Raw genomic sequence first — 288,358 nt, 5'->3', positions numbered from 1 at the left:
TTCTGTGGTGCCCCCAGGAACAAACCTCTCTGTAAACGTAATTAAAAGTGTAGCATCGCCCTGGCCGGTTTGGCTCAGCGGTTAGTGTCGGCCTGCGGTCGGGAGAGACCCAGGTTCGGTTCCCGCTAAGGGCACGTGCTTCGGTTGCAGTTTGTCCCCGGCCCTGGTTGGTCATGCGGGTGGCAGCCACTCGATGTGTCCCTTTCACGTCGATGTTTCTCTCTCTCTCTCTCTCTCTTCCTCTCTCTCCCTCCCACTCTATCTGTAAAAAAAAATGGAAAAATGTCCTCCGGTGAGGATTAAAAAAAAAAAAAAAAAGTGTAGCATCTGCAAAACTAAAATTGTGTGCGCGCGCCCTCTCTCTCCCTCGCTCTCTCCTTCACTGCTCTCCCAGCCACTGCGGAGAGAAATGGAATTTAAAGTCACACTTTGCAAAACTCAAGCCCTCAAAGCACTGCGTTTATTCACTCAGGAATTCATAAGCCTCACCTCAAATGTGACCAGTGAAGAGGTGGGGACTGTTTTAAAGGTCCCCTTGGGTTACACGGTAGTCCTCCCCAATTTGGAACCAGAGGGAGCTTCATGAATGTGCAGTAACACATGGTCTCCAGGCAGAGGTTCTTTCCTGCGATTATCATACCAACATTCTTCAGAGTCCAGCAGAAAGTCACTGAGCACAGTTGTTGCTGGGGCTAAAGAAAACAGCGTGTAGCATTTCAAAAATGTGAGTCCTTTTGACAGTTCTGCTTACTAAGTATTGACATCTGATTTTACAGGCGAGAAACCAAGACCCACAGAGAGTCTCAGAGTCCTTGTTCAGGCTGGACTTCCCGGACACCAGATTATTCTCTTCCTGTTAAATCAGACCATCCTTCAGACAGGCTGCACTGCTTCTAAGATACCACGTAAGTGTGGTTATTTTTATCAAAGCCCAGTAAATTCTCAATTCCACTCAGATTGCCTCAAACAGAACATGGTTTCAAGTAAAAAATCACACTGTTGCTTTTATAAGGCTTGGGTCAGGTTATTTTGACCATATAAACTCATCTGACACGTGGATATGAAAATTGTTGGTAACTGTCAGAAAATGTTGTCCCACAAGAGGAAGCAAAGCATTGTGGGCCTCACACAGCCACGAGCCACTGCCCCTCCCAGACCGCAGCCTCATGGAGATTCTGAGGCAGACAGGGACTGGATTCCTTTGGAGACTTAGTGGTGGTTTGGGAAATATGATTTTTCTTCCTGAAAACCTGATCTTTGGCAGTAAATACAAACCCTTTGGGGCTGAGTCATTTTTCTTCATCTGACTTTGTGTTTTTCTTCTTAAACAAGTGGGAAATTTTGGAAAATCCTATTTTTATAAGTGTGCAAGTGTGTACATGTATGTTTGTGTTTGTGTGTGTGTGTGGCTTTGAGAAGGAGTAGGGGGAAAATATATATGTATTTTTTTTTTTTTTTATCCTCACCCGAGGACATTTTTCCATTTTTTGTACAGATAGAGTGGGAGGGAGAGAGAGGAAGGGAGAGAGAGGGAAACATCGATGTGAAAGGGACACATCGAGTGGCTGCCACCCACACGACCAACCAGGGCCGGGGACAAACTGCAACCGAGGTACGTGCCCTTAGCGGGAACTGAACCCGGGTCTCTCCGGACCGCAGGCGGATGCTCTAACCGCTGAGCCAAACTGGCCAGGGGGAAAATATATATGTATATCCTGGAACCAATTTCTAGCAGATAATTTGTATTCATCGTCTGTGGCCTTAAAGAAGACTGTCATTCTATTGGCACAAATGACTTGCTATGAAGTTTGCTTAGCACGTGTTTGTTTGTTTTTTTTAAAAAAAAAAAGGCAGGAAAAAAACTCACCCAGGCCTATGTGGAAAATGCCTTGGCAGATAAAACACATCTCCTCCAGACTCTAGGTCCTTCACTACCAAGTGTCTTTCTTGGGGTTGGACCCAATCACTGGTGGGAAAACAAATGCCAAGACTTTTCCCATAGCACCACTGAGGATTTCTGAAATGAAGAGGAATCTGGAAACTGCCTAGATAAGCAGTAGCTGAGGCTGAGCCCCATACACAATGACGCCGTGTCTCCTTTGATCTGTGCCTTGAGATGCAGGAATTCAGAGACGTTTGTAACTAAATTTCTCACTGGATTAACTTCGCTTTTTTCATCTGAAGAGAGACCACAAAAGTAGGACTACACTTAGAAGTAATGAGCCTGATAGCAGCAAAGGAGTGAGCCATGGCAAAATAGGAGAGGGGAAAGGCTTTTCCAGCAGAGGGACCAGCAAGTACAAATGTCCTGTGACAGGAGTGTCCCTGACTTGTATGGTTGGTGCAAAGCAAACCACTGGGTAAGGGTAAGAGAAGACAGACAGAGGTGTGGCTGGGCAGCATATGAGCCAGATTACTAAGGGTCATTCAAAAGCATGCTAAGGGTTTCTGGCCTTTATTTTCAAATGGAGAGTTAGTGAAGAGTTGGTGTGGTTTGGTTTGCTACTCACTAGCTTAGACCACCTTGGGCGAATCACCACTCTGAGCCTCAAGTTCCTCTCCTGTCAAATGGGGTCAGTAATAAAATAGTAGTACCTATTCCAAGCATGACTGTAAAGATTTTTCTATTGTGGTAAAATATACATAAAAATATCACTTTTAATTGTATGGTTCAGTCATGAAGTACCTTCACTTTGTTGTTCAACTATCACTACTATCCATCCCTGGAACATTTTTATCATCACAAACTGAAACTCTATATCCATTGAACAGTAGTTCCCCAATTCCTCCTTCTCCCCTTGCCCCGGTAACCATTGTTCTACTTTCTGCCTTTATAATTTTGGCTACTCTAGGTACCTCATATAAATGGAACCATACAATATTTGTCCTTTTGTGACTGGCTTATTTCTCTTACCATAATGTTTTCAAGTTTCATCCATATTGTAACATGTGTCAAAATTTCCTTCCTTTTAAAAGATGAGCCCTGGCCAGTTTTGCTCAGCGGTTAGAGCGTCGGCCTGCGGTCCGGAGAGACCCGGGTTCGGTTCCCGCTAAGGGCATGTACCTCGGTTGCAGTTTGTCCCCGGCCCTGGTTGGTCGTGCGGGTGGCAGCCACTCGATGTGTCCCTTCACGTCGATGTTTCTCTCTCTCTCTCTCCCTTCCACTCTATCTGTACAAAAAAAAAAAAAAAAAAGGAAAAATATCCTCGGGTGAGGATAAAAAATAAATAAATAAATAAATAATAAAAGATGAATAACATTCCATTATTTGCATATATCACAGTTCATTTATCCATTCACCTATCAATGGACACTTGGATTGCTTCCACCTTTTGGTTATTGCACATAATGCTGCTATAAATATGGCTGTACAAATATTTCTTTGAGTCCCTGTTTTCAATTCTTCTGAATAAATACCCAGCAATGGAATTGCTGGATCATATGGAAATTTTATGTTTAATTTTTGAGGAATCACCATTCTGTTTTTCAGGCTGCACCATTTTATATTCCCACCAGCAATGCACACGTATTTCAATTTCTCCATATCCTAGCTAACACTTGTTATTTTCTGGGGACTTTGTGGGGGATGGGATCAAACCATTTTATTAAGGGCCTTCAGGGGAGGGTCAAAGGGCTGGGAGGTCAATGAGATCTGATGTCCTCATCCCAGATGGGATCTCCCCAGCGTCACAGTCTTCGAAAATGTGTTGTTGTTTTTTATAAGAGCCATTCTAGTGTGTGTGAAGTGGTATCTCATTGTGGTGTTGATTTGCATTCCTCTAACGATTAGTGATGTTGAACATCTTTTCATGAATTTATTGGCATGAAGTCTAACTTCGTTGGAGAAATGTCTGTTGAAGTTCTATTGCCTTTTTCTTTTTTTTTTAATCCTCTTCCGAGGACATTTTTGCCTTTATCTTCAGATAGAGCGTGACGGAGAGAGAGAGAGAGAAACATTGATGTGAGAGAGACACATCGAGTGGCTGCCACCCACACGACCCCAACCAGGGCCGAGGACAAACTGCAACTGAGGTACATGCACTTAGCAAGAACCAAACCCAGGACCCTCTGGTCCGCGGGCCGATGCTCTAACTGCTAAGCCAAACCGACCAGAGCCTCATTGCCTATTTTTTAATTGAGTTGTCTGGTTTTTTGTTGTTAAGGTGAGAGTTCTTTATATATTTTGAATGTCATTACCCTATCAGATATATGATTTGCAAATATTTTCTCCCATTCTGTAAGTTGCCTTTTCACTCTCTTGATAGTGTCTTTTGATACAAAAAAGCTTTAATTATGATGAAGTCCAATTTACCTATTTTTCCTTTTGTTCCCTGTGATTTTGGTGTCATACTCACAATACCATTGCCAAAACAATGGCATAAAGTTTCCCCCCACATTTTCTTCTAAGTGTTTTGTAATTTTAGCTCTTACATTCAGGTCTTTGATCTATTTTGAGTTCATTTTTGTAAAAGGTGTGAGATAAAATCATTGGAGGGTTTTGAATACAGTAGAAATATGATCTGACTTCCACTTTTAAAAGATCCCTCTGGCTGCTATGTGGGACCAAACTGCTACCAGCTGTACTTCATTCCACACACCAAAAGGTGCATTCCCAAACCACACCTCAGCACGATTTTAAACTTTTTAGTTACTTCTTTGTTCAACCATTGTCCAATTTGATACTACTTTGCATAACTGTCTGCACACCTTCCCCACCCCTCAAGCATTCTATCCTATCGTATGAGAAATAAAAGGATAAATACTTTCCTCTACATCGATATTATGTTTTTATTCCTATTCACTTCTTGACTATGCATTCAACAAGTATTTATTAGGTTTCTCCTATGAGCGAGGCACTTTCCTAGGTCAAGGAGATATAGTGGCAAGAAAGACAGATTCTACCCTCATGTTGCATACATTCTATCATGCATTTAAAATTTCACTTAACAAAAAATGGCGCTCATATGCGATGACTACAAAAAGGATGATTAAGATCAACGATCGAAAAATCAAAATTATCACCCTTTCTATTCTCAATCATAGTCAAAGAATCTATTGAGACATCAAAAATCAATGACAGTACAATTGGTAAATAGTTCGTAGAAAATAATGTTGCTTAAATATGGATGTTTATTTTTTTTCCGTGGCCACAGTCAGCAAACCATATCCGTGGATTCATTCGGTCCTACTTGGCCTTAAATTCTGAACCTGCTATGTGTCAGGCGCTGTTCCAGGAGCTGAATGGATAGGACTGTGGAATGAGCCAGTGTTGAGGAAAGCAAGGGCCAGACCATGGAGGACCATATAGCCACTGAAAGGAGTATGCCTGCTTGAAACATTCCAGTGTTAAATTATTCCAGGTGTGTTCTGTGGTGTGGCGTAGTGACTCTCAACCCAGCTGCACATTATAACTGCCTAGCAGATTTTTAAAATGCCATTACTTGGGTCCTACCCTCAGATCGTAATTGAATTGATCTGGGGTGGGGTCAGGGCATCAGTATCTTTTCAAAGGTCCCTAAGTGACTCTAAAATGCAGCTAGGGCTGAGAACCAGAGCTATGGAACTTTGTAGCTGCATTTACCTGCTCAACCCTATATCAGTGTAGCTCAGGGTAGCTCTTTTTTTCTGAAAATAACTTTCATTGCTTTATTTTTTTTCCATAACAAAGAAATATTTGTTCATTGTAGAATAATACACAGAAAAGAGAAACATCTTTCGAAATCCCACTCCCCAGAGATTTCTTCTATCACATTTTGTGTGCATTTTCTTTTTGTGCATATGTTCTTTGTCCCCAAATTGGATCCAGCTTTTCTTGTCATTTAATAATGTACCATAGCCCTGGCTGGTTTGGCTCAGCAGTTAGAGCATCAGCCCAAGGACAGAAGGGTTGCAGGTTTGATTCCCAGTCAAAGGCACAAAACCTGGATTGCAGGTTTGATCCCCAGCCCCAATTGGGGTGGTGCAAGAGGCAACCAATCAATGTGTCTCTTTCACATCAATGTTTCTCTCTCTCCCTCCCTCCTTTCCACTCTATCTAAAAGTCAATGGATAAATATCCTTGAATGAGGATTAACAAAAATATATAAATAAATAAATAATGCACCATAAAAAACTATCCAATGTCAGAATTGAGAACTATTTTGACCCTACCTGTAGATAATCCATGAATGGGATACTTCTGTTTAGGCAGGCATGTTTGTTTGGCTCTTAATTTTCATAAAAATGGGCTTTGGTCTAATTCTCTACTTGACTGATTATCCAATTACATCTCTCTGTTTTTCATCAACAACCGAGGGTATCCATACTCAGGGACTTGCCTTGAACTCTACTTTCATATACTTTTCAAATGCCTGGTTGTCAGAAATAATGTCTATAGAGGATCGCCTGAAGGACATGAGTCTATTTATTCTAAAACCTATCCTCGCAGCATGCCTGGCCTTGGAGGATTGCATACATAGAGCACAGTATTTTAGCTCCTTGAAAAAGTGATTGGAGCCCTGGCCAGTTTGGCTCAGTGGTTGGAGCCTCGGCCTGTGGATCAGAGAGTCCCGGGTTCGGTTCCCGCTAGGGGCACGTACCAAAAAAAAAAGAAAAGAAAAAGTGATTGACTGGATTGAACTTCAGCTGTGTATCATCAGCCTTTATTGAAGGGCATCGTAAGAAATAGTTCTCTGTTTATTATCTTATCCATTATAAAAGCAGACATATTAGAATGCTAAACATCATTTACTCATATCACTGAACATTCCTTTTATGAGAATCCACAAAAGTGCTCAGAAAAGAAGACCACAAGTTTTACATTTTTCCTTAGTCTCACGACCTCACTATTCTTACATATTTATCTCCATCTTTCCTTTGGCTGCTGGAAGCTCAGTAAAGCGACAGACCCGACTGGCAGCCATGCCCAGCCACAGTATGCATTCATACATTTCCTCTTAACCCGGGCTTTAGGATATCTCCATCTCCTTATTTCCCTTCACTTTTTTCTCTTCGACTATTAATTTTAACATTTTATGTTGGCTATATTTTTCAAGTTTTTGTGGGAGGGTAGAAGGGGGCAAAAGAAAAAAAGAAAGATAAACAAAATATGAAAGGAGGAAGAGAGAGAATGGTGGGAGGGAAAGAAGACAGCAGGCAGAAGGACAATAAAGGGGAGCCTAATAAACGGTGTAACAGCTGTGCCACAGAGGTCCTGAGGCAGAAGAGATCACCCTTTGTCTCATCGGGCTGGTCAGCAAAGGCCTGCAGAGGTTAACAGTGACAGTGAGCTCTTATAGAGAGCCAGCCCTCTGCGGGGCCCTCTGCCAGATACTTCATTTTTATTTATTTATTCATTTATTGTATTAAGGTAATATCGGTTAATAACATTGCATACATTTTAGGTGTACAACATTATAATTCAATTATCTGTATACTCTACTGCGTGCTCACCATTCGTTAGCATCTATGTAACCCCCTTTACCCATTTTGCTCTCTCTTCACTCCTCCCCTCTGGTAAGCATCATCCTGTTTTCTGCATTTATGAGTTTGTTCTGCCAGGTACTGTAAATGTATTATCTCATTTAATATTCATCACAACGCTTTGAGGAAGGTACTATCATCACACTCATTTCTCAGATTAAAAAAACAACAACAAAGATATACAGAGAGGTGAAATAACTAGCCCAGATGTACACTGTGAGTGATGAAACTGGTTTTCGACCCAGATCTGTTTGCTATACAGTACAGCAAGTAGTTTAAGGTTAAGATGATGCTTTAAAAATGGACCATTAAAAATCTTTTAGAAAAGTTTAAACTCCAGCAGAGAGACATTTTCTTCTATTAACTGTCTCTTGTTTTACCATCATCATGTTCGTGTGTGCGCGTGTGTGTGTGATAAAGGATGGCTTTCCCCCTCATCCATCTATTTCCATCTCTCAAAGAAATGCAATTACATTGAAAATGAGATCAGGAATGGAGGGAAGCAGTACGGACTAGCTGGCAGGAAGAGCAGGCAGGAAAGCCAAAGGACAAAGGGAAAGCTGACAAGACAGAAGGAAGAGAGTGGACGCTGGAGAGCAGATGGGAAGAGGCGCTTGTAAAGAACTGAAAACCTGACTGAAGGCCAGGAAAAAAACAAAGACAATCTTGGCAGGAATCTCGGCATGAAAAGTGGCAAACTAGAGCTCAGATTACACCAAGGTGCTCAGGAAAAGACGCAGCTCCAAGGAGAGAAAGAGGAAAGGCCCTCGAACCCCTCCATCCATTCTGGGTCCTGGACTCTGGGCAGGGGGTGGCCGAAGGGCAGTGAGGAACAGTGTCTGCCCAAAGCTTCAACGCTCCAATCATAACTCGACTCTTACATTTTAAAAATTGGAGATCCCACTATTTGTTTCTATTTTTAGTAATGACATTGTTTCCCTTATCTCCAATGATTCAGTTTCCCTACAGAATCTTAACTCTCCAAACAGCTCTAAGATCCAAGTAAAACTTAAAAGTTTTTTTAAATGTCCACATCCCTGAGGGAGCTTTCCCCTAATGTGCAGATGAAGATGGATTTATGGGCTCTCGGGCCAATGGACAGCGGTGCTTGTGCAAAGTGAGGCTAGTCACAAGGTCACCAAAGCTGAGCACCTCTCCCAGCGGTTCTGTCAGCAGCAAAGGGGAAATTCACCGTTTTCCTGTGGGTAGGGGACAAGCTCTACTTCACGTGGGTCTTTTTAAATTATCCTAATCACTACACAGTGGTTATAGAGTCAAAAGATTCCACTCAGGAAAGCACCCAGAAGCCCAGCTTTCACACCCAGAAAGAAAATGATGACAATTCTTTTTTCTCCACTCCAATGTTTTACTTTGAAAATTTTCAAACTTACAGGTAGGTCTCAGGAAAAGTACAATGAATATCCATTTACCATTCACTTAGATTGGACAGTTGTTACTATTTTGCCACATTTGTGCTTTCTGTGTGTGTGTGAGGAACATATATATACACATATATACATATTCACTGTTGATAAAAACTTTGAACCGTTAGGAAGTTATTTGCAGACATTATAACTTTTCACTTCAAAACCTTCGTCATATATCACCCTTTTTCATAACCACAGTATGATTATCACACTCATAAAACGTCACAGTTGGTATAATACTATTATGTAAAATACAGTCCACATTCAACGTTCTCCATTTATCCCAATAATATTTTATATGATTGAGTTTTTATATAATGTTATTTATATCATGTTATTAACCAATGTTACCTTGATAAAAAATTAATTAATTTAGTTAATAAATATAATATATCAGGCAGAGGGCTCTGCAGAAGGCAAACTTCCTATAAAAAGCTTGCTATTATCAGTAACCCTGCAGGCCTTCGCAACCAGCCCCATCCAGGATCTTAACAAAGAGCAATCATTGTATTTGGTTGTCAGATCTCTTTAGTCTTGTCTAATATAGACAAGTCCCTCAGCTTTTTTATTATTATTATTCTTTCATTATATTTACATTGTTTTAAGAATCCTGGTTAGTTTTGCAGAATGCTGTCAGTTTGGATTTATTGCTTATTCATGATTAAATTTGTGTTAAACAACAGAAATAATTTTAGGTTAAATCATATGAAATTGTCATTTTTATAAACCGATAAGGAATATTGTGTCTTCCTGTTACATCACAACAGGACACATGATGCTTGTTTGTCCTGTTATTGGTGATGTTAAGTTTGATCATGTGGCGAAGGAGGGATTCACTAGATACCTGCATTGTAGAGGTATCTTTCTCAATCAGACTGTGTAAATATTCTCTTTCCCAACAGTCTTTCACCCAAGTATTTCATCATCCATTTATGATTCTTGCCTGAATCCATTAACGCTATGGTGGATCTAAAGCGGTGTTTTTCTGTTTTCATCACTACTTCCACACTTACTAGCTGGCATTCTTCTATACTGTGCTTTACCGCCCCTCTGTTTACACACTTTTCAGTCAGTAAGGAGTCATGGACTTTTTAAAATTTAATTTGTTATAATTAATTCCTGTTATTATTCATTATAATTCTTTCCACATTAAAGGGTTGTTGTTGTTTTTTAAACCTACCAAGTCGTTCTTGCCTTTCTAATGCCAGTACATTCTCCTCTAATAATGTATGTTATCTGCTTAAGTTTGAATCTACATCTCCTGCGAGGCAGTTCCAGGACTGGTGGTAGAAGTGAGATTTTTACTTTTTGTATTTGGTTGGACTTCCTCTCTGATTTAAACATCTTAAGTCAGTTTTGCAAATTGGATTAACATTTAATGGGAAATTGTTTTTAATTGCCCTCATTTGGAACTATCTGTAGTTATATGTGGTGGAATTCTGTGGTGAAGCGTCAGTGCGGGCTTAGGAGCCACACAGATCTGGGCTGAAGCTATGCAAACTTGAGTAAGTAGTCTTAAATCTCCGAGCTTTCATTTCCTCAATTTTTTTTTTTTTTTTTATCCTCACCCGAGGACATTTTTCCATTTTTTGTACAGATAGAGTGGGAGGGAGAGAGAGGAAGGGAGAGAGAGAGAGAAACATCGACGTGAAGGGACACATCGAGTGGCTGCCACCCGCACAACCAACCAGGGCCGGGGACAAACTGCAACCGAAGTACGTGCCCTTAGCGGGAACCGAACCCGGGTCTTTCCGGACCGCAGGCCGACGCTCCAACCGCTGAGCCAAACCGGCCAGGGCATTTCCTCAAGTTTTTAAAAAAGAGAGTTTAATCCCTGACAAATAGAGTGGTTGTGAGTATTTAGGGAATGATGTATGCAAAGTGACTAGCTCAGTACTTGGTATATAGTAAGTGCTCAGCTAAGTGATAGTTCTTATTTGCATTTTTTTTTTTTTTTTTGCTCATTAGTAGACTAAATATATTTTAATAAATATGAAAAGGGCCATCTTTTAGAGATATTATTGCTGGTATGCTGAGTAATAGTTGCTGATGAAGTGTGAGCATTCACATTTTTTCTCCCACTCAAAATCAGACTCCACTAAAACTAACCTGCTTCCTTAGTGAGCAAAAATAAATTATCTGACTACACTGAGTTTGCACCTAAAAGTCAAATCTAAGCTGGCTCAACTGCTATTCTGTTCAAGAAAATGGTATCTTTATGTTTATGGAGCAAATATGTTCTTAAAATTTTTCATCATTAATGTCATTTTTTCAGGCTTTCATTTCTTTGCAGGTTTTTCCCTTAGATAAGTTTTCATCCTCTAAATTATTTTTTTCTACAGCTTCATAATCTTGTATTTCTCCAAAGTAAAAAAATAATTTTCTCTTTTTCAACTCATCTTTTAGATTTAGATCCTTTTGAATCTAATTGACTTTTCCTGATATTTGCATCCTATTCCAAACTACAGCATCTGCAACTTCATTTAAACTATGTTTTTTTTCATTTCTCTGTAAAATGTATAATCCTGAATATATTTTATATTCTCCTTGTCCTCTTCTAGTAACAGTAACATCCTCTTCAAAGAAATAGCCACTCTATAGTTAGTTAGAAAATGTCCTCCTCCTCCTCTTCCTCCTCCTCCTCCTCATCCTCATCCTCCTTCTTTTTCTTCCTCTCTCTTTCTCTCTCTCTTTGAAGTGACAAATACTTTTTTGAGCACCTGCTAGGCCAAAGAGTGTACCAGTAGAGTCCCTGATTTCAGTCTACTAAGAAACACGTACCTAGTATATGTAGCTATAATTCAACATAGACCAAATGGAAGAAAGTTAAAAAGTAACTATAATGCTTTAAGGAGGAAGACTGGTAGACTAAGTAAAATCCAGACATGCAGTGTCTTGGAAGGTAATTGATAAAAGTTCAAAACCAAACTCTTAGCTAATCTTAAATAAAGTTAATAATTCTATCTAACACTGAAAACTCACTAGGATTACACATATTCATGGAGACACTATACACATAAATGCCATATTTCATTTCTAATTAAATTTATCCTTTCCATACAAGACCTAGAACACTATCTGATGCTATAAATACCAAACAAAACAAAACAAAAAACATCCTGGGTAATTTTTTCTGACCTATCTTCCAATTTACTCATTCTTTCTCTATCTTTATCTATTATTTATAACCTATATGATGAGATTTAATTTGAAATATATTTATGTTTTTTCTAGAAGTTCTCCTTGGTCCCTTTTCCAAATTATTTGTCTATTCTTTAAATTTTCTTATTCTATGTAGATATTTTCAAGCTTGTCTTTTATTTCTTTCAAAATAGTAAGCATGATGGTTTTACATTCCTTGAATAATAATCCATTATATGAAGTTTTTATAGATCTTTTCCTCCCATCTATTTTCCTATTGGGTTTACTTCATGGTGCCAATTTACTGTGTGCTTAATTATATTCTACTGTGAACTACTAATTTTGCATGGAAACTTTCTGTGGGACATTTTTATGGTCTATTATGAAGATGCTTTCATCCAGATAGAATTTGCTATTGCTTCTACCCAGTTGCCTGAGGCCTCTGCTAGTCCTAGACCACTTTAACTAAATTTAGGCTTCGCCTTTTCTAACTATCCAAATGATATAAAATGTGTTCTTAAGAAAAGATTCACAAGGGCAGATTTTTATGGCTAAGATGTTTCATGGCCAGCTTCCCCAACACTGACGCTACTCAGAATCAAGACTACTTTCCTTACAGTCCACTGAAGATGGGAGTGGGTAGGAATAATATGTTTATTTCTGGTTGACCTGTACCCTGAGGTCTAGCTCTTACCCTGAGTCTGACCTCAGTTTTGTGAGTGGGGCCTCCCATTAGATCCCTACCTTATTCAGTCCCTAGACTTTTTTTTCTGTCCCCTCAGCCCTTTGGACCATTAAAACAAATCCAATTTGTCAAATATTTTGCCTTCCCTAGAATTAGCCAGATAATGTTTTACAATATTTTTAACCCTTTAAAATATTTTATATGCATATTATCAATATTTTCTAATTGATTTTAATAAGAGCATGCCAATATCTAACCCATTGTACTCTAAGAAATAGAACTCTAAATATACAGGAGCCGCAGTAACTTCTCAGATACCATATGACCATTCTATTTTTTTAATTACTTTGCTTAAAATTTTTCAATCCATAAATATCCCAAGTTGTTTACTATCAATTATAAAACTTCTTATTTAAAATATACCCAATGATTTCTATAATAGGTGTGTCTTCTGGCAAACTTTGGAAGATAAGACTTTAGACATTGATGATTTATATGCATTTATTTTTTTATAATAAAATCTAAACTTCCTGGAATAAGAAGAGAGTAAAATGCTCTGAGTTGTTACATTTTTGGGGTAATAATTGTTGAAGGAAAAAGTATCATTTGTTTTATTTTTATTATTAAAATCTTAACTATGCAAGTATACATTAGTTAAATGTACAAAATACTGCTTAAGATTCAGGTTCTTATGATATTTATGTTATTAAAAACTATCAGAGGCATTTGAAAATCTTTATTTACTCCAGAGTACCCTCTAGAAGTTGTTTAAAAAATTAAATAGTATATATTTATTTCCAAACAATTCTTACTTTTTACACAGCATTGTGAAAATGTCCAGTATTATTCCTGTTCCATGGAGTGGCAAACAGCGTTACCGAATGATTCTAGTAGTAAATGATCAGTTCAATGTTTAGGTGATTGAAATGTACTTTTATTTCCCTTGACACAGCTTTGGAGCAAAATTCAATCATTTTTAAAACCCTGAAAGAAGGGTTGAGTGGTGTTTCAACTGGCAAGAAAATCCAACATATAAGCAATGGAGAAGGATTTGCAAAATCCTCCGACTCAGTGGATCATTCAATAATTATTTACCATACACCTACCTGGAGACTGCACTAGACATTGTCGACATACTGTGAGTAAGACAGAGTCTGCCCTCAAGGAACTTTATCTCCTAAGTCAGGCTAAGACCTTTGTAGGTAGCCAATGGGGATAATAGCTTTCCATCTCCACCACTTTTCCTCCCCTTCATCTTCTGGTTACTCTGTACAATTGCCACTGCTCCATGCAAATGCAGGGCACAGTTTGGGGGACACAATGGGAACCAGGGGGTCCCATCAACCCAGCATTTTCCCTGTGGACCAAGGACCCAGCTGGTCCCATTTCTGTGTCTCCCTCTCTACAAGCTCTTTCTGTGACTCATCCCAGAGCTCACACATTGGAGTCTGTGTTGAAATGTCCAGTAGAGCCTAACTCAGGTGTTCTGAAATATAGATGTTTATATGGATGATCCTGTGTGACATGGTAGCTCTCAAGACAGCAGAGTTCCCCCTGACAGAAGCAGTTTATCCTCGGATGGGTTTACAAGGGTTGACATCAATAAAAAGACTAAAGTAGAAGAATGTCTTTGTTTATAGTCACATAGGAGACACATCCTGGTGATTTATAAAAATATAAATCTTCCTGGAGGAAGCTTCATCTGGAGGCTGAGGTCCTTACCAACCAGTGGAAGCAATAAACCAACAAAAGGTGGGCTTCAAAGTTAATGAAATCTCATTATTATCCAAAGTAAGAACTGGGGCATTCAGAACCAGTGTTGTCCGACTGTCTCCAAAATGTAAATTAAAAAGAGAAAAGAGATTTGGGAGGACAATGGAAAATCCTCAGAGAGAGCCTTTTACTCACTAAATTTCTTTTTTAAATGCCACAGGATTGCTTTATGGTAGGGTGTGTAACAAGATTGGGTAGGCTCCATCCCACTGTAGGTCTTAGAGCAAAGAAAGAACTTGGTTAAAAGAAACAGTGTGTTAATGAAATCAGAAGAAGCAGGCAGCCTGGTTCTGGATGAAGTCAGAAAAAAAGCAGGCATTGACTAGCACCAGGAAATATGCCCACACTTATTTATGCCAGTGGAAGCCTGGGGTCCCACCCCCACCTTCCACCTTCAACAGCATCTTGTTCCACACCACCCCTTCAGGCCCATTCTCACCCCTGAATCCACCCACCTCCTCCTACTACTTCATTTTAACCCAACAACCAATTTACAAATTTTAGTATCATGGCTCTCAACCTTGGTAGCATATTAGAATTACCTGGGGAGCTTTTAAAAACCCCAATGCCCAGACCAATTAAATCAGAAGTGAAGCCCAGGCATCAGTAGACTTTAAAGCTCTCCTGGTGATTCCAATGTGCAGCCAAAGTTGAGAATCTCTGCTTTAGGAACACAACTTATTAATAATAAATTGAATACTGCCTAGCTTTTTATCAAAAGCAGAATGTCCAAAGGAAAATGGACTGGCAAAGATAGGGCAAGGGTAGAGTGCAGAAGGTAGAAATTTTTATCAGTAACAACAGATAACGTGTGTGTGTGTGTGTGTGTGTGTGTGTGTGTGTGTGTTCTATGAAGAGCTCATTTAAATTTAGAACAAAAACATTGAGAACTTACAAGGGAAATGCGCAAAGGTCATGGACAATTCACACCGAAATACAAGGAGCAGACAGACATGGAAAAATCCTTTTTTTTGATCATCAAAAAACCTAAATTAAAAGCAATGTTGAGATTGCATTTCTATCCACTAGTGTTAGAGGGAAATGCTTAAATGATGCTTAATTTTGATGAGATTGCAGTGAAACCAATACGCTCACAAATTCTGATGATATTGTAAATTGATTTCTAAAATCTCCTCTGGAAAGCAAATGGCCATAATGAAAAAAATTACAAAGGTGTTTAGACCCATGGGCTAAGAGACTTAGCTTCAGGAGGTATTGAAAGTGAAGCAAAAAGATGTACACTTGAAACAATCTCTGCAACAAATTCTAAATAGCAAAAAATGAGAAACAACCTAAATTTCCAACATCAGGGAAATGGTTTAATAATTCATGGTATACTAGCACCACAGAACATTATGCAGTCATTAAGTTGACAACTATGAAGGCTGTGAGGAAACATGGAGGGGAAACACTCCCTTGAGGGGCCATGCCCAGGCTCGGCACAGCCCTGCCTCTCCACAGCAAATTGCCTTCAGGGCCATCCAAGAAGGAAGCTGTAATTTGACCTGATTTCCCAACTTCCCTTGAGAGACCACTGGGAGTAGCTTCTGTCAGGTCTCACATCGCTGTTCCTGTCCATCACCATGAGGAGCCCAGCTTCTTGTCACCTGGGCTCTTATCCCCAGAGCTCTGAATGTCCCCTCATCTCACTGAGACTTCCACCCTCCCATCCCCCAAAGCCTTGCAGTCTGGAATCCATGAGGTGTCATCAGCAATACCCCTGTATCTCCAACTTTATCTCTGGGCCTTAGCTTGTCTCTCTAACTCAGTGGTTACGAAGCAGTTTGGACATCTGAACTGTTGGGTGCTGCTTCTGCCAGGGCGACAAGGTTTGCTGCAATGAGCCCAACAGCTCCTCATAATGAAAAATTGCTCTGTATCCTGACAGTCACAGGATTTAGGAAACTATTTATAAAGATCTGAAGCTAGAATTTAACTCTATTCTACATATAAACCCAAAGTGTATTTCTCATGGTTTTAAAACACACTGAATCTTTCAAAAATAGAACTTCCATGTAAACAAGGGGAACATGGCACTTTGTTTTATGCATTTCCTAAGAGTTGTACAGCATTTGGGGAAATCACATCTGGGAAGTCTGCCCGTGTCACTGTCGCATTCAGTGTTCACTCAGTGGATCCAAATAGCAAACAACTTCATTAGACCTTTTCAAATAGTCATGACCAAATATTTTTACGTGTCAAAATGAAATTACCTAAGTACAAGCTACTTTCCTTGTCTTTGTATTATATTATAGCTAGAGAGATTTGCTAAAAAGGGGGAGCATTGGGTCTAACAGGAATGAGCATCCAGTCCCCATGTAGCTCTGGCAAGTGGAGACTGGCGTTCCTCTCACCCCTCACACAGAGCCTTAAGCTGGTTCTCCGTTGCTGCTTCCAGCCCCGTCTTCTGTCTCCTCTCTTTAAAGCCTCAGCTCTTTCTGAAGAGGAGGCCATCAGATGATGGCACCAAGACTTTCTTCAGTGCTCTCACCACTGACTCTCAGGTCACTCCCCTTTATTTATGACTTTGAGCATTTGGCCCCAACCATCTGCCCTTAGACCGATATTTCTGTCATCATTAATGGAAATTTCAACCTCTATGAAATCAATCTACCATCACTTTGGCTTTGCAGTTTCTTGATATCCTCATTTCCAAAGATCTCTTTTTCTAACCCACCTTAACTGCTCACTAACATGGTTATACCCACAGTCCTCATCATCACCCATAATGGTAACACCTCTGATATCTCAGCTTAAAGACTCCACTCTCTGACTACCACATCATGTCCTTCCAAGTCACTTACTCCAGTATCCTCCCTCCAACAATTATGAGATTCCAATTCATTGGTCCCATCATTTTTCTACTCTCTCTCCTCCTGTCTGTACTTCTGCCCAATTCCATATATTTACCTTTGCTCTTACTCTTGACCATGTTCTGACCCCATGTCACACGATCACACACGCGCGCACACACACGCACACATGCAAATCTATATCTATATTAATAGCTATATCTATATCGGTAACTGCTTAGTTGCTTGCTTCCTTCATTTTATTGTCTGACAAAGCTCCAATACCAGTTAAATACTTCACTTCCTGCTGAATGTAGCTGAGAAAAACACACCATCTTGTAAACTGGTCTAACCTTAAATTTACGGCAAAAACTTTCACGTGGACATTCAGCTCATTCAGATTGATCAAACAATCCTAAAATATGTCTCAAGAAAATTGACTTTCTTTCTTTTTAAGTCAATTCTTTCATTTTCTCCTTTCTTTAAATCACCACCAATACAGTGCTCCTCTCCTCACTCTCTGGTTCATTTGTTCACTGTTTGACAGTTTGGGTAGCTTGTGGTGGGAATAGTTTATCTCTGATCCACAGGCATCTGCTGGGGAGCTTGCCTGGGGCTGGAGGATCTACCTTCAACATGGCCTGGCAAGCTGATGATAATCAGTTTAGATTATCAACTGGCAACCTCTATTCTCCTTCCCGTGGCTTCTCCCTACAACTTCTTGGATTTCTTCACAGCAGGGGGAGATACAAGAAGAAGGGAACAGAAGTTTCCAGTCCTCTTAAAGGGTAGGACTGAAAACAGCAGAGGGTCACCTCTATTGTATTCTATTGGTCAAACAGTCGCAGGACCAGCCAGCATTCTGGGCGGGGGGTGGGGGGTGGGGGGGGGTAATGGGTTCCCTCATTTAGTGAGTGCCAGTGACAAAGCATTTCTGGCCACCTTTAATCCCACACTGTGTAACTGACCTGTGTTTGATTTGGTTTCTGGTAAATGGTTAACAGCTGACTGGAGGGAAGGGGATGTGGCTGTTGATTTATAGTATTTGCCAATTTCCATGGTGTAAACACTCCCACCATGGCTGATTTCAGACAACCAATGTGATATCACCAAAAACATCTTGGGAAAAATACACAAAATTGGCTCTCATAAGCTTGCTCCAGAAATAACACTGATCAATTAAAAAACAAACTTCTGCATGGTTGTCCAGGCAATAAATGTTTATTAAGGGCCATGTATGAGGCATTAGAAATATAGAAATGACCAAATTAGATCCAAAATCTGCACCCAAGGAGCTTGCATTTTAATGAAAGAGTCAGATAATAAGCAATAATATATATACAATAATGATAGGTGCTATTAAGAAAAATAAAACAGGGCAAAGAACAGAGAGTAATGGACCATACTCTTAAGATAAGGCAATCAGAGAAGGACTTTCTGAGGAGAAAACATTTAAGTAGGTCAGCAATCAATAAAAGTTAGTAAATGCTAGCTTCCATTTAGTACATGCTAAGTACCAGGCACTCTCTTGATCAGACTACAAATATTAACTTATGAATTAAATTCCATAAGGAAATGTCCAAATAATGACAAATTTAATTCAATAATAAATGTTGTGGCCCTCCAAACATATGTCTGGAGCAAGAAAAAGAAATAGGACAAGGGCCAAACATTAGAAAAGGCAGGGAGACAAAAGCAGGGAACATGGGAAGGATGTGATTTGCACTTGACTCTCACCCCACCCCATTAGCTATGGTACCACCTGTGCCAGGGAAACCAGTTGTGAGAGGACAATCTCAAGAGTGTGTGGGGAAGTGAAAACAAGATTTACACCCAAGTGCTCAAGCAGTTTAGAGAGAGATTTACAAATAGTCCTTAACTATGATGTCCTCTGTCTTCCCAACAAGAGCCATAGGTGAGAGAACCACCTTATATGTGTGGTACATTTTACGGTCCAAGAACTTTCACATTTGCCCTCACAACCATTTCATGAGGTAGCTAGGGAATAACCCCCTTATACAGATTAGGAACTTTGGGCTCAGTAAATGGGGAGTTGGGACAGGTTTGCTGGCTCTAAATCAAATTAATGCCATGAATATGTATTGAGTGCCTGTGATGGCTCAGGCATGGCACAGTGTTGAAGTGGCATCCTTCCCTGCCATTCCTGCGCTGCCCTGGGGACTGTGATGCCACACTCTCTCCGGCTCCCCACATACCAACAGGGGTAGCACAGCTGATTGCTGTATATTTCAGGCAGAGGAGGGCAGCAGGGAGAGGTGGGACCCCTTCCATGAGTAGCTGTGGATATAGGATCTCACACTTCCCTGCCTTAGCCCCCTCCTTCAGCAAGAAAGAGCAGAGACAATCCATCCCTGACTCTTCTAATTCTCCATCCGTAAAACAAACTCAAAACGAATTGCCCTCATAACTGAAAATCTTTCCGTAATACTATACACCAACATATAGACTTAGTAATCACTATTTTTTAGATCCTAAGAGATCTCCTCTTCTTAAATATACAGTGTCATTGTTCTTAATTAAGTGAGTAAGAGCTGGAGCAGGGAAGAAGAACCGGCTCCCTGGCAGAGCCCAGAGTCTGATGAGAGGGTTGACTCAGGGGGTCAGGGGAACACGTCTCCAGAGACACCATCTGAGAGCGCACTGAGAAATCTGAGTTGAACTAGGTGTCAGAAGATCCAGTGAGCCTCTTACATGGTTAAGGGAAGGCTGTGATCAGCAGAGTGAGGGGCTGCTGAAAAATCAGAGGGACTGTGGAGCAAGAAACTACCCAAATCAGCCGTGAAGAAGACATTTTTCTTCCTTAAGGAACAAAGCATGCTAGGGCTAAAACCAGAATGAGTATATTCAGACTCCATCAAATATTACAGGAATTGCATATGTGGATATGGGAGTGGGGGAAGGGATGTAGTAAAAAATTAGTTTCCATGGTCCATAAACATTCATTAAGTCTCCTCTGGAACTGTGAAGAAAATGATTAGAATTAGACTCTTCATTTTACAGCCAAAAGAACTGATGTTACGAGAGCAAATTGTTGAGACGCTGTTAAGTAGATGAACAGAAGCACACACACAAAAAATCCCAAATAGTTTATTCCCTTGGCCTATGCATCAGACAGATCCTCTATCTTACATGATAGTTATCTAGTTACTTTCGGCTTGGGGAAAGATTTGAAAAATGGCAAAATGCCTAATCTATAGGGTCTCTTGGGAGAAGAGTAGGGGAGATAAGAGGTTTTCCTATCAATGGAATACCAAGATTGACTTTCAGCTAGGAACCCAGCCAATTTATTACTTCTTTCCCATTGTGAAGAAATACTATAAATGAACACACTAAGCCCTAAAGAAGCTGGTTAGAGGGGAAAGAAAAGTCAAAACCCAAGTGTAGAAAGGCAGGCAGGTAGGATCAGTTTGCGGGATTTCTATCCCAAAACACCTACTTATGCATGAGGCTCGGCTGGCAGCTTGACATCAGCTGGGCTGTCCCCGGGTGCCCAGGCTGAGCCTGCACTGGACAGGTAGCAAAGCCCAAAATCAACCTTCCATGAGCAACCCGGGTTTTCTGTCCTTGTGCCCAAAGGAGAACCCCTCCAAAAATCTAAGTGTATTCTTTCCAATTGCTTTTTCTGAAGAATGTCCAAGACCCAGTTACTCTCTGTTCCTGCTTACACACAGCTTAACACAGGCCCCTCCCTGCCCTTGGCCTTATCCTCTTCCTTTTCCCACTGACTCCACCCAGAAAGGGCTATATTTCATTGTCCGTAACCAACACAGTCATGTTTTCTGCACCAAGGACATTTTAGAAAGGAAAAAGAAAAAAAACAAAAACAGATTATGATACTTGGTGGCATTTACAAGAACAGCTGAAAAGAATTCGTGTGGACCTCAATCTTGCTCTCCTCTCCGAGCAAGCAAAGTCCAGAGGCACTTTCTCCACTGTGGGTAAATTTTAAGTGGATGCATCTTCCTTCTGCTTGTTCTCTCTCCCCTACTTCTATTTCACACCCGGCCCACCTTCCAGCGGCAGAGTGAAAGGGGAGCTCACTGCCCATGCCCCCCTCCCTTCTGACTAGGCCTCAAAGACGGAGGGTGACAGGGTGACGCCACAGACTGGGAGTCCAGGCATGGGCAGATTCCCAGGCTCTGGAGAGTGCCCATGGCCTGCCCCTCCTCTTCCTCTGTGTCAATCAGCCCCTTTTCTTCTGCCAAACCAGCTGTCTGCACCTGGATGTCTCTGTCATTCTGCTCCCTCACTCTGCCTGGCCGGAGGCCAGGTTGGCATGGTCCCTACAGGGTTCTGGGCTCCATTGTGGGGAGCCAGCTGCAGCTAGGTGGGGGTGGGGAGAACTCTCGAGGAACCTCTGGCCCCACCAATGCCTCCACCAATGCCTAAAGCAGCAGACCATGCTCTGACTTCACCTAGTTTTTCATCCTGTGTCAACTAACCTTCAGGCTACCAGGGAGCTTCAGAGTGAATAGGCCTATTGAAAAGTATTTCTATTAATGAACAATGTAGTCTGGCTTTATATGGGTGGGCACATTACAAACCAAAATCCATACCGTCATCACATCAAAATAATGTCTTTAAAATGCAATTATAAATACTCAACAAATAGATTTTTTTCAATAACCTTAATCCACTTAAGGTTCTGAAACTTCCCAAAGTTCATTTAATCTTTTTTTTATTTTAATTTTTTTTTTCTTTATTGATTTTAGAGAGAGAGGAAGGGAGAGGGAAAGAGAGATAGAAACATCTATGAGAGAGAACATCGATTGGCCACCTCTTACATGGCCCCCACTGGGGATCAAGCCCACAACCTGGGCATGTGCCCTGACCGGGAATCAAACCGGTGACCTCTTGGTGCATGGGTCGACGCTCAACCACTGAGCCACACTGTCTGGGCTCATTTACTCTTTCATGAGTCTTCATAGGGCCACATTTCCAGGTACCAGATTTACACTGTGGTACACATTAGAATGGGACACCCAAGTCTACACCTCCTTATGTTAAACCTTTTTGGTAGTAAGCAACAAATATGCTGACCTCAGCAGAAAGGGAACTTTATTGGAAAATATTTCCATAGCTCACAAACAAAGTAAAGGAAGTGAAGGAAGGAATGAACAAGGTTGTGCTGAGACCCTGGGCTGCGGGAGGTCACCACTCTCTCCAGATGCACTGTTTCCCTGTGAATTACTTTTCTTTGCTGACATTAACAAATTACCACAAATGTATTGGCTTAAAGCAACATAGATTTCATAGCTCACAGTTTTGTTGGTCAGAAGTCTGGCAGGACTCAACAGGGCTCTCTGCTCAGGATCTCCCAAGGCCAAAACAAAGGCATGAGCCATGCTGGACTCTCTGGAAACTCTGGTGGGGAGAGTCCACTTTTAAGCTCATTCAGGTTGTTGGCTGAATCCACTTTTTGTGATTATAGGAGTGAGTTCTCTGCTTCTTATCTGGCTGTCGGCTCTTCGAGGCCACTGTGGATTCAAGCCAGCAATAAAGTGTCAAATTCTCTCTCCTGTTTCAAATCTCTCCAGCTTCTGCTGATTTTAAGGGACCAGACGATTAGCCAAGACTCACCAGATAATCTCCCTATTTTAAAATCAACTCTGCCATATAAGATAACAATCATAAGACGTAGATATCTTATCATCTCCTCTATTACAGTTTGGGAGAAGGGGATTGGAAATTCTGGCTGCCACAATGGAACTCAGCTCCAATACCTTTTCGTCCCTATCTATCTGTGTCCCGTTGCCAAGTTCTCAGGAGAGAAACTCAGATTGGCCAGTTTGGGTCGGGTGTCCAAACCCAGCCTTCAGCTGTGACCAGGAGACGGGCTCATAGAGAATGGGGGGCCAGCACCTGGATGTCAGCGGCTGCTGTGAGAGAGGGGGAGACTGGTGGGAGATGAGCAAAGAGGAATCCTTCACGAAGAGGAAAGTAAGGGAAGCGGCGAGAAAGGAGCCTCTGTGCAGCACACCTGGCAGACGAGCCGCTAAATTTAGGCAGAGCCAAAGGGGAGCACGAACATGGTCTGTGTTTATATTTTGTCTTTGTGGTTCCCATCTGGGTTAAAAATCTGTGGTGTTGATACTCTCAATAGAACTGTAACTTGTTTTTGTTAACAATTACATTTCTGACTTATCCGTATTTCCTCTGAAGAGCTGGGGATGTGTATGCTCCCCTACACGTCCCTCCAAGGGACAGGGTTTATAAAAGTACCCCCACCAACAGGGTCAGTGGGGAGCAATGCTGAACCAAGTAGCAACCCTTTGGATAGGGTATTTTCATAGCCTGTTCGCCACTCCCAAGAAAAGCAGGGTTTGGGGGGAATCATCCTTCTGATTTTGAAAACTTCAAAAGTGAAGTTGCCCACCCAAAGTCGTAGTTCTCTTTGAGGTGATTCAGCAAGGCTCTTGGAGAAAAGCCTCAGGAGTATGTGATAGATACCTTCTCTTGTGGTCACGGTGATAAATGAGTGGCCCCTTTGGTGGAGTAGCATTCATACTTTTCAAAGTAGGAAGACATCATGGAATTATATGCCTTGTTGGACTTATTTGGGGGGAAAATGTTCAGTTGTCAGCATGTGCTGAGTGCCACTTTGTGCAGAGTTCACAAGAACTGGAGAGAGAGTTAAAAATCAGAGACCGTGGGAAATAGTGGAGGAAACAGAACCAAAGCTAATCACGCCTGAAACTATTTTACTTAAAATGAAACAGAGCCTCTTCAGAAGTGATTCAAACCCTCTAAAGTTACAAAGTCAAATGAAATTATTTTTTGTTCACTTTAAAATTTTGTATGTCATACACATATAGTGATTAGGGTAAGTGCAAATAAAATCACAGCTCCAAGACCTGTGGGAATGACTCTCTGTTCCGTCCTGTCTTCCAAATTCTTCTGAAATGATTTATTCCTTCCACCCCTTCCTCTGCCTACTCATTCTTGATTATCCTCACCTCCACAATTACTGTTTGAGTACCAACCATTGATCACCCAGTGAGAAAAATCACATACTATCTCATCTTAGGGAAGACAGACTTAGAGCAGCTCCTCCAGCCAAGGGCTTGACCCCATCCTGTGAGATGACCAGAGGGGTATTAAAAATGCCTTTACTGCCTGGCCGGTGTGGCTCAATAGTTGAGCATTGACCCATGCACTAAGAGGTCACTGGTTCAATTCCCAGTCAGGACACATGCCCAGGTTGTGAACCAAATCCCCAGTGGGGAGCATGCAGGAAGCAGCTGATCGATGTTCTCTCTCATCAATGTTTCTATCTCTCTCTCCCTCTCCCTTCCTCTCTCTCTAAAATCAATAAAGAAAAAAAAATTTTTTTAATAAATAAAATCCTGTGAGATGACCAGAGGGGTATTAAAAATGCCTTTACCAATTCTGGGTGGGCATTCAGTTTTGTTTGGGGGTTTATTTTGCCAATTTGAGAGACCAAGAAAAACTCACTTTATGTGTTATTAGTTTGTAATGATTTCACACTGCAGTCAAGGAATTCAGCCTGAATAACATATTTAGGGGGATTTACTGAAGTTTGTGTTCTACCAAATTATCAGATTTGTTACATATTCAGTGGAAAGTATGGGCATTCCACTTTCTATACAAAGGTTGCCATGTGGCTACTTAACAAGCTTATTTTATTCAAATCCTCTAAATTCTTTGTTTAAATCTAACCTGATTTATCAAAGACCTTTAAAATTGTTTTTATTGTGGTAAAATACACATAAAATTTACCATCTTAATCATTTCTGAGTGTACAGTTCAGTGACATTAAGTGCATTTCACATTGCTGTGCTCCCATCTCCACTCTCATCCACAGAACTCTTCAACCCGAGAGGCTAAACGTTGTACCCATTAAACAAATATTCCCCATGCGCACCCCTGAGCTCCTGGCAATCACCATTCTGATTCCTGTCCCTCTGAGTTTGACTGCTCTAGGTACCTCATATAAGTGAAATCATACAGATTTATTCTTTTTTTTTTTTTAATCCTCACCCAAGGATATTTTCCCCTTTATCATCAGGTAGAGTGGGAGGGAGGGAGAGAGAAAAAGAGAGAGACGGAAAGAGAGAGACATCGATGTGAGAGAGACACGTCAACTGGTTGCCTCCCGCACAACCCGACCAGGGCTGGGAATGAACTACAAATGAAGTATGCGTCCTTGACTGGAATCAAACCCGGGACTCTTTGGTCCTCTGGCTGACGCTCTAACTGCTCAGCCAAACCAGCCAAGGCCAGGTTTATTCTTTTGTGAATGGTTTATTTCATTTAGCATAATGTCTGCAAGGTTCGTTCATGTGTAACATGTGTCAGAATTTCCTTCCTTTGAAAAGATGAATAATATTTCATTTTATGTATATACCACATTTTATCTATTCATCCATCGATGAACACTTGGATATGAAATTAATGCTGCTATTTTATTTGAGTCCTTGTTTTTAACTCTTTGGGGCATATACCCAGAAATGGAATTGTTGGACAATATGAAAACAACTCTATATTTAATTTTTTGAGGAACAACCATACTGTTTTTTGCAGTAGCTGCAACATTTTACATTCCCAGAAACAGCACACAAGGTTTGCAGTTTCTCCATATCTGTGCCAATACTCTATGTTTTTTTTAATAGTCGCCTCCTAATGGATGTGAAGTGGTATCTTATTGTAGTGATCTGTCAAACACTTTTTTAGAGGTATATTCAATCTTTTCATTACAACTGTGATTTCATTCTTGTAGTCTAGTAAACAGTTGTGCTTTATACATTTGACACTATGTTTTCTGTGTATAAAAGTTAACAACTATTACATATTCATTGGTTTTTGTATCTTTATGCCTGGCTAGTGACTCTTATTTGCTTGGCAAATTGCTTGTTAAATCCCAGCAGAGACTGAACAGGGAGGTTCACCTTGCTGATCGATCCCTGGGGCTTGTGGCTCCTCCCGTTGTCTTTCATTCATTTTCTATCTCGGAAAGAAATGAAAACTAGCACACTACTGTCAAAAGGGAATTTATCCTAAAGAAATAACCACGAGTGTGTGCAAGGTTTTAGCTATTTCTTATACTGAAAAGCTGAGAGCGCGAAAGTGTCCCACAGAACATTAGTTAAATTATGACACAGTGGATATGATGGGATGTCATGCAGCCATCAAGATGTAGAGAAAATCTTGCTGCCAGGAGATGAGATTTAGCATCGTGCATGTGAATACCTTTTGCTAATCAGACACACTAATCCATAGGAAGCAAGAGTGGAAGTATGTTAAACCAGGATGTTAATAGTCGTGGTCTCTAGGTGAACATCCCAGCTAGGAATCAATAGGAACCAACTCTGGTAAACTTGGTAGGAGGGAAGAATTTACTAAGAGGAGCTGGAGTAACTCAGAGAAAGGAGGGAAAAGATGAACAACCAGGCTTTGGGTAGGACAGGAACCAGCTGTGTCTGGCCTCCAGGTAATAGAAATGAGAGGAGAGTCTCTGCTAAGCTACGCATTAGTAAAAGTCAACTCAATCTGTGTGTGTGTGTGTGTGTGTGTGTGTCCTGTTTCCACCGCACTCAGACCCAGATCTCTAGAAGAGAGAGTCTGATTGGCCCAGACTACGTCACAGCGGAGGGCGGAGCATCATGCCTGCTATTGCAGCAATGCTACATGCGTGGGAGAGCCACAGTGCCCCAGAGCAAAAAGCGGGGCAGGGGTAATCAGTAGATGTCCACATGTCCACTATAATGGGATTTCAGATATGGTACTTCCTTTTTTATTTATCTACATTTTCCAGTTCTTCTATAATAGATATTGCTGTTATAACAAAGAAATTTTTTTTTATCCTCGTCCAAGGACATTTTTTGCATTTATCTTCAGATAGAGTGGGAGGAAGAGAAAGAGAGAGAAACATCAATGTGAGAGAGACACATTGACTGGCCACCACCCACTTGACCCCCACTGAGGCCAGGGACAAACGCAACCGAGGGACATGCCCTTAGCAGGAATCGAACCCGGGTCTCTCCAGTCCGCAGGCTGACTGACGCTCTAACTGCTAAGCCAAACCGGTCAGGGTGCAAAGAATTTTTTAAATAATTTCAAGAACCTCAAAATGCAAACAACTTTCCAACTTCCCTAAATAGGCAATTTCACAACCTGTTTTCTTTTCTATCTCCTTGCTGCATCTTCTGTAACAAATCCCATCCCCATAACCCCACATCCATTCATACACCTACTTACCCACATAAATTATTTTTAAGTGATTATTTATTAATATAACAATGTTACAATAAACAAAGAACACTACAAATAGGCACCTAATGCTCCATTTCAACAATATAATGACAAAGAGTTTCTGGAACTCATTACCTGATGTTGGAGTAGAATTTTGCAAAATAATCACTAAAGACAATAGCAACCATTTGCTGAGTGCTTTCTCTATGCCAGACACTAGATTAGACTAAGTCCTTAACTTACATTATGTCACTTTAGTGTAAAATACACTATTTAACAAAGCAATATTTCCTTTGCCAACACAGCATTCTTGCTAGATTCTATCTTTTCTGAAAAACAGATTCTTTCTCTTCCAAGAGCCTCAAGACATTCCATTCACATCAAGTATTACATTTAAATTCTCTCACCACTCCTAAGAGGAAAACACGGGATTGTATATTGTTTATCTTTCTGTAGAGCTGAGGAAGCTACAGAAATGTAATTTCCTCAAAACTTGCACAGCTCTCGGAGGTATCCGAACATCATTCCATTTATTGAGCTGAAGACATTGAGAGAACGATTTTTATTTCATACACATGTGATGTGCCCCTACTTTGTGTCAAGCTTTGGTGCAGGGAATCAAAGACTGGTCCACTCATATACATTTATACCTTGTTCCAAGGCTGTGCCAGTTACTAGGAAGATGGACACAGTTCCAGCTCCCAAGATGCAGGAGTCTTGCCTGTTCTCAAGAAGTTACAGTCAGAGTATAAACGGGGGGGGCATTTGCAAGTGAGGGATGTGGCAGAAGAAATAGAAGTGAAAGTTATGTTTGAGAAATTGGAAGCATGCATGAAAATACTGAAATGGAACAAAAATATGGTAAATACACGTGGTCCGAAGAAACTCTTGGGAGAAGGTGAAAGTTACATGCTGAGTAGGAGGAAATGAAGAAGCAGAGATGATGACCTGAGAATATTACAGGCCACCTTGAGAGGAGCTGTGCCTTCAGGGACAGGCACAGGCACTTCAAGGCAAATTTGCAGGAGAGAAAGAAGAAAATCAAAACCTAACTCATCTTTCCACCTCCTCTGATCTCCTGCCACATCTCCCACTGCCCAAGCCAAGGACTGAGGGTGTCACTGATACAGTCCAGATGGGTCAGCTTCCTGGGCTAAGAGCAGGGTGGCTGAGGGTGGAGAGTGAATCTGAAAGGTAAACAGAAGATATCCAACACTTCTGGTTATGCTGCCAATGTGTGATCCTTAACCAAATCCTTCAGCCTCTGTTGACATCAGTTTCTTTACCATTCACAGAAGATTTCATTCAGGTCATCTCCAAGGCACCTCCCAGGGTCGGCACTGTATGAAGAAAGAAGAGTCATCCATCTGAACTAGGCTAATATTACAAATTAGGGGAGATTTCCTTCTACTCTCTCCCAAGAGGCATTCTTTCCCCCCACCTGAGGCATATTTGGTGTTAAAACTGCTTGATAGGAACCCCTTCACTGACAAATGGAAGAGTCTATGTTAAATGACAAAAAATGTCTGTAGACTGAAGCTCTGGGAAGGTTAACTTCGCTGTGCACCTTAGGGGAGCCAGTGTCCTTCCTGCTGTAGCAGTCAATAAGCAGAGATAGACACAGAAGGTCAGATCTTCCCTTTAAATATTAATGCTATTATAAAACAAAATAATTGAAGAGCAAGGAGATGATAGGGGAAGGGGAGATTATTGTTATCACTATTGAAAGTGACCTCCACCAGCTCCTCTACAGATGCCATACTACTGAGAAGTGTACAAGACTGTCTGGCCCACCAGCAGACAGGGCTGACTAAAGGAACTGATGTTTACGTCAGGGAGTCTGCATCCAGGTGAAGCCCAGTGGCTCTGATGTACCTGCTACTGTCCAGTACAAAGCACAGTTCATTAAGCAACACAGTGTTTACTGGAACTGGCATGCGCAGTAATTGAAGAGGATGAGACTTACCAAGGTAAAGAGAGAGAAGGGTTGTTTCCCCCATCAAAACCAATAAGACATCTTGGTTTATTTTATCCATGAATTCCAAGATACTTGCAGGATTGCACACTTTGACTTCTCGACCTGAACAGACGGAAACAGTGACATGGTGAGGATGTGAAGCAGTCGCTCTGGAGCCAGGCTACCTGGTTCTGTCCCTCACTTCAGCTGACCTTAAAATGTTACCCAACTTTTCTGCAGCTTAGCCCCTCATCAATAAAATGAAGAATAGCCCTGGCCAGTTTGGCTCAGCGGTTAGAGCGTCGACCTGCGGTCCTGAGACCCGGGTTCGGTTCCCGCTAAGGGCACGTACTTCGGTTGCAGTTTGTCCCCGGCCCTGGTGGGTCGTGCGGGTGGCGACCACTCGATGTGTCCCTTCACGTCGATGTTTCTCTCTCTCTCTCTGTTCCTCTCTCTCCCTCCCACTCTACCTGAATAAAAAATGGAAAAATGTCCTCTGGTGAGGATAAAAAAAATAATAATAAAATAAAATGAAGAATAACACTTTCTCATAGGACTATTACGAGGATTAAAGTATTTAATAAAGAGCTAAAAAAGTTAATGTAGGTAGAATAGTACCTAATATACGAGAAGTACTATATGCGTCTAATAAAATAAATATTTCAATGGGAGGGCAAAGAATAGAACCCAGAAACCCTCTAACATAAACCTCTGATGGATGGCACAGGTGCCTAAATAAAATGGAAAAGACAAAGGTGATTCCTAGTAGGTTTAAGCAAGTTCCCAAGTAAATCTAAAAGGGGATTTTCATTTTCTTTCTTTCTTTTTTTTTTAACAAATGTTAAGAAGTACCTTGCCAATGATTTCCATCTATCACAATGGTCATTCATTTATATTTATGTATGTATAAATAGACATGTACACATATGGGCCAAAAGTATCCAAGTGTATAACCTACTGTCTGAAGAGTGCTATTAACTTGTAGGGAAAAGAATAATAAACCTGCAAGCACATTAGGGTTTTGGTTCTAGGTCTTTTTTGGGAGACCTTAGATAAACCTAGCTTTGGAACATCTTTTACCAGTCAGATATGAAGTGATATCTCAGAGTTTTATGAGGATCAAATGAGTTCATACAAGTAAAGCACTTACAACAGTACTTAGAACATGGTGAACACTCAGAAGTGTTTGCTAATTTTTAAAATTATCTTCAGTGTCCCTTCCAGGGTCAAATGGTGTCAGGTCACCTGTTCCTTGCTCACAAAGGAAAGACTGGCTGGAGAAATCACCCCAAGGGCGGTTCTTACAGGGCTGGAAAAACAAAGACTGCTAGAACCATGGGAGATACCCATAAACAAGGCAGAACAGACTCATAGATACAGGGAACTAACTGATGACTGCCGGATGGGAGGGGGTCAGGGGCTATGTGAAAAAGGTGAGGGGATTAAGAAGTATAAATTGGCAGATACAAAACAGTCATGGCAATGTTAAGTACCGCCTAGGGAATACAGTCAATAATATTATAATAACTCTGTATGGGGCCAGATGGGTGGGTACTAGAGTTATGGAGGAGAAGACTTCATAAGTTATAGACTTCAGAGTCTAATCACTATGCTGCACACCCGAAACTAAGATAATATTGACTGTCAACTGTAATTGAAAAAAAAATAATATAAATATAAAAATTTTTAAAAATGTAAATAAAAAGAATTGCTAGTGAAGAGCTTGCTGCCATGCCCATGCCCCCACCACATGCCTGGGCCCCTCACGCAGGTGCTAGGGGCTAGGTTGGGCACCCCTGCCTCCGCGGAGTGGAAGCTTCCTGAAATTCTCCAAAAGAGTCAGCATGATGACCCTGTGCTCTGTGAGTGTTTGGCCCCTCTCACATCACGTGAGATGCTCAGGTTTGAGATTCCAAACAGAATTAACCAAACAGAAGTAGTCTCTGCCCTTATGATTTCTCATTTGTTGAGCCCTTTATCTAAAACTAGCCTTGTCATGTTCTTTCTAAGAGAAGCTTGGGTGCTGCAAGCCGCTGGCAGCTTTCCTTGAAGCAGAAGTCTTCCTGGTTTCACTCTTGGCCATCTACAGTCGCTGCATTAGTGTTTGTTCTGCTCTGTTTCGCCCTACATCGCTGCAACTAAATTTAATGCATGCCTTGTTACTCATTTACACTAGCCGGTGTATTGTTCTTGGTTTTAAATGTTTCAAAAGTTAATATTTTCTCTCTCTCTCTCTCTCTCTCTCTCTCTCTCTCTCTCTCTCTCCTGTTAAACCAGTCAACCTGTTCTTCGATTTCTGTGAACTGGAAGGCTTTGGGAAGTGGATAATAATTGCAGTGTCAGTCAGTCCAAACCAGAAATGTACTCATCTCCTACCCAGGACAGTGAGAGGAAAATGACCTGTTTCAAACTGAACACCTGAACACTGAGTAAAATGGGGGAATACCACTTGAGAATTCATACTATGATCTGATTCTCACCTACATTTTTTAACCCTAACACTTCCAAGGTGTCTAAAAATCCTTAAGCTGAAACTGAAGCGAGAGTCTGTTAAAATAACCAAGCAGATTTTTTAAAGAATAAATATAATTTTTAGGGAAAAAAACATAATAACGGAAATTACAAATTTAATGGATAAGGTTAATAGCAGAAAAGACAAAGTTGAAGTACTGGAAGTGAAATACATTGTCCAGAGTGAAGCTGAGAGATATAAAGAGATGGAAAGTACAGAAAAAAATGGCTGAGTCTGGAAAACACAGTAAGGATGCCAAACAGAATGAGAGGAGAGAGAGACTGAGAATGGTGGGACAGAGGCAATATTTGAAGAGATAATAGCTGAGGATTTTCAGAATTAATAAAATAAACTACTTATTCAAAAACCCAAACAAAAGCCAAGCAGAATAAATACAAGGAAATATGCACGTAGAAATGAACAGTGAAACTGCGAAACACCAAATTTGATTAAATAAACATGTTAAAGTGTCCAAGGTAAGTGCTAAAATAATAGAAATACAGTGTTTATTTTCCAAAATCATAAAGAAAAAAATGGGATGAGAAATAAAGTCAATCCATAAGAAGGTAAGATAGAGGAGAAAAAGAAACATAGAAAGATATGAGACACTATAAAGTATAAAATAAGCTTACTAATAAGTACAAATATATTAATAATTGTATTAGATTAAATGTTCCCATAAAAAGAAAAAGGCAGTCAAACTAAATTTGTAATACTATTTTAAAAAATATTTTTAATTGATTTTTTTAGAGAGAGAGGTAGAAACATAAATGTGAGAGAGAAACATTGATCAGCTGCCTCCTGCACACCCCCTACTGGGGATTAAGCCCAAACTCCAGGCATGTGCCCTGACTGGGAATTGAACCAGGACCTCTCCGTCCATGCTCAATCCACTGATCCACACGGGCCAGGCAAACCAAAAATATTTTTAAATCCACTTATATACTTGTAACAAGAGACCCCTTTAAAACACAGGGATACAAAAAAGTTGAAAGGAATGAAAAATGTATACCAAGCAAATACTAATCTAAAGAAAACTACGCTATTAACATCATCAACATATAATTTAAGGCAAAACCATGACTAGTGTAAAGAAAAGCACCGTATAAGAAAAAGGTTAAATTTACCTGAAAATATTAATTCTAAATATATACCTATGATATTATCTTAAAGTATACAAAGAAAAATTGACAGAATTACATGGCAAAAATAGACACATTTACAGTCATGTCAGTTTTTAACACAATTGTCTCGGTAATCAATAGACCAAACAAACAAATTAGTAAACATATAAAACATTTGAATAATCATTTGGGAAACTCACATATAGAACACTCAATCCAACAGCTGTCTTTTTAAGCATACAGGAGAATCAGTTACAAAACTGAACACATAATGGGCCATTAAAGAAATCTCAAGAATTTTCAAAGAACTGAAACCACTCAGACTATATTCTCTGACCACAATTCCCTTCCTCTTGAGTGTTGGCTGGACTCAATGACCCATTTCTAACAAAGAGGAAAAAAAAAAAAGCAAAAGTAACGGTATGAGACTTTGAAGACTAGGTCACATATGCATAGTGGCTTCCTGTGTTCTCATTTTTTTTCTCTGCATCACTCTCTCTGGAAGAAGCCAGCTGCAGTGTTGTGAGGAAATCTGAAAAGCTCCATGGAGCAGTGCACATGGCAAGGAACTGAGGCCTCCAGCCAACAGCCAAGTGAGTGAGCCTTCTTGGGAACAGATCCTTCAGATGACTGCGGTCCTGCTGACATCTTGAGAGATTTGGAACTAGAACCACCCAACAAAGCTGCTCCTGGATTCCTGACACATGAAAACTGTATGAGATAATCCTTGTTGTTTGAAACTGCTAAATTTTGGGAAACCTTGTTGCATAGCAACAGATAACTATACAATATTGGTGAAATTCCTGGTCTACCTATACTGGGACTCAGAATAACAAGATACAAACACACTTTAGAGAATAAAACTATAGAAAACGCTGTAATAAACTGTATCTTATAGGAAACAAGACTGTGCACAACGAGATGATAATTCTAATATACAAAAAACCAGTTTGAGAAGGAAGATATCAATTTTTCAAAAAGAGAGTTGGAATTTAGTGCTGTATTCGTCCACACAACAACAAAATTTGAGTATTAAATATGTGCTATACATTGAGCTAGGAAATTGAACTACAATGACAAATGTCTTAGCAATGAATCCTGCGCTCAAAAAATTACAATTTAATGAGAGAGAGACAAGTAAACAAAGAATTACAATGTGGATGATAAGTGCTCTCTGACAGTACCCTACAATTTTTGCAGATTAGGGAAACCTTCCTAGACAAAGCAGTGTCTATACAGAAACACGAACCCTGAGGTTACATTAGCCAAGCAAAAAGGAGGAGGTGAGGGACAATGACCCTAGCCAAGGAAACAGCACATGAAAGACAGGAACACAAGCAAGCACAGCACATTCTAGTGTTTGAAATAAAGTTCAGGAAGTCTGGAGCTTTGGACTGAAAGAGTCCAAAGTGGGGAGAGATAAAGTTAGAGAGGAAAGAGAGACTAGATCCTGAAGACCTTGGAAACCCTTTAAAGAATCTATGCTACATTAAGAGCAAGGGGGAGCGACCCAAAGGTTTTAAACTCCAAAGTTTGATCAGAATAAGAGACAAGAGCAGCACCATGTGAATGCATAGCACCACCCAGTTTACCAGACCTTCAAAGACAGCATTCCATCTCCTTAGTCCTAACAATGCATCCCCACCTCTATAAGAAGGGGCAACTGAGGTTCCAGGAGTTTTGTGCCTCACACCAAGCCCCACACTAGCTGTAGGGAGAAGAGCTAGGGCTCAAAACCAAAGAAGAAAAAAAGGAACAGGGAAGTAAAGAAAGGGCTGACAGGTAGGAAACCAGTCTGGCAGGGCAGCATAAAAGACAGTATTATATTTTAAAAGCCAACTTCAACTATCTATTATTGTAATAGACCCTTTAAAAAGCATGTTGCCTTTCTATAGGGCTGTGAGCATATGGGAATGCATGTTAGACCCACTGTAATTACAGAGAACTAGAATAGCTCTGACAGGTTCCTGCTGCTCTCTTTATGATAGCATGTGCCCTGTGATGTTTATCAGTGTCCCTGATCTAAATTAATATAATGACAATGCACAAGTGACAAATGTGCCATTTATGTGTGTGATTCCACTGCAGGCGAGACCAGCAATGCTTCCACCCCTCTTGAGAAGGAACCCCTGCCCAGCCGGCCCTGCCTGCCTCCAGAATGCTGCCCCCTCACCCACCACCCACCCGAGTGTTCCTTCCATCTTGGTGTGGAGCGGAAACAAAAGCAGAAGCAGGCCTGCTGAGCAAAAAAAAAAAAACATTGAAAAAAAACCTTGACTGGAAAAAAATATATCCCTAGCTGCATTCCTGAGAGCACTATTTATCATTTTTTTCCAGGGCCCTCATTTACATAATTTACCTAAATATAAATTCTCAATTACTTTTAAGAATTTCCACTGAGAGGCTTATAAAACAGCAAAGTGAAATTTATTTGTATCAATAATTATTGAAATAAGCAGCAGATTGTCCTTGCACCAAAGCAAACATCTGGGTATACCTGTGAGGTTTTCTGTTTGTTTGTTAAAGAATACTACTTTACATTTTTCTTTACTATTTTAGTGGTAGAAGAAAAAGAAAATGAGTATCTACCATGGGAAATAGGAAAAAACTGAACAAGATGAAAGAGACTAGGATAAAGGCAGAAACATTTTGGTCTGTTAATATGTAGTCTAAAGAAGGGTGCAAAAAAAAAATGATTTTGTTTATAATGTGGGATCTCTTTTGATGATATCTGAACCCTCTAATGAATCCTGGTCTTAGAGTAACAAAAAATGGCCAATCTGACCTCATGTGACTCAATATGTGCAAGAGAAAGTACCTAACACCGGGTACATGTCAAAAAATTGAACATGAATCTGATGAAGCCTCTAGCTCTACCTACTGATTTACAGGACATACAGAGGACAGAGGTGCAAGTGAAATGACACAGCAGGGAAGCAATGTGCTAAATCCAGAATATGAGACATTCTTCAAGACAAATGATTTGTTTTCTCCCACCAATCAATAGCATGAGAAGAAAAAAATAGCTAAGGATGAGGTGATACAGCATAATAATTAGCAACCAAATACAATGTGTGGACCTTGTTTGCATCCTAATTCAAATGAATCAATTCTAAAGAGATGTCTTTGAGGCAATCATCAAAATTGAAGATGGTAGGGGAATACATACTATTAAGGTGTGTATTAAGGTGAATTTTGTTAGGTGGGATAATGGTGGTTTTCTTTTTGTTTCTTTCAAAAACCCTATAATTTAGATGTATGCATAACCAATGGACATGGACAACAAAGGCGGGGACAGGGCAGAGAGGGGATGGGGAGGAGGGTGTCAATGGGGTAAAAAAGGAGAAACATCTGTAACAAAAATAAAAATAAATTAATTAATTAATTAATTAAATTAAATAAAAACCCTATAATTTAGAGATGCATACTAAAAATTGTACTGGTGAAATAGTAATGTGTCAGGGCTTTACTTTTAAAATACTGCAGGGTTTTTTTTAATTAAATTTTTTATTTTTAATTACAGTTTACATTCAATATTATTTTGTATTAGTTTCAGGTGTACCCATAGTGGTTAGACAGTTATATACTTCAGAGAGTTTTTCCCCTGATATGTCCAGTACCCAAGCAGCACCACAGTTACTACAATATTATTGACTATATTTCCTCTGCTGTACAAAATACTGCAGATTTTTTTGAAAAGAAGGGTAGAGGAAACAAGATGGGCAAAATGTTGGTCAGTGTTGAAGCTGGTTTCTGGGCTATGCGAGTTCGTAATATTCTCCCTACTTCTGTGTGCATTTGAAAATTTTCCGTCATTAAAATTAAGGGGGGAAAATGAACTCACTTAAAGATCAGTTTCTGTGGCAGGGCATGCCATATGAGGTTTAATCTCATGTAGGTCACTTATAAACTAAGTGACCATGGAAAGAAAGACTCCTGGAGCCCAACAAAACCTCAGGGATGTTTTTTTCCCCCTTGAACTGCAGATGAGAGAGTTGATGCCAAAGGGTGAGTGAGTGATCAGGACGTACAGCCAGTGTGTGGACAGCCAGGAATAACATCCAGATTTTCAACCCAGCTTTCTTTCTTCTCCATCGGGTGGCAGACCAATGACTGAATTCCCCTGGAACTTGGTGTCTTTATCTCTAAAATGAGAACAACATTACCTACTCTTCCTAATTCATCCCGAATTACCCTGAGGAGGTGAGAGGGCTTTGCGAAACTCTTCACAACTGTAAGAAGTCATATTTTAAAATATAAATATTGTTAAATTTATCCAGTATAGAATAGCAGAATTTAGAGTTCACTGAAGAAGTGTGTGTGTGTGTGTGTGTGTGTGTGTGTGTACACGGGGTGAAGTGGGGGAGGGGAGGGAGATAAAGAACAAGAAAACAACAGACTGGTTTTCATTCTGCCAAGACACATTCAGTGTAAACTCCTCCCCACCACCCCCACCACCACTAGTGAAGCAAGATGATTAGAAGTGGAGCAACAATAACTTCACATTATACCCGAGAAAGAAAGCAGATCCTCTTGCATCTTTACCTGGGAGGTATTTTCAGAGGGGGCCTCCCAGCGGCAGGAGTTGCCCTCGGGGGTACTCCCTTGTTCCTCTCTGGCGAATCTTTAGCGGGAAAGCCATATGGCTCCCAATAGTGTGCCTGCCAACCAAGAGGTGTGACTTCTCTAATTGGCAAAGTCTGTTCAAGTGTCTGGCCACCAGCTGACAGCTGCCAATGTTGACAGTGGGGAGGAGGAACCTGAGAGAGTGCAAGGGGGAGGGGAGTGTGTGATGTCTGAGAGGCAGAGTTCTCCCATTACACTGATTCATCTTTTTCCCTCCCCCAGCTTGCAGTCCAGCAACATAACTGGCTGTTGAGGTAAAAGAAGGTGGACGCCTAATCAGGGACATCTGCTCTGCATAGCACCTAGAAAATATCTCTGGTACCATGAGGGAAAGGCTGGGGCTGATGAGTCCCAAAGAAAGAGAGGAGGAGGAAAGAAGTGGAGAATTAGATACCTGCTAATCACATCTACCACTCCATGTTGGCAAGTGATGGACTGGTGGCAAGCAGGCTGAGCCATGATTCCAGGGGCAGCAGAGGAAGGCTTTCTATCTTTAAGATCTGTGCCAAAAAGAGAAGTCTTCCATGGAGTGCAGAGCCTGAGTGTGGGAGTCCAACAGCTTTGTTTCTTTCATTCATCTTGTCATTCCACCAACATTTGTTAGCATCTACTCCATGCCAGAGGCCACAGTAGGTGCGGGGAGCCCAAAGATAATGTGAAGATTGGGAGATGCAAGGAGTTTATAGGTGATTTAGAGAAACAGAAAATAACAGATTTTTTACAATATAACTAAACCCCGGTTTCTGCAGAGGCATCTAACTCAGATGTGAGTATTTGAATCTGGGCTCCCGAATAACTTGCCGGGTGACCTTGTTTCAGTTCTAATCATCCTGAGCTTTTGTTCCCTTACCTGTAAAACAGAAATAAAGTTGCTTTTCTCTTTGATAGGAGGCTCAAGGGAGACCTTATCTATGAGAAGTTTGGAGATGTTCCATGTGTAAGGTGGCTTTACTAATGGGGCTGTATCTTTTTCTATGTAAGGAAGGCATTAGATTTCCTGAAAATTATATTTTAGTTTTGTCTCTATTTTCTGAAATGTGTAAGACCTCGCAAAAGAAAAAATAAATTATATAACAAATATTCCCAACATAAGGAGAGATACTTGGAAAGAAATAATTTTTCAATTGATGTGTCCCAATTAAGTACAAAATACACAGTATGGCAATGGCTGCCATTTACTTAGCAATTACTTCATGCCAGTCACATTGCTCTGTGTTTTGCACACAGAAATACATCTTATTTAAGTGCCAAAACAGTGCAGTAGGTTAACGTTATTATCCTCACTTTACAGGTGAGGAAATTAGGACCCAGAGAAGTTAAGCAACTTGCCCAAGATCATTAAGCTAGCAAATGGGGGTGACTTAGTTCAAATCCAAACCTACCTGACTCCGAGGCCCTTATTTTTTAAGCCCTAGACTGCACCATCTCAGGTCACAGGACAAAACTGTTACCCTAGGCAGCCAGTAGAGCAATGCATGGAGCCATGAGATGGCAGAGCTGGAGGAGGCATCAACGTCATTTGCTCTCCCTCTCCACCCCCAACTTATTTTATAAAGTAGGATAAAAATGGGTCACAAAAAGGTGAAGTGTGCTGCTGGGAATGATCAATTTTCCACTTTCCAGTAATCCCATGATCTTCCCACCAGAAGTCATGGCCTTAGCTGGGGGTCACTGAGCGGAGCCTCAGGAAGAGGGATTTATAAGGGGTGACTTCATGAGGACCGAAGCAGAAAGGGATCAGAAGCTGACCATTTCTGCACCTCTCTTTATCCCCTTCTAATGCCCAGCCTCCCATCTGGCTTTTGGGAAAAGCATATCCCAGACCACTGGTTCTCAAACTTTAGCAGGTACCTGTAAAGGGCTTGTTAAAACACAGAGCACTGGGCTCCACCCCAAATTTCTGATTCAGGAGCTTTGGGAAGGTGGAGTGCAGGAATTTGAATTTTTATCAAATTCCCCAGTGATGTTAGGTCAAGGGACCGTACTTCAAGAACCATTGGCCCTGGCCGGTTTGGCTCAGCGGTTAGAGCATCGACCTGCGGTCCAGAGAGACCCAGGTTCGGTTCCCGCTAAGGGCACGTACCTTGGTTGCAGTTTGTCCCCGGCCCTGGTTGGGTCGTGCAGGAGGCAGCCACTCAATGTGTCCCTTTCACGTCGATGCTTCTCTCTCTCTCTCCCTCCCATTCTATCTGAACAGAAAAATGGAAAAATGTCCTCAGGTGAGGATAAAAAAAAAAAAAAAAAGAACCATTGGTGCATAGCACTGATCTTCAGGATGGGCAGAAGACTAAATAAATGTTTAATACACTAGTCAAAAACACTAGCTAGTTGCTCCCTAATATCTAGTCTCCTCTTCTGCAGTAATAGAACCTTCATTATTTAGCTGAACACATAGCTGACCAAAAAAGAGACAATAATCTTTAGGTCCTTTGCAGCTGGGTGGTCACTTGTAGACTGTGTGATCTAGTTATAGCTCATGGGATAAGAGCAGTAGTGATGCATGAAGCTTCCAGGCTGGGCCCTTAAACTTTAAGGGACATGGCAGACCCTTCACCTTCCTCCTTCATGCTGGCTGGAATACAGACATGGAGGGGAGGCATCATGCACTACTCAGAAGGAGCAGGGGCCACCGATGACTTAGCAGAACAGGGTCTTTAACCATCTTAGACTTTATATGAAAGAAAAATAAACTCCTCTCTTTATTTAAGCCACTGTTATTTTGGATCTCTGTCACTTGCAGCCAAACCTATGTCCTAACAGATACAGACATACCAACTAATCTTAGAATGCCAGAAAATAAGGTAGATAGATCACTAGAGTAGCTAAACAGATAGATAGATAGATAGATAGATAGATAGATAGATAGATAGATAGATAGATAGATAGATAGATAATTGAAGGAGATTCTTATTCAATAGTCAGAGCCCAATATGTAACAGACATTTGATCTGGAGAGCTAGATAGTTATACACATATTTCACCTATTAACTCCAATTGGTTTGGCCAAGGTTTAACTTTGCCAAGTCATTTAGTTGTTTCTAAAAATTTCATTTACAATTATAGAAAATGTTTCCCATTCATTTTATTGCCCTGTCCTACATTACACCTATAATCTTCCTGACTTGGATTATTATCTGATACATAATTATGTTTCTAGAAGACTAGAATCTCAGTAGATGATTTAAAATAAAAGCTAAATGGATATAATTTGTGTTTATTTTTGTCTTATTGAAACAAAATAGTATAGAATTACCAGTGTCTATTTCACAGAGATGGTTTGAGCCAAGTAGACATAGTTTCCCTTTAAATAGCATCCCTGAGGAAAGCATATGGGAATGAGATTTTAATTGTCCAAAGAAGAAAGGAAAGGGAAAATGTTGATTCTCACCATGACCACGTTCTGTACCTGCAGATTTATTTTCATCCATATGTTATTTTCCAACATCCAGCCCCTATATTAGTCTTTGAAAAAAAAATCAAATCAGGAGTCAGAAAAAAAAAAAAAAAATTAAAGCATCTCAATGTTGATGAATAAAAACAAAAACTTTATATATTTCTGTAGCATTTCATAATTTGTACATTTCATAACACATTATCATATCCTCAGATAAAAGAAGCCAGAGGTGGTTTTTTTTTTTCCTTTTAAAATAAATTTCCAATAGTGATCACACATAAAGTTATATGAAGTTGGTGTCTGATGGTGCTACATAGAAGTTTTTGGAGCAATAAACTTATTCACAAGATTGATTGCCAGCTTTCCCTCTATAGTATATGGCCCATCTTGAGTTGTTTCAAATTAAGGACATTGGTTAATTGGATTTGAACTGAAACCTTTGGATAAGCTGTTTTCTGACATTTCTGCAAATTCTTAGAACTTAGAACAATGCATGACACATAGATATCAGGGAGGGAGGGTGGAAGGGAAGAAGAGAGAGAGAAAGAAAGGAAGAAGAAAAAGGAGGAGGAAGGGCAGGAGGGAGGATGAATAAACATACAAAGAAGCAAACAAGAATTGAGATACACTTCAAATTTTAAACATCCCACAATGCAATGTACCTTATGAAGGATTACAGGGCTGATTGAAAGAATCCCACCTTTTCCTTTGTAATTAAGTCTTTGGCAGAGCTGTACAGTGATTAAAGGTGACCACGTACGTGACTGGCATTCAGTTACATGGAGTAATTATGAAGCAAATGTGTATTTACAAAAACCATTGACAATACTTCTGGTATGACAGAACATCCATGCTAATTATAAGTCATAAGCAGTACTTAGGAATATTTAAAAGAATACACTAACTAAGCAGTTTCAAAATAATGTTCAAATTTCAGTAAGGGTGTCTTTTGCAACATCCGCTATGATTTCATCAGATTCTAACTGTTACTTTCAAATTTGACTGTGACCATGGACCTCCCATGTCTGATGTCATCGATGGCAGATAATTTCACTGCTCTGTAAATGTTTACCTAATAAACTAGAAATAAAGTGTTTTTTACAACCTCAGAAATTACTGTGACTGGATGCCCTCCAAAAATATTAATCATTCTTGCTGAATATATAAATCTGTTTTTATTAAGGTTTAGAAAAAATAAATTAATGAAGGAAGAGACATACTTGGAGTTAAGGAAAAGGAGGGTGTTAGAGCCAGTCCCACAGGGAAGATGATCGAGCATCTCACAATGCATTTTCTTGTTGTGACTGTCAGAGATGAACAGGGTGGGCTGTGGAGGCACCTTTAAGAAGTTTATGTGATTATATTATTGTTAAGAAAGTAAGTTTCCCTATTAACCAATGTCAATAAGTTGAATAACAAAAAAGTAAGTTCTATAAGAAAACGCTGCTAAAAATCATTTCAAAAAAGTACTAGTCCTTCATGAGGAGTTTTAAATAAATATATTAAAAATTGTTTGGGCCCTGGCTGGTTTGGCTCAGAGGTGAGAGTGTCGGCCTGCGGTCCAGAGAGACCCGGGTTTGGTTCCCGCTAAGGGCATGTACCTCGGTTGCAGTTTGTCCCCGGCCCTGGTTGGGTTGTGTGGGTGGCAGCCACTCAATGTGTCCCTTTCATGTCGATGTTTCTCTCTCTCTCTCTCTCTCTCTCTCTCTCTCTCTCTCTCTCTCTCTCTCTCTGTCCCTCCCTCGTACTCTATCTGAACAAAAAATGAAAAATGTCCTCGAGTGAAGATAAAAAAAAAATTGTTTGGCTAGAAGATACCACTATCCTCACATATTTCTTGATTATTAAGCAACCGGCACAGCATAGCTCATCCTGTTCCGAGAAGATGGAAGACAAAAGGGATAGTTACAATATGTTTTAAAAAATAATACTCAAGCAATTTTTTATTTGTCCACTTTATTACAAGCCATAAAAAGTGATTAAAATACTTATTGTGCTGTAATTTCTGTATAATTTGGTATTTTTAGAGTCATGTTTTTAAATGGTAGCAACTAAGGGACTCTCAGAAATGAAATGCAAAATTAAAAAGCACTTGTACAGCAAAACAAGTATTTACCAGTTGCTGGTTCTTACAAAATAAAGTAGGTTTTGATTCTCATCAGGTGATGGGCAATTAATTATCTCAAAGCAGGAAAGCTTTGAATGTGGAGCTTTTAACCAGGCTTCTAAATAAGTTGGTGACCAGCAGCTGCAGGAACCCAACATCTGGCTGAGCTCACAGATATTTACACACTGAGCCAAAAAGCACAATCCTGGTTGGGACACATACCTAGGTTGAGGATTCAATCCCCAGTCAGGACACCTACAGAAGGCAACGGATTGATGTTTCTCTCTCATGTTGATGTCTCTCTCTCTCTCTCTCTCTCTCTCTCTCTCTCTCTCTCTCAAAATCAATAAAAAATATCCTCGAGTGAGGATTTAAAAATAATAATAATAGCTTTTTTAATGTGTTCATTGATATAGAACCTCATTTAGTCTTGCATTTAGCAGCATCACATTACCAGTTAACCATAAATGGCCTCATTGTTTTCACTGAGGAAACCATTTAAATATATTTTTTATAAATAGATTTGTTATTACTTTTAATTCATTGTTAACTTTTGTTTTAATAACATTCTTTTGTTTTCATTAACTTGTTTTTACAGCAATGTGCTGTCATGGGCACTAGTTTTCATTCATAAAAATTATATAAACTTTCATTCAAATGAAGTTATTTCAGTTAAAAAAAAAATAAGTCTACGTAAAGAAGATTATTAAGTAAATAACTATTTCCAAAATTTTGGAGCTGCTACAAAGATTGAATTTTGGAAACAAACTGAGTGCTTTCTAAACCTACTTTCCCTCCTAGCACCCTAATATTTCACAGTCTACTATTGCCCTTTTTCTCCAGCTTTATTGAGGTATGATTGATAAATAACAATTATATATATTTAGGTTGTACAATGTAATTTTTGTGTACAACGTGATGATTTAATATATGTATACATTGTGAAATGATTACCACAATCAAGTTAACACATCCATTACCTCACATAGTTAGCATTTTTTATGCATGTGGTGAAAACTTCTATGACGGCCTTTCTTAGAAGTTTCAAGTATACAATACAGTGTTATTTTTTATATTATTTTTATTAATTTGTTTTTGTTACAGATGTTTCTGCATTTTCCCCCATTGACACCCTCCTCCCATGCCCCCCACCACCCCTTCCCCAGCTTTGTTGTATATGTCCATTGGTTATGCATACATGCATATAAGTTCCGTGGTTTATTTCTTCCCCCACCACCACCCCCCTCTTCTGAGGTTTGTCAGTGTGTATTCTACCTCTATGTCTCTGGATCAATTTTGTTCATCAGTTTGTTTAGTTCATTATATTCCACAAATAAGTGAGATTATGTGATATTTGTCTTTCTCTGCTTGGCTTGTTTCGCTTAGCATAATACTCCCCAGGTCCTTCCATGTCATCTCAAATGATAAGAGATCTTTCTTTCTTACAGCTGCATAGTATTCCATTGTGTACATGTACCACAGCTTTCTTATCCACTCATCTACTCCAAACAGGACATGCAAATGGCCAAGAGACATATGAAGAAATGCTCAACGTCACTAATCATCAGAGAGATGCAAATTAAAACAACAATGAGGTATCACTTCACACCTGTCAGAATGGCTGCCATCAACAAATCATCAAACAACAAGTGTTGGCGAGGGTGTGGAGAAAAGGGGACTCTAGCACATTGCTGGTGGGAATGCAGACTGTTGTAGCCACTATGGAAAACACTATGGTGCTACCTCAAAAAGTTAAAAATTGAACTGCCATATGACCCAATGATCCCACTTCTAGGAATATACCCTAAGAAGCCTGAAACACCAATCAGAAAGAATATATGTACCCCTATATTCATAGCAGCACTATTTACAATAGCTAAGATCTGGAAACAACCCAAGTGTCCATCAATACAGTGTTATTAATGATAATCACCATGCTATACATTAGCTCCCCAGTATTTATTCATCTTATAACTGAAAGTTTGTAGCCTTTGATCAACACCTCCCCATATCCCCCACCCTCACAGACCCTGGCAACCACTATTCTATTCTCTGGTTCTATGAGACTGATTTTTTTTTTAGATTCCTCGTGAAAGTGAGATCATACTTGTTGCATCTGGCTTATTTCACTTAACATAAAACCCTCAAGGTCCATCCATGGTGTCACAAATAGCAGGATTTCCTTCCTTTTTTTATATATATATAGCTTAATAACAGTCCTAGATAGCTAGGTAGTTGGATAGATAAATATAAAGATAGAGATATATATCACATATTCTTCATCCATTCATCCAATGATGAAACTTAGGTTGTTTCCATGTCTTGACTGTTGTGAATAATGCTGCAATGAACATGGAAGTACATATATCTTTTCAAGATTCTTATTTACTTTCTTTTGGATATATTCCCAGAAGTGGAATTGCTGGATTTTAAGGTAGTTCTATTCCTAATTGTTTTAGGAACAACCATACTGTTTTTCATATGACTGTACCAATTTACCTTTCCACCAATAGTGCATAAGTGTTTCCCCTTCTCCACATCCTCACAGACACTCATCTCTTGTCTTTTTTATACTAGCCATCCTACCACGTGTGACATGATGTCTCACTGTGGTTTTGATTTGCATTTTCCTGATAGTAATGTTGAACACCTTTTCAAGTACCCATTAGCCATTTGTATGTCTTCTTTGGAGAAATGCCTTTTTGCCCGTTCTTAGTTAAGGCATTTGTTCTTTTCTCATTAAGTTGTACAAGTTCTTTATATATTCTGGATATATCCATTATCAGATATATGTTTGAAAATATTTTTCTCCCATTCCATAGGTTGCCTTTCACTTTGTTGATGATTTTCTTTGCTGTACAGTAGCGTTTTATTTTGAGGTAGTCTCACTTGTTTGTTTTTGTGTGTATTTCTTTTTGTTTGTTTGTTGTTGTTGTTTTGCTTTTGTTTCCTGTGCTTTTGATGCCACGTCCAAAAATCATTGCCGAGACCAATGCCAAGAAGAATTATCCCTATGCTTTTGGAGTTTTATGGTTTCAGGTCTTAGATTTGAGTCTTTAATCCATTTTGAGTTAATTTTTGTATATGATATAAGATAGGGGTTCAGCTTCATTTTTTTGCATGTAGCTATAGAATTTTCCCAGCACCATTTATTAAAGAGAATATACTTTCCCTGTTGTGTATTCTTGGCACTGTCAAAGATTAGTTGACATAATGCCCTTTTTGAAAGATCTTTTTTTATAGTTTTATAGTCTCTAATGACTTGTGGTTGGGAAATGAAGGAAAATTTTTAAAGGAAAGGAAGAGATGCTATATTATTAACCTCTCAAGCAGTACTTCTCAAACTTTAGCATGCATACAAATTACCTGAGGATCTTAAGATGCATATTCTGATTCAGTAGATCTGGGGTAGAGCCCAAGGGTTTACATTCGTAACAAGCGCCCAGATGATGCTGATGCTGGAGGACCACACTTAGAGTACAGCAGGTGCTAGAAGTATATATATAGAGAGAAGCTGTGTGATATGCCAAGATAACTGCTATACAATTAAAATAGATATGTCCTCAACTTTAAGATTAATCACAGTCTCTTTTTTTTAAAGTAGGAAACTCCATTTTCTCAGTAAGAGAAGGCAAAGAAATATGTTTTCCAAATCTGAGAGGTATTTGCAAATCACATTTCTGTATGCCTGTAAATTCTAGGACATTCAACTGAAAAATTCTGAACTAATAAAAGAACTCAGTTATAGTAGCCATTAACAGGAAAAGAAAAGGATTTTCTGTATGGCAGTAAGAAGCAGTTAGAAAATATAACTGTATATGTGTATAGGATGGGAAAGAGGACTTATTTAAAATTTAAAACTCTTGTGTGGCAAAAGAATCTATCAAAAGTGAAAAGGCTACCCATTGAATAAGGAAATTGTTACAAATCATAGGCTTGATAAAGGTTTCTCATCCAGACTAAATAACTTCTATAACTCAACAACAGCACAAATATAAACAACCTAATTAAAAATGTACAAAGGGCCCTGGCCAGTTTGGCTCAGCAGTTAGAGCATCGACCTGCAGTCCAAAGAGACCCTTAGCTAGGGTTTGGTTCCCACTAAGGGCCTGTACCTTGGTTGCAGTTTGTCCCCGGCCCTGGTTGGGTCGTGCAGGTGGCAGCCACTCGCTGTGTCCCTTTCACATCGATGTTTCTCTCTCTCTCTCTCTCTCTCTCTCTCTCCCTCCCACTCTATCTGAACAAAATATCAAAAAATGTCCTCGGGTGAGGATTAAAAATAAATAAATAAAAACGTACAAAGGACTTGACTAGACATTTCTCTAAAGAAGATGTACAAATTGCCAATGAGCACATGAAAAGATACTCAGCATCACTAATCACTAGGGAAATGCAAGTCATAACTACTGTGAAATACCACCTCATGCCCATTAGAATTGGTACTATAAAAGTAAAATAAAGTAAATAGGAAATAACAAGTTATGGCAAGAATGTGGAGAAATTGCAGCCTTTGTGTACTGTTGGCAGGAATGTAAATGGTGTGGCTGCTAATAAAAACAACAAAGCAATTCCTTAAAAAAAATCAAAATAGAATTACCCTATGATCCGGAAGTCCTACATCTGGGTATATACTCGGTTGAAATCTCATTAAGAGTGTGTGTGAGTGTGTGTGTGTGTGTGAGTGTGTGTAAGTTTGTCAGGAAGAAGAAACCTGACAAAATGATTCAAAATACATAAAAACATTCAATAGCCCTGACCAGTTTGGCTCAGTGGTTGAGTGTCCGCCTGCGGACCAGTTCCCGCTAGGGGCATGTACCACAAAAAAAAAAAAAAAAAAGATTCAATACTATTTTGAAAAAGGAGACTAATAAAGGATGTGTCCAACTAAAAATAAAAATATTCTATAAAATAAAAGACTTCAAAGATTGAAGAACTGGACTACAACAATTTTATAACTTTCATTGTTTAAAAAAATAAACACACATAAAAGTAAACTATAAACTGGGGGAAGTGTTTGCTGTAAGTATGATAAAGGGCCAATAAGCTTAATATATAAAAACTCTTACAAATCAATATGAGAGACACAATTACACTCATAGAAAATGAACAAAGGGGAAAAGGGGCAATTCATGAAGTGAAAAAATACACTAGCCAATAAGTTATGAAAAATATTCTACTTCATTAATAATCAAAGTAACCTAATTTAACACATTTATCAAATTGAACTAATTTTTTTAAGTTATAGTATCCAGTGTTAGGAAAGTTACAAGGAATGTTACACTTCTATACATTGGTGAGGGAGAACTGGAAGAGGGATACATTGGTACAAATTTCTTGAAGCAATACATTTTTTTCCTATCCTTTAACCTTTGAAAGTTTATTATTAGGTATATATAATTGCAAATATTAAGTGAAAAATTTACCTATAACTATGCTACCTATAATAGCAAAACATGAAAACTTCTTAAATGTCCAAAACTATGGGATGGGTTAAATATGGTACATCACCCATAAAATGGAATAAAATGCATTCTTTAAAAATGATATTTAGAAGAATATTAAATAAACCAGAAATGTGTGCCAATGTAGTGAATGGAAAAAGCAGATTATAAAGAGTAGAAGCAACATACATACATTGAAAAATGATTGGCAGAATATGGGGAGGAAAGTAAGATAAGTATTACTTTGGTATTAAATAATAAGTAACTTTAAAAAAATAATAAAACAACCTCTAGATCAATGATTTTCAACCAAAGCGCCATGGCACACTGGTATGCTGCAAGAATTTTTAAAACATACAATATATGACTATTTAGTCAGGGGCAATGACTATTTTTCCCTTAGATTTTCAAATGTAAAAACAACAACAACAAAAATCAATACAACAGTAGCCATCCGGTGTTAATGTATCAAAATTATACCTATTTATTTTGTCAGATCGGCAAAAAATATAGTAAGTTTTTGGTGTGCTGCAGAATTTTAGTAATTAGTTTATGTGCCATGAGGTGAAAAATCTTGCAAATTGCTGCTCTAGATAAATCTTGAAGAAAAAGACTCAATATACCATCTCCATTGTTTTGTGTTGTTTCTTTGTTACTGCAAATAGACTAGCTATAAATATCTTAGTGCAGATAAGCATTTTTTTTTCTTTCAAGTATTTTTTTAGACTATATTTTTAAACACAAGATTATCAGGGCAAAGACTATGACCAATTTGATAGCTCCTATGTGAACCATATTCTCTCCAGAAAGTTTTCTAATTTTCAAGATATCTACACAATTTAGCGCAACTATTTCACCTGCAGCTCTGGCATATCTAAATTTCTATCACATTAAATGGTTTCCAGTTTGCTGGAGATACAGTGATATCACTTGAATTTGAATATCTTTATTGTTTAAGCTCAACACCGTCCATGTTTACTTATTTATGTTTTTAATCCCCGTGAGTCACATGTCCATTCATGTTTGCAATCTAACTGTAATCATAAACTGGCGTTGTAAGTTTGCATCAGTTCCTCTTACCGTGTGAATCCTAAATTTGTTTCTATCGTGTTTATGGCAGATGATTTTGTTTCCCTCCTGTGGCTTTCCCTTTTCTTAGGGCAGCTCAAATGACAGTGAAGGGGTTAAAAGCATATTTATTAGAAGGCCAAATGGTGCACGTGTTTCTGCTCAATTGGAAATCTGTTGTCTGCTGGGACCTATGTTCTATTAGAAGCTCTCTGTTGCCCAGAGAAATGGCAGGACTTGGGATACTGGGGCAGCAGGGTGGGAACCCAGGATGAACGACATAAAAAAGCAAGCAACATTCCCAGCCAGGCTAAGTGCCTAGCAGCAGGCAATTTGCAGCCCATACTAGTTTCGCACATAATGCATCCCTGAAAAGTCATTGAATTAGAATGTCTGAAAATCACCTAGTAGGACATATGTTATAGATTGGGGGTGAGGGTGGGAGTGGGGAATAGTGCATCTCTACCTATGGGTCCCTGAGGCACTGCTTGTCTCAGGCCTGGGCTATTCAGTGGACTGAAGAGAAAATACTCAGGCAAGTATCTTTCTTTGCACCCTTCCCATGATCCCCAGTAGAGCATCATGAAGCCATCAGTTTTTAAACTTGAACTCTGGGACACACCAGTCATCTGGAACCGAGGTGGTGGTGCTTTTCTAGCATGAAGAGAAGCAAAACACAAACAAACCAATAAAAGCAAATAAATAAGCATGATAACTACCAATTGCAATGCATGTGATAAAGGAGATAGAATGATGTAAGAAGGAGCAACTTGGGGTGGTGCTATTTGAGATAAGATGGTCAGAAAACGTATTCCTGGGGACATAGCCTCCATGCTGGCAGCTTTATGCAAACAGATAGTAGAAAGATCACTTTTCACACTTGATTCCCATTTCCAGAAAAGGAACTTCTATTTTAGACATTTAGTTATATTCAGTTGGTGTTTTATGTTAAATGCTGAGGTCAGCATTATGCAAGTGTAGGGAGAATTACCATGTTATTATTATCCAAATGAATTATTATGAAAGTACAGTGTGTTAGTATCAAATTAAATATTAGGGGGAAGTACATTGTGCTAATGTGGCAGTAAAGAGAAAACAAGCCAAGCGTTTACATTACAATTCAGGAAAATAAGTCAAGAGGGCAAATTTGGGGACCCGGAGACGGGCCCAGAAAAACTGTTTGGCACCTTAATAACTAACTTCTAGTGAAAATGAGCAAAATGACTCAAAGAATGCTTTACAAAATCAACTGGCTTGAATTTCTCCATAACCATGGCAAAGGGTATCAAACTAAATCTTCCTGAGAGGCAAAAGGGATTCCTGAGTTTTCGTTTGGTTTTCGATGTGACAGCGTCTTCCTATAAAATGTGATACTAAGCACGTTTTTAGAGTAGTCTTATGAATATCACTGAATAATTTAAGCAGACGTTTTACTCTTTGGGTGTCCCATTTGTTTTGAGTTTAGGTGCCTAGAATACATCGATGATACTTTTCTCCGTGGCTGCCCACCAGATCCATGTACTCTAGCAAAGGTTGAGTGACCCAGTCTAGTCAAGAAGGAAAAGCAAGCTGCTCGTCTTCACAAGGCTTGTTTAGCACAGACTGTATTCAGACGCTGTTTTTAATGATAATTTTGCCACTCCAAAAACTGGCTGAAGATGCATGGCAACCCGACAGAACTCCACATGATGTTTGCAGTTTAGCTCTCATCTCTCAGCCTTAGCATTTCTCTGAACTGATCATTGGTTATGCCCTGGAAGTTTTGGCCTCCAAATGGGACCAGTGCTTACTTTTTTTCCACGATTCCACCATTCCCAGGAAGGAAGAATTCAGACCTTGATTTCTTGGCACAATTTTTAGCCTTGCTCAAGTCCAGCTCACTTAAAAAAAAAAAAAAAAAGTAAAAACATTTGTAAAGTTTCATTTGAAATTTAAATTTAAAAAAAAATTAGTTTCTGATTCAAAGTTGGACATATTAGAAAAAGTACAGAAATGCGAGTCAGAGGAACTGGATCCTGTCTTGGGGCTGCAACTAGTAGCTGTGTTACCTTTGGCAAATCACCTAATGCTTTGGGACTCATTTTTCATCTATAAATTGGTGGGTCCTGCCTGGCTGATGTGGCTCAGTGGTTGAGCGTCGACCCATTCACCAAGAGGTTGCCGGTTCTATTCCCAGTCAGGGCACATGCCCAGGTTGTGGGCCAAATCCCCAATGGGGGGCATGCTGAGGTGGCCAATTGATGTTCTCTCTCATCAATGTTTCTATCTCTCTCTCCCTCTTCTTTCCTCTCTCTCTAAAAATCGATAAAGGAAAAAAAATTAAATATTAAAAATAAATAAATAAATAAATAAATAAATAAATAAATAAAATGATGGGTCCCAACACATTCTATCATCAACACCCATTCATTCACCAGAAGTCTGGGTGCCCACTGTGGGCCAAAGCCTCTGCTAGATACTAGGAAAATTACAGACATGACAGAGGCATGACTCATGAGGTCAAGGAATCTTCATTCCTAGCTTCACTGGTCACTGGCTGACACTGAGCTCTACTGAAGCAGGTGACAATGCGGCCAGAGCAGCCTACTGACTATTTGTACCAAAATATATATTTTTTTTTTTTGAAATAAAATTTTAACCTATTTTCCCCAATTTAAAGTAGAAATGGGGCCAAAATGTTAGAACCTAATTATACAATGCATGTCATATGCAAGGATGCTGGATCAGATTTAGGGACAGTAGCATCCCAGGATGAATCCCGAGCTTTCTGCCTCACTCCCTGAAAGGCCCTTTTGATACCATCTGAGGCAGCATTTCTCCAAACGTGTCCCACGGTGTATTAGTTTTTTGGCATGTTAATAGTGTTCTGTTAAAGAAGGTCCCAGCATTCTAGAAGTCAGGGGGATACTAGGCATACAAATTAAATGGGTTTCCTTAGAGTAGGTTTGCTTGGTGCTTTTGCTGTGTCATGTGACTCTAAAAGAGCACAGATATATATTTTGAAGCACTAACAAAACTTATTTGACCACAAAACTTGGTGGTTTTTCAGAGCATTTCATGGAGCTAGTCTTCTATATATAGGATTAGCCATTAGGACATTTGTGAAAATAGTTACTTATTTTGAAATGCATGACTTTCATATAAAAACTTGTACATGAACATTCATTAGCATCTTATTCATAATAGCCCCAAAGTGGAAACAATCCAAATGTCCATCAACTAATGAATGGATAAATAAAATGTGGTACAGTCACACAATGAAATATTATTCAGCCATAAAAAGGAATGAAGTACTGCTACAAAATAAATAAACCTCAAAAATGTGGTAAGTGGAAAGATGCCAGACCCAAAAGGCCACATAGTCAATGATTCCATTTATGTGAAATACAAATCCATAGGGACTGAACATAGATTCATATTTGTTAGGTATTGGGAGTAGAAAAGAATATGAAAAAACAGCTAATGAATATGGGGTTTCTCTGGGAAGGAGTGCTGGAAATGTTCCAAATCTATATTGTGATGATGTTTATGCAATTCTGAGTATACTAAAAACCACTGAAGTGTATACTTTATTTATTTTTTCTTTATTGATTTTAGAGAGAGAGGAAGGAAGAGGAAGAGAGATAGAAACATCGATGAGAGAGAACATCAATTGGCTGCCTCCTGCATGCCCCCCACTGGGGATTTGGCCCACAATCTGGGCATGTGCCCTGACTGGCAGAAATCAAATCATGACCTCTTGATGCATGGGTCAACGCTCAACCACTGAGCCGCACCAGCCAGACTGAAGTGTATACTTTAAATGGGAAAATTTTATGGTATATGAATTACATCTAAATAGAGCTACTAAATACATGTCTTTGTGAAAAAGAAGATAAACTGAAAAGGGTCTTGTTGTCTTTGGTGCTATCCATTCCTAGTTTTGATTTATCTTCTAAGAGTTTGCTGCTGTAGTGGAAGGAACCAACCTCATTTAAAACTCACTTGTACCTTTACTGATTGAGCAATCATGGGAAAGTCCCAAGCCCTCTAAGTCTCCCTTTTCTTATCTAAAAATGGGAATAATAACAGAACTGTCGTGAGACTAATGCATTCATGTGTGGACATTCTTTTAAAGTATAAACATTTTACAAATGCTAATTGTTATTTTACTGTAAGTTATAAATGGAACTGCTTGGGTGCCAAACCTATGAGATGTTCAGCAGGTTCCTGAACCTTTCTAGGACTCAACAAAATTCTCAGATAATAAAATACCATCCTCACTGGGTTATGAGAATTTAATGGGTTAATACAGCAACACACTTAGAATGGTGCCTGACATTTAGTAAGCATTCAATATTTATAGCTTAATTTCTTCTTTTTCTTGCTAAGCTTATTTACCAACATAGTTTTGATACATTGGATTTTTTTTCTTATTTCATTTTTCTCTTGTCTTTATCTCCTTGACCATATCTAATATATCATTCCTCTCTTTTTTTTTTTTAGTGGCCTTTAGTTATTTATAAATCACCATATCCTTGTTTTCCTGCCATATTCTAAATTATTCATGCCAAATTATTTTTGTTGCTTCTTAAACATAGACCTTTTAACCAATACTGTAATTTTTTGGCTGGTCTCCAATGTGTCAGCAACTGTTTTACTCATTGGTTCATTTCTTTGGATGATAATGTTGATAACAATGATGATTGAGGAGGAAGAGGAGGAGAATGATGAGGCTGATTAAAAGAAAAAGACTGAAAGGAAATGGGGAAAAGAAAAATGAAAATTCTACCTGGGAAATACTTGTTATCTACTCTCTTTTAAGGAAGAATAGTTTTTAAATGGTAAAGTCACCAAAGAAAAATGGCATTCTAACTATTGGCAGAACATCTTGTGCATTTATAAATCCATATGAATAAGCTAAGTCTAGAAGAATAGCAAGGATACTACGTACCTCAGGTTCTAACAGTCACTATATTAATACCTTTGGATAACTTTGGTCACTTTCTAGTCAAAACTTCATAACGAAGATATCTAATTTTAATCAAATAAGAAATATGAAAATACAAATTTCAGAAGTAAAAAAAGGAGAAAAGATAATAAGATCTACGTGCTAATTTTAGTTTCTTTTTTCTGTAAAATAGATATTCAATAAGATCTCTTTGGGCATTACAACTCTATAAGTCCAACATAAATTAGGATGCTATGTTCACCATTAATTAATTACTTAATTAATTCAATAAACACTACTGAGTACTACAGTGCACAGGAATATAACGTACGTGCTGAGTCCTGTGTGAGAGGAAACCTTACAGCAAGGCGTCTCACCCAGACTGATGGTTTAGCAAAGCTTCCTGGGCAACATGACATTGAACTAGGTCTTCAAGAAAAAAATGGGAATCAGACAGTTGAGAGGAAGAGCATTCCAAGAAGAGGAGGATTTTATGCAAGGGCACACAGGCCTGAGTGCAGCCAACATGTTCTGGGGACACATTAATACATATTTATAAATGTGCACTACAATATAACAGATATGGAAGTTTGTGAAGGACAGAGCATCACCTGTTATGTGGGCCTAGTATGTTGCTTAGCATTTCATGCTACCAAGTCAACAGGGAACGGGGGTTTTAAAATGGATAGTGACAGGATTATATTTGCATTTTAGGAATATTTGGGAAACATATAGAAAAGAAATAAGAGGAGAGGTATAGAGGCAGGAAGACCGGTTAGGAGGCAAGAAAAGTGTTCTTTCTTTATTTTAAGATAAAAATATCATAAATAAGTTTATTTGATGAGAAGAAAAAAACAAGTAGAATAAAAAATTCTGAAGCATATAAGAGAGCATAGATAACTAATAAAATGAGTTTTACAAATACTTTCCTAATTAGAGCATTCTAAATGGGAAGCTCCCTCGTGGGCCCATAAATTGTTATATGATTTGCAAAAAAAATATATTTACATTTCTTTTAAGAAGTACTTCAGTTGTAGAAATCAGTAAATACTTGTAGTATTGTTGTATTATCTATGAGAAATATCCATATATTTATTAAAGTTTTCTATTTTTAATTACGAAATGAGGCTATGCCCATTAATTCTATTACTCCTCCCTCCCTCTGCCCTCTCTCCCTCCTCATTGCTAAACCAAGATTTATATTCCCAGCGCCAAATGGAAGAAGACGCATCTATTTCTAGCCGTCTGCATCCCAACCCACAGGCTTTTTAGTTTTAATTTACATGTAGAAACTGAAACAGAAAAGAGAAATCCCATTGCAATCATGCATGCGATCCTGTGGGAGGAAAGCTTCAGGAAATTGGTGAAACAATGGGATTCTGGAGAGCAAGGTTCAAAGCTCCTCTTTGTTGTAGGAAGGCTATACCACTAGTCAAAAGCAAATGAAGAAACCTCGGAACAGGAAAAAAAGAAGAAGGAGAAGAAGAAGAAATCCAATAGAGTACATCCATGTTTGTAGCACTGTATTAAAATTCAAATTCCCCTGATTCTAAGAAAGCACCATCCTATTGTCCATCTTTCTACCGGAATTGACGGGTCTGGTATTTCATTCTTGGGTTGGGGGAGGACTCTAGAAAAAGGAATTTCTTTGAATCCTTCTCTTTACCTCTCTTTATTTTTATGTTATGTCATAAAGTAGTTCATTTTTAAAATCTTAGTAACCTAATAGTTGAATCACTATTTTTTTAAAAATAAAAATAACATATGAATTTGTAACAAGCTCCAACAGAACAGAGGGTATTAAGCCAAAGGTAAAAGTTCTTCCAGTCCTTTGTTGCCCTATGCTACTCCCCAGAGGTAACCATCCACAGTAGTTATTGGGCTTCTGTTTCTAAATCTGCAGGTAAGTAGACCTGTTTTTGCTTTTCCAACTGAATTACCAACTGTACATTGTAGTCTTGGCTTGTTAGTGATAAAGTCCTAGTAGGTTTTAGAAGTTCTGGAGGAAACTTCAACCCTTTGATCCTCCCCCCGCTTCTCCAAAAGAGAAGAGTGGCTATGAAAAGTTAAACCCACACCGAGGTCCTTCTCTGATTACCTCTGGTGTTTCTCTCTAGGTTTACGTCAGTTAACCAAACTGCCAGAGTTCCCTGCCCTCCTGGAGCTTACACTCTAGACTCTAGAAGCTCTGTCCTTTTCCCAGCTCGAGCCCCTCCTCCCCAGATGGGGAGAGCATCCTGCTGCTGGCTTAGCTTGGATGATAATCAAGTTAAATAGAAAACCCAAATCCTCTTTTCTAAAGAGAAGACAGGATAGATCTGAGATGGCAAGAACCACCAACTAGGAAGTAAATGAAGAAGAATCAGACTTTCAGTTAAAATAATAATTTTTTAAATTAATTGTTTTTGTTACAGATGTTTCTCCTTTTTCCCCCACTGATTCCCCCTCCCCTTCCCTCCCCTAAAATAATAATTCTTTAAAAGTTATCTGAATCAGACCAGAAATAAATGACATAGAGACTAAAAAACAAACAATACAAAAGATCAATGGAACAATACAAAAGATCAATGAAACCAAGAGCTGGTTCTTTGAAAAGATAAACAAGATTGGTGAGCCTTTAGCCAGACTCACCAAGAAGCAAAGAGACAGAATCCAAATAAATAAAATCAGAAACAAAAGAGGTGAAGTAACAACTGACAGCACAAAAATACAAAGAATTGTAAGAAAATAATATGAACAATTATATGTCAACAAATTGGATAAATTAGGCAAAGTGGACAAATTCTTAAAACCATACAATCTTCAAAACCTCAACCAGGGAGAGTCAGAAAACCTGAACAGACAAATAACAAGGAAATTGAAGCAGTAATCAATAAACTCCTAGCAAACAAGAGCCTTGGTCCGATGGCTTCACAGGGGAGTTTTACTAAACATTCAAAGAACAACTAACATCCATTCTCCTCAAACTACTCCAAAAAAAATTCAAGAGGAAGGAAGATTTCCAGCCTCTTTTTATGAAGCCAGCATAGTTCTAATTTCAAAACTAGATAAAGAAACTACAAAGAAAGAAAATTACAGGCCAATATCCCTGATAAACATAGATGACAAAATTCCCAACAAAATATTAGTAAATCAGATCCAGCAATATATCAAAAAAGTTATTCTCCACAACCAAGTGGAATTTACCCCAGGGATGCAAGGCTGGTACAAATTCACAAATCAATAAATGTGATATACCACATAAACAAAATGAAAGGTAAAAATTATATGATCATATCAATAGATGCTGAAAAAGCATTTTTAAAAAATCCAGCACCCATTTCTGATAAAAAAACAAAAAACAACTCTCAGCAAAGTGGGAATAGAGGGATCATGCCTCAATATAATAAAGACCATATATGACAAACCTGCAGCCAACATTATACTCAATGGGGGAAAACTAAAAGCATTTCCCTTAAGAACAGGAACAAAACAGAGATGTTCACTCTTGCCACTCTTATTCAACAGAAAGTCTTAGCCATAGTGATCAGTCAAGAAGAAACAATAAAGGCATCCAAATTCACCCTGGCTCGTTTGGCTCAGCAGTTAGATTGTTGGCCTGTGGACCAAAGAGTCATGGGTTCAATTCCAGTCAAGGGCATGTACTTCTGTTGCGTTTCGATCCCTGGCCTTGGTTGGTGCCATAAGGGAAGCAACCTATCAATGTGTCTCTCTCACATCAATGTTTCTTCCTCTCTTTCTCTCTCTCCCTTCCTCTCTCCCACTCTATCTGAAAATCAGTGGAAAAATATCCTTGGGTGAGGATTACAAAATAAATAAATAATATAATATAAAATAAAATAAAGGCATCCAAATTGGAAAGGAGGAAGTGAAACTGTCATTATTTTTAATGACATGATACTGCACATAGAAAACCCTAAAGGCTACCAAAAAAACTACTAGATTTAATAAATGAATCTGGCAAAGTAGCAAGATACAAAATTAACATTCAGAAAGCAATGGAATTTTTATACACCAATAATGAACACTTAAAAAGATAAACTTTAAAAAATCCCATTTACCATTGCAACAAAAAAAAAAAAAATAAGATACCTAGGAATAAACTTAACAAGGGAGGTAAAAGACCTGTTCTCAGAAAACTACAAGACATTGAAAAAATGAATAGAGGAAGATATTAAAAAGTGGAAGCGTATGCCATGTTCATGGATTGGAAGAATCAGCATCATTAAAATGTTCATACTACTCAAAACAATCTACCGATTCAATGCAATCCCTATTAAAATACCAATGGCATATTTCACAGATCTAGAACAAATACTCCAAAAGTTTATATGGAACCAAAAAAGACCCCAAATAGCCTCAGCAATCTTGAAAAAGAAGAACAAAGTTGGAGGTATCACAATACCAAATATCAGGTTATACTACAAAGCCAATGTAATCAATCCAGACTGGTACTGGCACAAGAACAGGCATATAGATCAATGGAACAGAACAGAACAGAACAGAGAACCCAGAAATTGAACCATGACATTATACACAATTAATATTTGACAAAGGTGGCAAGAGCTTACAATGGAGTCAAGATAGTTTCTTCAATAAATGGTATTAGGAAAATTGTATAACTACATGCAGAAAAATGAAACTAGACCACCAACTTACACTATACACAAGAATAAACTCAAAATGGGTAAGAGATTTAAATGTAAGTCATGAAACCATAAAAATCATAGAAGAAAATGCAGGCAGCAAAATCTCAGATACCACACAAAGCAGAATTTTCACCGATACATTGCCTAGGGCAAGAGATACAGAGGGAAAAAATAATAAATGGGACTACATCAAACTAAAATCTTTCGGCACAGCAAAAGAAACCAGCATCAAAATGAAAAGGGAATCCACTGTATGGGAGAACATCTCTGCCAATGATACATTGAATAAAGGTTAATATATCCAAAATATATAAAATAGTCATAAAACTCAACAAAAGAAAGACAAACAATACAATTAAGAATGGGCAGAGGACCTAAATAAACACTTTTCTAAACAGGACATACAAATAACCAACAGACATATGAGAAAATGCTCAATGTCACTAATCATCAGAGAGATGCAAATTAAAATGACTATGAGGTATCACCTCACACTTGCCAGAATGACCGCCATCAACAAATTTTCAAACAAGTGCTGGGGAGGATGTGGAGAAAAGGGTCCTCTCTTTTCTAGTATACTGCTGGTGGGAATGCAGATTGGTGCAGCCACCATAGAAAACAATATGGTGTTTCCTAAAAATATTAAAAATGGAACTGCCATTTGACCCAGTGATCCCACTTCTAAGAATTATCCTAAGAAGCCTGAAACACCAATCAGGAAGAATACATGCACCCCTATGTTTAAAGAAGCACTATTTACAATAGCTAACATCTGGAAACAGCCCATGTGCCCATCAGTAGATGAGTGGACAAAAACACTGTGGTACATTTACACAATGGAATACTATGCAGCTGTAAAAAAGAGAGATCTCATACCCTTTGAGACAACATGGAGGGACCTGAAGAGTGTTATGCTAAGTGAAATAAACCAGTCAGAGAAAGACAAGTATCACATGATCTCACTGATTTGTGGAATATAATGAACAAAATAAGCTGACAAACGAAATAGATCCAGAGACATGGAAGTAGGAAACAGACTGACAAACCTCGGGGGGGGGGGGGAGGGCAGGAAGAGATAAACTAAAGAATTTATATGCATATATGCATAACCTATGGACACAGACAACATTGAGGTGAAGGCCGGCTTGGGGTAGGGGGTAGCAGGAGTGGGGAGGAGGGTGTCAATGGGGAAATAAAGGAGGAACATCTGCAATACTTTCAACAATAAAGATAACTGTTTTAAAATTCTCCGAATGATTTCCACACATATTTTTCATGAACTTGCTATCTGAGAGTGCTCCCTTTCACCATAATGAATAGTTATAATACTACTTAAAATGTGCGAACTTGTGTGTTTGTTTGCTTATATTGACAAAAGATAACCCTCATATTTTTTTTGGCTTCAGACTTTTGAGTCTTCAGTGACCTGAGCAAGTAAATGAGCAAAGGTGGGGAAACAGGCTGGCTCATACTTTTTGGCATCGACCCAATTTTCCAATCTTCAAAATTCTCAGCCAGTTTCCTTCTCCTCATCATTGCATTGTACTACTTGAAAGACACAGTGGAAATAGCTGTGGGAACACAAAGAAAGAAAGAACACACACCATGGGGTTAGCGGAGAGGAAACCCTCTTAATAGATTTCAAAAGAATAAAAGAGCAATCCTGAGTCTTAAAAGATTTACTGGAAAATATAGGCAGAATTCCAAAATCGTGATGCTGGAAAAAATTACTACATTGGACATTGTAAGATAGAAGATAAGGAGAAGAAAAATTCCAAATGAATTAATAATTAAATTCATGTATGGTTTCTTGTTGACAAGGCCCTATGAGGAACTGCAAGATCCAACCTTGTTACTTTGTCAGTTGGTATGACAGTATTTGCTAAAGTAATTTGTGTCATCTTATTTCTAAAATAACTTCATGTACTCTGAATTTTCAGATAGCCAAATCCTATGCAGAGTAAAAAATTTTCAGTCATTTTTTTTTTAATCAAATATTTCCTATAGATATAGTACCTGGCCTTATCTTAAGTTCTGACTACACTTTCCCAGGAATATTAAAATCTATAGCTTGACTGAACCATATTTGTATTCTCAGTTATTACTCTCTGTCTTATGAACTCATGAGGAATATACTCATAGCAAAGAAAGCACTAAAAATTGAACTATAAGAAGAGTCAGCACAATGATATCTCAAAAAAAAAAAGTTTCATTCATAAGTATATTTTTTCCATCTTTCAGTGTGGGTTCTGGCAGCATATGGGAGATTTGATATATAATCTGGATTTAGTGGCTGTTTCTTTAAAGGTTGCAAAGATAGATTCATTTTATGGATGTATGTGACCAATATACAAGTTTCAATAAACTTCCAGTTGAATTGAAATTTCAGTAGCTTGCTGCAAACCAAAAACGCTCATCAAACATTCAGGGTTTACTTGCTTTTTTGGTGTTTGGAACCCTGGGGGGGAATAAAAAAAGATATCAAGTATTTTTAAAAAATTAATTAGTGAATAGATTTGTCTAAAATAGGAGCTCAGCAATCTTGTCTGCAGGGTCCCTGTCAGAAATGCTATGGAAAAGAGTCAGGATAAGAGAGTATGGATAGCTGTACTGGGGGACAGACAGGTACAAGAGCAGAGAGGCATCATGGGAGAGGGGGAAAAGGTGCAATGGTTCGGGTGTCATAGACTATAGTTGCTTACTCAACAAATTCCCCATTTTGTTCAGCTATTGGGCAAGGGGCCTTTGATATCAAGAAATATAGTTCTGGCCTCTGGCCTGGAGAGAGATAAACATGTGATCCCATTCTTTCCAGTGATATGCAAGGGAAAGTTTGCTGGGAGATTCTGCTCCTGGTGAAAACCTAGAGGTGTATAAACAGAAGGTCTCTTTCTGCCTGGCTGTCTCTAGGCTAATCTCCCCACCCACCCTCCACCATTTCTGGCCTTTGAATGTTTTGAAGCTTATGGCTACAGCATGAGTCTTCGGATGAAAAGCCAAGATGTTGTGGGTAGTAGAACAGAAGAATAGAAAGGACCTGAGTTTCTTACCTCAATGACCTCAGGGAGAAGATAAACCAATGCCAGCAATTGCCTATCTCTTGACTTCTTGAAATGAAAACAATAAATCCATTTGTTTTATCCACTGTTCATCAGGTTTTCTATTATTTGCAGCTGAAAGCATTCCTCATTACAAAAGAAATTGTAACCTTGGCTCTAAAACCAAGCCACCACATGATCTTGAGCAAAAAATAAGTGAACTTGTTTAAAAAATAAAATGAATGACCTCACAAGTTTCCTTTGTTTCCTTACTTATAAAATAAATGAGGAATAAGGACCCCACCCCACCCCAAAAAACCGCTGTTCTTTCCAAGATAAACAGTGTACATTTTTGAAATAATTAAAAACATGTATGTTGAGCTCCTACCTAACATATTATGAAGTCTTTCCTAGATCTACATTAAGAGTTTAGTCTATATTACCTCATTTAGTTTTTCCAATAATTCTTTAAACTGAGTTCTTTTAACCCCATTTTGTAAATGAGAAAGATGTGATTGAGAGAGGCTGAGTAACTGTCCCAAGTTCACACAGCTACTGAGTGGTGGAGTCAGGATTCATACTCGGGCCTATATTTTGCATCAGAAGCCATTTACTACCCAGAGAAATACAGCGTAAATTCATCCTAACACTATTGCCCATGGTGAGTGAGGCTTAATATACAAACACTTTGGTGATGTTTGTTTTACAATTCAAGAAACAGGACTTGACCTATGACAGAAACAAAACCATGTAATAGTTACCCCACCCCACCACCATCTTTAAACAGAGATGGGCTGAAACTGCCCACAGGGAGGGTCAAGATCATCCTAAGGAAATAATTTTTAATTTATTCTGATACAAATACAAACAAGTCATTGAGGCACTGAAGTCTCATGCCATAAAGTGTGTCTTTAACAACTTTGGTTTCGAAAAACTTTGAAAGCAGAAGTAATCAAAGCCCACTTGTGTCTTATAAAGAACTCTCAGGAAAGCACCCCGACACACACAAAATGTTTGCCTTTGATGGTCTTTCTTGGTACACAGTTAAGATGAACTTCACAATCCACACTAGATAACTGAATGAATGGACCACTGACAGGGGTTATTAACTACATTGGTGGGAAGGAAGGAGACGCTGACCAAAAAGATGACTTGGAATGGTGATCGATTATGATTAAGGCCACTTTTTTTCTTTTCAGAAATTAGGCCACAAGTTCATTTGTCTATTAAGGCACATCACATTGAAACCTTGCCCTTTGCTTATTCTCTGAAATTATTTTTTTTTTAAATTACTGAAGCAATATAAACTTTTGTAGCAAATCTATAAAATATAGACAAGCAAAAAAAGAAGACACAAACAGTAAAAAGGATCACTCATAGTCCCACCACGAGAAGTACCTGATGGCAACATTTTTGTATGGATTTCTCATCTGCATTAATATATCAACAGGGTCCTGGTTTCATCACTTACCAGCTGCACAACCCTGGGCAAGTTTCTTTAACCAATCTCAGCTTGGGTTTCCTTATCTTATAAAATGAAAAGAAGAATACTTATTTCATAGTTTTCTTAACGAGGATTAAATGAGTTAATTTATGTAAAGCACTAAGAATGGTGCTGGTACATACTAACCACTGAATAAATGTGATCCATTACTATATATTTTGTAACACATATATACTATTATCTCTTCATGTCATTTCACAATCTTCAACAAGATAATTTTTAGTAGCTGCAAAGATATTTAGTGGCTGCAATTGTACAGACCTATTACACTTTAACTAGTTTTTTACTGTTAAACATTGCCATTGTTTCCAAAATTTCACAGTTTTACATGCCTTACACCGTGACAAAAATACTTATAGCCAAATTTTTGCACACACTCTTGGTTATTTCCTTTCGATATATTCTTAGGAATAGAATTGCTGAGTCAAAATGCTTAATGCAAAGCTGTTTCCAGAAGTGTTATGTGAATTTACAATCCTTTAGTAGTGTGTGGAAGAGCATATTGTCCGCCCCACCACCCCCACACCACCAAACTTGAAAAATATCTACTATTTCGCCAATTTGATAGTTTAAAAAAGACTTGCCTTTTCTGTTTCAATTTCTTTTCATGGGTTGCTACTGAGCTAAAATGCTTTTCAAATGTTTTTGGACATTCGTGTTTTGTCCTTGAGAGTTGCCTGGAATATTTCTTAGGCACTGGGTCTCCACCTCCTCACTGTTCACTGACCTCTCAGCCCACTCCCCACCCATCACCAACTACCCTCACTTCACCAAATTGGGAGATCATTTTCCTGATCTCATTTCTCGAAAACTTTTGGTAATATTTGACACCACTTACCACTTCCTTCTTAAAACACTCTGCTCTCTGAGATACCACATCTTCCTGTCGTCTATCACTCATTCACCTGCCATATCCTTACCACATATACTTACTACCGCATTTATATTGCCAACCCAAACTCCCCGACTCCCCACCCCTGCAACTAGCTCCAGATTCAGACATTCGACTTTATAGTAACATCTCTCTTTGGATCTATCACGGGAATGTCAAATTTCACATGTTCTTAAAGAAACATTGATTCTCCCCACTTTTCCTCCAGTCTTTCCCATAGCAGCAAATGTCACCACCATTTTCAAAGCTACTTAAGTCAGAAAACTGAGGCTCATCTTTGACCCTCTTTCCTTTCCCACTCATAAGAAAGTCCTATTGTTTTTCCTTCCAAAATATATTTTAATTTCTCTCTATCTCCTTTATAAACCTCAATCCATGTCAACATCACCTAGCTTACTCTACACAACTACAGTAACTTCCCAACCGGTCTGTTGTCCATAAGCAGTCACAGGACATGTTTTTAAGTGGAAAACTTGATGTTATTTTCCTGTTTAAAGTTCTTCATTGGAGTCCCATAATTTTTCTGGTAAATTCCAAATGAATTATCAGGATGTAGAAGGCTCTGCGTGCCTTGACCCTTGTCTACCTCTTCCTCTTCGTTCCTCACCACTTTCTCTGCCCTCTCGCTCACCACACCAGCCTCCTTTCTGTTCACTGAAATCACTAAAGGTTTTGCCATTTTAGGGCCTATGTACATGCTGTTTTCTCCTACTGGAATGCTCTTCCCATTTTCTCCCACCCCTCTTCATGTAGACAGCTCCTTTTCATTCTAAAGGTTCATATTCCACTCCTCAGAGAGGTCTTTCCTGATCACCCTATCAAAGCACTTCCACTCATATCCTCGGTTCTCTTCACGGCACAGGGCCTCCTGTATAACAGGCTCTCAAGAAATACCTGCTGAAGATAAATGAATGGATACTTTGTCCAGTTTAATTTTTGTTAGTGTTTTAATATTTTTGTGTTGCTTTTTCAATAACATCAAGCACCTTTTATACAGTAAGCATATTAATGTTTTCTCTATTGTCTTGTGCTCTGTTTGGGGAGGGGCAGTGGTCAAGAGGTGTTTTTCATTTTTATGTATGCAATTCTATCATTTTGTTCCTCTCAATTCTATCTCAGGTGTCAAGCATGGACTGGACTTACCCCATCAACATTCACCTTCATTTTCTTCTAGCTGGTACTTTATATTTTAACTTATTTACATTTTTATCTTAAATCCATGTGGAATTTGTTGTTATATGAGACGATGTAAGATTTAACTTGTCTCAATAATATTTATAGTTATTACTTTCATTTTTGGCTGACTTGAAATGCCACATGTAGTGTATATTAAATATACATATTTATACATATAAATATTTGGGTATGTTCTTTCAGTCTTTAGAATGTTCCCTTTGTTTGTCTGTCTATCCCTGCACCAGTACCTCTCTATTTTATTCTCAGGTAAAGCCAGTATCCTTTCATTATTTTAAAGGATTTTTAAGGGTAATATTGACTACATGAAAGTTTAAATTTTTTTCTTTCATTTTTTTCTTTCCAGATAAACTTAAAAGAAAAAAGCTTCAGTAGAATTTTAATTGAAATTGTATTCGATTTATAGTTTAATTTGGGGAAAATTAAAATCTTAATATTATTAAGCCTTTCCTCCCAGGAACATAGTCCATCTTTCCATTTAAACTTTTTACTTATTATTCTCAGTAAAAAAGAGCAGTTTTTACATATGGATCCCACTCATTTTTTGGTTAACATGTGGTAGACACTGCCAGAGTCCTGATCACCAAACACTTTTGGCATTCCCATCTAGTTGCCTGGGGCTACTTATTAGAAGTCCCTGTGCCTCTCTGAGGGGTCTTTTCTGACCACTGGAGTGTACAAGGCCTGTTGGCAGAGCCAGCTGGAAATTTGGAGTATATGTCCCTAGAAATATCCTTTCACTAACAACAACGGAGAGCTGGTGGGTAAACATCCAGGTTCCTCTGCATTCTGTCATGATAACTCTGTCATAGGCTCACATTGTCTCCCACAGTGGCCCAGTGGGGTGATGATCTGTTTGTCCCTAGAAGTCACTGGCTTGATAATGCACCCTCTGTTGGCTTCCTTCCCTTCCCTGTCTCCCATTCTCATTCTCAAACTGGGTTTCTGGGATCCCTCTTCAATCAGTAGACATCTCTAACACTCATCCTTGTCTCAGGGTCTGCTTCATGGGGAACCCAAACCAAACCAAAGCATAACCCCGAATTATTTTTGGTGGCTATTGTAAATGGGACTTTTTAAAATTATAATTTCTAACCAGGTAAGAAAGTTATTGAGATTTTGTCTGTGGTAAAGATATGTGTGCATATAATGACATTCAAACACAAGTTTTTCAGGAAAAAAATAGTACCATTAAATTGTTTTCCACATATACTATAATGTGCTGCAAATTACTGTATATTATATATACAGTATATAATGCATACACAACTCCCATTTTTATAGTATTTCATGAGCAATTTGGAGAATTTTCAAGAGTGATTTGACTCTGTACAACTTTCACCTCACTCATTGTTTTTAAAACCTAGCTTATGATCTTTGGCAACTGGCTTCCTAATTGAATTCATTTATGAGTTTTAACAGTGTTTCAATGTATTCTCTTGGTGTTTCTAGGTAGACAATCACGCTAATAGGAAATAATAAGAATTTTGTCTTCTTTTCATTACTTATACATATGATTTCTTCATCTTGTTTTCTTGTGGTTACCAGAATTTTCAGAACAATGTTAAAGATTAGTGGTGAAAAGAATATTCTTGTCTAATTTCAGATTTGAATAAAAACAGAATATTTTTCTTTCTATTAAGAGAGAAAGTGTGTGGGAAATAATGTTTAGGGAATACATATAGCTTATCTAAATGCAATAAAATAAAATAAATGATAAATTGAATTAAAATAAATTATAAATTGAATGCAGGATGAAATAAATTTCGAATTTATCCCAGTATAAAATATTTTCGAATTTTCCAATAAACCATTCCTAATAAACTTGATTCTCTTGATTTAAAATGAGTAAAATTTCTATAAACTCATTAACAATTCAAGTCTACTTGACATATTCTATGGCTGAATTAATTTCATTGGACTTTTCATTCCATGGATCATATGAAGAAGCATTGCTTCTTCAGGTTGGTCTGAGACCTTCGAAGTTTAGGGCAGTTGACCTTGATTTATAAGCTAGAAAAATTAAACCACTAGTTATAACAGGGATCTGAGTTTCTATACCCACACTTGCCAATTCCCATGCCCCACAAAACTATTGTTCCTATTATTGGTTCTGAAAATACCTAGGTATTTTCACATAAATAAAAAACACAAAAATGTAAGGTAATTTTAAAATTTGGAAGTAAATGAGCTCTCCTTCTCTAGATATCATTTTGAACATTGCTTTACTAACTTGGTCAGTATTTTGTTTCGTTTGTTTTATTTATTTTATTTTATTTTTTATTTTTTTCCTTTATTGATTTTAGAGAGAGAGGAAGGGAGAGGGAGAGAGAGATAGAAGCATTGATGAGAGAGAACATCGATTGGCTTCCCCCTGCATGTCCCCACTGGGGATCTGGCCCACAACCTGGGCATGTGTCCTGACCGGGAATTGAACCAGCGACCTCTTGGTGTATGGGTTGATGCTCAACCACTGAGCCACACCGGCCGGACACATATGTTTTATAAGTAGGCAGTCTTCATCAAACCAGACACTAGGAGGGCAGGAGATTGTTATGCTGGAGCATATGTCAGATGGCACCAGTGGTAGTTTAGCATCCATGTTTGTTGTTAGATTTGAAGAGCAAAACTTCTTCCTTGAGAAATCTTAATTGCAAATTTTTATTCCTCAAAAATTTTCAACTTTTATTTCTCATAGATATATTTTGAAAATCTGAAAATCTGCCCTAGCCAGCGTGGCTCAGTTGGTTGGGCATCATCCCATGCACGGAGGGATTGCAGGTTTGATTCCCAAGTCAGGGCACGTGCCAGGGTTGCGAGCTCCATCCCGGGTGGGGAGAGTGCGGGAGGTAGCCAGTCAATGATTCTGCTGTCATATTGATCTCTCCGCCCCTTCTCTCTCGCTCTAAAAATCAATAAAAATATATGTTTTTAAGAAAAGAAAGAAAATCTCTCAGTTCCCCTTATTCTTCTCCTGCCTCCTATTTTCCCTAGATTAATGAAGGCAGGTCTTGGCTCAGCTATGCTAAAGTAGAATACAGGGGAGAAATAAACGCTTTCTACCAGGTCCTCAAAACATACTCTATTTGAAGACATAATCAATTGCAAGTCACCTATTCATGAATATTTAAGATGCTTCAATCATTTGTGATTTAAAAATACTGGAATTGTTGTCCTTATACATACACCATTTTATACATGTGCAAACATATCTGGCTACCTTAAATGTAAGAAGATACAGATTGGACAAATACTGAGATATCACAATGAGTCCAAGAAGGAGTTGACTAAATTAAGTTAGAAGAAAAGAAACCAAAATGCTGAAGGAAGCTCAGCAGCAAAGCTTTGTAGGTAGTCTCCCCAGAGTACTGTTCAGTTTTAGCATCTCCCAATGCAGTGTACTGGCTAGATACTCACCACTAGACTACATTTCCCAGCTCCTTTGCATATAGGTGTGGCCATATAACTACTTCTGACCAATAGAATGTGAGCAGAAATGATATATTTCTGTTTTAGGTCTAACCCTTAAAACCTGCCATGCAATTTCCTGCCTCTCTGTTTTGTTTTGTTTTGTTTTGTTTTGTTTTGTTTTGTTTTGTTTTGTTTTGTTTTGTTTCCCAGTGGTATGAAAAGAATCCAGCAAAATTCTGGTTGAAGGGAGCCTGTGTCCCTCAATCATTCTATAAAAAGTTGCCCAACAAAACCCTAACTGGACTATGACTTGAGAGAGAAGTAAAACTCTGTGTAAAGTCACAGAGATTTGGGGGTTCTTTGTTATACCCGTTGGTTTTTCCTAACTAATACACCCAGGTCTCTATATCTCTGATCAATTTTTCCAATTCTTAGTAATTCTTGGCTCATTCTGGAATATGTGTCTATCCCTGGTCATTCGGCTATGGTTAGGCTGGTGTGTTAGAGGGTCACTTTATATAAACATTGCCTCCAGATACCCACCCCTGGGTATAGGGAGCTGTTCCCAAACCAGGAATCACTGTGAGGTAGGAAGCTACTATGGAGATCTTCTACCTGAAGGATGATGACAAACAGGAAGAGACCCAACCTGATAGGGCCTTTTATATTAGTTCTCAAGACAGGAAGAGACAAGGGTAAAAATTCCATTAATCTTCCCATTCCTTAGGAGCTTCCGATCTCTATAAGACCATCATAAATCCTTCACTGTCAGAGAAAATCAACTCTCCCATGGAAAATGCAGAATAAATGAAAGTTAAAAGATCATTCATGTGAGACATTATGTTCAAGTAGATACTGTGTACCTTGATGGAGGGATATAAGTGTGGGTAGTAGCTTGTCATGCTTTTGCCAGGGAAAAGAATCATTACTGGAAAGGAAGAAATTCCTGTTAAATGAGTAGTGATACTCAATCATGAAACATCAAGGTTCACCAAGATATGGTTGAACAATTGCAGGGGGCAACTGTCATTTTTAAAATTCTGGCCCTGTATCCCACCTCCCCTCCTATTTTGGGTAGAGTCCTATTACCTGAACTGGTTGGGAACAAGGCCTTACCATTTTCCACAGAAGCTAAAGAAAACTAAATGCCCTTCCCCATCCTCTGCCTCCTGTACCCCAACCCCCACTGACTGCTACAGCAAATGAAAGGAGGATGAAAAGACAGAACTCACCTCCAGCCATGGCAGAAGTTCCTGGTAGTGTGAGGTCTCCATTAGAGCGTCCCAAAATGACTCAGATATGTCCCTGGCTAGTGATTCTTGATTCCTGCTTAGTTTCTAAGCATGGGTCTCAAGTTTGCCCATTAATTCTATGATCCACCCAATAGTCTCCTAAGAAATTCCTTTCCTGCTTAAATTAGACATAGATACTTTCTAATGCTTACAACCAAGAACACTGACTGATATAACAATTTTCTCTTCCTTCTGTTTATTTATTTTCCTTGACAACCTGACAGATAGGATATCTGAATTCTTGAAAGTGGCAAGATAATATTATAAAATCTACGTCTCATACAGATGTAGTTCCCTACAATAATTAGAAAGTTGAGACATTACCTTTTTTTCTTTAGACAGACTATGACCAGAAAAATATCTGAATCACCAGGAGCTCTAGGAGCTACACCAGATCACACACACACACACCACACCTGTTGGCCTCACTGTGTGGCTCTTTGAGTGTCTCCCCAGGGGTAGCAAGTCAAGCTCAGCTCACTCATATAAGATCAGGTCCAGACAACCTATGCCTGCAAACAGGGGAATCTAATCAAACTATCTGCACAAGGGTGGGGCCTTCTTGTGTCTCAGCCACACAGGCGGAGTCTCAAGCACCACTGCTGCATAGGGCGGAGCCAGGAAATAGGTAAGTGTGGGTAGTCAAGAAAGGGCCAGAGTGGGAGGTACAACTGGTTAGAATGTAAAGGAAAGGAACAGGCCATCTTATGACAAGAAAGCCTCCTTTATTAGAATGCCACAAGGGTTCCTGCAGGAGATCTGTTGGAAGATAACTACTACATGAAATTATATATTTCTATCTGTACCCTCAAGGTTGACTGAGTCTCATTTCCTGACATTTGAACCATACCAGGTAATAAACCAGGCCTTCCCTGGGGAGGCAGGCAGATAACCAAAGAAGACCATCTTCAATCACCACCACCCTTCCTACTTTCCCTGTGGTCTGGTTGGGCTTCAGACCTCTTCTTCTGTAGGTCCGATCCTTCCTGACGCAGGCATGTTGAAAGAACTGGCAGTGGTCCAGTGAATCTGGGTTCTAAAACCATGTTCGTAAGAATTCTATTATGTCTATTTAGCTCAGTCTCCACCTTTTTAAAAGGGAAGAAAGTTAGACAGTCACACACCAAGAGGTCTCTGCTGTGGCTCTGCAACTACCCAGTTTGGAAAAACCTTAAGAGAGAGCTGGTAAGAAAGCAGTACCAGAATCCCAGCTTCAGAAGCTCTGCTGGGCATCTTCCAAAGGCAGTTTTAATACTGTCTACCCCTAACCCCCTCCCAAGCTTAGTTTGGGATGGTGTATATAAAGGACCTTTCCCTTCCCACATGAGATTTTGCCAGGATCATCTCCTCCTGGCTGAAAGCAAGCTGTAGACCCAGTATACTCTAAATCTATTGCCTATGTTCTGGAACACCATGAATTTTAAAAAATGCAACATTTTCTAAAAGAACTGGATGATATGTCAGAAGTAAGAGAATCTCAGTAAACCAGGTGTGACAAGTACAGACATGTTAGCCCAGGGACCAGTTTCCCAGTGGTCTCCTGCTTTGAGAGTACATGTTTTGAATCATTCTGACAAATTCCGGGACATCCACAAGAAGCTAGAAGGGTGGCTGCTGGCGGATGGGAACAGAGGCCTCCTACCTTCTGAGCAGGCAGGAAGCATCTCCTGGATACCACCCCTATGGCAAGCCTCCTTCAGATGGGAGAACAAATAGCAGAGAATTAGAGGAAGGGAAAATAAGGTAGCAAAGAAAGGAAAAAGTTTAAAAACATTTTTACTATTTCTTCTGTTAAGTTTTCAGTGTAAGAAGTTCAGAAAATTAAGAAAACTATTTTTTTAAAGATGACCTATAATTTGATAACTTGGAGAAAATTACTTTTAAAATTTTTGTGTATGTACCTCCTGCATACTGCTTTATGAAAATTTATAGATAGATAAGCTTTAAAATAATGAAATGTATAGGGGTGGGTAAAATTAGGTTTACAGCTTTGAGTGTGCAAAACAGTTTATTCTTGTATTATTATTTATTAATTATTGTATTATTTTCCATATGAATTGCAAACCTACTTTTGCCCACCCCATATAATGTATAAACATACATACATACATACGCATATATACACATACGCGCGCACACATACCAATCTGTTGTTCACTTTTTTCTCTTAGCAATTTATTGTGAAAATCTTTCCATATAAATAAATGACATCATTATCATTTTTATAGCTATATAGTGTTCCATAGATATAGCATAATTTATACTCCAAATTCCTTATTAATAAACTTTTTCCAATTTTTCACAATTATAAACAGTGTTCTCATTACTAACATCATAGATTTATTTTGCAAAGTTATTTTTTTTTCTTTCCCAGAAGTAAAATTGCTGGATCAAAGGTATATACTTTTTAAAAGGCTTTTCATAAATGTTAAGTTGTCATCCAGATATGTCATACCAATGAACACTCCCACGAGTGAGGTGTGAGTATCCATTTCTCTACATCCTTTTATGTCTTTGGCCAACTAGGGAGTTAAAAACTATGTCTTTGCATTGCTTTGTTTACAAGAGAAGTTGACTCTCTTGTCACATTTACTGGCCATGTTAGGATGTAATTCTTTTGCACATGTTTTTCCCCTGGAGCATTCATCTTTATTTTCTGATTGATTTTTAAGAACTCTACAGTAAGAATTCTTACCCTTGCCATGTGTATTGCTATTGAGTTGACATTTAACAGAAGATTAAAACTAAAATGTAATAATAAGGAAAGAAATTATTTAATAAAATTTAAAAATTTAATTGAAAATAAAAATGTTACTATAAAAGCAAGAGAATAAAAAATTAATAAGCTGTCGACCAAAAGAGATCCAGAGTCATGGAAGTAGGAAACAGACTAACAAACCTAAGAGGGATGGGGGATGAGAGGGGTGGGAAGAGATAAACCAAAGAATTTATATGCATATATGCATAACCAATGGACATACATATTAGGTTGGGAAAAGCAGGAGGGGGTGGGAGTGGGAAGGAGGGGGGTCAATTGGGGGGAAAAGGGGGACATCTGTAATACTTTCAACAAAACAGAAAGAAAGAAAGAAAGAAAGAAAGAAAGAAAGAAAGAAAGAAAGAAAGAAAGAAAGGCCAAATCTGGGGGTGGGGGGGGGATCAGTTAAGACAAAATGAAGAAAACCCAGACAGAAATAGGAAATTTTAAGATGCAAGATATGGAAAAATAACAATAACCGATACCAGTCAAATCAAAGAGAAATTCTAGAACAATATCTACATTCTGATTTGCATACTATAAGCTGTCCATAAGAAAACAAAACAAAATTGGGAGGTATAGAGGACAATGTGACTTATTTCAGGTAGGCCAAAGATGGTGTCATGGATCTTTAATCAAGGTCTCTAGAGCAACATGCACAGTAGATCAAAATGGGAAAGAGTGTCCAAATTGTTCTCAGTACTCTACATACTTGTTCAGACCATTAGCAAATCCTCCTGAGGAGGCCCAATCCATTTAGAGCTACATTAAAGAAGGGCAACAGATAAGGGTAGACAAGGAAAGAATTACAAAAACAGGATGAAGGCTTGATGGGAGTAGGTTAATCTGTTATTTTAATTGCATTGTCTTTTCTTTTTGTCCACTAATTATATTAGTGAACTATTAGAGTTACAGATGCTAAAAGGTGATTCCTCTTGAAGAAACTATAGCAATGAGATGTCTCACCCCACCTACTCCAGATTTGATGTAGGAAAAAATTGATTTTCATATGGAATTCCAAAAAGGTATATATCTTAAGAGTGGTTTTCTGAGAATACATGACAGTTTATATGCACAGACCACTTCCATCTTCATTTAGTTTTTACAAAAGTAGTGTTAGATTCGTTTTACTATTTCTCCATTTTATGTATAAGAACATATGAATCGCCTCATCAAGGTGCTATCAACAGTTGCACTGTGAAGCTGGAATCAAAAACAACTCTAGACCTGGACCTGTGTCGTCCATAGAAACATAATGTGAGCCATATATGCCAGTTTAAATTCTCTAGTAGCTTCTTTAAAAAATTAAAAGAGCCCTGGCTGGTTTGGCTCAGTGGTTAGAGTGTTGGCCCGCGGACCACAGAGTCCCGGGTTCGGTTACCGCTAAGGGCATGTACCTCGGTTGCAGTTTGTTCCCGCCCCAGTTGGGGTCATGTGGGTGGCAACCAGTTGATGTGTCTCTCTCGCATTGATGTTTCTCTCAATCTCTTCCTTCCTCTCTCCCTCCTGCTCTATCTGAAAGATAAATGCAAAAAAAATAAAATAAAATAAATACGTGAATTAACTTTAATAATATATTTTATTTAGCACAATACTTTCAGACTATTATTTTCTTAGCATGTAATAAATATAAAAATCAGATGGTTTTTTTTTTCATGCTAAACCTGTATGTCTATTATATTTACAGCACATCTCAATATAGTCTATTTCAAATACTCAAATACATGTCAAGTACTTAATAGCCATGTGTGGCCAGTGGGTGCCACATTAGATAGCCTAGTTCTAGACCAGTGGTTCTCAAGGTGTGCCACCCAGCAGCATCACAATCTACTGGAAACAGTTAGAACTGCAAATTCTTGAGCCCCATTCCAAACCTACTGAATCATACCCTCTGGGGTTGGGGCCCACCAATCTGTGTTTTAACAAGTCCTTGCTGGTAATTCTGATATACATTAAGGTTTGAGAACCATTGCTCTAGACAAGTGCATTCAAATAAACTTAGGCTGCCATGGCAGGCTAGTACTGAAGAAGAGGAGTGCCTTCTTTTGAGGTAAACAATTCTTCTGTGGAAATCTTCTAATCCTAGTTTTGATTCCATTTCTTGGGACTATGGAATGAATTACCAGACACATAATTTCTTTCTTTTTTAAAAAATATGTCTTTACTGATTTTTTTGTTTTTGTTTTTAGAGAGAGAGAGATAGAAACATTGATGTGAGCGAGAAATATCTATTGGCTGCCTCCTGCACACCCCCTACCAGGGATTGAGCCTGCCATGGAGGCATGTGCCCTGACTGGGAATCAAACTAGGACCTCTCAGTCCATGGGACTATGCTCAGTCCACAGCCACACCAGCCGGACAAGAGACTTAATTTCAACATAGTTTCATTTATCATCTTGTTTAAGGAGAAAACAAAATACAGTAACTACCCTATACTGTCACCTTGAACTTATTTACTTCTCTTGTCCTCAGTTTCCTCATCCACAAAATGGGGATAGTTTAACATATGTTAGCAACTCTTTAGAAAAAAAGTACTGTGTACAAGAAAGGAAAAACTCAGCAAAGGTGACTGATGTTTTTAAACTAGTTAAAAAATTAGTGGGCAGGAAAAATAATTTTATAGATTTTGAGCACAGAAGCTGAAGCCAATTCACTTATATTTCTCAGAACACTAGATTTGCTGATGGGGGGGGGGGGGGAGTCCTTGCCAAATCATTAAGGAGAATGAATCTGTGCATGCCCTAAAGCAGAACTTTCAGTAAACAGGAATTACCTATGAAGAGAATCAGGAAGCCAAAGTGTTTCTTTTTATGAAATCACATCCTGCCATAGAAAAACTGGATAGGAAATAAAGAGTGATGCACTCCCAACTGTATGCTAAACTGGCTATTACCCCATCAAGGAAAATCTGAGCCAAAGCTCAGATTCAGTGAAGGGAGAAAAAAACAAGAAGGCTGAAGAAGCCAAAGACAACCAGTGGCTACAATTAAACATGACTTGGAAAAAACATACAAACAAATCTCTATTTGGTGGTGATTGCAGATTCTTTCATCACTGCCTGCCCTCTCTGCCCTCTCCCCCCATTTTAGTAATAATTCCTCCAGATTTTTGCTTGAAAATAAATATGTGTGTGTGTGTGTGTCCACGAGAACAGGAGACTAATAAATTAATCTTAATTTCCCCCTCCTCGTTATTATTATTAATATTAGTTGTGCGTTTCCAAGGTTCTCTTCATTTCAAGGTTCTGTGATGAGCTTCTAGCTTGTTCTGCATGCTTCAGTTTGATCAGAGAAAACACTTCTACCACCCTAATACTTTCCCAGTGTATCCTTCCACCTTCAAATAAAAACACACCAGAAAGGCAAGATAGCCCTTTTCCCTGACAGGTTCCCGTGGTTTGAGAATGGCAGATGTCTTTCTGCAGTGACAACTGCAACCTTCTGCAAAGCAGAAACTGCAGTTCACTCTCTCCCCTCCTTCCCCCGCCCTAATCTACTACCTCACAAGTCCACACGATCCTTAAGAACACACACACACAACTCCAACCTCGCAGCCCCTCTCAGCACACTCAACACGCCAGGATGCCGCTGCCACAGTAACGCTCAACCCACTCGGTGGCCCCACCCAATTCAGTACCGCCCCCACCCCAACACCAATGGTCGCCGCGTGAAGCTCCCGAGGGGCCCGTTGATAGGGTAGCGCGGTCTGCCACTCTCAGGGTGTGTCCCGCCTCCTCCTCGCAGGGCTGGGGCTTGAGCGGCGGGAGCATCAGCCCGAGTAGCTGCGAGCAGCCGCGGTAGCGGCGGCGCGTCGTTGCAGTTGCGCCATCTGTCAAGAGCGGAGCCGGCGGGGAGGGGGCTGCCGCGGGTGAGGAGGAGGGGTCGTCGTGAGCCGAAAGCCGTCGAGATCCGCCCGCCGGCCGGCCGCGGGAACAGAAGCGAGGCTGCCCTGGGAGTCGCGCGTCCTTCGCCGTCCGAGCGCGCGGCGCTTCGCCCCTCACACGAAGGGCTCCCCAGGCGCACACAAAGCCTCCGCCTGCACCGCACCGCCGGGCGGCCGCCGGCCGCGCCAGAGAAGGATCCGGCCGCCGGGCCGGGGATACCCGGCGCCGCCCCTTGGGCGCTCTCGAAAGGCCCACCGGCTCCCGAGCCCGCCGGAGCCGCCGGAGCCGCCGGAGCCGCCTCGGCTGCGCTGGAGGAAGGCGGGGAGAGGACCATGTGAATGGGTTCCGGAGCCTGAGCGCCGCACAGGTAAGCGGCCGGGGATGCGCGGCGGGAGGCCGCGGGGATGCTACGGAGGTGCGGGCCGCCGGCGCCCCCGCGCAGCGCTGCCCCCGCCGTGGGGCCCGGCGCTGCAATCTCTTGGCCGCAGCCGCGTCCTGGGCGCCCCGCGGGGCTGCCGGGGAGTTGGCCGGTTCGGAGTGTTCCTGCTGCCGAGCCGGAGGCACCCCTGCGGGGTGCGGTCCCGAGGTAGCGCAGGGATGGGGGCCCATTTTCCCTCCCGAGAGCCGGCGCGGGGTGAGAATAGGAATTGGCTTAGAGGCAAGGCTGGCCCAGACTCCGCCCCCGCCCTCCTTTCGGGGCCCCCCGCGGGGACCCGGGCTGTGTGTTGTTTTAATGTCAGGGATGATGTAATCACTTAATAATTGATGCCCCGTGCTGCTTCCCTCTCCACCCCACTCCACCCCACCCCTGCCCTACTCCTTCACCTCTCAGCCTCCTCCTTATGCGGCCGTCGCCTTCCCCATCGCATCCTCCTGCCTATTTCTGGCACCTCCCTTGCACTTCCCCCATCCTCCCCTTCACTCTTCCTGTGCCACCACCCACCCTCCCACCCTTTCCCTGTCCCCAGTGCTGGAGCCTTTGCTCCCCTTCCTCTGCCCACCACCCTTTCTCCCCCAAGCTCCTTTCTCCTCTCTTCCCTGCTCTCTGGATTTCCTCTCTACTTCCCTAGATCGATGACTGTTTTTATTTGGTCGCCTCCCCTCTCTTATCTCTGCGGCCACAGGCGGAGGGGACTGAGCCAGAAAGAGGCCACCGAGCTTGGGCCCAGAAGGAGATTTGCTGGGACTCAGTAAGAAGAGGGATAATAAAGTCACCCTTCTTGCCCCTCCTCCCCCAATAAATCACACAGACTCGTGTGTGTGTGTGTGTGTGTGTGACACACAAAGAGCTCTTTCAGTGCACAGAGAGGAGAGACACAAAGTACCCAAGGATGGGCGCAATGTTACTTGTTTCTTTTGCCTGGGGCTTCCCTTTCTCTCAGATAAAGCAGTTGATCTTTTCTCTGAGAGTCTTTCCTGCCACATTTACCAAAAAATAAATGGCCCCAGATGCAGGATAGCAGGTGCTAGCATTTTGCTGTATTCATAGACTGGTGGTGTTGACTGGCAGCTGAAGCACTTCTTAGATTTAAGGGGGAAATGATTCCAGCCATCTTAAGAGTTGCTTTACTTTCAAGGTAGTCTTCCATCCCCATTTTAACCCCCTCTCTTTTGGGGCATAGGTACTAGGAGCTGAGGTGGGATACATTAATGGGGGTGAATTTTGTTTCTGAATCAGATAATTGAATTGGTGTTTGATGTGAGGGGAGTAGCCTGACTTGCTTCTTCTCTCAAGTCTACAGAGTGCTGAAGCTTTTGAAATGAAATCTGGTCCGCTCAATGTTTTTACTTTGCCCTTACATTAAAACAAGTTTCTGGGACATTGATAACAGCATTAAATTAGTTTTCAGAAGGCCACTGGAGACTCTCTTCCTTACCTCAGGGTAGCCTTCAGAGGCCCACATCCTTCCTTTCACCACCCAAGTGACTGCAATACTCTCCACCCTTTGTGTGCTCTTTCTCCTGATCTCTGCCCCATGGGTACTGTGAGGAAGGGACTCAGACTTTTGGAGGAAGTGGTTTGTTAACTATCTCAGGTTTTGTGGGCACTTCGCTATGAGCAAAGGATGTAGAGAATATTTTGACTGCACTTTGAATCATCTGCTTGGTGTTCCTCTTAGAGAAGAAATGTTAATGTAAATCTGGAGGCTTAGTGTTATGTTTTGTAAGCCAGTGACTATTACATGCTTACTCAATAATGTCAAAATGTAGGTTAAAAACCAATGATTCCTAAGAGCATAGCTCTTTGATTGTTATAAGTAATAGAACTATCTTAAGTTTATTCTGCAAGAATTTTGTTAGAAAAGAGTTATGATTCATTTTAAACATTTACTTTTTCACTTTCTAAAGACATTCATCATGGAACTTTTTATATTAAAAAAAAAAAGCAATAAGGTTAATGAGTGTACTGGAAAAACAAAGGATTGTTTGTTTGATGCCAGACCCAGGAAGGAAAAGTCAGTGCACAGTAAATTTGCACTCTGTTGACTAAGTTAGAGAGACTTAATAATAAGGTTGAATGTGAACAAATGCACACTTGGCTTTCTATGCCTTTATTCTGTGCTTTATTCTGGGCCTGGAATCTCCAACCCCATCTGATTTGTTTGGGTACCATTTAACCTTTAGGGCCAAATTCAAAAGTCATCTCTTCTGTGAAGCTTTCTCCTTCCTCTCTCCTGCAAACACATCATGCTTCCAATTTTGTTTTCAAACTTCAGCAGCAGGCATCATGTTTGGCATGTGTCTGTTCCCATCATTAGTTGATCCACATTGAGAGAAGGAACCTAGTCTTATTTATCTTGTCTCAACAAATGTGAGTTAGGTCTTTGATATGTGCTAGGCTCCTGGATTAATTAGGCTAATTTTAGTAGCTAATAACAAATAGGCCTGCAAAATTATAATGGCTTAAAAGCAATAGACATATATTTTTCCTCATGTAATACTTCAAAAGGAGTATTTATTGTCAGTGGGTGGGTTTCCTCCTTGTAGTGATTCTGGGACCACGTTCCACCATCTTAGAGTGCTCCATTGTAACCTGCTTTCAGCTGGCAGGGGGACCAAAGTGGGAGATGCACCCACTTTTTAAATACCTTGGTCTGGAAATGACACCCATAACTTCTACTTAACAGCCTTTTCATGAGGACTAGTTCTATGGCCACTTTTAACTGCAAGGGAGCCCGGGAAAATATAAGTTAGCCATGTGAACAGATGAAAGATCAAGAAGGAATATATTTTTGGTCAACAGCTTTGCCATATGCTGCCACTCAACAAGGCACAGTCATTGTCCTCAAGGAGTTTGAAAGCTGATGAGAATTCAATCAAATGGAAGCCTAGAGCCTATACCCATCATTGCTTTTGTTTTTGTTTTTTTGGTTTTACAAGTTCAGATTTTTTCATTTTGAACATGTTTCAAAGCACCTTGCTTTTTGTCAGTTCAAGTGGCCGGTTCCCTCTCAGCAATTCCTTGTAATATAGTTATGTGATAGCTCCTGTGTTGCCTTTGAGATATATATATATTATATATATATCTTTTTTTTTTTTTTTTTTACCCAGTAGCACCTTTCTTGGCCTAGTTTTTTATCTGCTGATTTTAGAGACTCCCAAAGTGGCTAGGGGGGATCCTTATAAATCACAGTCCTACCTTCTGTTAATTGGAAGAGGAAATTAAGCAGACTCCAGAGGAGAAACTTCTTGCCCCAGGTCATGCTAATGGAGGGGAGCTTCAGCCAGCCCAGCTCTTCAGTCCCACCTGAGTCCCCTCCATCACATAGCTGCCCTGACTTTGTGACTATGAGCCTTGCGTATTTCAAGGAGGTTAAGTGAGCTTCCAGACATCTAGGAGCAGGGTAAACTGCTAATGTTCTACATAGTACAGTCCCTGTTCTCTGTACGCCTGTAAATTGTTGGAGCAATTCTGTCTGTACTAGTTGTCATACTTAATAATGTACATATTTTTGTTACAAACAGTTCATTATATTCATCTTTTCTACACACATTAGCCCAGTATGTTGTGTGCAAGGCACTGGGAGATAAGGTCGTGGAAATGAATACATCTGCTGTCCTTGCTCTTCAGGAGCTCACAGTCTACTAGAGGAGATAAAGCTGATTAATAATAGCTAACTTCTAATGAGCATTTGCTATCTGTCAAGCACTGTTTAAACTCCAATCCTAACAATAGTGAAATGAAGTAGTTTCATATATAATCCTCATTTCACAGATAGGAATTGAAGCAAGGGAAGTTGAGTAAATAACTCAAGATCATATAGCCAGTAAGTGGTAGAGTCAGGATTCAGGCTCAAATAGTTTAGTTTCAATGCTGTTGCTCTTAGCCACTAGGAAATATGCAAAATACTATATATAGATATAAAGATGATATTAATTAAATGTGTTACATGCTACAAGGGGTGGGGAGTGGTGTAAATGCTTTGGAAATTGATACTCTGGTTGTTGGGAAATAGGACTTTATATTTAAATTAAAAATAAAATGTTCAATCCTACCTCCACTCCTTTCATTTAGACCCTCATCTATGCTCACCTAGAAAATAGAAAATAAAATAAAATAAAAATTTCAAATAGGAAAGAAAGCACAGCATGTTGATACTGGAAAAACTTTCACTCAGTGTGATTCTTTATTTTAACCTGGGTTCTTCTAGTGATCCACAGATAGTTCACTGTGAGATTGTGGATTGTCCTACATATTTACTCATTCAGCAGCATTCATTCATTGTATTTGCCAGAAATGGAACTAGATGGTTCAGGGGCAAAGAGGTGTGATCCTGCCTCAAGGAACTTACCTGCAGAAGGAAGTCTCTGCCCTCTATGATAAATCTGTGATTCTAGTGATTCTTACTGGAACATGGGAACATACAGGAGGGAGCATGACCTCCACAAAGAGGTGGGAAAGTGGGGTGGCCAGGCAGAGAAGGCTGAAGGAGAAGGTGTCTTTGAGATGAAAAGTAGGTACCTGAAGAGGAGGAGACGGCTAGTTAAGTGTTGTGTGACTGCCATTGCCCCAGAATGAGCAACTCAGAGGGCCAGTGCACAGACCTGGGAAACTGCAAGAAGTTCAGGGTGGGTGGGAGGGAGATTGACAGGAGGAGAAGATAGGGCTGGAAGAAAAACTGAGAATATTCTTGTATTTTGACAGGAATGCTATTTAGAGTTGTAAGTGGGGATACTGCTTTGATCTGAATTTAATTTATAAAGATTATTTGGCCACAATGGGCTATTTACCATATGTGGTCAAGATGCAGGGAAGGTAGTTATGGAAACTCAGATGGACAATAGATGAGGGTCTGGATGGAGCAAAAGAAACCGAATAAGAGAGGGTGAGATAACCCGGCCAGTGTGGCTCAGTGGCTGAGCATCAACCCATGCACCAAGAGGTTGCTGGTTCAATTTCTGGTCAGGGCACATGCTCAGGTTGTGGGTCCAATCTCCAGTGGGGGACATGCAGGAAGCGGCCCATCAATGTTCTCCCTCATCAATGTTTCTATCTTTCTCTCCTTCTTCCTTCCTCTCTCTCTCATATCTATAAGTGGGGGGGGGGGGGGGGGGCGGGGAGGCAGAAGGGAAATCCTTGGAAATTAGGTGGCAAGAGACACTGAAACCAGCAATTCAGTTAGAAAAGCTGGTTGTGTAAAGTGATGGCTTTGTCATGGATACTTTGCACTTTCAGGTCCAGGTATCCCATAGGCAGTTGAATAGATGGGTCTGGAGTGAGGAGTAGGACTCAAATATAAATCTTTTAGCAGCAAATTACGAAATACTGGAAGCCATGGATGTGGGCAGTATCACTCAGGGAGAGTATGGAGAGCAGATAGAGCAAACAGGGCTGAGAGAGAGCCTGGGGACAGAGGAAGAGGCGGAGAAGCCCAGGCCCTGAGTGGGAAAGGGGCAGCCAGTGTATTGGGCAGGCCCTGGGGAGAGAGGTGTCCCTGATCTCCAAGGGGAGAAGGTTATACCCCAGACATTAAACAAGATTAAGAAAGACAAGTACAGCCTGGCTGGTGTGGTTCAGTGGTTGAGCATCGACCCATGCACCAAGAGGTCATGGATTCAATTCCTGATCAGGGCACGTGCCCAGGTTGTGGGCCCAATCCCAGGTGAGGGGCCTGCAGGAGGCGGCCATTTGATGTTCTCTCTCATTGATGTTTCTATCTCTCCCTCTCCCTTACTCTCCCTCTAAAAATCAATAAAGCAAAAAAGAAAAGAAAAAGAATGACAAGTACAGTTGGATTTAGCACCAAAGATCTCTGAATCCAGGCAGAGCAGCATCAGGGGAATACGGGGTAAAAGACTAAAACTCTGCTACTCGCAGACCCAGGTAGAAATAATTATCAAACCTTGCAGAACATACCACCCTAAGGGACTTAGAGATCATGTCGTCCAACATGTCCATTTTACTTATGAGGAAAAGTAAGCCTCAAAGAGCTAAGTGACTTGACCAAGGTGGCGAAGTTACCTCTGAGAGCCAGATTGCAAGCCTTTCAGCCCAGGGCCATACTTGGGGTATGGTCTTGGTTCAACCCCTCCCACCTGTGTGAGCTGGACCAAGTTACTAATCTCTCTGTGCCTCCCTTTCTTCACCTTTAAAATGGGGATAATAGTTCCTACCTCAAAGGTTTGCTGTGAAGAGTCAGTGAGTTAATAAACATAAAGCACTCCAAATAGTACCCCACACACATGAAAAGCTGTGTTTGCTGCTGTTGATAAAGTATACACACATACACACTTTAACAACAGCAGCAAATACACAAAACATACTTACATATACATATACACACACACATAACATAAATGCCCCTTAGAGAAGGGACGATGAAAAGGAAATTTTGAATATTTTAGAAAGAGATTTGGGTGATTGTCAGTCCTGGATAAAGGATTATTGGGAAAAGGTAGAAAATTAGTTTATATAGTATGATTGAAAACAGCACTTTTAGCAAGTCTTCTTAAGAAATGCAGAGCCTTTTTTATTCTTAAGAATAGAAAACAAAAGCACTTTGAAGTTAACCCTCTAAAAGGGTTTCTTTGTTTTAGTCAGATAACCAGAATTTTAACCTGTTTACAATGTAAATCCCTTGAGTTGGACTTCAGAATGTCATCATGATTTTCTGAAGGTGGAATAAACGACAAAGTAGGAATCCCCACACATGCAAGTTATGACTTTCATGCACTTGATTCCTATGAAACAGGTGATTTGGGTTATTTAGAGCAATATAATCTTTTTTTTAGTGTTTCTAGTTGAACAAATCTAATTTTTAGCTACAAAAACACATAAGTAGCCTGAACAGTGTAATCCAAATGGACTTGGGTGACATGCAGTCCAGAAAACTTAGGAATAAGTGGCACTCTGGACTTGATTAGAACATAGCAATCCTAGAAAGATATAAATTGAACTGGATTTATGGTCTAATAAAAACGTGGGAAGAAAAGATAATGCTTACTGACTCATGAAACTTTAACAATGTTTATGAGGTTCTGGTTGTTGTAATATTTGGGTGAGAACGTTTTCCCATTCATCTTAGCCTGCTTCCAGGAAGACCTGCATTGTTACCTCACCCTGCAAGCAGAGTGGACCCCTGACCTCAAGCAGCACCTAGTTGGTTTGAGTGATTATGTATTGAGTACCTATTAACTGTACATTTTGAGGAGAAAAAAACTACAGTATGGGAAAATCTTAACCCGTTGGTGTTTCAATTCAGAAGGCTTTTTCTGTGGGCTACTTATTTCTGGCCTGTGCATACCACAGCTACTCATACCTTTCTAAATACACCATGAAAATAATGCCTACCATTTGTATGGACCCCCAGAGGCCTTGTTAAGTGCTTTACATACAGTAATTTACTTAGTCATAACAACTCTGTGAGGCAGGTATTATTAACCTCATTGGTCAGATGGGAAGACTGAGGCTCAGTAACTTGCCCATTGTCACACAGCTAATTACTAGAGAAGCCAGGTCTGTCTGGCTCCTAAACTCACGCTTGCTTTTGCTCCAAAGCTGTGGTTCCTCACTCCCTGCCTATTTTCAAGCCTCCTTGCCTTTGCTTTGCAGTTATTTCTATGTCAAGTGTTGGTAGTACAAAGGCACCTTTACCCCCTGTGGAAAACTTCCTTCTGATGGCTCCATCAGACTTACCTTTGGTCCTGTCTCTGGGCTCCTGTGGCACTTGATTACCACCTCATTATCACCTTTGTCACAGCCTGACTTATAAAGCAGAATTAAGTGGCTGAGTGGGAGAGTGGGCAGATACTGGTCTTTTTTTTTTACTGACCTATGGACTCTTCGTAAGTCTTTGTATCTTTTTCATGGTTTCATTTTCCCAACATAACACCAGCACTATTTCATGAGATACTGTCATTATTCCCCATTTAATAGGTGAGGAAACTGAGGCATAAAGATTAAGTGATTTAGTCAGGGTCACAGAGCTAGGAAGCAGCAGATCTAGGATCTAAACCCAGGCAGTCAGTCTGGCTCCAGGGTCTATGCTCTTAACACTGAGTTTATTCCCACCTCTCAAGCGAGATTATAAACTACCTAGCCCAGTGCCTCACAGTCCTCGCATAGTGAACATCAGCTTTTGATCGTCCACCCATCTTGGCAAAATGACTAACAGAATATATTGAACCAGGTTTTAGCTCCTGATAAGGAAAGAGCTTTAGGGGTATGGTTGCATGAATATCCTCTGAGGATCTTATAGAATGCATATTCCCAGACCCTGTTCTCATTTAGTAAGTATGGAGCGGACACTGTTGAACACTGAAATATTTTCTGTATATGAGAATGGCTGGGAGGCAGCTTCTGAGAGACGAGGAATAAAGCATATATAGTGAGTCTCAGTTAACAGTGATGAGAGCAGGCCATGAAGTGGTAGCGAGAGAATCATCAATCAGCTTGAGCCAAAGGGAGCAGCCGCCCAGAGCAAGCTGGGGATCAGAAGTCCTTCACAGAAAGACCTCTTACCTTGTATTTTAAGATTTCTAAACACCTGCTTCTTTTGAATGTGCTGGTGGGATTTTATCTGATGAATTCAAACACTTCATTTCCTTCAGAGCTTCCATCTTTGAGGTACCCAAAAATAGTAGGCTTTTCATGGAGTTGTATAAGGATTCCATCTGCTTTATACTGAAAAGTAGGACTTTAATGGAAAATTAAACATGAGCCAGATCGCCTTTCCCACAACAAAGCTCAATTCTTTCTTCTCTAATCCCCAGAAAAAGTTACTGAATCTGTATTTCTGTGAAATCCTGCCCAATTTAAATTCTACTGAAAAGGCAAATGAATACCCACAAGTTCCTTCATTTTCACACATGTAGTATCTATTTAAAAGCAATAGCAATGTCAAATACTGTCACTTGTAAAATTTTATTTTTTTATTTCAGAAATTGTGATTTGTTGCCTATAGCTAGGCACATGCAGTTAACGATTTCTCTTGTTTGTGCTCCAAGTTTGGAGGGTTTCACCTTTTTGTTGTCTAGTTTATTGTCTAAGCTCCTACAAACAGAGCACCTCACTGTTTTCAGATATACGAGCTGAGTTATCAATGAACTCTAATATTCTGTCATTCTGGATCTTTTATCATTGTCTCCTACTTAAAAATGTCAATTCTGTGTCTGTCCTCTGTCTGTACCTTTGCCTGATCTATATTCTCTTGATATTTTATGTCCTTCAGGCTCCTCCATGATTTGCAAATAACAATTCCAGTTGGAAAACAAAAACACCAAACAAACAAAAACAACTCCTGTTGCATCACTCCTATATTTTCTAGATTGAGTGAGGAGGTGTTGATCCATATCAAATTGGATGTGCTGGCTGATGTGGATGCTAGTTCTTTTGCCATGTCCTTTATTAACAACCCAATGACTAGGAAAAAGACCCAGTTTCTTAGCCAGTTTCAGTGCCTTCCACTGTCTCCACATTCTTAGTCATACCTGGCTACATCATTCACCACTACATTAACACTTGATTAGCCAGATGTCAATCTACTATATCATTAATATGGAATATGTGTTTCAGCCTTTGTTTGTTTGTTTTCCCTCTTGGAATTCCCTGACCCTTCCTTACCTCAGAATTCTATTCATTTCTCAAGGCCCAGTTGAAGTCCTCACTCCGGGAAGAGTCTCCTAGTCTTCTCATTCTCTTGCATTGAGCATTTATGTCTCTCAATTACCTCCTAATAAATGATGCTTATGTTGTTAGTTAATTCCTGGTATGAGGAATCCAAGGTGTAGAGGATTTTTGTGACTTGCCCAAGGTTATACATCCAGTTATTAATTGAGTTTAAACTAGAATCCAGGTCTCCTAGAAATATATACTTATGGGTTCTGTTAGTTTCATGTGTGCAAAAATATTGTTTCACCTTCCTTTTTTTGTTCCCCTATAGCATATAGCAGGATGTCTTTCATAGTGTAGATAGTCAGCAGATGTTTATTCAGATAGGCCCTGGGGCAGGGCACTGGAATGTATAGCTAGCTGGTTTCTGGCCATCTGTGAGGCTAAGCTGGCATCTACTTGGATATTGAGCTTCTGTAGTTTCTTTTCTTTTTTTAAAATGTGTTTGTATTGATTTTTGAGAGAGAGAGGAAGGGAGAGAGAGAGAGAGCAACATTGATGTGACCTGGCCAGTGTGGCTCAGCGGTTGAGCACTGACCCATGCACCAAGAGATCGCCCTTTGATTCCCAGTCAGGGACATGCCCAGGTTGTGGGCCAAATCCCCAGTGTGGGGGCATGCAGGAGGTGGCCAATTAATGTTCTCTCTCATCGATGTTTCTATCTCTCCTTCTCCCTTTCTCTCTCTCTAAAATCAATAAAGAAAAAAAAACCATCAATGTGAGAGAGAAACATCTATCCGCTACCTCCTGTACACCCCCTACTAGGGATCAAGCCTGCAACCCAGGCATGTGCCCTGATGGGGAATCAAACCAGGACTTCTCAGTCCATGGGAGGACGCTCAATCCATTGAGCTACACCAGCAGGGCTGAGCTTTCATAGTTTCTGATGACACCATATTCACTTTCTACAGATCCTCATGATTTAGGTTCGGTGATTGTCCTGGACCATTTTAGGACCCATCATTGCATTTTGGGAATGGTATGTGTTTAATGATTTTTTTTGTTTATCATATTGAGCTTTTTTTTTTTTTAATTAATTAATTTATTTATTTTTGTTATAGATGTTTCTCCTTTTACCGCATTGACACCCTCCTCCCCCTCCCCCCAGCTTTGTTGTCCCCAGCTTTGTTGTCCATGTCCATTGGTCATGCATACATGCATATAAGTTCTGTGGTTTATCTCTCCCCCACCACCCCCCTCTTCTGGGGATTGTCAATCTGTACCCTCCTTCCAGGTCTCTGGGACTACCCTGTTCTTTAGACTGTTATATTCATTATATTCCACAAATAAGTGAGATCATATGATACTTGCCTTTCTCTGTTTGGCTTGTTTCGCTTAGGATAATACTCTCCAGGTCCCTCCATGTCATCTCAAAGGATAAGAGATCTTTCTTACAGCTGCATAGTACTCCATCGTGGATATGTACCACAGCTTTTTTATCCATTTGTCTACTGATGGACATTTGGGCTGTTTCCAGTTCTTAGCTATTGTAAATAGTACTGCTGTGAACATGGGGGGTACATATATTCTTTCTGATAGGTGTTTCAGGCTTCTTAGGGTATATTCCTAGAAGTGGAATCACCGGGTCAAATGGCAATTCAATTTTTAATTTTTTGAGGTAACACCGTATTGTTTTCCATAGTGGCTGCACCAGTCTGCATTTCCGCCAGCAGTGTACTAGAGTCCCCTTTTCTCCACACCCTCGCCAACACTTGTTGTTTGATGATTTGTTGATGGTGGCCATTCTGACAGGTGTGAGGTGATACCTCATAGTTGTTTTAATTTGCATCTCTCTGATGATTAGTGATGTTGAACATTTCTTCATATGTCTCTTAGCCATTTGTATGTCTTATTTGGAGAGGGGTCTATTTAGTTCCTCTGCCCATTTTTTAATTGGGTTCTTTGTCTTCCTTTTGTTGAGCTATATGAGCACTCTATATATATTGGAAATTAACCCCTTATCTGATGTATCACTGGCAATTATGCTCTCCCATAGAGTGGGTTGCCTTTCCATTTTGGTGGTTGTTTCTTTTGCTGTGCAGAAGCTTTTGAGTTTGATGTAGTCCCATGTGTAATATTGAGCTTTTTGTTTAAAACTTAGGGTGGTCAAGGAAATAGTTACTCTTTGCCCTTTGCTGTCAGGTTTTCATCAAGATCTTTACTAAAAACAATAGGAAATCACCAGTCCACAATGATATCTAAGACCAGGATAAATGCAGGATTTTCAAATTTTGGAGGAAACGGGAAGAATATAATAGTGAATGATGGGAGAGCAAAGAAGAGTAGCAGAGTGGACAACCAGTATATCCTGGGGGAATTAGAGAAGGCAGATGCTCACCTACCATGCACCCGCCCATTTCTGGACCTCTCAAAGTAGCATTTAACTGTGTTCCTCAGCCACATGAAACCCAACTTTGGCCATGAGAGTGCCTTCCTCTCCATGCATTAATTGAGTTGGTGGTAGCACCATTTGAAGAATCTCCTGAGCAGGGGAAGTTTTTATTATATACTTAAGGTCCTACAAAGTAATGATTTCACACTATATTCCAATGTATACACAGCCTCTGTTTGTATATCTTTTAAAAGAATGATTGAAAGTAAGCCTTATAAAATGTTTTGCATGGTTAGAGGGAGGCACTACTCAGGTAATATCTGTAGCAAAAGACACAGCAGCACAACTGGCAGTGTTTGTCAGCCTCTCATTAAGAGTCTTCTCAGCTCTCTGTGGTACCTCATTAATGGCCTCCGTTGCCCAGCCCTCACCTGGATGCCAGATTTAATGTATCTGAAGGATGGAACACTTTCTGTGGATGTAGACCAACTACTACAGCCAAGGCGAGGAAGGGGGTACCTGTGCTTCACCGTGTTTTGAAATGTCATTATGGTCACTGGAAAGTAGTAGCCAACTGTTTTTCCTTCTTTAACTTTTCACTATGATTTCAGTGCTTTTCCCACCCTCTCGCCCACTGCCACAACCACTGCCTTAAATGTGAGAGATCACATGCTATTGACAAAACGCACTTTGCCCTTTGTGGCTGGTATATAATGTCACCACTTTATCCAATTTGTTCACGTTTACCCATTTTCATACATGTCAGTGTCAGTATTGTCCATTTTCAGTAGCAAGCTACTAGAAGGTTAAAAGCACACCTCGTTTAATTCACATTGTGTTCATTGTGTGACACTGCACTGAACTGTGCAAGTTGGGACATCTCCAAAGTGTTTTCAGTACTTCTAGAGGAGATGAATCTTGAATAAGTTTTCTTCTTGTGGATACTACATTAGGTCCTCTGCATTGGTAGATCCTGTGCATTGATAGATCCTCAGAATCGTGGTTTAGAATCCAGGTTTGGTTGCATATAATGTGATCCCAAGTCCTAGTCCTGTCTGCAAGTTAGGGTCAAAGCATAGATCATGTGTCATAGCACACTATTTTGGCACTAGTGTGGTTAACCATGCAATTCTTTCTGTCTTATCATCATTATTCAACTGATTCTTGATTTCAGAATGCCAGGAATTGGATGTAGTTCTCTAAGATGCCGAGAATTGCTAGTGAAAGCCAGTGAGGTGTAGCTGGGAAGAACCAATAAGGACTGATGTATAAGGAGCTAAACCGGATGCCTCTGTAGGTGCCAGTCATTACTGGGAAGCTCTGGTTATTTTATAGATACGTGTGATACAGGGAGGATTGGCACTTGGAAAACTGCTGCCTTAAATGTTCTCTGATTGTACCTCAGCCCAACCATACTATAGGGGAAGTGTCCATTGCGGGAAAGTGTTAAGTCCCTGATCTGGGACTTAACAGCTGTAACAGAGTCTTTCCAGGGATGAAGCTTCCTGGCCTCCACCCCCACAACAGCACTCCTGTGCACTTGAATCCAGAACTGCCGCTGTGGCAAGAGCCCTACCCTGTGTCTCCCAGCAGAACACCTAGCTGTGCTCTCAGTGTCTCCTCAATGAGCTAGAGCATATGGAAATGACCCACTGAAGAGTGAGATGTTAGTGAGGCTGGAGACAGGGGAAATAATGGATGGAAGGGGATCTGCAGAGTTGGTACAGGCAAGATGATGGTAAGTATAGAGGGAGACTTTGTGTTAGTTTTCTGTGGCTGGCATAACAAATTTTCCCCAGCTGGGTGGCTTAAAGCAACACAGAAACTTCTCACAACAAGGCCAGAAGTCTTAAAATTAAGGTGCTAGCATGGTTAGTTCCTTCCAGAAAGGGAGACTTTTTCCTTGCCTCTTCCCTAGCTTTTGGTGGCTTCTGGCAAACCTGGGCTTTCCTTGGCTTGTAGAACGATAATTTCTGCCTCCGGCTTCACATGGCATTCTCCTCTCTTGTAAGGACACTTGTCACCGGATTTAGGACCCACCCTGATCCAAGATGCTCTCATCTCCAGGTTCTTAATTACATTTGTAAAGACCCTTTTTCCAAATAAAGTCGCACAGGTTCCATATGGACATATTTTGGGGGGCAGTGGAGCACCATTTAATCCATGATAGCCCTCAAAGGGATAAAAATTTAGCAGTAACTCGGAGGGAGAAAGAACAGATGAGAAAGGTAGTTATAGATTTGAATGCCTAAAGGGCAGGCACAGTACTTTACATGTGTGATTTGTAACTATCACTGTAAGCTAGTTGAAAATACAGTGACATTTTTTATGTAAGAGAAAGAAGTTTGAAACTTTCAGTAAAATTGGAGACTGAGCCATCATCTGAGGGTAGAAGATTTAGAGGCGGGATATGGGCTTAGAGAACCCAGAAAAAGTTCAGAAGCCACCAAAAATGCAGGATAATGTGTTAATAAATGGATAAAAAGTATTACAGAGAAATTGTGAGGCCCCATTGGAGTATGTAGATATTTTTGATGGTTCCCTTTAGCCCAGTTTTGTGACTTTCCCTGATAGTACTTATCACTTGGGAATGGAAAAATCTGACCTTGGAGTGACCTAGAGTTGAGAATTGGTTTAAATAGTCAAGTGAGGAGGATGTTCTAAGAGACTAGAGAAAATATCAATTGAATATGCTGAAAGTAGGGTTCAGACTGAATAGGGGAGTGAGGTGGATTTGGGATGATGGTTAGGGTAAGGAAGGCTCTGAGGTTTTAGGGGATGTGATGAGTAAACATAACAGGTGTGGAGGAGAGACAAAGGTGAGTAGGCCCTAGGAAGAAGAGGAAACCCAGGGAAATGGGGAGTTCCAAAATGGTACTGAACGAGGGTCACATCCTGTTGATTGGATCTCCTCTTAGCAGAAGAGAGGTCAGGACATTAGATATAAAGAATTCAAGAAAATGAGAGGCATAGGCCCCTTTTGCCCTTTGTTCAAATAGGTATAATGGTGTCTTCTAGAAGAATGTCTTGTTGCCCTGGGAGTCTCCCCCATTGAGGCTAAGGATTCCATTACTTCAGGGGGAGGACAGACTATAGGCTAGGACAAAGAAGACATTGTTCAGCTTTCGACTTTCAAAACAAGTGCTTGAAGCATGTTTCAGAGATCAGAGTTAGCACAAGCCTTCTTTAAAAGAGGCAGACTCTGTTAGAAGAAAAATGATTTGTGGATTCCAAGGAGCCAGATCAGAAGGCCTGGCATATATTGTAAGCCACGCAGGAGGGAGGCTGCATGAAGCAGGAAATACCTTCCTGGGTTAGAGGATGAAGCTTGTAGAGATTTGGATGAGACGAGATAAGAAATGAATAGGTCACTGGAATCACACACTCTAGGTAGGTGGAGGATAATCTGCATGCAGACAGTACTCGAACCCTACGTCCTCCCTGAAACTCTGGAAGGAAAGCACCTTGTGGAACCTAGCCCTGAGATGGTGCCCCTCGTGGTTCCCTGGTGCCTGCATGTGGGAGAAATCCTGACAGTCGTGCAGGCCCCCTCAGTTAGATGTGGAGAAAGCTGGGTGGGAGACAGCTGGAGTCAGAATGAAGATGGCACAGAATGGACTGTGCCATCTCACTGCTGAAGGCAGGCTGGGATCGTTACTGCAGATGTCCACCAGTCACATCAGCAGAACGAGACCAACATTCAAAGACAAAGGGATGCTACCTTCCAAGGAGGCCAGTGAGAGTTTGCAGGGCAGCACCTGGACCAGGTTCTCTCCCCATCCTGTGGTGGTCTATAATCTTCCCCTGGGGGAAGGAGGGAAAAGGAAAGGAACCCAGCCATGAGAGGCAGTTTTAGATTAATTTAATTTGACTAATTGCCTTGAAGCAACTAAATTTTTAAATCTGAAGAGATTAAGGTGTCTGGAAGCAAGATTATTTTTTCCTATCATAAGCAATTTTTTTGTATCATAAGCAGAAATGCAGTGGTCATGATCAAGTTCAATTCAACTACAGAGAAATTAAGTAACATCTTTTGTATATAGCTGAGTAGTAAGTGTAAATATTAAGCCTGCCACACTGAATTTGAGCTGTTTTAACATGCTGCTGCTGCTGCGGATGGCAAATTGACTGACTTACATTCTTATAGTATGCTTTTTAGTTTGGGTAAATCGTGGGTTAGCATTCCAATGCTAGGTTCATTTTGGAGAAGTGGCACAATCTGCCCTCCTGAGGAGCAGAGTTGTCCACCAGATATTCCAAATTGTAGTGGGGATTTGGGTTTCCCATAGTTTATTGAAAGGCAGTTCTTCCAAGCACCCTGGAAAGAAGGACCTCAGTTGCCATGGAGCCTCAGGTCAAAGGAAAGTATTAAAATTTCAGGCCTTTCCCTAATGAATATACTGTGATGCTGGAGGTAAGAGAGTTTTCACTGGGTGTGACCCTTCAGTTCCATATTTTAAAAGTATCAGGGTGAATACTAGAAATTGCAGTCTCTGGCTGACTGAGGGGAGAAGCTCTGCATTTGTATTCCATCCTCATGGACTAAATAAAGCATGAGTTTATGAAAGGATTCATTTCCAAGTATAATTCATAAGTAGTTAGTAGAACACTCAAATGAGAGAGGGGGGAAAAAACCAGTTAGTTCTTTTTAATTACATTTCATTTCTCTTTGACATTCATACAAAGATGATAGAATTTAAGAAGATGTTTTCAAACCTGTTGTTTCTTGAAGTGCCTAGTAATTTTGGAAGAGAAATCTTTAGTCTTATTTTAAAAAGCATGTGTTTGGCAGGGTGGAGTGAGGTGGAATGTTGCCTGTTGGGATACCTACTGTGTATTTTCCTACTAGAAAATTACTGTGGCGTTTTGAGCACATCTTCTCAAAATGTAAATACATTTCATATTTTCCCTGATCTGTCAGTGGGAACCAGAAGAGCTAGAGATGGGGGACCATAAAATTTATTGAAAGGAGCCATTCAGCTGTCAGAGGGGAGGGAGACTGGATAACAGAAGGTGAAGGGATTAGCCAAAGAACATATATGAATAACCCATTGACACAGACAACAGTGTGGAGATGGCCAGAGGAAAGGGGGTGGGGACTGAGTGGAGGTGAGCAAAGAAGGGGGGGCGGGAAATGGGGACATCTATAATAGTATCAACAATAAAAATAAAAAAATAATTAAAATTATAGAATTTATTTATTTATTTATTTTTGTATTTATCTTCAGCTAGAGCAAGAGGGAGAGAGGGAGAAAGAGAGAGAGAGAGAAACATCGATGTGAGAGAGACACATCGAATGGTTGCCACCCACACAACTCCAACCGAGGCCGGGGACAAACTGCAAGTGAGGTACGTGCCCTTAACAGGAACCGAACCCAGGACTCCCTGGTCCGCAGGCTGATACTCTAACCATTGGCCAGGGCAAAATTATAGAATTTTTTAAAAATAAATCAATAAAAGTTGATTTATTAACCGACAAATCATCTTATACTATTTAGGCCTATGAAATAGTTTTTTCAAATTCCCAAAAAATAAAATATCTAAAAATTAAAAACATGTCCATATACATTAGAGCACACACACACACACAAACAACTCTATAAAGATTATCTAAACATTAAAAAGAACATAAGACTAGATCTAAAAAAAAAGTCATGTTTCCTAGAGAGCTGTGTTAGTCTATCGCTACATGTGTTGTCATCCTTGGGCACAATGCTAGTACAATAACTATTAACATTTAACATAGTCGCTTCTGCCGCTTGAGCAGATTTGCATCTTACGGTTTATGTAGTAAATGATATCACCATGGCTTCCACAGTGGATAAAAAATATCAGTAAACATTTTGTGCCAGGTAACATTCATCATCACTTTTCTTGAAAAACAGATATTTGGTACTCAATTTTTTATTAAATTTACTTTTTTAAAGCTCATTGCTGCTAAAAGGGATATTGCAGAGTAAAATAGCATAATTATTAATAAATGACAAAAACATTGCAATGAGAGCATTCACACCATTCTTGAGAGGGCCTATTTCCCACAAATATTTTATGTACACCTAATCTGTAACTTTCTTTGATTCCTGCTGATCCCTCTGCCTAGTGTTTTGTACATTTCAGGCTGCCACATGGGTCATGGCACAGCTGGCCAATAGCACCCAGTGTCTGGTAGAATTTAGACTAGGAGGAGTTAGCTGTCCTTAGCTGCTTATCTCCAAGTGTTTTTAGTTTTATTGGTGAACATTCTCAATATTGTCCATGAAAGAGTGTGTTTAGTTAAGCCAATATTGGAAAGGACAGAGAAAGAGATGGATTGTCATTGGTCACCTTTCAGACTTAATCACATGTTAAGGTGAAAATTCTCTTCATCATGCAGTTAGTTGTCTCACCCCTAGGTAGGCAAGACCATGGCAGAGGCTGGAAGTGCATATGCACGAGCATTGGTGCATTTTAATGCAACTATTAATAATAATACTTGGTTTAAAACATGAAACATCTGGACAAATGCTTAATCCAACTGGCAGTTGGAACAATAAGTGTAGTCTGGCGCTTTCAGAAACAAGCCAAGGTGTAAGGTTACCCTAGGTAGAAATCACATTTCCTTTGCACTGTCTTTTTTTTTTTGTCTGGATTATTCTAATAACATTACACCTCTGCCTTCCTTTACTGTTGACTTCCAATCCCACTACCACACAGCCAAGTGAGTTTCTAAAGATCTATGTGAGAACACGTTGCTGGGTAAAATCCCTCACTGTCTTTCTATTGCATAAAGTCCAGCTCCTCACTATGGCCCAGGAGGCTTTTCATTCTCCAACCCTCATCCACCTGGCCCCCCTCGATTTTAAACTTTTCAGGAACGTATACCTTACCCATCTGTTTTCTTTGCACAAGAACTGCTCAGTATATTTTCTCAAAGGAATGAACATAGTTTACTTTGAGTTGATGAAAGTAAAAAGGAGGGAGTGTCTTGTTAATTTATGGTAATAAGGAAACTCAGGTCCAAATTTTTATGTCCTAAATATCGTTTCTATCTCTAATAACAAAGTTGGACAGCAGAATGCATCACAGGACTAAATCCTCCCCAATAGCAGAGGTGTTGTCATGCCTATAAGCTATTCTGATTCTGTAGTCTCCCAGCCCCTCCCTAATGGGGAGGTAAGTGTGAATTATGGGAAGTCTCTTGTTTTCCCTAACAAGTCAGAGGTTTTGTGTGAATTATAGGGGGTCTGTTGTTTTCCCTAACAGGTCAGAGGTTTTGTTTTAGGTACACTTGGCATACATGAGGAGGAAAGTGCTTCTCTGATTAATTTGGTGCAAACTGGGATATATTATATTGGTGGTAGAAGAATACTTACTTTGAAGTCATGATTTTGAGGTCTTGTGTTCTTATACAACTGCTTTCTGTTGAACCTCTTTTTTAAACATGCTACTGTTCAATTCTATCATGAATGCCTTTCCAAGGACAGTAAATGGTTTCACACACTATGACATCGTTTCCATGGCAACTAATGTATTTTAGCAGAGAGAGAGACTGTGCTAGAAGTAGGCTAAGAAGGACAAATGCAGAAATGGCACAGCATAAAATGTGGGGCAATGCGTGTTGTAGTAAAGATTTTTTTTTTTCTTCTGACTTCTTGTTTAGGAAAAACCTGTGTTACTAGATCTTGGCTTCGTAACTCTTACTAATAAAATTTTTACTGCACCCAACACTGTCCAGTATTTAGCTGATACAGTTTCTCAGTTGTTACTCATATTTGTTTGTTTGTTTGCTTTAACATGATGTATTTCATCAACATACAAACATTTGTAATTTTATCAGTTTTTAAAATACATTATCTTCACCTCACTGCACTCTCTTCTGGCAACCACCCGACTTCCCTGCTGCCCCCTGTAGCAGTGTTTCAAGAGAGGCATTGACTACATTACCTGTCTCTACACAGCATTTGTTTAAAAGTCAGAGCCGTTCCAGCCAGGTTTCGCCCTACCACCTCATCCAGTTGCTCACACCCTCATCCTCTAAGGCTGTTACAGTTTTTCCCTTTTGTTTATTTAGAAGTTTACATGCCTAAGTATACATTTCAGATCATTTTACCAAAAGTCAAGCCCATATATGAGCATTTATATAAACCCTGGTTTAAGGAGATAAACCAAAGAACTTATATGCATGTATTTATGCATAACCAACGGACATAGACAACAATGCTTGGTGGGGGGCCGGGAGGTGGAATAGGGAGGAGGGTGTCTAGGGGAAAAGGAGAAACATCTGTAACAAAAATAAATTAATTAATAAAAAAAGGAAAAAACATTTAAAAAATAAATAAAAATAAAAGGGTGGTGTGGATCATGTTACCCTGCTATTTGCATCTGAATGTACATAGATTATTTTGTTACATGATAATAAAAACCCCTTCTGTGCTCTTAAATAAACTCCAAGTGGAGAGCAGATAGCAGTCAGCTTCCTATTTAAAAGAAAAAGAAACCATGGAATAGATGTTACAACTTATAAAGATAGTAGCAAACCAGTCTATGAGGTGGATAATATCCTCATTTCTGTTTGGGCCAAATGGTGCATTTAAAAAATGTAAACTAGCACTTTAAAATTGCATAGTTTTGTATAAAAACTCTGATTCCTAGCTTCTCATGAAAAAAATTAGAAGTTCTGGCAAAACTAAGCCTGTATTCTCTCCTGACAACAGCCTGCCTAAGTAGCATGGCAGCTGTCCTCTTGCAATGGGGAGGGCTCTTCAGCTCTGCCAACTCCATTGCACCTGCTTTATTCATTTATTCTACCTGCTGGCCTGGCCCCTGTGGGGTTTTTTAATGTATGATCCTTGTTGCACCCCTTCTCTCCACCCATTCACAGAGCAGATAAATAGCAGAGCTAGGAGTGGAACTTGGTTTCCAAGCCAACTGCTTCCTCCCTGGCTGTGGACCAGAATTCTGTGTTCTAAAATACAGAATTTATAGGTCAGTGGTGAGAGGCATCATTAGGTGGTAGAGCCTACATTTTGCACTTTTACTAACTGAAAAGACCCTGCAGTTAATGATACTGGGTATATTGTCATATTTGGGGTGCCTCCCCTCGTTTGCTTCACTTCTGTCAGAAGTCAATTGTATGTACTGCCAGTTGTGACATGCAAGATAGGGGTGCTGCAGGAGAGTATGACCACTTCTATATGCATAGAAAAACTGGCCAGCACGGAAAAGCTCCAGCATCATACCAGGGGCTTCAGATTTTTGATGAGCATGTATTACCTTTCCGGTGAGGTAAATAAATGTTAAGAAGTAAGAACAGCCGGCTGGTGTGGCTCAGTTGTTGAGCATCGACCCATACACCAAGAGGTCACCAGTTCAATTCCCGGTCAGGGCACATGCCCAGGTTGTGGACCCGGTCCCCAGTGGGGAGCATGCAGGGGGTGACCAGTCTCTCTCATGGATGTTTCTATCTCTCTCTCCCTCTCCCTTCCTCTCTCTCTAAAATCAGTAAAGGAAAAAAATTAAAAAAAAAAAAAGAAGAACAAGACAGTAGGACAAAGTATATATGGCACTGTCTGAGCCTGGTGATGTCCTCCCAATGTGGGAGACTTGGGGATGTGCCCCAACCTCCTTTGCTCTTCTCTCCCAGACTAGACCCTTTCCTTTGAATTTCTTCAGCACAATGTCAGTGTGCTGAAGATTCCCTTGGGTGACATCGACTTGTTACCAACTTTGCCTCTACTCTGTGCCCCGCCCCATTTTGAATGCGTACTTATCACTCACTGTACCGATACTAGGGGTGGGTAAGATGGGAGAGGAGGTTTCAGGTACTGCCATCTCAAACCCTGATAGGTTTGTATGTGCAGGTGGACACAGGAGAATGAGCTAGTCTAGGGCCAAAAGGAATGGCTAGAGGAAAATAACATTTTTCCTGGGGAAACAAGGCAATGAGGAGTACCCCATATCAAAGGGCCTAGTTGCCCTGGCCGGTTTGGCTCAGCGGTTGGAACGTCGGCCTGCGGACCAGAAAGTCCTGGGTTCGGTTCCCGCTAGGGGCGTGTACCAAAATAAAACCACACAAAAAAAAACAAAGGGCCTTGTCTGAGCTGGGTCCTGTCTCTGGGGCCTGCCCCAACTGTTGGGCAACAGGAGATTGTAGTGACCCTGAGTGTGGATGGTCTCAAACACTGCACTTCGTGTCTGTGCAGCTGTGGAGGCATCTGGGAGGCCACTGTGAGAGTGGGCCTGTTCCTGGGCTTCAGGCAGGGAGCCAGGGGCCACCCCTTCGCCAGAGAACATTGAGGAGCTTCTGTGTGCATTCTGTATGGGTCTCAGCTTTCTTTGGAATTGTGGCAGAGTCTGGCCCTGCCTGGTCTTTTTTGTGCCTTGGGCCATAAGTTAAGAATAACTGAAGGAACACTGCCCCTGTTGACACGCTTGATATAGAAGTTGCTACCAAATGACTATTTTATCCTCAGTTGCCACTGACATCACACCACGTACAGTCCTGAGGTTCTCACTTTAGTTTTGATTGAATAGAGCTATGATCGTTGGAGCAGAAGGAAGCCATTCAGATGTGAATATGAGAAGACATATCTAGTAATGTGCAGATTTTTTTTGGCAGGTCAATGAATATTTTAAATCTTTTGCAAGTAGAGAAAAGGGTTGAATTGAGAATAGAGGAGATCTGTAGCAAAAGAAAAATACACCTCATTTCCCTCTCAATCTGCCTTTTCTTAAAATAATTAAACAAAATTCAAACTATGTTTTAACTCTTGGATTCATCATGGCCCCTTCAGTCTCCATCATCACATAGGAGATGTGGCTATGACTCTAATGTATTGGATCTCAATTTCTCGATCACATTTTAAAAATAAAACAAGAAACACTAGGGAATATTAAAAATACTGTAATAATAGCTCTGGCCGGTTTGGCTCAGCGGTTAGAGCGTCGGCCTGCGGTCCTGAGAGACCCGGGTTTGGTTCCCACTAAGGGCGCGTACCTCGGTTGCAGTTTGTCCCCGGCCCTGGTTGGTTGTGCGGGTGGCAGTCACTCGATGTGTTCCTTTCACATCGATGTTTCTCTCTCTTTCTCTGTTCCTCTCTCTCCCTCCCACTCTACCGGAACAAAAAATGGAAAAATGTCCTCGTGTGAGGATAAAAAATAATAATAATAAAAAATAAATAAATAAAAATAAAAAATAAAAATACTGTAATAGCGGACTCTCCAGTTTGGATCATTGTTGTTTGTTTATAACTAAAGACATGGGACTAAATTGAAAGAAAAGGTCATCTTCTGGTTATGAATATGCTGTGTGTGATATGTGGGTATATCCTTACTTCCCAACACACACTCCTACTTTTTAATGCAGGAGTGAGGGGGTGGGCTTTAGTGCAATTTCATTTCTTTCTTTTCTGCTTAGTCTGTCATGGCCCCTCATCGCCCTCAGCCCTCCTCCAGCAGAGATGGCACCAGCCCGCCTTGTGTGCACCACTGTGCTCATTGTGTCCCAGCCACAGACCGGCTGGTATTCGAGCAGGGGAGACAGTGAAACAGGTAGTGAATAAAGTGCTGTGAGAGCACAGAGGAGAGAAAATCTAGTTCTGCATAGAAGTGGGACCAGAGTGAAAAGGTGATTTTTGTCCTGGATCCTGAAGAGCAATTAGGAGAAAATTACACTGACCTAGCAGGGTTAGTGAAATTGGAATGATGATGCTAAGCCCAGGGATATGTTGGGGGCTGCATCTATTTTTCTGTCCCTTCCTGACATAGAGACGGGTTGAAAATACCTGGTCAGAGGAAGCAGAAGTGTTCCCCTAACTGGCTGACTTCTTAGCTGACATATACCGTCTCTCGTGACCTGGCCTCTGCCTTAGTTTACCACCTTCCCGCCCCCCAGCCTATCACCATCCTCTTACCACCCCCATCTCTGTCCTGTATCGTGTAGCATTACCAAGCCTCTTGCCATTCTCTGAATATGTGGCTGACACCTCTCTGACTATCTCATTATCCCTTGCCTGCTCTGTCCAGTCGTAAGGTGTCTTTGGTAGGTGCCTATTGGAGTTGTCCCCTAGGCATTTAGAAATATGAGAGTGGTGGGGGCTGGAGGGATGGTTATATCAAGAGAAAGCTCAAAGTTGAGGGATTCTCAGTTCTATTTTTCTATTTCTCTCTAAAAATATAAACCTTTCTATATTCTCCCAAAGATGGAGTATTTGATGTAATCTAAATAGTGGGGAGTACTATAGTCCCCCTTTATCTTCAGGGGATACATTCCAAGACCCCCCATGGATTCTGGAAACACCCTACATATACTCTGTTTCTTCCAGTACATGCATACACTTTATGTCTTCTCTTTGACACATCTGAATTACCAGCACATCTACTCTTGCACTTTAGGGTCATTATTAAGTAAAATAAGGGTTACGTGAACCCAAGCATTATTGAACTGATAACCGAGATGACTACTAAGTGACTAATGGGCGGATAATGTATATAGCATGGATATGCTGGACAAAGAGATGATTCACGTCCCAGACTTGACGGAGCAAAATTTCATACGCTACTCAGAATGGTGTGCAATTTAAAACTTAAGAATTGTTTTTTTCTGTAATTTTTCATCTATTATTTTAAGACTGGAGGTAACTGAAACCACAGAAAGTGAAACCATGGATAAGGGAGTTCTTTTTTGGCCAGGGCCCTGTCCTTTGGCTTCTATTCTTGTAGTGGATCACAAATCTGAGACATTTATAGATCAGCTTTTAACCTGGGGAATCTGGGTCACTTCAGTCATGTTTCTCAAACAAAACATCACTACTTCAGCAGAAAAAATAAAAGCATGGAAAATGCCCTAATGCCTACAAACCCACAACTGAATATGTAGTCAACAATTTTAAATGTCTGTGTAACTACATATGCACACCCATATCTCTACACACACATAGAGGAGATGAGGGGGCCTATCTTGTCTTAAGCCTTGGAAACTTAAAACTTGAATACTGTAGTCCTGGTTGGTTTGGCTCAGTAGTTAGAGCATCGACCTGTGCACCAAAGAGTCATGGATTCGATTACAGTCAAGGGCACATACCTTAGTTGCCGTTCAGTCCCTGGCTCTGGTCAGGGTCATGCGGGAGGCAACCAGTCAATGTGTCTCTCTCACATCGATGTTTCTCTCTCTCTCCCCCCCCCTTCCCCCCATTCTATCTGAAGATAAATGGAAAAATATCCTCAGGTGAGGATTTAAAAAAAACAATTTGAATAGTCTAAACATCTATGTGTTGAATAAGGAAAAAGTAGGAAACTAAATTGGTCAATTTTTTAAAAAATGACTTTTTAAAAAATGTAGAAGTCATTTAAATAAAATATACCTCTTTTTCACTTGAAACATTTCATGACCAAAATTTATTTATTCCCAACTTTTCAGGAACACAACCTTTATTTAAGAAAGATATACCTGTTTCTCCCTGGCCAGTGTGGCTCAGTTGGTTGAGCATCATCCCATGCACCAAAAAGTTGCCAGTTCAATTCCTGTTCAGGGCATGTGCCTGGGGCTGTGGGCTCCATTCCCAGGGTGGGGTGGAGGGCACAGCCATTTGATGTTTTGCTCTCACATTAATGTTTTTCTCTCTCTTTCCCTCTCCCTTCCTCTCTCTCTAAAAATCAATAAAAACATTTAAAACAAAATTTTATACCTGGTTTTAAAAACAAATGCCACTCTTCTTTCTAGATGGGGTTGCAATGTGAATTTTACTTCTAGGCAATTCTGTTTCATCCATCCCTATCTTCTTTGAAACAGTGGAGCTGGTGCCTAAAAATATCCAAGGTCACATGTGCTTGCTGGGAGTCTTTGAAGTTAAAGCTGTGACATCCTTCTGGTTTATGACTGCAGGATGATGTGTCTATATATTGTCTTTGTTAATTAACTTCATCTGTTTAGTAAGCAGGAAACAGAAATCAGATGATGCCGTATATGCATACATGGATAAGATTCCTTGTTCAGTGGTGAGCCAGCAGCTCCAAACGGTTTTTCAGTTTTCCTTTTGTTACTGGTTGCTAAAGTGTTGTGGAGTGAAGGCTCATTCTTTCATGGCCTATTGTTGAATTGGGCATCTGTGTGGTTGCAGTTGTGCCATGTGCTTAGGAGAGGTTAAGTTTCCCCAATACATTGGAAAAGGGTAATGATTCACCAATTGTTTTTTTCGTGGCAGATGAAGAAGTCTTTCACCTTTTAAACAGAAAATTTCACTCCACAAATCAAAATGACAACCTTCCTAAACCTTGGAACTATGCAGGAATGGAAGTCAGACTTTCTCTGTATACATACATGCTCCCTTTGGTGAAAAGTTCTCTGTATTACTCTTTTCTAGTTATAAGGAAACCAGTTAAAATTTCTGGAGAGAGAGAATTCCCATTTTTTACAGCTTGGCAATGTCTAGATTGCAGTGGGTTAGCCGAAAGAAAAGGCATATTTTGACTGGTGGCATCTCTTTTGTTAAGACAGGACAGCATGTCACAGAAGCAAGAAAGAGATGGAGTGACGTGGGGTTGCTAAGGTACAGGCTGTCATGACATGCTCCTTAGCACGTTCTCTCCCTCCAACTTTCATGCCGGTTCTCTTGCTTGTCTGCTGTGAGTTCATGATTTGAATGCCCATCTGCAAAAGACAATATATGAGCTTCTGATTCTCTTCCCCATAGTCATTTTTACTTTCCTTCATTCTGAGTCATCTTTGATTAAACAAAACAAAGATGCTACTGTTAATTATGCATCCTTTGAAACAGCATAAAAATTCTCTTTTGTATATGGAGAGGGGTAGATAGGGACAGTAATTTATAATGGGGGTGTTTTAAACCATGGAAGAAAGATGCTAAGAATCATACTGAGCAAAGTTTGAGTCTCTACTAAGATATGAGAAATTGCTTCTGCTTGCTTTTCAGTTTCCTCAAACCTTTTATTTTCCTCCCTAAACATATTGTCAACATAACTCCATTCAACCATTTTTATTCTCTTTAGACGCCTTATTAAAACTGAAGTTTATGTTCAAATAGCTAAAATTGCAAATAATAAATGAGGTACTATACTATGAGCAGGTTGTAGATGGAGTGTATGAGCAAACTGGAAATCTGCCATCTCCCTGCTAGCACTTTAAAGATTAATGTGAAGTGGGCATGGGTGCCATCAGAATTAGCACTCCGCTTTTCCAGGGCCTTGGCACAAGGTTCTAAGGTAATCCTGGGGCTAGAATTCTGTGGACAAGTTGGTACAAGCTGATGAATTGGCAAGCCTCCCAGAGACAGGAACCCCAGCTAATGGGAAACGGGGGTCATTCTAAGAAGGTTGTTTTGACAATGAGGGCCACCCACAGTCAGACAGGAAGTGAGACAGATATGTACTGGAGGTAGGGGGAAATTTAAGCCAAGAGGTAAGTTGAACAAGACCTTGGAAAACTCAAAAACTCACTTTTAGTGTGTTCCAACAACGTATGACTTATAGATACTCTGAGGAAGGGGTGTGTGTGTGCGTGCGTGCGTGCATGTATGTGTGTGCACGTACTTATTGAAGACCTCCATTCTTATCTTTAATGACTTTTGAAAGTTAAAATCTTATGCTAGCTTCTTTTGGTGGTACAGGGCCAGGTCTCTGCAGTTTCAAGAAGGTGTTTGTGGCAACTGTGTCTTTGCAACAATTGTGTGAACAAGAAATAAATTGTGGGTAAATTGATGGTAGCAAATGGAAATTCTATGATGGTGTTTCGTGGGTGGTTTGCAGGCAGAGTGCTCAGTTCTCTTTTGATGTCTTTTTTTTTTTTTTCTTCTACAGTTTTTTGAAGAAGCAGGATGCTGATCTAGACGTGGAAAAAGTAAGCTGATAAGTTTCACACTGATAACACATGCCTTATAAATTCAAAAGGTTTCCCTTTGGAACCCAAGATTTGGTCCACATTGAACTTGAGATTGTGACTCTGAGTCCATAGGTTTCTAAGAGAGAGATAGAAGAGTTGGAGATGGAGCTGGTGTGTGAAATAGAAAGTATTAACTCACTTAGGTGAACCTGCTGTTTTCCCCTTTCCCAAAGTAGAGTTGTAATACCCAGTTTTGCTAAGTATGAGAACATATGTTTTAGCTCTAAGATATGTCTCCTTACCTCAGAAATAGAATGGAACAGGTATCCTGTGCCTTATGAGCCTTTGGGGCTGGTGAGGAATGGGTAGCACCCCGTCTTCAAGCTGGTTAAGGGGAGTCCTGTTTAGTCCACTCACTGTTGTTCTCTGGCCTCAAATGGGCTACTGCTTACCTCTGCCCCTAGTTGCACCTTTGAATTACAGTCATTGTGTAACAGGTCATTCTTTCATTCACTTAATATTTTTTGGTGCCCACTGAACTCTATTGAGACAGATGAATGTGGCAGATGAGTACTCAGGTGATTATTCCAGTGTGATAGAGCTGTGCAGGAGGGGCTCTGGGAGCTCAGACTGAGGGCTAGGCTCTCCAGAAAAGCTCCTTGATGGAGGGGATGCATGAAAGACTCATGTATGTGTTTCTGCAAACATGTTTGTTATCTCTGCTTGTACTTCTCTCACCTTCCATGTGCCTTGGGTTCCCCTGAAAGGCTGGACTTAAGTCTCACTAGCCACCCATGAGATCCTTTTCTGCCCCAGGCTCCACTGCCCAGTTCCATTGCTTTGGGTGTAATTCAGCAGTTTTGAGTTGTGTTCCTCAGTTCCCTGGCCACTCAGGGCTGCCACTTCATTGTCTGAGATTACTTGGGGTTATTTCTCATTTTAAATTTGGGTGAAAGATTCTTCTCCCTGAACCAGCACCATTCCATATGCAAACATTCTGTCTTTAAGTTGAGGAAGTGTACTATCTGAAAATCCCTTCTAGAACAGTTATGAGTATCCCCTGACCTTTGACCCATGCAACCCCCCAGCTCCTGCAGAATGGTCTAAGTTCTACCTCTGTCATGTAGTTCATACAAACCAAAGGAACTCGGGAAAATAAAAAGGCTCTAGTCAGAACCAGGCAGAGCGGAGCCTTTCAGAATCCTTGTGTGCTTAGGCTTTGGCTGTGGAAACCAGGGTTGGCAAATGCACTCCTCTGGGGGACAAGGGATAAGCACTGTGGCCCTCCTGGGCCAGGCCAGACTCACAACAGGCTGGAGACTTTGGGTGCCAGGAGCCACCTCAGGATGGCGTAGCACAGAACATCTGGAACCTCTGGTGGAGCAGTCCAGGAAATGCCTGGTGGTGTTCCAGGCTGCAGGGTGTGCCCTGCTTTGTGCAGCTCAGGCTGAGGTGAATCCTGCAACCATGAGTGAGGGAGGTCCAGTTTATGGAGAAGGCAGGTCCATTAACTTGTATTCCCACTACAACCCAATGCCCAGCAGACAGGAGCACTCAGTAAATGGGGTGGGAGGCCCTAAGTGGAATGAATTCAGTTTTTGCTTCAGCTCTGTTGTTCACTTGCTCTGAGACCTTAGGTAAATCTTTCCTCCTCTTGGGAGCTCATTTTTCTCATGAGTAAAGTGGTCTCTTTCCAGGACCCAGTTAAATTCTTTATTTTTTCATTTAAAAGCACAAACCACACATATTTCTTGGTTTTCTGATTTGGGCTTTGTGCCAAAAAGGATAAAGGGCTGTTAGCCACCAGTTTGAAGAATGCTTAATAAGACTCACCACAGGTTGGGAGCTCCTTGAAGGCAGAGCCTTGTGTGTGCTACCTGGAGGTACAGTGAGTGTCTAATGAAGAAATGAACAGTGTGGCCAGACCTGCCATGTGGGTGGGGTATTTGTAAGTATTGAGGGAATTCAGAATAAGAGAAGCTAAAAATGGGGTAGGAGATGCTTCGTGGGCTGTGTGAATCTGAGCTGCCACTGAAGGGCTCTGTCTGCACCCTCTCAGTTGAGTAGTTAAGACCTGAAAAACACTTAGCTGCCCTTTGGGAGTTCACTGTTTTAAAATCTAATTTAAAAGCTCCAAGTCCATAATCTTTTTCTAATGCTGGAAGTACTGTTGAGTACAGATGTATCAACTGTTCTTTTTGCCCATTTCTGTATCTGCCATTGTACAACTAAAAGATGGCAGTTGGCCAGTCCAAGTGAAAAAAGTCACGCAAGTCAGTGTTTTTTTAATGGAATTTTGAATTTTTTCTTTCAGTTGAATGTTTTTGTAAAGACAGAACTATGAATGGAAAATCAGTTTTATTTTGACATGCCAAAGATAAACAATAAATTCTGTAATTATGAATGATTTTCTGTAGTTTATTGGACTTCCATTACATACTGAGTACTTTACATGTGTCACCCTTGACCATTGCTATAATCTTGTGAGAGAACCATGTCCCTTATCAGGAGTTGCTCGAGGCACCATAGTAGTAGCAAGGATTCTAATCACACCTCTCTGGGTCTAGAGCCTTCTCTCCCCTATACCCTACCTTACCTTGAAATTGCTATAACATTTGAGACAACATATTTGTATGACCTTTTTAAAAAATGTTTAATGAGTAAGTAATTAAAAAAGAAATGTTACTTTCTAGAGAGGTCTTCCTTGACACTCTCCCTCCCAGTCTGCATGGAGTTGCCGGACCACCTTGCACTTCTTCAAAGCTATCGTTGTTGTATAGTTGTTTATATAGTAACTGTGTACTTAACTGTGTTCTCTACTGAACTGCAAGCTTTGTTGGGTCTGAATCCTTACACATGCTAAGTCTAGTGCCTGGCCCCTAGTGCCCTCTTAAAAGATTAACTTCATGCATAAATGAATGCCACATGACCAAATTAAGGAGTAATGAGAGCCAATGAAAGCCATTTTGATAGGTGGCAATGTAAAAATATTATTGTGTACACCAGAAAGCATGTTTCTCTTCTCCATCTTTGGGTTTTATCTGTGGAAACCATGCTTGTTAATAGCATTATGTGGAGATAAGACAATTATTCTTTGGCTTTCTCTCCAAAAATACAAAGTTTCAAGCAGACAAATGAATGGATAATCCTTAAAAATGAAGGAATATGAGCACGCAAAGAGAATCTGAAGATAGAAGAGGGAAGAGCACAAGAGAAATACTAATACTTTTTTTCTTGCACAGAATCTTCTATAATTATTGAGGGATATACTTCTGAGTATGGTTTCTGTAAATCAGATTTAAATACATAAAATATATCTTCTAAAAGTGAAACTCAATAAATAATAATAATATGAAAAAATAAAATAAAAATGAAACTCATATTCAAGTGAATTTTAAAGACTACATAATCAGGTTACGTCAGAGGAACAAAATGCATTTTTTTAAAGTAAAACTTATTAAATTGAATCATCCTATTTAGTAATTTATATCACAATTTAAATGGATTTGATCAAAATAACATCTGTTTTGTCATAACTACTCTCAAAGGGCTGAGGAAAGAGCTTTGGTTTTTGTGTATTCTACATGGCCTTGGTCTAGCATGATTAAAAGGATTTTGGCACCTGCCTTGAGAGATGCCCCTCTCAGTTCTGTAGTTTTAGTGAGAGCAAGAATTCCTGTGTTTCTATTCCAACTGTTTGCAGGATTTAGATAGGTGCCTTCAGGCCACAATTATGGCCATAAATACTACTGTCTGTTTGATGGACAACGGCATCCCCAAATAAAAAATGTTGTTTAAAAAGAAAAGCAAATAGAAAATTGCCTCCTGCTTTAGAGATATTTCCTTATAGTCAGTGAATTCCTTGAAATGTGTTAGTCTATAAATGTAAAATGTATATAGTAGTTGTTCATTTTTTCAGTGTTTCTTTATTGGGAAGGAATAAGATTTCCAGGGATCAGAAGGTTGGCAGTGCTTACCTGCGTCTAAAGGCTTGGGAATGCTGGTCGTGGGGAAGACCTGAGGTTGTGTCTAGGTGGGAATGTGAGGAGGTGGAGGTGTGGCAGGGCAGGCACCATCTCACTGAGTGTGCTAGTTGCTATAAGGAGGTAGGGGAGAGAGTAAGAGGAGGAAGAAAAGCCTACAGCCTGTGTGGCTTAGTTGGTTGGGTGTCATCTGGTGCATCAAAATATTGTGGGTTTGATTCCTGGCCAGGGCATATATCTGGGGTTGCAGGTTCATGTATGCAGGAGGAGCCAATTGAAGTTTCTCACTCTCACATCAATGTTTCTCTCTTTCTCCCTCTCCTTTCTGTCTCTAAAAATCAATAAAAATATATTTTAATAAAAAAAAGGAGGAAGGAAAGAACAGCATAAGCCAAACTCCCTGTCATCTGTAGAAGCCATTGCTTGCTGAATGGAGGGCTGAATGGAGGGGAGGGCTCACCAGGTACTTATGGGGACTGGAGAGGGGCAACTCCCATGTGCAGATGGAAGTTGTCCGTTAAGCTTCTCTTTTATACATGTGTAGAGCTGCCAGCCCCAGGGCCTATGGGATTTAAGTTTAGCCTTGGAGCCTATAGGATACCAAGTTAGCTTCCATTCTCCATGACCTCTGCTCCAACCTCACACACAGATTGGCCCATTCTACTGGTGATCAGGCATCAGGAAAAACCAGCCTCTGTATCCCTGAGGTAATAAAAACCAGGCTTCACACAGCCTGCTTTCCAGGTGACTGGGGATCAGGAAAAGGGAATGGCTTTGGATTGGGGGTAGGCAGTGTTTAGGAAGGAAGAACTTTCTTAGAATTCTGTTTTAGACTGAAGAGCAAGTATTTTTAGTCCTGGACTCAAAATAGTTGTTATGTATCACCCATAATAACTGACCAACTTTCTTTTACATAAACCTCTAGATTGTAAAACTAAGTGCTGCTGTCCAAGAAGAAAAAACATGCCTTCTGCCAGTTAAGATTTCCAAGATAATAAAATATGTCTCTTCCTAAATATTACAAACTCAAGGAGATATTTATGACCCTTGGAAGAGCTACAGATAACACTATTTACACTGTCATTCAAGGAAAGAGTTGAAAATGGGGGTGACTTGTCTAGTCTTGAATGTAGAGCAGTTAATTCACTCGATTCTCAAACAGTAATGGACACCTGTGGACCAACCACTGTTCTAGTCCATATGTGTTGTCTTATTCTGTTGCCTTATTTATAAGGGAGGAAAATAAAGCTCAACAGAAGTGAAATGATTTGCCCAAAAACTTACATCTAGGAAGTGGCAAGATCCAAAAATAAGCCTGGGATTTGGCACATCCTTCTCTTTCCATACCACAGTGGATGTTCTTTTGTTCTGAGGCTTAGCAGAGAAGAAGACAAATGACTCATCATCAGCCTCGTGTATTTAACTGGTAATTTTATATGCATTTTTCATTTTCTCTTCACTAAATTTAAAAAGACTTTCTCCCCTATTTGTGATTTTGAAAATAGGAAGGATGTTTTTATTAAGGAGAAATTAGAAAACTTAAAAGAAGAATCATCTCTTTAAACCTGACCTGGTTCCACCAGATGGTCCCCTAGGTGACAGCATTAGAATGACTTCCAGGGATGGCATTCTGTGGCAATGGGAGTCCAGGGAAGCCTATGGGACATTCATTGTCTTTCCACAGCCCATTCCTAGGCTCAGGGATCATTTTATTATATTCCTTATCTCAATAGCATTCATCATTCTACAAGACAAGAGCAGGATATTACCAGGAGGAACGCTGCCCACATTGTAATAGAGAATCAAGACGAGTTTCCACTACTCTGTAAGCGTTCTCTTGTAGGCATGAGATGCTGCATAATTTGTTCCACTGTAGCTGGGCCTGCTGGGTAGAGGTTGGGATTATTTGGTTGTCTTCCCTTCATAGATGTATTGTCTGCTGCAATCGAACTGTAAAGGAGAGGTTAAGTAAAATATGTATGAAGAAGGGCTTAAAGATGCTGTGGTTCCTGCCCCTAAACACTCTTTCAAAATATGTTTTTATTGATTTGAAAGAGAGAAGAAGGGAGAGGGAGAGAGAGAGAGAACCATCTATCGGCTGCCTCCTGCATGCTCCCTACTGAGAAACGAGCCCGAAACCTGGGCATGTGCCCTGACCAGGAATTGAACTGGCGAGCTCTTGGTCCATGGGATGACACTCAGTCAGTTGAGCCACAGGGCCAGGGTGCACTTTTAAAGGCAGAGTTGCGCTTGTTCTGAGACTGGTATGGAATAAGCTATAAAAATACACTAAAATTCAAGCTTTTCCTTTAAAGTTAATACTGTGCACTTTTAGCCCACAACAAAATTTAATTTAAGCAGAAAATCTTCTGGATTGACTTGTTGTAATGCCATAACAAATGACCATAAACTTGGTGGCTTAAAACAACAGGGATTTGTTTTCTTACGGTTTTAGAGGCCAGAGTCCAATCTCAAGATGTCAGTAGGACAAAATTCCTTCCAGTGGCTTTGGATTACTTGACTGTCCAGCTCGTAGTGCCTATAGGTGTTCCTTGACTGTTGGCCACATCACTCCAGCCTCTGCCTCTGCCTTCATACGGCCTTTGCCTCTGTGTGTCTCTGTCACACCTCCCTCTGCATCCCTCTGACAAGGCTATCTGTGATGGCTTTTAGAGGCCACCAGGCAATCCAGAATAAGCTCCTCCTCTCAAGACTCCTAACTCTATCTTATATCATACCATGCCATATAAGGTGTAGTCACAGATTGAAGTGAATATCTGAAGGAGGAGGTGGACATGTTTCTGCCTCCCACAATTTCTCTTAGGGAATTTCTATATTTTTCATTTCCTGAAACAAAGCTTGTGACCACGTGTTTCACACACTACTTTAGTGACTTTGATTTTCTTATAAGGGGCCACTTGGAAGACCTAAGACCTGACCTTGTCTCCTAGATCTCAGAATAGGCAAGACCATGCCTATCTTCTTTCTCAGATTGGGGTTAATGTAGGGGTGAAGAATTCTGGATTCTGAGAGGGGGGGAGGGCTTTGAACTCAGATCCTTCCAGTCTTGGAGGAAACTGAGGTTGGAGATGCAGGGTCACCAGAGTCAGGAATGGAGATGGGACCAGCACTTCCACTTTAGCCCACCTCTTTCAGGTGTTCCCACAGACCCCCAAGCTGTCCTTTATAATGTGAGCCTCTAGGTCCTTCATGTGAGAGCTCTCCAACACCCGAAACCCCATGCCTGCAAATCCTGTTTTCCTGGGGCAACAGCCCTAGTCCTTACACATATTCTTACATTACTTGATGTCAGGAATTCCTCCTAGATGTGTTCCCATTATGTCATTGCCTCTTTAAAAACATGGCTCTCATACATGAACAGTTTTTCAGAGATGGCTCATCTAGGGTAGAGTAAGGACTCTATGCTTAGACTGTTAGGTCTTAGGAGATGTACATATTTTCTGCATCTTTATATGTTGTACTAATGCAGACCAGGATGACATCTCACATTTAGCTGCTCTGTCCCACCTTCAGCTTGCACTGTGCTTATGTTCAATACAGATCCTTAAGACTTTACAACATGAATTGCTTTAAACCTTTACCCTTTGTATCAGCCACGTAGAAGAGCTGGGTTTCTGTCAGCAGCAGGAACAGATCAGAATGCAGTCCGGACAGGAATCCAGAAAACAGATAGATCTGTGGGCTGGGGCATGCTCGTGGGGACGGTACCAGCAGCAGGCAGCAAACAGAAGGCAGTTAGCACAGTCTGGTAAGGCAGAGCGCTGGGGAAGTCCTGCAGGCGGCAGTCTAGAACGACATGTTTATAGCAGCACTGTCTGGCTTACCAGGTCGAGGGGCCAGATGACAGGAGTACTGGTGTATAGGAACAAGACTCCAACTGGGAAGTTGATAAAAAGAGTTGGGTCCAGAAGAACAAGTTACAAGAACCAACTGCTGAAAATGGGTGGGGCTCAAGACAGGAGCTTGAGCCCAAAGGATAAAAGCCCAGGTCTGAAATCAGAGAACATTGCTGTGAGTCTGAGTGTCAGTGGCCCAGAGCCTCCCCCACTTGAATGGGGTCAGAGTTGCTGCAGAACTGTGAACAGGGGTGAGTTGTCCCAGCGGAGCAGATTGGAAGCTCTACAGCAGGCGATAACATATATATATTAGATATTTTTTACAATCAAAAGCAGGATTTTATCTCTTAATTTGGGGGATTCTTTTGTTGTTGTTTTGGTCAGTACTGGCAGTCATTCCAACCTGTTGAAATCTTTTACAATTTTTATTCTTTCTTCCGGTTAAGTAACTATCCCCTTTCAGCTGTGAATTGCTTATGATCATAAGCATATCTGGATGAAAACGTTAGCCAAGGACGAATGTTCCTGCTGTGCAAGAACCTCCCTCCAGGTTGATGTTGCTCCTGTGTGGTATCGGTGCCCTTGGAAGTGGTCATTCAGTCCACTCTAAGTTCACCACACTGAATTGTCACTTGGCCCAGGATTCCCTGTCTGATCAGCTGTGCTTTGAGTGACTATCAGATGCTTTGCTAACATGCAAGTGCTCTGTGTCCACAACCTATTACTCTGATAGTCCTGGGAGGTGCCCTGAGATGGGGTAGTGCTGCGGGCAGGGAGGCTTTGCAGAGTGCTTGGTTCTTCACTGCTCTGAGGGCAAAGCAGAGGTGCCCGGTTGTTCACATTGGTATCAGTGGATTTCAGCCCTGAGCCCCACTTCCTGTAGCACACTCTGGGTGTTGGCCTGTGGATGAGTCTTAAGGAGAGATAGAGCCCCATATTCAGACGTGGAGCCCCAACCTTTGTTTTAAGGGTCCGTCTCTATTAAAGATCCTCCTTCGTGGTGTATGCGTGGTCTGTGAAGAGCACCGAAAAGGCTGCACATGGTGTGATTCACACTGTTGGGCGAATGCTGCTGCTCCTTAGAAAGCGGAATGGTGTACATTACGTTGTGAAATGTGTCACTACTGAATATAGTCTGAGTGTACAGTGAGGGGAAGGAAGTGACATGCTGTGTGGAGCATTTATGTTAACAGAAGAGGGGATAAAACAGCAACTTACTCATTGGCATAGTCTTTCCAAACAAGAGAAAGTGAGAGGGTTTCAAGGTCATGGGAGGCATGTGATGTAGTGGAAGGAGTATGTGCGCCTCGGGGACTTGCGTAAGGCCTGGCTGCGCCACTGAAGAGCCGTGTGATGTTGGCTGTAGGGGATGCAGGTAGTCATCAAGTGTAAACTTGCAACTGTGGGGAGTATCTGAAGTGGGGTGCAAGGTGCTGTGAAATACATATGAGAGAATCCCAAATAGAAGTTAGATGAAAAGACGCTGATGAAGAGAGCACATAATTTACCAACTTCTATTTGTTGTTCCCCCTTTGGTCAGTATTGGCTGAGGATTGGATAACTGTCAAGTATGATATGGAGTAGATTCATACTTAGGGTAGAAAACTGGACCAGGGAAGGTTCTTTTCCACAATATTATTTTTAACAAACAAATCTTTGTGTTTGGTGAAGATTTTGTCCATCTTTAGAAGAACATTCTGAAAAGTAATCCTCTAGACTGGTGGTAGGGGAAAGAGTAAATTGTTTTTTAATACTCTCCTGAGGATATGATTTATTGATTTGAGAGAGAGAGGGAGAGAGAGAGAGAGAGAGAGAGAGAGAGAGAGAGAGAGAAACACATCAATGTGAGAGAAGCATAGATCAGGTGCCTCCCCAACCAGGGATTGAACCCACAATTTAGGTATGTGCCATGACCGGGAAGCGATCCCGACACCTTTTGGTGTATAGGACGATGCTCCAACCAACTGAGCTACCTGGCCAGGGCGGGGGAAACAGTAATTTAAAAAACAAAGTAATTGCCACTTTGCCTACTATGCTATTATCAAGTGTATCAAGTGAGGGGAAACATTTTTGATCCCACATCAAGGTGATGCTTATTGCAAAAAAGTAAATTTTTTGTTGTTGTTAATCCTCACCTGGGGATATTTTTTCCATTGATTTTTAGAGAGGGTGGAAGGGAGGGAGGAAGGGGGGAGAGAGAGTGAGTAATACTGATGTGAGAGAGTTGGTTACCTCCTGCATACACCCTGACCAGGGCCAGGGATTGAATCTGCAACCCAGGTATGTGCCCTTGACAGGAAATTGAACCCATGACCCTTCCGTGCACGAGCAAATGCTCTAACCACTGAGCCATGCTGGCCAGGGCACAAAAAAGTAAATTTGATAATGGGAAAAAGTTTGTGCACCCCTTAGGTATTGAAAATGAAATAACCTATGAAACCTATTCATGAAATTTAGAAGTTGTCACAGTGAGCCATAGTGAAGTTTGGTGTGGGAGAGGCCTCATTGGCAAAATGTCAGTAGTGCTTTTTTCATATATAACCCCTGAACTAGTAGAACAAAAACTCTGACAGTTACTATATTTACTGTATTTTCTTGTGTTTGTGTTAATAAATATTGGCTACTAGCCAATCAAATAACTTTTTATTATTCAATTGCTACAGTGGCTGAGAGGAAAATATAATTAGGCTTTTGTGTTTTCTAGATAGTAAATTTAACAACAGCAACAACAAGAAGTCATGATATAATGTATTTGGAATTTAAAAACTTCAGAAACAATCATTTCAGAACCAACAGAACAAGATCTGTCAGGGCAGGAAAAAGCACTTGTTTATTTTTTGTTTTCAGTTCTTTTTTTTTAAGAACAGACTTTAATTTGCCCCATATTCTGGAGTTCAGACTGACATACTGCAGAGGAGGGGTGGGGGGAGGGAAGAGATAAGCATAACCAATGGACATAGACAACAATGCTGGGGGAGGGAGGTGGGCACTAGAGGAGGGTGTCAATGGGGGGAAAAGGAGAAACATCTGTAACAAAAATTAATTAATTAAAATAAAAAAAAAAGACTTTAGTTTTTAGAACAGTTTTAGGTTCATAGCAACATTGAAGAGAAGGTACTCAGATTTCCAGTATCCTCCACCTCCACACAAGCACAGCCTCCCCCATTGTCAACCTTCTGCATCAGAGTGTTACATTTATTACAACTGATGAACCCACATTGATACCTCATTATCACCCAAAACCCATAGTTCACATATGAGTTCACTCCTAATGTTGAGTACTCTGTGGGTTGAATAAATGTACAGTGACATGTATACACCATTACAGTATCATACAGAGTATTTTCACTGCCTTAAAGATCCTCTGTGCTCCATCTACTCATTCTTCCCTCACCCTAACCTCTGGCAACCAGTGAACTTTTCACTGTCTTTATAGTTTTGCTTTTTTCAGAATGTATTTGGAATCATACAGTATGTAGCCTTTTCAGATTGGCTTCTTTCACTTCGTTATATTGCATTTAAGATTCCTGCATGTCTTTTTTGGCTTGATGGTCCATTTTTTTTAGTGATGAGTAATATTTTATTGTCTGGGTATCTCACAGTTTGTTTATCCATTCACTTCTATTGAACAAAACTTGGTTGCTTCCAAGTTTTGACAGTCGTGAATAAAGCTGCTGTAAACATCCATGCACAGGTTTTTGTGTGGACATAAGTTTTCAGCTCTTTCAGTAAATAACAAGGAGCATGATTAAATACCAAGGAGTGTTTTTTGTTGGAAAATTTGGAAACTGGTTTTTATTTTCTTCTGGTGGGGCATAGAGCCCAAATCAGTGGATGCTGTAGACCTGTTTGTATATAAATTATAGGAAGTCCTCGTTTCACCTGATGCTTTAACCCATGCATATTCATTGCTGCGTCTTTGTTTAAATTTGAGATGGTGAATGACAGATATTTGCATTTTCTCTTATATAACTATATCCCTTGATCCCATGACCATCAAGAGCTCTCTTCACCCAAATTAAAAGAATTGACCAACTTGCTTTTCTCCAAAGACCCTCCTTTTTTTCTTTTTCTCTTTCCCATAACCAGGTCCCTGAGTCAGGTTCTTGTCACCTTTCACTTTGGAATCACCTTCTTTGGTCTGGTATTTCAGACTTGTCTTTCAGTCTCCTTGTTTATTGCTGAATTCAGACTTTTCAGTTAAAGTTGTCCACTGAGGCTGGCCCCTCACTGTAACACAGCAGCATGCTCCTCCCAGGGCTGATTGTGGAGTTACTAAACAGTGTCCTATCACCTTTTTGCATAAACTTTCCTTACTTTTCTTGTGATTTTTTTTTTAATACTCATTTTTTACTTTAGGATGCCTTTTGTGGTCAAATGAAAATAGGCCCATTGAGGTGAAAATGGAGATGTGCTATTCTGTTTTCAGGTTATAGTACAGATGGTATGAAACATTTTTAAAGAAAATTTAATTACCTAGATTCACATCTCCAGGACAGTAGTTATAATCTGTGTACCTTTTTCATAAGTAGTCTACTAGATAGGGAGAAAAGCTAAGTAAAAAAACTTTACCAAATTCATTTGCTTTTGAAATAATTTTTTTGTCAGTTTTAATTTTTGAGTAAAAAAATAAAAGTTTTTAGAATAAACATTCCTGAAACAAATTAAATCTAATAGGAACTCTTATTTTGTCTAAGTTAAGGCTATGGTACCCAGATTAGGGACTCCTGAGGGAGTCTAAGGTTAGAGCGGAAAAGTAATCTCAGAGCTTACTCTTAAAAAAGGGGGGAAAGAAAGAAGAATTATGTCAAAGTTGGGAGCCTGGGTGTCTGAGAGGTGGGTAGTCCTGAGATAAATTTATAGGAATAAGGAAGGGGTGGTATGGGGAAGTCAGGCTGGGTAGCAGTAATTCAATGAAGCAAACTTGACAAGCTTCTCAGGACAGCAGGAGACCCTGCAGTTGGGTCAACGTGGGAGATACAGGTGAGCATTGCCACGTACAGCTCCTTGGTATAATTTAGAAACAGCTGTTGAACTCTGAGTGGCATTTTAGGTCTCCTTGCAATGCAGTTGTCACTACGTTCTGAGTGACATGTCATGCAGAGTTGGATGTCCCATCAATGGTGGCCTGGATAAATGCTACAGGTGAATCCATGTAGCGAACAAAGGACATTGTGCTGGGTCTTCAGTGGTCATCATGTTTGATTGGATCAGGGAGTTGGATGGAGCAAGCACTCAGTCTAAAACAAGGGTCTAAGCTGAGGGCTCTGCAGAGGGTCAAAGTGCTGGCAAGGAGATGTTGAGGTGCTGAGGAGGGTCCAGGGCTCAGGGTAACGTGAAAAATTATGATGATGATAATGATTTATACAAAAGAACATATGCATATAAAAAAGTACATGTGTGTCAAAACACACACACAGGGAAGGGAAGGAGAGAAATACAACCCTGCCCACACCATTCTGCACCTTAAGAACTAGAATCTCACCAGTACCTTGGAAGCCCCTGTGTTCCTCCCCTCTCCCTCAAAAGGAACAACTGTTCTGAATGTTGTGTTTGGCATTTCCTGGCTTTTCTGTGTATGATGTTTTCCTAAGCAATCTATTAAGTCCTGTTTGCCTTGGGGCTATATATAAATGCTGTTCTTGTACCATTTGCTTTTTTCAATCAACATTTGCTTTATAAGATTCATCCCCACTGATGCATGAAGTGACATGCATGAAATTCATTCATCTTCACCAGTATATGGTCTTGCATTGCATGAATATACCACAAGTTATTTATTCAGTCTCCTCTTGATGGACATTTGGGTCATTTCCAATTGTGTGCTGTTTAAACAGTGCTGCTATGAACATTCTTGCATACTGCTGCAAAAAGTTTCTTCAGGGTAGGTGCCTACGAGAAGAATTTCTGAGTCTTAGAGTATGTGCATCTTAAACTTTACTGGGTAATACCAAATAGTTTTCCAAGGTGATTATATTTAGACATTCCATTTGACATTCCCATGAGTAAACAGAGTAAATTTTAAGAGAAGGGAAAGTCAAAAGCAAAGATGAACTGCATGATTGGTTAAATATTGGAGAGGAAAAAGGATGTCATAAGGGTCTTAAAGGCCCCATTAAAGTGTGGTAGAAAGAACTAGGGATATGAAGAGAAAAGCGTAGGTTTTAAACAGCCATTGTGGGAAGGGAGGAAGTTATCTTGCATGAACTGTAATCACATTGTCATTAGGGAGCAGATTCCATCTCAGTAGGAATGAATACCCAGCTCTCTCCATTTTTATTCAGTTTTATCCGAATATGTATACATATAGTAATAACTAAAGATTATTATTTATCTGGGGAACAGATAGGTGCCACCAGGCATGTAGGTGTACTGTTTCCACATCAAATTGATGGTGGCATGGATTCGAATTAAGCTTCCAAACAGATATACACCCAAAGGAACATACATATTTCAGGGATTCGTTTGCTCCAAACGCAGGAGATATTTCTGACAGCCATGTTTTGTGATTTATAAAATTAATAAACTTACACAGGGCTTGTCATTGCTTTCTCTCTTACTTCATAGGGTTATTTGATGAGAACTCAGAGATGCTGTGTAAATTGCTCATTCACCTGACCTGAGAAAAATGGGTCTCCATGGCATTTAGAACAGCAAATTTAACTGTGAAATATGACTCAGTCCCAGGGGAGAATTTTGGCTTCGTTTGTGAGTTCTGACCACTCTGATATGTAAAGCTGATAGGATTTGTTTTCTTTTCGATGAATTTTCATTCTTGCAAATCTAGTTTTTAATGAGGATAATTTCTTTGGTTGGCATTCCTTTGAAAGTGAAAGTAGAGCATTAGACCCTTAAAAGCAAGTGTGCTCTGGAGTCTCAGAAGTGCAGCTTTTTTTAACTTTTTATTTTTGGGTCACCCTTCATTAATAGCATTCATCAGCTGTATTTGATTCCAGGCCAGAGAGTTCAGTGGTGGTGGCATTTTCAAAATATTTCAGTCATAGTTTTTCATCATCTGTTGATTGGTATTGTCTAATTGAAAGTTTTGATGGTGACATTACATATGTGGGAAGGCAGCATGTATACTGGAAATAATACTTGTGCTTTGCCAAAAAATTTAAAAGAACCTCAGTATTCCAAATTGAGATCTTATTATATAAACTATGACATGCCTTCTCAATGGAATATTATATATTAGTTCAAATGATGATTATAAAAATGTTAAATGAGTTGGACAAATGTTCAAGTTGTCAAGTAAAAAAAGTAGGATACCAAAATGTCTGTGGAATATGATCTTAATTTTGAAAGCAAATGCACGTGTGGGAAAAGCCTACAAAACTTACACCAAAATGCTAACAGCTGTATTTTAGTTATGAAATTATAGGATTTTCTTCTCAATGTTTGTTAATGTGGTCATATTACTTTTATAATAAAATTAATTAAAAAGACAGACTTAAGAGAGCTCAATCAAGATTCAAATTGCCACTCTATCATTAATCAGCCATTTGACCTTGGGCAGTCTACTTAACTGGCTTCCTGGGGAACGAAAGATGTTATATCTACCCTCATAGAGTTGTTGTCAAGTCAAATGAGATAATATTCCTAAGCGCCCCCCTTCCCCACCCTCTCATGCTAGTAAGTATCTAGTATGGTGGTTCCCACTCTCCCTGGCTTCCCCTTCTCTGGTGAAATAAGCCTCTCCCAGCACATACCCAACAACCATGAGTGATGCTCTTTAATGTCTCATTTCTATTTGTTCAGTTGGGGCCTCTCCCTGATCTCAGTAAACACTTTTGACCTCTTGGAACTTCTGTTTTAGCAGTAACAACTGACGGTTATTTTAGAGAAGTGATTGATGAGTAAGAATGCTTGGCCTTATGTGACAAGATGGGAAGTTTGAAGAGCTGGACTTCCTAAAAGTCCTAGAATTTCAGCTGTTCAGATAATGTTTTTGATTGACAGAAATATGCTTGCTAATTTGAGAACACCCCTTGTTAACCTCCCTTGGCTAGTGAGGAGAGAACATATTATGTGCTTGCTAAACAAGCTGGTGATGTTCTTGGCTCTTCTAAGTTCTTCTAAGAGACAGGTACAAATACAGTTCACCTTTGAACAGCACAGGGGGAGGTTCACCAACCCCCCACCACAGTCAGAAATCCATGTATAACATCTGACTCCCCAAACACTTAACACTGATAACGTGCTGTTGACTGGAAGCCTTGCCGATAACATAAACAGTTGACTAACATTTTTTTATATGTATGTATTATATATGGTATTCTTACAATAAAGTAAGCTAGAAAAAAGGAAATGTTATTTATTTTTCTTTATTAAATTTTAGAGATGGGGGGAGGGAGAGGAAGAGAGAGAGAGAAACATCAATGAGAGAGAACATCAATTGGTTGCCTCCTGCACGCCCCCCACTGAGGATCAGGCCCACAACCTGGGCATGTGCCCTGACCAGGAATCAAACTGGCGACCTCTTGGTGCATGGGTCGATGCTCAACCACTGAGCCACACCAGCTGGGCAAAAGAAAATGTTATTTTAAAAAATCACAAGGAAGAGAAAATACATTTACAGTATCTATTGAAAAAATTTGCATATAAGAATAGTTCAAACCCGTGTTGTTCAAGAGTCAACTGTAATATGTAAGAGAAGAGTTCAGCCAGAATCCCCAGGGGCTTTGTGTGAGCCCTAAGGTGTTAAACTGAACTTTTAAGACTTTTCGATGTTATGAGATGATTATGTTCAGCAGTTAGTGTAAACAGGGACAGAAATGCTCTATGAGATCCTAACTTATTTCAGGTAGGTTTACTTCAGGTGAGGAGAGGAAAATTTATTTCGTGATAGTAACAGCTGACTATAGATTGGCCAGGCACTGGAAAATGTAATCTTGCCCTGCGCTGAGGGAACACTTTTAGGTTCAAAAAAGGATGCTCATATTCACATGCACCCAAGTTATCCCATCTATTTGAACCAGGACTCAGTATCTGAGGTCTCCCCTAGACTCTTAGACTTACAGTCTAAGGCGAGAGTACATTCCTGACCTACTCAAGACTAGAGTCCAGGTCTCTGAACTCTCGGTTCATGTCTTGTCCAGAATAGCAGACTCTGCCTCTGCCTTTCACAGGCCTTATGCTAGTCACTGGACCTGCTCGACCTCACTTTTGTTCTAAGATGAGAGGTTTCATCCCTTAAGGCCCTTCCAGCTCAAAAGTCCAAAGATTCAGTCATTCCTTTTGATATTTCTTTTTTTTTTTCCTTAACATATCAGTGTCTTGAGAAGTACAAGTAGTTAAACATAGGACATCAACTAAAAATTATTTTCCCTTAAAAGTCTGACGTTCTGAATCTGGCCCCTGGTCTTCTGCAGATGGCTTGGTGGGATCAGAAACTTTCTGCTGAAGGCACAGTTCCCTGTGGCCCAGTCTCATGGCCCCACAAAGGCCCAAAATGGCAGGAGGCAAATTAGACCGCAGCAGCAAGAACCTTCTTGCCAGTGATCAGGTCGTTACAGCTCTTTAAGAAAGGGAAAAGAGCAAGGACAAGAAGTAAAGCATAAAGACTTCATGGGAAGAAGTAAAGTTGTCTTTATTTATAGGCAATATGACAGTTTATATAGACAAATCCTAAGGAATATGTAAAACCACTATGAGAAAGAACCAATAATTAAACTTAGTAAAGCCACAGCATATAAGGTCAGTATACAAAAATCAATTGTGTTTCATTGGTTAGCAGCTAATATGTGTAAAACAAAGCTAAAGAAACAATTTGGTGTATAATATTAACAGGAAAACAAAAAATAGGAATAAATTTAACAAAAACCAGTCAGTTGGTGCTATCTGTGGGGACAGTGGAGAGTTGGTCGGTGCTAACAGTCCCTGAGAGTTCCCCAGAGTAGGCTCTATTTTTGTAGCCCTTATCATCTCTCAAGGGGAAACGCTATATCAACTTGTATAATTGTTGTTTAGCACCATCAAGACGTGGATTGTAATGTCAATTTCTATTCAGTGAGCCAACAACACTCCTAGGACCATTTCATAATTTATCTGATACATGTAAATCTCCTCCCCACTTTTGGTGTAGGGTGAAGTCCTGACTGATTTATGAGGCCAGATTAAATCTCAGGAATAAGATGTTCACTCAGAAAGCTGTGATTTTTCTTTCTTTGTTCCTACTTCTACCTATAGTGTGATGAGGCATTTAATCCATCAAACAGCAGGAGGATCTCTGTAATGAATTTTTACATGCCCCGGTCATTTGAATGTAATCATCCTTCTTTTAAAAGGCTTCATTAAGTCTATTGTTAGGGTTGTAAAACTGCCTGAGAGAGACAGGAGGACTTTTCCCATTCTAAAAATTCAACAGACAGCTTCTTAATTGCACTGCTTTAGGTGAACAGTAATTAAATGGTTGGGAGAATATGCAATATTTATTTATAGTAATACAGGCATGTGATGTATTTATAGTTATTACTGCACAATCTACTTGATGACATCCTTTTGGGGGAAAAATGTCATGACTATTAAAAGTAGCTCCTGTTTTCGGCAGGTCTTTGAATCTAGTTGTGAATACTAAGATTCAGAATCCCTTGTATTGACGTACCATACATAGTAATCCTTTTTGCATGGAACCTACCTGTATTTTCAAAGTTCTAAATATACTTTTTAAATGTTTGTGTTAAATATGTTGGCCAATGTCAATAGCCTTTGGAGTGTTAATAACGTATCTTACTTTTGACAAGATGAAAGGATAATAACATTCATGTTTCCTAAATTTGGTAATAAATACAATTTTAGCACCCATTCTTAATGTGCTCTGACATGGCAGATTTGTCAAGAAGATTGGAGAGAAATTTTCCATTGAATGTTGAGGATCTTAATACCAACTAAGCCACTGTTTAGGAGCCATTTTGAGGCCCAGATGAAAGCTAGGAATCCTCCAACCAGAAAAATGTATAGACACATCCACACAAATAGATATAGTATGCTACTTCAGGAGACCTCTGGAGCTCTGAATGCCTCTTACTGGAACCAAAGATGTGAATCCTTGATATAAATGGAATTTGTACAACCAGCCCCTTCGTTCCCACCACCCCATGCCTAGTCTCTTTCTTACCCATGTCTACAAATCTATTTTTAGTTATACGTTTTTCTGCATTGTGCCTTTTCACTCAATATCTTCATTACCAATTGAGCCTAAATGTGACAGAAACTGAAATCCCTTTTCTGCCACTACTGATTTCTAGCTCCTCTCATTGTTTCCTTAGCCATTATAGGTTATCATTCACCTTCCGCTGCCCTGTCTTCCCAGAAGCTAAGAACATGCATGCTCTCTTACTCCATGCCTCTAATAGATTGATAACTTTTTATCATATGTTCTGTCAAGAGTTACCTCTTTCATCCCATCTGCTTATCAACACCACCAAGGTGCAAGCCTTAAACATCTGACCTTTATTTAAACTGTACCAACCTCCTCTCCCCTGCACTCCCTTCCCCAGCACTAACCTGCCACACATTTGGGATGCTAGTCTTCCCTGTATGTGGTCTGACCCACAAGGGCACAATTTTACCTTGCCCCCTGTCTCTTTGGCCACCTTCAGTGGTCCTCTGTCACTGCACACAGCAAATTCAAAGTGCCTGTTCCTTCATATAGGGACTGGCTCTCCCATTCCCATTTCCTTCAGAGACTGTTTCTTTCCCCAGGTTCCTTGGATTTCCCTTCCCAGCCACTCCTCTCGCATCTTCCTGCACCACTGACACTCTGCCCCTCCCATGAGGGTGTCTAGGACAGGCTGTCAGTTTACTGACGAGTGGTAGCTGGGCATCTTACAGTTTCTCTTCATAAAGTCACTGAACTTTATGTAGGATCATGGGTCCCCAGGACTGGACAGACTTATTTCTGTAGAAGTCTGTACTTCCATTCACTTAGCAATTTTTTCCCAGCATCTGTCTACCTTGCTCAATTAAGTCAGTAGATCATTAAAGATACTTTTAGCCCTGGCTGGTTTTTGCTCAGTGGTTAGAGCGTCAGCCTGTGGTCCAGAGAGACCCGGGTTCGGTTCCCGCTAGGGGCGTGTACCTTGGTTGCAGTTTGTCCCCGGCCCTGGTTGGTCATGCAGGTGGCGGCCACTCGATGTGTCCCTTTCACGTCGATGTTTCTCTCTCTCTCTCTCTCTTCCTCTCCCTCCCTCCCACTCTATCTGAACAAAAAAATGGAAAAATGTCCTCGGTGAAGATTAAAAAAAAAAAAAAAGATATTTTTAAAAGTATCTTTTTAAAACATCTTTTTTAAAAGTATGGGATGAGGTGCTAGGAGAATAATTATCCCCATATGCACAGACTCATCTTCTAATGCTGGTCTGAGGGCCAGTGACTCCCGATTTGCTTACCAGGAGCACAGTGATTGGCCCACTTTGTGTCCTGCATGGAGCAAGGCACAGGGAAAGCCCTTAGGTGTCTGATGAAGGAGTTGTGCAAAGTACCGCGGCACATCTATTTCAGTATTTCATAGACTCAGCTAGAAGTGACCTTTGAGATGATCTCTTCCAACTACCTCATTTGACAGCTGAGCAAGCTGAAGTCAGGGAGGTTAAATGACTTGTGCAACGTCAGCTATGTTTTCTGACTCCCAGTTTCCCAGTCTCTGTTTTTGCTACAAGTATTCAATCTGTGGTTCTTCTTTTTCCCCTTCTCTTTCATCTCTATGCTTATTAGTGCCTGTTTGGTATCTAGTAGGCATTTGGGGCTCTTAAAACGTGCCGTTGGTTGTCTGCGGCACCTTAGTAAGCATAAGTACTTAACAATTATCTAACATTTTGAGTAGCACTTGGTACTTTTCAGGTCCTTTCACATGTGTTTCCCTATTAGATTTCACCACAAACCAGTGAGATGGTTGAGCAGGTATTATTCTCATATATCAGAGAAGAAATAATGACTTGTTCAAGCCCATGCAACTGACAAGTGATACAGGTGAGGAGGGCATCTGGTTCTCCTCTATCAGAGGATGATAGTGAGTTAAAACTGTTTTAAAATCTGGCTTCTGGCTCTGGAATCTTGCCTCCTTTTAATATAAATATAAAAAACAAGCTTTCCTATTTTTCTAACAGTTTTCAGTTTAGTAGCTCATTCTAAAGTGTGTTCTTAAGCACACTGGTCCCATGAGATGCTCTGTAAAAAATAGATTGTGTGGTAAGGTAAGCTGGGAAAGTTGCTTGCTCTGTATCCCCCTCTTGGGGATTCCCAGTGCACATTAGCATTTAAAGGCTCTGAGAAGTCCTACTGTAAAGAAGACTGTTGAAAGTATTTTTTTAAATAGTGGTCAAATATACATAACATAAAATTTATCATCTTAACCATTTCAGTAGTGCTAAGTATAATCACATTGTTGCTCAAACAATCTTCAGAACTTTTTTTACTTGCAAAACTGAAACTCTGTACCCCATAAATAACTCCCCATTCTCCCCTTCCCCAGCCCCTGGCAGCCACCGTTCTACTTTCTGTCTCTCTGACTGTGACTATTCTAGGTACCACATATAAATGCAATACAGGATTTGTTTTTTTATGACTGGCTCATTTCACATAGCATAATGTTCTAAAGACTCATCTGTGTAGTAGCATGTTTTGAAATTTTTCTCCTTTTTAAAGGCTGAACAATATTTCATTATATGGTTAAACCACGTTTGTTTGTACATTCAACCCAAGTTCACACTTGAGTTACTTCCAACTTCTGGCTATTGGGAATAATGCTATGAAACATAGGTGTGCAGATATCTCTTCAACCCTATTTCACTAATTTTAGATATATACTGAGAAGTGAAATTGCTAGATTATTTGGTAATTCTATTTTTAATACTTTGAGGAACTGCTATTGTTTAATGTATCTTTGTACCCAAGTTTTACAAACTTATTTAATCACATAATTCTTTTTTCACATTATACCTTTGAGTATCACACACATGGGCCACTCAGAAAACCCTTTGGGAAATCCTGAGTTCAGTAAGGACTTCCACTAGCTCCAAGGGGCAGGCAAGCCTTCGGATGCTGGCCTACAGTTCAACCACAAAGCTCCCAACCCAAGGGCAAGGTTGGCAACATTGTCCCCAGAACTGCAGAAGCAGAAAACGCATACAGGGTACACGGCAAACGAGGAAGAGGCTGCTGTGGAGCCGATGTCATTTAGCCTACACTGGTTGGACTGCCTGTGTGTTTGACAAGAGCAGGAAGACTGAGCCCTCCTGCCTCTGTACAGTAAGGGGCCTGGGGAACACTTTATGGTGAGAATGATTAGAATTCAGAAATCACTGTTTCTTTCATCTCCCTAAAGAGGAAAGAATGCCACCTGGTCAAAATCTAAATGGGCTTCTCTGCAGGGCTTGTGTGGACTCTGTCTAATTAGCTCTTAAAGTCGTTCCTAAGTAATTGAGGGGTAGTTGTAAACACTGTAATTGTGTGGGTAGGTAAAAATTCCAACAGAGTTGATTTACCTTCCACAGATAGAAAAGGTATGTGGGGCAATGGCAATAAACTGTGGAAAGAAAAAATTCCCTACCCCTAAAAGCTGCAATGTACCTCAGATGTCCTGGCGGTCTGCCTTGCTCTAGGACCAGCTCAGGAAGTCCCAGTCATTGGTAACTTGGGAGGAGGCACTTCATCATTGAATACTTGAATGCCCAGTGTCATTTCTGTAATACACTGTTAAAAATTGGCATAGCCCTGAATGATTCTAGGGGTATCTAAAAGAGAACAAACTGAGGAGGTCACTGTAGTGGCTGCAGCTTTATCAAGGTTGATAAGGATGAGGACATGGAGAAACATAAAACTATGGAGTGGATATGTAGTCCCAAAGAGCTTTGAACCAACCCGCGATAGGCCACAGAACACCCGGTCTCAGCTTCCTTGACCGAGAGCAGATAATGATACCTCACATTGTGGGATGAGAATTTCATAAGCTCTCTGAGATCCTTAGATGAAAGCGGCTACTGATGCACAAACTATTATTATTATTATGTGAGGCTTTACTCTTCTGTAAATAAATGCTGTAGCTTATTCTCTCTGACTCTTGTTTTAATAGGTTCAGATTGACCACCACCCACTCAGGTTGTTTCCCGAGGATCTCAGTTCTGTAGGGAGGCACCGAGGTGAAGTGGAAGGACCACTAATAAGGGCTTGGGAAACTGTATAACCCCGGGCCAGACACTTCCTCTCGTGGAGCCTGTTTCCTCATCTCAAAAGATCCCTTTCTAAGGTTCTAGCTTTATCAGTCTGTGATTTAATCAAAGATTAAACTATAAAGAATTCAGCTTCAAATTATAAATGTTTATTGAGTGCCTGGTGTGAGCTGGGCGCTATGGTAGGTACTTGGGATAAATCAGTGGAGAAGGCAGTTTAATCTGGTTGGGGAAGAGGAGACAAGACAATAGTAGTACGTATATGTTAATATGTAAGCAAATTATATAATTGTTAAAGGGGTTATGTTCTGTGCAAAAAACAAAAGAGTGTGGTAAAAGGAATTGGGAAATGCAGGAAGAGGTGCAATTTTTAAAATGTAGCAAAGAGGAATTTTCTCATCATGAGAGTTGTTGGAATATCAACATCATTTTGGGGAGTCTGTATGTGAAAGGGATCTTCTGAGGAAAATTTTAGGAAAAGTTTACTTTTCTTTTTAGATTCAGGGATATTCTTGTTTAAATATAGAGGGCTTTCTTTTTAAATGATTTAGTGTGTTGTGTAGGGGTAGTTCCAGTATCTGTGTGTGCATGCACATTCATATATATACACACATGTAGATATATGTGTACACACATGCATATACTTCTGCTTAAGGAGCAGTACAAGCAGAGTTGGAAGGACCCAGCTGCTGGCATACTTCCCAGCTAACTTTTAAAAGGTCAACTGGTATGCCATAATAATATAGCCCTCCCATCCTGCCATTTTACAAGGGAAGAACTGAAACACAGAAATGCTAATGACTCACCAGGATGAGAGTGCATCAGGGGTGGGTAATGGGAATCATCAGTCACTGCCTCCCTGTGCCTTCTTGCATTCCTTTTACAGTGGACCACTTCCACTCCCAAGTGTGTATAATAATAAAACTGATATAATTCTCGCTCTAACCCATGTACAGCCAGATCCACACAATCCAGTTTCAGAATGATGTTGGAGTCAAACAAATACTGTCCAGTGACAATAGTTTCCAAATAGCAAATTCTTTACTTGTATTTCTCAATACGACCGTGGGGGGAAAGACTCCGCAGCATCACTGCAAATCCCTCCTTCCCCTTCAGCCCTTAAAAACTTAGAGATGTTTCTTCACTGTGACTCACTTGCTCTTCCACCTTTCCTCCTGATACAATAACCCCCAAACAGGCCAGGATTGAGACTTTCCCAGGAGGGTGGGCCAGGGGAAGAACCAGGAAGGCAAAATCAGAGTCCGCTTCAGCAGCTGGGGAAAAGAGCCTGGGAGCATGTGCTCTTCATCTCTGCTCCCAACACCACTGTGCTGTGCTGTGCTAGTCATTCTTCTGTGCCACCTCCTGTAATGTAATCCTCTCAGGAATCCTGTGGGTAGGTATTGATATTTTCATTTTACTGGTGAAAAAACTGCAGTCAAAGAAGTCGAGTCACTTGCCTGGTATCCTGCTATATAGAAAGCATGCTAGGATTTGAGTTCAAGTCTGTCTAGTTATAAAAACTGTGCTCTTTCTCCTCTATGATGCTGTCTCTAAGTATTCTACCTCCCAGAGGCTCCATGTTATTTCAGTTGCCAAATATGTTTGGGTGGGAAGCACAATTATAAATAAACTAACTCTTTGGTATTTGTTTGAGGCAGCAAAGATCTTGAAAACATGGTAGCTAAATAGAAAAGAAGATGCTCTCCCAAAAGCTTGTGGAGTGAAATCTTTGTCTTGTTTGGAAGCACAGAGAACAGTCTGGGTCTCTGCTCAAAGAAATCCTAGGAACTTCTGTGGACCACTGTTCCCACACTTCAGAGGCAGTAGCTTCCTAACTCTCAGACTTTTAGCAGGTTTTACACCTAGCAGAATGCTAATGTTGGGCCTTGTCATCTGAGGAAATGCCTGCCATGCACAGAGGTGGGAGCTGGGAGGAGCTTTTAAATGTACAGGAAACCTTAAGCAGTTCCTTTGTCACAAATATAAAATACAGATACTTTATGACAAACATGTTGGTTCAGTGTGTGAATTTGTGAACTTGATACAAATAAGAACCTTAGGAGTAAGAGTATAACAAGAATGCATTTTGTGGCCACCTAATTTCCAGGGCAGGGAGGGGAAAAGGAGGGACAAGAGACCAGAGATTTAAAACAACTAAACCCAAGCAAATAACAAAGAGAAAGCCACAGTAAGAATGAGAGCAAGTAAGGCAAAACAAATGAGACTGAGAGTGAACAGGGAGGACAGGCTAGAGCAGAACTACATAGGAGCTGAAGACAATGGACATGAGACAGAGAAATGTTCTATAGATAGAAAGACAAAGGCACAGGACACCATAGGCAAGAACCTCACCCAGTGTTAACAAGATGCTGTACAGGGTTCTGTTCTAATCTATGCCAGGGTCGAGGCTTTCCCCCATATTTCATTGGAAAATTAAGCCTAGTGTGTAGAGGGGTTTCACATGAGTTTCCTTTCTACATGCCTGAAATTGTGTTAGTTTGGGTGCGAAGCACAATTATAAATAAACTAACTCTTTGGTATTTGTTTGAGGCAGCAAAGATCTTGAAAACATGGTAGCTAAATAGAAAAGAAGATGCTCTCCCAAAAGCTTGTGGAGTGAAATCTTTGTCTTGTTTGGAAGCACAGAGAACAGTCTGGGTCTCTGCTCAAAGAAATCCTAGGAACTAGGATTGGTCAGGAGGAAAAGCATTTGATAGGAGCACTAATGTCTATCATCATCCAAATTGTCCCTTAATAAACTATGAGGAACAAGGCAAAAGGAATGAACTTAAAATAGATTCTATGGGAGTGACTGGTCCAATGATGTTATCACAAACGATTATTACCAAATAGATTCTTCACATCTTATAATAGATGTTTTTCAATTTTCAAAAGTTTGCAATAAAGATTTTTTTAAAGACCATGCATTCACATAGGAATATCCCGTCTTGATACCTTTCCTTTATGGAGATGCTATGCTTTTCCAACTATTTTCCCAGTTAAAAATGGCATTTAACATCAGAATGTTCTGTACCATAGTTGGTGACTTTATGAACTTCTGGCTTTCAGTTCCTGAGGCATAGTGATACGGTGAACTGATTAAAAATAGCATTCTAATGCAATTGTTGAGTGTGTTGTTGTAATATAAGTCAGCTGTAAATGGGAAGTTCTTTCCGGAGGAAATTTGATAAACTCAAAGTCAACTTCAGTGTTTATATATTTTCTGTGAGAATTTCTGGTCCTTCCCCATGTTTCCCTTTTTAAAATTACCACTTAATTTGTGCTTTCCACTCAAATACATATTTTAACCCTTTAAGTTAGCTGAGTCTGTTATGTCAGCATGATACAAGAGTTTTGATTAAATGCTCAGCAGCCGAGTATGTGAGTGCATCAATTCTTAAACGAAAGCAAAGTGAACCCTTTCTCATTCAAATATTGAATATTTTAAAAATAAGGAAGATTTCACTCATTTTTGTGGCCGAGTAATATTTATTCCATTGTATATATGTACCATACCTTCTTGATCTATTCATCTATTGATGGACACTTGGGTTGCTTCCATATCTTGGCTTTTGTAAATAATGCTTTGATGAACATAGGGATGGATATATTCTTTTGAATTAGTGTTTTCGGCTTCTTCATATATACACCCAGAAGTGGCATCACTGAGTCATAAGGCAGTTCCATTTTTAATTTTTTGAGGAACATCTATACTTTTTTCCATAGTGGCTGCAACAATCCTCATTCCCTCCAACAGTGCACAAGGGTTCCCTTTTCTCCACATCCTCACCAACACTTGTTGTTTGTTGATTTATTGATGATAGCCGTTCTCCTAGAGGGTATTATGCTAAGTGAAATAATTCAGTCAGAAAAAGACAAATTCATATTATTTCACTTATATGTGGAATCTAGAGAATAATATAAATGAACAAAACAGAAACGGACTCAAAGATACAGAGAACAGATGGTTGCCAGAGGGGAGGCGAGTTGAGGGACTGGGTGAAAAGGTAAAGGGATTGAGAAGTACAGATTGGTAGTTAAAAACAGTCATGAGGATATAAAGTATAACATAGGAAATATAGTTAGTAATATTGTAATATCTTTGTATGGTGTCAGGTGGGTACTGGAAATATCAGGGATAGCACCTCGTAAAGCCTGTGATTGTCTGACCTCTATGCTGTACACCTAAAACTAATACAAAATAATATTGAATGTCAACTGTAATTTTAAAAAAATTTTAAATAAAATATAAGAAAGAGAGGATGGCATTTATGCATCATTTCTTTGCCCTTAGCCTAGCAACATGTAATAGTTCTCATTCTTTAAAAAAAAAAGAGAGAAAAAGAATAAAATTCTTAATTGACATTTTCTCCTCAATGCTAAACTTGTAAAGAGTCAAAATGTTGGAGGTGCCCACATACATTTTTTAAGTGTTTTAAAAATTCAGTCCAGCATTTAAAAGTCAGGATAGTCACATTTTTTAAAATCCAGATTTATGGCTTCTCTTTAAAAATAGGACAATTTGGCAACACTGGGCCATAACTGAGGCTGGAGCTAAGAAGCATCCGTGCCTTGTAAGTGGTTCCTAGGCCATCTGTCCGGTTCTTCATGGGTCCCCACTCCCACAGTCTGTGGCCACAGGTGTTGGTTGTCATTCATGATCACATTTGTACTATTGATATTTGCAAAATGGACAAGTACTCATTTGGTAACATGGAAAACCAGAGATGGCATTATAATTTTGCTTGCTCCCAGTTTACTTTGCTCATGCCAGTTGTTTGTCCTGAGGCATTTAATCTACACCCCATATTCACCCTGCTGCTCTCTCAGTTCCATCAATGCTGTTCCACCAAAACAGCCACATGCCAAGTTAGAATGGCTTCCTGCTTTGTAACATGCCTTTCCTTGCGTCCTCCTCCTCCTCCACCTCTGTTACAAGGTCCGATGACTTGATTGACTAGCCCTTGCCTCTCAGCACTTCCTCCCCTGGCTTCCATGACTCTACCCCCTTCTGGATTTCCTTCTCCTAGCTCAGCTCTCCGTCAGCTTTGCTGGCTGCCCCTCCACTGTCTGCTTCAATTACTATTATTTCTGCCTTATTGAAGTATTACATGAACATATAGATTATTTTTAAAATTCAGAAAATAACAGAAGTATATAAAGTAAAAGATAGTCTTTATTTTATTTTGTTTGTTTATTTATTTATTTTACCATTGTCCTTTCTATTCCCCTCCCCGGGATAACTAATAATAGTTAACCTCTGGATGAGTCGCTTGTCCTGACTCTTTTCCATGTGTGTAATCTGGTCTGTTTGTTGTTTGACATACATAGGATTGTTTTATAGATACTGCTTTTTAACTTGGAGAGGACCTGGTCAGTATATAGATCTTTACCTTCCCATTTTAAGATCCACCAGCTTCTGCTCAGCCAGTGTAGCTCAGTGGTTGAGCGTCGACCCATGCATCAAGAGGTCACCAGTTCAATTCCCAGTCAGGTTATGGGCCCGATCCCCAGTGGGAGGCATGCAGGAGGCAGCCAGTCAGTGTTCTCTCTCATCAGTGTTTCTCTCTCTCCCTCTCCCTTCCTCTCTCTCTCTAAAGCAATAAAGGAAAACAAAATTTTTTTTAATTAAAAGAAAAAAAAAAGATCCACCAGTTTCTTAAATGTTGTTTCCTAGCATAGCACATTGAATATTTACAGTACTTAACAATGTTGTTTTTATGGTTATGTGTCTGTTTTCTCTAAGACTCTGAGGTGGTAGGGACAGTGTCTTTTTATATTCCCCTGTCTGTCAAAGCACCCATCAATACATATGCAGTGAGTGAATGGATGAAAGTTAGTATTTTTTCCCCACTTAAGTAGATCATTCTTATTTGTATTATACATTAAGTTATATCATAGTTTAAATCCAAGCTAAAATATCCTAAGTGCTATAGTAAATATGGTAATTTGTTTTATTACTGTAAGATACAGCTAATGTATTTCTCAGGTCATTTCCTAACAGTAATATTAACTTTGCTTTCTTCATTAAGGTTACCCTACTATGCAAAAAAGAATTCTGTACACCACTTGTTTTGATTGGGAGAAGTATTGGTGGCTGGTTATTTTTGTTTTGTGTATTTTAAATGAATGTGTCTTTTGGCATCTTTCCAAGGCAGATAGTATTTTGTGTGCAATTCATTCTTTATAAAAGTATCATTTATCTTTAAAGAAACTATAAATGAATAATGGTTGTGTAAACAGACTTGACTTAATACAACATCTCTTTAGTAGGAAAATAGCTGAGGTTTATGAAGTGAGCCTTGCAGAATACAATTTGAGCTCTATTGCTGAGGGTTCTATTTAGTATCATGCTGCTGTTCATAGCCCTGATTTAAGGAGAAACTAATGAAAACATCTATCATCTGATCATTGTGGACATTATCCAAGCTTGTGTCATGGTCGTGTAATGTTCCTGGGTTTGTGGGTTGAAGAAAATAACACTTGGTGTTTGGAATTTATCCTTAAGCTGTTTTTGTCAGGGCTGGATGAGTTTTTTGCTCCTGAGTTGAAATGAGACTTTTAAATACTCTCAATAACTCTCTCTTCACCAGACCCTCTGGAGAAGACATCAAGGGTGAGTGTATGGAAATAATATTTAATATTTTTATTTATGTATAAAAAAGATTGGGGAGATGAGATTAATCTATCATCAGTAATGAGGTGAAATCAGTTGGTCACTAACAGTGCATATCATAACATGAACTTGTGTAGTTTGAGAAATGAGTAAATAAATACAAATTAGAAAATACAGAAGCAGGAATATGGGAACTGCATAAAGGCTCTGCAAGGCACATGTGTGTGTTAAACTAATTAAAACTCTGCCCAAGGGGTTACTAAGTGGCTAAAACTCAATTAATCTGGGTCAAAATCTCAGGGAAGGTAGTTCAAGTGCAGTGTTTTTAAAGAAAGGTTCAAAGAGGATAGAATATTTAATTTCAGAGGACTGTCATAAAACCACAATCTAAGATCTAGTCAGAGACTCAAAGTAAGTCCAGGTTATAGAGGATTTAAATACTGGAAGAAGAACTTGAATTACTTTGACAGGGAACAGAAATTAATTTAAATGATTGTACCCATACTGATATATTTGTATCTCATATTATAGTTTACTGACTCCTTCTGAGGATTTTATTTTATCTTGATGAACTACAAGTCTTTATGAAGACCGAATCTCCAATGTTGGTGGTGGCAGCCTACCTGGAGGTAGGGGATGAGAAAGGAGAGATGAAATAAGGCTCATTCTCAGTGTTTGGGCCTGGGAGGATACTTGTGCCTCTGACCAAAATGAGCAAATAGAGAGGGGCAATTTGGGCAGGAGAAGATGATCAAACACAGCCAAAAATGGCTGGGAGAACACTGATAGTGTTGAACTCTTGAGAACAAGAGAGGTTAACTTGCTGGTGAACTTTACAAGAACACTTTTGTAAAGCCCGAGTTTGAGAGCCAGAGTCCTGGTAGGGAGTTGCAGGGCAGTCCAAGAGAGACAGAGTTAGGCAAGAGAGGGAGCTGATGGACAAAGGGTAAAAGCAAGGGAAAGAAGTAACTGACAGGGGAAAAATGAGTTTCAAATGATACTTGTAAATTACGGAGCTACCATAATGCTACAATTTAGAGAAACAGGAGCATGACAGCATGAGATCATGTTCGTATTGTTTATTTGCAATTTGTTGAGGTTTCTATCCCTCAGGAAATAGCTGTGGTTCAGATGCACACAGCTCTGGGTGGACGAGGCACATGACAGTAACGTCAGGGAAAACTAGTCATCAGTGGCAGCAGCCAGGCGAAAGATCAAGTGCTCCGAACCATAAAGAAGCCAGGCTCCTGTGAACAGCACAGGCCCCTAGGCTGGCCACGCATCTTGTAAATGAGTGGTATGAGCATCCAACAAACATGATTACAAACTGTCACCACCACTGAAAACACGCCTCAAAACTCATCCCAGAAGGGTTGTCTTTATATACAGGGGTGGGCAAAAGTAAGTTTCCAGTTGTGAGTACATGAAACCAGAGTTTAATCTTGTATTGTTTATTCATTGTTGCATTATTTATTTGTATTACAACTGTAAATCTACTTTTGCTCAACCCTGTGTGGTGGTGCTTTTTTTCAGAGGATCTGAAGCATTAACGCCATAATCAGCTTGATCAGATCAAGCCAGCCACCCTCATGCCTGAGATATTTAGAATGCTGTGTGTGTTGGGTGTATGCTCTTGCTGTCCTCAGCATCCCCCTGCATTCAGATTGCACCCAAGTATTACAAGGAGGAAAGCAACAGATGTATATCTTCCTCCAGTTGTCTATTTCTCTCAGCCCTCCATCTGGCTGTCATTCCATGCATGATCATTTTGGAGGAAATACCACAAGACCAAAAGTTTATCTTTGAGTTGGTGAACCCATGCGTTGATGTGGTATGTGATAAATTTCAGCAAATATCTGTAACTCGGATAAATGGCATCCAGAGAAAGCAGCGTGTCAGTCATCAGCTCATATGTGTTCTCTCTGCCGTTCTCACAGTTGGCTGATTCTTTTTGTTATCCTCACCTGAGGACATTTTTGCATTTATCTTCAGATAGAGTGGGAGGGAGAGAGGGGGGAAGAGAGAGAGAGAAACATTGATGTGAGAGAGACACATTGAGTGGCTGCCACCCACTTGACCCACACGACCCCAACCGGGTCCAGGGACAAACTGCAACCCAGGTACATGCAGTTTGGTTTAGTGGGAACCAAACCCGGGACTCTCTGGTCCACAGGCTGACGCTCTAGCTGCTGAACCAAACCGGCCAGGGCAGTTGGCTGATTTTTCAGAGCACATGTGCATAGATTTGGCCCCGACTCTTGCTTTCAGAGGCTGGCCAGGATCGCAACCTAGCACTGTTGTAACCAGACAGTGCCCCAGTGGAGAATTCGTGCTGCTCTTGCTTGAATCCAAAGAGACACTTTGTCGTCTGTTTATCGGAGATGCTTGTATTTTCGCCTGGATTGAAAAGAAAAGTTACCAGAAACCATTTGTTATTAATATAAGCTGTCCACTTTTAAACTCAATTCAGCATTCAAAAAAAGCAGTTTCTTTGCCAAATAAGTTGAGGTCTTGTGTGTGGAGCTGACAGATGGAATATGTTGATGGTGAATGCACTCAGCCCAGGAGAGCATCCTTGGGCTATGAGGGTTGGCCAGAAAGTTAACAAGGCTGGGTTCAGAAGGGTCCTGGACAGAGAAAGTCAAAATAGTGGAATGTCATGTGCTGATGTTCTCTCTTCAGGGTAATGGGTACCAAGGCATTGGTTACAAGTGTTTAAAAACAGATGTGCCTGTGTCCAGTCTGTTTTGGGCATGTTACAGGAGTAAAGGGCAGAAGAGAGAACTTCTAGCTCAGCAGTTTTTGAAAAATCAGTGGTAATTTGTCTTAAATATTATCCTCCTCCATACCTTGAGTGGTTGGGATAAAAATTTAAAGAATATGATCCTCTTAAACCAAATAGAAAATATGTAGCTATTGCCCTGGCTGGTTTGCCTCAGCGTGAGAGCGTCAACCTGTGGACCAATGAGTCACAGGTTCGATTCCGGCCAAGGACATGTACCTCAGTTGCATTCGTCCCCTGCCCTAGTCAGGGTCATGCAGGAGGCAACCAGTCAATGTGTCCCTCTCACATCGATGTTTCTCTCTCCTTTCTCTTCTACTCTCCCCTTCCCACTCGGTCTGAAGAGAAATAGAAAAAAATATCCTCAGATGAAGATTAAATAAAAAAAGAAAAAGAAAATATGTAACTATTGTTTAAAAAACAAACAAACAAATAATACGTAAGTGTAAAAAGTGAAAAATGTTTAAGCCCCTCCTATACTGTTTTTCCAAACATCTACGCATATATATACACAGGTAGACATACACACCATTTTATGCAAGTGGGATTTTACTATCAAGGCCAGTCTGTAGTCTGTTTTGATCACTTAATAAAATGCTATGGACTCTTTTCTGCTGTTGAATATAGCGTTACATCAGAAATGTTAGTGTAAAATTCAGTTGTATACCTATATTCGGTTAATTTATTCATTGTACCATTCATTCACCAGATATTTATTTTTAGTCCTACATGTAGTAGACACTATGCTAAATTGTGGGGATACAGCAGCAAACTCCCCTGTTAGTGGATATTTAGCTTATTACTGTTTTTTCTGTTATAAGCAATACTGCATTGAACATCTGACACTGCAACATACATCTTTACATACTTAACTTCATTTTTTCCTTAAAACAAGTCTTTAGAGGGAGTTAGCCAAGGCGCAGACATTAGGATTCTAACTATAGCTAACTCCTCCTTGTTGCTCCCAGGCCAAAAGGATTAGACCCCTGTTGCTACCTTAGGAAGCAATCCCCAACTTTTTTCTTTTGGGGACTACTACAACTAGTCAGAATACTCCACAGACCATATGAAATGTCTGAAGATTGGAGAGAGGAGGATCTTTTTTTTTTAATCCTCACCTGAGGACATTTTCCATTTTTTGTTCAGATAGAGTGGGAGGGAGAGAGAGGAAGAGCGAGAGAAAGAGAAACATCAATGTGAAAGGGACACATCGAGGGGCTGCCACCTGCACGACCAACCTGGGCCAGGGACGAACTGCAACTGAGGTACGTGACCCTAGCGGGAACCGAACCCAGGTCTCTCCAAACCGCAGGCCAATGCTCTAACCGCTGAACCAAACCAGCCAGGGCGAGAGGAGGATCTTTATATTGGCAAAATAAATGCCCCAGGAAAGAGCAGCACAGAAAAGTGGTACCTTTCAAATCATCCTATTCCTGATTTTTGTAATTTTCAAAAGAAAACAGAGGAAATCATTGTGTTCCCTGTCCCCAACCATATATTCTCCGATAGCTAATCATATTAGGGAAAATACATTCAGTTCTCAGCACACTGTGCCAAGACTTGACGTGGTGAGTTCCATGGAAAAGCCTAGAGGCCTAAACTTTGACAGCCTTTGCTATGTGAAATGCTACTTATGTCTGTTGACTTTAGACAAAAAGCTACTTTGGTTATATTGTGGAAGATGTGATGTGCATTTTACTTCTGTATTTAAATTTATCTAATTTCTTTTTAAAACCTAAAATAATGCTAATTACAAAAATTTAATGAACACATCTAAAAGTAGAACAGAAAAAATTGAACCCCTCACTCAGCTTCAAGAATTATCATCCTATTGACCAATGTCACCCCAATAAATTTATTTTAAAAAATTTTTAAAAAGAAAAAAATAAGTTCCTAGGAGGAGAAATGGCTGGTCAGTGGGTTTTCACATTTTGAAGTTTGATCCATATTTATTGCCTAACCACTCTCTAGTAAAATTTACAATGGGGCCAGTTTTTCAATGCGCTTGTGGTGATACTTTTCATTGGTTATCATCTTTGTCTCAGTGATAGGCAAAAAATGATATTTTGCTGTTTTAACTTAGATTTCTTTGGTTGGTAGTATACTTGGGTTGGAAATTTTAACCACTAAGAAATCAAGGCTTCCATATGATCTATGGAGTATTGTTTTCTTTGAGACCTGATTATATCCCTCTCAAAAGGGAAAATTTTTTTTTTTTTACTTTCTTCTTCGGGGTCAGGTGAGAATCAGTGAGGGGTTGTCTGTTATAGGTAACTGAGAGTATATTGTGTAAATATTATTAGTGCTTTAAGCCAAGATCATTGGTTTTAGCATCATATGAGATTTGATTAAACTCCTTTTATTTTCAAATAGATAATCATACATCTGAAAATTTTTTTTTAATTATAGAGGCATGTAAGGAGTGTGTAACAAAACCTTAAACCTAGCAGTATATTGTCTTTGTTTAGCTTTTCACCTAGCTATATAACATTTAAATTTATTTTTTTCCCCTGGCCTCAAAGGCAATTTAGTTGTAATAGAATGATTATGAGACAGACATGTCTGATTTCAAGTCCTTACCCCTCAAGTATGAGTTGCCTTGGTCTCCACTTCTACATGTGCAGAGGTAATAGTATACCTACCTCATGGAGCAGTGAGGATTCTGTGAGGAAAACAAAGCATCCTGGTACTGCCTGGTATCTAAAATGTGCTCAATAAATATGAAATTTATCACTGTAGGAAGTTTTAGTAAAATTAGAAACACTAAGAAAAGGTTGTAATTTCTTTGCTGAAAATCCACCACTTAGAGACTACCAGTGTCTCTGGTTTGGGGTGTATTTTATTCTAGTATTTTTTCCATTAGATACATATTTTACTATACTAACACTGTACAACATTTTGAATTTCAGGAAATGGGAGCATTTAATTATTCAACAATGAGAGAGAGTGGTTACCCAGATTTATTTTTTTATACTGGTTTAATGGAGAATTTTGTTAGTGTTAATATTTGCTTACAATAAATTTTTATTAGAATGAAGAGTAGGTTGAATTGAAAGACATTTTGGACAATTAAAACTATATAATTTCAATTCTTCCTAATCCACTGTTCAAATCGGCTTCTTAGGCAAACAAATACTACGACGGTTTTGTCTGTTATTTGGGAAGGTGTTTAAACAGTTTAAACACTACAGGAGGCCATGGCCGCATCTGTCTACACTGCTTCCGCTCCCAGAACAGCAAGGCAATCTTACACTGACCAAGTGTGGACTGAATCCTTCTCAGCTTTCTAGGTCTCATTCCATATGGCTGAACTGAATTTCACGAGATAGTTATGTTACTGAATAGTGTCAAAATTAAACTTCTGTTTATTAAATTCCATTTAAGGCAGGCCGACTCTTCAAAGAAGACTCATGGTAAATCTTTTTATTTTTATTTTTATTTATTTATTTATTTTTAACCTCACCCGAGGACATTTTTCAATATTTTGTTCAGATAGAGTGGGAGGGAGAGAGAGAGAGAGAAACATCGACGTGAAAGGGACACGAGTGGTTGCCACCCACATGACCCAGCCAGGGTGGGGACAAACTGCAACTGAGGTATGTGCCCCTAGCGGGAACCGAACCCAGGTCTCTCCAGACTGCAGGCCAACGCTCTAACCACTGGGCAAACCAGCCAGGGCATGGTAATTCTTTTTAAAGCGCGCTCTCTCTCTCTCTCTCTCTCTCTCACGCACGCACGCAAAACTATGAATTCACCAATTTACCTAGCGTGCATTGAGATTGTCCAGGAGTTACATGTCATGTATTTTCTGAAAGTAGGGAACTCAGATATTCTCAGCACTCATGCTTATATAACCAGGAGTCAAATCCTGGTTTATATTTCTGCCCCCTAGGATTGCGTGTGTGTTCATTTTAGTTGAAATATTGTTTCTATTTTATTGCCATTTTTCGTTTTAGTTTGTTTGGTTTTTGTTATAGAACTAGTATGGAGTTGTTTTGAAGGCTCAAATCAAATAGGTATTTTAAAAAGAATGTATTTTGTTTAGCATCAATCTTTGAATATATTCTTGTCACTGGGTGAAATTTGTAATTTGGGTTTGTATTTTCTTAATTCTTTACATAGTATACATATTTATGTGATGTGTATATTCAATTTTGCATAAAGTTTTTATATACTATGTAAAGAGAGATTTTTGCATGAACTTTTTTTCATTTCTGGTTCTTAATTATTTTCAAATTGTAGTTTAAAAAGAAGATGAAAATTTACCTGCATTAAATTCATAGTTCTAGTTATATGTTTATCCTTCTCCGAGGAATTCCAAAAGCTTGCAGTGAAAAAATCTTTTCATGCTTCAGGTTTTTACTTTGTTTTGTTTTTCCTTAGAGTCGGGGGTCTCATCAGTGGAATGTGGCTGCATCATTCTGCTCCCCACTTTTGTCTGTAGAATAAAAATTAATTCATAAAACCAAATTCATTTTTGAAAGCTTACCCAATAGTTAGGATTTGTTTTCTCCCAACCATTTTGACCTGTTTTTAAGGTTTTTAATATGAATAAGGCTGAAAAACATTGTTGGAGTGGCTTATTTCCCCCTTAGTTATTAAACTCCTCCAGAGCCAACATTGTGCTTTCTCTTTTCAGTTAGCATACATCAGGACGACACTGAGGCACTCCCGAATTGGGGTGTGATGAGAAGCTAAGGTTTCCTAGTGCAGCTTCCAGGGCAGCCTCCAAGCTCTCCTTCAGTCAGACTGGAAGGACTATCCATCTCTCTCAAGTGTCTTGGCACCTCTGTGCTTTCTGCCTAGCAAGCTGCTATGCGAATTTAGAAGTAGGGTCTCCTTTCCCATCCCCAACCCACTTTCTAGTTTTAGTAGTACCCCTCTGGCTTCCATGCCAATTCCATTACCACACAGTGAAGATCTCTGTGATAGCTAATGTTCCTTGGGTCCTTACCATGTACTAAGACCTTTGCTGTTTCAATTGACACTTCCTGGAAATCTGTGTGATAGGTAGTATTCTCTCCATTCTGTAGATGAGAAAACCGAGACCTAGAGAGGTAAAGCTGAACTAAGACCACTGCTGTTACATTATGGTAGGGGTTTGTCTATCCCAGAGTGCTAGCTCTAACCACTGTACTCATTACCTCTTCTTTCTTCCAAGCAAATTCTGATAGAATTCAGTATCATGAAAAGTATTTGTGCAGTCCTGGGAATTCATTTTATCAGGATTTGGCCTACAATATCTCTGGGAATTCTGTCAAGATGAAACATAGTTTATAAATGGACTAACTCAAGGTTGTATTTCACAAACCAGGGTGATTCGCTCATGCTATTTTAGAGAGTTTTCTTTGCATGGCTGCATCTCTGGGGGTGGGAATAATATCTATGTAAAAGTGCTGCTGTTAGGCCTTGGGGAAAGTGGAAAAATTCATCCTGGTTGAATGAGGGGGCTCTTTGAACTCTTTCAAATCATTACGCTTCAGATAATCACAAATCCAGAAGTCTTAATTTTGTAAATTATTTAATGTTGAAAACACAAATAATTTAAAAAAACACACACACAATTGAATTTGTGTTTTCAATATTAAATTGCTTGCAACATACTAAGTCTGTGCCTTTTAGAACATAATTATACTTGTAGGAAATTATTCCAGTATCTAGAATATACTATATGCTCAATAAATAGTTGTTTCATGAGTGAAGTAGTTACTTTTTTTTATATAATTTTGAGAAACTAATAAAAATGAGCAATCTCAATTGTGTATGAGGGTAACAATCATAGTTAATGTGTACTCACTCAGTACTTTATAGAGGGCATGACCGTCTCCATAAAAACACTTAGTATAATCATAATATCTTTTATATAAAGAACTTCATGATTTAGACATGAGTTAATTCTCAAAATACCACTCTGAGGAAGATAAGTGACACACTCCTCATTTATAGATGAAGAATTTGTGGTTGAGACTGGTTAAGTGTGACTAACTCAAGGTTGATTAACTCCAGTGGTAGGAGACTTGTCTCCAGCCTCATTCTGTGCCTGTGACCTGCTCTTTGACCTTTGGAAAGCTGTGTGGCCTCCTACTGTCCAGCACTCCCCCCTCAATAAAAAGAACATTTTAAATTTAATTACCCACTTTAAAGGAAATGTAATAATTTAGCTGTGTAAGCATATTTGGTTCCTAAGCATACAACTAAAGTATTTCTAGTCATTTGACCCCAAATGGCTTTTTCTTTTCACAGCTACACAAAGTGCACACTAAGCAGATGGCGCAGACAAGCACATGTTTTATTTACAGCCAGCACAGTAGATGGAGGCATATGTGCTAAGCCCTCTTATACCCACTCCATGGGAGCCATTAACACACCCATTTAGGTGAAAGAGTCTTGGGTTCTGCTGTGAGCATTTCTGTTTGCTCCCTGAAGCATCACCATCTGCCCTGCCCCCTCTCAGAGGCTCTGGAACCCTCCCTTCCAACCCAGTCAGTCACGGCCTGTTCTGCAGAATTCCCTTCCTTCAATTAGATACGGTGCTGATAGCAGCTGCTCTGTTTTTCACTGAAACCAATTCACCTCTAAGCCTGTAGACTTCCACCCAGGCTGCTGTTGGGCCAAGTTCAGTCCCGTACAGGTCCACAGGCATGTTTGAGCACCTCCCACATCTTAAGCTAGGGCTTGGGGTGCAGAAGGTCTTAGAACACGAACCCTGGGAGCTGGCACATATGTTTCTTCCTTTGTGCTCTTGTTTTAAGACCACAGCTTTCCCTGTCACCTGGGAAGCCTAGAGAGCCAACAGCTGTCAGGCCACAGACTTCATGCATGGAGCAACCAAACACCAGCCTCTACTTTCTACACCACTCACCAAGTTAATTGTGTATATGCTTTTCTTCTTTCTCAAATGTTCTCCCTAGGTAAATAATTATTCATTATACTTAAAGAGCAGCCATTCAGAAATGTTTTCTACCCAAAGTCTTTTTGAAAGGTAGAAGATTTTGTAGATATCTTCTAGTCCAGCTATTTCTACTTATTACTCCCCCAAATTAAAAGAGAAAAAGAAAAAAGAAAAGCATTGCTGTCAGCATAGCCACTCACAGCCTCCCCATTTTTTAATTTCAAATTTCTGGCAGAATTTATCTAATTGACTTAATGTTTCTTTTTAAGCCAAGCCAGACAATTTGTAGGTTCCTGGCCAACATATGAAGTGGCCCTCCTTGGGGTCAGTTGTTCACTCCTGTCCAGTCTTATGTTGCTGGACCAGTTCTAGTCACATGGCTTGCTGCTCAGCTGTTGGCAGGACAGATTCTAAGGGAATGGATCATAGATGGGCTAGATACCTTGAAGCATGAATAATACAGATATGATTTGAAAAATTCTAAAGCATAAACACTTATTTTGCACTTTCTCCTCAAAATAGTCTCTTTGTGAAGCTAGAGTCTGTCAGAATAGGAAGCATAGGTCATCTCGACCCATTTAGTCTAACATCTGTTACACTTACATGTATGGGTCAAAACCTTGTGTGAGATGAACCACCTACCCCTAAAATCAGCTACTATCTGTTATGGCATGTTTAGAACCATTCCATTTGAATCTAAACTTTAGGACTTAAGTAAAATTAAAGTCTGTTTATTTCTTATAATTCTATCAACGAATTAAAAAAATTCACAATCATAGACTAAAATTATACAGTATAAGATAGCATTCCTCTACCTTATGTGGCTAAAATTGAGAATTAGCAAATACTGACTGCTTCTCCACTAGCAAGGGCAGAAGGTTGAGGACTCTATGTTTGCCGCGTACATTAGCTGGTGCTGGGCAAGGTCTGCTCCCTGTGCCAAGCGACTCTGATTATTCTTTGGTAAACACACTTTTATTCATTGAGGAGCAGTTGCTTGCCAGAGTATCATACAATTATATAGTGACTGGAAAACAATAGATACATTGTAGAAATATTTTTAAAACAAGTAAACAGCAGACAGTATATAGGAAAAGGGCCCAGCCCCAGGAAGAGGTCTGTTCATACGTGGCATTTAGCAAAGCACAAGTGTAAATAAGGGCTCAGATGCACAGAACACTTTGTTTCAAACACGTATTTCTGGAATGGGCTGGGCAGCGTTAGTTTCTGGCTCTGTCCGCAGGGTGAGTTTGGGGGTGGGGACATAGGAGCAGGGGCATGCTGGTATGTGTGGAAGTGGATACAAGTGCACCCAAGCACTTGGCGTCCTCATTCTCATGTTTGTAAGAAGAAAAAAGTCACCATACATTGGTTGATCTAGTGTTTCCTGAGGCCTTAACTTGAATAGAACATGAACATAAATGTAAATTTTTCAAGAGGTTAGAATTTGGGGTTTGGGTGACTTGAGATGAAACGGCTGAACTAAAATGTCTAAGAGATTTACAGTTCGTGTAGGAGGTGATGGTTGACAGTGTTTTCCCTGATCAGTACCACAGAATATGCAGAATTTTTACAAGACTGACATCAAAAGGATTCACGTACCATGACAGATTGCTTTTGCAATTTATTCCGCCTGGATGGCCCACCCAGAACACTCTCAATGAAGGTCTCATGTGAAGGTTTTTCTCTTCACGTTGCAGGGGCTGCCAACAGCCCCTCGGTGGGCCTGATGAGGAGAGCAGCATTCAGCTTTTCTTCTGCTCACTTCATATTCTCCCATAGTTTCATCCTACAGTAGTATATTGTATATAAATCTTTAGGCCTTAATTTTAATTTATCACACGCATCTCTGTTTTCTATGAACAAGATAGGATTAAGATTACAAAGTAATTTTATTAAATTGTTTTTACATTCTTTGAGCTTCCACAATCTGCCAGAAGAGCTACTACCTTCAGTGACAAATTGCTTACTTACAAAGCAATAAAATTAGTCATTATTGTCTATTTGAAGGTAGTTAGAACTAAGACCTAGGTCTCTCTGACTCATGAATTATACCTAGCATTGGATCAGTGTTTCCTAAACTTTAATCATTTGTATACCACCTGTATGATTTTCACCATATCTTTGTACCACCTACATTCTTTGTGTATTTCCCTTAAATTATTTTTTTGTTCTAAACCAAATGTTTTTATTTATCTATTTATTTATTTTTTTATCCTCAACTGAGGACATTTTTCGACATTTTGTTCAGATAGAGTGGGAGGGGGAGAGAGAGAGAGAGAGAGAGAGAAACATCGACATAAAAGGGACACATCGAGTGGTTGCCACCCACACGACCCAACCAGGGCCAGGGACAAACTGCAACTGAGGTAGATGCCCTTAGCGGGAACTGAACCTGGGTCTCTCCGGACCGCAGACCAATGCTCTAATCATTGAGCCAAACCAGCCAGGGCCCAAATTTGTTTTTAAAATAAACTTTATATGACCTCCTCAAGTAGGAAACCAGTATCATTTGATATAAATACATGATAATCATTAAGACATCTAAGTAAAAAGAAGAGTGGTACCACATTCTCATAGATGCCCTTGCCTGTAATAGCCTCTGGGCCTAAGGCTGCCCCTCTCCGATGAAGACTGGTGTTAGCAGGTGTTGCAGGGAGGTATTTTGCAGACATAAGACATCCAGCTAAGACTTTGGTGTTTGAAAAAGACGTAAGGTGCTCATTCTGGAATTCTGCATTGTGCCTCTGAAATCACCTGAGGCATCCAAGGGGCACACACCGCTTCCCCACATATGCAGCCAGCGTGGCTGACCCGAGAGCCCAGCAGACTGCTGCTTTCACTGACGCTAGGAAAGCAGGTGGGAGATTTAAAAGTCAGTGACTGGGCACCCACTGAGGGTGACCATAGAGTAGAGAATGGCAATCAAACATAATGCCTTTTGAGAACTTAAGTTTAGTGGAACACTAGTTGGTGAAAGTTGAAAGGTGGAATAAATCCATCCCACAATCTATTTGTTTCAGGCCACCTGACAGTACATTATGCATTTAATCATCTAATAACATGGAGATAAATACAATCTAATTGGAAAATTATCTATGTTAAAAAGGGGGAAAAATGGGTCACTTCTGCTGTAAGGCTTTGAGTGCATGCAATTAAAACTAAATGTTTTCTCCACTTCAAACATCTGAGATATTTTCCTTTCCCATAGTATAGTTATTTTGGCTTCTTTTATAAAAAATAATGATGGGGGCTTCACTAAACCTGATGACCACTTCTTTCAGCAGTAGCCCTATTGAGTTTAACATAAAAGACACCTTTACTACTGGCTAAAGTGAAATAGTGTGTCTTTCATGGAATCAGTGTTCGATAAATGTTTGATAAGTACATTTGTAAATTCCTTTTAAATACTTCCTTGGGTAAAGTTGTATCTTTTCTGTAGTTACCTGTACCATCAAGTGTTTCACTAGTGGGCATGGCAGGCGCTTTAGCATTTGTGTGTGAAATCTGCTGTCTGTGGTGATGGTGATGGTTTGGTACTCCCTGGTACAGTTTTTTTTTAGAGATACTGTACCAGGCATTTTCCCTTTGTTCCTCTGGCTCCAAACACTTCACCCTTCTTTGCTTTGCTCTGACCCCTGAAAACTGACTTGTGTGCACTGCCTCTGTGGGCCCCTTTGCCTCTGGTTTCCAGTCGGGTTCAGTGCCCACAGATGGGAGAGAGAGAGGGCTCAGGATACTATTCCCTGCCGGGTCTCTGACACTGGCTGTGACCCTTAAGTGATGGTCACAGCTCCTGTTGGGCAGTGCTCCCCACCAGCACTCTTGTCCCAGGTTCAGGTATCCACCCCTCACCTCCCTCTGTCAGTCCTTAGGGTGTGAAGAGCCTGCCCCTACCCAATTACCCCTCATTACCGGCCCAGGGGACTGCGCTGAGCCTTGTGGCTTTTCTGTGCCCTGCCCACCTCTTTATAAATAGCCCCTTTATTAAATTCCCTTAAAATTATCATAATTGGAGGGTGTGCCCTGTTTCCTGCTTGTACCTCGACTGATAAAGGTGCACCTGCAGGTTTCTTTGTAGCACAGCAAAGCTAACTGGTTCCAGAGGGGCTGACTTCAGACTTCAGCTTTAATAGCAGTGTGTTCTATACCAGTCTGGTTCCCAAACTTGGGGGTGCTTCAGGATTACCTAGGGAGGTTGTGAAAATGTGGGTTCCTGGGCCCCACCCCTCTACCTACTGTCTTAGGTGTGCAGAGGACAGGTCTAAGGCCCTTGCAATGACTGCTCTTCTGTAGTTTACGAAACACAGAATATGATCATTTATACTACCCGAAGCCCAGATGGCCTTCTGAACAGATAACTGGTTAAAGGACACTAGACCCCTGCCTTTGTACCATGACCTATTGTTACCTGGGAGATGAGTGAGCAAATGAGCGATATACCTAATGGTTTTAAATAAGAATTCTAAAAATTACAATAATGAGAAAAAATAAAACTAGTCTGAGATAGGGAATAACTGCTCTTTCAACTCCTTGTTAATTCATACATTAGCAGGAGTAACCAGACTCCTCCTGGCTCGCTGTGCAAGATCCAGAAAAGAAGGGGTGGTTCCCCGTTATCCAGGAGGAAAGCCTAGTGTCTGTCTTGCCATCAAGTTCCTCATTATCATCTCTTAAGAAAAAATTTTGTTGACTATCAAAGTGTAACTCAATATATGAAATGTAATTATCTAAATACTAGACATTGTTTTCCTGCCAAAAAAAGTATAAGTTGTGTGTTAAAATAAATGCCTTTAGCAGAGCCCTTGTTATGAGCCCATAGAATGTTTAGTTGGTCCCTGTCAGTGACCACACTGTGCAAAAACAGCATTCCTGTCTCCCAAGGGGAAAGTGAAATCAGTGTTCAAAACCCTGAATGAAACAGGGTGTAGTGGACAGTGGGCATGGTGTCCAGAGGACACGAGTTCAAATCCTGTTTGGACCAAGAGGCCCATTTCTCCTAGTTAGACTGTTGGGAGGACTAAATAAGAATGTAAAACTCTTGGGACATGTGATTCTCAGAGGGTGTTACTTCCTGCCCCCATCCCACCCACACCGTTCCCACCAGAACTCTGTTATTATCTAAAAAAAAATTCACATCCCTAATCTCATGGCAATGTTCCAAAGATATAAAGATAATTGGAAGGTATATTCTGTTGAGTCAGTAGAGTAGACCCCAGGTGCCTCCAGCTACCCTGCAATGGGTGTTGCAAAATTATAAAATAGAATTTCTCAATCCCAAGTTAATAGTAATTCATCTCACCTTGAATAGTGAGCCAAAATATGTGGCCGTTTTGTCCTCCCAGAAGGTCGAGTGAGGGTCACTCTGATGAGGGCTAATTGCTTGAGAAGGAGAGTAAACAATCTGTTATGTAATATTTTGCCATTTTACTCATTTTAAGCCTTTTTCTTTTAATGCTTTGGTGAAGTGCTTTTAGCTTTAGCTAATGGGTTGTGGACATTAAGATAAAGGGTTGTTTTGGATAGAATAACCTAGGAACAAATGTCCCTCCCAGGCAAGACAGAGCTGGGGCTGAGGAGAAATCTAGCTGACCCAGCTGGAAGTGCCTGAGTAATTGTGATTGAAGTGTGTCCCACCATCTCATGCCAACCCCTGTCCTCCTCCCCATTAGCTTTCAGAACCATTTAGACTGACTTGCCCTGTAAAGGGAGAGGTGGTTCTTAATGGTCCCTGGAGTTACTTTGTCCAGCATTCAGGATTCAGGAGGTACAAGCTTATGCAGTTGTGTTTCATCTCTGAACACAAGGTGGTCAAAAAGGAGGAAGTTCAGCCCTGGCCGGTTTGGCTCAGTGGTTAGAGGCCACGGACTAACAAATCGCAGGTTTGATTTCAGCCAAGGGCACATACCTCAGTTGCAGTTTGTCCTCGGTCCTGGTTGGGTTGTGCAGGAGGCAACTAATCGATGTGGCTCTGTCACATCGATGTTTCTCTCTCTCTCTTTCCCCCTCCCTCCCACTCTATCTGATGATAAATGGAAAAGTATCCTTGGGTGAGGAATAAAAAAAGGAGGAAGTTTAGTATGGCTTTGTGTTTTCCCGTCTAAATCAAGATGCTGGCACTGGGGGACCCTAGGAGCTGCACTGGTTCAGAGTGGTGACCATTTCACAAGTAGACACCCACTTCCTCCTCCACCCTGTTCCACTCCCCCTTCCACTAGCCCCTTATCCACAGGTCTTCTGCGGCCGTGAGAGCTGTGGTAAGCTCAGAAGAAGATGAAAGAAAAAGCAGAAACACTTTAGAGAAACTGTCATGAGAGCCAGCTCCTACCCCCACCACCCCCACAGTGCTTTTCTTTCACACAGCCTGCTTTTTCTCACTTCAATTTTTTGATAGCCTCCAATTTGATCATTTTAATTTGAGGATATAAATGACCTTAAAAAAAAAAAAAAAAAAAAAAACCCTTGCTTCAGAGGAGGTTGATGATACATTAAATGGTCAGTGACACATGTATATAAATTAATTTCATCAAATTGATTGGTCAGGGGGGATGGGGAAAGGTGGTCAGTAGACAGTTTGGGCACCTCTGGGAGGAGACACAGGCAGAATATGGTGATATGAAGCCAATAGGAGGACTAGAAAGGGGGCAGTCAGAGAAGGGGAGAGAGGTTAAGGGTAAAAAAACTCAAACCACAAGGGCTCTTGTTCCTAAGGCCCAGAAGTCACACCAGTGGTGGTTTTATTCTGCATAAGCCTGGTTTGGTATAGTAGCCTGGTAACCTACCACCAACAGCAGCCATCTACCATGTGCCAGATTTAGCAAATTAAAAAAAAAAAGGATACTCAATAAAATTTGGATTTCAGATAAACAATGAATACATTTTAGTGTAAGTATGCCCCAAATTGTTTATCCAAAATTCAGATTTAACTGGACCTCCTGAACCTTATCTGGCAGCTTTCAGATGGCTGAGCTCCTGACATGAGCACATATGGAGAGTGATGTTGTTTGTCCCACTCTGATGATGGCAGTCGAGGCTAAGAAGCGTTGTGGTTTTCAGCCTCTTAGTGAAAAGCCTCCAGAGCTAGTGCTCCTGACCCTGGACCATTCACAGAGAGTGCACTGTAGGACCAAACAGCGGGCTGTAAACACACACACTTTGGGCCCTGTGGTGTTTATCTTGAGTGGCAGAAAGGGCCCTAGAAGGAGCTGAGATTGGAGGAGGAGGGCTCCACCTTAGCCCTTCCCAAAGGCTTGGAGAGCTCAGAGGCTGAAGCAGGCTGGCAGAGACTCTAGGAAGTGAACCCCCAGTGGGGTTAGAGCAGAGGCCTGGAAGGAACTTCACAGTCACCTGGTCTATTTTTTCATTTTATGAGGAAACTGAGGGCTAATGAGGTAAAGTGACTGCTCAAGTCACAGAAAAAAAAAATTGTCAGTGAAGCCTGTAGAGAATCAGGTTTCTTAAGTCCTTACTGAGTTCTTTCCACTATATGGTGCTGACACAGCAGATTTTTATTCAAGCCTCCAAGTTTCCACCCAGCGCTACTTGATATACAGCACCCACTTAGCTACCCTTGTGGGAAGGACCACGTTCTGCTTATGAGTCAGTCACCACCCTCGTTTTCTTTTCTGTTGATGCAAGAACCACTCAGGTAGGCCCTTATTACCGAGAGGCTGGGTAATGTTTTATATCCCACTTAACGGAGACCAGGAGCCAAAAAATTCCACGTCTTGCCATTCATTGCATTACTGCTATCTGGGGCAGTTACGCATGTTTCCAAAATCTGGTTACTCAGTAGAAAGAAAGAAAAACCTAAAGTTGTGCTGACTCCTGTATTAAAAATACATATCAGTGGTTTTGCAATGTGGTATTCCATTTCTATTTAGGACAGAAATATAGCAGGGGATAGTCAACAGTAGTCTGCTAATGAGTACCCAGAGTTCTCATGCCCAGTTGGGGAGAAAGGAATGCTCAGAGTAGAATGGTGAAGGCAGGAGGGTCCATTCTGATGTGGAGAACATCATTCCCCCTGATTCCTCCAGGGACTGAGAGTTTTATGGCAACAGGAAGGGTGGCTATTCCCCAAAGCCTAACTTTGCCTTGTTTTTTTCTAAATCCTTAAGCATGGCCTTTCTATATTGTCAGGACTGTGATGCCTCTTCCTGGCTTTTGGGCATGTGGGAATGAAATGTTCTTTTTAAGTTTATGTGGTTTATTTTAGCAACTTTTGATGTAAACTGTGAATTTAAGGATAAGAATACTTCAGTGAAACCAGTGTTGTATCCACACTGTCTTATCCACTCAGTAAATTAGCACATGGGAAAACTATTTAGAGGGGAGAAGGTCATTTATGGGAAAGAAGACTGTTTCCTTCTTCTCTATTCATGTGGTTTGCTCCATTCCTGACATGATGGATATTTGCGATGTTTTCTTGGAAAGCAAAATATCCCCCACATTAACATCATGGCTTCTTTGGGAGGCTGAAATTCCACATGTTCTTCAGGCACTTCTACATTTTCCCTGTTTGCTACAGAAATGAAGTTATCCTTAGCTCGTTGTTTCTGTGCTGTCTCAGGAATGATGATGTTAAACACCAGCCAGCCAAAGCTTAGGCAGAGACACCAACTATTATTCAGGTTCTTATATTACCCTCTTACGTAACCTCCGTAGTCTCCAGCCTCTATCCCCAGGAGTCACTGGCTGAAAACATTATGAAGTGGGTTACATCCTTCCCTGATGTTAACAATTACAATCGACTCTTCACAGATTGGAGAATGTGAAACTAAAAAGCTGAGAATATGTGATGAATGAAACTGGCCGGGATATGATTAGCTTTGTAATTTGTGGTCCTCAATTCAGAGTAACTGGAGAATAGGAAAACCTCTTATACATTTATTAATAGTATCTACCCACTTTAAAAAATGATCCATAGGGCGAAACCTCACTTCTAGAGTCAAGCCATAAAAGCAGCATTGTTTGGGGTAAGTTTTTATTAATGAAACCCAAATATTTGAAGTGATTGAATGAATCTTGTTAAAACCGCCAAATAAATGTGTACACCTGAAAAGTACCTGATTTAGAAAATGTAAAAAACTAGCAACCAACCCAGAGCAGTGCTCAGAGGATAAAGTGGCAGCATGCCCTGGGAACTCCACGCGGACTCCAAAGGCCAGTGGGAAGCTGCTGTGTTGAAGCAAATGGAGGATCCTGGGACCAGTATTCAGAGCGGGTGGGGCCTTTTTCTGGAGAAAATAGATAAACAGTTGTTAGCCTGCTTCGTTTTCATTTTTCTCACTTAGAGGAACTTCAGGTAGTTTCTGGTCATCTTTTAGTTCCAAATTTTAGTTTCCTAGCCAATGGTTGGTAAATCAAGGCATTTTACACTGTTCCTTTGAGACCCAGTCTGCATCCATCTTGGTAGTTAGTCAGTGGTTAGGTATCATGTTGTTAACTCAGCATGTATGTATATAGCTTATCTGCCGGATGTGCTACAAACTCCGTCAAGGCTGATCTGGTGTCTGATATTTTCTGTCCTCTTCATTAGCACCTCACCAGCGTCTTCCACCCTGTTCAGTCACCTTTTACACCCTGGTGTCCAACAGGTTCATGCCGGTCATGGTGGGAGCTGAGACTCGGGGCAGAGCCTGTTTCTCAAAGGCTGTGCTCACATATAGGTTGTCTACAGAGCACATCTGTATCTCTAACACCAGGAGAAGTGAGGGGAAGAGTAATCCAAACACAACGCACAACCCAGGCACCATTTTCATTTGTCACAGTCTTGGATGCACTTGCTATTTTTCTAATTGGCTCGTGTTTTTCTAGTATAATCTGGACCCCTAAAGAGACCCGTTTTCTTTTTTTTTTATCCTCACCCGAGGACATTTTTCCATTTTTTGTTCAGGTAGAGTGGGAGGGAGAGAGAGGAAGAGAGAGAGAGAGAAACATCGACGTGAAGGGACACATCGAGTGGCTGCCACCCGCACGACCAACCAGGGCCAGGGACAAACTGCAACCGAGGTACGTGCCCTTAGCGGGAACCGAACCCGGGTCTCTCTGGACCGCAGGCCGACGCTCTAACCGCTGAGCCAAACCGGCCAGGGCAAGAGACCCGTTTTCTGACAACTCATAGAGTGAACCATTCATACATTCCCAAGTATATCTAAAGTGGTTGGTATAGAAGTTCTGTTGAATTTTGATATTCATTTCCCTAGCCAACAAATTTCTCTCCCTATAAATATTTGTTCAGTTTAACTGCATGTCATAAGAATTTCCATGTTTTCTGCTTGAGGGTGACTAGGCAGGTATTTTAGGAAAAAAGGGGAACTCTTTGAAAAGCTACATAATCCTAAATAAAATACACACAGTACATGAAGCCCTGCCTTGGTTATGATAGAAATGGTTTAAATTGGAATGTCTGCATGCAGTGCCCCTTAAACCCAAGTGCTCTGAGCTAAACAGTCAACGTACTGCCAGAGGTTAGAGGGTAGCTTGGCCACCCACAGCATTGCAGCTGGTGCATACAGTGTTCCCAGATCTCTCCAGTATGAACTGGACTCTCAGCAGCTAAGAGCAGATAGCCCCTACATCTGTCACTGTACATGTAGTCTTTTAAGTTGTGGGGTCTTATTAGTTTTCAGCAGAGATCTTCTTCACACTACCTGCAACGCCTTAGGATAAAATGTAAGGAAGGATAAGGTGATTAAATATGAAACAGGAAACACTGAAGAGATTTTTAGATTAAAATTTTCATCTGTTCTCTTACCAAATCATGGAAGTTTGGCATTTGCCATTTATACTCATCTATGATGCAGCCCCCACAGCAAATCCTCTGTCCTCAGAGGATATCAATCATCCAGCATTTGGTTTCCTATGAGAAGAGTTGCCTGGGCAGAAGGTTAAATTTGAAGCTGGGTTTCCAGAAAGTGGAAGCAGTGCTTTGTGTCATTGCAAAATAACCTATGCATTAGGAATTCTGCTGTATCATCCTTGGAACTTAAATTCCCATTTCATCTTGGTATTTTTGGAAGTCAATGAATAGTATTAACTTATGGCCTGAAAAGATGGAACCATTCTGTGGTGGATTTAAGAAGCACGGTGGCAGTCAGTCATTTCCATTGGTAAATTCCTTCCGCCTCAGGCTCACTTTTTTGAATTTTCTTTTCCTCCCTTCATCACATTCATTATCCCTTGGGTGAGCTGTGTCTGTCCCTCCTGCTACACTCCCACGCACTGTGCAGAAGAGTTCTCCTGTGGTGTCCCGGGCGGGCCTCCAACCAGCTGCAGAGCCTCCTTTCTCCCACCCCCGGTCTTTCCACCCAGCAGTGAGACCTATGCCCGATTTTCAGCTCCTCTGGGTAGTGTGTCATTACTTGGAACAAAATTAGAAAGTATTTTACGTTGCTTATTACATATCATTAATCGAAGTGCTACTAAACCCAAGGAATTTATTTTCTCACTGATGTGTGTGTAACTCCTATTAACATTAACAAAGTTGTTAAGAATCAAAGAACCAGCAGGAGCCCATAACAGAGGATCCATTTTGATCCTGCTTTACAAAGTGACTCATACCCACAGAGCATCAACAAGCATTTTTAATATAATTTTTACAACTCCTTTTTTAAAAGTAGAGCAATTACTGAATATCTCATAGCACACTCATGTCCTTCAGAGTAAACGACGGTTGCCATGTGTACAGTATTGCTCACCAACTCCCCCACCCCACCCCAGGTTAGAAATCGCGAGCCTTGTCCCTATGTGTAGACAGTGTCGGTGGTGGAGAGTTCACCTGTGGTTATCACTGTTGCACACGCTCATTGGGGGCTAGAGTGTTTGGGACTCAGCAGTAACAAGGGTGGTGAAGGCAGGGGAGCAGCGGGAAGGGGACCATACCAATTGTCACCCACAAGACAAAGAAAAGTAAACAGAGATGTTTGCTTCCTCTGAGCCATCTGTGCCCTACCTATGTATGTGGTTATTGACAGGTAACCACTGAAATGAAGATTTGAGGGGTAGGGGGAATTAGTCCAGATCATTGTAAAGCTGTTAGAACACTCCATTTACTAATCGTTGCTGTGGTAGAAGGACCACAAAGAATCTGAAGATGTAGCAGCAACTGGAAAATACCCTTAACCTACTGTGTGCAATGTGAACACTAGGAGTTAGAACTGCACCTTCTCTCAGTGTGCATATTTCTAAAGTGCTTATTTATTCACCTTATTAGCCAGCAAGACTTCTCTCCTAAAGATACTCCATTTTTAGGTCTGTATGTTTCCCCCACTTGCTTCTCCTAGCTCCTTCTCTACCTCCTATCTATAATAGGGGACATTAATTTATTTTAATTTTTTTCTTCTTTTTTCGGAGTGTGTGGGGATGGGTATTGAGAGAGTGTGTGTGTGTGTGTGTGTATGTACGGGTATGTGTGAGTATGTTGATATGGGTGTGTGTGTGAGTGTGTGGGCATGAGGGTGTGTGTGTGGAGGGGTGAGGGCATTAATTTATACAGATGTTCCCAGTGTTTGGAAAATGAGCTCAGTTTGAAAGAGAAGATTTCTGTGTTTGTGTCTGATTGGAACATAATGGTTGGTACCCTTTCAGTGTCCTTTAGTCTTTTTTAGAAAGGTTAGATTTCATAACACTTAGGTTAACAGTTGTTTGTTTTTAAAATCACCCTTCTTAAAAGAGAGAGGTGGAAAAAATGTTAATTTTATTAGATTTTTGAAGCACTGATGATAATTGAATTATTTCCCTAAAGACTGGCAGCATCTCACTCAGTTTTGTCCTTGGAATGTTACCTAACCTTACAAGAACTTTGAGTTCCCTCTGCTGTTGTCTGAGGTTGAGAAACAGGTATTCATTTCTGTAGTTGTTAACTTGGATATGCTGAGGAAGAAAAATACTAAATAATATTAAAAGAAAAATATTAAAGAATATCCCTTTAATCACTGGACCTTATCTTCATCCCTTTACTTTTTCTTAAAGAACATACAATTTCCTAAGGAAAGAAGCAACACTGGTTGTTAACAGGTAGACTCCATCTGGCACTAGATAGATTAAAACAAGGCCAGAATGCTTCTCACTTATTCTTCACCACAGTGCTGCAAACTGGGTCAGGATTATCCTTGTTTTACAAATGAGGTGGCTGGAGCTGGAAGGGTGAGGCCAGCCTCTCTCAGGCCACAGATCTAGGCAGGGTCAGAGCCCAGGTGAGGTTGCAGTGTTGAGGTTGCAGATGAGGTTACGGTGTTGAGGATGGAGCTGCACAGATCTTGCTAGAGTCGAGGTTCCTAGGCCCAGTGTCGGCTGCTGGGTACTTGTTCCTGGAGACCCAGTTTGACCCTTCGGTACCTAGCAGAGTGCTTGGAGCATGACAGGTATTCAGTAAATGCTAGTTGAATAAATGTATTGTCAAAGCCAAAGAATTTATTATAATCCATTCTGGTAATTGCCCTAACCACTGCTGAATCTATTTTCAGTCCTCTTTGCTGGTGACTTTATATTTATATAAAACATTTATATTAAAAAAAAAATATATATATATATATATATGTTTTTAAATAACATTATCAGAATTTGCCCCATATGCCAGTGTGGTCAGAGGCCTCTGGCCGGTCAAATATGCACAGTAGAAATATTATATGCATATTATTCTTTAATTTAAACAGTTTATATTTTTATTTTTTCTGTACTTACTGTAGAATATTTAATAAGCTATAAAGAAGAAAATAAAAATATCTCTCAGTAACACCATATTGACATAGCAATGTTAGAATGTATTTATTTTCCCTCTTTTGTGCACAGAATGCATATCATATATGTGTATATATGGTTTTGATCCTGCTTCTTTCATTTAATACTAAATTGTGATCATTTTTTTCATGAATTAAATAGTGACTGTAGCCCTGGCTGGTTTGGCTCAGCGGTTTGAGCATCAGCCCGCGGACCAGGGAGTTCTGGGTTGGGTTCCCACTGAGGGCACGTACCTGGGTTGCAGTTTTTCCCTGACCCCGGTTGGGGTTGTGCAGGTGGCAACCAATCAATGTGTCTCTCACATCAATGTTTCTCTTTCTCTCTTCCTCCCTCTCTCTCTCCTGCTTTATCTGAAGATAAATGCAAAAATATCTTCAGGTGAGGATTAAATAAATAAATAGTGACTGTAGACTTTTCCATTGTATAAACAGACATAATTAATTTAACCATCCATCATGCTATTACTATACAATCAACTTTTCTCATACTTGATATTATAAATAACACATAGTAAGCATTCTGGTATCAAATATTTGCTCCCTTCCCTGATTATTTCTTGATGAAAGAACCAATAGACTTGACTAAGCAGGGTTGATTTCTTCTGAGGCCTCTCTCCTTGACTTATAGATGGTGTCTTTTCCCTTTGTTCTCACATGGTCTCTTCTCTGCACATGTCCTAATCTCCTCCTCATATTGGATCAGGGCCCACCCTAGAACTTCATTGTACCTTAATTGCCTCTATAAAGGCCCTATCCCCAAATATAGTCACATTCTGAGGTACTGGGAATTAGGACTTCAACATATGAATGTTGAGAGGGGCATAATTCAGTCCAAAACTATCTCCTTGATATTTTCCTCTTTTATTTCACTGTAGAAAATGTTGGGCACAACCAACTAAGTTGAATTTCACAACCCACTACATTGATTACCAGACCAACACTGCTCCAGTGGGTTGTGTTGGTTTATCAGGTTAGTGTCAAATTGATACCTGCCTTAAGACGTGCCTTTGACTCATCGTATATAGAGACAGTCCCAGCAGCTCAAACGAAGCATGTAAGGCAGCGTAAGAAAATCAGAGTGGATGACTTTATGTAAACACATAGCAATTATTTTAATTCGAAGGTCAGCAAACTTTTTATATAAATTGCTGGATAGTAAGGCCATTGTATGGCTTTGCAGGCCGTACAGTCTCTGCTGAGACAGCCCTGCTGTTGTATCATGAGAACATCCAGAGACAATATGTAAACTAATGGGTATGGCTATGTTCCAATACAACTTCATTTGTAGGCACTGACATTTGAATTGCTTGCAATTTTCACATGTCACGAAATATTCTTTTAATTCTTTTTTCAACCATTTCAAAATGTAAAAACCACTCTTAGTTCATGAGCTGTGCAAAGACAGGCAGTGGGCCAGCTCTGACCCAGAGGCTGTGGTTTGCCTAACCGTGCCCTGGCTGGGTAGAACAATGCCATCTAGCTACAAGGCCCCGAGAAAACTGGCCTGGATGATTTTCCTCAGACCATGTAAATTCTTAACTGATTATCATGTTTGACTCTTGTGATTAATCTATATTTTCAGACAGAACATTTCTGTGGCCACTCATGATATAATATGATTTACAAAGCAAATATTATTTTCTTACCAGAGGGAACTTCCTTCTTAAATGACCCACAAAATCATTGTCAAATAGTGAAGTTAGGAGTAGAATTTGCATCAGAAAGTCTGTACAACAGCAGAGTTTGAATCCAAGGGGCCTCCTTTGGGAACTTAATATTCGGGGAAATGGAATGGCCAATGAAAGAGCAGCCCAGCTCAGGGGCCAATCCCCATGCTCTTTTCTCAGGGTGAGGGTGACTAAAGTTTCCTTCATGGGAACCCCACAGGCTCCACAGTCCCCTCACACATGGTTCCTTTTCCAGCTCAGAATGTAGGCCACAGTGGCCCTCTTTCACTTCCTATGGGGGCTGCCTACCATGCAGCATGCTATATAAGCACCCAAGTCAGTCTTCCTACCAGACGGCCCGAGAGAACGCAGCTGTCTGAGAAAGCCAGAATCTGGTCTAGTTCCTGCAGTCCAAGGGATTTATTTCAATGGTAGGTGGAGCACATGTCTAATGAGGATGGGCTCACATCTTCACAGACTCTGAGCAGAAGTGGGAGAGGGCCTCACATAAAGGCAGAGGTCCAGTGCCCCCAAGACTGAGAGACAGAATTCTCTCTCCATCCGTGTGATGCTGGGCCCTAAGGTAGGTCAGGACTTCATCTCATGACCACGTGTATTCCACAGCAGGAATTTGAAGAGGCCAGAAATTAACAAAAGCGGGCATGGTGTCCTGGGAGATATTTTCCGTGTTTCAGACTGCCAGGTGGAAACTGTGCATTTATCCACAGCAAGGCTGCAGAGGCAAGCTGAACTGTTGTGGCTTCCAGTGGCAGGAACAAGCTGATCTCACGTGGTGACTCTGGAAGGGAAGTTTTATGTGTCCGCTGTGTACCACAAAAAGAAAACACCTTTATCCCCAGGCCTTTCCCATTCAGGGATGCTGCAGGCTGTAAACCAAGGTCCTAGGAAACTTTTTAATTGACATGAAAAAAAACTGGGCCTCAGTATCCAAATTTTTGCTTTAAAAAAGCCAATAAGATAACATTAAAATGATTTGTGTTGTTTTATTTCGAAACTGTTGGCTTCATACTATCCTAACATTTCATAATAAAATAGCTTTGGCATGACAGTCATCTTAAGTGAATAAAAAACACAATTAAATGAAATGGCACTTTAAAGCTTTTAGCAAAGCAAAATTTTGAATTATCTTGCTGAGATTAAATTGCTGTGCTGTCTTGCTTTCAGTTCTTATAAGAGCCTTGTTTTGCTTCTGGTTTCACTGCATCAACCACTAAGATTTTTTAAATTGAAGTGTAACACTCATACAAAAAAGAACACAAATTGTTAAGTGCACTGATAGTGAATTTTTACAGAGTACTCCCCTGTAACCAGCCGCCAGATGGAGAAAGAATATCACCAATGCCAGAAGCCCCTTAGACCCCTTTCCAGTCCCTAACCACCCCACTCCCACCAAAGGTAGCTAACAGCATGATTTCCAACATAGGTTGGTTTTATCTATATAAATAAAATCTTAATTGTGTACACTTGCGTTTCTCTTAACATATTTGGGAGATTATCCATGTTGTTATGAGTTGTAATTGTTAATTTCCATTGCTATGTCATATATTGTATAAACTACACCAAAATTTGTCTAACCCTTCTATAGTACATGGGCGTTTGAGTCATTTGCAGTTGAGTCTATTACAGATAGTACGACCAGGAACATTCTTGTACATATCAGTGGGTGAGCATCTGTAACATTTCTGTAGGATAGATTTCTCAATGGCAAGATCTGGGTCAGCGGATATGGGTACGTTCAGCTTTAATAGATACTGCCAGTTTTCCAAAGTGTCTTTATCAATTTACATTCTCACCAGCACTGTATGAGAGTTCCACTTGGCTCCATGTCCTCACCAGCACTGTGGGTTTGTCTTTGTCATGTTAGCTAATCTGGTAGGTCTATTTTGGTAATGCATTTTGATTTTAACTTACTTTTTCTTGATGACTAAACCAGAGCATCTTTTTCTATGTTTATTGGCCATTTGGATTTCCTTTTTTGAAAAATTTCTTTGTGAGTATTTGTCCATTTCTTTATTGGATTGTCTGCCTTTACTTTAAGGATTTGTCAGAGAGGTTGCCGGATATATGTATTGTAGTTATCTTCTCCACTCTATGACCTACCTTTTGATTCTGTTGGTGTCATTTGATAGAGACATTCTTCATTTCCTTCATGGTTAACATTTTCTTGTGTTCAGTTCTTTAAAAATTTATATCTTTGCAAGTTTTGAAGGTATTCTCAATGTTTTTTTTTTTTTAAGTATTATTATTTTACTTTGCACATGGAGTTCTATCATCTGTGTGGAATTGATTTTTGCATGGTGAAAATAGAGATTAAGATTCATTTCTTATACCCAGGGTATTCATTTGTTAGGGTTGCCGTAACAAAGTACCAGAAACTGGGTGGCTTGAAAGAATAGAAATTTATTTTCTCACAGTTCTGCAGGCCCGAAGTCCAAAATCAAGGTGGTAGCAGGGCCATGCTCCCTCTGAAGGTTCGAGGGAAGAACCCTTCCGTGCCTCTCCAGCTTCTGGTGGTAGATGTTCCTGGGCTTGCAGCTGCCTTGCTCTGACCTCTGCCTCATTGTCACATGGCCTTCTTCCTCTCATGTCTGTTTGTTCTAGATCTGCTGCTTTTTCTAAGGACACCAGTCATATTGGACTTAGGACCCCCCCTAATCCACTCTGACCTCATTTTAACTAATTAAATCTGCAATGACCCTATTTTTAAATGAAATCACATTTTGAAGTACTTGGGGTTTAAGACTTTTATATATCTTTATGGGGGACAGAATTCAACCCACAACACCCAGTGAACTCACCACTGTTTTTGAACTTCAGTGCCATCTGTCACAAATTAGGTGACTAGCTCACTAGGTCAAATTTGGGACCTTTTCTTTTGTTCTATTGGTCTGTTTGTCTATCCTCGCACGAATACATCGTCTTAAGCACTATCAGTTTATAATGAATCTCGATGTTTGATAGAATAAGTTTTCCAGCTTTGTTCTTATTCTTCAAGATTATTGGCTTTTGGCACTTTGCATTCCAATGTAAATTTTAGACCCTGCTTTTCAATTTCCAACAGGGGGAAAACAACATTTTTTTTCATTGAAATTTCATTGAAGATGCAATTTTGGGGAAGAACTGACATCTTAAAAATATTGCGACTTCCAGTCCATGTACATGGTATAACTCTCTATTTAGGTTTTCTTTGCTTTCTCTCAGTAATGTTGTATAGTTTTCAGTGTAAAGGTCTTACACATCTTTTGTTGCACTTATTCCTTTCTGGAAATTTGTTTGATGAAATAAAAAGCAGAGGAAGAGAAGAAAAGCTTGTATTGGGTTTACTACTTCACATTATTAAGGAATTTTTCCAAGTTTACCAAGCTTAGCAGGGCTAAGATTTAAGTCGAGGTTTCACTAACTCCAAATAAGAGTTGGGCAAATGAATTATCACTTCAAAAATGCAGTTTTTGTAGGAAGTTAAATGGTTTAAAATGTTGGGCCCTCACCCTGGCCGGTTTTGCTCAGTGGTTAGAGCATCAGCCTGTGGTCCAGAGAGACCCAGGTTCAGTTCCTACTGAGGGCATGTACCTCGGTTGCAGTTTGTCCCCGGCCCTGGTTGGGTTGTGTGGGTGGTGGCCACTCGATGTGTCCCTTTCACGTCGATGTTTCTCTCTTTCTCCCTCCCTCCCACTCTGTCTGAACAAAATATGGAAAAATGTCCTCGGGTGAGGATAAAAAATAAATTAAAAAAAAAAAAAATGTAGGGCCCTCAGAGCTGAGTAAAATAGGTCCTTAGTAGAAAAAGGTAGATCCCCCCACATTGCCACATGGAGAACCTGTACACAAGCTGAAAGAGATGTTAAGGACAAGATGCAGATATTGGGTGAGGGAGGGGACTACTAGATTTGGGATTTTAGTGTTCTTAAAACATTAGAATTTTCCAGAAATGTCAAGTGGGCCAGGAGGATAGCCGAAGTGGTAGCATTGAGTCCTTTTCCCCTAGAACCAGAGCTGTTATATTCTCCTGTTATGTAATATATTGGAATTTAGCATACACCTTTGAAATGCACGCACATGTGTGTATGGTGTGTGGCGTGAATGTGAATACAAAAGGTTCTTGTACTAAAAACAATAGCTTGAAAGCAACCGCACTAGATATTCTTTAACTTTCCATTCAGCCCCAGGATTCTGGGATTCTAATATTGTGGCCAACCTCCACCCCAGGGGCTCTGCACACATGATTATTAACCTTGATCTTGGCAGCATTGTGATACTGTATGCATTCCACGGGCTTTCCCAGGAGCCACTGCAGAATGTCTGTTTGGAGGGTCTTAAGAGTAGTAATCAGACTGGAAGAGAGCTCACGGATTTGTCCAGCAGCTGCACCTGCATCGTAGTAAAGCAGCGTTTCTGTTCAGACTCTGGTTTGCAGTTCCCTCCCTAAAAGTAGCTTCACTACAAGGGCAAGTTAGAAATTATTCAAATAGACTACAAAAGCAGTCCCTGTTTTATTTGACTTGCTACATAACTGATGTGATCACTTGACAAAAACTCATTGATAGAAGGAAAAGAAAGACATGTCATAATATATATACTTCATTCTCATATATAGAAGCTCAATTTTTCTTTTTCCTCCTGACAGTCAACTAGGCACCCTTAGCCTAAAAGTTTAAGTATTATTACTATTATTGAGAAAGAATAGGAAGATTATTTTGTTCCTCTTCTTTGGGGTTGATGAATATTATGGGGAGCAAGGAGACCCTAAAATCCCACCCAACCCTTCAAGTCATCCTTGTGACTCAGCCCAACAATTTGTGCCAGTGAGCCCAAAATGTACACGTCTCTAGTCTGCCTTCAGAGCCAGCCTCTCGGGCAGGTAAGGATACACTCATTTGCTGGTTTGGTGGTGTCTTGCTCTTTGGTGAGCCTCTTGTTCTCTCTCGTCCTGGCACTAGCTGAGAGAAAGGAGCAGCTGGCCTTTTGCAGTTTGACCTTCTACCCCCTTACCTGGTGGTGAGTAATTCCCTCTACGAGCTGGGTGCTTTCCATGCTCACCTCTTTCTGTCCATCTCTCCTTCTTCCTTCCTCTGCTCTTAACTCCATCTCCAGCAAATAATAAAGGAAACAACAACCACAGACTTGCTTGAGTCTCCCCAACTTGTTGGAGTGAAGCCAGAAGGATTGGGGTCCCTGCAGGCAAGTGAAGCAGATGGGTTGGTGATGCCTCCTCAGAGCCCCCCGCCTTCTCCCCCATGAGGAGGAAAGGTCACAGTCAGTCATAAAATAAGCTTGGTTTCCTGGGGAACCCTCTGTTTTCTGGTTCCCATCCTCCTCCCTTGCGACTAGGCTTTGTTTGTGCACTTGCTTGTTTAATGTATTATCCCACCACTTGGAACGCTTTAATTTTTCAAACAATTGACTTTGGCCTTGCAGAGAATAGTATAGCATAAAGGGAGTCAGAACTGTATTTTAAATCTATTGTTATTTTTTACGCACACTGCCCAGCTTGCACCTCACATTGCACAGAACAGCCATAGCCACAGAAGTGCTCTGGAGAGGAGGGAAGTCATTCTCCCTGTCCCCCGCCCCCCATTCTCTGCTTTGAAAATAAGACTTAGCAAAGACTCACATAGCTGTTCCCTAGCAAGTAGGCCTCTTAGTGTGTGCTGGCTTTATCTTCAGCCTGCACAGGCTAGGGGAAGAGTTGGAATCCCATTACAAAACTTATATAATTTTGTTAAATACAACAAAATGACTAGAAGTGCCTCCTCTGTGCAAGGAGCCAATGGTTTGAAGATTAATGTAGAGTAGGTTCCTGCCCTCAGGGAGCTAGCTCTTTCCCTTGAAGCGGATGGTATTATAAGTCCTATAGCAGATTAATTCCAGTGGAGGAAATTGGGCAGGAACTTTAGGGAAGGATTTATATTAGAGTTGGGTGTGAGGAACAGGTTGGTTCTCCATTCTTGCAGGTGGGGTAAGGGCACATAAGAGTGAAGAAACAGGGCAGGTGAAGGCAGAGGAGGGACGGGTGCTGGGAACATCAAGTGCTGTGGTAAGGCTGGGCGTGAGGAAGAAAGAAGTGGAAGGTAAGGCTGAGGCGGGTTTGAACGAGGATGCATGACTCTTGAGTGCAAAGCTGAAGAGTTGTTGATTTTCCTAGCAGTGTCGCCAAGCTCTAAGGTTCCCAGAAGGTGGCTCAGAGGCACTGCAGGGGCAGAGGTCCAGAGCAGTTCCTCTCTTCTCCATTTTGTGTACTGGAGTATTATCTTTCTATTAAAGAGAGTTCCCCTTTTTTAAAAAACTAAAACCCATGGTTATATGACAAAAAGAACCATTGAGACATTCTGGAACTGACATGATCAGTGCCGTAATCCAGAGCTTTCAATGGTGTCAATAGAGTGGGTAAAGGAGAGACCAGAATCAGCCCAGTTCGGAGGTGATGGCAGGAAATTCTGTGAAGCATCTTAAGACGCAGAAGCAGGGTACAGACTAACAATCCCCTAAAGAGGGGGGAGGTGGGGGAGGGATGAACCACAGAACTTATATGCATGTATGCATGAACAGTGGACATGGACAACAATCTGGGGAAAGGGCAGGGAGGGAGGGGAGGGGGGGAATCGGGGGGGGGAAGGAGAAACATCTGTAACAAAAAATTAATCAATAAAAAAAAAGAGTCTGAGTGAATCCCTTCATGTATTCATTCAACAAACGTAATACTCAGTGCCAGCCACTGTGCTAAGCATTGGGAATATAGCAGTGATCAAACAAAGTCCTCTCCCTCAGGGTACTTTCTGTCTAGGGGCAGCAGAGGTACTGGGGGCGTAGGTGATAGATCTAGGGATAGTTTGAAACTCATGACAAGGGATGATGGTTGGAGCTGTGAAAGTATATGAGGTACCAGGGAAGAAAAAGCAAAAAAGGTTTGGATAGAAAAAGAGACCTGAGATGATAGAACTTAAGGAATATTCTGTAGAAAACCAACTAATGTTCACTCCATGATAGCACATTCTTCATCAAGCCAACACGACAAACCCATCCCCCAAAATATCCTGTTGTGGCTAAGAAGCTGTGACACACAAAGAGATAATGTCCAATTAGAGACCCAGTTTTCCTTGACTACATCACTCTGTATATGAAGCAAAATTACACCAAAGCCATATATGGTTTTATATGATAGGAGATCTATTTGGTTTCCTTAGAAAGGTCGTTATAAGTACCAGTGATGTGTAAAAATGTTATAAGCAGCTACCTAAGCTTCTAGTCCCTTGTATCTTTTCCCAGACCAGCTGACTCTCTCTCTCTCTCTCTCTTTTTTTTTTTTTTTTTTGTCCTTTTCCCCAAGTTTTTGGAGTGGATCCAGGGCAGATTCTGAGAGCCTCAAGCTTTTCATTATTTACCCTCCAGTAATTACATATCACAGGTTGTCTTCCCTATTAGAGTGTGAGACTGAGCAATTAGTCTCCCATTGTCTTTGCAGGAAATGACATCCATGTGACTTCTGGGGGAAGGCAACTGTTGATCACTCTGGTTAAAATATTTTGGAAAGTATTCAGCACTTCCTCTGGTTGATAGCTTAGACTGGCAAATTTGGAAAACTTTTGGAAATGGGCAAAGTAAATAATGGTTGACAGAACTGCAAATACTGCTGGGTCAGTTCCCCCAGCGAAAATGAGTCTCTGAACTGTTGCTCTGGTTTCTCAATGCACTGACTTGTCTGGACTCTTCAGCACAAGGTTGAGCCCAGTGCCTGGGCATTCTCTTTCCTCTATAATGCTTTATTTGGGGATGTTTTCCAGCTACGATCATTGAAAACCAACTCCAGGAGGCCTGAGCAATAAGAAATTTACTGGCACTTCAGTGATTCCACAGACATCAGGGTTGACCTAATGCAGTCAGCCCCCCTCTGCTTCCTTGTGCTTTTTCTGTCTTTGCTCTCCTCTCTGGGCCAGTGTTATCTTTAGGCAGGAGCAAGATAGCTGTGAAGTTGTAGTCACCTCCCACACAACATTCAGAAGGAGGAAATTTTTCCCAGAAGAATGAAGAGAAGCGCCCCACAAAACTTTCTTCACATCTCGTTTTCCTGCACTGGGCACATGCCAGTTTTTAAACCAATCACTGGAAAGGGGTTTCCCTTAGATCAGAGCATCTCAAACTTTAGTGTGCACACAGATTACCTGGGGATTTTGTAAAATAGATTATGATTCAGTAGGTTTGAGGTAGGGCCTCAGAGCTGATGTTTCTCAGACACTTCCAAGTGATGCTGATGTTGCTTGTTGGCACACTGTAAAGCCTTAGACTACTCAGGTCCCCACCCTCTATGTGGGGTTCCTATCACCTGCCCATGAGACACTATGACTGAAGGAATATGGAACATCTGTTAGGAAGAAGGAGGAGGGAATGGGGCCCCCTGCAGATAGGAATTGTATTAGAGGTAACTTGTTTCCAGTGTGTAATGAGAATATTCCCTTTAAACCAGGAGCCACCCAGTGGTCTATGATATGGATTAGGAGCAAAAAGTACATACAATGCAATGCGTTATTGTATGGAAACACCTTTAAACATCTTATTATGTATATATCATAATTCCTGAAACAGAAGACAAAACAGTCATGCTGCCCTCTTCATTGTCATTCACCTATTTTTATTTAGTACCATATATCTAGTGTGTCTCAAAAAGAACAAATTCAAATAAAATGCATGTAAATGTCCTTAAGAATAAAAAGAGTGTGCCAAGTCCAGCCTTTGTTCTCTGAGTCGTGGTGACTGGGATGGGAGACTACACCCCCACTTAAGTGTCACTTGACATGATGTAGGGCTTGAAAACTGCCGCCAGTGGTGAATTTCCGCCAAAGCAAATGGTCACAATGCCCTTATGCAAGGTTTCAGTGAAAAATATCTTTATGCTGTCTTCATTTGAAAGGGGAGAACTAGTCTGTTATATTTTTGTTTTTCTTGGCAAAAATACACAAGAGTCCTGAGCTTCAGCGCTTTAGGAAAAAAGTTGATAGGACTGGAGAACTGATGTCCGTCATTAGGCTGATCTGTTGCAGACTCAGTGGAGTTCAGAGTGAACTACGCAGCCGGGTGTTTAGACCTTCCTGAGATGGTCACTTTGTTTGGGTGGCCGCCTCCAACCTCATTTGCAAAGACAACATCGCTCAGGAGAGGAGATGGAATTTCACTGCTCCATCCACTGGGACCACCGACCCTGGAACCACAGGCTCATATGTATGTGAGACCAATGGGAGGCTATGGCAACTCTTAACTGGCCTTGCCTACATGAGTCATAAAGGTGCCTGTACTTAGGAAATCGACAACTGTTATGCAAAGGCCCTGAGAGGTTGAGAGCTAGCTGGGGAGAGCTGCTAGACTTGAAGCTCCACAAAGGCAGGACATGTGCTTATATCAGGCAGGCAGCCCCTGCATTGGCAGAAGGACTGAAGAGCTGGTCTGTTCCCAGAGGTCTGTCAGTCAGCAGCGCTGACTAAGCATTTACTCTAAAGAGGAAATGTCAAGGAAGACAGCATTTTGTTGCCTAATTTCAGTATTTTATACTCTATGGAATATTTAGGTGCCCCATCTACATATTTAGGACCTCCTAGGCTGCCAAAGAGAGATGAGATAATATTAATATTAGCTGACTTGTTTAGGATAAGCAAGATTGCACTGTTATTCACAGATTAATTCACAGTGCTGACCTTCCTACTGAAATCTCTTTATTTTCACTAACTCTTCACTGAAATCTAACATTTCCTTCTATTATGAAAGTAGCATTAGCTATTTGTTGCCAATAGAAGTTATGGGTATTTTCATATTATGTTATAGTTAAAGATATTTTGAAATATCATTTATGCTGCACAATACTTCAAAATCAGCTGTTTTTAGACTTTTACTGGAATTTATTTAAATATCAAAAGAAGCACATAATAATTTTGTTTTATTTCGAAAACCGTATATCAGTATACTTCTTTTGCATTTTATGTGTTAATTTTAAGCACTTAAAAACATTATTCTGAGAAACGTATGTGTAGATTGTTATAACACAGAAAGGTGAAGAGCCCCTGCCTTAGAGAAGGAATGGCTGGGCCTCCTACCAGCACTTGGGGACAGAAGACACTTGGGAATTAGCATGCCGAAAGGCTCAAGTGGGACAGGAGACTGGATACCACAGCATTTGATGGGAAATGTGGAGATAAAGCTGAGGTGAGCTGCAGCCCCAGGCCAATGTAATTTCACACATAAATGTGTAGGTGACAGGAAGCAGTGGAAGGTGTTTCCATGAGGCTTTAAGTGGTGGTTAGGAAGGATGCTTAGCGGAGCCAGGAGAGTGGCACTGGAAGGGAAGAAACAGGAAGCCAAAGACCAGTTTCTGCTAGGACTGATGCCAACCAGAGAAAATATAATGGTAAGAGCGGGGAGAGGCCTTGGGTTCAGCAACCTGCAGGACCGGAAGGGCAGGCGTGGGCCATGGTTTACAGTGAAGGTGAGGAAGGCCATGGTAGGTTTCAGGCCTGCGTGACGAGGAGAGTGAAGTCGCTCTTCACACTCACCAAGAGCTTACTATTACTATGTGCCAGGTGCAGTTTTAAGCCTTTCTGTGTCATTTAATGTCATTAAATTTATATTGTTTGATCCTCATAACAACCCTGTGAGGTCAGTATGATAATTTCTATTTCTCAGATAATAAAATGAAATCTAGAAAATAAAGATTAAGGTTTCAACAGAGAAGGGAATGTGTTACTAAAAGAAAGAGGAAAGAGGAATTGGTTTAGAGGAAAGTATAATGAGTTCAACTTTAGATATTTTTGCATTATTCTCTTGTCTTCAATTATTTTAAAGGGCTAAAAATTCAAATAAAGTATTTATAAGCACAGTTTCTGGCTTATCTTGTTGTCCAGATTTTTATGTATTTGTTATTAGTGAGTGCTGAGTGAATTTGTAAATTGGTTTCATCTTCCTGTGAAAACAAAGAAGAATCTGGCAGTAAGTGTTGGTACATTGATGGGAGCCCAAAACAGGGAAGACGTGTGGTATCCAGAAGGGAAACACAATATATATATAATGACTTCTTTAATGATGCATCTGTCCTTCTGTTGTGGTATTGTTTTTCAGGACCACTCCAGCAGCAGTATTAGAAGACATGTGGTGTATATAAAGTTTGTGATAGTTGGGGAAAATTTTGGTAAGTGTCACTGCATTGTTTTCTAATACCTTTTTTAAATAAAATAATGCTCACAGAGGGAAGCCTCTTGTTCTGTGCATCTTTAAATCGGCACTAAACTTAGACAAAATGCAATTTTATAATTAGACGTCACATTCCATTGGTGTTTTCTGACAGTATGACTTTTTTCCTTGTTATTGCTGATGTTATTAAGCAATGTGGGGTTTTCTAAGATGTAAGAAGCAGTCTAGATTTAGGGAAGCTTCTGGATGCATGGTAAAGAATACCTTGACAGCCCGGCCTAGTGGCTTAGTGGACTGAGCATCATCCCATGGACTGAGAGGTCCCGGTTCGATTCCCAGTTGGCACGTGCCCAGGTTGTGGGCTTGATCCCCGGTAGGGGGCTTGCAGGAGGCAGCTGATTGATGTATCTCTCTCACATCAATGATCGATATTTCTGTCTCTCTCTAAAAAATCAATTAAAACATTACTTTTTAAAACAGAATACCCTTGACAGTTTAGCTTATATCTAAGCTACCTGTAGAATATAAAAGTAATAAACTTGCAGACCAAAAGAGTGAAATAAAATGAAAAATCTAAAGCAGAGAGATCCTTATGGCCTCTAGGTTGAAATGAGAGAGAAACAGGTAATTAGCTGCTTGGGAAATGGGAAATTAGAGGGAGTTAAGAATCCAGCATGCCTGGGAGCCAGCCTACAAAACAGCATAGCAGTGGCCTGAAAAACCAAGACCATTAAGTTCAGCAACCACCCAGAAGACCTTGCTAGCAGTAGTAATAAGGACAGTCTTTGGGGTCAGAAGACCTGGGTTAAAATTCAAGTTCTACACTTACTGGTTGTTACATAACCTTTCTGAGCCTCAGTTTCCTCATCTGTAAAATGAGGCTTATAGTGTTACCTGCCTCATAAAGTGATTGTGAGAATAAAATGAACTAGGTAGTGCTATGACATAGTAGGTGCTCAATAAAGCAGTTTTGTTTTTTGTTCTTGATCCTCACCCAAGGTTATTTTTCCATTTATCTTTAGATAGAGTGGGAGGGAGAGAGGAAGGAAGAGAGAAAGAGAGAGAAACATCAGTGTGAGAGAGACACATCGATTAGTTGCCACAACCAAGGTACATGCCCTTGACTGGAATCGAACCCAGGACTCTTTGGTCCATAGGCTGACACTCTAACCACTAATCCAAACTGGCCAGGGCTAAAGTAGTTATTCTTGATAACAGAACAGGTTTGTTTGGAGAATGGGACATTTGCTATTGAGGTCAAGCCACTGAAGGTGTTAATATCTCCCCGTAGCAGGGCTGGTGGAAATGGGTTAGTTGTGCCCCATTTGCTGTCACAGGAGACATCAGACTTGGTCACCGCAGTCCTTCCTCCAGCACCCACTTCCATAACAAGCTGTGGGAACTCCTGAGATGTTTGTCTTCTCTACCCCTGTCGACCCATTATTAGATAAACTTGGCAAATTTAACTTCCCTTCCTGCCACCTGTAGAGCCAAGTGTGGTCACATTGTTTGAGCTTTGTTCAGTTTTGGAGTTAATGTTATTTTAAACTAAAATAACAAGATGATAAGAAAGATTGGGAGGACCTCAATTACCCTTGGTTTGGACCTCAATTACCAAATTCAGGGTTTCATTTCCAAACCTGTCCTGTGATTTTTTTTGTTTATAGTTATTGTGTAGCTTTCACAGAGATCCAGTTATTGGACTGATTTTTTTTGAGCTTTGACTAGAAGAATTTGGCTTTGGGGTGGGACCTTTACGTGTGGTTGGGAAAATCAATCATATCACTGCGGATGGGCCAGTGTTTAAGATAGGGGTCCATGTGACAACTTCCCAGTTTCATGGAATCAGAGCGATGGACCCGGCCTCAGGGTTTGTCTGGCCCAATCCCCTACTGGCTAAACAAGTTTCTTCCACAGAATCCCTGCAGAGGGAAATTCACATTCTCTGAGATGAGCCTGCAGTTGCCCTGAGCCACTTGTTCCAATTTAAAAACCAATTGGGGGCACAGGAAAATTTTAAGGAGTAAGGAAATTGTTTTAGATCTTGATTGTGGTGGTATTTTTACAGCTGGGTGCTTTGTGAAAACTTACAGAACTATACAATAGAAAGGGTGAATTTTTCTGTATGTTGATTAAAGCTTAATTTTTTAAATGGGGGGATGGAACAGTCAGGTAAATACCTGGGCATTTGGCTCAAATTGCTTAAAAAAAAAAAGAGGGAAGGAGGGAGGGAAGGAGGGTGGGTGGGAGGGGAAGCGATCTAGTCCTTACATGGAACTACAGTATGCACTCGCTAGGACAGAGACTGGGTCGTCTTCCTTCCTGCTGCCTCAGTGCCTGGAGAGTGCCTGGCACCTGCAAGCCTGCGATAAACATTGATTAAATTACCTTCTGCTCTTAGTCATTTTCTAAGCAGACAGAAACAAGTCCACTCACTTTCCCACACACCAGCCCACCAGATGTTTACAGACCATCGCCTTCCTCATTCACCTTTTCTTCTCAGCTGAGGCTGTCACCTCCCATTCATCAATTCTTTGTCTTCTGATGTTATTTTCCTCTCTCCCCACCCTGCAACTTTCCTTGAGGAAGCACCTGCGTACGTCGTCCTTCCTCACACCAGGCCCAGCTTTAGAATGCTGCCCCAGGGTGGTCTGGTCTGGAACACAGTGAGCCATCAATTCTGTAGACAATGCTAATAGACACCAGCCCTAATTCGTTTCCTTCATAATCAGTCCTCAGTGCCTGGTAATTGATCAGGAAGGATTTCTTAAGATCAGTCTTCTAAGATTGGAGCTCCTGAAAGTTAGAAGGATGGCAGTCCAGGAGATTGGGCAGTAGATTGATTCATCCTCTGATAGGACTGAAGTGAGGCCAGGCCAGCCTTATTTTGAGACAGCAGTAGTGTTGTTTATAAACCTCTCGGGTATTAGTAATGTATAGATTCTGATTCTTCATTATAAGTCACAGGAAGTTTGAAATTCTTACAACTAAAACTTGTGGATGCCTTGAAAAATCTAGATATGTTTTTTCCTGGCCATGCCAGGGGAGATACATATATATAGAGAGAGAGCAGTGGTTCTCAATTCAGGTCGATTTTGTCCTCCCAGAGGACATATGGTAATGTCTGAAGACATTTTTGATTGTCACAACTCAGGGAAAAGGGTGTGTGCTACTGACTTCTAGTGGGTGGAGGTCAGGGATACTTCTAAATACCCTACAGCATGTAGGACCAAGCCATACACACAGAGTGATCCAGCCCAAGATAATAATAATTCCAAGTTGAGAAACCTGATATAGAAGTAATAGAAAAATTTTCATGTCTAAAATACTCATTATTTTGAAGGTTTAAAATTTTAAATATTTTGACATTTAGATAGATTGATGACAGATAGATAGATAGATAGATAGATAGATAGGTAGATAGATAGATAAAACATTATAAAGCTTGTTCAAAGAATCATAGGTCTGAAAGGATTCCTAAGAAACTATCTCTTACATTAACTCTGACTCCAAGCAAAAAGTTACCTAAATGAAATCAGATAGACAGATGAGTGTCTGAAGTCTTATACTGATGACTGGCAACTAAAGCTAAAAGCGAGACCCGAACAACATGATCCCAGCATTCACACAATAGAGGTTGCCTTTTATTTTAAATTTCAACCTCAGCTTCTTCAGATGTATTTGTCTTCAACTGACCTCTGAGATTAAAATGGCATTTCAGTCTGGGCTAGTCCTTCTTTCTGAATCAAGGGTAGCGATTCTGGTTTGATAAAAATGTGCTTAGGGAGGAGAGAGATCTCATTACAGAAGATTGAAACTGGGTATTTTGGTACACAGGGCTGTATATTTGCACCAATTTCCTAGTGATACCCAGTCTGGTTTAAATGTAAGTTGTGTAGAGCCTTTGTACCCAATATGACTACATTGCTGAAGCATGGAGATTAAAGCAACATATGTCAGGTTGTGATATAGGACAATCCACTTGAAAAGACTTTAATTATAGGGCCTATTTTAGGAGGGTAACTGTGCTGTTTGTGTGATATATTTGGGGATCCACTAACCCAGCTTTAAGACCAGTAATATCTTCCCAGAAAGGGTGTGGTGTGTGTTTGCGGACATAAATGTTTTCCTACCAAAAGCTTTGGTATGATATTCTTACGACTTGACCCCTCTTCATTTTTCTTTTTCTGATAATCTTTCTTGCAAGAATGCTATGAAAATGCTTTCTGGAAAGCTGGAGAAGAGAAGGATAAAAGATCTCATTTCAGATGGCTAAGCCCAGAGAATTAGGGACTTAAACATCAGTCTACTGTTTTTACGATGAATAGAATTTAAAGAATGTGGCAAAGCTGAATAGTAAGCAGAGTCAAGTGGGACTATAAAAATACCATGTGGGCACTAAATATTTTAATGTATCTACAAAATAATCACAGATTCACAGCTACTAGTTTCTCAGAACTCCTTTTCAACCCCTGGGTAATTTCCATGCTCTTTCAGGAAGGCTGATAACCTAGGGTGGGTGCAGGCTTTCACTTTTGCTCTTTAAGACTTGTATCATTCCCCTGCTTTACATTTGGTGGTCTTCCTCATTTCCCTGTTAGTTCCTGAGGCCTTGGCCTTTAAGAGGATCACACTTTCTTCCCAGTCAGCATTTCTAGTCTTCATTTAAAAGTAAATGATAAAGGAGAAGTAAGATCAGCAAAAAATTAGCTACTTATTTACACAATGTGTGTGCAGGTATGGTGGGGGGAGTGGAGAGGAACAGAGATAAAGAATAAGAACAAGAAATTTTGTAACCCAGAAACCCAACCAGACCTAAGGGCACAGAGCACTTTTACATAAATTCTAAGTTATGAAGGCAACAAAATGAGAGACAGAGTGCTCCGGGAGGGAGAGTGCGAATCTCTGGAGAGGTGTTTGTGTTCTCCCAGAGGCATTCTGCAGCCCCTGTGCGTCTGAGTCATCCAGAGAGCTCGTGTAAAAGTGCAGGTCCCTGGGCCCACTCTCGACGGACTGAAGCTGAATCCTTGTGCGGGTGTATCTTCATGCTCAAGGCTCTCATGCACACTAATTGGTGCCACTCACAGCTCCAGCCTTCTTTTCAGCTTTGTTCAAGGCTTACAGTTCCACGTGAGGCTGTGTGAAACACCCTGCCCAGCCTCTCAGATTCCCTCTCAGGAGCATTGCCAAACACTGTCAATTCCCGATTCGTCCGTCATTCTGTAAATCAGACCTGTGCATGCTGCTCCCTGCACTGGTTCTCTTGTTCCTTGAAGTAATTCTTTGCTTGTTCTAGGTTAGTTTTGGCACCATCCTAAACCAGATTCTTGGACGCTGCTTTGAGACTGCCATCCTACTTGTCAGCTCCAATGAATGGCCCCTGGATCTGCCATCAGCTTTCCCTCTGAAGTCACACTGTGGTGGTGTTTTTATCTGTAGCAACACTTATAAACCAAAATTTTCCATGTATGGAGGGAAAACATTTTCAGAATAAGTAGCCATCATGTTTTCTAGTACATGGCTGGATAGCTAACACTGGAATAGAGCCCACCTGGGATCCAGGCGGTTGGACCCATCCCACAGCCCTGCCTGACTGGCAGGCTGCCCATGTAAATGCATATTATGATATCACTTGTATAGCTAATTTAAGTTTATAAGGAGATGTGGCACATTTGCTCCTCCCAAACCACTTCTTGGGTGGTGGAACAGGTATTCTCTCCCCAGATAAAATCTGAGGCTCAAAGAATTTAGCCTATGTCTAATGCATGGGGGCATTTGAGAGTGTGGGGTGTTTGTTCTCCTCTCAAAGACTGGAGGCAGGATTGGCATGTGGTGAGATAGGAAGTGGGACAGAGATGGTTAGTGTCACAGTGCTGGGTCAGTCCTGCCCAGTGCAGAGTTGTCCCCAGCACAGGGCACAGTGACCATTGTGGCCCCACTGAGAACACTGCTCTGAGGCTGCATAGCTATGCAGGAGAGCCAGACTCATCCCTGCACTGTCTGAATCCAGGCCCTTCACGTCCCTCTCCATGTTAAAGGCACCCCAGAATTAATTCCCATGTTGTCCGGAGCTTGAAGGCATTACAATTGAATTCAGAATGGCTGTTCTGCGAGTTATGCCAAGCTTCTCTCTACACTAGAACTCAGACTCAACACACTCCATATGGAAGAGTCTCTAAAACCTCAGTGACCCTGCTGACCAGCACCCTGTACCTGTCATTCCTCTGTCAACACCCAGTGCAGGCAGAGAGAGACAGTGCCATCTTTGGAAAAGATCAAATCCCAAGAGAATGCCTACCCACAGTCTTTGATCCAGTCTTACCTGCTTAAAAACCATCCAGATATGGAATTAGGTGTCAATTTCAAGGAGGTTTTGATATGATATCTTTGGCTTCATACCTACCTGGTTGACTTCTACAGCCTTCTATTGGAGCTTTGTTCAAAGTTTGGTTTTGATGTCAGACAGCAAAGAAGCTGAGATGGTGGTGACATCACTTTGAATAAGCACACATGAAATTTATTAAAGTAGGAGAAATAAAACTAAATTGAATGAAAAGGCACACAGTGAATATAAATGTTAAGGTGATTATGAAAAGGGAAAGTGTGATATCTGTTCTGGCTTTTTCTTCTTTTTCTTTCTTCTTTCTTCTTTTCTTTCTTCCAGTTTCTTTCCCAACTTTTTATTTTGAAAAATGTCAGACCTGCTGGTTGGGAGAATGGTAAAACCAATACCTATATGTCCATTACCTAGATTCATCAATTGTGCCGAAATTTGCCACATTTCTTTTTTTATTTCCTCTTCCAGTTTTATATACATAATATATATTTTGCATTATATAAATTTTTGCTGCACCATTTGAAAGTTGCAAATATCTTGATATTTAATTTTTTTTTTCTTTACTGATTTTAGAGAGAGAGGAAGGGAGAGGGAGAGAGAGATAGAAACATCGATGAGGGAGAACATCGACTAGCCGCCTCCTGCATGCCCCCCACTGGGGATCGAGCCCACATACTGGGCATGTGTCCTGACCGGGAATCGAACCGGTGACCTCTTAGTGCAATGCTCAACCACTGAGCCACATCGGCTGGACTTGATATTTTAATTATAATATTTAATTATAAATATTTCATCATGTATCTCCTAAGAATAAGGACATTCTTTTATGTAACAATACTATTATCGTACCTAAGAAATTTAACAATAATTTTGTAACATATTCTGCTATCAAGTCCATCTTCAGACTTTCTTAACTGTCCCCAGTAGGTCGTGGTGTAGAAAGTCCTGCTCTCTGGGATTGTCTGTTTCTTCATGATGTTAACTTGCACCTCGCTTCCTGAAAATGGTTAGATCTAGAAGCTTGTTAGATGCAGGTTAACATCTTTTGGCAATAATACTTCATAGGTGGCATTGCATGCTTGATGTTATATCACATCAGGAGGTGGATGTTGTCAACTTGTCCCACATCTGGGGTGCTCTTTGATCTCTTGGGTAAGGTGGTAACCAGACCTCACCAATGTCCAGATACACTTTGAGCCAGTAAGGCATTTTTGGGTTGGTATATGGATCCTTTGTGAACATCCTGTCTGTCCTCCTACCCTCCCCCCACCTTTGAGTGCTTTGAGGATAATCCTTGCCTGGGTCATTATTACATTGGAATAGTGTCTGATATCTTTTACCTTTTGCTTTCTCTTCCTCAGGTACTTAAAATGAATGATCTAGGCCTTCATATTTTTACAATAATGATATTTTAAGCTACTTCCCTGGTTGTCAGCTATATTTTGTTGTGATAATAGATTGTGCCAAACTTCTTCTTCCTTGCCTTTGGGATAAGAAGGTGTAACTTTAACAGAGCATTTACTACACACCAGGTACCACACAGGATCCTTCTACACAACAGCTCAGACTAGCAAACGAAGGAACTTGCTCAAGGTCACACTGCTCCTATGGTAGAGCTAAGGTCAATCCAGATCTGTCAGAGTTTTTCTACTCTTCCATGTGGCTCTCTGACACCCAACCCTGGCTGTGTCTCCCACCCTAATTGTTGCCTTAGACAAATGCCTGCCTGATTGGGTAGGCCTGTAAACAAGTAAAGTCAGATAGGAGAGGGGTGTGAAGCCGGAGAAATGTAAGTCACACACACCTAAAAGGGCCAGGTTCTACTGGGTCTCAGAGAATGGGCCTAGCACTATCAGAAATCTTGGTATGTATATTAACCATTCCAACTTTTTAATGTTGGCAACTAATGTATATATTCTGACACTCATCAGTCGCGCCGCCAATTTTCAGCACCCACACTACACTGGAGGAGACTACCTAGAGTCAGCCAAGGCTTTGTTTAGAAATGGAATTCAGTCTTGTCTGTTTGTTTTTAACTATCTCTTTAAAAAAAAAAATTAATATTCTTGATATTTGATTTCAGGGGTGTTTGATTTTTGAAAAAAGGGAAAATCAGGTTTCATGGAAGTATTCCTTAACTGGCGTATTATTATAAAACCTGGCATTTATTAACTAGGAAGTTAACAGCATGATAGCAGATAGTTCATCTGGAGCTTTGAAAGAAAACAAATGCATTTCCCTCAGAATATCATCTGCAGGATTTTTCTTTTCGAAATTGTTCTCTGAGTCCTTAAGAGGGGATGAATCTGTCTGTTTTACCCATCTTGCTTTCCTTGTTCTTTGTGTATCTTTAACTGTGTTAATGAGTCACTGAAGAACCTGTACGCTTGTTCCCATGAGAGGAACTGAAGCAGAACTCACACAGACAAGCTGCAGTGCTCCTCAGGATGGGCCTCAGTGGTTCCAGTGCTGGCTGAGGATGAAGACCTCCTCGTGCGTTCTGATTGCTTTTAGCAGAATTATCCTTGAGGTTGGAGTGGTGGAGAAGAATTGCAGGAAAGACGTCTGCTCTTACTCTACCATGCAGGAATGTAGTCCCGCCCTCCCATGCTGCAGCTTAACAACCCGAGGCACAGAGGAGTTGAGCTGGGCCCAGGTCAGACCTGATTAGCTCTGGTTTCTCATGATTGATTCTCACTTTTCCTAAAGCTGAAGTTTTCGGTCAACAAGTATTAACCATAATGCTTCACCCTGGTATGTCATTCATTGTCCACAGTCTTTCTCGCAATTAATATGATGGAAAGTGTGGTTTCTCACTTTTCTGCCAGTACAAAGGTTCTCACCCTTAGTGAACCTGCCACCTGGGGAGCGTTTACAAAGCACTCAAGCCGTATCCTTCCTCCTCAAACCTCACTCGCCTCACCCCACGAGAGAGTGAGAGCACCCAGGCCTCCCTACCCCTGCACGTTAACCCCAGTGGCATCACTGCTCATCGCTGCCTCAGAGGTTTCATGTTACATTTTTCAAATACTGAATTCCTTTTTTTCTTTTCTTGATAAAATCCAGTGACCATTCATACTTTTTAACATTTTGTTGTTTTATTTTGGAATATCAAATTTATAGAAAGTAAACAATATAGCATAATGGACCCCCATGTATCCCTCCCCCAGCTCCAACAATCATTGACATTCTGCCATTCTCCTTCCACCCGTATCTGGATTATTACTGTTTTTGACTAATTTAAATTTGTTTCATAGATCAGAAAGAGAGCATAATTTGTGAACTAAAAATTGGTTACCTGTCCTTACAAGTGCTTCCCCCACCTTACTGCATTTAATCCTCACAGCATCCCTATGCTTTGTTACCCATGTTTTATGACTTTGGAAACTGAAGCTCCAATAAATTACACACCTGCCTAGAGTCTCCTGCTTATAAGCAGTCAAGCAGGAATTCACACCAGAGTTGTTTGAAAAGCATGACTTCCCCCTAGGCTATGTAGTTAAAATGTTTTGCAGTATGGATAAATGAATAGCTATGTGATAAAGCAATATGATATAATGTTAATGTTAGAAGTTAAGTGATAGTACATGTATGTTCAGTGTAAAATTATTAAAACTTTATGTTTGAAGTTTTTCACCATAAAATGTTGTGGGGGGATGTGGCAGATCTCAGGATAAGCAAACTTTGTCTTAACCATCAAGCAATGGACAAAACACACAAGCTATTTTCTGATACCCAGCCTGTTGGTGCCTGCTCCTAAGGGACAGATTTGAGCCTTGAATTTTAATATTAAAAATAGCAAGCCAATCACAAGCAAGAAATTACTTGATGTACCCAATCAACATTAATCAGTGAGGTCTTAGAGAACTCAGAAAAGTTGCAAAAGCAAAGCCTCTCCCAGGTTGGCCCCTCAACTGTGGACAGCTCAGGAAGCCTCCTCACTGTTGCTATTCATGAAAGACCAGAACTGGACGTAATAGTGGAGAGTTCTCTTTTCCAGTTCCAGCCACGTAGGTGGGATTCCATCGTTTACCCAATGGAACATTTTGCATACTACAGGCTATATGCTGAAGCTGTTCCTGCGTGTGGAAGGGCATAATCAACTTTTTAAGCACTACATCATACACAGAGAGCCACCCACTACTCCGCTATGTAACACAGACCCTGCTGTGATGGGGAGCTGGCCCAGTCAGGAACAGCTGAGCAGTCTGCCATGTTGGAAGTGCTGCTTGGAGGCAAAGACACCCCATCCAGGGGATTCCTCAGAGCATTTTGTTGCTGACAGTGAAAGGAGACCCTGGGTGGGCAGCTAACATACCCCCTCCCACTCCTGCCAAAAGCCCTGTATGTCCCACCAGCCCAGGCTTGGTTGCCGTTGCTGTTACCCAGCCCGCCCTTCAGTGCTTTAGGCCACGTGCCTGGCCCAGGGAAAGCTCTGCTCTCTGGCTTTAGCTTGCTGTGGAGGAGGGAGTTGCTTAGGCATACGAAAGCTACCTCTCCAGAATCTTCCATGCTCCCCACAAACTGCAAAATTAGGGTCATACCAGGAAATCAAGAGGTTTCCAGTAACAATCATTCCCACTGATTTCCAAAATTCTGGTTGACTCTTGGGGTCCATGTGACTCTGGTTTTTATTCCATTCTGCTGTTGTCCATTCACTGTACCCTGAGCAGAGTTTAAAGCTCTCAAGAGGTACCTGTCTCTTGAGTCAACTACTCCATCAGCTTCCTTCACCTGAAGTATGCAGGCAGTACAGGCTAGAAGTTCAGGCTTTGTAACAAGACCTGAAGTTGAATCCCAACTTCACCATTACTGGCTGCGAGACTTTGGGAAAGTTGCTTAATTTCTTTGAGGCCAGCTCATATAATTATTGTAAGATTTGAATTCAAATAAACTATGTGAAGTCACCCAGCGTAGTCTTGGGCCCATAGCAAGTGCCATTAAGCTCTGGTTTCCCTTTCTGCCATATGTGTGAGATAAGGGCTCATATCCCTGCCTGTAGCCGGTGGTGTGAACATATATTATCTCTTGGTATCTGTGCACCGCAGTTTCATCATCTAAAAATGGACTGCCCATTATCAAAGAAGTGGATTTGATTTTTAAAAAAAAAATTATACTATCTAATTGCTTCTTAGGGTGCTTCCTCAGGAAGGTCCTAAGCGTGGGGCATCCCAAAAAGGGTGAGGGGTGGGAACAGACTGGAGACTGTGAGATTGGTGAAATTAAGGTAGGGAGGGCTGGGAGAAATGATCAAAATGAGACCAGAATCAAAAGGTTGGCATTTCTAAAATCAAAGATTTCCACTTGGAAGTTTTGCCAGGGGTGGGCCCCATGGGAGACTGCATATACCACACTAAAGAGTGTGGGTGCCTAAGCTCCCAGTCACTTCCCCACAGGAAACCTAATTGCAGCCTGGGTTCCATGTGACTCCCCGCCTAGGAGAGGCTCCTAAGCTGCTTGGGACAGACAAGTAGACCACTGCAGCATTCCTACCCATGCCTGCTGCTGCAGCCTTCTCTGAGAATGATCTCTGTTATTATTTCATGTGGTCTCAAAAGCAGGAGAAATTGTTTAATCCGTTTTACATAGCAAACATTAAATCTGTTGCTTGATTTGCAGTTTAGCTTTGTTTATGGACCTTCCATCCTTGCCTGCTGCAGTCACCCAGGCACTTGGGAAGCATTTCCTTTCTTCTCCGCAGCTTCCAGGAGCCCAGTAGTTGGGCTTCCTTAAATGCAAGCAGATGGAAGTGAGCAGGAGTGTGGAGGCAATTAGAGGATTTCTTCCTCCAAGCAGTGCGAGTTTGCTCCTTTGGGTGTGTGGCTGTTCTTGCTCAGTTTATTTTCCATTTGGGTTTGTCAGGCTGTCAGCTTTCCTTTTCAGAGTATATTTTGCTGCCAGTTGCAAGAGCATACAGAATGGGGAGACTTGGTTGATTATTGTTTGGAATCAAAGTTTTCACACCATGGTATGGCTATGTCATGATGATGATGGTGGCACTTAAATTTGTAAAATACTCTGTAACTTTCACATACATCCCTATCACATTCGGTCTAGGCAGAGGCTCAGAAAGAAAGCAAAAAAATATAGGATCTACTCATCGTGCCAGAGTCTGAGTTTTTCCTTGCCTTTACATCATCTCTAGTCAAACCACAAAGGGGAGAGAAATAGAATGAAAACGGTAGCCTTCTGCTTTTGCCTTTTTTGTTCCTCATTCCAGTCAGTCAGTTTAATATTTTCCAAACACTTTATGAGCACACTACTAGATTCTCTGGTGGCATTTAAATAATTGTAGCAGACAACCTTTGCCATCAGGGACCTAACAACCTAGTTGGGGACATCAGACCTCCAACTGTGAGTTTAAGTAACAGTGCTGATGGCGCTCAGTAACTAGGTGTTGAATGAGCGGGTGAATAAATGAATGGATAATGTAAACCAATCAAAGTCCAGAAAAGCAAGGAGAACTAGGAAGGAAATGAGAGGTGCACAGTCCTCAGTGGAAACAGGCATAGAGAGTGCAGCACCCTCAAAGTGTCTGGGTGCCTGGGAGCCAAAAGGAGAGGGGCCCAGGCATCCTTGTGGATTGTCCGCATTAGTGATTTGCCATTCATTAGTGCAGTGAAGTAAGAGCTGAAAGGAAACCATATCAATATAGGCTGAGATGAGAAAGAGTGAGCAAGGAAAATAACGTTCTCTCTCTTAAGGATAGGATAAGCAGAAAGAGGGAAGGAAGGGGGCAGACAGACAGACTGAATGGGATAGATTTGCTCATAAAACTGTTGCTGGGAAAGGTGGCAGCAAACTGACCCCACCTTGAAAGTCTGTCTCCTGACCCTGGCCAGCGTGGCTCAGTGGTTAGAGTGTTGGCCTGTGCACTGGAGGGTCATTCAATTTTCAATCAAGGGTACGTAGACCCCCATGGATCAGGGTACATGCACGAGGCAACCAATCGACATGTTTCTCTCACATCGATGTTTCTATTTCCCCCTCCCCCCCAGTTCCCTCCCATTCTCTCAAAAAATCAATGGAAAAAATATCTTCAGGTGAAGATTAACAAAAACAAAGTCTGTCTCCTGTATTTGAGAACCTACTATATTGCAGCCCTCTTCTAGGAGCTAGGAGAAGGCAGTGGAGAGAATCAAAGAGCTGCAACTTGGTCGAACCCTTAAGAGACCCTGCCATTCACAGGAAACACTGAAATAATGTGAATGCCTCACCCTGACACAATCAGTGCCAGGGGATAAGCCAGGGGATTAAGAGACAGGGAGACCGATGTGAGCCTGAGGAGCTGAGAGGAAGACTTTTTGGCTGGTAAGACTGGCTCGGGCCTGGATCATGGATGTGGGAGCGTGTGGACATTTGTGTGGAGGTATAGTCAATCCCAGGTGGAGTTCATGTTGGGGCTATGGCAAACTGATGGGGTCCCTGATGTGGAAGGCTTAGAAGCCAGGCTGGAGAGTTGGAGAAAGCTGCTGAGCAGGGTAACGACTTTATGAAGGTGGTTCATTTCCTGCTACCTCAGATGCTGGGCTGGGGGTTCTGCACTGTCCCTTTACTGATGGTGAAAGAGTAAGCTAAGGGAAGTAAATGTCTCCGTGGGATGGGCACTGAACCTTTTCATTGTCTCCTGGGGGCGCTGATGTACTCCAGGCCAATTACTACTCCAGTGGTCAAACAGCAGTAAGGATAGAATAGCCTCCAGGATGACTGTCAGGAGGACACTGTTTTGATTGGCATGGCTGCTATGAAACTGTACTTACTCAGTGTTTTGGAGAGCTCCAGAAATTTGTGCTATATGATCTCCAGATATTTTCATCATGATGAGCTCTTTAAAATAATATCTGCATCAATATGTACCCCTAGTGTGGAGTACTTAGAAAATACAGAAAAGCACCAAGGACAAAACGCAAGTCACCTATTATTCCATCACTGAGAGATTATCACATGTTAGTATATTGCTCAAAGTCCTTTCCTCGTGTGAATTTGGAAGATTTAAAAAATGATTTCAAATTGCACATAATGTTGTATATCTTTTTTTTTAACTTGACAGTATACCATGAATATTTGGGTGTCAAATTTATTTTACAATATGATCTTAGCACTACATCCTATTTCACTATAGGAATGTACCATAATTTATTTAATCAGTCAAATAGGAAACCAGTCTTCTATTTTTGCTTGTTTTTGTTTCCAGTGAATTATGTTTTAAACATTTTTAAAACAACATCATAATATACTATTTTCATATAATCTTGTTTATATTGAGTGAACTGCCCAGTCAGATCCAAACGAATATAAAGAGTTCTCCATGAGATCTTATTTCATTTTTATTGTCATTTAATAAAAAATGATATTTAACCCTGAGTGGAAAAAAATTGTATGAGTCATAGTATAGTTCCCTAAGACTGTGAAAAAATAGGAATACCAAGCCTTGTGCTCATGGATGTATTCAAATCCATAGGGTATCTCAAAAAAATGTATGCACAACTTTGAATAATTATAAATCTAGTGTTTATTAAAATACATTTCATTTTCAAAATGTAATAGAATCTACAGACACCCTAACTACATTTTTGGGGACACCCTGTAGAATAAGAATTTAGGGGTCTTAGTTGGATCTGGTAGTCCTTAAAATTTAGATGTTATCTCAGGCTTCATTGCAGTGAAATTTTAACAACAAAATTTAACTAACCTTCAATATTACCTTCATATAGATGAAGAACCAAATAGTCAAGAACTTTTTTAACCCTCTTTCTGTACCTGCCTCTTGACGATGTCTCCCTGTAAGACACTGGTCTCCCTCCCTACGTGGGATGCCATTTGGAGGACTGTTCCTGCTGCCTGTATTAAAAGCTGTGTAGGAGAGAAAGTGTCAACCGTATTTTTCCTTTGAGGCAGTTTGGTTTGCAGAGGCCTGGAATTTCCTGGTTGTATTTCATTCCCAGTAAAATGGGTGATTCACCACAGTCCAAGGTAACCCCATCTACAGCCTCTCAGTTTTTTTTCAAGTGGAATTTTTTTGTGTGTGGGAACCATAGAATAGAGAGGTTATCCATGAAATTATTCTCCTTGCCTGTCAGAGTTTTATAATATCATTAGGTTACTTGTTTTTCCTAATTAAGTTTTATTCTGTGATTATCTGGGTGAGATATGTGTTGAAGAGGAAGAGCTGAAATTTTTTTAAAAAATAAGTACAGTTTTGTTTTGTTTTTAATTACTTGGTCTAACTATTGCTGGTGCATAGGAACACACTTTTTCATATTGAACTAATAATTGGCAGTTAGTTAAGCCCTCCAATTCTAATAATTTGTCTGTATTTCTCTGGTTTTTTGTGTAACCAATCATATATAAAATAATTATGTTTTAGTTTTTCCTTTTCAATCTTTTATGTATTTATTTTTCTTGTCCTACTACTCTGGCTAGGACCTGCAGTACAGTGTTAAAAAGAAGTAGGGAGAGTAAACCTTCTCAGCCTGTTTCTGATTTCAAGGGAAAGCTACTAACATTTCACCACTGAGCATGATGCCTTATTGGGTTTTAGTAAATACTTTTCATTAGGTTAAAAAAGTGCCCTTCTGATCCTAGTTTGCTATGAGTTCTTATTTTTAAAAATCACAAGTAAGTGTTGAATTTTATTTAAAGCTTTTTCTGTGCCTATTAAGATCATAAGGTTCTTTCTCTTTTAATCTGAGAATGAGGTAATTACTGTCATCAGTTTTCTAAAGTTAAACCATTCTTTGCATTATTGGTAAAAATCCAAATTAGCCATGATATATTTTTTGAACTGGTGAACTCAGTTTGCTAATTTTTTTTTTAGGATTCTTATGTTTGTATTTATATCTGAGATTGGCCTATGATTTTCTTTTTTTCCTACTGTCCTTGTCTCATTTTGGTACCAGTGCTTCCCCACTTTTTTTTATCTCCAAAACTTGCCCCTTTCTTCTCTCAAACCATCTGAACCAGGTGTTTTATTGGTTTTGTTGTCTTTAATGGAGGAGTGAGTAGTTAGATGAATCAGTTTATTTAATGGTTATAAGACTATTAGGTTTCTCTCTCCTCTTGTTTCAGTAATAAGTGGTATTTTTCTATGAGTCCTTAATTTCATTAAAATTTTTAAACATGACATACAATACTTCATAGTATGCTCTTATTTTTTAACCTCTGCTAAAAACGAAGTCATGTTCTCTCTTTCATTTTTAATATTATTATGAGTGCCTTCTTTGTGTTTTACTTGATCAATTTTAGTGATTTATCTATTTTATTAATCTTTCGAAATAAACAGCTTTTCCTTCGCTAATCTTCTCCAGTGAATGTTTGTTTTCTGATTTTATGAAATAATCCTCTTTATTACTTTCTTCTAATTTCATTGGATTTACTTTTGTTCATTTTCTCATTTCTTGAGTTGGATATTCATTAATTTTATTTTTTTCTATCTAGGCTATTATTAAGTTGTTTTTTTTTAAGTACAACTTTAGCAGCATCTGACAATTTACAATATGGAACATTTTTATCATCAGTTCTAAAAATGCTATAATTATAATTATTTCTTCTTTGATTCATGTTATTAGCAGTGTTATTTTAAATTCCCAAATGAGATTTTTAGTAATCTTTTCTTTTTGGAGCCTAACTTTAAAAATCTATTGTTGTCAGAAAATGTTGTTTGTGTGATACCAATATCACAAAATTTATTGAGACTTGGTTCATGGCCTAATATGTGATCAGTTTTTAAAAACATTCCATGAATTTTTATTTTATTTTTTGGTATTTGCCCCTTGTGAGAACCAAACCCAGGACTCTCTGGTCCGCAGGCCAACGCTCTAACCGCTGAGCCAAACTGGCCAGGGCCATGAATTTTTTTAAATGCATGTTTTCTAATAGAGGCTGGGGAGGCAGAGTTCTAAATATGTCCTTTAAATTAAACCTCTTGATTATGTTGTTCAAATCTTTTAAATACTTATTAATTCGTTAATCATTAAGAGAGGTATTATTAAGCTTCTCACTGTGTTTGTCCCTTTGTCCTTATAATTCTGATGATTTGCTTTATACCTCGTTAGCTCTACTTCCCAGGAAGACTGTTGAAGAACTTTTCACTGGCAAAATGTGGATTCCTTTTTTCAGCTTCTAAGCAACCAGGAATCCAGTTTCTCAGAAGCCCTGGCCCCAAGGCATGCATCTTCAGATAACCTTAAAGGCTTCAATACTATGGGCTATTTCGTAGAAGGAAACAAAAAATATATCATAAAATCTTAGAGCTACTGTGCTTGAAGGAAACTTAAAGTTCATCCAGTCCGACCAGTATCTGTTTATCAAGATTCTGCAAGAGTATCTCTAGTGTAAAGATAGTCTCGCCTTTGGGAGGTTCCCATTATTAAAATGAATCATAAGAAAATATTCTTCCATATAATACCCATCAGTTTTTTTTTTAAAGACTGTCTTCTTCTCTAGGAAAAACAATGTTCAGTTTTTGTATTAGTTTTCCCCCACCTAATTCTAGGTCTTCTCATCATCCTGATTACTGTTTTCTGAATGAGTTCTAGATTTTATGTAGAGACTTTCAAATTACACACACACACACACACACACACACACAGGTGTGTGTGTGTGTGTGTATGTAATTTTTTTGTTGTTTTTATATCCTCACCCAAGGATATTTTTCCATTTATCTTCAGGTAGAGAGAGAGGGAGAGAGAGAGACATTGATGTGAGAGGGACACATCAACTGGTTGTCTCCCACATGACCCCGACCAGGGCTGGGGACAAACTGAGGTATGTGTCCATGGCTAGAATCAAACCCAGGACTCATTGGTCCATGGGCCGACACTCTACTGCTGACTCTAACTGTCCAGGGCTATGTAAATGTTTTAAGAAATATTTTATTGGATAATTATTAAGGAAGCATCTCAGGAAAATATTTAATATTGAGACTAAAATCCACCGACCCCATCATGTAATGATTTTTCTTTCTCGAGGGAAGTAATTAAGAATGAGAGACCATGACTCTTGCCTGCTGTTCTTAATCATGTGTACCCAGATCCATGTGATCCTTTCCTTGAAGATCAGTGGCACACTGCACGAGGAAGAAGAGCAAAGCAAAGAACAAATTTCCTGTTTTTTAAAAAAATCCAACATTGCTTAGAAATTTTGCCGATTTGCTTTCTGTGTTTCTAATAGAGAATAAGAAAAAACTTGACCTTTATTTGCTGACATAAAGTGTTTATTTTGAAAGTTCAGAGTCCACAGTTTATACACTGAGGGAGGGTAGTATTGTGCTTTCAGGGAGTTTGCTGTAAGTCATAGGCACTTCACCCTTTATGCTCCTAATCCTCTCCAACCATCAAGAAAGCAAACCCCCACCCTGGCTGGTTTGGCTCATGGGTTAGACCAGCGGTTCTCAACCTGTGGGTCGCGACCCCTTTGGGGGTTGAATGACCCTTTCACAGGGGTCGCCTAAGATATAACAGTAGCAAAATTACAGTTATGAAGTGGCAACGAAAATAATTTTACAGTTGGCGGTCACCACAACATGAAGAACTGTATTAAAGGATCATGGCATTAAGAAGGTTGGGAACCACTGGGTTAGAGCATCGGCCCATGGACCAGAGAGTCTCAGGTTCAATTCCTGGTCAAGGGCATGTATCTCATTTCCATGTTCAATCCCCAGTCCTGGTCGGGATTGTTCAGGAGGCAAACAATTAATGTGTCTCTCTCACCTTGATGTTTCTCTCTCTCCCTCTCCCCCCTTCCTTCCCTCTCAATCTGTCTAAAAAATTAATGGAAAAAAAAATATCCTCAGGAAGGAATTTTAAAAAAAAAGAAAGAAAGAAAGCAAACCCCAGCTCGGGATCCAGAACTGTTCAGACCCTTGAAGAGCTCTACCTCCAGAGAGACAATGCAGGTAATGCCTTCATATTGCTTAGCATTGTATTTAGTAAGGAATAGAGGGACCGCCCCTTCGTCTGGCCTCTGTCTCTTGGTGCCTAAAATGTTATTATCATTGCTACTTAAAAACTCAAAGTTCAGACTTGCTAAGAATGGGTAAGTGCAGCCTCTGCTTTGGCAGCTTCGTAACTGTGATCTTGAACCTCCCTAGCTCAGCTGACTTAGGGAACAACCCCATGATAACCAGCAAAGCCTCCTTGGTTGAGCTGAGCCAGGTTTGTAAAGAAACTTTACTCAATACATTTATATCAAAAGCATTTCTGGAGCCCCAAGTAAGGCCAGATCTACTGCTGCATTTCAGTAAATACCACATTCGGTCACAGTCTTTTAAGCAGCCAGGTTAAACAATTGACTCAAATTGAAATCACTTTCAGCTAATACCCCCCATATCTTTTTCCCACGTGCTGCTGCTAAACCACATGTCCCCCATCCTGTGCATATGTAACAGTTTTTTGTTCAGGTCCTCACATTTCCCTTCACTCATTTTGTTATCTCAGTCCAGGCCCATTACTCTAGCTGAGCAAGATAGTTTTGTGTCTTGTGATTGTCACCTACAACATTTCCTATCCCTCCAAAAATGTGTTTCATCTGAACATTTTAGCAAGCAAATTTTTCATATCTTTAAGATGTTGGCAAAGTTGTTGAAGAGCTCAGACCCCTGTTTTATGTCCCTAGAGGTCACCTTCTAGGTCAACTTGAACTCACTCTCAACCCCATTTAAATATTATTATCCACTTCATTGCCTTAATATCCAGCCCACATTTTCTTATCTTATTCCCAAAGGATTGTGAGAGGCCTTTTGGGGTGATGCTTGCTGAGGTTCATAAAGAGCCACATTTCTCTGATCTCTGACATGATTTCTCTGTCACAATAGAAAGTGGGCTAACTATCCCTCCTCAGAGCATCCTAGATGGAAGATGCGAGGCGATGCTGAAACATTGTCGTAGCATTACCAGATTTGGACCTTCCCCTTCATCTAGCACTCCTTGACACTCTTCCATAAGATTAATTTTTTCATAAGACCACTTAATGTTGAGATTACAAATACAGAAATGGGGCTAGATTTCACCCAAAGCAATTTTTACATCTGTTTTGTGGGCATTCAGTTTAACAATTTCCCTTACTTATGCTAAACTAGCAAATACGAGAATGTGTCAGCTACAATATTAGAGATAGACTATGTCCCTCAGTCCTGTCAGCAGCCTTGTCTATCCCTCCATCTCACTCTCACCATCACCTCCCTAAATCAAGATTCATTAACACGGCTTGGACTATGTCCCAGTGCGTGTCCCTCTGTCAGGGGCTCCTCTGGCTGAGCCATCCCGCAGAGAGCTACCGGACCAAGTCACTCTTGCTTAGAACTCTTCAGGGCCTCCCCGCCACACTCCAGACTGAGTCCAGTACTCCTTTCATCGGCTGGCGATCTGCACAGAGCAGCCGCCTTCCTCTTTCTCAGACCCTACACCACCTAGTGGATTCTCACTCTTCCCCAAACATCTCCCAGGCCTTCCTGATGCCCATCTTTGTCCCAAATGTTCCTGAGGACAGGAATGTCCCAGTATATTTCTAGATCTTATTGCTCTCTCAAACAATAAATGGAATGTTTTTCCTCAGTGAAGCCTTAACTGATCCCTCCATTGGAAGTTCTTTCTATCTCCACTAAGCTTCTGTTAGCACAGTGTAACTTCCAAGTGACAATTGTCTTGTGTAGAATTATTTGTGTATTTGTTGTATCAAAAGCTGTTCTGGTGCTGGGACAATAGCTTATTCATTCACCTTATCAGCTCACAATGGGCTAGGCATGTACTAGACAGTCAGGTGGACAGATACGGACTGGCTGGCTTTGAGACTCAAGAGAGAATAGATAGCTTACCAAGATCACAAAGTTTTGACTAATAGAAGTAGTAATAGAGTCAGTTTAAAAATTCAGTAATAAGATACTTGTCCAATAAGTTTGTCTAACCATATTCTGTTTCATGGTTTTGCTTTGATCTTTATGTAAAAGTATTGGTGATAAATATCCAGTTTTAAAAAATAGAACAAAAGTCTCATATTTGATTTTATGCTATGTTAAAAATGTATTAGCCCTTAGTTTTACATGCTTAGGAATATAAATTTGAGGAAAAGGTGTGATGGGCTGTTCCTCCCTCAATCTTCAAGCTTCAGAAATTATTTGAAAGGAGACACTGTCACTTGGGAACATTTGTCCCACACAATATAAAACATCTGCAAATACATTACAAATGTTGGTCTTCAAATCTAAAAATCACAATTTTCTTTATAGAAGAGGACACTTGGGTTGTACTGTGTCAGCAAGTTTTTTGTTTGCTTTTTGATTCTACTTATATTGAGTAAGGGGTGGGCTAGGGATCTGATGTTAAAAATAGAGATTAAGGCCCAAGATGAAGTGGTTACCCCACCTAGAGACCGGCAGTTCTAGCTTTCTCAGGCTACAGTTAACAAAGGCATGATGTTGTCAACCTGAGCAAAGGCTGATTTATCTCACTAGGATCTGAAAGGGAGCCCACATCCTTCCTGTTGCCATGCAAAGATGCTGAAAAGAATTCACTGAGAAAACAGATGGGCTAATATGTATTATGTTTCCCAGACGTCCTGTCCCTGTGCCCCCAAAACAGTGCAATAATTGGGAATGAAGTTGAACAAGAGAACAAGGGAATAAAAGTATGAAATGCTCAGGAAAAGCCAGCCAGAAGCTATTCTTTATAATCAGCTATAAGCAGCTTCTCTTAGTATTTTTTTCAAATGTGGTCCTGTAGATAGTGGAAAGGAGAAAGAAATACAGGGTCATTTTTTTCCTTTTTCAAGTCAAATTGTTATCTTGCACAATAGACCCACAGAGACTTGTTCTCATTCATGGGTTGACCAACTCTAGCACTACCAATTTCAAAAACGAAGGCCGATCTATCCTTTCATTGTTCTGTGACATTGGAGCATCTCTCTTGCTTTTTGTTTTTAGTCCTCAGGCAAGGACATGCTTAGAGAAAGAGTGAGAGAGAGAGAGAGATGTGAGAGAGAAACATCAATCAGTTGCCTTTCATACATGCCTAAATCAGGAATTGAACCAGCAACCCTTCTGTGCACAGGATGACACTCAACCAACTGAGCCACTCTGGCCAAGCCTTTCTTGCTTTAAAAAAAAGAAAAAGAAAAAGTTTCCCCAAAGTATGGAATGACTGAAGCATAAACCATTTGTTTTGGCAATTCAGTCAGAATTTCCAACTTGCCTCCAATGTTAGTTTTAAAACAAGACATGAATTCTATTGGCATGATATGGATAGACTTGCTAAAAAAAAAGAAAGAAAGAAAAGAAAGGAGGGAAGAAGAAGAAAGCAAGAAAAAGGAAGAGCCTGCATGTCTAGCATTTCTTTTCTCACCAAGTATTTCTTGGGTTACCTCTAGTATAGGCTTATCAGTATTAGTGATATGGTCATGTCACAGAAAGGTACAATTGAAGGAACCCAGAACCATGTGACTAAAGGCAAGGACTGCTTAAAAAAGAACAAGTATGTTTGTAGCAGTTGAATACACTGTCACTACATGGTCAGAAGTTAAAGATGTCAGTTTTAAATTAGACGTAACAGGGAAATTCTACAGAAATGGGGATGTAAAAGATGGGTTTCTTTCCAGGTGAGATCATGCAATATTTCTGGAGGTCTTGTAATAAGCAAGATTACCATCCTACAGTGTAGGCATTATCCCTACACTTTCTTAATTCCACACTTTCTAGTTTCTGCCCACAGATTTTGAGCATACATTTATTTCATATATTTATGGGGTCATGAATGCTATTTATCTTGTATTGTACTGAAACTTTACCCTATTAGTTATAATTGAGCTATCTATTGACATTTTTTACCCTTCAAGGAAAAACTTGAGAATCATAAAGTTTGCCTTGGAGGTACAGAATAAGTTCTAGCAGATAATTAGATGCTTTGAAATAAATAGAAACAAGGTAGAACCTGAACTAAAAGAATGACTGGTTCTGTTTCTCACCACTCAGGATATTTTAGAACATTTTGGATTTTCTTTTTATTAAGTGTTTGTTGGGTTTTTCAAGGGCTCTTAAGTTTTTTCGTGTTAGAAGTATAATCTTATCATATAAAACCCACTTATTTGGGGACATGGAGCAAACGGAGTCATCCTTTCTTTAGGGTAGCCCAGTCTGTATAACATAAGCATGATTATTATTGCTATCAAATTTCAGCTGTTTCTCCAGAAAGACTTAATCAAAAGCACATCACGTGAGAAATCAGAAGGCAACATTTGGGGCTGCAAATATTAAGCAAATTCAGGGTGTGTGTTGTTGTCGTTATTGTTGTTCACTTTCAGCCATGAGTTACCAGCCCTTAGGAATTTGCCACAGACTAAAAATGTTAATACTATAAGAAACAGGGTTGTCTGTTCAGTCATTATAGAGACTAGGTTCAGGAAGAGGGTGGCTTACCTGAAGTCACAAGTGGGTCAGGGCAGAATTGCACTAGGCACATGTGCTTTCTGTTATATCGTTCTATTCACCTCTTAGGGAACATAAGTCACCAGACAGTTTACTACCTTTGATAAAATGCCCCAGACTTTCAACTTGGGTTAATCTTTTCAACTTTTGGGTTATTAAGAATCTATACCAGTGCTGCTGTAGATATATAATACAAACCACAGTTGCAGGCAACACAGGGTTTTTTCCTTTTTAACATTTACTGAGTAACACCAGTTATTTTAAATTTTCTAGTAGCCACATTAAAAAAAAGAAACAGATGAAAACAATATTAATAATATATTTTATTTAAGACAATATACCTAAACCATTATCATTTCAACATGCAGTCAATATTTTTTAAATTATGCATGAGATATTTTGCATTCTTTTCTTTATTCTAAGTCTTTGAAGTGCCATTATATATTCCACACTTGTATCATGGTCTGGACTGGCCACATGAGGTTAGTGCCTACATACCATGCTGAACAGTGAGGTCTGTACAGTTGAACAGGCTCACGTTTTGCATCAAACCACAGGCCCCTAACCCTTGAAATTGTAAATGTCTCTGTGTCTAGTTCCCACATCTTTTCATGTTTGCTCTTGATAGGCCATCCTTGTCTCCTGAAAACCCAGAGAGGGGTAAGCAAGTGTGAACTGCTGTAAAATGAGTGTATCTATTGAAAACATGGCCCAGCTCTTGCAGTGGTAGTGTTGCTGTGTGATTATTACTCCTGCCTTCCTTGAATTCCATGAATTTCCCTATTTCCTCAATGTCAAAAGTCCCTTTAGCAGCTGCAGCTGTTTCCTGTGGATATGTTCTAAATGGCATTCATTTATTTACGAGATGCTTGTACTGTAATTGCTATCAGAATGAGTATGTACTCCAAAGCCTGTATTGCAAGTCAATCTAATTAACAATCTTCTAAGAAATAATTGTTAAACTTTAGCTGTAGCTTTCAACAATTCATCTCTCACTTTGACCTAATTATAAAATTTAATGTTAAAATATGTGAGGAGGGAGATCAAAAGAAGGGGATTATTTCTCTTTCTGTTTGTTCATGCATCATCTTTCACATCTCCCAGCCCCCACCTCCAACCAGCTAGGCAAGGGCAACACATGGAATAGTAATGAATAACTGTGGGAGCTGAGGCTCTGTTTTCTTTTCCTCATCACTGAAGTAGAAATAATAATAGTGCCTACTCCCAGAGACTTGTGAGGAGGAAGCAGAAAGCGTAGTGTCTGACACATAGTGCTCAACAAAAATGATAGCTATTTTTATTATTTACAATTGCTTCAGAAAAATGAGATGGACAAAACAGAGAGCAAGTAGGTGTACATATCCTGAAAAAGGGAAAGGAACCTGCCAGCTATTTTTTTTTTAGGACATTATCAGCATGCTTGTGCGAACCTACCTCACTTCCAATGATAACGGGAACGTTGGAGGCAAAATGACTGGCTTGTTTGGAAGACAGCGTAACGGTGACAGAGGGAGGAGCTGACCCAGATAGTGTTTCAAGTCATCAGAGCATGTTCATATATGATTTTCATAGTGAATTGTGACAGCTGTACGGAGAACGCAGAGTGTTTTGGATGTCACTTAGAATGTTCTTTAAACAGCTCTGTGGAGTAAAGGAAAAAAAGGTTTTTTTAATACAAGACTTTCAAGATAACTCTCTTCTTCCCTTTACTTTTGCCTTTTGCCTCTGCTACCCAATAAATCCTTTTAACTGGAGTTCATTGGATCTCCTTGAAGCTTCCAGGTGTCATCTTTTGGTTGAACACAGCTAAAATCATGCCGAGTAGCGACTTGGCACTCGTGGCTTAAGTGCAGTTCTCTTATCGAAAATGGGTGCGTTCTTAAAGTACTTTTGAATCATTCTCTTTCTCTGAACTCCCTCAGTCTACTTACTAAAGTGCTGTTTGTAAGAGTGAAATATTGACATTTAGGTGGGAAAGCAATATAGAGCTCTGGGCTATGTGCAGGCCTCTGTGAACACATTTTTTAATTCTTTAAATAATTTTGTAGTTATCTAAATTACTTGTTTAACCATTCATCCTGAATACTTGAATTCTCTGTAAGTTGGCATAAGATCTGCTCCTATGATCCAGATATAAGCACTATGATAATACAAGGGATGGGCTCTCTCATGGCCTCTCTCTTAGTTTTCCTGATTTGCCTCAAGTTTCAGCCCTGTTGCTGTTAGAAGGTCCTGAAGATGAAGCTCACTTATGAAGTCACTGCCTGACAGCATAGAGAACCATTGGCCACTTCACCTGACTTGCACATCCACGCCTTCTCTCTCTTTCTCTCTTTTTTCTTTTCTTATTTTTTGCCTCAGGTAGCAGTTGCATATTTTAGCAAAAGAGAGAGCCACTAAAAACATACCAAATCGCAGTATGTTTATACCATGGAATACTGCTCAGCAATAAAAACTACTATACTACTAAAAAATAATGAACTATTGAAATGTACGTTATCATGGATAAATGTAAAAAATAAGTAGACTTGAATATGCTTACGTTTATATGAAGTCCCAGACCAGACAACTAATCTGTGCTGGTAGGAGTCACAGCTGTGGTTGCCCTGATAAGACTGACTACAGAGGGACACTGATCACCTCTCTTGGGCGATGACAATATTCTCTGTCTCAGTGTACAAAGGGCTTAGTGTACACAGGCATAATCATTTGTCAGGACTTACTGAACTGTGCACTTCACATCTATACATTGAACACTGCATGGGAATTACACCTAAACTTAAGAAACAAACTATGAAAAAGAGGGAAGGAACAGAAAAATTCATAATACTTGCTAAACCTCCCTAAATTATTAGAAATTCTCTTTTTGTTTCTGAGATATTTCTTTTCAAAGCTGACTACCAGCCCTTTTTGTACCAGATGCATAGTGGGACAGCAGTTTCCGGTTTCTTTCCGACCCTTCCTGGTGCCACAGTACACAGATGGTCAGCCACACTTCAGAAGCATGGAGTAGTAGCACCTTCCTTTTCGCAAAGAGTGTCCTATATTATGTGAGAAATCGTTGTTTTGTAAATTGTGCAACACAAATTTACTACATGAAGAATATTTTTTGTGAGGCATATAGTCACTTGCTAATTTATGGTTGGTTGTGTCCATTTGGGATTTCCAAAGATTACTCAAAGAAACAGGACTTTTTGTAGTGTTCTGTGTTGTGAAATGTAAATGTTAATGTTAAATTTTAAATCTATTACTCACCCCCTCGCCCTCTCCCTCCAGTCTGTCCTTCCTGCTATTTAGCAATCGTTCTGAAAGACATATCTGTTGTGTAACTCTGCTCAGAAGAATTGATGGTCTGCCTCCTCTTTCAAATATAGACCCCTGCCTAACTTTCTGGTTGTCCACCTACACACTCTTGGTGTTTGTCACACCAAACCAGGCTACGTCCTGCTATGCTCCTTCCTGAGCCTGTGTCCTCATAGAGCTGTATCTCTGTCTGGAGAGTACTTGGCCCATCCACTCCTTCACCAATCCTTCCTGAAACCCCAGCTCAGGTGCCCATCCTCGGAGAATCTGCCCCAGCTTCCTCAAGTTAGGAGTAACCCACACTCCTGAGCTCCTCAGAGCACCATGTGTAATTTCTTCAAGCATACACACTTGCCACGTTGGAGCAGAGTAGAACAAGTCCTTTCCATTGCGGCCTTCTCCCACTGGCTGGACGCTCTTTGCTCTTCAGCTAGGGGGATGGCATTTTGCATCTTTGTGTTCTGTGCACACTGCTGGATACATAGTATCGGTCCATAAATGGTAGGTGGATGGGTTCATTCATTTGTCCATTTATTCAACACTGCAGTAGCCTTCTTTGTGGGACCTCCGAAGAAGATACAAGTAAGAACCAGAATGTTCTGGGGCCCTAGCAAAAGCAGACTTTCTGGGACAGTGTTACAATATTCTGGTCCTGTTCTGGTTGCTTTATTTGTCCAAGTGATAGCAAGAACCTGACATTGCTCTCTTCCTAGGTTGCACTTTCTACCTCTCCTTCTCTGCATGAAAGAATTCCTACCCGGTTCTGAGAACAAAAACCAAAACATACCACTAATTATGTAAACCAGGACAGGAAAAGTGTGAAAGACATAATACAAATACCACCTAACACTAAGTTAGCTTTTTACATTTCCTAAATACCTTCATATTTACCACTTTGTTTTATCTTCACAAAAATCCTGTGAATTAAGCAGGGAAGGGACAATTGTCCCAGCAGGCAAATGAGAAAACTGAGGTGAAGTAAAGGCCAGATGACTTGCTCAATGTTACACGTCTGGTTAATGATAATGCTGAAACCAGAAGTTCTCTATGTCAGGCTGGGAGATTGTTCAAAAGTACAAGTTCCCAGGAAAGATCAAATAATCGCTGGAAAAGCACTTCCGATCTCCAAGGAAAAGAAATCTTTCCAGCTGAGTGCCCTCCCTAAGGCCTGAAGAGTATTATCTGCCAAGTAGCTACTCTTTTGTCTTCCTCATAAACTACCCCAGGCTGAAGGCCACTGAAATCTGTGAGAATCAAAAGTGCCGCATACTGCCAAAATATATTGGAAGCCTATGGGATAAGTAACTGTCCATTTAAATAGAAATTAGAGAATGTTTTTTCTTAAATCCATGCCAGGACACAGGTGTAGGCACTAATGCAGACACAAAGCTTTGTCGCGTGAGCGTATGTGCACATGTGTGTGTGTGCATGTGAGAGAGAGAGGAGACAGCTATTTCTATTTCTGCTGGGCCAGTGCAATATCTAAAAGCAAACATGTAACAGTAGGATAACGGCTGCTGAACCTGCATCTGCAGCTGTGGCTGCATCATTCCTCTGGGGAAGGCAAGATGGCTATTCTCCAGCTCTTCCTAAAGGGCGAGCATCAGGAACAAAAAGAGAATTGCGTGTATGTAATACTGTGAAGTCCAAGCTCGTGTCCCACGTTAGATGCCTAACTCAGGAGCTGACTGCAGAGATAGCTCATTGGCTTTGAGACCCAGGAGTCATACCACAAGATCTTTCAGACCTTTTTTTCTATCATAATAAAATCCTATGCATTTTTATTGAGAGTACAGAGCCAGATCTTTTCAGACATTAACAAATGAGAGGCTGTGAATGTGGTCCACCCTACTGATGTGCTACACAAAAGGGACCACAGTCATTTCCAACCTTAAACACAGTCATAATTGTGTTTAGAGCAAGGTTGCCTTTGATATCAAATTTTAACTGCTCTCGGTTACCCATCTCTGAGAATCTCTTGTCTCTTTATTAAATTCACTTAGCCCTGTTCCCTCTTGACCACTTATCTTTCTTTCATGGTCTCCACTGGCCAGTTTTGCTAACCAAAATGTGCAGACATTTCACTGGTCATAGTAAGAACATGAGCTTCTGAAAGAAGAGACTGTGAAGGGCCCTTGGAGAGGACATGGGAAGGGACTGATCTTGTGAGCTGTCTTGGTTGAAGCCCTCACTCTTCTGATTTACAGCCAGAATTACACAGAAGTATTTCCTTTTATTTTTATGTAAAATCTATTTATGCAGCTGCTTCAGGGATCTGGAATAAAACATGGGGCAAAACATGACGTTAAATAAGAAATACAGATAAAGAAAAACCACATTTTTTGTTGTTGCTCTTGAAATAACCCACTAATTTTTACCCTTGTTCTTAATTTGGAATTCTGGTCAAAACTATGATGCTTAGGAATGTCATCAAGCCCCTTTTCTGGCTGGGGATGAACCGCAACCGAGACACGTGCCCTCGACTGGAATCAAACCCGTAACTTATTGGTCCGTGGGCTAACACTCTAACTGCTGAGCCAGACAAGCCAGGGCATCAACTGCAATATTTACAGAGCTTTCCCAAACTTGGATCACATGTGACCACGGTGTGAGACAAATTGTAACTTATGGTGTGGATGTTTTGTAGGTGTGGTGACCTTGTTACCAAGACTTCCTTGTCCCCTGTTAATTTTCTCCTCGATTAAATAGAAAGGGAGTGATAAGTAGTTTCTAGGTTATTTTTTTACCTAAATGGTAAATAATACATTCCCACATTTGGGTTTGGCCTTTGAATTTAAATTTAGTTCCTCAGATAGCAAAACCATTCTTTTCAGCTACTAAGTCTGTCAGGTTCTTCCTCCAAAGAGCATGTGTGAGTTCTCTCCTTTGTCAGAGGTTGAGATTGATAAATTCTCCCTCTCCCACTTACTTCACAGGTGACTTGCAGTAAGCCAGGCATTGAGGCAAATCATCCTTACCCTGGAGTTCTGGGGTTGGAAGTTGCTGAATGTCATGTAAATGAATAAACCCTGGCTTCAGACCCAGAGAAGAAGTTGTATGTTAATATGGGTGTATACACCTTCAATATCATTGGGAACGTGGCATCATATTAATATTTCTTGGGGTGTTTGTTTCTATGATGAAGGTGTTGATTTATTTGCCACTCTGAATGCCACAGTTTTTTGTTTTGTTCTGAGGTTAGAGAATGAGCATGGACTTTATAGCCAAATAAACATGGATTTGAAATCTGATGCCATCACTTCCTAGCCGTTAGCTCTTAGGCAGATACCTTTCTCTGAGTTTAGGTTTTATACAGTAAAATGGATTAAACAAACTGTAGGTCATCTAGCACAATGCCTGGTGTAAGGTGGGCTTTCAGAATTATTTATCCCTGCCCCTTTCCTTGTGGGAGGAACTTCTGCGATGGGGCCTAAAAGGCAGGGTTTTGTATGAATTCTTTGGTTGAAGGTATTGTTTTCATCACTACTATTCATGCAGAAAGGAACAAGACTGTTCTAAGGGAACCGTGAGAGGCAACATGGTATAGCCTAGTGTTTTGTTTTGTTTTGTTTTGTTTTGTTTTGTTTTGTTTTGTTTTGTTTTGTTTTGTAGAGAGAGAAGAAGGGAGAGAGAGACAGACAGAAACATCAATGAGAGAGAACATCGATTGGCCGCCTCCTGCATTTTCCCCACTGGGGATCGGGCTCACACCCTGGGCATGTGTCCTGACCGGGAATCGAACCAGCGACCTCTTAGTGCATGAGTCGGCGCTCAGCCAGTGAGCCACACTAGCTGGGCTAGCCTAATGGTTTTTAAAGTGTGTCCCCAGGGCAGCAACATCAGAGTTATCCGGGAACCCGTCAGATGTGCATGTTCTCAGAAGCCACCCCAGACCCACTAACTCAGAAACGCTGGAGGTGAGGCCCCACAGCCTGTGTATTCACAAGCCTTCCTGATGACTGTCATGTGTGTAAAGTTTGAGAGCCACAGGTGTCGTGACAGAACACTGGGCTAGCTTTTAACGTGTTCTGCTGCATAAACCAGCAGTCGTTTCTCCATGCTGGGCTGTGGCCTCCTCGTCTCTGAAATGAGAGGTGGGATTGAACCCAACTTCCTCTAAGATCTTTTCCAATTCTGACATCTTGTGGTTCTAGTCTCAATCAAGCTGTGGCAGCATTTCCTTAGTGACCATACTCGAAAAAGTAGATAGAGAAAAAATAATTTTGTTTTCATTATTTCAGAAGTAGTACATTATTGTAGAAAATGAAAATAAACAAAATGAAGAGACTTAGAACGATCCATAATTTCAGTAGCGAGAGATACTCCTTTGTACTGTGCTATTTCATTTCTTTTTATATTTACATGAATGCACATGTGTACATTAACCTCTGTGCATGTACATCAGCATCCCCATACAGTCGTTCAGCATCTATGTACCAGGGTCTGCTCTGTGCCAGGCACAGTTTTGTACTACACAGTGAACCATCCTGAAAACCCCTGTCCCCATGGAGTTTTCATTCTTGTGGGAGGAGGTAGGCAGTAAACAAGAAAATAAATAAGTAATTAAATAAGATCACTTCTGAGAGTAAGTGCAATGAAGGAAATAAACAGTGATATGATAGCCAACTGAGAGTTGATGCCAGGAAAAACCTTTCTGAGGGGACATTTGAGCTGAGACCTGAATCCCGGGAAGGAGCCAGTTATGTGTGTGTTTTGGGGAAGAGCATTTCAGGCGAAGGGAAAAGCATGTGCAAAGGCCCTAAAGGTGGTCAGTATGGCTGGGGAAGAGGCGTAAAAGGGGAGCTGTAGACCATGAGGCCACAGAGATAGATGGGCAGGGGCCTGAGCAAAGATGCTGTACAGTTTAAATTTATTCTAAGCATAATAGGAAAGCCTTATAAGACTAGGAATAACTGTTTTAAAAAGATCACTCTGGTTGCCATGTGGAGCCTGGGTACAGAGAGAAGGAATGAAAGCAAGAAAAATTAGATCATATTTCCACCTAGTGTTTTGCAACTTGCATATTTCCTTTGACTTTATCATGAACATCTTTCAGGATTATTACTTTTCTGCCACATTATCATTTTTAATCTGCATAGGAATCTGGTACAATACCATATTTTGTTAATTCTCTGTGGGTAAGTACCTAGATTATTTTCAACTTTTTATTCTCATGAATAACACTGAAATAAGTGTTGTTAAATCTTTGTTCACATCCTTGTTTCTTTAGGATAATTCCTAGAAGTGGAAATCCTAGGCCAACAGTAGGATGCATTTGAAGATTCTTTCTTGAGTCTATTGGTTGATTTTTATTTTTTTTTAATATCCTCACCTGAGGACATTTTTGCATTTATCTTCAGATAGAGCAGGAGGGAGAGAAGGGGGAAGAGAGAGAGAGAGAAGTGAGAGAGACTCATCGACTGGTTGCCACCCACATGACCCCAACCAGGGCGGGGACAAACTGCAAACGAGGTATGTGCCCTTAGCAGGAACTGAACCTGGGACTCTCTGGACTGCAGGCCGACACTCTAACTGCTGAGCCAAACCGGCCAGGGCCTGTTGGTTGATTTCATCTGTAATTCTATAACTGGTCCGGTCATTTAATACATTTAATCGATGGACTTTTACCAGCCTGGGACCAGAGAGAAGCAACTGAGGCACTCTCCTTAAGTACTTAATGTAAGGGTACCCAAAAATCCTCAGTACTCAAGATAATATCTTCATGCTATCTTTTTTATCCTGACTGTTGAGCTTTTTGGTATCTTGTTATATTTTGCCCCCAGGGCTCCCACTCACTTCATCCTAGGCCTGGCCCTGGCACTTTTATATAGGAAAAACGTAAGTAATGATTTGTCTCTGGGTTTGAATCTGGTTTTTACTTATCCTCAATGATGTACAGAATTACATCATTAACTTAATTGTTAACTACATATTAACATTGTCATCTTCATTCTCAAGTAATTAGAAAACACAGATATGTAATAGGTAATGGGTCTTAGATCCATGCTCATCACTTACAGGTGTGTGAGGGGCACCTGTCCTAAGAACCTTTCCCTGACCTCATGAATATCTTCGATCATGTATGATGTGCTTCCTGGTCCTCTCAGTTGACCTGGGATTATAACTAGGTCTAAATGACTCCTCTGTGAGATTCACAGGAGCCGACTGGGTGTCAAACAGCCTAATCTTGCAGTACCAACAGCAGCCAGTCATTTTCTCCCTTCTGTTGAGCCTCTTTAATGTTCTCTACCTTGTCAGGAAAACTGGGGGACTAAAAATGAAAGTTGGAGCTGTTTTTGTTTGTTTAACAGAAAAGAGAAATTGGCCAGAATCCAAAAGAGAAAACTCTTCAAGTGACCAAATAAGTTTCCAGTTCTATATTTTGGGTTCCTTCTCTGCATCGCCACTCCCAGCACTTGGTCTCCACCCAGAAGCCAGGAGCATTCTGGGCTCCTTTCAGCAATGATTAAAAACAAGGAAGGAGCCCTGGCCAGTTTGGCTCAGCGGTTAGAGCGTCCACCTGCGGTCTGGAGAGACCCGGGTTCGGTTCCCACTAAGGGCACGTACCTCGGTTGCAGTTTGTCCCCGGCCCTGGTTGGTCGTGTGGGTGGCAGCCACTCGATGTGTCCCTTTCACATCGATGTTTCCCTCTCTCTCTCTTCCTCTCTCTCCCTCCCACTCTGTCTGTACAAAAAAATGGAAAAATGTCCTCGGATGAGGATAAAAAAAAAACAAAAACAAGGAAGGAATCTTGGTTGTTGTAAGAGCCACTAACTGCCCTCCCACCTCTCAGCCAAGGGCGTGTGTGCCTGGTGCCGTTGATCTTGGATACACAGACCTCCATCCCACGGCTGGTGTCAGCCTCAGATGATCCCTGGGCTACGCAGCCCATCACACCACAGAGCCAGGACCACCATCGACACTCCAGAGATTCTCCAGTCACTACCAAGCAAACTCTTTTTCCTCTGTAATTTTCTCTTTTGTGTTACTGAATCCAGTGAGCCAATTTGCAGCAAACAAACGAGTGCTGGGCATATGGGTCACTAGATAATTGGTTAGCAAGAACAATTACCATCAGAAAAAGCCACAAGTCCAAAAGCTGTTAACCCAAAACGTTTCAAAGCCATATTATTCCTCCAGATCATCCAGTTCTGGTCAAAGGGTGAATGAATCTGTCTGGCAGAAGACTCTGCTCTTACCTTAGCCCAGGTGACCTTGCTCAGATGACTTTGAGATGGAGGCCGCCCCTTGGCATCCCAGCACCTACTATGTGGCCAGTAGCCCCTCTGGTCCGTGAAGGTCCCCGGTGTCCAGGAGAGGCCCTCCAGTCAGGCGACTCTAGCCCTCTGGGGAACGGTGTAATAGACGAGGCTAACAGTGCTTCATAGAGCCACAGAAGTGACCCATAAGGAATCAGAATGTGGTTGTTTCTATTCCCTTTGAGCTTTCTGATCTCATATCATACCAGGCCAAGAGGACTCGCTGAAAACGCCAGGGCTTTCAGAGTGTTCTCTTTGTGTATTTGAGGAAGCAGTGGAGCTAAATATGACCCCTCTGTTCTGAGATCTGTGCACTCTTCTCTGTGTTCTCAGTGGTCAGAGTAGGACTTCAGAAAAGTCTGTACTTGAACATTACTATTTAGGTGAAATGAGCATGTTACATGGAAAAGTGCTGCCTGATTGGAGTGCCCTGAAATTGACTCTTTGATGGTATGATTCAGGCTCAGTTTTTTAACCTAAGAGTTATACTAAAACTTCCGTTACTCTTTCCCTTCCCTCCCTCCCTCTTTCCCTCCCTAAAGAAAAAACAACAACAAAAAATCTCCTTTACTCTCTAAAAGATAAGCAAGCCCTCCACCCCTCACCTTCTAACTAATACATTTAAAAGCATGTGAATGATACAACTTTTATGGCTCCTTTTGAAAATTCTAGGCGGTGGATTCTTTCTGTAGTTGAAACCAAATAAAGGTTAGGCAGGAATTCAGCTTTCTCTCCTCTTCATTTCCTTTTTTATTTTCTCTTAATTTTTATCAGAATAATTCATTTTACTGTCTTCTCAGTTAAACTTGCTAAATATTATTCTTAATCCAAGGTAATCAGTTTGGTGGTATGGCTGGACGCCAGTGATGGTAGACTGGCTGTCTCCGGGCAGCCAGGAAGTCAGCAGATGTCATCTGTGCTTGGGATAGAAAAGCCAGTCGTGGCCACAAGAGAACCCTCAGGCTCCAGAATGCCTTCTGTCCTCACACATGCATGTCTGTTAAACCTGTGGTTTATTGAGCACCTACTATAATGGTCTAGATGCTGTCTACTAATTTGAACCATATGAAATGGATGTATCCCTGTTTTAGGTCAAAGACGGTCAGGTATCAGTAACTTCCTGTTAGTAGTTAATATTAGAATGTGGCTGTTCTTATAAAAATTATCATAATCCACATTTAACAGGAAAGAAACCAGAGTAAGTTTAGCCACCTACATGAAATGTAAACCCTTCACCTAGATCATGGCTTCTGCCATTCTGACACTCTGAGGCAATGAGAGAGGACGAGAAGAGGAGAGAAATGAAAGGAAACCAATCTCAGAACTGAACAAGTGGAATTGAAACCGTTAAAGGAATATCACTTTTGTCTCTGCCCATATGCCCAAATAATGAACTGCCTGGCTGAGGCCTCTCTTGAGACAGTCGTCTGGGCAAGTGGCAGGCAGCTCCAGTGGGGACCACAGCAGCCCCAGGTAAGAGACAGAACCCGGCAGGGCTTGGGATGCACAGAAGGGCTCTGTGCCCTCCCTGCAACCCAGCCCGAACTCCATGTGTATTTACATCATACCGTCCTCTTGATTTCCTCCCAACATAACATCGTCTCCCACACATGTGCACTTTGCAAAACCCCGCATTGGTATGAGTTAATAATTTAAACTAGAAAATTGCCTCCACCCTCAGTACATGACTGATGCTAAATAACAGAGCAGGTTTCAGGGGCTCAGTATAATTGGTAGAGCTTTTGACACTGTGAAAATGTTTTTAAACCTAAAAGAACAATAGCTACAGATAATCAGCCCTTTGCCCTGGGGGTATTTCAGTTTCAAAATAGGAAGATTGTTGGAATGGACAGACAGAGGGAAGCCGTCTGACCAATCCTTGCACTTTCCCCATTTGTTCACTTAGAGATGGGGGAGAGGGGGGACAGCGGAAGCCCTTCCTGACATCAAGAGGAGAAATTCATGGAAGTGAGGGTGACAGAGAGTCACCCTTACACAACTTCCTGAAGGAGAGCAGACAGAGCCAAAGGAAGGTAGAGAGAAGCTTCACACACCAAAGCAGAGCGTTCTCTTCACTTCTTTAAAAGAGGTTGGTTCACTTTCTCACTTCCTGGTCATTGTCTTTTGAAAGTATTTATTAAAGGCCAGGTTGCACCAGGAGCTGTGCTTGTGTTGGGCTCAACCAGAAGCACACAGATGCCCACGGAAAGGCGTGCACAGAGAAGGCACGCCACCTGTGTGCTGAGGAACTGTGGGTCTTCCCAGGCTCACCTTCCAGCTCCTCTCTGAAGCCTCACCCAGGTGTCTCCTGTTCCTGGCAGGGAGCACTCCATTCAGAGCAGCACCCTGGTGGGCCGAGCTTTGTGTTCAAGGTGAGGATGATGAAGATGGTGTGACTTCAAGATGAGGTGGAGTTTGGGAGAGGAGCACACAAGCCAAACCTCGCCCAGGCAGCCGGGGGTGACAGAGAAGGAAGAGGAGGAAACAACAGTGAATTTCCCAGATCCTCAGACGAGCTGTCTTTGTCCAGGGATCAGAGCCCCGAGGACAGTCACACAACCATGTGCCTTTCCCCAGCACCCCTCCTCCGCGAGCTTTCCTCTGGCTACAGTCGCAGGCCTGGAAACCAGCTCCAAAGGCAGATTCGCGTTGATATTGTAAGCCTTCAATCCCAGACCCTTGCAGTAGAGTGGGCCCCACATTGCTGATGGAGCTATTAAAATGCAGATTCCTGGGCCTCTCCCAGACCTGCAGGGTGTGCAAGCCCCTTGGTTAATGTAGGCATGTTTCTTTAGGGTATGTGCCTAGGAGTGGAATTATTACTCATAAGACAGATGCATCTTCATCTTTGTTAAATAACATAAAATTGCTTTTCCAAATTAGTTGTACCAGTTTACATCCCACCAGCAGTATATGTGAATTGTGTTCCACATTCTCTTCAGTACAGCAAATCCTTAAATAACATCCTTTCATTATAACATTGATGAGATGTAGGAACTTAACTCTTGTTTATCTCGACTAGCCTACAGTAAAATTTGTTTCATTATACATAGTTTTGCCACAGTTCCAAGAACCTATTCATGATGTTAAACTAGGACTTAATTATACTTAGTATTGGCGAATTAAAATTTCTGCCAATAATATCACTTGTCTATATTGGAATTATAGAAACAAAGGGAGGGTTTGGGGTAGGTTTGGTTTGGTTTGGTTTGGTCTTGTTTGAAAATGATTGACAGTTTTGTCACCTGGCCTAAACGAGAATGCTCCAGTACCAAACAAAAGGTGATAAAATTTGTTTGTTTTGCAATGAGGAACCACAACCAAAAGCAAAAAGGAGAATTTTATTTAAGCCATTTTTTAAGCTGAAGAAGAGTCAAATGTTTGAGGCACAAAAGAAGTAATAAGAAGAATGGAAGGGAAGATTAACCAGCAAGCATGTTCAACAGATTTAAAGAAACAGATTTAAAACAGTGGAGGTATGCTTAATAAAGACAAAGTTAATAAACATCTTAGTAGGTTTGGAAAGGCAAGAATTGGTATACTCAATTTGTTCTATAACAGATAAATAGATTCACTAATCTATTTAGTTTCATTTTAATTTTAGCAGTGTAACCTAAGAGGGAAGCAAGATGGCTAGGGAATGAAGAGGGGGTTTAGAAAGGAGTGCATTCAGGGAAAATGTGTCCAGACTAAAAATGAAACCTGGTAGAAACCACGGCTGTGTAGGCTGGCTATACAAAGGACCATTTTTTTTCACCTGAGCTGATAATCAGCATGTCAGGTCAGCCTTTGTCAAAAAGAATTATGGCGGAGCTGTTGCCTGGGCTTATTCCAAGTATGTACCATTGTTCCTCCCTGAGTCAGCTTAGGTTGTATTCAACCAGAACTGGGGCAGAGTGTGAAGCCACATTTGGGTCCTTGTTACCTGGAGCTCAGCATAAACACTGGGGACAAGCCGGTTCTGTTCAGTGCTGGGACAAATTGCTTCTGCTCAGAGCTGCTGGTTGATGACTGTTGCTGGTAGATGAGCAGGAGTTTCCGTCCTCTGACTGTGGGAAGCCTGTGAATGTGAGCAGGGCTGCTGTGGCTAAAATGTGAGCCATATTCTGACATTAGCCCAAAGAATGTGTTAATATTATATACTTCATGCAAAACAGGTGTAACTACCACTTCTGCGTCATGATAAATACATTCCTGTTTGACTTGATGGAGTAAACACTCCACAGTTGGAGGGGGAGGGTGGTGGGCCCATGTTTACCTTACCCTTACCTGCACCTCTCACTCGAGCCCCTTCTTCAGGCTCCTCTTGTGGACATCAGAGGACATCAGTCCATTGTTGGATCTTAGTTGTCAAATGCCCTTTTTAGTGGGCAATTGTCTCTCTCCAAATGTCCTGCATTGCAGTATCTATTTATGCTGTTTGTCCTTGTCGTGTTTAAGCTGCTAGCTACACAGCTGCACACAAGCCTTTATTTTCCACTCCTACCAGCCCCAAAAGATCTTGGGCTTCTTTTTGTGACAAGACTCTCAGAAAATGTAACTTACATAGTCCCATAAGCCCCCTCTGCAGCAATATGGTTTCAGATCTTTATGCTCAAAGGCAACAAAAGCTACAGCTTTCCTGCAGTTGCGGATGATTTATGAGGTATGAATTATGCATAGCCATGTAGCTAGAATGGATAGAGTTGTTTGTCCAGCTGAGTAAGTCACATCTTACTCTGATGCCTCTCTGTCCACCTGCATGCATTCTCTTCCCACTTTTTGCCTCCATGTCTGGCTTTCCATGCTTCTCTTTTCTCTTCTGATTTCAGTATGTGCCTCTCAAGACTTATATTCGCTCCCACTTAATACTGAATAAGTGTCAGCTGGATAATGTACAAATGCTTTAGCCTATGAGCACATGGTTAAGAGTATATATCTTAGATTCAGCCAGGTCTGGGTTAAAATCCAGCCAGCCTAGCTGTGAGCTTTAGTCAAGTAACTTGACCTCCCTACACTTACTTCCCTCATCTGTAAAATAATGCCAATAATAGCAATACCTAGTTCTCAAGGCTGTTGATGGGTCGAAGGAGATATTTTGCTGATTGCACATAGCAAAGCGTCAGGCACCATAGTGAGCGCTCAGCAGAACAGGCACATACTTGTTTACGATCTGGCTGTATTTCCAACCACCTTCCCAGCTGTACATATCCATTCCATTAAGCTATAAGCTCCTTTTCAGCAGGAGCCTGTCTCCTTCACTCTCCAAGCCCAGAGCTTCACAATATGCCTGGCACATGTTTCAGTGCTCCGTACATACGGAAACAAATCAAACGAGCCATGTGGAACCATGCTGTACCACACCTCTGTGCTCTCACATGTGCTCTCTCACCCTCTCCTTGCCTGGGCCACTGTCCAGTCACCTTCACAGTTGCTGACCTGGATGGATTTGGGCTTCCTCTGCACTCCCTTCCCAACCCAAGTCCACTGATTGACTCATCCGTCTTCCTCCTAAGTATGTATAAGCCAAAGGGCAGGGGCCTTGTTTACTTGACTTTCTATCCACAGCCCTTTGCACGGTGCCTGTCACATAGAGAGGATCAAAATATGTTTGCTGAAGAAAGGCTGAATGTAAATAAAAGGATATGTGTGAGGAATAAGAATGCAGGGGAAATTAAACAGTTGAAAACTGGTGATTTGTTACTATGGTGATTTCTGAGTAACTTTTATGGTGGGGGCGTCTTTGTTCTTATTATTGTTTTCTTTTTTACTTCCTCGTTTCCAGCACTTCAGGAGGGGAACAGCTGTATCTAGCAAGCCTAGGGAAGAGCCAGAGAGAACTAGAACCCCGTTGCAATGAGGCTTTTGCAAAAGGAGCAAAGATGATGGCTGGGAGCAGAGCATGCTTCTCAAAAGGGATCATGTGGTAGTCAGAAGAAGATGTGATTATGTTAGACATAAACTTGGATCCAGGTTCCAGTGACTGGGTATCCCTGAGCAAGTTATTTAAATTCTGTGAGTCCAAGGTTTCTTGACTGTGAAATACCCTTTTAAGGTTGTTCTGGGGATTAAATGAAATACCATATGTGAAGTGCCAAGCAGAAAATAAGTTCTCAATAAAAGGTAGGAATTGTTACAATTCATTATTGTTGTTATCCTACTAACCTGCCTTAATCCAAGGTTAACTGTCAGTATCAAAGGAGGTCAGATGCCTCTTATAGGCCTGGGGAAAAAACAAGTGACCAACAGAGCTACCCTTTGACCTCTGTGTTAGGTTTACTTCCTTCTTGTGTTGGGGTACAGGCTACCTGTTATAATCAAAAGACACCCCCCCCAAACAGTGGTTCACACAAAATAAATGTTCATGCCTCTCTCATGTTAGGGTTTGAGATCAGAGCTTTAGGGTGAATGAGCAGTGGTGCTTCACAAGGCCATCCAGGGCCCATGTCCCTTCTGTCCCACAGCTCTGCCATTCCCTTTTAGGTTGCCATCCTCTGTCTGGTTGTAGCCAGTTCACAAGCACCACATCCACTTTTGTTCATAAGAAATGGGAAGGAGAATGGAGTGCAACGCACTCCCTTTGGAAGGATGCAAAGGATGAATATATCACATCTGCTTACAACCAGTTAGCTGGAATTTTGTGACGTGGCCACACCTAGCTGCAAAGGAGTCTGAAAAATGAAGTCTTCAGCTATATAGCTATAGATAGGCTTTGTTGAAACTGTTACTATGAAAGAAGTGTGGTGGATTTGGTGAGACAGCAAACTGCTACACCCTTCACCTCCTTCATCCTCCTACTACTCCTTATTTTCAGTGATGTAGAATTGGGCTTCAAGGTTGCAAGGCTGTGTTCCTTTATGCCCAGGACCAGAATTCTGCAAGCTCTCAGGAAAGGAGAAGATAAACTTCTGTTCTGTCATTTTTAAGGAAATAACTTCAAGTTTAGTTACTCTGTAATACAATACTCTAAAAAAGAAATCATACTCTGCCTCATTGATATTCCAAGGAAGAAGTCACTACTAAATTTCTTTACCATAAATTTTATAAGCAAACATGTTTAAAAAATGTATACTGGTATATAAATTAGTCTTTCCTTTTTGGATTTGTTAACAGAAACCTAACTGGATTTCTATCAGGTGCCAAGTAGGTCATCAACAAATGATCTAGCCCATGTGACACATGCTCCTCCCACAGAAAGTGGCCACAATTTGACATTCCAAATACTGTATTTGCATCGCTGCCTTCAGTGGGTTTCAGGTCCCCTTCTTCTTACTTATTATCCCCTCCTTTGATTTTCTGGCCTCTCTGCTGGCACTCAGCTTGCAGCCACGAGTGAAGACCTCTTGTGGAAGCCTCGCTGAAGCAACTACCACGCAGCCAACCAGCCTGGCCTCACTGGGGTGAGGAGAGTAAACTCAAGGGAAGGCAGAGACAGTCTTCGTTTCCTTTAAGTGAGGAAGTGGTAGGAGGTAGCTGGCCAGAGTCAGTTTACCTCTCTGCTCCCCTTATTTCCATCATCACCATCACTGTTGTTCCTTGTCCCAGTAGAGGTGGAATTAGAGAGGGGTATGTTTTCTGACAGCCTGCTTTATGGGCATTCACACCAAAACAGCTGCTGAGAAGCTTTGAAATTCTAAACCACTACAAGGGATGCAAAACTTATGGCTCCTGGTGTTACTGATTCCTTGCACTTGATGAAGTGCCAACATAAAGATCCAGAGGAGTAGGGACTGGGCTTTGTGTCATTCTTGGAAGGAAAGACACCAGCCTCAGTTCCAAAAACACAATGCAAGTGGCCCTGCCACCAAATTCCCAGGGTAGTAGATTTTGATGGGCTCTTACTGCATAACCAGATAAGTGATCAGTGGAAAGGGGAGACATGGAGGACACACACACACACACACACACACACACACACACACACACACGAGCTCGAGGGCAAAAAGAAGAAAAATAACATTTCCTATTCAAAGTCCATTCTGTTTCTTTAAAGGAATGAATCTTCTTAACTGGAACTGGTGAATTAAAGAGAAAAAGAATTCACTGTTTTTTGAAAGGAAGAGGCCACATTTACAGAATCATCTGGCAAGGAACCTCTATGGAGACTGGAAAGATTGGCAGAGAGGGTTTTTGTTCAACATTGGAGAATGAACCTCCTTGGCTTTCATTCTCAGCATTGGCGGGGAGGGGGCGTTGATGACGCCTATTCAAACAGCTGCTTTGTGCTAATGTGTTTTCTTGTGGCTCTGCCAGGTGACACCCTGACCCTTGGGCCCTCAGCCAGTTCAGCCCAGAAAGCCAGTCTCTGCCACTGTGGCCCAGATGTGACGCTGACGATCCTGTTTCTCTTTGCTAGTTCATGAATAAGCCCACATTTTTGTTTTCATTTTTGTTTTCTACTGATTGTTTTTATAGAACAGGGCCAAGGAAAGATAACTGACTGAATACCAACATTAGAAAGAAACATCTTGGTTGGGTCTTTTATGTTTCTGAAAAATTTCAGGTCGCATAAACCAGTGTTGGTATTATTCTATGCCTTACTTGGGTTGCCCCAAATTCTAGAGACTGGGAAATTCTAGTCAGAGTCAAAAGTCAAATCATCAAAATGCCACTCTGACTATCCCAAAAAGAAAGGATGAAAGCAACAAGAGGAAAATACAGAATTTTCTGCCTCATGCCCTAAGTAAAGTCTCCTTTTCTCTGCCACCAACAGGCAACCAAAGAACAGTACTTTGCTTCATCCTTCCCACCTTTTAGAGCCATGCTAATGGGAAGTCTTCAGGCCCTTGCCCACCGAGCGGTCCTGCAGATACCTCAGTAACCAGAGCACCTTGATTAGGGTCCGTGGGACTTGAACTAGTACTGTCATTCTGAGTTTACTGAGTTTCCCCAGGTATGTAGGCGTTTGGGGCATGAAGGTTCTCAAAAACCCACTAATCCAGCCACCCCACACCTGGTTCTGTAATCCCAGATTCTGTGCCACTTGCCACCAACACGATCTTGTGAGTTGATTGTTTATCTGGCTTTGCTTAATCTATGTCCTTAATTAGATTTCTGGGGCTGTTCATTTATGTGCATCAACACCCCCACTCCCGGCAGTGCTCCCTCACTGCCCACTACCCAGCACAGATGTTATAAACACACTCAGAAGTCTCTCCGTCCTTTGGTACTGCCACTTGTCTTACCTTCCAGAGGAGAGGTTGCCTCTTTTTTTTGTTGTTGTTCAGGTAGAGTGGGAGGTAGAGAGAGAGAGAGAGAAACATCGACATGAAAGGGACACATCGAGTGGCTGCTACCCACACAACCCAACCAGGGCCGGGGACAAACTGCAACCAAAGTACGTGCCCTTAGCGGGAACCGAACCTGGGTCTCTCTGGACCGCAGGCCGACACTCTAACCGCTGAGCCAAACCGGCCAGGGCGAGGTTGCCTCTTAACAGGCTTCGGAATCAGTCACTCTCCCTCTCTTCACTTTTAAGTTCATGAGGCCTACTTCACCCATGTGTGGTCGCTATCAACTTAGATACAGGTTAAATCAGTAATTCATAAGATTAAAGAGGACTTTCTTATTTAAAATGATGATTTATTTTTGTTATTAAAATGATACATTCTCAGTATAGAAAATCTGAGAAATGAAGAAACAGAATGAAGAAAAAACGGTCACCCATAGTGTTATCAGCTGTACACTACCAGCAAGCATCTCAGTATCTTTCTTTCCAAACAACTTTCTAGTTATATAGTCTCAGTCATATGATCCTTCTTACCATAACATGAGCGTTTTTCCCTATCACTAACAATTTTCTGTAAACATAGTTTTAGTTTCTGTTTAATTTTATATTATGGGCATGCCTTACAATTTACTTGGCCATTGCCTTCTTGTTAAAGCAATTAGCAAGTTTTTTAATTACAATATAGATTGTAAGTAACACTCATAGAACCTCTTCATATGTCTTTTCTTCGTTTTTTTTTGTTGTTGTTGTTGTGGTTTTGGTTTTTATTTGTTTTAATCCTCGCCCAAGGATATATTTTTATTGATTTTTATAGAGGGAGGAAGGGGGAGAAAGAGAAACAGCAATTGGTTACCTCCCACACACTCCCCAACCTGGGATTGAACCTGTAACCTAAGTATGTGCCCTGACTGGGAATCCAACCTGCAACTTTTTATAGGGAAAAATGTTCCCACCAACTGAGCTGCCCAGCCAGGGCAAAGTTTTTTTGTTGATTTTTTAAAATAAAATTGCCAAATTGGTTTATGGAAACATTATATAGTTATTCCAGTCTTCTATCATCAGCGTATGAAAATATTCATTTAAAGGAAACTGCATCACTATTGGGCAGACTTCTTTTTAAAATTGTATTCATTTAAAGGTGAAAGTATCTCACTAATCTAAAATGTTTGTCTTTACTACTGAAAGTAATATTTTCCTATATGTGTCACAGGTGGTTTTGTCTTTCTTTGAATTGTCAATCCGCGTGATATTCCATTTACCTAATCTTAGGGTTTTTTCTGATCTATATAAATTCCTTACATATTAAAATAGTAAACCAAGAAAATTGAAAGTATATGTCCACACAAAAGTTCATACATGAATGTTCCACGATGCATAATAGCCAAAAAGTGGAAACAACTGATAAATGGCAAACAAGTGGTATATCCATGCAATGGAATACTTTCAGCCATAAAAAGTAATGAAGTACTGCCCGACCCGTATGGCTCAGTGGTTGAGCATCGACCCATGTACCAAGAGGTCACCAGTTCGATTCCCCGTCAGGGTACATGCCCAGGTTGTGGGCTCGATCCCAGTGGGGGCATGCAGGAGGCCGCCAATTGATGTTCTCTCTCATCGATGTTTCTATCTCTCTCCCCCTCTCCCTTCCTCTTTTTCTAAAAATCAATAAAGAAAAGAGAAAAAAAAGAAACAATGAAGTACTAATTGTACTACAAAATGAATGAGCCTTGAAAACATTATGCCAAGTAAAAGAAGCCAGTCACCAGAAGCCACATATTGTATGATTCTATTTATATGAAATGTCTAGAATAGGCAAATCCATGGAGACAGAAAGTAGATTAGTGGTTGGCAGGGGCTGGGGTGAGAAGGGAATGGGGAGTAATTGCTTAATGAATACATGTTTCTTTTGGGGGTAATGAAAATGTTCTGGAATTAGATAGTAGTAATGGTTTCCTTTGTAAATATATTTAAAAGCACTGAACTGTACACTTTAAGAGGGTGAATCTTATGGTGTGTGAATTATATCTCAGTAAAAATAAAATGAGATAAAATTTTAAAGTACTAACCACAAAGAATTTCGATGTGATCCAAAAAGGAGCGGAGGAAGGTCTGACAAACTTTTCAATCTGTGCTCTAAATCTTTCTGAACCTTTGGCACAGACACTGAAAACATCTCTATTTTTACCACCATTTCACTCCACATGAAATGAACGTAAGAAGAAAACATTTCTCCCTCCTTTTGGAGCCTTTCCACGTTTTGGTGTTAAACCCTCATTTGGCCATTTGGGTTTGGGAATGGTTCCAGCATTTTGTTGACTGCAAAGTTAAATCTCACCATTGGCGTCTTAATGCTTCCATTCCTTTTTTATTAAGTGCTTTTGAATCTCTGGGCATTGGGGAATGGAAGGTGATACAGAAGGGAAAGGAGAACATGCTACAGGGGTGTGAGCTGCTGCTTCTCAGCCTGGGGGTCTTTTGAACAAAACAAAACAGAGAGGGGAAGCCAAAAAAATATTCGAGGTGCCAGGGATTGGCTTTTTCTTAAAGTGATTCATAGTAGTTGAGTTTCTTTGCTGTGCGATATAGAACAAGGTCCACCCTCCTCACCGTCCAGAGGGCCGGTGCAAGTTATGCATAAATGATCACATGGGCCCAACTCCATCTCTTATTTCTGAAGCAAAGCTTTGAGTTGATTTTTTAAATAGGCTCTGTTATCCCATTGTTGCATGTGGCCTGTGCTGGCATCATATGTATTTTTGCTTTTACGTCAGTCTTCTCCCCTCAGAGATGTATGTAGTGCCTGATCACTTGTGTGTGGGGGGAGGGGAGGACTCGCTTTCACAGGACCCTATGGAGAGTAGAAATCTGTTATTTTGTGCTTGGAGGCAGAATTTCATGTATAGCTCAGTTGATGAAGTAATATGTTGCAGAAAGTTTTGCCTGTGAAGCAAATCACATTTTAAGTGCAGTAGGAAGGCTCACTTTTATACCAAGGAGACTGATGCTGAATCTTTCATGACATAGATAAATACCCACCACGTCTAGGAAACACCAGGAAGCTAAGGGCTGCTTCATTGTCATTGGCTCAAACAATCATTAAGATGCCAAACTCTACCAAGGAAGCTGTGACTCACCACACCTGGCATGGTCTCAGCACCCCTACAGAGCCAGTCTTGGGGGAGCAGGGTGTGAATGTGGGGGAGTGAGGCCCAGGACCTGAAATCAGGGCCTTCATTAGTCATGCACATGAAGTTGGGTTCTGTAGAACTAGAAGACCTTCCCCACAGGTCTCTCCCACCCTCACGCCCACACCCTTGCATGGACTGGCCTGGATTCCAGGGTGCAGGAGGCAGCTCCAGGATAGAGGTTTCATGTGCTAACCATGGAATCTGTCTCGCATCAAATCCCATTTCCACCCCTGAATGAGCTGTGGGCAAAATCCCAAACTTCTCTGTTCCTCCATTGTAAAGTGAGGAAAACAAGAATACTTTCATCTTAGTATTGCCCTGACAATTAAGTGAGACAGCAGGATCCTGCTTTGTGTCCAGCCTCCCCAGTCATCTCGTGCCCTTCTGTCCTGGCTATCCCCAGAAAGTAGCCCTGCCTGCACTTCCTTGTGGGGTGTCAGGACCCAGTGTCCTACAGAGAGGATTGAAAATCATCATTAAGGATTAAAGTGTTAGGAAATTTGGGTGACAGGTCCTGTGTCCCAAATACCATTGCTACCAATGTGGCACTCATCTTTCACTAAGCATCCTGCGTCCCACGGTTACATGGGAGAAACCAAGGCCAGCCTTCCCTAGGCTTCAAGGGGTTCATTTTCTTCAGTGAGAATGTAGCAAAATATCTTACATTGATTCTTGTGGGTGTTTCTAGTTTTACAAGGATCAAGAGCCCTCTGCCATGAATCTTCTGTCCGGAAGTCACTTCTGATGTGTCCCTGTCACATCTGATTATCCTCTTGCCTCCTGCTATTACTGCTAACTGAAAAAGAGCCTTTGCTTGTTAAACTGCCAGTTTTTGCTTTTCTTACAGAGAAGTGGATGGAACCGTGTAGTAGATCTACAGTTCAGCTTTAATATTTTTTTCAGTTGTCCCCATCCAGTTACTCATGTTTGGTTTCTAGGTCCCCAGGAAACATGCCACACCAAAGTACAGGTCAGTGTGGCTTTCCTGTCACTCTCCAAAGCCTGGGCTGTCGGGAGCAAGGATGGTGACTGATGCCTAAGGGCTGTTACTTCTCCACGCGCCCAGGCTGGTTTCTGAGACAAAGTGCTTACGCTGCTGAACTTCGCTGTTGTTGTCAGTTTCACCTTTCCTCCTCCACCATCCCCTCCTCTGCCTGCAGGTTTATGTGTCTCAAGGGAAAGTAATTTGCTTTTGCAGAAGACTGCCAATGGCCTTTTCCCATTTTTGGTCCCGGCTCTCACACACACCTGGAATCTTCTCAAAAGTCCTGCAACATTATACCCTGAACATACAGGTGGCGCTTTATTGATTGGCATATGAGAAAACATGAGCATATCTGTGTTTAATGGCCAGCTCCTAGACCAGACCATGGTCTCTGGCATCAGAGGAGGGAATGTATAGTCACCCAGACTCACTGTGGGTCAGCAGCCTTAGCCCAGAGTAGCAGAGAGATCCCATCCTTTATGTCGGCTTCAGTCAATCACTTGAGGGTTATGTGAAGGTGGATTTAGGGGCTGCATATGGCATAGTACCAGAAAGTGCTATGGTCAATTGATGGTGTCTGCCATGCTCACAGGAGCAAGGTGTGATAGTCCTTGGAGTCTGTCTTTGGCAACTCTTTCTGGAGTTGCTTAATGCTCTTAGTACATATGAGAAGATCCACTGAACTCAAGAAATTCAAAGTAAATCAGGTTTTACATGCATTACACAAACAGAGCTCCTCAGTTTGCAGGACTGGCAAATAGGGAGCTTTGTAGCTATAATCTAGACACCTTGACCATAGTCCCAGGATCCTACTGGTCACGGTGCTTACTCATCAGTTTTTGTAGGCATAGCACCATGCAGAGCAAGATGGTTATGAATTCATGGTATATGGTTTACTGATCAGAGTAACTCCAGGGCCCCACTTTCAGCGTGGCGTGATTCAGTTTCCCAATGCCCCACAGATCTTGAGCAAGTATATCAGTCATTAGTTCATGATGGGCCTACAGCATGGGCCACAAAAGCCCCACCACAAAACTGCGTAATCAAGAATGTTCTCATTTTTACTCAAATGCTGAGAAGTTTGCTCCTGGCAAGGAGCCTGAAGTCACATCTTCTGACCCTTCCATCAGGAAATGGTTAGACAGACCACTCCAAGTGGGAGGAAGAAGACCACAAGTTCTTATACAAATATTTTCATTGTGATTAACTTTTAATGGCTTGAGCCTGCATTTACTGATTTATTTCACTTTCTTCATGTTTGTCAATGAAGGGAACAAGCAAGATCTGTGCAGAAACATTCCATAATCAACATTCCAAACGCACGAAGTGGTAACGGAGCCATCCCTTCTATTGAAAGAGAGTCGTTTTCTCCAAAATGATTTGGATTGAATTTTGTTTTGTTTGCATTTAAATATTTAACAAATATTATTGAGTTCTTACTGTGTACCAGGCACTATTCTGAACACTAGGGATTTAATAATGAAAAATAATAATAATTCCTGTCTTCAAGGAACTTACTATTTATTTCCTTCCACTATTTCAGAAAATTATATACAAGATGTTATTCACTTATTACAGTGGCAGTACATTTTTAGTATATTTTGAAAGATTTTTTTTCATAGTTTGGTTAGATGTAGAGGCCTATTTTTGTATTTTCAGCAGGGTTCTATTGTAGGGTTTGTTTTGTTAGAGTTGGAAGAGTAGTTTATAAAGAGAGTTCTAATTGATTTTTTTTTAATCCTTACTCGAGAATATGTTTTTACTGATTTTAGAGAGAGGAAGGGAGAGAGAGTGTGAGAGAAACATTGATGTGAGAAATTGATATTTCCTCCCACACATGCTCCAACCAAGGATCAAACCCACAACCTGGGTATGTGCCCTGACGGGGAATTGAATCCACCACCCTTTGGTGTACAGGACAATACTCCAACCAATTGAGCCACACTGGCCAGGACGATTTCAGATTCTTTTCTCTATCACAGTGACAATCTTACAGAGAAAAATCAGAGCATTTTATGTCAGTTTTTTAAATCGCCTTCTTTTATCTGGCATACCTGTTTTTCTAAGAAAGGCATTCTAGATTGCATGTTAATCATATACATGTAAGGGAAACTTTAGCTGTTATACCGTTTCAAAAATATAGATATAAATTCTCTCCTCTCCATAAATCAGGACTTCTCAACCTTGACACTGTTAACATTTAGAGCCAGGTAACCCTTTGCTGTTGGAGGCTGTTCTGTTTGTTATGGGATGTTCAGCAGCGTCCTTGCCCCTACCAGCTAGGTGCCAGTAGTTTCTCTTATCTCCGAGGGATGACAACCAAAAATGTCTACAGGCATTGCCTGATGTGTCCCTTGGTGAGATGGTGAGAGGAGCGAAATCTGGCTGAGAACCACTGGTGTAAATGATACTATTCTGTGATTCAGGTCTCACATCTTCTAAACACAGTACATCAGTAAAATCCCTGAGAAAAAGCACCTCAGACAAGAAGTGTCTTCTGTCTGTCCTTTGTAGAAGCTTGGAGTAATTTTCCATCCTGAAAGAGTTAATATAAAGTAAGCAAGACATTTTTCAGTCTTATGAAGCAACACCAATAACAAATGATGAAACTTCTTCAGTAAATCATGCCTTAGAGATATTTTGCATTTCCTTTTGGAAACTTGTTAAAATCACATTCATTTACCGTAAGTTAGAAGAGCATGTTGGACACAGTATACTGTAAGTTAATCTCAAATGATTTATGAGTAAATGTGTTCCAGATTTGGTGATCTCAGCTCAAGCAGTAAGTGGCTCATTTCCAAATATTTCCATTCTAAGGAACTGACATTCAATTCAATAAGTATTTATTGAAACACGTAATGTAAGAGGACTTGAGAACAGTCTGATATTGCTTCCTTGACCCTGAAACAGCGGAAAAGTAGTGCTCAGAACAGTGTCCCCAAGAGTCTCCATGTCTGATGTGGCACTCCCCACTGTGGTTTGCATGATACTGTAGGAAAACTAGCTCTTTCATTCTCCTTCACTGCCTCAAGTCCATTCCCATCCTGTACCAGCTGTGCCCTCCCCAGTGGATACATGTAATTATCTGTGATGTCATGTGTTTTTTATTTGGTTCTATGTTCCCAAATGGGCCACTTTGCAGATTTTTGCCAGGGACATCCATTGCATGTTCTACCTCCCCGCTGTCAGCTTGACAGGGTATTTTAGCCCATAGTGAGGTCATCTAACCAATTCACCTTATATTTCTGAATCATCTTCACTTCTCACACATACTAATGGATTCAAAAGTGAAGGGCAAACTTATGATAAAAGTCACTGGGAGAACAGTTGGTCTTGATGCTGAGAGAAGTGAAGGGTGAAACAGTGAGCTAGAGAATCTTCACTCATTTGACTGCCCTTTATTGAGCACCTACTACATGCCAACCACTGGCAATATAGCTATGACAAAAGTGGACAGGGCCCTGCTTTCCTAGAACTCACAGCCAACTGGGCAGTGGAATAAGTGGACAGGCCATGTCTTCTTAGGGTGCAGCAGGTGCCAATATTTAAGAATTCAGGATGCCAAGAGAGCACTTTAAAAGATCACCACCCCAGCCTGGGGGAGGTGAAGAATAAGAGAAGGCTTTTCAGAGGAAGCCGTGTCTTAACTGGGACGTGAAGGAGGTGTTGCATGTCAGGAGAGGGAAAGAGTGTTCAAGGCCGTGTTCCAAGGCCTGAAGGAGAGCAGAAAAATGTAACCTTTGAGGATCTGAGAAGTTCGGCATGTTTGGATAGTAGAGTGTGAGAAAGGCAGAGTGAGAAGTAAACAAGAAAAAGGAAATAAGGATGCTTCTCCGCATTCTGACTCAAGCAACTGGGTCATCGGTGGTGCCACTTACTAAGATTAGGAGCTTTGGACGGGAGTGGGGTGGCAAAGACTCAAGTTTTTCATCCACCACTGCCTCCAGTACATGGGAATGATTTTTTAAAGTGTTTTTGAAAGATGCCAGAAGCTAATGGGAATGTGAGGAGTTAAGGAGCAGCTTTCCATGATTTGGTTACGGTAGGCTGTCATGGCATCCCGCTCATACATTTCGACCTCTAGGTTTCTGCCAATTTAATTTCTCATCCAGCAGCTGTTTCTTCATTTTGATTCTTATCAGTATCTTATTGCTTAAATTTTACCAAATGAGTCCTGAAGAATGGGTACCCCTGAGTGAAGACGTATGGTGAGACATTCTGGCTTTTCCAACACCCCTCCACCCTGCTCTTTAAATGTCGTTGGCCATGATAGAGGTTGGGATTCTAATACTGTGTAGACTTGTTTTCTAGAACATACATTATTTTTTAGGTTACTTTTTAAAAGCATAAGTATTATTGGGCTGTCTACAGGCAAGTGTGTGATATCACAGAATTTTAAGGGGTGCAGACCTCATTTGAGGAAAATAGCTGTATGGTGAACATCAACTCCATGTTGATCCCATGGCTCAGGGCATATGGGGAACAAATGTGATCGTCAGGTTAAGGGCATTGAGATTGCTTCTAACCGTCATCCCCAGCCAGTGCTCTTCCTCCTGCCCCCACAGGCTGAAGTATCCAAGGGCAGGCCTCACGAATGAGCCTTCTTTAGTAGTCACGCAACAGGCAACTCAGGAGCATCCAAGTTCATGTGCCTCCTTTATGTTTTCGACAGGAGTTTAGATAATGGGCTGTGTGCAATGTAAGGATAAAGAAGCAACAAAACTGACAGAGGAGAGGGATGGCAGCCTGAACCAGAGCTCGGGGTACCGCTATGGCACAGACCCCACTCCTCAGCACTACCCCAGCTTCGGCGTGACCTCCATCCCCAACTACAACAACTTCCACGCAGCCGGAGGCCAAGGACTCACCGTCTTTGGGGGTGTGAACTCTTCATCTCACACTGGGACCTTGCGGACGAGAGGAGGGACAGGTAAGCCCCGGTGGCAGCAGAGGGCTTGTGGCACAGAGGGAGCAGCTAGCTGCCCTTTGTTTGTTTGGGAACTGAACATTTGTGCTCCAGCTCCTTTCAACTGAGGACTTAATATTTGCATTTTGTATCCATTTCCACCTGTCTTCTACCACATAAGGGGCTATAAAAAAAAAAGCCAGAGCTTCATGTATACATCAGAATGCTGGTGACAGTGATGCAGGGACCCCACATTGCTGCGCTGTGAGAGTTCTGCATGGTCGTGAGATACAACGCTCCTGAGACACTGGGGGCCGGCGGCTGTCCACCTTGGCTGGCCAGGATAACTAGGCAGCTTTTTCAAAACACAGGCGCCTGAGCCCCCTTGCGGAGATTTTGAATCAGAAGCTCCGGGACTGGATCTGAGAGCATACATTTTGAGTTTTCCAGATAATATTTCACTCCTATTTCCCAGCTAAAAACCAGGGGTAACCCCTTCTCCCTCATCTTCCTGATCTTCAGCCTGCCTGTCACTGCCCAGACAGTGGGGTCACTTGGCAGCATTATATTTTGGCCATTTGTCATCTTTGATTTTCTCACTGACCTTCCCATTATCTTCCATGTGACTAAGTTTATCAGCCCTTAAGTATTTTCATGCATCTTTTGTGTTTTAAAATCAAATCGTATGTATCCTTACTGGATATTTTTCTTTCTTTTTGTTTTGTTTGTTTGTTTGTTTCTCTTTCCCACCACAGGCTATGTTTTACTGCCATGAGCACTTGCTGACTTAGCTAATACTTTGTAAAATATCTGGCATACATCCTCAGACATATGGTTTCCGAAACATTTGCAAGTTTCTCATGTATCCTTAGTCTTCCAAATCTTCTCCCAGTATGTGAATCATGGCAACTAGATATTTGACATTTTTTGTTCCAAAATCACTTTGTTCACTACAAAAGTTTAAGGAAATATACATCAGTCATTGTGCTCTCAGCCCATATGGGAGCTGATATGTTATATAAGGACCCACTGTGCCTTTTTACCTGGGAAGTTGGCGTTACCGAGATATTGGTAGGGGGTTTTGCCCCACGACACACACCAGGGCAGTGTACTTATGTCCAGGGCACCTAAGCCAGAGCTGTGGGCAATTGTGTCCTTGTGTTATGGTGAATCTAGGTCTCCCTTTAAAGCAGGCCTTGCATGGGTGAATGAATGCTAGGTACACTTACTTGTCCTTCATGCCATTCTGAAAGGCATCTAGAATGGAAGGAGGAAGGAAAGAGGCTGTCAGTCTGTCTCAGGAAGTCTCTTGAGGATGCAGGAGAGAAAAGGAACCAACATTGCACCCAGCACATATTCCCTGTGCTTACTGAGTACTTTGCCAGCCAGACTCTGAATTCTGCTGACACAGGCATTGACCTTATTCATTCATTCATCAGTGCTGGACATGAATCCCTGTGTCTGCAGGTGTCATTCATGAAGTCACTAGAGAAAGTCATAGGGCTACTTGCCTTGAACATGTGGGTCTATACTGTAATCAGGGACAGTCTTAGTATAAGAGGCCATCTGGTCCTTTATAAATCTGAAAGTTGACACAATACCCCAAAATATTGGCAGGTCTTTCTGCCTTGCATTGTTTGACTTTCTTACACATGCATGTATTTCTCCCCACTGCCGCTTTCAGAGCTTTAAGGCCAGGAACAGTGTCTGTGTTCCTGTGACCTCCTGTGACTCCCCCTTCCATCTCGAAAGGATAAAAACACCCAGTGAGAACTTGCTGGCTGATGGAGGGAGAGAGTGGAAGTGTCCATCCTCATGTGCCTTGTCTTCCACACAGTGCAGCTTGAGTTTGTTTCTAAATTATGTGATGAAAGGAATCTGATAGCAGCGTGATCAGTGAGAATAAAGAATAGGCATAACTTTACAGGCTCCTACTTTTTTGTTTCTAGCCAGTCTCTTGTCTAACCTTTTAAAGAAATCTAAAGGAAGGAGGACAGTTGCCAGATGAGCCTGGCTTTGCAGGGTCAGACCTTCTGAACGCCAGCTCTCCTGTGGAAAGTCCCACTCAGGATGGGGTGGAAAGAGATGCCCCGCCACCCTCGCTGGTTCTTGAATAGTCCCACAGGCACATCTTTTCCCTTGGAACCATCTATTCTGCAAAATGGCAGCTTGGTAAAGAGCAGAATCCCCACCGGGTGTTCTTTAGGTCACCTCAGGCACTTTAAAGTGTATGCAGATCAAAATGAGAAGCCAGAGAGCAGAGAAGTGGGCTATATTACTTACCAATTGTCACATGGTACATCTCCACAAAACTCCGCTTCTTTAAAACAATGCACGTTTTATTATCTGTGGGCCAGGAACCCAGGAATGACTTCGCCGCGTCCAGCATTTCAATCTCTCACAGGCTGCAGTCAAGGTGTGTTGGCTGGTCTATAGTCATCTCACCGTCCAGCTGAGAAGGATATGCTGCCAAGCTCATGACGTTGGCAGGATTAAGTTCTTCTTTGGCTGTTGGCCAAAGGCCACCCACAGTCTTTGTCATGTGGGCCTCTCCAGCATGGCATTTTGCCTCCTGAAAGTGTTTGAACCAAAGTGACAATAGAATGAGTCTGCAAGGAAGACAGAAATCACAGTCATTTGAAGCCTAATCACTTAAGGGACATCCCATCACTTTGCCATGTTCTGTTGGCTAGAAGAAGGTCACCAGGCTCAGCCACACTCACGGGAGGGGGATTGCACAAGGGCATGAATACCAGGAGGTGGGAATCACTGAGGTTGTCTCAGAATTCTGCCTACTACGTGGAGGAAATCCTAGGCCAAATGGGAAACTGGATTGTCTTTGCTGTTAATAGCAAACTTCTGCAAAACAGGAATGGCCTATGTGGGGAGTCAACCAGATGAGAAGAGATAGGGTGGGTATGAGGAAGAGCGAGTACTGCAAGTCAGTTTGAGGATGAGTGACTTCAAGATAGAAAGAGACAGAGAGTGGGAGTCCCAAAAGCAATTGCAGATGCAAAGGGCAAGACATCCTCTAATTAGGTGAACACTTACAGGCTGCAGGAGTTTCCTACTACGTCCTATGTAACTGTGATCCAGGGGAAAGAGGGATGCATTTTACCCAGAACCTAACGTGGGCTCCTCAGCATCAGATAAAAGGTGTCTGATTGCTACAGAACTCTGCAAATCCGAGCCCTTGCACTGCTGCTGCCCCTTCCCGAGGATCCATCCCAAAGCGTACAGAGAAAAGTCCTTCGACTCCAGAGGGATCAAACAGTGCTTCCCCTCCAAAGACCAAGGCATAAATTCAGCCCTGTGACGCTGGTTCACGCATCAATTACACGGCCACATCATGTTGTCCATGCTGATTAGCTTTAGATTTTGAGAATGAGGTTTTAGCGAAGAGTTAATTTCTTGGAATTAATTTCCTCTTGTGTACTATCTCTCCCCTTTTTGATTCACTTTGCCAGGAGTGACCCTGTTTGTGGCCCTTTATGATTACGAAGCACGGACGGAAGATGACCTGAGTTTTCACAAAGGAGAGAAATTTCAGATACTGAACAGCTCGTAAGTTTGGAGAGGGAGGGGAAGCACATGTGTCTGTCAGACTGTGAAAACATTCTTGCTGCCAGCCTGCGCCTTTTCAGATATCTGAACTGCTGAAAGAACCCTTGTTCAATTCATTAATTCACACCAATTTAACTTGAGAAACGAAGAGTCGGTGAACCAGTGCGATATTTTATGGCACTGTCTGTGCAAGGGGCTTTTTGGAGGGTAACCATAGTAGCCGAGTCGATGCTTTTGGTTTTGGTTTAAAGGTTGAAAAGCACCCGCATCACTCTCTGCACATGTACGTTCTCAGATGGTTGGCACGAGGCCTGACTCTCCACACCCCCTCTGCCTGGAGATTGTCTTCACAGTCCACACGTTGCTCTCACTGAGCCCTCGCTGAAGGCTGGCAACAAGTTCCTTCTGTTTTCAAAACTGCTCAACATTCCAGTTTGGTGAAGCTGGAGGAGGCGTTGCCCCACAATGAAAATTTGCGAGTGACTGAAATCTTTGTGAGATGGGAGGAAAAGTGATTTTGATTTCGCCCACATGTGAGTGGCTACAATGCGTGCATTTTTAATGTGCCCGTAGGAGCAACAGATAAACAGGCAATGGGGATAGTTCAAGGGTGAGAATCACTCACTATTCAAATACTACATTTAACACCTCCATTAGGAGAGTAAATATGGATCGGATCAGTTAAGGCAGTGCACATGGATGAGGGCCTTCCAGAAAGCTCCAGGCACTGGAGAAAGCGGTGGTGTCCCACGTCGGCAAGATAGGCCTTTCTTGCACCCCAGCTTTTCCCATGAGTGCTCCCCATGGGTCCCACTTGGGGGCTGAGGGCCCCCTGAGAAGTTCTCCTCTGCCTCCAGGTCTGGTTGCTCTGTCCTCTGCTCCCTGAGAAAAGTGGATTTCATGATGGTGGAAGGACCTGAAGCTTGGCCCTTCGCTTCCCAAAGGGTGTGAGTGAGGGTGGAGAGAGACGGCCCAACTCACGCCAGCAGGTCCCAGGAAGGATGTGTGGTCATTGTACCAGGGAATTCCCTTAGGCCCTGAAAACTGCCTCCTTGGAAAGTCCACCCCTTCCCCGGGATGCCACCATCGCTCAGAACCAAACGCTGAGATTGTGCCGCCTTTCAGCAGCCAGAACAGAACTCCTGCCGTGAGAGTCCAGTGAGTCTTCTGGACATCAGAAGGCGTGTCTGCAGTAACCAGCCTAGAGTCAGGAGTTTGCAGGTGGCAGGATTTCTGGGGGGGTTAATTATTATTTTTGTTATCAGTAAGAGGGGTGTGGATAGATTGGGTTTTTTTTACTTTTTATTTAAATGCATGCATTAAAGTGCCTGTATCGAAAGCATGCATGGTGGCAGTTGCACAATAAACCATGCTTAATGCCACTTCACTGTACACTTAAAAATGGTTAAAGTAAGTTCTGTTGTGCATAATTTTTTAAAGTGTATAGTTTGCTGAATGTTCATGGACTGAACATGCCTTTTCAATCAGCACCCAAAACAAGAAGGAATTTTATTTATCCATTCCTCTGTTGACAGGCATTTGGGTTGCTGCTACAAACATTCATGTACAAGTGGTTGATGAAAATAAACTGAATGGATTTCCACTTCCTTTCCCCTCCTTTGTTGAAGTTGATGGCTCCTCGTCAGCACTTCTCAGTGCCAAGTTCTCAAGAGCTGACCTGCCTAGCTCTTCAGGTTCACCTGTAGCAAATCTCTTTAGATAAGACCCACAGAGAGAAGCTCACCTGGTGATCTTCCAGTACACCATGCTCACTACCACCTGCTTTGGCAAATCCCCTTCACATTGCCAGAAATCTTCCTCCCTGAGTATTTGCCTTCATGGCTTCACTGAACTCAGCTATTGTTTCTTCTCTACATTTCAAATTTTCCACATGAGAGGTCATATTTTAGGTCTAGTGGGTGTACAACAGGGTGCTCCTGCTTCAGAATTTCTTGTTTTGCTTTTATGATTTTTAGGACATTTTCAAGTATCTTTCTGAGATACTGTTTACATTTTATGGCTAAATCTATGATTTTTCATCAAACTGATCTTCAAGTTCTTTGATATCAGAATCCATAAAACAGCTACCTGACTCTTCTTGCCATGCTTGCCCGTCAACGCTGACATTCTCTTGCACAGCTGATTCAAAGTCCACTGCGCGTCTCACAGCACAGATGTCCCCAAGCTGTGGCGCCAGCTTCATCATGTCCACTTCCAGGTGCAGTGCACACGGAGGTTTTCATGGGAAGTGGCGGGGACTGGGGTCCAGTCTTCTGTTCACGTCCTGCCGAGGCAAAAGGCCTCAGGAATTTTCTTAAAAATAGTAAACAGCTGCCATTTATTAAAGGCTCCTTGTGTGCCAGCCATGTGCTAAGTTGCAAATGTTCTCATTCTCCACAGCAACTGTCTGAGGTGTGTGTCCTAGTCATCATCTGACACACGAGGAGCCAGAGGCTCAGGTTTGGGAGCTGCCTGGGTGCCTAGAGGAGCTAGCAGGTGGCAGAGCCAAGGGTGATGTGCAGGGATGTGTCCTAAGGACCGTGTCAGGTTTGGTCTGGGGAAGGCCCAGAGGCTCCCAGCAGAGGGGCCGAGCCATTCAAGTTACAGGACGGTGAAAGCTGGCTGGGAGGTGTGGGAGGAGGAAATTTGCCTTTGATCTCTCTGATGTCCGACACCTTACTGTTACTTTGATTCTCAGATGAATGCTTCTTGTCAGAGTCGACTGACTTTGAATTCTAAAATACAGTCCACCTTCCCTCCCCATTTCATGTAATATTCCCTCAATGCCAAGGTTAGTTAGAATTCTTAACCAACTTCTGAGAGGTAGGAACTAAGGAACTAAAGGTAGTTCCTACCTAAGGAGTGGCAGGAAGTACCACACCCAGCTCTTCTGCAGGTTTTCTCCACACTTCAGGTGGACTCACACACCAGGCTGTAGGGCACCTGCAAAGCCCGTCTTTACCAAAGTCAAAGTCATGACTTCCTCCTTTGTCAATGTGGCAAGAATCTATAATGGCATCCAACTGAAATTTTGGAGAAATATTCAAAGAAAATCTGATCTGTCTCAATCTATATTTTGTGATTTGCCTTTAATATTTACAGAAGGCTTTAAGCCTCTGACCCTGTTCTCTTAGAAGAAAATATTACAAGGTTTTTTCCCTTTAATATTCTTTCTTATTGCCAGTGGAATTCCTCATCCTACATGCCATGTAAATGTTATGGTGGGGGGAGCGGAGAATAAGGTTTTTGTAACAAAGACAATATCCTGAAGTTAAGGGTAATAACAGGGAAAACAAAATCATGAAGGAAAAACAAAGCAGTAATACAGAACCAGATGGCATGCATCCCTCCTCCTCCCCCAGCCTCTCCCCACAGACTCTCATCAGCTGAGTGAGGGAGGGATGGAGTTCTATCTCCCTGGGGCAGCTGCCACACCTCCCATTGTATGTCTCCCACTCCTTTTCCTGACTAGAGGCTGAAATGGGAGGCCACAGGGCTGGCTTTTATGTTTTAAAGTGCAGTGTGAGCCATGTGTGTGCCTGAGCAAGCCCAGAGCCGGTGGACAGCTGCTGGGTGGGGGTCCTTCGTTGACCTGTTATAGGTACTCAGTATAGTATATTTGGACATTATGAAACTTCAATCCATGTTGTAAAATATTTAAATTCACCTATTTCATTTCCTGTTTTCTCATACCACCTAGAAACACAGCAGCTCTTCGAAATATAATAAACAGAGTGGAATAGTGGTCATTGCTTAGGGTAGTGACTCTTTTCAAGTTCTTTTCATCGTGATAAGAAAAAATGCTCCTTTAGAGCCCCACCTAAACATTCAATAAAATTGTTATGGATATGCTCTCTGGAAGTAAGAAGGGCAGTGTCAAATTTAGAAAGAATCCAGCATTTACTTACTTACTTATTTATTTTTATTTATTTATTTATTTATTTTTATCCTCACCTGAGGACATTTTTGCATTTATCTTCAGATAGAGCGGGAGGGAGAGAGGGAGTAAGAGAAAGAGAGAAACATCCATGTGAGAGAGACACATTGAGTGGCTGCCACCCACACAACCCCAACAACCAGCGCCAGGGACAAACTGCAACCAAGGTATGTGCCCATAGCGGGAACCGAACCCGGTCCATGGGCTGACGCTGTAACTGCTGAGCCAAACTGGCCAGGGCAAAGAATCCAGCATTTATAATAAAACTGTTCCACAGCTGGACAGATTAAGGCTGACCTTTGTTTGCAAATACCACTTTCTGGTTCCATGAGGGCCCTGTTCCTGGGACCACAAGCCCTGTGAGCAATTCCAGGGATTGGGACTAGGCTCTTTTAATAAAGCTTTAAATTAGAAGAACAAGGGAAGGTGTTATGAAAAATTTAAAGCTATTTATTGCCAGGACTGAAATCATATATGTGGATATGTTAAAGAATAACAGTTAAAGAAAATCTCACCAACTTTTAGATTAATGAAATATCTGAACTGTAAGAACAGTTTAAAGACATGTACCTTTAATAATACTGACTACAATAACTTAAATAAAGAAATAAAAGGCAGCATAGTAGAGCTCCTATTTTCCTAAATCAAGGTGAATGAATTGTAAAGATTGTATTATTAATTTGTAGGTGAATTAGGTTTCTGGTGTATTAGAAAAGATGGCTTATATATTTGTTCAAAAGATTTTTTTGATGGATGTTTTGCATCTGTGCCAGCCTCTCTGGGCACAACATATTGAATTTACTACCTAATACATTGTGTCCTTATCACCGCGTATCTCCTTTGATGAAGAAAATGACCCTAAATGGCCTTTAAAAAGAGAGAAAAAAAAGGATTTTATCTTGCTCATGAGTAACTGAAAACTCTTGTGAGATTAATGGAGTCACTTAATAGAAAATCATGAATTCCTGATACATGACTTTAGAATGAGCTGATAGTTGGATTCTAATTTGTGCTAAACTCATGGTATCCAGACCAAAATGAGAGAGTTAGTGCTGGATTTGAAATGGAAATTACTTGATTAATACCAGATCACCTGAATAAGACTGAACCTATCCCAACCTACTGCAAAATGTATTGCCTTCCTGCCTCAGCCGACATTACCATGTACCCCAAAATTGATACTCTATTTTTCTTAATTTAAGTCTATTAGAACTAACTTGATGAAGGTTATCTTGAACTAAAAAATAAGCCTGTGCTGCAAGCACTTATTTTTTTTCTCACCGTTTTGGAACATTTCCCAAGTGAGTATAGGGTGTTGGGGGAGAGGAGAGAAGGCAGGGAGAGGATGGGTATTATTTTTTATGATGAAATGTCTCCATCTAGTGGAATTTCAGAGCAGTAAACATTGTCACTGTATTAAAGATAAATGTCTCCAAAGCCATTTCCTTAAACACCTGCAATTCTTTAAAAAAAAAAAAAAAAAATTACCTTCCACATATGTTCTTAAGTTACATCATTACAATTCCATGTATTTCTTTTCAAGGACATAGAAATGAAACCAATACAAACGGTAAACATGTTGACATTCTTGACTCCATGGGTGAACCTGAAAGGCAGAGCCGTGGCAGGGAAGCAGCGGAGGGCAGAGTCCACACAGTGGGTGGCTGCCCAGCTCCTGAGTTGGGTGCTGGATTCACAGGTGTTCTCTGTACACCTAGTCTTTGTATGTATAAATCATTTTATAATAAAAAGCTAGACATGAACTAAATTTAAGGTTATTAAGGGATTTCCTGGAAATGAGAGCAATTATTTCCCTCTTTTGACTGTTTTTTTTTTTTTTCTGTTTAAATTGTTTAATAGGGTGAAAAAGGAAAGACTGGAAAGCTAATTATAACATAAGTTTTTAAAAACCTTTGCCAGCAGCCTGTTCTCCTGTGGGGTGTTCTGTGTTACTTGTGCCACCAAACACTGCCCACAGCTGCACACATGTGGGCCTGCCTCGGCCCCTCTGGAGCTGCTGCTAGCCGTCACCTTGCTCAGATTCAGCCTTTAGAGAATGGGACTCGAGTAAGGCTTGTGTGTAATGTGGAGGCTGGTTACTCTCAGCCTAACTAAATCCATCTGGGGAAGATCTTGACCAGGGCCAAAATCCAACACATTTTCTTCCCTGGCTGAGGACATTGACACAGAGCCCAGCCAAAGTAATCCTAAGAAAGGCTTGGGGTCTCTCTGTCTGACTCCAAGGACCAAAAAAGGAAGGTGAGAAGGCGCTGGGCCTCTGGTGATGGGGTGGGTATTTCGGCTCCAGTCTCTCTATTTGCTCGTGGGCAGTCGCATCCCTCCCTGCCCCTCACACTCCTGACTGGTGGAGGGTTCTGTGCACAGCATCGTCGCCAGAGCTACAGCCCCACACAGCTGCTAACTGTTGATAGGGAGAGTCACACACTCCATCCATCCCTGCTCGCCACCACACACAGCTGTGTGAGTCTGAGTGCATGAACTCTACCCATTCAATTTGCTCATCTGTTTTCAGCTGATTGCGACCCTCCTCTCTTGTCCTTCGGCCCACAGCTCTGAGAGCTCCACAGGTTGAGACCAGGCTATCACATATGTACAAAGCGGTGTGACTGAGAATCTCAGTAGTGTTGGTCCTCCCCCTGCATTTGCACACACACAACTACACCCACCCTCCTCTCCCCCAACCAGACTTGGGTCGTTGCTATAAATAGACAGTGAAATAACCTCAGGTTGAGCATATCTGAGCAAGGCTCAACCTACTGTATATTTATCATTCTATCCATTTTATTCAGGGCAAGCAAGACAAGCATTCAGAACATGCTTTCATCCCTTTCTGGGACTCCTACTAGACTACAGTGTTTTTCTTTTTCTGATGAATCTTTTAATGGCTGGAAATAACACGAAAGCCAACAGCTTGCATCTCTTTAGCAGGACCAAAGGATGCTGGTTGCCTGGGGTGGAGGACGAAACAGAGACTTTTGGTTAAATCAACACTATTAGTGTGTGCTTTACTTTTCTCCAGCATTATTGAGATATAATTGACATGCTAGTGTGTAAGTTTGTGTACAATGTGATAGGTTGACACATATATATTGCGCAGTGTTTAATATAACAAGGGTAGTTAACACCTCCTTAACCTTACATAATTAACATTTTTTTTGTCATTGTTACAGTGTTTTCTTAAATAGTCTGGAGCTGGGTTCCCTTCCCCTCTGTCCAAGTTGGGGACACTTACCAAGCAAATTGCACCCCCCTCAGCCCTCTCTTGGCCAGGGTCCTACATTCTTAATTCACAAATAAGGCAAGAGCTCTGGCCAGTGTGGCTCAATTAGTGGAACGTCATCCCATGCACCAAAAGGTCACCGATTCGATTCCCAGTCAAGGCACATGCCAGGGTTGAGGACTTGATCCCCAGTAGGGGACGTGCAGGAGGCAGGCGATCAGTGTTTCTATCTCACATTGATATCCCCTCCCCACCCCAAATCAATTTTTTTAAAAAATAAGCAGGAGATTCAAGGCTGGATTCAACTCACAGGGTACCCTTTGATCCTCACAGAGGGCTATGTTGGAATTTGGAGAAATCAGGTGGTCGAATGACTAGGAGACAGTAATACACTCTTACAGCATTGACTCTGGAACTGCAAAACATTGAAATGGTCACTATATTCACTTCTTTTTCTCTTTTTTTCTCTGCAGGGAAGGAGATTGGTGGGAAGCCCGCTCCTTGACAACCGGAGAGACGGGTTACATTCCCAGCAATTACGTGGCTCCAGTTGACTCTATCCAGGCAGAAGAGTATGTTTTGTTTTGTTGTTTCCACTTAACTACTTGCTTTTAAAAGTTAGTTGGCACAATAAAATGCTACTAACGTTGTGCAGGAGGGAGAAGAAATTCACTAGCGTGATTAAGGGTTGAGATACGGTAATACCATGCTTCCTTGGCTTTATGCCATTGTGTTTTGCCCTATGTAATAACCGGTTCTATTGTGAACTTGCTCTTTTTCTTCAAGCCTATCTTTTTAAAACATATTTATTTTGAAAGAAAACTTTATATCAATAACCTAGATGAAAACCCAATATTATATTACTTGCCATAAAGAAAGTAACCATAAAAATGTGATGAAATTCTAGCTAGAGCATATATTATTGCCAACCTAAGGTTCTAAGCCTATAGTCTACTGAAAAAAATAGAAAGGGAGAGGGAGATAGGAAAGGAGGGAGAGAGTTCACAAATAATTGTTAAAGATCAAATTGAGATTTTTCTCCTCAATCTAATCAGAAATATTAAAGGAGCACTAAAAAGACATGCCTGCCATGCCCCAGGTAGAACTATCCCACATAGGGTGTGTGAAATCGTGTGGTGATGCATTTCAAATGGTCTTTTCCTTGGACTTGGGGTCTGTGTTGGTTTCTTTGATAGTAAATAGTGACTAGCAGGTAATTGACCCAAAGATCTCACTAACAATTTTGGAAGGTGACCTATAGGCTGGGGCATTCTAGAAGAAACAAAGACTGTTCTGTCTCCTGACCTGTGTGGATTCACGGGCACTTCCAGTGTGGAGAACTGTCTGTGGCCTGTGCGGTGACCCCAGTTTCTGAACTGAGGGAAAGAAAGGGAGCTGGGCCATGATCTTGGGAAGGCAGGAACCTGGCCTCCTCCCTGACACCCTGGGGACCCGTCTCACCTGCTAGGTGGAGGCCACCTTGCCTTAGGAGAAAAGTCAGCCATGGAGCTCAACCTTTGGCACTGGTATTTAATTTTGCCCTGGATTTGTTTAAGCTTCAGAGAGGATTAGACTCCACACTTGAGCCAAATTCCCAACTGGATCACTCTCTTGTCTTTAATTCCTTTGTATTTCCTCTCAGGAGGCCTGTTTTGTTTCCCACTCTCAAATTCTCAGTGGTTCTGAACTCCATTTTTCTCGTAGCATGTTTCATCATCAGTGGATAGAGGAATTTGTATTGAATTTTTATTTTAGGACGAATTGGCAGACATCTTTGTGTTCTTTCAGCATAAAAGTACCACCAATAAGAAGCATTTTAAAAAATTTAACTGGGAACCTACCCACTATATATTTAAGTTGTATTTATAATGGTCAGTTTTTAAATATTTTATTTTTAAAGATTAAAATAGCATTTTTTAAATGCCCATGGTTTTACATATGCAATCAATGGCTATTGTTGTAGTGCGATCCATTGTTCTAACAGTTCTCTTTTCACCGCTGTTCATGTTTGCACTGCATTTTAATTGATACAGGCTCACAAAGTCATTTCTCACAAATAATTGGTGTAATTCTCTTTATACCATCTAGTGCTGGGTTAGGATTGCTGCACAGTCTGGTGCCTTTAAAAGTCACTGTGGAGCTAACGTACAGCGTGTCTTTTCTTATCTTCAGTGAAGCTCTTTCATTCACAGAAGAATTCGACAGTGAACATATAACAGCCATGTTCAAGTACAGTGCATTGAAATTTTATTTTAGAAACTGGATTCTTTCACAGTACATATTCTAAACAGTGTTCCTTTACACAGATTCCAGTGGCGTGCTTCTGAATTCTCCCTTGGTTCTCGGAGGCCCTGCTGCTTGTTCAGCACTGGAGCTGGAACAGTGACTAATTGCCGGGCATGGTTAGGGCTAGAGAGTGCAGGGGAAGATAAAAGGCACATGATGAAGGTTGTGAGGTAACTTGATGCGGTGCCCCCTAAAGCGCACAGGAGTGCCACTGCAGAGAATGTGAACAGGTCCACGACACGGAGTCATTTTCAAGGACGTGCTCGCTGACTGCACAGTCGCCCGGCCCACAGCTGTGCCAGAGCACGCCTGCAGCAGGTCCCATTCAGGCGCTGGCACATGCCTTGTACTGATCAGGTCCTCACACCTGCTGGGCACGAACACAACACAAACAGCGCCTGAGGGCAGCACTCATCGTGAATTAGGGGTCGTCCTGACTTTTTTTCAGAGTTCCCATAGGTAGGAAGTTACTGAAAATATCATATTTGTTCTTTATCCATTCTGACTTTTTTTGTTGTTGTTTTGTTTTTATCTTCACTTGAGGACATTTTTTTAAATTTTTTGTTCAGATAGAGTGGGAGGGGGAGAGAGGAAGAGAGAGAGAGAGAAACATCAATGTGAAAGGGACACATCGAGTGGCTGCCACCCGCACAACCCAACCAGGGCCGGGGACAAACTGCAACCAAGGTACATGCCCTTAGCAGGAACCGAACGCGGGACTCTCTGAACCGCAGGCTGACGCTCTAACTGCTGAGCCAAACCAGCCAGGGCCATTCTGACTTTTTAAAAAATATATCTGATTGATGACCTTTATACACACTAACACCGAGTTTTGTTATTTCCCAGGGATTGTAATTATGCTCAGGAATCCATGGTCTTGTAGATGTGTGTGGGAAGGGTTTCCTAGGGTTTTCATTTTAAACAAGGTCTTGGATTCCTCTTTATGTGCAGGCAGGTGACAGTTTTAACACAAATCAGTTCTTGTCATCTCTGGAGAGAAGAAAAATAACCCACAATTCAAATCCTTTTTTTTTTTTTTAAGAGTGAAAGAGATGGATTAAGGGTGGAATCAGGAATAGATTGAAAGGGAACTAGATGAGGCTAGGAAAAAATAGAGAAAGGCTCAGGATGAAATGAGAAGTTTAGGAGGATCCTGGGCAAAAGAGCTTGTGTGATTCCATTTTTGGAAATGATTGTTATGAAATGATTGTTTCCTTTTCTTGATCTCATTTATAGGTGGTACTTTGGAAAACTTGGCCGAAAAGATGCTGAGCGACAGCTTTTGTCCTTTGGAAACCCACGAGGTACCTTTCTTATCCGTGAGAGTGAAACCACCAAAGGTAAGATCACAAGCCAAGAAGTTGTCATTCAGACCCACGGATCAGTCAGAGGGGCTGAAAGGCTTATCTCTAGTGGGCAGGATTTGTAAATGGCACAGAGCCTCCCTGCCTTGTGAGGGAGTCCTAGTTTTAGCCGTCCTCCAGGCTCTCCAACTACAGACAGCTCCAGAAAGACTCCAGAGGCTCAAAATCAAGACGTTCCTCCTCCTGCAGGCACACATGATCACAGAATTTTCACAAGTCCTTAGAATTGTGAATTTCTGAAACTCTTAGTTCCTCAGGCACCAAACATACAGGTTGTTTTTGCATTTCTTTGGGTTTTTTTCCTGAGGGCTGCTCTTCCTCCAACTATTGGCCTTTTCATTATTTAACGTCTCATTAGAGCCCCTAAGAGGAGCCAGGCCAAGGAAAAGAGCAGTGGCCTTCTAGCTTGACCTGCCAGACACTGGTTATCTGCTCCTGTGAAAAATATCGTGAAGCAGAAATCGGAAGCTCACTTCTAGAGAAACAGTCCCTAGTTTCCTTGGTGCATGCTGTCCCTGCCTCAGTGATGCTCCCCGGGCAGTGCAGACGGGCACAGTCGCAGCCCAGAGAGTCTGTGCTGCTCTTTGTCTTTCGGACAAGGTGTGTATGGGGGGGGGGGGATTCAAACAGCCTTCATTCTCGAGGGTAAAATCACTTTATTGCTGATATCTTCTGACATTTTCAGAAAGAGGAGGCGTTTTCTTCCTATGTCACTGAGTGGAAGTGTATGTATGTATGTGTGTATGCATGTATGTGCATGTGTGTACGTCTCTTTGATCATTATTAATCAGAATAGTCAAGTAAATGAGACCTGCATAACAAATGAGTACTCAAAATGATTGGAGCTGCTAATGCTTTGCATATTTACCAGGTGCCTATTCACTTTCTATCCGTGATTGGGATGATATGAAAGGAGACCATGTCAAACATTATAAAATTCGCAAACTTGACAATGGTGGATACTATATTACCACCCGGGCCCAGTTTGAAACACTTCAGCAACTTGTACAACATTACTCAGGTAACCTTAATTCTGACTAGCAACTAACCGTCTGGGTACTGGAGGGTCTGCGTGGGCACAGAGCAGGGAAGGGGAAAGGCGGGGGGGAAAGTACAACAAATGTATGCAACGTCATTGGTATACAGTTGACCCTTGACCAGCAAGGTTTGAGCTGCATAGGTCCACTTCTATGTGGATTTTTTCAACAACTATGTACAGTACTGTGAATGTATTTTCTTTTCCTTATGATTTTCTTAATAACATTTTCTTTCCTCCAGCTTACTTTATTATAAGGTGATAGAACATAATACATATTACACAAAATATGCATTAGTCAAATGTTTATGTGTTCAGTAAGGCTTCTAGTCAACAGTAAACTATAAGTAGTTAAGTTTTGGGGGGGTCAAAAGTTGTATGTGGATATTCGAAGGCATGGTGGTCGGAGACCCTAACCCCCATGTTGTTCAAGAGTCAACTGCAGTTTTCTTCGCTAGCCCCTCAAGAGCTAAGTAGGTCTATTGATGTTTTTCTACCATAACTATAAGTTCCATAAAAATATTCTATAACATTCTAGTTTCCCAAATGGAAAGCAATAGATTAAATTGTAAAAGTTGCTATCTGTCTTGTTCCCCTGCAGAGTGTAATTCAGAGACTGTGAGAGAGAGAAGGAGCAGTCTCTGAGAGGGAACTTGCATGGGGCCTCCTGCAGGGGGTGTTGTGTCTCTACCATCCCCTTGCACTCAACACTGTCACAGGAACGCCTGCCCTTGCATTACATTCTCAGGACTAGATGCATTTCCCCATTTGTGTGTCATATTCTCCTTCCCCACCAATACTTTTGTGTCCTAACTAGACTTAGACTTCTGCGACCCACAGGTCAGTTACAGTTGCTGTGTTAAACTTTTAAACAGTAGATCAGTCTCCTCCCAACACCCAGATGTCACCAGCAGTCTGCTGTTCCTAGAAATGTACACTTAGATGATTAAGTGTGTGATTTGTGCATTTATTAAAGAATGTGGCCTTATGTGCAAGTGTTAAAATGATGGCTTTCTTTCCTAGATTATCAAGTATATTCCACTATATAATACATGCACAGAGGTGCATATAGATATATATGTATACATATAGCTCTATAGCCCATTAAACCCAGCAATTTTTGTGTGTGGCCTATATGTAATTTTACGTTCTTCTTCAGGACATTGACAGTACCCAAAAGAGTACATGACTTGACCTCAACTATTGCTGTGTGCATGTTCATTTAAAAAATGTGTGTGTGTAGTTTTTTAGCAACCAAAAAAGAAAACAATCTTTTGAAAATGGCAATAAGAAGGACCTACCTAGCTGTTGATCCTAGACACTAATGAACAAGTGAAAAAATTAGCAACACTTAGAATATTTGTTGATTAGGACATTGGGGAATTTTAGTTTATGTGAATTCTAATGAAATCTTTGGGAGAAATGCAGCAGACTATCTCCCTGAGCTTAAATGATATACTCAGAATGCCTTTGTGCTATAAGGGTTTTCAAATGCCATAATATATTGCATTACAGCTAAACATCAGCAAGATCCTCAGGGTTTGGCTCATTTGAAAATACTGTATCAAAAAGGGCACCCTAATAACACCATAAAGCTGAAAGAGAGTACGGGTGTGAAAAGCAACAAACATTTTTTTAATCTCAAAGAAATATTCATCTCAAGTTAGATTTGTTTTTATATTGGCTTTTCCTCATCCCTCTTTCTTTCATACAATAAAGTACCTTTGAAATATTGACACATAAATAATTTCCTGCCTAAACATCTCAGAACCTAATTCTATCAAAAAGAAAGGAATGAAAATGTAACTGGTTGCTGGAGAAAGGCAACAATGCTGCCTTGCTTTCCCTGGATCCGAGGGACCTCCAGTGGGGTGGGTGGGGCTCTGTCCCCCTCACAGCCAGGCTCTCTGCAGCTTGTCTCACTGCTCTGATTCTTTGTCTTCTGTTACCTTTTCTCGCCTGACTGATGTTTAACTTGGCACTTAGACAATTTCCCCTTACTGCTGCTAGATTCTAGAAAGCATAATCTGGGGAGGGAGAAGAAGGGGGAGGCAGGGAGAGAAAGAGAGAGAGAGAGAGAAGGAAGAAAAAAAACACACCTCCAAATCACCTCAGTGATTACTCCTGTCCTTTCTCTTTTTCATGACAAATAGAGTTCTTTCACATCTGGCTTTCTACAGATTTTAGTTTGCATCCTTTCTGCTTTCAAACCAGACTCCTAAATTATTCACTGGAGGGTGTTCTAAACATTTTTTAATGGGAAATATCAAAGAAGCAAGAGTGCCTGACTAGTAGAATGGTGTTAGTTCAAGCTCCAGTGCCATCACTAGAGAAATGTGGCCTCCTTTCCCCTGCCAGGTATAATCTTCATCCTTACTAGTCTGTAATCGTCTAACGTTCTGTAAAAGGATCCTGTTCTGAAGTTACAATTTTAAATATAGTCCCAGACCCGTGATGTCAATCATGTTGACATTCTGTAGTCCAAATGTACCTTTGGAAATCAGTGGAGGTACTTTGGGGGTTCCAGAAGACTTCTTATTAGCACGTGGGGCCAAAAATGTTTTTCTTACTTAGCGAGTACAGAAACCAGAACAGTCTATGTCTGTTTATATGAATAGACTGTATTACCCTGGGAGTAGTCCAAATTTTATGTGTCCTGTATTCTACCTTCGATAGACATGTTTCAGTGTGTGGCGTCTAATCTTCCAAGATATGTGTAGTTCTCTGCCAGTGTGGTACTGTTTAGAGTAATGCTGTGTGCTGGCTGGGTTTGCGCACCTGCAAGTGTTGTTGTCTCACGTGTTCTGCTTTTCTCTCCCTCTCTTGCCGTTGTCTTCGCTCCGTCAGAGAGAGCTGCAGGTCTCTGCTGCCGCCTAGTAGTTCCCTGTCACAAAGGGATGCCAAGGCTTACCGATCTGTCTGTCAAAACCAAAGATGTCTGGGAAATCCCTCGAGAATCCCTGCAGTTGATCAAGAGACTGGGAAATGGGCAGTTTGGGGAAGTATGGATGGGTATGCTAAGACTCAATTACATTATTACTAGCTTCCTTGTTTGGGAAGTCCCAAACATCAAAGATGGAAGGTGAAAATGACGACCAGGAGAAAAGTTTGAATTACTAATAGTGGAGAGTAATGATTTTTGTTTTGGAATTTTGAAGTTTCTAGAAAAAAGATAGAAGTGGTCAAGATTGGCAAATGGCTCAAATTATACTGTTATATGTGTCTCAATTTATAAACCAGGACATGGTGCAAGGAGAGTTCCAGCCTGCACCAAATGCCTCGCTCTTCAGTTCCAACTGCAAATGTTTGTCCAATGAACTCAGTATCGTCCTAAAGGTCCAGTCACCTTCCATCTTTCCTTGTGCATGCATGATTATGGATTATAAGGACTGTGTTTTCTTTATTAATCCTCTTTCCTATAGAGAAAGCTGATGGTTTATGTTTTAACTTAACTGTGATTGCATCAAGTTGTACCCCACAAACTTCTGGATTGGCTAAAGATGCTTGGGAAGTTGCACGTGATTCGTTGTTTCGGGAGAAGAAGCTGGGTCAGGGGTGTTTCGCTGAAGTGTGGCTTGGTAAGGCAGAGGGCACATTTTGTTTTGGCTGTATCTCAAAGCCAGTTAAAAGGATGATTTTGAACAAAACACATTAACAGCTGTTGGAACCAAGACATTTAACCTGGATAGTTGGTATAGGCCATCCAGATTTTCAGAATATGGCAATACCTTCCTGTACTCTTCTATCCTACTTCACCTGGTTAATTAAGGCACACACAGAACAGGAAGCCAGTACAATAGGAACCTGGGGTTTCTTCTTCCTAAGACCTGGGAAGGTAAGACACTATAGATGGGATGCTGTAGGAAGAGACCATGGGCTTTTTTGCTCAATGGGCCTGGATTTTTTGCTCAGTCTTTATTAGCTGATCAACATGGACAAAGGGCTTGTTTAACCTCTTTGAGCCTCAGTTTCCTCATCTGTAAAATTGGAATAATACCTACTTCATAGGACTGGCTTTTTGTTTTTTAAATTTGTTTTTCTTTGTTGATTTTAGAGAGAGTACGGAGAGGGAGAGAGAGATAGAAACATTGATGAGAGAGAACATCGATTGGCCACCTCCTGCATGCCCCCCACTGGGGATTTGGCCCACAACCTGGGTATGTGCCCTGACCAGGAATCGAACCAGTGACCTCTTGGTGCATGGGTTGATGCTCAACCACTGAGCCAATCCGACTGGGCCATAGGACGTTTTGAGAATTACAAGGGACAATATGTTTAGAGTCCCTTGCACATACTAAGTGCTCAGTAGACACATGTAGTTCTCTTAATTTGGTTGTCATGTCATTAATAAGGCCATCTGCACTGGGCCCTCCCCTCTGTTTTTATAACTTCTTTGGGACAGTTGTAGCTTTGCTTAGAGACAATCCACAGACTTAGGTCCCACCCAAAAACATCTGTCAGGATGACATTAGTGCTTATGTAATCCTCCTCCTTCCTTTCTTAGATTCAATTAAAAATAAAATAGATAAGTACCTGTTGTTATGTGTGGCTGTCAGTATTTAGGTGTAGTCTACACTAAAAAATTTAACACAGTTAAAGCACTTGGAACAGAGCCTGGCAGTGAGTGAATACTACATAGCTACAGAGTTAGAGATAGAAATAGAGAGATATGAAGGTAGATGGACAGATAGATAGATACCTAGTCATACATATAGGTGTATATGTATAAGCTTTTTTAATAAGTAGTATCATTATTATTGTTTTCCAGAGTCCAAATTGTTGTGTCCATCTCTCATTGGACTTTAACTCAAATATTGTAAAATACGTTTATATGACCTTCCTTTCCCCCATCTTCCCAATTTATAATTACAATTTGGGGTCCTGAGAATTTTAATCCAGTCACTAGTACAATTAGGAATAATTGGACACTATACAAAAATTTATTTGCAAACTTTTTAATTATCAATTTTAAATCATTACTCATATTATTAGGATTTTATTTCCCACTGAACGTACAACATTATTTTGTGGTAGTTCAGGATCAGGAATGCCAGTGTAAGTACCTAGGTTATTATTAGAGAAAAAGATCTCTATAATGTTGGGTGCTGACAACACTCAAATAGCAAAGACCGCTTACAAGTTGTCAGACTTCCCACTTACATTTAGTGGTCAGATATTTTATAAGAGTTGATTAATTCTCCTTTAAGCCACTTGTTCTTTCATAATTCACATTTTTATAGATTGCATGTTATAATAATATGAATCATGTTTTTAACAGTGTAACAAAAGCTACTTCAATTTACAGAATTTTGTAATTCTAAAATACATTTTTTGTTGTTGTTGTTGGTGGTGGTGGTGGTTGCCTCCCGCATGTGCCCCAACCAGGGTGAGGGATTGAACCTGCAACCCAGGTACGAGCCCTTTACTGGGAATCGAACCCAAGACCCTTTGGTTTGCGGGCCGATGCTCTAACCACCAAGTCAAACTAGCCAGGGCAAAATTTTTAATTCTAAAATCAATTATATTAAATATAAAAATTAATCCTAATTTAATCTAGCCTTTTCCAAATAGAAAATAACAATCTAATTTAGAAGATTTCCCCCCTTATAAATAGTTTAATTCAAAGTCATAGGACTAATAGTAGAATATACATACAGCCTACTTAATAAAAAATTTAGGGAGCTGAAAGAAACTCAGAAGATAATTCAGTTCCATTTCAGTATTTTACAGATGAAGTAACCGATGATCATAAACCAGGCCTGTCTCTGGAACCTACCAGATATTTTTAACATGTTAAATTTAAATATTTGTTTTCTCTTAGCTTTTGTCTAATTTTTTCAGTCTAGCTGATAGAAGTCATTTGTCTTGTTGTGGCTGACTGTCAGTAAGCCTGAGGAATTTTCCTTACCTGGTTGAAGTATGGGCAAGGAGACTGAGGTTATGCTATCAGCATAGTTACAATCTTACTTAAGGACTCAGTCGAGCAGCTCGTTCACTGCAGACTGTTTATTGAAAGCCTAGCGGTGTTGACATCCTCAGCGTGCTGCCATCTTTTTAAATGGCATACCACATAAAATAGAACCATCTCGTTTCTTCCATTCTCACTCTGCTGCCTAGTGGATGGATATTGGATGGCCAGGCTCATTCTAACCCCTGGACTTTCATTCCTGTAAAGAAGTGTCCAGAGCTTTGGGTAAAAATATTTAAGTACATGGCTGAGCCAATAAAAGAAAGTGATATATATCAAAATAAGAAAAAAATTAAATTATAAACCATAATATAGCCAGAAGTAAACATAATTTTCCTGTCGAAAATTCTTGACAGAGTCCTTACATTTGATTGTCTTTGTTTGGCAAAATTTAAATTAAATTTTTTAAGTTAAAAAAGCTAATTTTATGTAAGTAGCTATTGATTTAAAAACATTTTTTTTCCATCAATAAAGGACCTTTAGTTTGACTTAATATTTTGTGGGATGTCTGCAGGTACCTGGAATGGAAACACAAAAGTAGCCATAAAAACCCTCAAACCAGGCACAATGTCCCCTGAATCGTTCCTTGAGGAAGCACAGATCATGAAGAAGCTGAAGCATGACAAGCTGGTCCAGCTCTATGCCGTGGTGTCCGAGGAACCCATCTACATTGTCACCGAGTATATGAATAAAGGTTGGGCATGGCCTCTCCTGGCTTCACCTCACAGTCACCTGCAGGGTTGTTTTGGGGAGAGGAATAGAGTTGCTTGCTTGCTTTTTTTGCTGGTTTCTGCATGAGTCAAGCATTCCCATCAGGAAGCACAAATTGTGTGCTCATTAGTGAAAACATTTTAAAACAGACTGTGACCTCAAGTTTGCCCCAGGTCTTTGAGATGCCCAGCACCTTTGCATGCTGCACATGAAGGGTGCCAGCTCCTCTCCATAATGAATGCGTTCATTTTTAACGTCAGTGACACGGAGGACTGGGACAGTTTGCTGTTGTTTTGAATGCCATCACTTGTGTTAAATGTCCTTTTTGCAGGGCTGAACAATTAATATCAGACACTGGTGTCTGGGCTAAGTTTAGTGTCCATCATTTTAACTTTTTTTTCCAGCTCTTTTCATAAACATCAGATGAAGAAAGACATGCTTTTAAAGAGCACATTTTATTCTAATTTCTGTGTGTGTGTGTGTGTGTGTGTGTGTGTGTGTGTGCGCGCGCGCGCGCATGCCTGTATGTGTCTGTCTGTCTTCCAATCAAAGCAATATTTTTGGGGATAAGGCCAAAGATCACTTTGTTTTGGAAAAATAGATGAACCAAACAAGAAACGTCCTTAAAAAGCAATGCATTGTACATCAGAGGATACCAGTGTAATTTTCCTTTCCGTGTACTTTTAAAATATATTTGGAATTTTTTCCTGGCAGATTGTTTGTCCTTTGTATCCAGGGTTATTTGGTAAATAACTTTGTGATTAAAGCACGAAAACAGTCACCTTGACCAGCATGGGCTTCCAGCCTCTCCACGTGGCTATTCCAGCCGTGGTGTTAGTGCTGAGCTCCCTGGGCTGGTATCTCAGCAGCACTGAGGCTCAGCCGTTCACGCACAGGCATCACCGAGGCCTGGCTGGCCCTGATCTAACAGGGAACTTGCCCCACCCTGTATTCCTCAGATAGTCTTTTCTCTTCTTTCAGATCGTCTTTTCTTGAGTTAAAATCTATAAATAAGGTAGGCCAGTGCTTCTCAAACTTGATTATGTATCTAAATCACGTTGACAGCTCCTTAAAATACAGGTTTCTGGGCCTAACCTCCAGAGTTTCTAGAAAGTTCAGAAGATCGGCGTGCAAGATCCCTGAGGAAAGATCTCTCTGCTGGTCCCAGGACCGCGTTTTGGGGACCACTTGGCTGGGCGATGTGGCTCATATCACTGCTTTGTGCAGGGCCACTTAGGGACAAGACTGTAGTGACGCAGCTCTTCCCATGTCCTTCTTTACGACAGAATGGGAATCATGCCCACTTCTTCTAGTGTCATCAATTTTTGTTGTCCTTGGAAATAGCGTCACCATTGTTTATTTTTAAAATGTAAAACTGCTACTTTTACTGCATAGTTTTTCCTATGATTTTGGTATGAACCTTTCTTTTGCATTGATGGTGTTATTCAATTCAGTTACTTCATTACTTCCAATAAGAAAACCAAATGTAGCCCTTTGTTGGAAATGTTTATCTTTCAAAGTAAATTGAAATGGTTTCATGTTTTGTTCATAGGAAGTTTGCTCGATTTCTTAAAAGATGGAGAAGGAAGGGCTCTGAAATTACCAAACCTTGTGGACATGGCAGCACAGGTAGGCCCCTGGGACCTTGGTTCCTGCCTTAGACATAATATACGAAGATGTAAATACATGGAGCCAAGGTGAAACTCGTTCTGTTCCCTCAACTTTCACAGGTTGCTGCAGGAATGGCTTACATCGAGCGCATGAATTACATCCACAGAGATCTGCGATCAGCAAACATTCTAGTGGGGAATGGACTAATATGCAAGATTGCTGACTTTGGATTGGCCAGATTGATCGAAGACAATGAGTACACAGCCAGACAAGGTAGGCACTTGAACGGCAATGGCTCATGATCACATCCCTGAAAACAGTCCTTACTGCACAGCCTTTCTTCCCTCCTTCCCTTCTGTTCCTTCAGAAAATGTTTGCAATGTCATTCTTCAGCTAGACTATTTTCTTCCTGATCTGGCAGGAATTTGATAACTCAGCTGGTGGAAGACTGTAGTGGGTTTCAGTAGATGGATAAGATGTTCCTTTTTGATAAGTGAGTGTTCACTGGTGTGGTCCTCCTGGTTCATGCCGCCCTCCTCACAGTGTCCAGGCCTGGGACACTTTGCTTTTGGAGAAGGAAGGTTGTGGAAGGCCAATAGATCAATCAAGTAATAGCTCATCACTCCATCAAAGTCTCAGCAAAAACCAGAAGGCACGCTCATTGGATAATTTAATAAAGGAGTTATTTACAAAGGCATGGGCAGGGTTTAGGAAAACCAGCAGGGCATGATGGGCAAGTAACAACAATGGACCCAAGACCTGAGGGCAAGGGGGTGTGGGGGTAGCAGGCACCAGAACTCAGGATGCAGCTGTGCTGAGAGGCCACCTTTCAGTAGAGAGAAGCAGCAGGGTGGATCCGGATGATTCATATCTAAGCTTCATCCTCCTCCAGAACTGTCAAACCCAACCAGAAGCCAGAGGTCAGAGGAGCCCACTGATGAGTTCATGTGGGTCTAAAGCAGGGAGAACATTAAAAGGGGGATTTAGAGGGAAAATAAAGATAGCAGTCACTTGAAAATTTCCTCCTTTAATCATCTCCTTTCCACCCAAAGATTTCTAGAATTAGTCTCTAGAAAAAAGATATCCCAACCAGCAGCCACTCCAACAGGACAGCTTGTCAGGTGCTTTTAGAACAGCAGACAGCAGGAAGGGAATGCCCAAGGTTGTTTTCCGTCCTCGTACATCTTCACGTGGTGGTCAACAGGTAAAGGTGTGGAGTTAAATGTGCTGTTGGCAATTAAATGTAGGCGCCTCACGTAGAATATAATGTCTGTGTCTGAAGGAAGTAGGTAACTTTCATTGTTGTTGTAACCAAAGCCTGGTTATTCGGAGCAAGGCTGAGCAGTGACTGGAATACATTACAGGGCAGTGCTTTCTATTGGATTTCAGGAAGACCACCTCCGGAATTCTTATTCTTCTTTCTTTTTTAATTCTTTCATTTCAGGCCAATTCTTCCCTGCCTTTATCTTTCTCGGCAGTCTCCAGTGATGAGCAAAAGCATTAAACCAAAATCCTGGCTCGTACAGACACTGTCCAAATGCAAAATTACATGTCGGTCAGACAGCTTGGCTATTTGAATTTCCCCAACATGTGGCAGTTCTTGTCCTGGAGCCAAATGCCCACACAGCAAGCATGCCCACACATTACACACACACTCACCCGTGCAGGCCAGATGGCATACGTATCTCTAATCAAAGGCACACAGGCAGCTTTGGTTGGCACTGGCAGTCCAGAGAAAAATGTGGACGTGATTTTGAGTCAAGGTGAGCTGAGAGGGTCTGACGTACCACTGGGTCTGAAACCTGGCCCTGAATGAAAGAGTGTACCCCGAGGCAAACCTGTCAGATCTCAACTCAAAGACCCTGGAGGAGAGCAGAGCAGAGCAGAGCGGATGAAGGTTGGGAGACACGAGTATTTGATTTAGGAAGGAGTGACAAGGAGTCTGTCTTAGCATTTGGTGCCTTGAGCGTCCTTCCTGTTGCTGGAGGGATGGGCTCAGGATTTGTTTCTCCTCTCCTCCTGGACTTTGGACTTTATAGAATTTGGGGTTAATAGTCTTGAACCATCCACAGATGGAAAGGTTACAGGGTCAGAAGCTCAAGGATGCTGGCAGGGGCCGTGCTGACAGGGCCTGGCTATTTAGTCCATGGAGTGGGACCCTCTGGCTGTGGCCCGGGGTGATGAGCACCCAGGGGCAGGCTGTGAGGAGCCCCTCACTGGTTTCCCTCTCACACACGCAGCTGCTGTTTACCAGGGCCGTCGGCCACCTGCAGCCCTAGCCATCAAGTCCTGCTCTTCTTGGGTCAGCTGTCCTGATTGCCTTTTTGGTGTCCCCTCACCTCCACCACCACTTTCCCAGATGCTGTCCTGATGCCTTTCAAAGGATTGGCCTCAAACCCTCTGTACCTTGTTTCCTTTACTTAATTTCCAAAAAGAGTATCCCACCCTTCCTGCTTAAGATTCCTTTTTATTCTCTCTTTCCTCTCACAAATATCTTTAGATCCATGCCAAAGACTGGAAAGAGATAAGTAAGAAGTAAATGAACTGGAGAGCTGAACTGGGGTGGGAGGCCGATAAAGGCTGTGGGGCCCCAGGATTTGCAAGGAGAATAAAAGAAATGCTGTCCTGCAACAGAGAGAGAGGAAGGAGCAGAGGCATTTGTGGAATACCTCTGGGTGCCAGGCCTGAGCGGGGAAAACGTGGAGTGGGGAGGAAACCTCAGAAACAGACTCAGAGGGGTTAAGTAGCTCGTAAAAGGGTAGAAGCACCGATTTGAATCTGGGTATTGGGGCCCTGTTGTATCTGCCTTCTTAAGCTGTATTGACTGCCTCTCATCCAGACAGTGATTAAAAGAACAGAAAATTAAAAACTGAGATTAGTCATAAGTCCCCTTTTCCCTTTATTTTATGGAAAAGTTTTTTGTGTAGGGGAGTTGGAAAAAACCTTCATTTTCCAGTTCTGGGACAACTCAGTTGTTTATAAAATTCCTCCCAAGGGTCTGCCCTGCCCTGGCCTCTTTACAAGGCAGGAAGGACCTGGTGTGTATCTGCTGGCGTGCTCTGCAGATGGCATGCGAGCTGCGTGCCGAGCTCTGCTGGGGATGAAGCAGCTCCTCCACACAGCTGGTCCCTGTGCCTGGTAACATTTGCAAGTCGGGTTTTATGATCCCCGCAGGCCACGGCACGCAGCCTCTTGATTATGGAAGTGTGGGCAGTGTTCGGAAGCATGTGCTGAACACAGGTATTTAGGACTGTGAGTGACAGTTGTTTCTTAACACAGTTGTGAACTTCCCATCTGAGGGCACACTGAAATGTCTGCCACCCCCCTGAATAGATGAGATGGCATTTCCCAGGGCACAAGCTGAACTGGAATGTGGACCTGTGTTCAACAGCCCTTCCAGAGTTCCTCCCTCCTACCATTCCCACCCCACTGGACTGTGACAGGAGCCCCAAGTCAGGGAGAAGGTCAAGACTAGGCCGGAGTCTATGAGGGTGATGCTGTGCATCCTAGAGGCACCTAGACTTTCTGTGGTTCTTCTCCTTCTCTGTTACCTGTACATTTCCCTCAGTTGCAGCAGAGGGATCTTCTTTAGTCCTAAACTGTGTGCTAAATTCTGACCAATCAGGGTCTCCGAGTAACGCCAACATTAATTATTGGAGGGCCTTGTGTGTGAAAGGGACTTTGCTAGGAGCTACTGACATAAGGAATCCTAAGACAGCAAAGGGGCCTCAGCCGACCATGACCTCTCGCCCCATGCTGCCTACACCCTCCCCTGAGGTCTGATCCCAGCCACCCCCTACCCCAGCCCTGCACCTTCTTCCTGGAGTCAATCCACAGCTGACCCAGCCCTGCCCATGCGCAGCCGCCTCAGGGATCTTCTGTCACACATCCACACCACACCTGTCTCTGAGCCACCAGCATGGACAGCTGTCCCCCAGCTGCACTTCCCCAGACTCGCAGCCCCAGCCTGGTTCCGACGTACAGGAAGCAGTGGGAGCATCTTGACAGACCCTTGTTCTTTTCCATCAGAAGCTTCCAGGAAGCTCAGTGCTGACAGACATCAGTTTAAATCTAACAAATTATACATAATACCTGGCTTATATATAAGAATGACTTGCTTTTGTGCACATTTACATATATATACATTTTTGGAACCATAATATATAAACAATAAAGTGAATAAATCTTAAGTGTACAACTCAGTGAATTTGTACATCTAAGTCTCTGAAATTGCCCACAGATGAAGACACGGCACACGGCCAGCACCCTAGAACATCTCCTCATCCCCCTCCAGCCAGTAACCACCAGGGGTAGCCACTATTTTTACCTCTGTCACCGTAGATTCACTTTGCCTGTAATTAAATTTCATATAAACAAATCATGAGGCACATTTTTGTGTCTGGCTTCCTACCCCTCATTATGTCTGAGATTCTTCTATACACGTAATAGTGGTTCTTTCCTCTACATTGCTGAGTAGTATTCCACTGTACAAATATGGCAGTTCATCATCCATCCTACTGGTATTTCTAATTTGGAGCTATTATAAATTAAGCTGCCATGGTGGTAGATGTGTGTCCTCCTATTTATTGGGCATATTCACAGGACTGGAATTGTTAGGTCATAGAGCAAGCCTGGCATTTGCTACTGCCCAGCACATTTTGTAGGCATATCTTTAAAGGAAGAACACACAGCTACAGTGTCAGTTACCAGTGCTGTATTCCTTCTAGGCTACTGAGGCAGCCTGGTAAGACTGGGGAGCTGTGGTTACAAATTAGGAGGCCGTGGTTTGGACTAGCCCTGTCCCAAGGCAAATCACTTAACCTTTTGAGCCTTATTTTTGGCATCTGTAAAATGGAGATTAAAAATAATTACCTTACATAATTAATGTGAGAATTAAATGGGCTGTCTATGAAAGCTCTTTAAGGGTAGTAAAATATAAAAACCATTCTTATGCCCAGCCAGTGTGGCTCAGTGATTGAGCGTTGGCCCATGCACCAAAAAGTCACCGATTCGATTCCTGGTCAGGGCACATGCCCAGGTTGTGGGCCCGATCCCCAATGGGGGCCATGCAGGAGGCAGCCAGTTGATGTCCTCTCTCATCAATGTTTCTATCTCTCTCTACCTTTCCCTTCCTCTCCTCTCTCTCTAAAATCAGTTAAAACAAAATTTAAACCATTCTTGTAACCTGAAACTTTTTTGTGTTTGATGTATTTTTTCTTGAATGCCTTAGCCAGTTTGGCTCAGCATCGGCCTGCAGACCAAAGGGTCCTGGGTTTGATTCCCGGTCAGGGGCACGTGCCTGGGTTGCAGGTTCGATCCCCTGCCCTGATCAGGGTTGTGTGGGAGGCAACCAATTAACCAATTGATGTTTCTCTTTCTCTCTCTCTCTCTCTCTCTCTCTCTCTCTCTGTCTGTCCGTCCCCCTTCCACGCTAATCTAAAATCAATGGAAAAATATCGTCAGGTGAGGATTAACAAAAAAAAGAAAGAAAGAATAGGACCTTTGTTTTCGTATCTAAAAATTTTTTTAAGAAAATGACTATTGGTAATCAATGAAGAATCAATATTTAAGAGAAAAAAATGTTTTTTTCTTTATTTGACAGCCAACTCTTGTTTATCAGGGCACTCACCACTCCGTATTACCTGTGTGGCCCACGGGCTCTGCACCCTGGGGACCGAGGACCGCGGGGAGCTGGAGATCTGCTCTTCTTCCTCTCCTGCAGACTCCTTTTTTCTCACATTTGCCTTCTCTGTTGAGAACTGTCACTGTCTCTGCTGTTTTTAATCTTGTCACACTGAGTATCCACTGGGCACTCTCAGCAGCTGCGCTGATGGTTGTGCGTGCACACTGTCTCACACACACACACTCTCCTGGACAAGCGCTGCTGTAGCAATTCTCACAGCTATCTGTGGACCTAGTCTTACTGCCTCTCTGTAGAGGTGATCTGTTCTGAAGATCAGCACAGAGCACATCGTAGGAATTTATTGATGTTTGTTTGCAGCAGGGAGATAGCCAGAGTCACTGCCGCCGCTCCCCACTCCACGTGCTGTCCTCTGTTTGCAGGGAGCACAGCTCGCCCAGTCAGATCCTGTAGTGACTGCAGGAACCAGAATGATTGTTTGCTACGCCAGTATGCCATTTGCTACACCAGCAAGATGGCCCTGGGGTGAAGGGAGGTACAGGAGTGTGGGAGCTAGATGAGCCTGTGTTCAAATCTTGACTCCCATTTCCAGTCATGGATTTCACATAAGTTGTCTCATCCGTGCCATAGTGTTGGTGCGGGTAACCTTTCAGGGGGCTGGGAAGGTTAGAGAAGACAGTGGGCAGAAACTGCTGATATTATTCGCACCTTCCCCCTCCTCCTGGCAGCACTAAGCTTTTGGGTAGCCAGACCGCTTTCCTTCTTCACACACACACACACCTCCCCCTCCCAAAGATGGCAGGAACTGGATTGGTTAAGAACATGAACCAGAAAGCCAAAGTGTCTTAGTATGAATCCTAGCATCACTGCTAATTAGCTTTGAGACTGTGGACAAGTTACTTAACCTCTCTGAGCCTGTATTTCCTCCTCTGAAACAGGGGTAGTAGTAGTTATCTGCATCGCAGAATTGCTGCACAGCTTCCCTGGAATGTGCACAAGCACAGAGCACCAAGCAGACTCTGAGCGGATAGATGTTGCATAGTCATAGTTGGTAATAGTGATATCGCTGCTGTTGATCAGTGAGATAAATAGCTCGCGCCCTCCCTGTCTCCCTCCCTCCCTCCCTCCCTCCCTCTCTGTCTTGCATCCTCCACACACACATGCACTCACACAAATGCACACACATGCACATAGCTACATAGCTCCTTGGTCTTTCCTGACTCTCTCCCATCAGAGTCTTTCACTTAGAGGACCTGCCTATTTAACCCTCTCCTCTCCTGATTTGAATCATCACAATGACAGGAACGTGAACTGCTCTGTGTCTTGGGTTTGTTTGGGGTTTATTTTAAGGTCTATGTTAACAACAAAAGTATTGTTGAGGAAGCAAATGTCCAGGCAGTTTAATCTTTGGATCTTCGGAATGTACGTAGAAACGGGCGTTCGGGACTTTGTATGAGACCTGCTGTAAGTTTAGGTTTATGTATGAAATAGAAAAAGAAAAATATCTCTGCTCAAATGCTCAGTGTTGAGGGTTTAAGTTGAATAGATTATTATCTGGAGGAAAATTCACGTATAAATTAGACTGCAAAGAATTCATAATTGTTGCAGTTTTTATGTTAATTATTTCATGTTAAAAAATTGTTGCTGCATAAATTAACACATTCTTTCATGGAGAGCATATTTTAGAAAGATTTGTTACTTTAATAACTCTTTGTGTATTAGAAACCCCAGATGCCTGTACTAATTAAATATAATCAGATTTTGGATTCAAAAAGCACAGTAGCCGTTTAACACAAACAAGCAGGCAGCTAGGTTGACAAACAGTCAGGAAGAAGCGGATCCCTATTTCTTTCATATGTTGCATTTTACAGTTCAGAGCTGTGAATTCAGTTCCTGTCCTTCCTTTGTGTTACTACGACTGGGGATTATCAGACTCAGAGCGCCAGCTTTGCAGCTCAAGGGCTCCTGCAGAATTATTAATCAGCCTCTTCGGAGGCTCCTGTAATCCAGTGCAGATCAAGGCTGATCTCGCCAGGAGATGCCCTCCCTCTGCCCTGGCCGCACATGCGTTTCTTGTTGTCCGCCAGCAACAGCACTGCAGTTCCCACACAGTGCGCTGTGACCTGAACAGCAAATGTCGGGCTGGGGGGTGTTAATTATTGAATTTAATCTAATTTTTCCCATGCTAGAGAAGCAAACCATCCTTTAACAACAAGCAAACCCTTTCCAATGCAGCCATTGTTTGAAGTACTGAGCAGGAAACCCGTTTGTTTGAACTGACCACACATGAGTCCCCAGGGGCTGTCTGGTGGGAGCTGGTTTCCCGAAGCATGCCTGCTGGTGGCCGGGTTGGAGCCATCATTCCTGCTGCGGCGGATGAGTTGCAGCCTGAACCGAGCCTGGTTCTCATCAATCCTCCCAGACCCTGAATTTGGTGCACTTCTGTCGCTCGGGAGAAAAGCGCCTTCATTTGTATTCCGCCGCTTCCAGTCCGGGCTGCCCCTGGCATTTCGAGAGAGGGATGCTTTGTGTATCTGCTGAGCCACAGCCGAACTGCTGGGCCTGGTTAACCTCAGGCGTAGGGGTCAGACTGCAGGGAGGGGGGTGGATGCTACAGGCCACACTTTTCCCTCACAAAAGGACGTACGGAAAGAGTAAAATGGAAAAAAAGGGACTTCCACTCACCCTTGCCTACCCGGCTCTCTTTTAAGATTAAAACTGTTGCCCTGGCCGGTTTGGCTCTGCAGTTGGAGCGTCAGCCTGTGGTCCAGAGAGACCCGGGTTTGGTTCCTGCTGGGGGCATGTACCTCAGTTGCAGTTTGTCCCTGGCCCCGGTTGGGTAGTGCAGGAGGCAGCCACTCGATGTGTCCCTTTCACATCAATGTTTCTCTCTCTCTCTTCCTTTCTCTCCTTCCCACTCTATCTGAACAAAAAATGGGAAAATGTCCTCAGGTGAGGATAAAAAAATAAAAATTAAAAAAAAGATTAAAACTGTTGTGGGGCCCTGGCCAGTTTGGCTCAGCGGTTAGAGCGTTGGCCTGCGGTCCGGAGAGACCCGGGTTCGGTTCCCGCTAAGGGCACGTACCTTGGTTGCAGTTTGTCCCCGGCCCTGGTTGGTCGTGCGGGTAGCAGCCACTCGATGTGTCCCTTTCACATCGATGTTTCTCTCTCTCTCTCTCTCTCTTCCTCTCTCTCCCTCCCACTCTATCTGTACAAAAAATGGAAAAATGTCCTCGGGTGAGGATAAAAAAAATAATAATAATAAAACTGTTGTGGGGGAGGGGTGGGCTCATTTCGTCCACTCCCATAGTGGGACGGTTCCCTGATTGTGTCCAGAGGACACAGATGGGACTGGCCTAAGCCCCGGTCCCTGAGAGCCTCTTGTCTGAATACCTTTCCTCTGTCTGCCCCGGGCAGTCACGTGTCTTCCGTGTGGGTATCTTCATCTCTGTACTGTCTTGAGCAAAGCAGTTTGGTGGTGGTTTCTGAATGGTCAAGAACAAGTCATTGGTCTCTCTCTGTGTCCCACGTTTTTTAGTAATCAACAAGAAGGAAGCAGATGGTCAGCCTCTGTGATTTTAAAATGTGTAAATAGAAATGCAGACTGCCATCAAACATCAAAAATGTCACTTGGATTCCTTGTCTTGCTTTGCTGCAAAAGGAACTCCTGCCTTTGCATCATCCGGATAATCAGGGGCAGGCAGTGCCTGTGAAACTGGCCACATTGGGAAGCCTGTTTCTTCCAGCCACAGGATGGTGCACTGCAGCGACATGCTGGTCTCCTCACAGGCACAGGCACTGTGGGGGGCAGTTTGAAAAAGCAACCTCAAAGTGGCTATTGTTGTCTGTATATCCTCTCTTCCTTCCATTTCTTCCTAACTCCCAACCAAACTCTCAGTCTGACCACCAGCTGTTCCCAAGCAGTGTCCCCGACTCGTGTCCTTGCTGCCTCGCATGCTTTGCAGCACAGTGTCAGATGGACCCAGGCCCCTGCCTCTTCCAGGGTGGCTGGATTCTTGGAGTGTTTTCTATGTTGAGCTGCATCCCAGACATTCCGTTGTTACTCAGGCCTGAGTTCTCACTGCCATGAACAACTTTCCTGCCTTCTGTCCTGACACAAGTTAGTGTTTGTCCACTGGGGCTGTGAATCAGAGTTTTTATCCCAATATTGCTTTCCTGTTGGCTCTTGGAAAGAGAGAGATAACTGGAGCTAATCAGAGTTTTGGTGTTCTAGAATAGCAGGCAGGGTTCCTCCTTAATCCCAACCAAGGCAACCACTTAAGCCCCAACGCTGTCTGCACTTAGGAAGTCTCCTTGGTGTTTCTTAGGTTTCCTTCCTGAGAGTAAGGGGCCAAACACCCATGTTGTTCTTCACTTTCGTGTTGCCAGTGAGCATCATCCTGAGTTGTGACTGGTGACCCCTGGGCGGAAGGTGATGGGGAAAGGCAAGCAGCCCAGAGCCCCCTCCTCTCCTGGCTCCACTGCAGAAGGAATCGCACAGCCTTTCTGTTTCTTCCATGGGGGGCTGTCCTGCCCGCCACAGTCCATCTTCCTGCCTGTCCTTCCTCAACTTGAGCAAGATGCCAGGACAGTGCCTGGACTCCAGCCTCACCCCCCACTCTCCTTGGTGGCTGGGTTTGCTCCCCTCTGTCCTCTGGTTGTCTTCATTAGGTTTTCAATACCCACGGATGGCCCTTTTATCCCTTTTCTGTCTTGTCCTCAATATGGGTCTCGCCTTGGGACTTTGCTCACCCCGCTCAGCCTGAATATTTCTTCTGCAGATTTAGCTACACCAGACTGGATCTGTGCGAGCTCATCAACCTTTGCACTGTGCTGAGGCCCTGCTTCTGGTGCTTGGTTCTTGTCTTCCTTGGCCAAACCCACCCTCCTCTCCCCCCACCCTGGGGGGACAGCATTGCTCCCGCCCATCTCTTTCTCAAACATCCTGCTCACTGTTGGGCATTTCAGATGGAATGTCATCTCACTCCACTGTACCATTCACTTGTCACTTACATTTGTTTTTAAAACAGGATGCTGAAACCTTGTGAACTTACAGTGGAAGTTTCAGCGCATGTGTTGCCAGGAACAACTGGAAAGCAGTTGGATTACTCCAGACCCGTTTGGAAAATGGGAAAGTCATTCCTTTGGCTAGTGTGAAACTTCTGAGCTTTGCTTTGCCAGGTTTTATGGGGTTTGAAATCATTGTTTTGTTTGAATAACCACAAAGTTCCCAGTCAGGTCAGCTTTGATTTACCTCTTTCCCAGGATATCCTGTCCTAGTCCGGCCTTGTCACCCTCCACTTCCCCGTGTGATCAGCTTCCTGTTATTAGCATAGTTTATGATTTATTTTCCTTTATTCCCCAGGGTAACTTTAAAGTTGAAGTACTGCACATTATTTAATATTGAATGTAATAATTTGCAGCTTGTGGTTCCATAATTAAAGAGGGCTCTGGATGGATCTCTGGTTCAGAGAACCAGTGTCTGTTATTGACGTGATGCCTCTCCTCCGTGAACATGCTGGTGAGGCACCCCTGTGCTCTCTGTAGGAAGGGTCTAGGTTCTGTGATCCTGCCCTGGCCTGGCCTTCTCCCCTTGGCCGTTCTTAGCTAGAGGGGATATATTCTGAGACAGGGCTGTGGAACCAGCGTGGTCACCAGGTCTCCAGCAAGAGCCTGTGATGTGAGCTGGCCCTGAGCCTCAGCTGGGGAGAGTCATGGGTCACACTGCAGCATTTCCATGTGGCCACCCCTGCCCAGGGCCCCCACTCCCTGTGCCGTCCTCTTCCTCCTCTCTCCTGACCCCTCTTCCTCCTAAAGCCAGCACTCAGTTAGCACTCTTCTGGGTTTGCCTGTGAGCTTGGTCTCCCCAGCTGTCTGGAAAGTCCTAGGGTAGGAGGTGACCTATGCTTGGTTTTCTCAGGAGCCCTTCCCACTGTGCTGAGGCTTAACTGGACACTCAGTAAGTCCTCAGTGACTGATGAGTGTACTGGGTTCTCTTCACCCTCTTTCCCTCTCTCAAAGTGTAGAGAGCCTTTGCGCTACTATCAAAAGAAAATAATACCTGGCACTTGTTTAGCTATTACAAGGTGTCAGGTGCTGTGCTGACCCCTCACATTATTTATAATTCTCACCACAACCTTATGAGGTTATCATCCTCCCTGATTTATAAATAAGGAGACTGAGACCAAGAGATGTTTTAGATGGTCACCCAGAAAAATCCAAGTGCACGCCCAGGTGTGCCAGTCCCTGGAGCGTCTCTCCTAAATGACTGCCCCAGACCTTCCACAGACGGCACCTCAAGCCCCTCAGCCCGAAGACTGGCCTCTGCGTGGTCCCTGAAGAGCATTCCCTGGGGAGCCCTGTTTCCTGGCTGATGTGCACACACCTAGTGCAGGAGCCGGACTTGGGAGCTAAAGTCTGCCATCGTCCTGTGCGCCTTTGAAAGGCACTGCCATCGTCTTCACGTATGAAGATACGTGAGGTGCAGTGAGTAACCGACCGAGTGAGAACTGTTTCTGTTCGAGGTGGAAGGAGCAGAGTGCCTGGCCACTGGGGGTGGCGGAGCTTCATTAGCTGGAGTGGAGCACCTGGGAGTGGGCTGGGCCATCCTGACCTCATGAATTTAGCTGGTCATCCTGTTTTCACTTAAAAACACAAGAGTGTTCAGACCATCCTGGAGTATGATCATTAGATGTGACACCGCTGTGCTGTCTCTTTTCTTTGTTCGGTTTGATTAAGTTGGTGTTAACAGAAGAGAATTTCTTTGGTCAGCAGAGTGTTAGATACATCACCAGGGTGGCCCTTTCGCCAGTTAAAGCATTTATTGTGGTTTAACCAGCCTCAAGCAGAGTGCTGTGGAGGAACATAAGTGTGAAACATGGTCTCCAACCTCAAAAGACTTCCATTCTATTTAAAGAGATAAAAAATAACACATGTAGAACTGGTAGAAAGACATGTTGGAGACAGGAATGGCAGCACAGTGTATCATGTCTAAATGCTTGAGCTCTGGAACTAGATTCCCTTGGTTCAAAAGCCCGCTCCACCATGTCCACCTGTCCTTTGGCATACCATTGTATCTCTGTGTTCAGTTCTCTCATCTATAGGAGAGAACTGTTATTAATATCAACCTCCTATGTGTAAAGCACTTAGCATGGTGCCTGACAGTAAGCATTCAATATATGTTTAGCTACTGTGGAAGCTACTATTGTCAGGCATGGTACTGTTGTTTATAGCATTGGCCCCACATGCCCTGGAGAGACCAATGAAGGCTGGAGTCATCCCAGATGGCTTCATGGAGAGGACTTGAGCTGAATCGGCTTTAGCTAAACAGGTGGAGGGAGAGACGGCAGTTAGAACAAGCTAATATATGATTATGCCAAGTGCCAGGTACAGGTTATGAAAAAGCAAACTAGACTAAAGTAATAGTATTTGAGGTAGCAAGCACTAAAGTTGAATGGATATGTCGGTCCGTGATACCAGGTGGGGGATTTTGATTTAATTCAGTAGGGAGCCCATGATATGCTTGGGGTAGGGGTGTTATGAAGCTCAGGTTTAAAGAGATTCCAGTTGACCCAGAACAGCGAAGGGGTTAGGGACGATGACCTCCCACACCACCGAAAACCATGTATAATTATAGTCAACCCTCCAAAATTGCAGATTCCCAACCATAGAGTTGACCCTTGAACAACCTGGGTTTGAACTGGTGAATCAGTTGTGAAACTCCTTGTAGAGGTGGACTGTGCTGGCTGCTGTGGTTGGGTGGACAGTGGGCTAAAGGCAGGGCACCCTGGGAGGAGGGCTTTACAGACAGGTGAGGACCCAACCAAGGTTTGGCAGAGAGCTTAAACAAGAAGGGGCAAATTTGAGAGACGTGTCAAAGAGGGAAAAAGAAATGGTGGCGCAGGAATAGAGCAATTGTTCGAGGACAGGGAGGCATCCCAGCCCACTTTCGGGCTTTTCACCTTGAAGCCTGGCAGAGTAGGTGTCTGACGCCCAGAAGAGAGAGAGAAAAGGGGGCTCCATTTGCATTCTAAAATATTTAAGTAGGAATAAACTTTGTAAGTCGGTCATTTAGTAACATTTTTTTATCCAGTACAAGCATCTCCTTTATAATAAAATGTCTTATATGTAGTAAAACGATTTGGTGAAAAGTCCATTTAGATGCATAGTTGCCATATTTGGGACTTTGTCCCTTAGACATTTGCAACTCAAAAAAGAAGACTTCAGATGAGTGACAAAGTCTATATACAGACCCAGCCCCACTCACACAGATGGAGAGCAGGTTAGTCATGGGAGAGGGTGTGTTCCCCGGGGAAGAGCAGAGAGGCGTCTGGAATCAGCGCGGGAGGACGAAGGCGGGCGCGGAGCCGCGTCTCGTGGGGCGTGCGAGCACACGGAGGGCTGACGTGTGCCGAGGTTTACAGCTCTGTCCCTGAGGTTGTGCGTGTTGTTCACGTTGAGAAGTGGGCTAAAAGAGCACAAATCTGTCTAGAGCCACCATGAATTAAACAAACGTGACGACAGAAGTGACAATAGAAGCATAGTCTACCCAGTTGCTAATTACTAACAGACACCCATGGCCTTGAAATGTAATTATGCTTTTTGAGAGTTTTGAAAAGTCAAAATGCTTTTCACATTCTGTCCCCCAACAAATTGTCCTCAAGGTCATGATGTGTTATCTGCCATATTTCAAAGACGAGAAAGAATGAGGTGGGATGTCATCACACTTCCACAAGCTCCGGCGGCTTCCCGGCATACTTAGGGTGGCATCCAAAGTTTTATGTGGTTTGCAAAGCCCCACAGAATCTGTCCTTGTAGCTCATTTTATTATTCTCTATGGCTCTTGTCACTGTCTGACATACACAATGGCCACTCACTTACTTTATCTCCCTCCCGAGCTAAGCCACAAGCTCCGTGAGAGCCGGAGGTTGGGTTCATCCAGCCCTGAGCACAGTGCCCAGCATGTGGGAAAACTCCAGAAATACTCATGGTAAGAAGAAAGAGAACAAAACGGGCCCAGCAGTGGGGGATGGGGGGTTGGTGTTGTTTTGAGAGAAAACTTTGGTAACTGAATAAATCCACAACCCTCTCCTTTCTCTTAAAGCCTAGATGATTATTCACCTTATTTTAAATGAGAAAGACGTGGCCCTGTGAATTCTGTGATGGCTGTCCAGTCACCTGCTTTCACCCCAGTCAATTAAGAATAGGATTTTCTGCCCCTTTGCTGTGAGCACTCCCAAGGCCTCTGGCCACCTCGGCTTTCTGCTGACATAAACCCCCTCCCGGCTGCAGCCCCAGTGAACTGGGCCCCACGCTCCTCACAGAGCGAAGTCTGGGGCTCCCTCCACCTCAGACAGTTTCACTCGGACCCAAAGAGGATCTAAACATACTTCACTTGGCACTAAAAACACAGGGTTTTCTGGAGTTTTTAGTAGTGTGCAACAGATGCTTTCCTTCTGTAGTTGGCAGCTGGCAATCCCTTAAAAGGGCAACCAGCTGGTGACAGACAGTGACACTGGTCACTGAGGACAAGGGTAGGAGGGCTCACCAGAGAGCAGGAAATTGATCATAAGCCCTGGAAGGACCCGGGCTTCAGCCTGGGAGGGAAGCTGAAAGGGCCGGTCAGCAGCTCTCCATCTCACTTCTGGGCACCAGGCACCAGGCTCAGTCCCGGAGAAATGGTGGCCGTCCAGAAAGACACGCTCCCGCTCTCAAGGACAGTATCTGTCAAGAGTTGCATTTCGGGCAACTCCAGGTTTTCCCAGTATCAGAAAATAGACCGTTCCTAAGAAACCATGTGTAAGCCTAAATGGTAAAGCAAAGAAGCAGTTACCTCAGGACACATCCTGCTAACCGATGCACAGAATCAGTCGAGATGAAGCACAGGTGCTCACAGACACGGTTCAAAGCTTAGGCAGTGTGATGCTGAGGGGCTGAGTGTCGTTCCCAAGCAAGGAGCTTGGCGGGCCGCCGTCGCTGCTGCGTGGGCCTGCCTCCAAAATGCTCACTGCAAAACAAACAGGAACGCTGTTTTTCCTTTCCACCATTTTTTATAAAAGTGAAGAGCCTCTTTAGATTTCTTTCAGCAAAAACAGGTACTAATGTAGTTCTTTCATAAAAGCAGAGTGGCTTAACACGAAGTTTCAGAAAGTGGGGGATACCTGTAGCATGTCCATTGCACTTGAATAGTAACAGTTACAAAGAACAAGACACTCTGGCAGAAAAGCTGGGGAACCACCCCAGTCTTGGTGCTCAGGCAGTTTCCCTGTGCAAGAAACGCTGGGGCCAAGAAAAAGGAGGAACAGGAGCTAGCCACGGGATAGGAGTGCGTTGAGGGGACTCGGGAGGAAGGGAGGAAGGCGCAGTCAGGTCAGAGGCGTTGTGGGTGGGGCGGAAGAGCTAGGAGGGAGCCTAGGGCCAGAAGAGGCTGGGGAGGAGGGAGCAGACACCAGACTGTGCTGGTGGGCTCAGCTGGAAGCCTCTGCAGGGGTCCAGGCAGGTGACCCTGAGGACTAGAGCGAGGGCAGTGAAGGGACTCGGTGTGGAGAATGATAAAGCAGCAGGGGCCAACGATGACTCAGTAAGGGTTTGTTTAGCTCCTTCTCCCGGTGGGCTCTGAGTGCCCCGCGAAGAGCAAACAGACACAGCACCCCATCAGGGGGAGCTCTGCACACTGCTCTCATCAGCTAGGCGGGCACAAGGCGGCACACCCTGGAAAAGAAGCAGAATGGTGAGGGAGACACCTTGGGGGTGTTGTATTTGAGAGGCCCTTTGGGGAGGTCAGGAACTCGGTAGAGGGGCCCCAGCTTGTGAGGCCAATGCAGGCGTCGCTGGAATTGGGGTGGTCGTTGAAGCCAAGGGCTAAGACCCGCTGTTGTTACATGAAGCTTGTGAGCACTCATTGCACATCTCAGCTGAATTCAGAGAAAGAGGACTGCAATAGGAATCAGAAAGTATCATTTAGAGCACTGGTGTGTATGCTCACCACAGAACACCACTCCGCCTGAGGCCGGCCAGCCCTCAGTGCTATTCCAGGGAGGAAGAGCGAGTACAAGATAGTCTGCTGTTCTGGCCGTTCCAGCCACGGCCAGTGACAGCCCTGAGTCAGGCTTTCAGCCGGGAGCTTACCTGGGGCTGGGGAAATGTCCAAGCAGCGCCCGCCAAGCCTCCGGCGGAAAGGATGCACTCAGGTCCACGTGTAAACGCCCATCTGTCAGGCATGGCCTTTGTCCTTTGGCTTAACAGAATCCTGAACTGTCAAAGTAATTAAGTGAGAAATAAAAACTAGAGTGATAGTAATTCCTTTACTTTTTAGTTCATCACATCTGCTTAGTTTGCTGCATTTCCTCCAATAAAGTGTGGAGGAGAGGAAATTGCGCGGCTTCTGAAGACCGCTCCCAAACAGGGGCTGCAAGAAGAGGGAGTCGGCTGGTTACATAACAACACCAACTTCACAGCACCGCAGGTCTCTGACCTTGTCTCCTCTTTTCCTACAACTTCCTACTGCTTAGAAGACAACTTCAGTCCTGACTTTATGCCTGCCACAGTATCTATGGGGCACATCGGAGGGGGTAGAACTGTACTTTGCAGGGAAAGGCAGTGTTTGCACCCAGGAGGTCTTCCCCCCAGGTGCCTGAGCTTTCCTAACCACCCAAGGACAGAGCCGGTCGCAGCCCCCAGCACAGCCACCTGCGGGATTGCATAGGTGGTACACTGGACAGCCTTAGGGGTGCTGTTCTCATAGACTGGGATTTACCGTGTGCAACGTGCATGGCCATTTCCGAAGACCCCTGCCCAACCCCAGGTGAACCCTCCCCATTGGAGCTGCATCTGCCCTGCCAGTGGGGGGACAAGATGAGGGGAGATCAAAGTGAGGAAATGGATAGAAGAGTGAGCACAGATTCGTTATTTTGTTGAAGCATTTGTTAATGATTAACAACTTATAGCTGCTTTAATTTATTAACCTTTATCTTCCTTGAAAAGGAATATATGAGCTACCTTTAGAAACCTTCATTTGTCCACAGTACCTGCTCTTTTGTGGGGGGGGGGGAGGTTAATCCTCACCCGGGGATATTTTTTTCATTGGTTTTTTGATAGAGTGGAAGGGAGGGAGGGAAAGAGAAACATCAATGAGAGAGACACATCAATACATTGCCACCCGCACGACCCTGACCCCCAACTAGGCCAGGAATCAAACCTGTAACCCAGGTATGTGCCCTTGACCTGGAATCAAACCTGTGACCCTTAGGTCTACAGACTGATGCCCTAACCACTGAGCAAAACCAGCTAGGGCGCCCTGGCCAGTTTGGCTTAGCAGTTAGAGCATCGGCCTGCGGTCCAGAGAGACCTGGGTTCTGTTCCTGCTAAGGGCACGTACCTCCATTGCAGTTTGTCCCCGGCCCTGGTTAGTTGTGCGGGTGGCAGCCACTCGATGTGTCCCTTTCAAGTTGATGTTTTCCTCTCTCTCTCTCTCTTTCTCTCTCTCTCCCCCCCTCCCTCCCTCCCACTCTATCTGAACAAAAAATGGAAAAATGTCCTCAGGTGAGGATTAAATAAAAAACAGCTAGGGTAACGGTACCTGCTGTTTTAAGAACAAAAAGAAATAGGAGAAATTGAACAAAGACATTCTTCCTTTTTATTCCCCTCCAAGATGTATTAGGTATAAATACATTTGGTAGAAAGAAAAGTACAAAATAAATGGAAGTGAGCTCTTGCTATTAAGTCCAAACACCTATCTACAAATGATTTCCTATCCGCTCCATTACATCCTTTGTTTTAACTTATTTTTTGAAGTGTTATATAATTCTCATAGATGGTACAGTGAGAAAATAAAGCAGACTAGCACAACTGGCTGATAATCTTGAAATCTGGAGGGTTTTTAAATCTGAAATTATGAAATCTTCTCTCAGAAAATCCAAAATGCCTTTATCCAAATTTAAATAGTTTATTATCAGCAACACACCTTCATCATGATTCCCAGAAGGGAGAGAAGCCACTTCACTTGTCATTTTAGTGCAGGATTTGTGTCTGTACCTGGAGAAGAGCGTTCTCTGCTTCAGAGATGGACGTGGACTTCCAAGCCATTTGGCTCAAGAGACGGTTTAAGTAGGAATGAATTTAATATACCTTTATTCTCTGAAATGAGAGAACTCCAGCTGAGGTTTGGTCCAGGGCAAAGTCTGCTCTCCACACTGAAGAAACCGATCCCGTTCATCCCAGTGGCTCAGAGTCCAGAGCTGCACGAACAGAATGCTCAAGGTAGGAAGTGGGAGAAGAATACTTTGAAAGAAACTTTCAAAACCAAATGACTGTTCAGAGAATACCAGGCCTCATGTGGAATTACAAAGCCCTTAAGGACAGAGATAATTATGCTTGAGAAACAGCTAATTACAAATAACTCAGTGCCTAAAAGGAAAAGCAGCTATAGAATAATTTCTCTGCTGCAGTGTTTCTGTGAGATGCCACATAATGAAATAGTAGGATTTTTTAAATTTCATCTCACACTAGCCTAGAAGAGATGGAAAGGAAAATTATATTGCCAGGAAATTCCAGTTAGAAATTCCAGTTAGATTTATCAAGTACTGTATTTAAAACAAAAATCTAATTGCTATCATTTATCATACCTCTGGTTATTAAATTCATACTAATTTAAAGATTTTAATCATTTGCCATTTTCGTGCATTGTGCAAAAGGTACTATGAAAATTTCCGAAAATTTTGCCAGTCTTTGTATGATTCTTTTAGGAGCTCCTAAGTAAAGTTATCGTGCTTCAAACATATCATTGTGTTTACATCAGTAGTAAAAATTCCTTGTTCTTTCCTTCCCATTTGTTCATGGAACACATGGAACTGCGTTCCGGGTGCTGAGCCGGTGTGAGCACGGCTGCGGGACTCACTCACTGCCTGTGCTCACAGCCAGCCTTGCGAGCAGCAGGGCACCCGCCCTCGCTTTCGGATTAGAGGGGATTCTTTTCATGACTGCACAAATTTAAAAGAAAAGATTCTACCGAGTTAGATGTGAAATTTGCTCCTTGGTCTTAGGAAATCAGAGACGCATAAGACAGTCACGGAGGCAAGACTGCTCTTTAAAAAGTAAACATTAGCTAGCAGCCTCTGGCTGAAGGAGAGCAGCAGGGAGGTAAGCAAGGGATCACACAGAACAGAAGAAAAACTATCCCAGCGTTAGAGCCGGCCACTCCCCAGGGAATGGAGGGAGGGAAGCAACCCACGCAGAACCAGGTCTGCCCTGGGTGAGAGGCCTGAGGGAGCCGAGCCCCGTGCTCTGGGGCTGCAGCAGTCGTCTCCCCAGGGAGACGCACGGTGAGAACACACTGGTCTGTCTTACCCAGGATTCATGAGAGTAGCATTATGATTTAGTGCTATGTGTATTTATTAAAATATAACATTATCCAAAGCAAAACAAATATATATATATAAATTAGTTTCCTTATTCATAAGTTAGATTCATCTGCAAACAAAACCTGTGACACTCAGTGTAGCCATCTTGTCAAGTTCTAGAAGCCAGAGCTTGAAGGTGCTTTGAAGTGCAACCCTGTGATGGGAAAATTAAAATTAAACTGGCTTACTTAAGTCACAGAGGCAGGACTGGACCCCACAGCTTCTCAGTCCGGCTTCATTCCTTGTCTCACCTCCTTCCCCTCCTCTCTGTGAACCTGCACCTGTGAAAGCACTTGCCAAGTGCTTTTCCTCCCCATCCCATACTCAGTGATGCTCTCCGTGTGATGAGTGACCAGGTGTTCTTTCTGCAGGTGCGAAGTTCCCCATTAAGTGGACGGCCCCCGAAGCAGCCCTGTACGGGAGGTTCACCATCAAGTCTGACGTGTGGTCTTTTGGAATCTTACTCACGGAGCTGGTCACCAAAGGAAGAGTGCCCTACCCAGGTAAGCGCAGGACCCAGCAGAGATGGGCCTGGCACTGGATGTTCAGACCATTTGGGGAAACCTCACCCCATTTACCTTCTAAGCCCCGTCCTCAGCTTTCTGTTGAGCATGAGTTTGAAGAACATGGACAGGGACTTAACCAGTGAAAAGCAGAACTGGGAGCCACTGTGGTATGTAGCCAAGTAGCCACCATGAATTTTGTGCCAGGATTAATGTCATTAGCAGCTGGTTTGAGGGCTACAGTCCACCCCAGTTCAAAGAATCTCTCCTCTCTCGGTAGGAGTGTGTGCGTCTGCCGCTCCCAGAGCAGACATGTCACTGGCAGAACCTCTGCTGGAAGAGTTTGCAGACTTCTGGGAAAGAGGAGAACAGCCCCCACTGCTTTTTGATGACTCTGTAGCACTGACCCATGGAGTGAAGCTGGCAGGAAAATGCCAAGACCTGCTCTCGCTGCAGGCCCGGCTCCAGATGGCCAGAGAGAGCCAGGCACACGTGAACGCAGTTCAGAGGCCGCTCACTGCCGTTTCCGAGCAGTTGAAATGCAGAAGCAAGAACAATGTAAAGCAGTTGGAGATTCTCTGGCCCTGGAATTTTTCTGGGGATCAGATTCGTGGCCTCCAAAGAAACCACAGGTTTAGGTTATTCACGCTGTAATTCATTAATTTAGACAGGTGGTGACGTAAAGGACACTAACGCCATCTCACCTCCATGCTTTAGTGGTTACAGTGCAGGGATGGTCTGCTTTCTGAAATTGTAAGGACATATTTTTCAGTTACTGCCAAGTGAAGAAAGAACACAGCTCCCCTTCATTCCCTGCCTAAGAAAGGAGCTTTAAAAAAAAAAAAAGCAGTGATAGAAACGATGGTGGAGATTAGCAAGGAATTGAGGTCTCTTGCAAATCCTGGATTTGTCATCGTGTCTTTGCAGTCAGAGGAGCCAGTGAGGACAGATTAATTTGTAATCCCTTTGTTCATTTCTTAGGATTGTTTCTGGTCATCTTCAAAAAATGCAGAGAGAGAAAGAGTTCTCTTTCTGGGTAGGTGTAACCTGGAGACTCTTAGGAGAGCCAGGCTGGCACAGAGACAAAACTGACAAATTCCCGGTCTCGGAAGCGCCAGCACGGGGCGTTCAGAGTTGCGGGCAGAAGTCAGTTGTATCGCTGGCGGGCTGCGGTCCCGGCGCACAGGTGGGAGGAGCCAGCCCGCAGGAGAAAGGGCCGCCCTGGAGGGGCCGGGAGCACCGCGGGGGCGGGCGCCTTGGAGTTGCTTCTCAAGGGGGAAAATGTGCAGGTCTCGGGATTTTGCAGTTGCGAAGGCCCCTCTTATTTTATTGTCTGAATTTTGTGCTAATTTCTCCCTGAGCACCCCAGGTTTATAATCACCCGGTGTGTTAAATGCAGTTGGGGGGAAAGGTTAATGTTGTTTTGCATTTCTGTGAAGCCTTCCCTTCCAGTAATACAAGCCGCTTTTTGTTTGTCAGGTCGCAGGCAGAAGCCAAGACAAAGGGATGGGGGCGGGGCCTCAGAAGGAAAGCAGGTGTGTGCTTCTGAGGGAGGGTCTTGATTATCAAGTTTGGTTTCAGCATAATGAAAATGGCCTCGTTTTACAGTTTAGACTAGGATTCCTTCATTCAGCAGGCTCAGTAAAATGTGAACTGTGCCAGGCATTTTGCTCCACCTGGGAAGGAAGTACAAATAAGACATTCATACTCTCAGCAGACACTGATTAGAACCTTCCTGGAGCTGGGCAGTGCTGGTGCTGCAGATAATGTAAATGCAGTCCCTGCACTCATGGAGCTTATCGGCACATAGATAAAATGTGCATCAAACCCAGGAACAAATCGGCCCTTTTTGTTACTTATTTATTATTAGAGGAAATCATCCTGAAGGGTAGATTGCTTGAATTTACCCACTGTGGGCCTCAAATCCTAATTCTGATCATGGTGCCGGGCACCTGACCCAGGTATCTGCAGACAACAGGTACTGACGCGGGGCTTTCACTCAGCATCCCGTGAGGACGGCAGAGGAGTCTGAAGTGAGAACTGACTGCACTTTATTATACACAGTCATAGATGATGAGCAGCTGCTGATATGCAGGGGGCTTTCAGAGTGGCCCCAAGTCTGTGAGGGTGTGGCAGAGAGGGGACTGTGTCCAGGCAGCTTCTGGAGAAGAAGGCAAGCAGGGTTCCCTCCTCAGGTTGAAGAAGCAGGAAGAGGGGCCTGGACCAGGGTGGGCCTGTGGGAGGAGGGGCAGGTCCAGGGCTGCAGGGGAGGAAGTCTCAGCAGAGGGCTATGAGGAGAGCGGCCTGGGGGTGCAGCTGGAAAGGGGCCTCTTGTGCTGCCCCAGGGAGGCCCTGAGCCAGCCGGCGTGGTGGGCAGTGGGGGCCAGGGCGCTGTGTCGGTGGGGGCGTGACATCCGCTGTTCCTCACCCGCAGAGAGCACAGAGATCATTCCCAGGCCTGCGCTTGCTGTGGGGGCCTCTGGTTGTTCTGTGACACCGTTGTCCTGACATTTCATTGGACTTCAGAACGCACAGTAAACTCTTGTGGAGGGAGAGGCTTTTACAGAAGGGGTCCAGTTGCAGGACTGTTATCTTAATGAGGGGTACAGTTCTTAAGGATCAGCTTCATTGAGCTTCATCCAGATGTCGCTGTGGAAGGAGGGCCCTTCCTCTCCGCATCCCTGCTGTCGTTGGGGTGGCTGCAGGAGCCAGTGTGCTGCTGACGGCTGGTCTCTGCTGCAGGAGTCCTCTCACCTGCTGGGGGTACCCCAGGCCGGACCCCCACTCCCTTCCTGTCCATCATGACTTCATTCCAGTGCCTCCACATAGTAACTGCTCAGTTTGCTAGAGTATATTTTCAAGTCATTCTTTCTTCAAGAGCAGTCAGTGGTGGTACATTTTCTGATTTCTTTCATACCTAAGAATGGCCTTGTGTGGCCTTCACACAGAGAAAAGGTACTTTGGCTCTTAGGTGAGGATGGAGCTCGAGGGAGGGGCAGTGACTTACAAATGGGTTTTATAAAGCTTTCCAGGCCCTTTGCCCAGCGTGAAAGAAGGTCCAGGAGTAAGAATCAGAGAAGGAACCTAGCTTGGAGTACATGAGGTGTGACCACCTGAAGGGCAAAGGGGTGAGCAAACAATAAAAAATTGGACTGCTTGGTTAGTTAACAGGTTTTGTAAACGGAGTAGATTAAAAGGAAGGGGAGAAGGGCAAGCTCAAATTGAATGAGAGCCTTAAAGCCGAAGAAGAAATGCTGGGAGGTGACCCTGAGGGGAACAGGAGGGGTCACATCGCCTACCAGACCAGAGGCCGCTGGGAGACGTGTGACACAGCACAGCCCCAGCTCACAGGTCCCCTCGCAGCAGCCCGGCCTGAGTGATCCTTGGCATCGCAGTCTAGCTGGCTTTTCTATAAGCCATGGTTCGGGACCACTCTTTGCACCAAGATTGGAGCTGATTTTGTACCAATGGATTGTTGGATATGAGAAAAGAAGCACACACAAAAAGCAGTTTTCTGGTGTTGGTGCATAAAATCAGCATTATGCATTTTAACCTGTCATTTCACCTTCAGATCTTTTCCTCCTTGCCTCCCCTGCCACTGCCCCATGTCAGGCTGTCGTCCACTAATGCAATGACCCCTCCATGGGACTTCCTGCGTCCAGTCTCCCCCACCTCTTCCACCACCGCCATTCTGTCATTGCACCACCAGTGGCTGTCCTAGAAAACACAGGCCCAGTTATCCTGTTCTCCTAGTTAAAAACATCCATGGCTCTCCCCGGCTGGGTTTGCTCAGCAGTTAGGCATCAGCTGGCAGGACTGGTCCTGGGTTTGGTTCCCGCTAAGGGCACGTACCTCGGTTGCAGTTTGTCCCCGGCCCTGGTTGGGGTTGTGCAGGTAGCAACCAGTCGATGTGTCTCTCTCACATCAATGTTTCTCTCTCTCTCTCTCTTCCCCCTCTCTCCCTCCCACTCTATCTGAAGATAAATGCAAAAATGTCCTTAGGTGAGGATAAAGGGGAAAAAAAAGAATCCATGACTTCCTTTTACCTTCCAAATATACCCGGAAGCCTTAGTTTTGCATGATCTTTCTTAATGGTTCTTTCCGCCACTCACTCCACAAATGTTTATTGAGCACCTACTCTATGCTAAGTACTGTTCAGGCTCCAGGAGTGCAGCAGTGACCAATGGACAAAACTGCCCTCATGAACTTTTATTCTTCTTGGAAGAGACAGGCAACAAACAAAGGTGAATAAGCAAAATACATTCAGTGTTGGCTAGTGGTAATAGTAGGGAGAAGATTAAACAGGGAAGGGATACAGGGTGTCAGCAAAGGGTGGCAAGAGGGCCTCACGGGGAAGGTGACATCTGAGTAAACACCTGGAGAAAGCCAGGCACAAGGCAGTGGAGATGTGGGGGAGAAGACCTTCTTCCAAAGGAACTGAGCACGAAGGCCGGGAGAGCTGCCAGCTGGCCAGTGTGGCTGGAGCTGAGGGACAGGGAGGCGGGAAAGGGGCAGATCAGATAGGCTCCCTGGGTCATTGTCAGGACTGCTGCTTTCACTGCTAGTGATATCCCCATGTCCCCCAGGCACTGAGGGGCTTTGAGTGGGAGAGTGACCTGGTCTGCTTGTGGTTTTTTCCTGCTACACCTGCACCCTTCCCACCAAGAAATCGCTCTTGAATATGCAAGTCCCTCTTCTCAGCTTTACCGTCTCCTCAGAATCCTTCCAAGCCCAAGACAGACATCACCTCCTCCCTGTGGCCGTCTCCAGGCCCAGATCGAATGGGTTGTCCCTTCTGCTTGCTCCCATGATATCCAGGACACTCTGTTGAAACCTCTGTGTGTCTGTAGTTCCCATACCTCTGAATAATTTGAGGAGAAAGAGGCTGCTTTTGTGTGTTCCCAATGCTCAGCACAGTGTCTGCCCATAGTAGATCCAACAAATGTAAGTGGGTGGATGGATGGATGGGCAGGGGGGCAAGATGCCTATGAGGTTTGTGAAATGAGATATTTTAATTCAGCCCATTTCAGCTCTGATCCATCACCCCACACATAAAGGCAGCATGTATTTTCCCGAGCACGGGAGGGTCTCTGTGCTCAGAGTGGCGTGGGAGCCGGACCCAGTCGGGGCTCAAGCGCTATGTTCCAGCACCTTCCAGGCGGAGTCACACCCATTCCGAGCCCCGGCTCTCAGCTGAACAGCTGCTCACGCGTGTGGCGGACCTGGCCAAGCTGGGACGTTCTCTTGAATACATCACAGTTATCAAGCCTTTGAAGCACCTTCAGATCTTTTACCAAGTGACAGCTGCCTGACTGATGCCTCTAGTCACTGGGCAACAACCTGAAGCCGCAGGGGAATCAGTGAAACTGGAGCACCTTCCTTAAAGAATTAGAAGCCCTACCCTGTCCTCCCTCCGCCCCACTCAGATGCTTTACAGCCCTGGGCTGTAGACACATGTCCCTCTGTGGTCAACAGCCCGTCACTGCCCCACGCTCTCTTGACCTGCTGTGCCCAGCATGCCCATAGGAGCAGCTTCTCTTGGGGTAGGAGGAGGTTAGGACTCAACAGCAGGATAGAACCTCAGATCTTAGCCAAGAGTGTTTTGTCCTTTGCCTTCTGTACCCCCATCCACAGCCCCTAGGGATTTTCCTTTCAGAGAGGACATCCTGCAGAATGACCGGAAGTCATCTTGTCACCTCCCCCAACAAGGTTCCCCTCGGCCAGTGTCCTGGTGAGAGGAGGAGAGTAGAGGAACAGAGTACAGCAGCAGGAAGGGCTCTCCCCTCTGGGCCCGTGCTCTGGGCCCCGTGCTCTGGGTCCTGTGTTCTGGGCCCTGTGCTCTGGGTCCTGTCCCTGGGCCCCATGCTCTGGGTCCTGTGTTCTGGGCCCCGTGCTCTGGGTCCTGTGTTCTGGACCCGGTGCTCTGGGCCCTGTCTCTGGGCCCCGTGCTCTGGGTTCTGTCTCTGGGCCCCGTGCTCTGGGTCCTGTCTCTGGGCCCCGTGCTCTGGGCCCTGTGTTCTGGACCCGGTGCTCTAGGCCCTGTCTCTGGGCCCCGTGCTCTGGGTCCTGTCTCTGGGCCCCGTGCTCTGGGTCCTGTCTCTGGGCCCCGTGCTCTGGGTCCTGTCTCTGGGTCCTGTCTCTGGGCCCCGTGCTCTGGGTCCTGTCTCTGGGCCCTGTCTCTGGGCCCCGTGCTCTGGGTCCTGTCTCTGGGTCCTGTCCCTGGGCCCCGTGCTCTGGGTCCTGTCTCTGGGCCCTGTCTCTGGGCCCCGTGCTCTGGGTTTTCTCTGGGCCCCGTGCTCTGGGTCCTGTCTCTGGGTCCTGTCTCTGGGCCCCGTGCTCTGGGTCCTGTCTCTGGGCCCTGTCTCTGGGCCCCGTGCTCTGGGTTTTCTCTGGGCCCCGTGCTCTGGGTTCTGTCTCTGGGCCCCGTGTTCTGGGTTCTGTCTCTGGCTCCTACGTCTGCTGTTCTCCATCTCAGCTGTGATTTCCATGGTGTTCCTCTGGGAACCTCATGTATGTTTTCTGGGACAAAGGAGTTATTTCTGATACTGTATTGTCTGCTTACACAACCTTTGTGCATGATGGCACCTGAGTATGGTCCTTTCTGTGCTTATCAGTACAGTGGGTTTAATAAGAATGGCTGCCCCGAGGTTATCTGGTGCGACAGGGAAGGATAAACAAAGCTTGTCATTACTGTGCCTTCTCAAGTCCACCCGGTGTTTTCGTCTCTACAGTCGGCCCTCCTTTATTGCGATAATCAGTTCCAGACTCTACCATGATAAATGAATTTCCGCAAAGTAGGATTTTTTATTATACAGTCGTCCCTCTCACTTCACACTTTGACTTTCACGGCTTCACTCTATCGTGGTTTTTCAAATGTGGGACGACTGTACTCTTTGATCAGCGTCTGTCTGCCCAAAATGTGTCCTCTGGTCCTATACCAAAACCCAACGTGAAGCGTCCTGCTTGTTACCCAGGACGATAGCCAGAGAGTGTGATGAGCTGACAGCAGGTGCTCGTGCTGAGCAAGCATCGCGAGCTTGGTCCTGCTGCCTTCGTCCCGGCATCACGGGCCCTGCTGGGCAGACACCGGCAGAGGGCCTTCTGCGGGGCCCATGCCAAGGACCCAGGAGCCTCCGACTGAGCACTGTCACAGTAGGTGATCCTTTCCCCTGAATGGGAAGTTCTGTTTTCCCAAGGAATCTGGGTGTCTGATAACCTGCACATCTTCCCCATTGTTGAAATGCTTGATCATTTCTGTGGCACAGAGACCCAGCCTCCTGACCCACAGGGAAGTCCGGATGAAACCGACAGGTCCCAGCTGGAGGCCCGAGGGTGAGAGACGGCCCTCTGAGGCCCGTGCTAGGAAGCCACACAAATGGAAAGCTGCAAAGCACAACTCTCCTCTTTCATATGAGACAGTTTTTCAAACAGCTGAAAGCGCAGTTAGTGTGGAGGTGTTCTGTTGACAAGTGGAGAAACTGAGGCCAGGGAGGTCAAGTCACCCACTGAGAGACCGTGGGGGGAGCGCAGTGGCTCTGCCCATGAACGTGGAGGTTTTCCTCCCTGAAGAACCTGAGAGAGAAGCTGGGCAGGCCGCACTGAGTTCACACTGCAGCTCAGAGAAGAGGAGTAGGGAGTGTCAACGAGGGGACAAGGGGCAGAAGGGAAAACACACCCGTGGAAGGAGACACTGCTGGCCACCCGACGCGGTGAGGGCTGGGAAGGGAGAGTGGGGAGCGGCCCGAGTTCGGAAGCAGAAGCCAGCGCAGTGATTTAGAAGGATGACAGAATCGTAATGGCAGGGGTGAGTGTGGTCCACTTGGCTGGAGAGCTGACTGCAGTGTGGTGGGCAGACCGGCTGGAAATGATGCCATCAGTCCATGTTTGCAGACCTAACGTCCATGGGACAGGAGGCCCCGCGGAGGATCTAGGAAAGAGGAATCAGAAAGCAAATCCCAGCGCTGCAGGCTGCACAGGTTTTCTGTGAACTGTACCGCTGAGCTGTGCCCTGTGCATGTGACCCGTGGCACTGGCCCCTTTCCTGACCGGCTCCGGCGAGGCAGCAGGAGCCCAGGTGCCTCTGGGGGCGGAGGAGGACGGCACTGGGGGGAAACCGGCAGCGTGTCTGTGCTTGCTGGTGGCCAGGCCCTCACCCCTTCTCTGACACGGAGGGTGGGAACCCGGACCCACCTGGACGCCCCTGTGAACATGGTGCCTCCCGTGGTCAGACGGCAGGGGCTGGCGGGGACCACCCTCCTGCTGAGCAGTGGTCCCTGTTGCAGCTCCCGCTAGAACACCTGGAGGCCCCGCTGCTGAGGAGTGTGTCCCGAAAACGTGCCCATACACCACGTTTTGAAGTTTCTGTCTTTTCTCTTTCTCCCCTGGCATTGTTCCTACTGAAAAGGAAAAAGAAAAGAGTCGTTTCTGAGCACCGTCCTCTCTCACTGTCCGCTTCCTCATTAGAAAAGCACAATTGGAAGGTCCTTTTCTCCTGATGTCTCTGGCCCTCAAGACTCTGACTGCCCTGGCACTCGGGCACCCACATTTTCCTTCCCAGTCCCTCCCTTCACCCCCAGGCATAGGCCAAGCCAATGTCTTTGGAAAAGTGGCCAAAAAAGGAGAAGTAACAGTTTTCTTTGTATCAAAAATATAAAACCATCTAAAACAAAAATAAAAAATAGACTTGCCTTTTTTTTTTTAACCTCACCCAAGGACATTTCTCCATTTTTCTTTAGATAGAGTGGGAGGGAAAGAGAGGAAGAGAGAGAAACATTGACGTGAAAGGGACACATCGAGTGGCTGCCACCCACACGACCCAACCAGGGCCGGGGACAAACTGCAACCGAGGTGCCCTTAGCGGGAACCGAACCCGGGTCTCTCTGGACCGCAGGCCAGCGCTCTAACCGCTGAGCCAAACCGGCCAGGGCAGACTTGCCTTTATAGTAGTATACAGAGTAAAGTCCATTTTGGCTAAAAAAGAAATTCATGAAATAAATGTGATTTTTCAAGGTTCTTGTAGTTGCATCCTCATATTATTTTTAAAATGTGAACACAATGCACTTAAATCATCTATTGTTTGTCAAGTAAAAGCGAGCCCAAGCCGCCCTGGGCCTGCCGTGACTGCGGCTGCGCGGAGGTGCTGGGCCGGCCGCACGCAGTCGCCCCCTGGTGTGGCTTCCGGACGGTTGGAAAAGGGCAAGCCCATCCCGACTGCCCTGTCAGCCAGGTACCTCGTCCTATGCCCACCTTTCCGCAAAGCTGTCAGCAGTGTGTTTCAGTGGGGCCCAGGGCATGGGGCGGTCACGTGTGCCCTCGGCTCTGGCGGCGGGCGGAGAGGAGGCGGAGAGGAGAAAGGGAAGGAGAGGCCGAGCAGGAGAGCGCAGCGCAGCGTGGGCTGCCAGCGTCCCGGGGCTCCTGCGCCCCCGGCCGGTTCCGACCGGCTGCCTCAGGAGGGCTGCCGTGCTGAGGGTCAGCTTCTGTGTGTGCTGTGTCCTAGGCTTGGACGGAGCACTGGAAAAAGGCTTGACCCAAGTGGTCAATTAAACTTTCTGTTGGTGGAGATTGAATTTAGAGTTTTTTAAAAATATAAGAAATCTTTCTACTTCAGTGGTTGTGGAGTGTTTTGTTTTTGTTTTTTGTTTTTTAGCGAAATGGAACGTTTACTGACACAAGCTCCCCAGAGCAGTAGAATGATTAATTAAACCCTGTGGTGCCATTTTGGAGCATCCCGGTGCCAGAACAAGGCATTAGAAGGGTGGGGGGGTGGGGGGGTTGTAGCCGCCTCCAGAAGGGCCTGTCAGACCTCCGAGGTTCAGACCTTCTGCTTGCCTTTCCCCCGGTCCCTGCAGGCTCCTGACAGGGGCTTCTGCAGGCTCAGGCCATGTGGCTTCTAAGACATAAAACCCAGAACTGCACTGACACAAAGGACGCGCCTTGGAGAACGCCAGTCCTGACATGTGGTTCTGCTCGCTCCCTAACCTCTCTGGGCTGGCTGGGGTGCGGTGGCCACTGTCACGCCTGCCAGGGCTTCCCAGCAGCAGCCCTGGGGACCAGATGTGCTTCCAGAATGAGACGTTTTTAAGACCATCCCGTGCGTAGACCATACGCGGTATAACCCCCGGGAGACTGGAGCCGCGCTCCGCGTGCAGCGCGTCTTCCTCTGCAGGGTGTGTGAGCAAAGAAAGCAGTGAACGGCCGCACACCGGGTCAGGTTTCATGTCCGAATGAGGTGCGTTCTGATCCATTTTTGCTGCCAAGTGAGTGAGTTACCAGAACTTTTGGTTTCAGAGCTGGTTAAATTGTGAATTGTGGATGAGGAAATGTTGGCCCATCTCTTCCCTGTCTGTCCAGAGCTCTGCGGGACATCCTTCTCAGTCCAGCGTCCTCCCCTGCCCCATCTCTAGTTCTCAAAATGAGTTTTAGCAGTTGGAACTAATTAAGCTAATTAGACACCGAGTTGACCAAACATCCAAGGGAAGGAGGCACCTGTGAAGTCAGGCAGGATGTGGGGGCAGGAGGACCCAGACTAGTTCACCAAACCTCTCTCACTAAAGTAACGGTCACCCTGAAATGGGGAGGGAGGTTATGTTAGAAGAATTAAAGTGAAGTCCTACTTCAGCACAGTGGGAATAATATATGGATTTTATCACCTCAAGAGATTGGAGTGGCAGAGAATAAGAAAGCATCCTGAAAGGGTTTGGACAGGCATGTGACTGACAGCCAGGGTAAACCCACTCCAGAAGGAACGGCAACACGAAGGGGTTTGGCAGCAGACCCCGGAGCCCGGTGTCCGCTCCCCAGGAAGCAGGTGGTGGGGCCGCTGCTCTGGGCGGCCGGCAGGGCTCTAGCTGCAGTCGCCCCTCCGGTGAAAGGAGCCGCCGCATGCGTTCGCTCTGTGCAGGTTGGGCCCCTAGGAGACGGGGAAAGAAATCCAGGTTTCTGTAGGGCTTAAAGAAAGTTAGGTTCTTGCCCTGGCCGGTTTGGCTCAGCGGTTAGAGCGTCGGCCTGCGGTCCGGAGAGACCCGGGTTCGGTTCCCGCTAAGGGCACGTACTTCGGTTGCAGTTTGTCCCCGGCCCTGGTTGGTCGTGTGGGTGGCAGCCACTCGATGTGTCCCTTCACGTCGATGTTTCTCTCTCTCTCTCTCTCTTCCTCTCTCTCCCTCCCACTCTATCTGTACAAAAAATGGAAAAATATCCTCGGGTCAGGATAAAAAAAAAAAAAAAAAAAGAGAAGAAAGTTAGGTTCTTGCTTTTGTAAACCAGTCAGCAGTTGGGGAGGATTCCAGATCATAGGCACAGAGCCAAGGAGCAGCCAGAACGTACCAGGTCTTGGCAGGCGATGGCAGAATGCGACACGGCGCACAGGGAAGGAAAACTAGAGATTAGTGCCTGGTGGTGACTGAGAACAGGGCCGGGACGTCCTCACCCCAGGTGTGGTGTTTCCTGTTCTGTCACGGCCCGACATGAGGGAGGCTGCGTGCTCCCAAGGGTCAGCAGTCTCAGAACGCCTTCTCTCAGCGCCGGCAGCCGCCCCACAGGTCACCCAGGTCTCACATGATAGGTGGCCCTCTGAGGTCATCGGCACACACAGGCCCTGCAGACGCCCGGTCTCCCCTCAGCGTCACCAAACCTCAGGGCCACTGGGCCAGCCAGTGTCCAGCGTGGTGGCATGATGGCAGATCCCAGACCGTGGGACATCGAGAGCTTGCCAGGCAGGAGGAAGGCTGATTTATGGAGTTCATAAATGGAGCTTATAGATGCTATAAACAAGAACCTGTGTTCTTTATCCCGTGGATTTTCTTTGTCTGCTCCATTCGTATTTCTGTGCCGTCTTGATCGAAGTGTAGTTTACACACAATAGAATTCAACACTTTTAAGGAGACAGTGCATTTGACACACATAAGCAGTCACACATACACACACACACACAGACACACCCTCCCCCACATACAGGCTATAGGGCAGACGACAGCTCCACCCTGATTTGGTTTTGTACGTTTTTAAAGGGTAAAAAAAAAGAATATGAAGGAGAGATCGTATGCAGCCCACAAAGCCTAAAATATTTGCTATCGGTCCTTTCCAGGACTAGCTTGCTGGCCCCTGCTAGAGAACATTTCCATCTCCCCTCAGCACTCCCTGCGGCCCCTCTGCAGGCGCCCCCCTCCCCCAGCCACCACTGGTCTGCTTTCTATCACTGTAGTTCTGCCTTTTCTAGAACTTCATATAAAGGGATCATACGGTATGTCACCTTCTGTTTCTGGCTTCTTTCACGTGTAACACTTTTGAGATTCATCATCTGGGTTTGTGTGTGTACCAGTAGTGCGTTCCTTTTTATTTCTGAGTGGTGTGGTGTCCCGTTAAAGGCAGGGTTCCATCTGGGTGAAGAGGGGACCCCAACACGGTTTAATATGCAGGCTTAAGATAGAAGAAATGGGGGTGCAGGGCCTGGAGCCAGCAGTGCCCACTCTCACCGCCCTGTCTTTGCAGGCATGAACAACCGGGAGGTGCTGGAGCAGGTGGAGCGCGGCTACAGGATGCCCTGTCCGCAGGACTGCCCCATCTCTCTGCACGAGCTCATGATCCACTGCTGGAAAAAGGACCCAGAAGAACGGCCCACTTTTGAGTACTTGCAGGGCTTCCTGGAAGACTACTTCACAGCGACAGAACCCCAGTACCAACCTGGGGAAAACCTGTGAGACATGGTCAGCAGAGAGAGGCCTGTCCCAGAGGCCTCCGTCCCCTCCCCATTAGCTTTCAGTTCCGTAGTCAGCTGCTCGGGGCAGCCAGACCGTCCAGGATCAGATTGCATGTGACTCCGAAGCTGACGAACTTCCATGGCCCTCATTGATGACACTTGTCCCCAAATCCGAACCTCCTCTGTGAAGCATACGAGACAGACCTTGTTATTTCTCAGACTTTGGAAAATGCATTGTATCGATGTTATGTAAAAGGCCAACCTCTGTTCAGTGTAAATAGTTACTCCAGTGCCAACAATCCTAGTGCTTTCCTTTTTTAAAAATGCAAATCCTATGTGATTTTAACTGTCTTCACCTGATTCAACTAAAAAAAAGTATTATTTTCCAAAAGTGGCCTCTTTGTCTAAAACAATAAAATTTTTTTTCATGTTTTAACAAAAACCATTCAGGACAGGTGTTTTTTTTTTCTTTTTTATAAACATGAATACATGTAATATACGTCCCTGTACATATACCATGTGGGTGCTAACATGGAGACCACGGCCAACCTGGGCCGCCAGCTGCAGGACCCAGAGTGAGGATTTTTCTGCAAAATCAGTAGAAAAGCACTGGTGTTACTCTGAAAAGCCAGTGCCCTCATTTTTGGCTTTTTCAAAGCATGATTTATTTTTTATTTAGATTGCACTTTTTTGGTTCATGACTGTACCTGTAGATGGCTGTTTCGTTGACTCTTTTCAGCAGCCTGCGCTGGATTCACAAGATGTTTCCAGCATTTGCTTCAACTTTACTGTGATTTGTTCTTGAAACTTCAAAGTGAGCCTATTTAAGCCAGCCAAGCACCCATACGACCAGGGGACCTGGAAGACGGACACCACACAAACTTCTTGTAAAAAAAATATGAATGCTGAAATGTTTCAAACTTTTTTTTATTTAATAAATCTTGTAACCACATTTAAATGGTCTAAAACCCATAGCATTGTAGTCGTGGCAACCTGCTAAACGTTCTCATGCAACTAAAACTTACGGGGAAGGTGAGGGTGGGGGCTGCTCACTTCCCGTTGTAAAGTAAGTGTTTTACATGTCCTGTACTGCTAATGAATGACTTCCTATGTGTCCAGGAATTCTCCAGTGGAATAACTATGCACTACTTGGCAATTCATGGGATGCACACACAAAAGTATTACATTTTTAGTTGCTGTTTGTACCAACCTTGAATTACATGTTTAATAACAACAGATCAAAAGGCCTATTTCTATTGAGTTTTTAATACCTAGTAGCAACTCTGAAGTCTTAATTCCTTTTTTGTTATGATTTATTTGTGAGTTTACATTTTTAAATTGTTTAACTTTCTTAATTTAGTAATTAAAAAGAGAGCATTTTACATTTGAATTTTTTTTGTTCGTTTGTTGAAACATGGAAGGTGCTGTGGTGGTGACCTGTCTTCCACACCAGGTGGCAAGGAGTCACCTGGGGGGCATAACCTTGTGCGGTGATTTCCAAGTGACAGAAATGTCCAAGACACCTAGAGTGTGTGCTTTTCTTCCCCGGAAAAGCTGGGCTATTGTCCAGCTAGTTCAAAGGAATGTTCAAGTGTGATGAGGTGACTTAACATTGTAATTTATCAGATGTGTTCTCTGACTGGAATTTTCTGTGCCCCCCTTGTGAGGTAAGAGACAATTACCAGGAGAATCTTTGTGTTTCCCAGTGGCCCTCCACCTCTGTAATGAAGTTGCTACACAGGGAAGCAGCCTGGTGTAGTAGGGGCAGTGGGTAGACCCGGCTGGCCATCCAGGCCTGGCTTTGCCCCCTTCAGCTGCGTGACCTTGAACAGCCACCTGGCGTCTCTCGGGGCCTGTCTGTAGGTGAGGGGGCTGGATGAGATTTGCTACAGGTTCCTAGAGATCTGAGATCCTGTGATTCTGAGACCACTGTCGTCCTATGGAATCCTGCAAGGACAGTTTTCTCACTGAAATAACCTTTGTATTTAGAAAGGGTTTCCAACATTTTTGTCTAAGTGGCATAAAGGGATTTTCTGGTTAATCAAGTCTTTATGGTATTGTTTTTGGTATTAATACAATGATTATCACTGGGCAATTTATTAACATGCTCTGAATATTTGTAAAGATAACTTTGTTTTTAATCTTCACATTCCTCTAGTTTGGATAATTGGCAAATATCCTTGGGGGTGGTTTTGTTTATGTTTTTAACTCGGTCATTCAAAAACACAACTCGGTCATTCAAAAACATCTGAAGAAGTTATAACAACCTGTTCTAAACAAAGATTCGTTAAGAAAAACCAGTCTCTTTAAACCAAAGTGTAGCCTTTCATTCATCCGTTGAGTTCGAGTTAGTTGTGGATTCTCTCCTGTGAAGCAAAACTAAGGACTCGGGTCAACTCGCCGCCGCTCTTGGGAAATGCAGCACGCTGGGCTGTGCGGAAAGCAGTCGATTCCAGAGGAAGAGTAAGCCTTGAATACGGAGAAACCAGAGGCCTTTCGGGTGTTTTCTGACACGAAGCTCATGTGCTGTCAAGAGCTATCCCTGAAGTAGACCCTCCTGGGGGTCCCAACACCTCCCAGGAAGCCCCCTCCCCCACAAGTTGTAGAAGTTTGGAGTGCAGACGTCAAATTCTCTGAACGGAAATTTCTCTTGTTAAGAAAGCAAAGTATCTTGAAAGGTACCTTCGCGGTAAGTGATGGTGAACTGTTCTTTGCCCCTGCTCACGGGTAATGTAAAGCTGTACCTCACAATATCATTTTTAGAATAAAAACAGCTTCCGCTCTGTTCCCCAGGAGAGCTGGGCTCTGGCACTGCTGTGCGCGTAGGGAGACTGCCTGATAAACTGTTCCTTCTCACATCCTTAAAATCAAATAAACCTGCTGGAGAAGCCACTTGGCACAGCTCAGACATGGCAGTGGGACAGAACGGCTCCTGCTCACGTATGCTCACGGTGGCTCACGCTGCCCTCTCCCTGCCCTGGGGTGCACGGCTGGGCTAGGGGCAGACAGCCTCACAGCTCCGGGGCCTGTGTGCCAGGGCATCGGGTGCAGACCCCAGCGCTGGGTGCACTTGGCTCCGGCTTGGTCATGGCGAAGAAAGGTGTATGGAGAACCAGGCAGTTCCCCGAGCAAAGTTCAGGGTTCATCATCCCTTGAGGACACCACGCTACTGAAGATTCCCAGACAGGCGCCAGAGGGTGTTCACCTGCCTCGAGGGACAGGAACCCTCCGGTGGTAAAGCTCAGGGATTCTTCTAGTAGTGCTGGAGCTACAAGTGTTACTGGAAATTCCCTGTGGGAGCTTGAGAACATGGATCGCATTCATTAGAGGGGTTCCTTCGGGACTCGAGAGACCCTGTGGTTTCCAGCGGCTGCAGGGAGCAGGGCAGAGGCTGTGTGGGAGGCTGGCATCTGTTCTTTCGGGGTTCAGGACAAGAACCTCACCTGACAGAAGAGGCATCTGCTAACAAGTTGTAATGGGTAAGATAGTGTTTGGTCAGTTTGTTCCTGGAAGGTGCTGAGAGGTTCAGGTGGATTTGTTGGCTTTTCTTACCATTACATATTAGACTGTCGGAGTTCGCGTAAGCTTCTCAAAGTATTTGTGAAAAGGAAGGGAGGGAGGAAATAGATTTGGGGGGGGTGAAGAAGCGCAAATTTTTATTCTAAAAATGATATTGTGGGGTGCATATTTATTAAAGCAGGTACCAATATTATGTTTATCTCATTTAATTATCAAAAATATGTTATAACCCTGGCTGGTTCGGCTCAGCGGTTAGAGCGTTGGCCTGTGGACCAGAGAGTCCCAGGTTCGGTTCCCGCTAAGGGCATGTACCTGGGTTGCAGTTTGTCTCCAGCCCTGGTTGGGGTCATGTGGGTGGCAACCACTCGATGTGACTCTCTCACATCAATGTTTCTTTCTCTCTCTTCTTCCCTCTCTCCCTCCCGCTCTATCTGAAGATGAATGAAAAAATGTCCTCGGGCGAGGTTAAAAAATAGATTACAACTACAGAGAAGAAAATAATTAAAATTAGTATCTTTCATATCATTGAAATATCAAATGGACCTTCAATTTATATATACATACATTCTCAGAATATTTTCCTATAGTAAGTTTCCAAATCGTCCCTCATTCTTTCCAAACATGCAAATTACTCAGAATCCCTTGGCAGGAGGTGGGGGTATAGCTTTATCCTAAAAATTAATTTTGAGGACTAAAAATAAATAAAAATAAATGGTTTTCCAGTGTGGCAGAGCTTCTAAGAACGTGATCAGTGACAAATGGCTGTTCCCCCAGCATCCAGATCACTCCGCTTTTTTTAATCCTCATCCAAGGACATTTTTCCATTTTTTGTTCAGATAGAGTGGGAGGGAGGGGGGGAGAGAGAGAGAGATCAACGTGAAAGGGACACATCGAGTGGCTGCCACCCACACGACCCAACCAGGGCAGGGGACAAACTACAACCAAGGTACATGCCCTTAGTGGGAACTGAACCCGAGTCCCTCTGAACCGCAGGCCGATGCTCTAACTGCCGAGTCAGACTGGCCAGGGCCAGATCACTCTGCTTTTTTCCAGAACACTTACTACTCTTCTAATCATTTGTTAAATAATATGACTCTTCTTTTCATGCATTTTCCTGCCAGATCGTGAGCTCCTTGAGAACAAACTGCCTACCTTGTTCACTTACTCTCCCACACTTTGAACAGTAGGGAGCCGATGGCGGGCATTGGATGGATGGATGGCAGGATGGAGGAGGCCGTCTGGTGGGGTGAACGGTTGACCCCATTCTGAAGGTGTGGTCACCAGTCTTCAACACAGGACTGGAAGGCCCAGGCTATAGCCTAAAGTGAGCACCATTAGTGTTTCCCAAATCTTTCCCCAGAGCTCATCCCAACAGTAGTGGGAATACCCTTGTATACCCTCTGGGACGTGGGACCTTCGGGTCTTATTCTAACTTTGTAATTTTATAAAAACTTGACATTGTACTCCTAAGATATCCATTTTTGTCTTCACGTAAAGTTGTTTTCCAGACCCTCAGGTTGCGTGTGAAGGCTCGCCAGCCTGTGGCTTGTAGTGTCCCTGCACACCTCTGCGTGACCAGGGAGGTCCTGTGCCTGCTCTAGAAGCACAGGGTGAAGATGCTGCCCGTGAAATATCTCTGCTGACGTGAAAACACTACTGGGCGAGGTCACATTAACCCCCATTAATATGGATTCTCTTGTCTGATTCCCTGTATTCAGCTAGCAAAGAGCAGCCCCCGACGGAGACTGGGGCAGAAGACAAGGGGGGCTGATGCTGGAAAGAGGAAACCGTCCAGAGTTGTCAGGACGTGCAGGTCCGTCCAGGTCAGCCTGCTTGGCCCAGATGGCAGCAAACAGGAGACAGGAAGGAGATGCTGGACAAAGAGAAAGAAGCAGAGCCGGGAGGAGAGGAGTCTTGTGCCAGGCTGTTCAAGGCCATGGATGACAGCGGATATGACTGTCGATACGTGTAAGGACATTCATTCATTCTCCAAACGCTTTTTTTGAATACTTCTTATGGGCTGGACTCCGTACCCTAGAAAGTCACAGAGACAATCAGTACTTCCAGTCCAGTGAGGAAGAAGACCCATAAGAGATCATTGCAGTAAGCTGTCTGCTAGGTGGAAGCACAGATGGTAGCACAGGAATGCCAATCATCCCAAGGTGGGGAGGGCAGGGGAGGCTTCCTGGAGGAGGTGATGCCTTGGCACACAAGTAGATTGAGTGCTGCTTACTGGTAGGCCCATTGTTTTCGGCCTTTGAATATGTTTCCTTCTCACATCCAACCCCCATGAGAGGCTAGTTTGTGTTTTAAATATAGAAGGAGCTCAGCAAATGCATCTAAATAAAGGAAAAACAAAACCATGCCATGAAAACCCTGAAAATTAACTCTCCCCACCACACACACACACTAAAAAGTATATAGGTACATCATTCATTTTGATTAGTGGTCTTCTAACTAGAGGGTAGATTATACCATAAAAGGACAAAGTGTAACCTTTTAGACAGCTTGTTAGCTCCAATGTCCCAGCTGGAACATAGTTTGAAACATTTATAGAGTGTGAGAATAAGAGACTTGCTGGGAAAGAGACTGGTAACAACTCCTCACTCCCTCTGTTAATAAGGATCACTAGGGGGTTTCTCTCGTTTATGAATCTGTTGTCATTCTTTGCATTTACTAGGCTGTCTTGCTTCAATCATCGTGCAATAGGTACTCATGAAAGAACGTGTATACCTGCAGTTGCAAGGCATTCTGGTTGTTTTGCGTTAGATTTTTTTTCTCCCTTTGGTTAATTATCAAGAGCTTGCTATGTAATAATCAATGAGTAGCTAATTGGAAGCAGGAGAGAATGAAATGGGGATAATCAGATAGTGTTTTTAATGAAAAGCGTACATGTAATACTATAGGGAAATATGACTAAATAGCAAGAGGTGTGTGTGTGTGTGTGTTTACAAAAGGATCCACTTAAAGGCACTTATAAACTAAATCCAGGTATGTGAATTCTTTCATTTTTTTAGACTCCTCCCCAGGGGTGAGCCCTGCAAGATACCAGGAAGGAGGCGGATCCCCTAGAGATGGCTCTTGAACCCAAACCACCCCAAAGGAGCCTGAAGTCTGTGGGCTCCCAGCAAGCAGCCAGGAACTGATGAGCGAGTGGCAGCAGTTGCCTGGAGAATTAGGGAATGAATAACAATGCTTTCTGGTAAATTAACCACATTACATTGTGCACAGCCAAGTGATGGAGAAACCCTGTTAAAGACTGAATAATAATTTGCCCACATCATTTATGTAAAATGCATAATTTTCCTACTTCAGTGGACTTTAGTTTGATTTAAAATATGAACAGCTCCAGTACTGTTCACCAAAGCATAATTTGTGAGATAATTGGGAAGGGGAAGAGGAATCAGACTGTAATCAGACAATCCTGCGTGAGCCGCTTCGCCCCTCCTCTCACCTGCAAGTTTCGGGAAGGATTTGCATAGAGCTTCCTGGAGGTCTCTAAGTGAGAAGTGCGAAGCATTAATCATTGTCATCGCTATCACTAGCCATGACCTCACCATATTTGACGGGCAGAAAGCAATCCTTCATTCTATTCAGTATTTTTCTGATCTAATTCAAACAAGTACTTGATTTCGAATCGCAGGGAAAATGGAAGTGTAGCAAAGCTGTACTTAAAACAGCGAGCCGAGAACAAAAGCCATGTGTATGCAGCCGAAGACCTTGGAAGATACAGAGATAAAACAAAAAGCTGTGCGTGGCTGGGGTTCTGTTCAGGAATCAAAGGCAAAATGGAGAACAGTGTTCCAACTGTAGAGACTTTGCCATCTATAATATCTGAAA

General features: G+C 42.0%; 1 protein-coding gene across 6 annotated transcripts; it reads left to right on the top strand.

Annotated features, from left to right (window-relative positions):
* The first annotated feature begins 77,177 nt into the window (after positions 1-77,177).
* On the top strand, positions 77,178-282,709 carry FYN (FYN proto-oncogene, Src family tyrosine kinase). 6 transcript variants are annotated; one of them, XM_036248076.1, is made up of 15 exons: positions 77,555-77,659; positions 105,528-105,567; positions 171,377-171,446; positions 207,667-207,849; positions 223,814-224,071; positions 227,515-227,611; positions 235,263-235,361; positions 238,312-238,415; positions 239,311-239,460; positions 242,323-242,487; positions 245,958-246,137; positions 247,707-247,783; positions 247,885-248,038; positions 268,174-268,305; positions 280,792-282,709. In XM_036248076.1, exons 5-15 carry the CDS (start codon positions 223,825-223,827, stop codon positions 280,998-281,000), a joined length of 1,614 nt encoding a protein of 537 aa, XP_036103969.1. In that variant the 5' UTR covers positions 77,555-77,659; positions 105,528-105,567; positions 171,377-171,446; positions 207,667-207,849; positions 223,814-223,824; the 3' UTR covers positions 281,001-282,709. The 6 variants fall into 6 exon arrangements, with proteins under 6 accessions (XP_036103967.1, XP_036103972.1, XP_036103969.1 ...); XM_036248075.1 differs by lacking the exon at positions 207,667-207,849 and adding an exon at positions 88,315-88,382 and having other exon boundaries at positions 77,587-77,659; XM_036248074.1 differs by lacking the exon at positions 207,667-207,849 and having other exon boundaries at positions 77,178-77,659.
* The last annotated feature ends 5,649 nt before the right edge of the window (positions 282,710-288,358 follow it).

The sequence above is a fragment of the Molossus molossus genome, unplaced genomic scaffold (assembly GCF_014108415.1).
Source record: "Molossus molossus isolate mMolMol1 unplaced genomic scaffold, mMolMol1.p scaffold_m16_p_8, whole genome shotgun sequence".
Taxonomy (NCBI): domain Eukaryota; kingdom Metazoa; phylum Chordata; class Mammalia; order Chiroptera; family Molossidae; genus Molossus; species Molossus molossus.
Note: the sequence above shows the minus strand (reverse complement) of the source record. Positions and strands in the feature narration are given on the sequence as shown.

Excerpts from the sequence above, each read along its gene's own strand:
- FYN (XM_036248074.1), top strand. The coding sequence starts at position 223,825 with ATGGGCTGTGTGCAATGTAAGGATAAAGAAGCAACAAAACTGACAGAG. Across the intron at positions 227,612-235,262 it reads TTTCAGATACTGAACAGCTC|GGAAGGAGATTGGTGGGAAG; the intron begins GTAAGTTTGGAG and ends TTTTCTCTGCAG. Across the intron at positions 242,488-245,957 it reads GTTTGGGGAAGTATGGATGG|GTACCTGGAATGGAAACACA; the intron begins GTATGCTAAGAC and ends GGATGTCTGCAG.